Genomic DNA, 284435 nt, shown 5'->3' on the forward strand with positions numbered 1-284435 from the left:
TTATTCCGGAAAGACAAAGCCAAAGCAATCAACCCGGCGTTTATCGATACAAGTGGAGCGGAACACAAAGTGTTTCTCGGTTGTAAAAAAATTAAAATGTGCTACCTGCTGTATAATACAATATTAAAAAAGTAAAACTACTCAACGTTTTAAGTTGTACTGTGTTTTCAAGTAAAATGATGTAATCGTGTGAGAATTAAGTCTTAAATCGTATTTCTTTTCAACAAACTTTTTTTTTTTTTTGACAAAAAAGTTGTAACCTCATGAGAATAGTCAGATTGTGGTTATGAGAGAATGAAGTATTTTTTTTTCAAAGAAAAGCTATGGGATGTAGTTATTTTTATTGAGCAAAAAAATGTTTTTAAGAAAAAAAGGATTTTGAAAAACAAAATCGAGTTTTATGCAGACTAAGTGGGATTTTTATCGAGGTTGATTTTTACCTTGAAAAATACAGTAGGTCTTACTCTGAGGATATTCTTATTTTTGAAAATACCATTTCTTTTTTGGTGAAAAGAAAAATATTTTTTTTCCCCAAGTGGTAATATTAGAATGAAGTCAGTTTTTTGAGAAAAAACTTTTTTGAAGGCAAAGTCAGATCCCTTTTTTCCCCAAGTCATATTTTTGTCCAGAAAAAAAGTCAAGAATTAAATGACAGATAAGGACTGTACCTTTAAAAATAATATTTTTGAGAAAAAGTCTTTACAAGGCAAAAAATGTGTGAGAATGAAGACGTTTCAACAAAAAAGGCACAGGCAACCTTTTGTACAGACTAAGATATTTAATGTTGGAAAAATACTAACAACACTTTATACAACGCTAACAAGAGTTAAAAAAAAATACAAAGACAAAAAAAATAAAAATCTACATTATTACCATCATTTTGTTTTTTTTTACACGCCACTCGCAAAAAAACATTCAGGAAAAAAAAATAATAATCGCATCATAATTTAGGCACCTTTAAAGAAATGATAAGACAAGTTATTAGAAAAATGTAATGTTTTGGAGCCCTAAAGAACTCTGGTGAGAAGTTCTGTTTGGATGTTTTTGTTCGAAATGTGCCGGACACACTTGCACAGCTTCGAGCCAGTTAAGGCGTTAAGGTTGCGTTCATGGTTTTCTGATATGCAGTCTCTTAAAACATCCACAAAACTGAAGTACGGACATGGTGGATGAGAATGTGATATGTTTGTTACGAAATAAAAATCTGCATTTTGAAGTTTAAAGGAACAATTAGCTTAACTATGCATTTTTTCAAAAGCACATGAGCTATTAAAAACGAGTTGACCAATAAAAGAAGGAAATGCACTAAATGAGTGTTATGCTGTCATCTGTAGTTAAAGCTATATGGACTGGAAGCAAAATGTTGCTTTTTTTTTTTTTTTTAAGTATTTTTTTTTTGTGTTAAGGTGTCATTTTTGTGTAAAGTGAAATGTCGATGTGAACCAAAAACATGAACATACAAAGAGAGAAGTGTTCTCATATATCAGAAAAGTGTTATTTGACCACAAGATGCTACATTCTGTTGTGAGTACCAATGAGGATCAAGGCTGCACTGAAGGGGGGGGGGGGGGGGGGGGGGGGGTTGGAATAAAAATCAAGAGTAAGTTTCAAGAATAAAATCATATTTTTCAAGAATGAAGTCACATTTTTCAAGGATTATGTCACATTTTTCAAAATGTCTGACTTTTCCAATAATGTACTCTCGTCCCCCGCACCCTCAAAAAGTTGCCATCCCATGAGGATGAAGCTATATTCAAGAAAAAAATTGTTTTGTTTTTTTGGAAGAAAACATCTTTCAAAAAAAAAAAAAAAAAAAAAAAAGTCAGAAGCTTAAAGTGCCACTAAACAGGCTCAAAAAATTTATTTTAAATTCAAGTTAACAAGCCAGACAATGAATGACTGGACAAAAAAAAATAGCAGTAACAAAAAAACAAAAAAAGTATGTGAAATCAGGCTTCAAAATGGTCAGGAATCGAGACATTCTTTGAGCTTCCTGACGCTGTGGGCTTGTCACTGAGTACTCTGAAAATCCCAACTCCACTGAGTACTCTGAAAATCCCACCTCCAGCTATCAATCAAAAACCTCCATCGCGGATTCGGGTTTCCCTTTGTTTTCCGTTGAAATTCAGCAGGGCGTTAATCGACGGAGGAATTTGTCAGCGGCAACGGTTTTAACCCCAATCTTGAGTATAGTAATCAAGTTTATCAATAGTTTTTTTTTTTTTTAAGAAAACAAAGTCACTGTTGTGATAAAACAAATACATGAAAATAAATCACTTTTTTTTTTTTCAAGAATAAGGTAAGTCAATCTTAATATGGTAAAATCATGTCCGTTCAAAAATTTAGTATGCCTACATTGTTGCTTATACAACTTCGATCTCACAATATTACCACTTTGCTCTTGAAAAAAAAATTTGAACTGTTCATCTGCAAAAATATGACTTTACTCCCGAAAAATGCAACTTCATTCTAGTACGCTTAAAATTTTTTGTCTTTAAAAAAAAAATATATATATATATATATGAAGCTATTTCATTAGCCTAACAGCATAATTGCACAAGTTATTTTTAACTTACTGTCACAAAATCAATACCGGAAAAAAGTTTGTGTAGATTTCTTTCTTTGTGTAGATTCTCGGTCATCCAGGTCACGGTAATCCGAAAAAGGTTGAATCGAGGCAACTGGACTCTTCTTGCATGTTAAATTTGTTGGTCTTGTTTGTTGTTGTTGTTTTCCGAAAACCTTAAAAAATGACTTAGGCAAGTATGCTATTAGGCTAATGTGTTTTTTTGTTGTTGCTCTTTTTTGTCAGTGCGGCTTTCAATCCTGCTTTGTACGAGACTATAAAAACAATAAAAAATGTGTAAATTGGTCAGGAACCAGCTGCGGGGAGGCAGTGGTGGTGTGTTGCGGTCACAGTTTTTGAGACGAGAAGTTGTGGCATCGCAGTCGTGGTGGTGGTCACGTAGTTCAAGTGGTTACAACAAAAAAAGGCGCCTTTGTTAAAAAAAAGAAAAAAATATGCCTTTTTTTCCCAGCATGTTTCATCACCAACACGGAAAAGACGAGTCCAAGGCATCAGGAGCTGATTGAAGGTTTTTTTTTTTCTCCCCCCATTCTCGGGGAGAGCGCGGGCCTTCAAACGGACGTCTCGGACTGGAGCCGCATGACGAACTTGTGGCTCTTGGGGTCCACGAACTCCTCGCCGAGGCGCAGGAAGGGCAGCGGCGTGACAGTGACCACCAGGGAGAAGTCGAGGCGGCGCACGGAGAAGACCAGGCCTTGGCGCAGCGCCGACGTTACTGGCTCCTCGCTCACCAGCGTCCACTGGCGCCCCCTGTCGTTGTGCTGCTGGTACTGCATGGTGGGCCCTGGGCTCAGGTAACGCTCCAGGAAGGCCTGGACAGTGTGGGGACAGCAGCGATCTAAGAATTACATAGCAACCTGATATATAACAATATACATTTTGGATAATTGTTTTAAAATTAATATACAACCCCTATTCCAATTTAATTGGGATGTTGTGTTAAACAAATAAAAACAGAATACAATGATTTGCAAATCATGTTCAACCTATATTTAATTGAATACACAACAAAGACAAGATATTTAATGTTCAAACTGATAAACTTTATTGTTTTTAGCAAATAATCATTCATGTATAATTTTATGGCTGCAACACGTTCCAAAAAAGCTGGGACAGGGTCATGCTTACAACTGTGTTACATCACCTTTTCTTTTAACAACATTCAATAAACGTTTGGGAATTGAGGACACTAATTGTTGAAGCTTTGTAGGTGGAATTCTTTCCCATTCTTGCTTGATGTACAGCTTCAGCCGTTCAACAGTCCGGGGTCTCTGTTGTCGTATTTTACGCTTCATAATGTGCCACACATTTTATATGGGAAACAGGTCTGGACTGCAGGCAGGCCAGTCTCGTACCCGCACTCTTTTACTACGAAGCCACGCTGTTGTAACACGTGCAAAATATGGTTTGGCATTGTCTTGCTCAAATAAGCAGGGGCGTCCATGAGAAAGACGTTGCTTGGATGGCAGCATATGTTTCTCCAAAACCTGTATGCACCTTTCAGCATTAATGGTGCCGTCACAGATGTGTAAGTTACCCATGCCATTGGCACGAACACAGCCCCATACCATCACAGCTGGTATGCTGGCTTTTGAACAGTCAGGATGGTCCTTTGCCTCTTTGGCCCGGAGGACACGACGTCCACAATTTCCAAAAACAATTTGAAATGTGGACTCGTCGGAGCACAGAACACTTTTCCACTTTGCATCAGTCCATCTTAGATGAGCTCGGGCCCAGAGAAGCCGGCGGAATTCATTGGAATTGGGGTTATAAATAGATTTTAATTAATAAACGATAATAAATTACACATATAGTTTTACCACAAGGTATGATATATAAATACATTATTAGTTTGATTAATTATATAATCTGATTTAATCATAGCTTATGTTTGTATATTTTGATTTTTTCCCCCGACAAATAAATTACACTTAAATTAATTTGTTTTATTTAATTGTTTTTTTTAAATGTAAACTTTTTTTGTTATTATTTTCTATGTTAATGAAGGAGATTTTGCATATTTTCATTTTTTCCATGAAGTAATTTTTAATTAAATATGAAAAAAATGTTTTATTCATATTTAAATGGGAAATGGACTGCACTTATATAGCGCTTTACCTACACCATCACAGTGCCGGAAGCGCTTTACAAAGCCTCACATTCACCCACTCACACACGTTCATACACCAATGGGCAGCTGCTGCCATGCAAGGTGCCGCCAGGCCCAGTGGGAGCTAAAATTAGGGTTCAGGGTCTTGACCAAGGACACTTCGACGTGGACACTCGGTGCCAGGATTCAAACTACCTTTCAAAGGGCCAGTGGCCCTTTAGCCACTGGATGACCCACAATACCAACCGAGCCACAGCTCAATATTGATCTGATGTGAATATATAAAGTAATTTTTTCCCACAATACAATTTAATGTTTCCATATTAATATTTGCAAATACTTGTATGTACACAGTACAATAATTTTAGTATAATAAATACATTACAAATATATTACCGCAATTTCTCGTGTATAATGCGCATTTTCTTCCTCGGAAAATTGTCAAAAGTCAATAGTGTGCATTATACATAGGTATAGGGGGAAAATGAAAACAACTTTCACATTTTATAGCTGTATGCTGCCATCTAGAAGTTATGAAAAACCTCTACACTTTAATTCCAACATACCACCACCACCGAGAGGTTATGAAAAAGGTGTAGACTTTCATTCTAGTATGCCACCGCCAACTATAGGTTACTGTATGAAAAAGGTGTAGCCTACACTTTCATTCCAATATGATACAGGTACGGAAGACTGCATATATATACACAGTTGTGCTCGTAGGTTTACATACTCAGGCAGAATTTGTGAAATATTGTTTTTTCTTTAAAATACGACTGATGACTGAACAACAACCATCATTAATTTCTTTATGGTTATGTTTTGGTTAATGATAATGCTTTTCTGAAATGCTTGACAGCTTAATTTGAATCCCATTAAAATAAAATTAAATCTGTTTCACCTGGTCATTCATGTTTTCAATAAAGAACTGTACACAATCTTACAAATTCTGCCAGGGTAATCGAACATATGAGCACAACTGTGTGTTTTCTCATTTACTAAATAAAAGAGGGCTCTGAATTAAAAAATAAGAGCAGGTAAATAAAAAGTATTACATGTTCAAATGAAGTGCTTAACTTCAGAATAATTCTTTGAAAATACTAAGAAAATACAGATAATACTTCATGTTTTGATCATATGGATCGAAGCAAAATCATGCATTGTAAAAATGCATTATACATAGGTAGAATGGTTTCCCAAAATTTTTAGGTCAACTTATGGGGTGCGTATTATACACAGGTCCGCATTATTCACGAGAAATTAGGGTAGATGTTTTTTATGAAAATATTTACTTGTATTTAATATAAAATCAATGTTTTCTGTCAATCAAATATGTATTTTAGTTTTCCAAGTAATATACTGTTATTAGCTTTAGTATTACTATGCCTGTATATATTTTTAAATTATATTATCCAGCTAAGTTAATATGAAAATAATGTTATAACTTTTAAATTAATAGTAAATACTATTGTATATGATTTTATCAGTGTTTCTCACAAATAATAAACATTCAAAATAAAACATTTGTATTTGCAGGGAAGTGTGTGTGTTGTGGTCATGACGTCTAGTGGACACAGAGATTATTGTAATTATTATTATTATTTACCTGCATTTCCCCAACAGGATGAATAATGTGTCTATCTATTATACAGACAGCACAGGAGTATTTTTCTGACCTTGGGCGTCATGTTGTGCGTGATGCAGAACTGCAGGTGCGTGAGGATGCTCTCCATGCTGTGGAAGGCCTGCTGTCGCGTGGTCCTCAGGTACTTCTGCATAGCCCGCGCCATGGGGGCGAAGATGGCCTGCGCCGCCTCACGGGGGTCCATCACCTCCCGAGGGTGCTTGGGGGACGAGGTCGACGCCGCCTCCTCCTCGTGGAGGCGCTTGATGTGCGTAAATGCCTCCTCTACCGCTACCACCAGCCTGGAACGTTTTGGGGACTTGTAGTTGGAATATCATTTTGTCATAAAGCTTGTGAGGATAAGCTGTAGAAATAAATGGATGGATATATATACAGTCCCCTCGAAAGGTATTGGAACGGCGAGGTCAATGCCTTTCTTTTTGTCGTATAGTGAAGACATTTGGGTTCCCGATCAAAAGATGAACATGAGACAAAAGCTCAGAATTCCAGCTTTTATTCCATAGTATTTACATCGGGATGTGTTAAACAACTCAGGACAGAGCACCTTTTGTTTGAACCCACCTACTTTTCAAGTGAGCAAAAGTACTAGAACATGTGACTGTTTTTAGTTGCTCAGGTGTTGCCTTTTAGATTAATTGCTTAAACATCAGATTGTGGTTGTTTTTGGCAACAACAATAGCGTGGAAAAGAGTCTGCTAGAACAAATGGACCTAGATGACCAGATGATACATTTTATTATGCTGCAAAATCGATCGAGAAGGCAGCAGCGTATGTGCTATGTGGAAGCGGGAGGAACGCTGATTACATCATCACAGCATGTGACTAAAACAGACCAATCACGAGAGATGATCTCTGCTGCATTATACACGCAGCAACAATTTTTGCCGTGTGCGCGTCAAGCGATGCAGAGGGGCTGCGCGGGCCAATTCGTCGTTCACGTGGAGTATAGAGAGGCCTTTACTGAGCAACAGATATCGGACAGGTCGGCCAAGGGTATCAACAGCAGTTGATGATAGAAACATTATGAGCGCTGCAAAAAAACACCCCAAAACAACAGTCCGTGCCATCACTGACAACCTCCACAGGGCAGGGGTGAAGGTATCACAATCCACTGTTCGAAGAAGACTTCGAGAGAAGAAATATACAGGCCATACAAGATGCAAAAAGAATCGGAAAGCCAGATAGGATTTTGCAAAGTACAGAGATGAGCCATAAAAGTTTCGGAACAAAGTTTTATGGACTGATGAGACCAAGATTAACCTCTACCAAAGGGATGGAAAGACCAAAGTATAGAGAAAGAAATGATCTGCTTATGAAGCAAGGTGGAGGTAATGTCATGGCTTGGGCTTGCATGGCTGCTCCGAGAACGGCCTCACAAGTCTACAAAAAATTTGACTTACTGCCCATCGCCTTTGCACATGTATGCATTTGTAGCTTCACCAAGATCTACATCATTTTTAAAAAAAATCAAAACAAATAAGCTCTCTGCTGAAGGGGCTTCTCTGCTTCGAGTAGCAGCACGGATATTGATGGAGTGCCACAAACAAAGCCGGTTAACACATCAGATTGAATTTGAGAAGCTTTATTCAACACATCGTGAAAGATTACGAGAGCTGGGTAGCTAAGCAGGTTAAGTAGCTAGCTGACAAGATGGAAAGGCGGCAGCTTGTTCCAAGGCACGTAGGCAGTTGGCAGCAAGGATTTAGGGCGCCGACACCTAAAACTTCTACCTTTGGTACTACGACAGATCCCGGTTAAAGTAATTCATTAAAAAAATAAAAACAATTCCTAAGGGACATTCGGCAGCTAAAACACATCACCCAAAATGTGCAAGCAGATTTTTCATTTGTTGGACTATTATTTCGGTGTAGTGCAAGGAGAAACGATTCAGTTCTGATTCGCTCGTCATTCATTACTGTTAATACGAATAGGGAATGGATATTTATAGAGTGAGTCTGAGTCCTATTTAAAAGGATTCATTAAAAAACTTCAAAGAATCTGTCCATGGTATGTGATCAAATTTGACAAAATTAACAAAAGATACTTGACAACTTGCAGTTTATATAAATATAGGTATTTGGAATGAGGGTTGACTCCCCCTAGTGTAGACTGGGGATATAACAGACCACTTCAAAGCACACATTCTTCATGCAAGTTAAACCATTGCCCCCCCCCCTACATACAAGCTCAAGCTAAGTTGGTTGTGTTGGTGTCTCTCTACCTGGCCTTGCGCTTGCGGATCCTACGGTCCATCTCCGCCTCCTCGTAGTAGAACTCGTTGTGGGAGTTGTCTCGCCTCCTGGCGGCTGCGGCGATCATGGCGCGCGACTGGCCTGTCGAATTGTTGGCGGGATTTTCTGTGGGGGAATTATGTTTTATTTTTTTGCACAAATGTTTTTGTGTAATTATTAAATATAGATTTGACACACAACATAGCTATACAGAGGGAAAGCGTTATTTAGGGCTGGACTTTTATTTTTAAAAAACGCATTTTTGGTCATTTTAAAAACTACCGATTGTCCGTTACATTAAGGCACTTTTTTTGTTTTAGTCCATATGTACCCATATTACTAACTGTACAACGCAAAATTGTTTTGTAGATTTTTTTGGTGGCCTAAAACATCCAGCACTGGGCAATGTTATTGTAAATAAATATTTTTAAAAAAGCTTAAAAATGTTTGAAAGTTTCACATTTTTCACACACAAAGCACAGAAAAGCAAACAACACATTGTTATATCCGGATAAATATCTCAGTTGTGTCATCTATCAACTTTTGCTGGATTCTGTGTCAAAGGTAAAGCCCGGTCTTCCGTTACAGCTCCGATATAGGACATTTGTATGATTTTTACTCTGCGTTAAAAGGCGGCCATCTTTACCATCCAACGAGTAGACTTTGAAGCCTGTCATCTTCTTGGACAGAATGGACTTGGGCAGGTTGACCAGGGCGGGATTGTAGACGGGAAAGTCGTTGTAGTAATGGTCCAACACCCACACGGCTGCCCGTTGGATACTAGAACACAAGGTAGCTGCTTTGTCACTTTCTTTTCTTCGTTTTGTATGTTGGTAATGTTCATACGGGTTTTACCAGCTGTGTATTGGCTATTCTGACTGCTAACGTGTCGTTACATATACTGTAGTCTGTTCATGTGCTGCTTATCAGTTGTCAATGCTGATCTGTGCATCCAACAACACTGCAGCTCTGCTTAACCTTTGGCTTTGACGATGATAATGGTTTGGAGGAGTCTTAAAAAAAAGATAACGGCTGACCTTAGACCAGGTATCTGTTCAGGATGGAAAAACTTGTGCGAGGGCATTATTATTTACAATATACATTTTTGAATTAGGCAGCACAGTGGACTAGTGGCACGTTTCCCTCAAAGTTGATAGGTTCAAGATTCGAACTTTAGCTCAGGACCTCCTGTGTGTGTGTTTTCGCCTGGTACTGTTCGCTTCATTGAAATTTTCCATAGGTGTGAATGTGACTGCGAATGCTTGTTTGTCTGTATGTGCCCTGCGATTGACTTGCAACCACCATCACTTCGGTTTTCTTTCCATTAAAGAAATTCAAGGGCCATCCGAACTTTGTCTTCAACACATAATAAAAGCAGTTTTAAGAAAACTGCATCTTTTTTTCTTTAGTGTACATAAATCTAACTATCAGCATAGCAAAGGAAGGAAATTCCATGCTTTCTCAAGATGGAACCCAAAGGCAAATACAAAGAAAAGAGCAGCGGCCCTAAAATTGAACCCTGTGGGACTACCAATGCTCTCACACATAGTTCTGTCTGCCAGATAGAATATAAAATAATCCAGAGCGCTACCACTAATGCCCACAAGAGAATGAGAATAAGGGTTATAGAAAATGTATGGCTAGGTTTTGGCACTAACCTGAGGTGGCCCACGTTATAGAACCGACTAGCCCCGTCTGTGCTGCGCACCACCTTGAGGCAGAAGGCGGGCTGCAGGTGGCGCACCTCCAGCAGGACCAACGCCAGGTACTGGATGAAGAGCAGCGCGTCCACCAGCGAGGCCGCATACTCCACGATGCCACGGTAGTCACGCTCACGGGGCTCCAGCACACGCACACCATAGAAGAGCCAGTAGGACGCCACGAAGAGGAAGACCAGCACCATGAGCAGGCAGCGGAAGACGAAGAAGCGCGGCAGGGTGGCGCGCGGCGGCCGGAGGAACAGGGCCCACGAAGAGATGAGCAGCACTAGCAGCTTGAAGGCTAGCGAGACATAGAGGCCCTCACAGGGCGTGCCGCAAGGCTCCAGGGCATCGCGCCACAGCGCTTGCGGCAGCACCAGGAAAGCCAGCGGCGTCACCAGCGCGAAAAAGCTCAGGCAGCCGCCCAGTGCTGGGCCCAGGAAGCGCTTGCACTCCAGAGGCGTCGACTCTTCCAGGTCCTTGGTGACTCGCGTCAGGTCCTCGTTGGAGATGCTGTGCTCCGACGTCCCCGTGACCACAGTTGTGGTCTCGCCCCAGTTGTCATCCTGCCAGACAATAAGAAGGGCCTATTAATGATCTCAACCCTCTCCAAGTTTAAGGTGTAACCAAGCTGCTTGTCTCGGGTTAGATGTTTGGTTTTCATGTTTTTCTTATATTCTGGCTTTCATGTTTTTCTTTTTTCTATTTTCACTATATTCTTCTCCGTCTTTTATCTACGTACTCATTTTACATGGTAACTCTAATGGTCCGAATGAGGCATCACAGTCAGGCTTCCAGAACAAGTTAACAATCTTGTGTTCCTGAAACTCAACCTCTGAAACAGTTCATCTTTTAGCACTTTTACTGGATGCTTTTTAATGGTAGACATACCTCGAATGTTACTTGAAGCACTATGTTGAGTTTATTTTAATTCTTTGTACTTTCCCTGAAAAGTGGTTATGCTACCAGATATTTTTTTTCCCCCATTTTCTGAAAACATAAAAAAATGAAATTAACAACTTTTCCAGGTTTTTCACGACCGTAGGAACCCTTGCCTTTATTAGACCCACAATGGGGGAAATATGCATCGTTTCAGCAGCAATAGTGGATGCGGGAAATTCAAAAAAAGCATGCAACAGAAGAGATTTGTACAAGTACACTGAAGCCATAATTTATTAATGATTATGATTTATTGAGTAATGATTATGTTGTGCAATTGAACAGTATCCAGAAGGCTTTTTATTCTATTACGTAATATACTGCAATAACTGTTCCACAGTCATATTGTTAATATCATATTACAAATATGGAAATTCAGACAAATTGTTCAGGAAGTGAATTTCTATAGATTGGCAGCTGTGCAGTCATGGTCTTCGGCCTTGCTTCCTCATTTTCGGTTTTCCGTTTCGGCCAATAATGTTCATTTCAGTGCGTCACTAAACAATGTAAATAAGATTTGGATCTTGCCTGGATGGACAACATTTACAGTTGAAGTGTAACTAACATGAAAACCAGAGGGTTGCCTGTCAAGGTTTGAAAATGAGTTTTTGGCCCATGAAGCTGGCTCTATCCAATATTTGGACACTTTTCATACCTTGGCAACATGAAAAATTTTAATCAGATTTGGATCTTACCTGTACAGACAACAGTTCCATGTGTAGCCAACCTGAAAACCAGAGAGTTCACTCACCCGGTCATCTCCGCGAGTGGATTCTGCATCCAGCAGCGGCTCTCCGGGCGTCTGAATTGTCACCGACTTGTCTCCGCGGCTGCTGCCATCTCTGCTTTTGGAGCGATGGCGGTCCCGCCGATCCCTGCCAGATATGAAGTGGGCCACTCGATGATGACATCACGGGGAACAACACAGGAAGGCTGCGTTCAGAATTACTCCCGATACACTATATAGTGAGTTTGCCATTTTGTAATGCTGTTTGAATTTGTAGTGGGTATTGGTTATCCCCTACATAGTGCCCTGAAAGCATCTTGAAAATTAATGAACCACCGCTATTCACTACAAAATTAATATACAGTACCCCATGATGCATAGCGCTGATACAGAAAAAGCAACATCACAACACAGATAGGCACATAAAGCTTTGTTTGTAAAACACACTGTTCAGTGTTTATTACAGAAGATTTAGGAAATTAGTCAATTATTCAGAACACAGCCATAAAGCTGTCTTTTTGAAAGGCAAAATGTAGGTGCGGTGCGACCCCCACCTGTGCTTGCGGGAGCTCCGGGAGTGGGAAGACTTGTACGAGTATCCCGAATACTGCGACTCGTTGTCCATGTCTCTGGTGGGCGGCGAGCGGGCTTTGCGAGCCCCGCTTCCTCCTCCTCCTCCGCCCGTGCTGCACGGCTTGCCGACGCCGCCCAGCTGGCTCTTGCGCTCTGAGATAGACTTGGTTGAGAGGGCCAGCGGCAGCTTGAGCAGGTCAACCTTGCTCCTGAGGGAATCTATCTTGGAGGTCGAGGAGGGAGCCGTGGGAGAAGGCGGTGGGCCAGGGGGGCGGGGGAAGGAGGAAGAGGAGGAGAGGGGCGGGAGAGGTTGGTGGGTAGGAGAGTCAAGGCAGGGAGAGCAGAGGTGGTCGTGATCTGAAAGACAAACCAATAACTATCACACTATGCTAGAATAACCGCCACCATGCACAATAGAAATAAGCAGAATGACTAGAAATAATGCAGAGTAAAAAAAAATAAAAATGTAATTGTCCACGGTACACTGGGTGTACATTTTTATATGATTAGTGCGATCACTCCTCTTGCTATTTATTCATTTAAAACCGCCAGCTTGCATAATACTAATAAATACAACAATAATAATTTCTCATGTATAATACACTCGAGTACAATAGGCACTGCCAAAATCGCACTCACACAGCTGAATTTTCCTTCTACCCATTTATAATACGCACCTGTGGTGCAGAAGAAAGGGAGTATCAATGAACAGTTTACTGAACATACTTGTATCAAAACTACACATTGTTAGGAAGAAAAACACAGAACTAAACCGGAAGTCTGGCACAACAAAAACTAATCTGGAATACATTAATCGGCCCTCAGTTCCTTTGGAGAATTATGTCAAACCACCACCACCACACACCCCATAACTGCTGGTATCCACGCTCAAAACGTGAAACAATATCCGCGTAGTAACTTGTATTTTATTGGGTTTTTCAAAGAAATCTATCGTACAATCTTTTATATCATTATATCATTATCATCATTTAATTATTTGCACTTTACTGCATTCCTTGAAAATTTGTACAACCAGATATTTTGAATGATATTTGGTCACTGGATGTGTTTTGTCATTATTATTAATCTTTTATTCATTTAATTGTGTGCTCTATCTGGCCACTGGATGTGTTTTATTGTTATTAATCTTTCATTCATTTAATGGTGTGGTCTAAAATATGCATTTTATAAACAAATATAGAAAAGGACAAAAAAAATTCCATTAATGTAATTTTAAGGATTTATCAGAATATATTGTTATAAATAAAATACGAATAAAGCTACCTATATTGGAATATAAAATTGTGTCTATCGCACAGATCTAGAGTCAGAAAAGTATAATGTAGTGATGACAGCTAAACTGGCCGACTGCTGAATGATATGGGTCAAGTAGCGACACCATGCGGCACAATGTATAAGGAAGTGTAAAATGGCCGCCAGGTGGAGTAAAACGGCAACTCTCAACACCCCCAGCGTGGGAATCAAAGCGAGCGTTGTGGCACATTAACCCACTATAACCTCCTTTTTGGCGATGAGCGCTAGCCAAAACGCTCCTGGCGGCGTTTAGTCATCTCCTGACGCCGCTACTAGCGCCGAAACAAAGGCAGCCATATTGGATTACGGCGTTCTTACAAAAACAAAAACAAAAAACTCGTTTGGCCTCCCCCTTTTCTTCCCCGCACGCCGTCTCACATTCCCTCTGGGGCTTCACCCGTCCCCGTGGAAACTGGGCCTCGCCGCTTCCATGTCAATGAAAGAAGGAGGGGCGAAGTGGGGGTCGTAGGTTGACAGTTGCCGCGGTGACATGACCTCACACCGCCCTCTGCTACGCTGCCCTCCCGCCAAACACACAAAATAGACCAAAATAGAAAAGCGGCCATGACGGATACCAGGCTGTAATACGCTGGTTAGTGGATAAAAGATGGGCGTGGCTCAGGGGTGTTTTCCATTGGCCTTCTGGAAGGAATGAAGCACCGCCATGATGCTGTAATGGTGTCCTGAGCTTACATTAGCCTATTAAAATCCATTTCCTGCCCCAAAAAAAATACTAAAACAGGATCACTCTTGGTTAACATCTAGGATTGGCATGTGTGTAATACGGTGAACTCATGCCATCATTTCTTGCCAGACGCACCCGCTATTGGTGAAAACCTGCAATAGAGAGAGACCATTTATGTCCACCAGCTTAACGCTAACACAGAATGCAAAACACCATAGACGGGCTAACGTATAGCATTGATGTCGCCGTGTTATAAACCCTTCAAGCAACGGATATTGAAACAAATGGTGCAGCAACACGTAGACAGACATAAGAATCACAGGCATATTCTTTATCCTATGTGAAAAATGAATAACATTACTTCTGACTAAGTAGTTGAGAATGTCCATGTATATCTGTCTGTCTCTATTATACTGCCTCCTGGTGGTCAAGGCCCCCAAAACAAGGAGTCCGCACAATTAATCATGATGCACAAAGTGTTTATTTCTTTACATTTTATGTTTTTTTTTTTATAAAGAACAATACTATCAAGTGCAATTTTTCATTAAAAACCAGTTAAAAAAATATTGGGGGGGGGGGGGGGGGGGTAAGAACAGATTAATGGCATTTCTATTCATTTCAATGGGGAAAATGCTTTGAGATGAATGTTTTGAGTTGTGAGTACAAAAAGAATGCTAAATAAACACAAAGTATATTCAAATTCATCGTTATTTGTGTAGAACATTTAAATATACTTTTGTCCAAATATTCTTTGATAAACTATGACTGTTTTTAATTCATTTTGGAAAAACATTTTTGGATTAACAATGCTACAATTGGTTGGATGGTAACTAAACACAGTATTCGTCATCATTTGTGTAGAATATTATTTTAAAATATTTGATGTGTAGTTTTTTTCCCCACATATTCTTTGATAAGTAACGGTTTCATTCACTTTGGAATAACTCTTTTGGATTAGTGATGTTACAAATCTAGATGGCTAGAAAAGTTAAATGCTTACTTAATTTATCATTTATGTAGGATATTATGTTAAAATATTGTGTTTAGGTTCATCCCAATACTGTTTACATTTTTGCAAGGTTGAAGGCTTGCTAACTAAACACAAAACATATTGTCACATCATTTGTGTAGAACATTGGATGTAGTTTTAAGCCATGACTTACATTTTTCCCCCACATTTCGACTTGTCATTTTCTGTGTTTACCAACAACGAGGAGGAGACTTAATTGAATTTGCAGTGTGTCAGGTGATGTTTTTGCACTTGGACAATTGAACAGCTTGCGACACAAAAAGCTCACTCACTGACTGTATAGCATTCATACAATTTAAAAGAATTTCCACATGAGCGCTGAACTGGCATTTCCCGCTTTAAATCAAGACGTCTCACGTTTAGAATTTTACCACTGACCTCTTAAACCTTTCACATACTATTGCAATCATGACCTCACGCTGCCATTACGGCACATAATGAGACACATGTGGCCGGCGTAGATGAGGAGGCCCGGGTGGTGTGCTCAAGTGGAAACATAGAGCCTCTCTTAGCATTCGTAGCATGCTTAGCCATGACAGAAAAACCTGAATTATGTCATTACTTTGCTATAAACTAAAGACGTATTTAGGCAGCTAGCAGATGGAGTCTTTGAAGATGTTGCATTTGTGGATAAGAACTATGTCTTAGCGTAAGCATGATCTTGCGTCAATGACAACGATAATATTAACGATAATTGATATATTGGAGGAAAATGAGCTACGATACCGAAATGTTCATAACTGAGGTGTTTTGATCACCACAGAAACTTTGCTTCACCCGAGGCTACGCGATGCTGGCATGCAGCTAGCCAGCATTTAAAAAGTGGGAGGCATATAATGTACACAAACTGTTGTAATTCCTACACCGTTTACCCGATTTGAATGAAAATACCCTCAAATTAAAACTGAAAGTCTGCAGTTAAAGCACATCAGGTTTGTTTAATTTCAAATCCATTATGGTGGTGCTTGGACCCAAAAAGAGAAGAACTGTGTCCGTGTCCCAATATTTATAAACCTGACGGGAAATATATATCAATGCTGCTAATAACATAAAGATCAACATTATAGAGAAAACTTTAGGCGTGAGCTGAGCTCATTCAGGTATTATTATCATCAGTATACCTTTGATGAGCCACGGCACCTACTTTAAGTTAGAAAAACCTTTACGGTGAACCACCAAACAAAAATATAAAAAGTATGAATACTGAAATAATAATCCTGTCTCAACTTAGTCACAAATGTACTTAGTGTCAAATCTGGGCTTGTTTAGTTGACTTGTTTTGTTCCACATTTCCACATAAAATCTGGGCTTGGTTAGTTGAACACAAAGCTGATATATTTGCAGGGAGCCACGACTTATTCAGTCTTATGTATTAGTTGTATGAATTCCAACAGGTGGGGAGACAGACTGATCATACCTTTCACCATCCAATGGAAGAGTATCTAATTATTCTACCCGTCACTGTACACCGCTGACATAGATCGAACTGCAAATATTTCTGATTATTAAAGAGTTATTTGCCTATTTAGACCACAGAGTGACTCTCCTTCATGGCCTTAGTATAAAAGTGTCAATTTCATTTTTTAAAAAAACACCTTGGTTTTGTCATACGAGTGTCCAGAAAAGGCCCATCTGACAGCTACTTCCGTTTGACCAAGTTTTGTATCTGCTTCGTCCATATTTGGCTAAGACTCTGTGTAGGAGACCCACTTGTGAGAGCGCATGCGTTTGTTATGTTGACAGCGCTGGCTCGGGAGCGGAGAGGTAGGCAGAGATCTTCGCTAGTGACGTAGACAAGCTCGAGAAATTCAAATTGCCTGATTTCAGGCCTCTCGGCAGAAAAGCGTCTGGAACTCAGGAATGCGTGGATGATTTTAATTCATATTGCACATGTTTACTGAAGCACCATAGAGACAATATTTTTGGTTTGGCAAAATACGCCCCCCTTTAAATAATTTAATTATAATACAACAACAATAATAATAATGTTGTACGTGAACATACTTCCTGCGTTCATTGTTTCAATTTTAACTTAACTATACGAGACAATTGATTTTCCTAAGAGTCAACGTGTAACAAACTGAACCCTGTGACCACAAAACTGAGATATGAAACCAATACGTGGATTTTGTGAACCGAAGCGGTACAGAAAATGGATGGATGGATATTCAAATGTATTGGGCTGCCCCTGTATTTTGTCCCACCACTACTGTAATTTGAGGCAAATATGAGCACATTTTAGACTGCAAACAGGCTAAAACAACGCTGGAAATGCATAATTGTGACACTTTTGGGCAAGACTGTCAGTGAGAACGTGGCCGAACATTTGATCCAAACAGGTGTGGTCCAGTGGTGGTGTGGATCAGGTTCCCTATTCATCACCGTGTCAGTCGTCTTCACATCCATGAAAACCACGAGTGCTTCAAATGGTCTTCAAACAACGTTTATGTTAAAGCTAAATGTTCTGACGCAAATGGATGATAAAAACACACTCAGGACGATGAAACTCTACCCCACCGTCAAAACCGCCCCCGAGAGTCACCTGACAAGCCGCTGATAATGTACTGCATGAACTATTACAAATGACGTAATGACGAAGCCCATAAAAATGCTTTCAGAGGCAGACACAAAAAAAGCTATTAAAAAGTGATTTACGAGCACAACCGCACTGTTTACTGTAAAATAATGAAAGGACTGCATGTCAAATGTACTTTACAAGAATGCAGAGCAAAGACTTATTATTCCTCCATTTTGATAAGTTTGTAGTGAAAACACTACAGTTATCACAAGGCTTTTGGGCAGTTGACCCACAGGCTTACCATAATTAATGCTCAGGATGGAGATTTGATAGGATTACACTCAATTTGTTTGTCATCCAAAGAAGTACAAATAATGTGTCCACTATGGGAATTTGAGCAACAAAATATTGTGGTATTTAGGATATATTTCTATTCACCAAATGTACTGCGTTTTGTCTATGAGAGAGGGGAAAAAAAGTCTTGTATATGAATGTTAATGAAAACGTGTCAATTTAGTTCTTAAATTTTGATTTAAAAAAAGAAAAAAACTGAATGTTATGTCCTTTCTGTTTGGAAAAAAAAACCTAATCTTGACTATAAATGTAAATAAGTGTCAATTTAGTTTTTAAAATTAGAATTAAAAAATATAAACAAATCTGTAATTTTTCCAAGTCCAAACTGAATTTACAGTATTTGTTTGATTGTGTGTGTGTGTGGGGGGGGGGAAACACTAATTTTGTATATTATTGAAATGAAGTTTTATTTTTTCAAATTTAGATCTAATTTTTTTTTTTTAAGAATTTAAAGTCTAAAACAAATTTACTGTACCTTGTGTTTTATTAACTATAAATGAAAAATAACTCATTTGAAAAAAATAGGGGGGGAGACACTAATTTTGTATATTATTGAAATGAAGTTTTATTTTTATTTTTTCAAATTTAGATCTAATTTTTTTTTAAGAATTTAAAGTCTAAAACAAATTTACTGTACCTTGTGTTTTATTAACTATAAATGAAAATTAACTCATTTGAAAAAAATAATTGAAAATGAAACAACTAAAATTTTAAAATATTTCTTGTTAGCTTACTAAATGACACAGAAAAAAAACACACCAAAATGCTTCTCTTGACTTATTGAAGCTATCTGTCGCCAGTATAGCGTGGAATGCTAATTGTCGCAATTAGGCTTCCTCCCTGGTTACACGACGCGTCCACAGAGGAATCAAACATTTCGAGGGGGAAGCTGCCCCGATGGCGACGCATTCTGGGAACACCGCTGTCTGCCGCCCAGCTCCACCCAGTGGCCATTTGAGCCCTGCTAGACCAACTGTGTAAATATATGTGCACAGACACGTGCTTGGGCATGGGCGCGCGTGCGCACATACAGGCAGAGTAGAACACCACCACGACATCATTAAACCGAGAAAGACAACTGCTACTGCCAGCCCCCTCCTGCACACATGGCTAGCAAACTGAAGCAGGTGTGTGTGTGCGCGCGCGCGCGCGTGTAATGGCCACTTCATTCGGTACGTCTCTACGACGTCAAATCAATGAACTTTTACCTCCATGCACGAAACACCAAAATATACAGGGTGTCAACAAAGTCTCTGTTCAATTTTAAAAAAGTTATTACAAAAGTACTTGATGAGATGTGTTAATCTAAGTAAGACATCTACCCGCCTGTCAAGACGTTTATGTAGACTGAGACAGTATTTGGGGGGGGGGGGGGGGGGCGGCACTGTACCCTTCACACCATAGTAGGGATGTGTATTGTGTGTGATCGTCGACACAACCTTTGAGAAATTGATTGATTGCTTGGAAATAATTAATCGCGAGCTCGGTCTGGTTTATCTGAGAGAAACATATACGTTTAAGCAGCAGATCCTCCAATCACCAGGAGGCTACCCACTGGCTTGCAATCTATGGACAATAGTGCGTCAGCTTGGAGGACAGATACATGTACAAAAACATAAATGTCTAAACTAACTGTAACATGACCAAAATGCAAAGTTTCGTCATTTTTCTTAATGTCAACATCGCTCCTTGCATCCAGGTCCGCAAATCAAACTGTATTCAATTAAAGAAAATCCTTTGGTCAAAAATTAAACATTTCAGTACGGTGCCCCACTGTAAATTGAAGTAAAGAAAATACAATTACAGCACTTGAAACAAACAAACTAATATTTTTCATCAACTGGAATTTTTTAAAATGTACAAATTACAGCTTTACTATACCTTTTTCAGTGTAAGCTGGTCTAGTGTATTTTTTAATTCAAATATGCAAATTAAAAGAAAAATTAGACGGACCCTGCTGTTATTTCATACAATCAGTAAAAATTGCTGCTTCTACATTGAAAGATAAGTCCGTAAATCTCAACAATCCATGAGCTTGTGCCTGTTTTATTACCTCCAAGGAAGTTTTCATTGGCTTGGATTTGTTTGCAACTGCCTGCCTTTCAAACGACACCCAGGCTACAGAAATCCCTCCATTTAGATTTGGTAGCAACTTAAATAAAATGGCAATTACCTCAACCTTTATAGGGATTACAAAAATAAAATTTAAAATTTTTTAAAAAAAATAAATAATTTTAGGCGACAAAAAAGGCATTACATGTAAACGCAACATATCCCGAAAAAAATCTAATATATATTGCATTAAAACGTTAAACATACTAAATTAAAAGATAAAGTGTAATTAAAAACAAAAAAACTGCATAAAAATCTCAAACATATTGCATACAAATGTCAAACCTACTACGTTACAACGCAAACCAAAGCACAAAGCTTATGTAAAAATGTAAAACAGTTCACAAAAACGTGTTAAAATGTGAAATTTAAGTTAAAAAAAGAAAGCATATTGCATAAAAATGTGGAACATACCACACTAAACTCATTTTTAAAAAAATGTATACAAACAAACTATTAAGTAAAAATATTTCTAATAAAATTAAATAAAAATGTAAAACATAAAACAACCAGAAATCGTACTAAGTGTGAAACAAACACATTATCAAAAATTTTAAACATAGCAAGTTAAACTATGTAAAAATGTCAAAATGAAAAAAAAATTACATAAAAATACCAAGCATAGTGCGTAAAAACTAAAACATTTTGAAAAAACAAACCACTTAAAAACTTAAAAATATATATATTTGTACAAACAAAACATTGTTACAAACAAAATTGTCAAAAATATCACATTATATCATAAACATTGCATACAACATATGTACGGCAACATATTGCTTAAAATGTTAAACACTGTTTCAATGTCAAACGAGTAAAAAAAAAAGCAAAACATTACATAAAAACGCAAAACAAAAATAATGTTAAAAAAGAACGTTAAGTCATGCAAAAACACAACATACTGCATAAAAACGTCAACCATAACATACTGCTTTAAAATGTAAAATAATTAAAAATAAATTTTATAAGCATTACGTAAAATAAGTAAAAACGTAGGCAATTTAACATATGCAAAAACATTCTGCTGGTGGCAGCAATAGGCTCCCTTTCAGGTGCTTCTAAATGACAATTAAACATTTTTGCCTTGAAGTCTTTCTATCAAGAAAATGTAACTCAAGTCATAAAATGTGGAATACTGCATTGTGGAATTTGGGAGTCGAGCCTACAACTGGAGGCATTTTACAGTTAGTTATTCGACCAAAACACATACATGTTGGGAGGCCACCCTTTTAACTTTTTACGGCTGTTTCCAGGCATTTTGGCAGTAAAGTGTTAAGAGTGGAGGCACAGTTGAGATAACAGGGTTTAAAAATAAAAAATAAATAAGTGTACTGTAGGTCTTTTGTGGTGATAGGACAATGGGCCGCACACCACGAAATGTTTGCTCCCCTCCCCGCTAAATGAATGACTTCCACGGCCAAACTGTCCTCCGGCGTCGGCCCAATTTTGACTTCACCCTCCCAGTCATTGCCGCTTCATTCCCGGCTAAAAAGGTCGAGGCTTACGTGGCTCTACGCGGACGAGGACAACAATGAGTCTCCTCAAGTTGCTTGGCCATGGTTGGAACAAGACGAGGAAAAAAAAAAAACGAGAGAGAGAGAGAAAAAAAAGAAAAGAGCCGACCATCGCGTCCTCTCCACCATTGTTTGAGACCATCCACGACGAAGCTAACCTGCCCCTTTTCTCCTTTCTCTCCTCTTCTAAAAGCTTTTCCATCAACCCCGCGCCACCGCCGCTCACAGCACGCTCACGCGACCCCAACACTCGCGTTTGAAGACATTTGAAACCTAAAACGAGTACTTACTTATGGCAGAATGTCCATGCAGCTATTTGTCTCACTTTCCACTTTCTTTCCGCTTGGCCGTGGAAGCCCCCCCCCACCACCACCACCAACCTTACCCCGCCCATCACTGCCTGCCCGCTGGGAAGTGGGGCGGAAGAGGCGGGGCAAGGCTCCGTGTTTAAACATCAACTGGATAACGTCTGGGATTTAAAAAAAATAAAAAAAAAATAAATAAAATAAATAAATAAATAAATAAATAAATAAATAAATAAATAAATAAATAAATAAATAAATACATACATACATACATACATACATACATAAAAACTCACATCCATTTGAACAACTATTCAACCTTTTTTGTTGAATTAGATTCAGCACAAAATGTAGACTCAAAAAGGAAATAAAACTGTTGCTATTGTCAATGTCAATTTAAACATTAAAATACAATGTACATGGAAAAAAATTACACGAAAGCTATTTTTACAATTATATATGTATTTGTTAACATTATTACAAATATATGTACACATTTTAACAATTTATGTGTCTCAAAATTAGAAATAGACTGGCACCGATTACTAGTAATTATGGGTGGCAGATATAAATAAAGAGCACCTCAAAGTTTTCTACAGCAAAAAAAAAAACATTTCCCAAATTTAATCCATCCATTCGCTGTAACGCTTATCGTCACGAGAGTGACAGGTGTGCTGGAGGCGATCACAACTGACTAACCATTCACACCTGCAGACAAATCAGAATCAGAATCTTCGATTAACTGACCATGCATACTCTTGGAATGTGGAAAGAAACTGGAATTCCTGAGGGAAAAAAACACACACAGGCACAGGGAGAACATGCAAACACCACACAGGAAGGCCAGAGCCTCCATTTGAACTCACGACCTCTGAACTGTGAGGCAGACGTGCTAACAGTCAGCTACTGTGCTGCCGCCAAAATTTCAACATAACTGAAATGTTAACCTTTTATTTGTCTTCTTTCAATTTACGGGGAGCTCCCAGGGTCAACACTTAGCAGCCGCCTTCAAAAAAGTTTCATCAATAGCTCCCTGAAATGTATCCAGTTTTAAAGTGATTTCTTATCTGTCATTGGATTTAACAAAAAGGCCAATGCCGGCATGCGTCATTCGTCAAAGCCGAATATCGGTGCTGATAATCAGTCGATCCATATTTATTGTCTTAAAATATTTGTCTTTTTATTGGACTTTGTGATTAGCACGCCTCACGGCTCTGAGTTTAGGGGTTCAAATTTGGGCGTTGGTCTTCTCGTGTTTATGTGCCTTTTCTGCGGGTACTCCAATTTCCTCCACCATTCCAGACGTGCTTCTTAGGTTTATTAATTTAAATGGACCATATGCACGGCAACACATTGAGCATTTCAGCCAACACTGCGATGAGCCGCTATGTTCAGCGTCAACTTGGCTTTGAGTTTCAATACGTTTTAGATGTTGTTTGCCTGGCCACCGTACCCCAAACGGGGAAGTGTATTGTCCATAAATTCATAAGTCCATAAGCTTATTGTCCATAAGTGTAAATGTGAGTGTGAATGGTTGTTTGCACCCCGCAATTGTCTGGCAACTCATGCACGACTATAATGTAATAAAATGTAGAATTAAAATGAAATAAAACTGTTGCTATTGCTAATGTAAATTTGATAATTTTTCTCAGCAATTGTTCGTTTGATAAAACTTTTTTATTTTGACAAACGTGTATTTTATTGGTTACAAATTTATACATATTTCTAAAAGAAAAAAAAAAAAAAGCTTTATCATCTCTAATTTTCCTACCACTAAATGTAGACTTAAAAATGGAAAAAAAACTTGCATTTGTTAAGGTAAAATACATTTAAAAAATTAAATTTTATTATAAAACTATTTTTAAAAGAATGTGGATTTATTAAACTTACTACAGATTCATACGCATGTGGAACTATTATCTCAAAACATGTTTGACTAGATTGACCACAAAATGTAAAAGTAAAAATGCAATGAAAATGTTTAAAAAATTAAACAAATTTAAGGCAGAAATTGATTATAAAATGAAGAATGCTACATATTTACAGTATTACAGTGACTACAAAATTCGTAAGCATTGAACAAATTTTTTTATTTAAAAACGTGTCATAAGATTTACCATGAAATTTAGGATTAAAAATTAAATACAACAGTTCCTAATTTTAATATAAATGAAATTGAAAAATTTAAATTTAAAGATAAAGAGCAAAATATTGTAAATTTTTACATGTAAAATATGGTACTTAAACTGTTACACGTTCATATATTTTAAAAACTTTGATTCACCTTTAAATATAGAATTAAAAATGAATACTTGCTATTGTGAATGTAAATTTCATTAAAAAAAACATTGAATGCAGCAAATTTTATATTGACCAGTCTTTTCAAATAACCAAAATATATATTTTTACATTACAAAAATAGTATAGGTACATTAGAGTTGTATAGAACATTATATATATTCTCTATTAAATGTCTATAGAACATTAAAATATGGTATATTGGGTGTAGGGAACATTAAATAGGCACCATTAGAGTAATAGAGTACAAAATAAATAAATAATAATAATCACTTTTTGTTTGTATACTTTATTGAAGACAGTACAAAGTGTAAAAGCAGTGTTTATTTCCTCATCAAGGCATCACGGAAGGTCAAAGATTCCCCCCGTGGACGTCAACAATTTTGAAATTATGATTGTACGACCAAAGAACAAGTCCAACCCAAAAGAAAGCAAGCAGTGCAAAACACATTGTTGTAGAATAAGTGCTGACTTTTAATCTACAATGCCACTCTTTTGTTCAATGTGACTCAAGAAAAAAAGTGGTTTCTTAAGGTTGTAGATAATTACATTTATTTACAACAAAGATTACAGTATTGCACACGACAATATTCTGACTCTCTCTCTCTCTCGCGCGCACACACACACACACACACACACACTTTATCATTGCTCGTGTATCCACAATAAACTGTAGAACACACTCGAATACATACTTGCATTACTCGTACGAACCAAAATAAAAAGCAAGAACATTAATTTAAAAGAAATATGAACATAATTTTCCAAGGCCTGCTGCTGGTACCTGACCAGACATTTTTGGGACCCCCACGTGCCGCCATTTTGAGGTTTAAAACAACCTTCAAGAGGCGCGTGTACTTGCTTGTGTGTTTTGGATTGAAGCCTCATGGTCCGGGTCCGCAGGCGGGTATGTTGTTGTAGTAGTAGTAGTAGTAGTAGTAGTCGTAGTAGTCGTGGTACTTGTGATCAGTAGGTGGCGTTGGTGGGCTCCCTCTGCGTACTGAACAGGATGTCGGCCTTGGAGCTAAGCACGTAGATGAGCAGCAGGGAGGTGAGCAGCACGCCCACGCCCACGCCCAGAGTCACCATCTAGTTGGTGGGAAAAGGAGTTAAGTCGTCTTTTTGCCATATGTAAAGGAAAAATAACTTTCAAAAATGTTCCCTTACCATATAATACTACATTTTGATCATAAGTGACAAGCAAGCAACCATTAAATATGGGATGACTATGGTACAAGAGGACTAGAGAACATTAATTATGCTGCTTTAGAGTTGTATAAAACATAGTTCAATGAATATAGACCATAAAATATGATAACAATATGGTACAATACAGGTGTATATAATATGTTCATACCTCCAGCTCGTGACTAGCCACCAGGAAGATACGGCCCTTGATAGTCTTCCAGCGAGACTCTGTCCAGGTGGAGTAGTCGATGGAGGTGAACTCTCGCAGAGGGTCAAAGGCGGGCGACAGTGCCTTGGAGAGGTGCACTGTGGAACGGACACAATAGCCCTCCCTCTCGGTCGCGTTCGGCGGCATCGCACCTTGAACCCACATGTACGTGTACATCTGATAAAAGGAGCAATGCTTGTAACATTTTTTGACCAGAGGGGGGCGCTCATCGCTAAGACGGCCACTCACGTGCTTGCTCTCTGTATCGCTCTCGTCCGTCCGCTGGTTCTGGCAGTCCTGCTGGGTGACGTTGACCACGCTGCCCGTCAGGTTGGCCAGCAGGTGCTGTACCAGGTGCGTGGGCTCACTTGACTGCTGCGCCACGCCCACGTAGAAGTTTATGGCTGTGTCTTCTGCAGCACGTAACGCAAGCACCGTTTCAAGTAGACTGCCAACATCCTCCAATTGTTTACGACGATATACCGTATTCCCTCAACTAGTGAGTTATATGCTCAACTAGTTTTTTGGGTTTTTTTTTAAGGCAAGACATTTATTACAAAGTTCTTTATTGGCACTAATGTGTTGTTATGATAATCTAAAACTATATTCAGTGCTGTATGTCCTCAAATAGTGAGATTATATGCTCAACTGCAGGGAGTAATAAGTGTTTATTAAAGGTAAGGCATTTATCAGAGAAGGTCTTTATTGGCACTAATGCATTTTAAGGTACTATTGCCTACGTGAGTTTATTTTTAACTATGGGGAGTGAATGGTGGATTTAAAGTAAGGCCTTTATTAGCGGGGAGGGTGGTCTTTATTCGCACAAATGCATTTTTCTGATACAATGTTCTAAAAGAATAGATAGTCCATTACCTCAAATAGAGTCTGGCGGTCAATATTTAACTACAAAGAGTGACTGGTGTTTATTAGAAGTAAGGCACTTCTTAGAGAGGAGGCCTTTATTTGCACAAATGCCTGTTCATGACAATATTACAAAATAATAAATATAGCAGTAGTGGCCAGGGGTGTTTATTTGCTTAACTGCTTGGCGCAATTAAGTGTTTATTTAAAAAATAAAGCCTTTATTAGCGACGAGGCCTTACTTTACACAAATGTATTTTTATGACAATATTGTAAAATAAAAACCGTCTTTTTTAAAAATAATGTCTGTGTGTGTTTATTTGCTCAGCTGCAGGGAAGAAATTGTGTTTATCAAATGTAAAACATTAAGTTGCATTAGCGAAAAGGACTTTATCGGCACAGCTGTTTTTTATTTTTATCCAGCCGCTTATCCTCACAAGGGTCACGGGAGTGCTGGAGCCCATCCCAGCTATCATCGGGCAGGAGGCGGGGTACACCCTGAACCGGTTGCCAGCCAATCGCAGGGCACATAGAAACAACCAACCATTCGCACTCACATTCACACCTACGGGCAATTTAGAGTCGTCAATTAACCTACCACACATGTCTTTGGGATCGACACAAAATTGGATAGATATGTCCATCATGACACAACGCACGAAAGTCTCAAGTCAGCCATTTTGGGTGAATTCCAGGACTTAACTTTGACGGGCTTTGATTAGGGAATTTGCCCACATGGGCCCCAAATGGAAGCAGGCATACTAGACGATGAGTAACACTTTTCTTGCCGGCGTCATCTAATGTGGGCGGAGCACTACGTCAAAGTTTAATGATCATTTCCTGGATTTCTCCAGTTCATTGCTGCTTGCAGGTTTCATTTGCAGATTAGTACTGTTAAAAAATAAAATCAATAAATAAATAACATTAAAAAGTATTTAATGATATCCCAACTCACTCAGGTGGCCTGCGAGGTCAGCGGGAACCATCTGCTGCATCCAGCTGTTGTTTGACTGGATGAGGAAAGAGTAAAGCATCTGGCTCACCTGAGGGAGAGAAATCCAGCACAGACATTGCTTACAAACCCATCAACTCATTTGCACCAGACAAAGCACAACACGATTAAAGGAAACACTCATATAATGGACCAATCTTACTATTTGGGCGTCGGCGTTGATGCCACTCAGCTGGGATTGGTTCCCTCCCGCCTGCTTGTACAAAGCTCGAGCAACCACGGTGGACACCTCGGCCAGAGCCTTCCAAGATACACACAACCTTCACTACAACCACAACGTGACATTTGGCGCTCTTCTGACGCCACTGAGGCAGACCTTGGCTGTGTCGGTGACAAATTGCAGCTGCTCCTCTTCGGTCATGTTCTGCGGATACGTCACGCTCAGGTATTCTGCATTATCGTACATGCTCTCATAGAACCTGCATAAGAGATATGCATTTTAAGGAAAGCAGACTTTTTAATGGCTTGTATACAAATTGTTTTGTGTCTGGAATGCCTTTCCACCAATCAAGTGTAAAATTAAACAACCAAATAAATATTTAATCTGCCTATTTCTGAAAATAACTGCGTAAGAGCCCTTCTGCCCCACAGTCACGTTAACAGTAGGGATCATTTACATAATCACCCCCACACTAGGTTTTTCCGCTCATGACATTATCCAGAGACACTTTCAAGCTACTACACCGTTCGAAACACTATCATGCAGAGGAAAACCCACATCTGCTGCAATAAAGTCAGTGCCAAAAGGTAAGCAGAGCTGCATTGCGCTTTGTTTTAGTCACAACATACGAACACTAATTCGAGTCATCTTCTGATAAGTGGCACATATTTGACTGCTCAGTGAAGTTGTCGACACAGCGACAGTTGCCACATACACATAGTGTAGCACATATATGTCGAACTCAGGCCGGCGGGCCAAAACTGGCCTGCAATATAATTATATTTGGCCCACGAGACCATATCAAATGTGTGTTAGAGCTGGCACGCCAATATAGAGCGCATGCACTGGCAAGTGCCCCCCCCCCCCCCCCCCTTTTCTGTTGCAGTCATGAGCAACCATGCTACCAGTGTCCTAAGGCAAATTTACACTTCTCTTTCCCAAAAATGCTCACACGAAAGATGGAAAACAGGAGCTTCCAAGCAAGACACTGATAGCCCGAACTGCTACCCGGGCGCTTCAGCTGCCCCCTGCTCCAGTGTGTTCCACTCACAAGTGTGTGTGTGTTCACTGTGATGGGTAAAATGCAGAGAACAAATTTCGTTCTTTTTGGTAGCCCCCCGCCCCCTCCCCGCTCTGGGATTTGCTTCTCCAAGTAGATGCCGTTCTATTGCCCAAGGCTCAGGCTCCCGGTCGTTATGGTAACAAAAGCCAGATTTACCGTTGGCCCAGTATTATATGGGGCAGGGTGTCCAGTCGCTCACTTGCATGAGCCCCGGGCAATCAAAATGGCTAATTTCAGTGATACAAGAAACGCTGGTAAAATATGCTAGAATTCTTGATCCTCAGCAAAACAGATTGGAACTGTTATACATTGTGAGCAAAATGCATAATAAGTCTCCTTTAAACTCACAAAAGACTCCCCAAACTACTTGTTCACCTGTTGCTGAATTCCGACTGGTGGTCCTCGATGACGACGCCCGGGATGGGGCGTGAGCGTAGGAAGCGCTGGAAGGACGAGGGCGGCAGCGGCTGCGAGAAGGCAGGCTCACTCGCCGAGACATTTAAAGTCCCAACGGCAGACTGTACGTTCTCCACCAGCGTCTTCACCTGGCACACCAAGACAGAAGGATAACCAGGGAGGTCTTAACGGGAAAAACGTTGAGCCAGGAAGGGAAATTGGACAAACCTCTTCGTCGACGCTGATGTTCCGCCTTGAGACGGGATCAGAGTGGAGCCACAGTCGGGAGTCGGCACGCAGGCCCACCTGGATGCAACAAAATCAAATGAGTTGACTTTTTGGTCTAACCCTAACGGTTGAAAACAACTGAATACAGGATTAATAACTAATTAACATATGTGGTCCAGGAATGTTAAAATACAGCAAAACCTTGCATTAACAGTCTCAGTGCCAAAAGACTCCGGGTTTAAAGGATAAAATCCACATTAATGGAAGTGGCCAGCTGGAACTCAAAACTAGCGAGCAAAGTCTGTTAGCTCCAGAATTGGTTGCTGTCATTTACTGCTGCAATCAACAGAGACTGGCATTCAGGAAATAGCTGCTGTTATTTACTTGAGCCCTCATCGTGTACACACCTGAATCGTGTCGCGAACATTTTATACTGATTTTGGTACGGTATACAGTATTGCTTTTTGCCAAGCCCTTCAGTGTGGCATCCAATCGGAATGGAGGTGAGAAAAGGAAGCGCACTAGTGACAAATTGGAACTTACAAAGAAGTTGTAGTCAGGAGTTTCCGTGGCCAGAGTATGTGAGGAATACGGCGTGAAAAAAAGAGAGAAATTCATTTTCACCCCACCCCATATACTGGTATGGCCAATGATGAGTAAGGCTTTGTTACCAAGACGATTCTGGTGGACCAATGGGGTGGCTACTCACTACTCAAGCGAGTGCAAATTGTGAAGCGCACACAAGCGCCCACAAAGACAGTGAAAACATTTATTGTATTTTCATTTGTGATGGCAGCAATTTTAGGTATATGCCATTTATCAGATGCTAACACTAATAGTAAAGGCTGGGCATTGTTAAGAACACTTTAACCCAAAATACGGCCACGGTATTCAAAAAAGGTATCCAGAGGACACTTGTAGTTCGCATGTGTAAATGTGCCACTATTCACTGATGAATCGGGGCCATCAGGATGCGATCAATAACAATTTGCCTTGAGTTAATGGCCTCAACTCCCATTGCACCTGTGATCCGTGATCCGGATATGGATAGCCGTATGTTTGGGGGTAATAGCGCCACCTGTTCCTATAGCATTCACCTTAACCCCCAAGTACATGTTCACACACACCTGTCCAACCTCCAGCACAGAGTGAACGTTATCCAGGTCCACCACAAACTGCTCGTTCTCCATGTCATACACCATCCTGGAACTGCCGATATAGTCAAAGGTTTCCTGTGGGTCAATAAAAATTGTGTTACTCTGTGGATTTCAAAGACAAAAAGAAACAAGAAGGCCAATAATAACAGACGGACCCCCTGGAAAAAGGCGTAGAGGATGGTGCGGTTGGGCGGGGCCTCCTGAATGACATTACGGAGGGCATGGGCGGCCGCCAGCAGGGTGATGAAGCCCGAGGCGGCACTCTGTGCTCCGGGAGCAATGTCGAAGAAGAACGATCGGCTGTCCAGCTGCACAGGGGGGAACGAGTCACTGTTACATAACATAAAAGAATCATACGATACGGCAGCCAGGAAAATTTAGAACACAACTTCTCCTGCTGATAATGTCACCGTCTGATGAAAATCATGTACATTATGTAACTTATTTTTTTCATTGTAATCCACAAAACACTGGAGAGGATATGTGTTTTTTCATAAACAAAACAACAAAAATCTGGTTCGTGTGTCAGACAAAAAGTATTTTGTTCATGGTTTTTCATTGGACAGTGACGATATGTTTTATTATATAAAAATGTTCCTTGTGTTTCGAACACACTTGGATAAAATATTTTTTTTTGTTTGTTTTTTAAAGATGTTTTCATTGGACAGCGATGATAAGCATTTAAATTTTCTGCCCCAAAACAAAGAAAATCAACCAAATATAAAAAAGAATAAAAAGAAATGTGGGGGGAGAAATGCATTATTTAATTGGACAGCAACATTTTAACATCCAAATTGATAAAGTTTTCTCTGTGTTTTCAATAAAAACATACGACTGTTTAGTTAAAAAAAAAAAAAAAAAAGGAAATTCATGTTTTTTTTGGTTGGAAAGTGTCAAAATGCATTTTCGTTTTTATCCAAAAATCAGCAATGTTTTCTTCGTATTTCAGATATATTGTTACAAAACAAATTTGGATGGTTGATTTTTATTAAAATGCAAAAATGTATTTTTGTTTTTCCAAACGTACAAAACGAATGTCATCATACTTTGGATTTGGAAATAATACTAAATAATAATAGTAATAATTTGATAGAGATGCATGTGTGAGCTGTTGACGTGTTTTATTAAACCATAGTAATGTAAAGCAGCTCCTGTAATGGAGTCAATAACTCACCCGAGCGGCTGCGATGACAACGCTTTCCCACATCTTGTGTCCTTTGGCCGTGTTGTTGAGCGGCCGGGTGGTGGCCCAAACGTTGAAGTCTCCCAGCGGGTCGCAAACGTACTCTACACAGAAGACAAAGTGTTACGGGAGACTTCGTTGGATACGCTAAACCACAAGTAAACTAAAGTCAAAATACCCGGAGTGATGCCGAAGTTGATGTCATTCCTCCTCATGCAGGTGGCCGTGTTGGTGACGGCCGACATGTGCGAGTAGAGCTGCATAGCGCACAGCGGGTACCGGGGGTCACTGCCGTTCACAACGCGGTTATGGTCCAAATAGCACTGCCAGGGAGGAAACAAAGGAACGCCAAACACGTTTATTTCCGCATTGTCCTCGCTTAGCTGACCGAATGAACAAGCGCCACCTACCTGCCGGATGATGCGCGTGTCATTGTCGTTCTTCAGAGAGAAGATGGGGAAGTCAAACTCCTCGTAAGACAGGCCGTTGCCCCAAGGATTCCACAGGGTCGTGTTGCAATGAGCCAAGGCCGGGTCGTAGCTCTCAGAATACACCCCTGATGGGAATAACATTTATTACATACTGCATGTAAAATGTGTGTTGTTTTTTTTTTGTTTTAAACAGGAAAAAGGGTGGTTTGTCTGTGTTTTGGATAAAAATACCAAAATGGGAGATACAGGTTTTCATCGACTATGTGTGTGTTTTTATGTTTTCAGCATATTTTCGATATATATAGATCTGGATACAGGTTTTCATTGAACAGACACGCAAACACCAAAGGCATGAAAAAGGTGACCCCCAAAAAAAAAAATAATAATTTGGGGGGGGTCTTCAGAGAATTTCAGGGCACATATAAACAAACAACCATTCGCGCACACTTTCCCACCTACGGACAATTTTGAGTCTTCAATTAACCTACCGTGCATGTTTTTGAGATGTGGGAGGAAACCGGAGTACCCGGAGAAAACCCACACAGGCACGGGGATAACATGCAAACACCACACAGGCGGGGCCCGGATTTGAACCCCGGTCCTCAGAACTGTGAGGCAGATCTGCTAACCAGTCTTTCACCGTGCCGACCCAAGTGCATGTTGATTTCAAAATTTAATTTGCCTCATTTCTTTGCTTTTTTTTGTTCTGGCCTCCAACTTGAGCCAGGCCCATCTCCACCAGCATCTGATGCCTGCTTAAAGCTGTGTCACATGAATAGCATCCTCCCCTTTAAGCACTCTCATTCTTGAAAAGAATTGACTAAAATCATTGTCTGTTTCCCTTCATTTTTCACTATTACCAACTTCAAAGGCCAATCCCAAATGCAGCATCCAGGAAAATATTAAGCACAATATTTTTCTGTTTTTATTGGCCATTTCTGAATTTGAAGTTAGTTCATTCTGTGTTGTGACATAATCCTTAACAGCGCTCCGTCGCTTAATAGATTTAACATTAACATCAGTAAACTAATTAGATAATTGTCGCCGCATTTCCTAATTAACACAAAATGTACTAGCGGATCTACTCTTGTCGCCGATGTAACGTGCTTCGAGGTTCCACTTGGGACCACAACCAGGGCAGCACCTCAATGCGAAAGTACAAAAGACCAATGCAACAAATACCACACTGGCTGATCAGATGAGCAAAAATGTTGCTGAAACGTAAGAGTAGCAATAGACGATGTCCGCTCCATAGGTGGGTAGAGTAGCCAAATATTGTACTCAAGTAAGAGTGCTGTTACTCGACAATAATGTGACTCAAGTAAATAGTAGTCCTCCAACAAATTACTTGAGTAAGAGTAAAAAGTACGCAGTGAAATTAGTACTGAGTAAATAGTGAGTAATTTCAGATTATTATTTTTTTTAACCACAGCATGAACATCAATTGAAAAAAATAAATACAATTACAAAATAAAATGTGAATGTACAAATTCTGATGTTGCTGCGTGTATGTGCATAGTCAAAACGACAAAAAAAACCATTGCAATTTACTGCGCGGTGTTTTCTCAAGTTATAAGTGAGCCGAAATAACCACGTTTGGGCAGACAGTGCCAGACAAATACTACAAGGCGACTGATTTGCATGTATGATTGAACAGCCATGTTTTTTCTGTAATAAAAAATAAAATTCTATTTTTTCAGATGAAAAATGGATTTGAATTTTTTAAAAAATGTACATTTGTAGATAAAGATTTTCATTAGACACAGACTATTGGTGTGCTTCTTTATTTAGTAATTTCTTTTAAATCAGACAACAGAAATACTGTATGTTGTCGTCATGTTTTGGATAAAAACATTTGAGAAAAATTTTTCATTTTAATCACAAAACTTTGGACAGTGTTATGATTTTTTTTACATTTTATCCAAGAAAGAACAAATGGCAGTTGTTTTTGTAGTTTTGGATAAAAAAAAGATTCAAAATAAAAGGAAAATAAAATTGAGATACAGATTTTTATTGACTATTTGCGTTTTTTAGAAGCATTTTTTTCTTTCAAGTTTAAGATAAATATGGATTTACGTTTTGAAGATAAATGTTTTTCATTGATGTTGACTACAAAATTAAAACTGAAAAAAATTGATCTGGAAAAAAAAAATATGGAGCTATATGTTTTCATTGGACAGTGACTATATTTACATGTTTTCTTGTTTTGGACAAATACCGATTTGGATAAATGGGGGGGAGGCTTGGAAATATGTGTTTTTCATTGAGCAGTGACCATTTACAGTATTTTCAATGATAATATTGATTTGGATTCAAATGGATTTGGATAAAAACAAAAATTGCCGACAGTTGTTTTCATTGTATTTGTATTTGCACTCAAAACAATGCTAAAATGATTAAAATGTAAAATGCAAAGTGTAGAAAAGGCACCTGAGTTCTCGTTGGGACACGCTGTGTGTGGAGAGACACCCTCCATTGGGTTGGCATTTGGCGCCACGACGGCAACGCCTGCCACCCTGCTGGAGTTGTTTTTCAGCTTCATCATGATGGACCTGATAGACACATCAAAGTCAAGTCAAGTTTATTTGGATAGCCTTGAATAACAAAAGAGCCTCAACGGGCTTCACAGTTTAAAGGGGTCATATGGAAAATTGACTTGTCAATTGCTTATATATAAATAGTTCAGTTACCTGCCCACCCATCAAGTATGAAATTGAACCAACTAAATCTTTTATCTGCATAGTTCTGACTATATGCCTCAGGTCCTACATCTGGATCAGAGGCACCCCCTGCAGGGGCATGATGCCTTGAGAAGGAAAAAAAAAAAAAAAAAACAGTACCCGGTGAACAGCTGGTGTTCCAGGATAACCATATAAGGAGGATGGAGACCCGTGCGCAGCACAAAGTCCAGGTTTTCCTCTGACTCCAGCACGTGGAGCACACCCACATCTCCGGACAAGGAGGCTGGAGGAGGAGGAATTCAGGTATTAACATGCGAATGGCACATGCTCGTCAATTCATACTGTGGCTTTACTCACACTGGCAGCCGATCTGATGTGTGGCGTTAAGCAGTCGCACACACGGGACAGTGTAGTTGAGGTGCAAGTAGATTTTTTTCTCCACTGAAGTACAACCGACACCTACAAGAGGAACACTGTAACTGGAGCACAATACCCTAATAGTACAGTGGCACTGGGCCCGCTATTCGTGGGGTATAAGTCCCGAACCCTGTCACGAATATAAAATCCGCCAGTAATTGACAACCACCCAAAAAGGTTTGTAATAGTCTGTAGATTCCAGAAGATGACAGCAAAGCACTTTTTTTCTATTAGAGAAGGCTTTGGCCTGAATAAATGAAGCGCCTCCCTGAGTTCAACATATTGCCACCAGAAGGCGCCAAAGCAATCATTTCATATTAGAAATGGCTTTGGCCTGTGCACAAAAACAGCAAGAATCACTATACAATAAATCACAGATGTGTCCATCATTTTACAAGCATGACACACATCACAGAAGGGCTGGGCAAGTTACTCGATTCTATTTTAATTTGTTACGGCATTTAAAAAAAATGGATTTTTAGCTGCTTATGTAGTTAAAATGACATTGTTTCCCGTATAACAAGAAAGGAGCCAAGTGGAAGGCAATTACGGAGTTAATCGAGCTGAACATTGTGCTCATACTACTTGGTGCAAAAAAGAGAACTACTCATAACACTACATCAAGGTGAACCAAAGAAAGAAAAAAAAAAACACACCGGTAACGTTGGTTTTCAAGGAATATTTCCACGCCAAACGTATAGGAGCGCTGCATTGGTTAACTACGACTTTACGCACACTTCACAATATTTGTGTGTTACTTTGTGGTGAAGGTACGTAAAATCATACAAATTTTACATTTAATTTGGTCCGAGGGTTCACTTGAGCTCCAAGCGGGTGGAAATCACGAGTAGTCACGCTCGAGCTCAACCGCCCATTGTAAAATCACTAATCCATACTTTCATCACACACACACACACACACACTCTCTTATGTTGCGTTATTAAAAAATCACGAGACGGTAACCGGAGGACCAACTACCTCCGCAATGATAATGTGCAATAAACTGCCATTATAAACACAAGCTCATTGTGAGAAGTCGGCTCACTACTAGCCTAGCGTACACCTAGCTAACTCACAAAGTCCGAACAAGCGATCCGTTTTGTCTCTGAAATCCACCCCAGCCGCAAAAAGCACGACGTGACGCCAAACTAAAGCGCTCCCGGTGCCAACTCACCAATGAAACACAAACAAAGCAGAACGTTAAAAGTCCATTTGTTCGAAAGCGAATCCATCTTCCTGGTTTGAAAGACGACCAACACAACAGGAAGTGGCGACACGAACAACGTCCGTTTTCCGGTGTTTAACTTCTGGTTTGCCACCAGTCACAATAAGTATTTTACCATTTATATACATTTTATTTACTTAATTACTTATGTATTTTACAATTTATATTATTTTTATTTACTTAATTACTTATCGAACACTTAAGGTAAGCATTTGCCCATGTTCTGCTGAGTGGAGTTGTGGCTCATCCTTGTCAGTCTTTGAAGAGGGCATGCTTCAATTAAATTTGCCATTAATCTGCTCCTAGGGCTACAGCCCCATCTATGAAGGCTGGCCAAACATGGGTCATGAACAGTCCTAAATCGTTTAATGGTTAACGACTGCCTCCTTGAAAACTGAGACCTGAACCCGGGGACCTCGTTGGGGCCCAAATATGGTAAAGTCAGCTGGGGGTGGGGGTGTTGGATTAGAACCATATGTGGGGCTCTGGGTTGGGTATTTCCAGATGTGAGTCAAGCATTGGGTGGGTTGAGGATATCTTCATGGTTTGGTAGATTGGGGTAGCCTTCAAGCTTTTGGAGCATCCTTTGGGTAGATGCTGTTTTCTGAATGTGTGGAGGAGCAATGTTTGTTAAAACTGATAGCCAACGAAGAGGGTTAGAGGTCTTGAGTGAATTGTCCCAGTTATGATTCTCATGGTTCTGTTGAGCTGGGTGTCCATGTAGTGTGTAAAAGGTTGTCTCCTTTAACAAGGATTTTAGTGCAATTTCTCACATTTACTCATTTATTCACATTATAACTGGACACAAATACACATTCAATGCATTTGTCCCATACTTGACAAGGTGCTTTATTTCTTTCCCCGCCTTACATAGCAGTGATTTTATATGAATTTGACACAGAATGAAAGCCACTGCACAAGAGGTGATAAAGCCCCAAAAAAACATTCTTGCAGGATAGTTGCTTAAGATAGCTGAAAGACATTGCAAGGTTAGCATACATATTAGATATCTATTGTTGTTGTTTTTTTTTTATTAGATTATATTTCCTTCTGTCTTCTCAACGGAACTGAAGTGGACTAACGCGCAGACCAATCACATCCTTGCCGATCTCAGTCACCTGAGAAGTGAAATTAAAGATTAGCATCATGTTCAGGGCCATCAAATCACGCCAGTCTGCTTTTATTCCGTCCTACCTGTGTGACCCGGCACACCTGGCCCTTGTATGGGGGGCAGTAGCAGGCCCCAGACAGCGGGCACTTCTCCACAGGACGGCCGCGGTACAGCGGGACGAAGGAAGCGGCGCAAAGGTCGAACGGATTGTGCGGGTCGTAGTTCAGCTGGTGGGCGTCTGTCAGGTTCTTCTCACACGCCGCCATAATCTTGCGTGTCTGAGTTGGGAGAGGGGATGGGGGGGGCGGAATTTAAAACATTAACATGATATCAAGAGAAACTAGAGAAGGCCATCACTGCAGAAATAGTGTGTGAATGCAAAAGAGGTGATGCTGAACTGAAATGCTGTGGAATTAAAAGAATATTTGAACTATAGAATGAATTAGTTTGAGAAATGTGTAAAATCTTAATTTCGGCATTTTATTGTGAACGCTTCGAACGCGATAACTAGTTCCTAAGATGTCCCGAATGAGCTGAATATTTTGAAGTTGGAAAAGTTCAAATTAGTCGACAAATGTGGAAGGATGTCAAATGTCTGCATTCGTTTGGGAATGTTGGAAAATGTGGAATTATCAAAAAAAATTGGAGAATCCAAAAAATAGTTCACAAATGTCCTCAAGCTCAACAATTTAAAGTTGGAATGGAAAAGATGAGCAACTTTTTGTTTAATGTCTCATTCACTTGAATGAGGTTTCATTTGTGGGGTAAATGAAGAATTCTGGGGAAAGTATGAATTTTGTCACACATTTGGTGAATCTTTTGACGTTTGGATGGTCTGATATTGGCTGAGACGTGGACGGAGCAGCGTGTCAATTAAGAGGGGAGAATGATGATAAAGAATTCCGGTGCAAAATAACATGATTTAATGTAAATGTGAAACGTTTGACTGGTGACCTGCTGCGCGACGTCGGGCTTGGGGCCGAGCTCGAGCAGGCGACGCGCAAAGCCTGCGGCTGTCTTGAAGTTGCGCAGCTTGAAGAAGAGGTTCAGAGCGGTGCGCAACACCAGCACCATGTGGACTGGCTGGAGGTTGCAGTGGGTGAAATAGGCGGCCATCTGTACGGGACAACAAACACGCAGTTAGGAGACCGGCAATAAATAAATAAAATAAAATAAATACAATGATGAGTCAGCCTGACCTCACAGAGCCTCTTCTGTTGGTCCAGTGTGTCTTTGGGCAACTTCTTCCTCTCAGTCTCCATTGTCAGACCCACGATGTACTCCTTGCAAATGGTGATCAACTGCTGAGCCTAAAACAGGGATATTTAATGATATAATTCTATATTAATAAACCCAATATGGACAGTACATTTACAGGGTCCCTCTGCTATTCACTACTCTACCCAAGTAGTGGGGGTTTAACCATACTTAAGCATCTATGGAGGCCAAAACACACAGAACAAAGCGATTTGTTGAAAATATCCGCCACGTTGCCGTCTCACCTCGGCAATCTCTTGCTTGTTGTCAACGACCAGCAGCGGCACTGACAACAGGATGGCTCGGAAGCGCTCCACGGCCTCCTCGAAGCGCCCGGTGGTGGTCAGCTGGTAGCACTGCTGCAGGCGGGCGATGAGGTCGGCCAGGCGGAGGCCCACGGCCGGCAGCCCCTGCTTGGCTCCGCAGTCCTTCCAGTTCCTCTGGGGGTTGCCCCGCAGGCAGGGCAGAGAGGGCAGGGCCAGGTAGCAGGTGCGGCCCCTGGACAGCGTCTGCATGAAGAGCGACTTGTATGGACCGAAGTCGACGACTCCGACTTGGTCGTGGAGCAGCTGTGGAGGGAAGCGGCGACGTTTAGTATAACACTACCCTGGTAGACGTTGGTAAGAAGGCAACTTACTCTCATGGCGGTCTCAAAGGAGCCTGCCAAGATGTGGTCCACGGGTAGCTGGGAATTGTTGCACCACATCTGTGTGGGGCTCATTCCCTTGGTGGGTGGAACGAAGAAGCCATCCTCTGTCGATCCGCCTGCGCCGGCTGGCAAATCCTTATGGCGTAGAACACAATGGATTTAGCGAGGTTTTTATATTTCATATACACAAGGGGTGAACAAAGTGTGCCACACGGGCCACATATGGCTTGCACCGGTCTTTAATCCAGCCCACCAAGCATTTACATGTCCAGCAAGGATCTCCTACCAGCTCTGGTGGAAGGTCCAGGTCCTCCTCCACTTCCCATCCTCCTCCATCTTCTTTGGCACCACCCTCGTCGCCAAAGCCATCCTGAGCGTCCATGAAGCCATCTGAGCGAACAAATGGTAATTTAACACCACTAAACAGGCCCAGATTTCACACCAAGTAAATTAAGATGACTATCATTTCAGTGTATATACATTTTGTGACATTTTGGTTTGGTGGTGTGCTGAGACTTAACTGAAAATGTGTTTTGATGCAATAAAGGCTGGGAAAAACTGCCTAAGACAGATGGGTGACAGAAAAAAGTCATCACTATCTGTTGTGGATGGAACATTTGGCTTCACCGTGAAAAAATGTGAGCGAGGGCCTGTATGTTTCTGCTTTAATTTATGTCAAGACTATGATATTTGTGTTTTCCAGGGCTATTAATGAAAAAGAAATGGTTCAACTTGGTAAAAAAAAATGTGGATACCACTTGAGAACTTACCCTCATCCAGCTGAAGCTCGGCATCGTCTCCCCAGCCTTCTGCTCCGGAGGAATCCATGTCCAGGTCGGCCGCCATCTGACCTGCTTTCCCTACAAAACAAACATACCAATGTCATGCAGCTCACTGACTTTGACTTCCGTCGCATTTTGTGTTCCCCTTTACCCTTGGCTGCGATGGCTCCCTCGAAGAAGCCCTTGGAGACAGTGAGCAAGGGCCAGTTGGTGTCGAGGGGGTTGATTGGTGGTGGTGGCTGCAGGAGCTGGGCGTTGGGATCCACCTCCGGTAACTGCAAGTGACGAACGTTTTTAAATCTTACTGCCAAATGGTGGTGTGGTGGTGATGCGCAACTATTGTGAGTCATTTTGGCTATTTACAGTCTCCTTTTCCAGATCAAACGTCTCTTTGAGGGCCTCGGCTTCTTCATCCAGTCCGTGTGTGGCAGCAGTCAGGTAAGCCAGAGACTCTGGGGGGGAAAAAAACAACAACACGAGTTGAACATGGAGAATTTCATGTTCAATTTAAGACTTAAGAGCTTTTTAAAGTCCTCTTAATGGTGGGAACTTTTTCCCCCCAAAACTGAAAATGTTTAAGAAACCATTGTGGAACGAGGAACATTGTATTGTGTCTTTCAACTATGGAAACCACAACCTAAATTTTGTCTCTGGAACATTATCAAGACCGAAAGACGACCCTGCTTGTGGGGGAACTTTACCTCGCAACTAGGAACGTGCGGTAGATCATCGGTTTGGACCGCAGGAAATAGTGCGTGAGAATTCGGAAAGGTTAAAAGAAGCGTGGCGCTTTGCAGAGGTGCAGCAACTTTTTGGAGCGGGGTCTACATGCTCAAAATCTCTTGACTGGAGCCTTTTGTGGTAATGCAACTTTGATGACTACGAGTGGGTGATACGGACTCTATATTATTTTTATCTTGTTTATTGTCTCTGAGATATTTTTAAGCCCACTGACTAAAGGACTGTCATTTTAAAAGGACTATTAAGGCTTTTTATGGACACCTCGGACATGACTAAACGTAAAAGTCATGTTTCACATACCGTCTTTAACAAAGCGGAGACCACTTTTTGGTTTGTTCTTTCTTGGTAATTTTAGTCACAATGTGGCTTAGGTTTTCGTGTTAACTCACTCTGACCGCAGTTCTTCAGGATACGGACTCTCTCGCTGACATCTCCCAAGTAGAGCGCTGCCTGGTAGTGGCCGCTCATGTCTTTTCTAATCTCAGCTACCAAGAAAGAAGACGGTGGACAGTTTAGCTACTGTGGAAGATTATCATACCAATCAAAAAGATTTCTCGCCCTCACCGATCTTCATCATTTTGCGTAACTTGGCCAGGTTGCCGGTGATGAGGTAGAGGAAGGTGAGCTTGTCAAAGTTCTTGGTCCTCTGATAGCACATCTCCACTACCTGGTGGTGGCCCTGCAACAGAGCCGCCTCGCCCAGACGCTCCCAGCAGCTGCGCTCGTCCAGCGCCTTAGCCGCCTCCAGTGCCACCTTGAACAAGAGCGGCGGCAATGAACTTGCAACATATCGCAAAGGAAGAGAGGAACCGGAACTGTGACCCTTACTTCTATGTTCCCGCACTCCAGAGCAAGGCTGAAGCGAGTCTTCTCGTCCTTGACAAAGTGCAGTGCCACCTCAGGGTATCCCTTCTTCTGGAGGTAGGCAATTATGGATTGGCCCACCAGCTTGGCGTTACGGACCATATGAAGCACCTGAAAAGGTAAAAAAAATTAAATAAATAAAACCGTTGGGGACCTTGTAAACCGAGGAAGCCCTGTAGCGTGTTTACGAGGTGGATATCTGAAGCCAATGCTAATAATGCTGTTGGTGAATGCTAATCTCTGCGTCAAACAACTGCCACACTGACTTCGACATTACAGCGGTTCCGCAAAGTCGTGAAGCCGCTTGTCAGACGCACCTCGTCATATTTACGGTTAACCAGGGCCAGTTTGAAGCGGTACTCTGTGGGGTCGATGGTGAGGACGCGCGGCCGGCACTCCCTGTCCAGGCAGTACACGTTGTTGCCTCGCACGCGGGTAACGTAAATGGGAAGGTCCAGCGTCCTGATGATGCCATGATCACTAAATGGAGAGATGCATGTTAAAATACAAATTCAGCTACAGCCTGGTGCACACACGTCAATAATTGGGCCCAATTTGAGCATTTTTCCTCTCTTTCGGTCAAAGTCAGCAAAGGCTCTGTTATCCTCACTGATTATCCCTTGTTGTGGGATAAGTTAAAGGGACTCTGATGCTGTGAACATTGGGACTCATTCCATAGTTCTGGACTTACAAGTGCTGTCTGCAGAAAAAAAAAAAAAAAAAAAAAGGAATTTTAGACTCGTTTTCTGATGAAAATTTTGATTTTCAGACAGATTTTGGCCCACCCACATTTTGGTCACATCGGCCTGCCCAAGGCCAGACACGTCTGGTGCAGGAGGTGATGACAGTTCCTCACTGAACTACTATGTATTCTGCAGTGTAATTTTTGCCTACATTGAAAGTCAAATGAGTAACATTTTAGTAGACTTTATAAAAAAAAAAAAATAATTCATTGAAATGCTTCTTTGAAGGAGACAGCCGCATCATCCCAAGTGAGGCAAGTGCTTGCAGGTTATTTTCCACATATATAAATGGGTTTCCTCAGTCCAATGTTTTATTGATTTCATCACAAATGCCTCTTGAAAAGCATTCTGATGGATGACGTGACACAGGTGTTTCTGTAGGGTGCATGGTGGAATTGTGTGAAACAAGTGGACTACGATGGGCACTGCTGGATGTGAATATGGGGAACGCCTGCCATCATGACGTCACGTTCGTACCGTTTTATCAAGCTCGAACGCTTGAAAAAATAGTTTTGGACTATGAGGTTAAACAGGTGTTTGATTTTGTGACATTAACAGCTTTTTGTATGGTCATGGGGCTCGGCTGACAGTGACTTTGATGTGCATGAATGGTCATTGCGGGAAAATCCTTGTGTGCGCAGTCAACTCAGAGTTGGTTGAGCCGTACACAAATATTGGAGCAATTCGTTGTGTTGAGTGTTTGTATAACGAGTCTACCATATAGCGGGGGCGCGAATGTTGAACTCCGATATACATGTCCACTCTTTGTATGTGAACTGAGTGATGTCTGTGCACGTACCCTGAGGTGAGGGCGTATTTGATGTGGTTGGAGGTGGTGTAAATGAAGACGCCGCTCTCATCCCAGGCGCCGCTCTTCACTCGGATGTTCTCGTGTATGTTGCAGAGGCTCTCCAGCTTGCGGTTGCAGATCATAATGGCTGAAAAGCAAACAGCCGAGGGAACAATTTAGCTCATTGTCACACACACAGTCCGTCGAAGGTAGGTCGGTGGGCTGTTCTAACCGTGCTTGGCCAGCAGTGCCACGTGGCTGGTGTCAGCGCTCCACACCACGTACTTGACCTTGGCGATTTTGACAGTGGCCAGGGAGCGCTTCTGCTGCACGTCGAACAGCGTCACGCCATCAGCGTCCCGCAGCAGCAACGAGCCGGTGCCGGCGTAGAAGATCTCCTCGCAGCTCGGCACCTGCACTTTCTTCACAATCTCGTTCTTCAGGTTCTTGATGAGCAGCTGCAAGAGGCAAGGCACGCATGCAAATATGATTTGGCTGGATTTACACTGCAGGTCCAAGTGGCATTGAAATATTTTGTTTTCCACAATATTCAGATGCACTCGCATATCCATATCTATATACCATACCAGATATGTATTCCTAATAACTGTCGCTTAAAGTGTGTAGTGTAAATCCAGGCTTAGAATATTTGGATTATCTTGTTTTCCCCAACTAAAATGAATGAGGATACTCACAGAGTGCATGCGGTCAAGGACGGCAAATCTGTTCCTCGCCACCCACACGGCTGTCAGGCCAGAGGACCGCTTTCCTTCGGGTGCTGAGAAGGACAGAACCATCATTACATCATTGTCATTTTAAATAAGAGTCATTCACTGCACTGTTTCCATACCATCAGGGTTCTGAGAGTCACTCTCTTTGGGAATGGTGTACAGGTCATAGGTGCTGTTCTCCAGATTGGTCGCCCTCTGAAGGAAATAAAGAGTATTGCGTCCCATGAACACACAATACAACTTCCCTCAAGTGTTTTGTGTTATTTGGGATACAGTGCGTCTGCAGTGTGCCCCCACACGCTGACTCTGTACTTTCGAGCTAGCTGGCTTGTTAGCCTGCTAGCCAGGTAACTCATGAGCTAGCGCAAGTAACAAACACTTCTCATTCCTCTAAGTGTCTCCATTGTGAGGGCCCGCCTATGCCAAGGCAGCGGCGAAACAGTCTCATCCAACACGCCACAGCCATGCCCTGCACGGGCCCTCCACAATGGAGACACTGCAGGGAATTAAGTTTTTATCACGTGCACGAGCTATAAATACATGTTTTAAGACATTATTATTTTTTTTTTTTTTTTTTTACAGCTAGCTATGTTTCTTGTAAGAGATCTTGTCAACTTTCCTGTTCTACTGGCAGATAACTTTGAGCGAGAAATAAACTCCTTATTTCATGACTTCTTGTTTTTTTCTTCTAAGCCCAATTTTTGCAGTATAGCGATCAATGAGCAAGGACACTCACAGTGCAGAGTAGCACGGCATTCTCAGCGGGGTTGTAAGACATGCTGAACACCGGAAACTTGGAGCCACTGCGAAAAGAAGACATATTTGTGACACTCGTTTGCACATTGTGAAACCAACTGAGCTCGCTGCTGCTAATCGGCTACCTGCGCAGTTGCATGACAGCAGTGTCCTTGCTGCTGTTGAAGTCCAGCTGGCGCAGGAAGCGCTCCTTGACGTAGTAGAGCATGTTGCCATGGACGGCGTACGCCGGACGCTCGCGCTCCAGCTTGAACACAATCATGCCACTGTCATGGCCTGGAGGATAACGTTGAATGTTAATTTAAATGGGAAAAACAAGCTTGCATATTCCAGTCATCTCCATCCTTTGTGGAGCGATTACAATACAGTGAACCCACTTTATCACAGTGGATACGTTTCAGTTCCACGATAGGTGAAAAGCCACGGAGACCATATAAAAAAAAAAAAAAAAAATAAAAAATAAAAAAAAAAAAAAACTCAACACGCATTCCTTCATTATTTCTGTCGTTGGCAATACATGAGACTATCACGTTACATTACTTTGAAGAAATGATAAGAGTCCCGCTCACAGTTCTTCAAATAAGATGCAAAGCGAGCTTGCTTCAGGCTGTTAACTTGTCCTTCCAAGTTGAAGTTTACCATAAAACTGACACGTAAACAAAAGATAAACATTGTAAACAAACTAAAAGGTTCAATTAAAAATTATATTTCATTTAACGAAAGTGTGCTATCTAAATATTAACATAAAAAGCAAAATGCCATAGGTGGAGTATCGATAATTGGTGTGTTACAGAAATTACATACCTTAAAACAACTGATACTTTAACTCATACTTGTCTCCACATTTATTTATTATTTTGTTTTGTTTTACTCCGCTGTCTGCAGCCAAGTCAGCATTGGAAATGAGAATATGTTCTCAATTGCCTGGATGAATAAAGGTTAAATAAATAAAATATGGAGCAGAAATGCATGCCAAAACAGCAAACAACATTACTCACAGGCCTCTATTCTCTATGTTCTGTGGGAACAACAACTATTACTGGAGTTAGAAGGACCTTCTTTGCCTCTTCTTGTTACGGCATGTAGCGGACATGCACCCCGCTACTTTGAGGCGTCACACAGACTCGCGACCACCTGAGAACTCCCACTCCTCCACGCTGCCCTGCTGTGAGACGGTGACTAGGACAATGCCTAGTGTACGTCAAGTGGACCTAAACCTAATTAGCAGTTTCCCGTCAAATCTTGATTCCTGTCTTCAAAAGACTCCTTCCCCGACCAAAAGATTGGGGGGACACTCCCTTCAAGCAGACTATGTGGTTAATATTCAGCCATGCGCGTGAGGCGCCACCCACTGGCGTTGAGAGGAACAGCAAGCAGAACTTGTAGACGTGCCTTTGTTTGTTAACAGAAGATAAAATGTCCGTTTTTATACCTTGCAAACTGTAGAAATATTGCAAATGTATGCCTTGGTGTATGTGTCCCAATTCTCACTTTGACAGGTCCTCTCGATGATTTTGAAAGCTGTTCAAGTTGGAAGTCCATCCATCCATTTTCTGAGCCGCTTCTCCTCACAAGGGTCGCGGGCGTGCTGGAGCCTATGCCAGCTATCATCGGGCAGGAGGCGGGGTACACCCTGAAGTGGTTGCCAGCCAATCGCAGGGCACATACAAACAAACAACCATTCGCACTAACATGCACACCTACAGGCAATTTAGAGTCTCCAATTCATGCATGTTTTTGGGATGTGGGAGGAAAGACGCTCTAACCAGTCGGCCACCGTGCCGCCCAAGTTGGAAGTGTTTGAGATTATTAATTTAAAACCTATATACTCAAATTTGTGGACAAGAGTCAGGCTGGGCGGCACGGTGGGCGACTGGTTAGAGCGTCTGCCTCACAGTTCTGAGGTGCGGGGTTCAATCCCCGGCCCCGCCTGTGTGGAGTTTGCATGTTCTCCCCATGCCTGCGTGGGTTTTCTACGGCCACTCGTTTCCTCCCACATCCCAAAAACATGCATGGTAGGTTAATTGACAACTCTAAATTGTGAATGTGAATACGAATGGTTGTTTGTTTGTATGTGCCCTGCGATTGGCTGGCAAACAGTTCAGGGTGTACCCCGCCTCCTGCCCGATGACAGCTGGGATAGGCTCCAGCACGCCCGCGACCCTAGTGAGGAGAAGCGGCTCAGAAAATGGATGGATGGATGGATTCAGGCTGGTGGGCGTGGTCTTCTCCAAGTCGGCACTCCCTCTTCCTACGCCCTGCCCCTGGGGTATTTAACTCTAAACTCACACCTCTCAGGAGAGTAGAACTGGAGTAAAGTTGAGTTGAGGCTTCTTTTTCCTTCTGTGCTGGTAGCTCACCAGCTGGGTGGCCCCCGGCCACCCCTCCCCCTTCTTTTGTTCCCTTTTTGTCCTCGGGCACCACCACGTGCGCGAACGCCCGCTGCAACCAGGCTGCCGGCATTTTAGATCGAATAAGTCGACCATGCGGCTCCAATCGCTTTCCCTAGCCACGATCGGTTGGCGGGGGCATCAACGAGCAGCTGCTGGGATCCCTGACCGATCCCGCACGCCTCTAAGGGCCAGAGCTCGGCTCGCCACCAGGTCAACCGGCAGGGAAGTTATGAGCGCATCCCAAATGGGACAACAACTTTCCTTTCCTACTTCTTTTTTCTTTTTGTGCATCTGGGTTTTCTTCAACCAAATCTCCTTCGTTTCCGCCTGAGATCTGGAGGAAGACCACCCCCAAAGACCAGCCGATCAGCGTTCGTGAGTCGACACGGCAATCCTTACTATGATGTACATCAGTGTGTAATAATCGTGGGGAAATTACTAGCTTCATACGAAATCCCAACTTTGCCTACTCTCGCTCTGACTCAACAGATTTTAGTTTAGCCCAGCGACCACACACGATGTCCTAATTTCAATGTTCGTACGCCTTATTTCCTCTCTTTAGTTTACCCTTAGTGTTATTTTCTTGTTGTAGTTTGTAGTTGTGCGTTTCATTAAATATAACATAAAATTCCACTCATGGTCGTATTTTGTGTGTTCTCTGAATTTAAAAAGGTTTGTCGCCATTTCGCCTAAAGTTAAACTTGAAAAACTTTACGTGGTGCCCTTTGAGACAGTTTGATTTTAACAATCAAATCGAATTTTACCATAAACCGGAAGTAACGCAAACGTCGCTCCCGGCTTATTACTTTAAATAAATAAAAAAAAAAGTTATCAATGTGATCGTATGTACCTAGATTGTCTTAAAAATCTTCAATAACTGTGGCACAATGGATGGATTGAAATATAGCGTGGGAACAATGTACCTGCAGCAAAGAGGTTGAGGTTGGGGTGTGCTCCCAACACCCAGAAGCGGTCGTGGTCCCGGCGGAATGTCTGCACGCCGGTCCTCTTGGACATGTCCCACACCCGTATGCTCTTGTCCTCAGAGTTTGACAGGATGAGCTCCTGGCGTGGGTGGAACACTGCACAGGAGACGTTGTTGTAGTGGCCACGGCACGTGTCAAGCTCCCACGCCTTGGACTCTGGAGGTGGAAGGAGAACCATTTTGAAAGTTTTGTTACGTAATTGTGATTAATTACGCTAACTAAATTGAAGCATATGCCCTAAACGCTTATCTTCTTTCTACTTTCAGGAAATACATTTTATAGATATACTTCAGTGAGCACTGGATTACGTTTTGTAATGTTTACAACACAAAATTGTCATTTGTCAGGAATCCTTTGTTAAAAATCTTTCCACCCTGACGCAGACCTACCACTTGCCATTTTTGAGACGCACAACTCCAATTAAAATGTTTTTTATTTCTATAGCACCAATTCACAACAGAAGGCATTTTATACGGCCAAGATGTGTCCGTACTGATCTCAATTTGCACATACGGCAATCAAGCGCTATGCTATTGTATTCTTACCATTCATCCTCCAGATCTTGACCTGCCGGTCATCAGCACCTGAAACGATGAGAGGCATGCTGGGATGGAAGGCGGCCCAGTTGACGCCTCGGTCGTGACCCTGGACAAAAGACACAGCTCTCAGTTTAAGTCACACTGGTGGTGAAGCATTGCAAGATTTAAAAACAGTTCACAGTAAGGGGACGGTACAGTCTCATGCAAATGAGCTACTGTTCCCTATCGGTATATGTGCAACCTGCTTTGCCGTTCGGCAAAACGGGTCTAAGCACTTCGTCTCGGTTCGGATGAATGGCTAAGGTAGCCGTGACAAAAGCAACCATAGTAACTTCAAATGTCTATGTCGTTTTTTTAGCATTTCACCAGAGCCATATATATCACATCATATTTGGATAAATAAGTATGTATTTAACTTTTTTTTCAAAGACAAGCCATAAATATTTTTGGGGGGGAGCTTTGGCTTCAAAAGATGTAATCAAACCATAGCTATGCTATCAGCAATCCCGCTTTCCAGGATTGGTCACATGACAGTGCACATATAGTGAATTCTCCTCTACTTTGGGTTGTGTCAATGCAAGAACGGCTTTTGTTATGACGACGATGGGCGGAGCTTTGGCGTGGCTACTTGTTGAGTCCAGAGGCTGAAAAAGTCAACACCCAGAAAGAATTGACTTCATTTTCACTAGTGGAGGCAGAACTTCATCACCAAGCTATCGAGTGACACTTTGTAAATCGGTGCAGCACTACAAGAGTGTGTGCCGTTTCTCAGAAAATAATGCTGTTAGCAAACTTTAATCTGTGCTAACACGAAAGTTCTGCTTCGCTTTAAAGCTTTGTCATAGTAGTGTTTTGTGTAGTATGGCAGCCGCTTAAAAATGGTGGACCTTTGCCCAGCCTACCTGCCAAGTCATTGGTAGAGAAACTCTCCATGGGGGCCGTATTATGCAAATTAGCCAAATTGTGATGTCACAATGAGGCAAAATTATGAATGGTTCGATCACAGACATTTGAAGAAATTGGGAGGCTCACTAAAGACTTTGTCGTTTAGTTTCACACTTGATAGGTGCGCAGGCACACCAGAGACCCAACAATCTGTATATGTAATAGTAATTGTATTAACATATTTAATAATAATTATATTATAAAAAAATTTAATTCCCTAGTGTGTTGTTCCAACTTCAAGGTTAATAATTTACCCAAAAAAAATTTTTTTTTTTAAAATGCCCGGTGTTCCAGCTTCAAGACTCTCAGAGCTACATACCCAGGCGTCGTGAAGGATTGTTTAGTCTCAGACAAACATAATATGTATTTTACATAATACAGGGAAACTTTGGTTCCTTTTATATGGTGGCAACCTCACTCAAATGCTGTAGACTTTCACTAACCCACGCTAATGCAATTTTCAATTCCTTATTAAAAATACAGTGTTCCCCACTCGCATTCACAATTTGCAGATTCACCTATTTGCAGTTTTGTGCTCGGGCCAAAGCCCAGTTCAATACAAAAGTGTTGCTTTGGTACCATCTTGGTACCGAGGAGCTATGTTGAAATGAGTTGAGGCTCTTCTTAGTGCTTTGATGTAATTTTGTGGCATCTATAGGCATCAAGTGCTTGTGAAAAACAAGGGAATGCATTGCACACCGTTCCTAACCTCAAAATCTTGCATGTCAGACCGTCGTCAATTAAGGACCTCTGTATGTGTATACAAAATGTTTCCGTTTTAAGGTTGAGAGGCTTCGAAAACACTACTTACTAGCAACCCAACTGACTCTTTAGAGGAAACAATGACAAACGTCTCCATTTCTTAACGCGACAGCAGCGGTATTAGCGCACCCCCATTCACCTCAAGCACGTGCTTGACGACTGCGTCGGAGGCACCGAACAGGTCAACGCCGGAAATGCCGCGGACCTCCGTCTCCACGGCGCCAGGTGACAAGTTCTTCTTCCTCAGACCTGCAACCGACATTCAGAGTCGCGGGTGGGGCGTGCGGGAAGGCGAACATAATGTTTGGGAGGGAAGAAAATAGTCAACAAAAAAATTAAACAAATACAACAAATATGACAGATAAAAAGGCGACAATAAGAAGCAGTGAAGTTTGGCTGACTGCTGGACCAGCGGACACACACTCAGGATGGAGACATCACAAATGTTTGCTCTGCCTGCAAATGGCGTCTGATTGGGTTAGCGAGGGGGAAAAAATTATTGGGTTGGACTGAGAAGCTTGCGTTGGTGATGACTCCCGCCTGAACAAACAATGTGGTGAGCATCTGGTTCGGCAGTGAGAAGAAATGACGGGAAAATGGGATGGAACTAGGAACCCGTGTGCAAGTGTGGATGTTTCCAGGGAGGGCAGTGGATAAGGGGGCACATTAGGGTGGGCGTGGGTGGTGATGGTTGGCATTGTAAAGACGTCCTCTGATGGGGCTTTGGATGTGAAGAGCGTGATGTTATTTTACTTGAATGCTCATGCGTGCCTGATGAGTCGCATGCTACTTTAAAATCCTGGTTAGCATAAAGTTGTTAACAATAATACAATATAAACTATACTTTGTGTTAGCTTGGTGCAAATGTCATGCAGTATATAAGCTAAAACCCCTAAAATATCAGACCTGAGGAATTGCAGAAAGGCAAGTAGTCCTGGATGCTGTGTTTTTGCCCTTTATATGCCGTATAAGAAATAAAAATGTAGTATTCTGTCATGTGAGTAGAAATGTAAGTGTGAGTGGACACCAAGACATGCAAACAATGCCCAGTGAGCTTACAAACAGATGGGTGAAAGGTGTAAGGAGGGGTTAATGGTTACTTCCAAAAGGGAAAAACAGACAGCAAAGACATCAAGAAGCATGCAGAGGAATACAAACACCTCCTCGCTCATCAAATGTGATTAAAAGTCACATAATGATCAATACAACTTTACTGGGAGGGGGTGTTTGCACATTCAGCCCGCAGAGTTTGTCCTATACAAGTCAGAGAGGAAGAGGAAGGCCGGGACGTGAATTCTACGTCCCGTTTCAGCCTGTTTCTCATCTGATAAAGCGAACACACATCTGTTGAATTACTAGATTTTTCTCATAGGATTAAAATGACAACATGATAAATTGTTTTCAAACTCTTTGCTAAAAGTATTTAGTATTTTATTTCTACTTTTGTACCCCTAACATAGTATTTTCTTCCGAAGATTGTATTTTACATATCAAATTTTGGCATTTTACATCTTATATTTGTGTAATCTTCCATCTAACGTCTTGTTTTATATTTTGCTTTCTTTTCCCAGTGTTTTATTATTTTAATTTGGATATTTTAGTCAATGTTTTTGTAAAGCATATAATTTGTTCTATTTTTTTGGCTCTGTCATACTTTTGCACATTTTATCTTAATATTCTGTTATCTCTCAATAGTTATTTAGCCAGCTACTAATTTTGTACTTCTGGTTAAATAAATTATTCCATTTACAAATCTCCCCCACCCCCATCTCATTTTCTTATGTAAATGTTTATGGTATTTTTCATCTGAATATATTTTTGCACCCAAAAAGATTTTACCCAATAATTTTCTTCCCCCCTCCCCCCCTCCCCAGTGTTTGCATATTTTTCATCTGTATTTATTTATATTTATTTTTTTGTTTAGCATTAAAAAAAATAATATTTGTATATTTTTCTGTCTAATATTTTTTAATTGGGGATACAGCATTTCTGCTTACGTAAGGAAGCTTCGGCAACTAAGTCAACATGTGCCATGCTATGCAGAAAGACTGAATGCTGAACTTGTAGTTTTTCAAAAATATTTCTATCCAACCCCCAGTTTAATTATACAGATTTTTTGGGTGGATGAATTTCTGAGGGATATATATATATATATATATTTTTTTTAGTACCTTGTTAACAGAAAAACCATGCATTTCAACATTGGTGTGTTCACCTTGCATACCCATTGTACACTCCCCAAATCTCGCCCAGCCTCCTGCGCTCCGCAGACACCTAAAAGCCCTCACCGGAGATATCCCACACTCGCACGGTCTGGTCCAGGCTGGCCGACACGACCAGGTCCTCCGAGGGGTGGAACTGAGCGCACATGACGTAGTGGTTGTGGCCCGTCAGCACACTGTGGACACGAAGAGGGGCAGTGAGGAATGATTATTTTACATTTGAGCACCATTGTTCCATATCAAGTTTATTTAATTTACCAGACACAAGTCCTGGACTGCCAGTTCCAGATGCGAATGGTCTGGTCGTCGGAGGCACTCAGAATCCAGGGGTACTCCTAGAAGAGGAGCATATGAATGGGTGGATGTTTTGGCAATATTTCCCATGTTACAGTGATAAACAGGGCGGCACGGGGGACGACTTGTTAGCACATCTGCCTCAGAGTTTTGAGACCCGGGGTTCAAATCCGGCCCAGTCTGTGGGGAGTTTGCATGTTCTCCCCGTGCCTGCGTGGGTTTTCCCCGGGTACGCCGGTTTCCTCCCACATCCCAAAAACATTCACGGTAGGTTGATTAAGGATTCTAAATTGCCCTTAGGTGTGAATGTGAGTTCGAATGGTTGTTTGTTTATACTGTATGTGCCCTGCGATTGACTGGCGACCAGTTCAGGGTGTACCCCGCCTCTCGCCCAAAGACTGCTGGGATAGGCACCAGCACGCCCGCGACCCTAGTTAGGATAAACGGTACTGAAAATTAATAAGCACTGGGGAAACACCAAAAGCTATCGGGGTGCTGAGGGCTACTTTCACACATTACCACCTATTTGCAAGCAATAAGAAATTAATAAATCAATTTTCCATATGTCCCCTTTAAGAAGTTTGGGAAAGGCTTCTCCAGAAGTCTGCAAGTGGGAGAATAACTCACATGGTGGAAGAAGGTGGTCCTGATGTAGTCCAGGTGTCCGAGCAAGGTGAAGAGGCAGCGTCTCAGCTTGTAGTTCCACACCTTGTCAAAACAAAGATTAGCTACTTTTCAAATATGTAAAAAATAAAATAAAATATATATATATATTTTTTAAAGGAACTAATTGGTTTCACAGAGAGCCAGTATAACAACTACAAACAACCACATATCATGAACACCTTTATTTTGTAGTCGTCTCCTCCAGACACAAACAGAGGCTGCTGTTTATGGAAATCAATTCCTCGAACCGGACCTGTGGGACAACATACACAAGTTACATCCAAATACAATGGAGTGAACACTCCCTTGTGGGGATAAGCGGCTCAGGAAATGGATGGATGTTTGAAAAAGAAATTGTTCTTCTAAAAGAATGTCCTCCCCCTAAAGTTGACCTTTTTTGCCCCTAATAAAAGAAATGATTTTTTTTTTCCTCTGAAAGAAATTTTACCGTTTTCCCCTCTAGAAGAAATTAGAAAATTATTTTTTGTTGTTGTTTGGGGGAGGGTGGGGGGTAAGTTTGCCCGTCTGTCGTTGTATTCGGGGACAGTTTGAAATCATCGTTTATTCCCCCACACACACATCAGTCCATCCATCTCGATCTGTCTGATTAAAAAAAAAAAAAAAAAAGATATAATTATATTTTACCATCATGCTCGTCAAACTTGTCAATGAGGGTGCACATGCGATAGTCCCACAGCTGGATGACACCGTTGTGCAAACTCGCAAGAACCCACGGCCTCTTTGGGTGGAAACTTAGGCCTGAAACGTAACAATCACACGTGTAAAAACAAAACAAACAAACAAACAAAAACAAATATACGATAAAATTAAAACAACGAACGAAACACAGATATAGTATCATTCTCAACGCTAAGTTAAAAGTAGGGCAGTCATTCACTCTTAGACATCGCGACCGGAAGATTAGCGTGATTAAAACAGATTTTAGGCAAATAAATACTAAATGTGTACATTTAGAGACAGATGTGGATACAATACAGTTGTAATAATGGTACAGCTCGCTAACGTTAGCCGTTAAAGCTCGCTTGCAACTAGCTCACGCTTACCTTTGACACGGGCCGACTTGGTTTCAAATTTGGTCAACATGGTCAAGGAGAACAGCGTGTACTGCTCTTTGAACTAAATATTAAAAGGAAAATAACTCCAGCCAAACGTAAAAAGGAGAAAATCCAATATCGTGGATAAGTTATGTTGGGCGGCTATCGCGCATTTAAGATGGACCTCTTTCTTTTTTTCCTGACACGTCTCCCGTTTTGTCTTCCGGGTTTGTGCAATAAAGTTGTCAATGGTGAAACGTTGCACTCATGCGCAGATGACGCAGAAAGCTCCACGGTGGCACGCACATAGAAACACAAAACATACATCCGATCTGACTTGGGTAGGAACCACGTGGGCTGGAGGAGCATGTGGGAGCCACGATGTGACGACTCTCGACATATATAATTTATAGCCTTAATCAAAATAAAATATATATATATACGTTACAAAAAAGATTAAAAACAATAGAACTCGGAAGTCCTTTTAATTTTTTTCAATAACAAAAAATGGAGGGAAAAAACGTGACTCTTATACTAAGCACACTACCCTAAGCATTGACTTTTTTTTTTTTTTTTTTACATGGTTGAACATTCAGTAGGTCACATTGACCCATGAATATCTTTGGTTTAACAAAAAAAAAAGTTATAGTATTTAAGTGACATATTATCTTTCTCTATACACTTGACCCCTTTGAGGGGCAGAGGGCGTCCACCAGAGCTCTTCATCTCACTTTGCGAGCCTTTGCTTGTTAACAGCTCACATATACTGTATGTTCTTCAGATCTTGTAATATGGAATGTCTCCACGGGTTTCTTGGCCGACAGTGGGTACGGAAAGTTTTCAGACCCCCTTAAAATTATCCACTCATTTTTATATTGCAGCCATTTGCTAAAATCATTTAAGTTCTTTTTTCACATTAATGTACACACAGCACCCCATATTGGCAGAAAAAAATGGAATTGGTGAAATGTTTGCAGATTTATTCAAGAAGAAAAACAGAAATATCACACAGCCATAAGTATTCAGACCCTTTGCTCAGTATTTAGTGGAAGCCCCCTTTCGAGCTAATACACCCATGAGTCTTTTTCACACCTGGATTTGGGGATCATCTGCCATTCCTCCTTGCAGATCCTCTCCAGTTCGGTCAGGTTGGATGGTGAACGTTGGCGGGCAGCCATTTTCAGGTCTTTCCAGAGATCCTCAATTGGGTTCAAGTCAGGGCTCTGGCTGGGCCATTCAAGAACAGTCACAGAGTTGTTCTGAAGCCCCTCCTTTGGTATTTTAGCTGTGTGCGTAGGGTCATTGTCTTTTTTTGAAGGTGAACCTTCGGCCCAGTCTGAGCTTCTGAGCACTCTGGAGAAGGTTTTCGTCCAGGATATCCCTGTACTTGGCCGCATTCATCTTTCCTTCGATTGCAACCAGTCTCCCTGTCCCTGCAACTGAAAAACACCCCCACAGCATGATGCTGCGACCACCATGCTTCACTGTTGGGACTGTATTGGACAGGTGATGAGCAGTGCCTGGTTTTCGCCACACATGCCACTTAGAATTAAGGCCAACAATTTCTATCTTGGTCTCATCAGACCAGATAATCTTATTTCTCACCATCTTGGAGTATTTCAGGTGTTTTTTAACAAACTCCATGCAGGCTTTCATGTGTCTTGCGCTGAGGAGAGGCTTCCGTCGGGCCACTCTGCCATAAAACCCCGACTGGTGTTGGGCTGCAGTGATGCTTGACTTTCTAGAACTTTCTCCCATCTCCTGACTGCATCTCTGGAGCGCAGCCACAGTGATCTTTGGGTTCTTCTTTACCTTTCTCACCGAGGCTCTTCTCCCCCGATTGCTCAGTTTGGCCGGACGGCCAGCTCTAGGAAGGGTTCTGATCGTCCCAAACGTCTTCCATTTCAGGATTATGGAGGCCACTGTGCTCTTAGGAACCTTAAATCCAGCAGAAATCTTTTTGTAAACTTAGCCCAAACTGTGCCTTGCCACAATTCTGTCTCTGAGCTCTTCAGGCAGTTCCTTTGACCTCATGATTCTCATTTGCTCTGACATGCACTGTGAGCTGTAAGGTCTTATATATAAACACAGCTGGACTCCAATGAAGGTGTAGAACCATTTTAAGGATGGTCAGAAGAAATATATGTCACAGCAAAGGGTCTGAATACTTAATAAATCAGCAAAAATGTCAACAATTCCATTTTTTTTCTGTCAATATGGGGTGCTGTGTGTACATTATTGAGGAAACAAATGAACTTAAATGATTTTAACAAATGGCTGCAATATAAAAACGAGTGAAAAATTTAAGGGGTTCTGAGAACTTTCCATACCCACTGTACCGGCTATCATCTTCCCCTGCGGGTTGTAGCCCAGGCCCTGTCTAGAGATTTTCTTTGAGTCCTTCCTCAGGGTGTTCTACTTTCTCCTCTTGATGGTGGTAGCTCTGCTGTCCTATATTTTCATCCTCCACAGTTTGTTTGTGATTTTGATGGCCACCAGCATAGCTTCAGGATGTAGTGGAGGTCTTTTGTTAACATCTTAATCTTGCTTGCGAGGCCCTCGGTAGTCTTTTTTGACTTTTCAGAGCTATAGAGCAGGGCAGTGTTCACAAGATACGTAGCTTGGTGTTGCTGGAGAGTTGCTTGGACAACCAAGATTGGCCTGAGTATCTTAAAATGCCACCTGTGCTTTGCTGACGCGTGCTTCAATAAATATGTCTACTCCTCCATCCCTCCTGATGTTGCTTCCCATCAGAATATAAAAGGACTAATAAACACAACACGTTTATCTTCATGATATCACTCTTTTATTCAGTATATTTACAACAACAACAACAACAACAACAAAAAACAGGGCAAAACAACACAGTAGCAGCTCTGGGCGCTACGTCGTTGAGCCCTGAATGGATGGCATGATGATGACAGCGCTTTAACTGACACAACCTTCTCTCTGCACGGCTCACTGCCTTTTTATTATACCGGAGTTTGCCCTGTGCTTTCTAGACCTGCCTCCATAGTCGCACACAGTAAAACAACTTTGTTACACACACAAAGTGCTCTGGCCTTTCGGAAATGCACCTGTTAAAGAGGGAGCGTGAAAACCCTCAACTCAATAAGCTTTTCTATTGAAAGCAAACATCAATCTACACAATAAAAACACAGACCATCAAGGGAAGCACTTAAGGTGACATCATCATCAGCAGCAGCAATCAAATCAATCACTTCAGATCAATCTCAGGATGAATGTGGGAAACATTATTACGGTGAGGCAACATTAACAACTGTAATGATCTATTTTGAAATAAGGATCAACACACAGTCCTGTGTGTTTGTGTTTGTTATACACATTAGAATACGACATGAACTTACAACACGCTCACACCAGTTAAGACTCCTGTTATCTTGGGGTTCAAATTGACCCATTTTAAGCATCCTGTTATTTTGCCGGTCAAACTGACCTATACAAATCTGAACTTTTTTTTTTTTAATTATTAAAATTTTCATCTCTCTCTCCTGTTGTAATGCGGTTCAAATTGGCATGGAAAAATCTATATTACATTTTTTTAAATTCATTGTTATTTTAATTAGAGTTAGTTTAACTAACAATGTGGTCAAGTGAACCCATAAAAAGCTAAATTATTTTTTCTTTTTGCTATTTTGAGCCTATGGTTATGGTGTAAATTAAATTTACCTGTCAAAATTTTGATTTTGTTGAAAAAAGCAATCATGCCCCTTATATATATATATATATATATATATATATATATATTTTTTTTTTTTACATTTGTTATATGGTTTAAATTGACCTGTAAATATATAGATTAACTATTTTAATTTTTTAATCCTCTTTTTTCTTTTAGTTACTTTAATCCTGTTATATCCTGGGTCAACCCAACCTGGAAAAAAAATATCTAGATTTAAAAAAATAAAATAAATAAATGCAAATTTCAGTCCCCTTTTTTGTTTTATTTAATTTAACCCTCTTGTCAGACTGTAGGTCATATTGACACCTAAAAATCTAGATTTACTTTTATTTAATATTTTGTACCTTAATTTTTTTCTTTTAACAGGCAGCTTAAACATACACAAATACAAGTACATAAAAATAGTCTTTCAGTATGAAACGCTGGCTTAATAAGTGTAATCAACACATATTACAAATATTTTTGTACCTAATTAAAAAGCTTTAACATGAAAAATGAGTGAATGAGCCTCATCGAAGCATTACCGGGATCTGTGAGAGGTAATGCACTAAATATTCACTGAAATGGTTAGTAATGGAGTTCATCGTGATATCTAAACAATGTATAATGGGATTTTTGTTTTTTTTTGTTTTTGACACAATCGTATAATTTCTGTCAAATTGAGCCGGGGTGGTGGGTTAAAGAGGTTTACAGGTAGCAGGAGGTTTATATATCCGACAGAGAGGGTGCAGTACCAACATTATGGAGGTGGGAATGCAGTTAAAATTAAAGAGCTGGATGAAAAAAGAAACGTCGAGATGTTCAAATCTCGAGTGTTTGCTGGAATTTCGCAACCTCGTCCACATCTGTCTGCGTGTTTGGGACGCGAGGGCGAGCGTGGACGACTTGAGCGCCACACTGCCGCCACCCAGTCTCAGTGGGTGAGGCCGTCTCTGCGGCCGGGGTCGAGCCGCCGCCTCCTCACATTATGGAGCACTGCTCGGCCGCCCCGGCCCCCCCGAGTCCCCCAGGGAGGTTGAGGGAGTCCATATCGAAGTTGAAGCCAGGAGGCTGGTGAGGGGAGAAGAACACAGTATCAATCCATTCATCCATTTATGTGTCTATCTAGAAAAGTCAGTTGTTGCCTTCAGGGACGGTCTGAATCCACAGTTTTTCGTGCACAATCAAATCAATCAATCAATCTAGCTGACTGTCGATCAAACCCATCTCTGGTGTTGCCTTCAGGAACTGAAAAATCACAGTTTTTGTCTCATCTATCTTTCCATCAAACTATCCAAGACAGGCATTGCCTTCAAGGACAGTCTGAATCCACACCGGTCTATCAATTTCTGTTTTTATCCCTGTCAACCCTTTTCAAAACATATTGTGTGAATGTTTAGAGACAAGGGTTCACACACGAAACGCCACACTTAAAAAAAAAAAAAAAAAAAAAAAAAAAAATAAAAAAAACTCCCTCCCTTAAAAACTCGTTTGAAAAAAATAAGTTTTGTTTTTCCAAAAAGAATGATTTTTTTCTCTTGAAAATTTTTCAAAAAATTTGACTTACTGTAAAAAAGTCTAAAATAATTGACTTTTCTAAAAAGAAAAAAAAGACTTCCTAAAAAATATTTTTCTTTCAAAAATGTTTTTTCTAAAAAGTTATTTAAAAAAAAAAAATATAGCTAACCCAAAAAATTTGACTTTCCCTAAAAAACATCAGTTCCCCCCAAAGAATAATGACTTTCTCAATACAGATGACTTAAAAAATATTTAAAAAAAGCTATTTAACAAACAAACAAACAATAAATAAATAAATAAATACAAGTGCATTAAGGGATAGTCTTAAACCACAGATGTTTTTCACACAGCTGTCTTTGTCTATCCAAGTCAGGTTTTGCCTACAGGGACAATTTGAACTCATCTTTGTGACGCTCGTCTCTTTCTACCTACTTATCCATGAAAATGACGTGTTTTGAAATTCTGAAAGGACTAGAAAGTTTGGTGGTGATCAACTTACAGCATCGCCTGCGAGCTCTTTCGGTGGTTGTCCAAGGTCCTGCAGCTGAGGCAAAATAAGGCCATATGAGGAGAAATATATTAATTACTCACAGGAGCATTTCGACGAGATGAGAGTCATCTTACCTTCTGCATGAGGTCCATGATGCTTTCAAAGACCTTGTCACCGTCTTCCTCCTTCTCAAAGTGCTGGCAGATTTCTCCCATGACCTTGGCCTGCTGCTCGTAGCGCTGCACGTCTTCTGGGCTCAGGCTGGACCTGTTGGCCTCCAACCACTCTGGATACTGAGCCGTTTGTTATGTCAGTGGATGAACGGCCGATGCCGCCGTGTGGTAAACGTGCCGACAAACCTTAGTGGTGATCTCCTTGAGGGACGGGTAGAGCACCTCTTTGGAGAGGAGATTCTGCATGATGGATTGCATGATGGGAAGGATGTTGGCGTCCTTGCCCTCGCCGCCTTCGCCGCCCTCGTCCAAACCCAAGCCTTCCAGGGCCTTGACTAGATCATCTCCGGCCAGGCCAGAAGACTTCGGGAACACAAATGTGAGTGACTCGGGTACCATGGACCCATTCACTTCTGGTCACACTTGTATGACAAGTACTATTATTGAGAATTAAAAGTTAATTGCGCTTAAAAAGCATGGACTTGAATTATTATTGTCTAATATCATTATATCAGCGGGATAAAAAAACAACATCAACTACTCTATCGTTTATTGGGATAGTTTTTGTGGGGAACTATATCATCCTAAAAATGTATTATCGTGACAGACTTAGGTGTGTGGCCTAGGCCCATCAGATGTAGATTCTTTGTGAAGAATGTTAAATTAAAGCCTGACTCGTCCAAAAGTCCTAACCAACGCTCGGATAAGGAGCACGTTAAGCGCCAACACTTTTCAGGAAGTTACATGTCTCGTAGAATTCTGCTTCAAATAAAGAACTTTCTGCTGACCCGATTGTTAGTTAAACATTTACCAGTCAATATTGCCTAAAAAGACAGGCAGCGATCTTTTTTTGTGAACCTGTAAAACTATAGTGTTGAAGGCGATGCGGTCAAAAATTTGGGTGCACCAGTGCAACAAGTTACTCTATAGCCCTGACCATTTAAAGTGCCTCTGATTAAACCCAAATAAAGTGCAGCAGTTCTAAAGGCTTTTCCTCATTTATATTTTTTTATATCACAAAAACCTGGTGTTTGAACAGGTGTGCAGACTTTTTATATCCACTGTATATTAATTCTGACACACAAAGTGACAAAAATCCTCTTTGCACTATGCCCTTGTCATTAAAGTTAAGACTGAGCATTGAATAATTTATGCTTCTTTAAATTACCATCAATTAACTTCTTTTTAAACTTGTATAGCAATAGTTTGACGCTGGACTGAATCACTATTATCTCCTATGGAAAACATCAATTGCTTGTTTGTTGCATAGTTTGGTACGTAACTGCTGTGAATTGCAAGGGTTCACTGAATATTATTCAGTACGTGAAATAATGCATAATAACATTCAGTAATATGTAAAAGTGAGTAAAGCGTCTACCTGCAGGTTGTCGGCATTCTTGGCGAGGCCACGCAGGGTATCTTTGAGGCAGGACGTGAACTCTTGCTGAGAGGCTGTGTCAGTGCCTGCATGGGAACAAACACACCGATTAACCACGCACACTAAAATGATACAGTCGAGCAAAAATAATCAAAGAAAAACACCCAAACTCACCAACTTTGCCGGCGGCCTCGGAGAGTTTATGAAAGTGTTGGAGCAGGTCCGGCTCCTCCTGGGCCAGCTCCGTCATGGCTTTCTCCCACTCCTGCTGGGCCTGGGCCGCCATGTCGCCCTCGAAGAGCTTCTCGAAAAGCTTGCTGTCCTCGAGCAGTGGCGGCAGCTGCCGTGGGGAAAACGCGTCTATTCATTTTGCTGTGTGCGTTTGTGCCCAAAAAGCACATGCTTACAACATCAACCTTCTCTGCTTCATGACTGGATGAGGAGGAGGAAGGAGCTTTAGGTTCAGGTGGCGCAGACTGCTTTTCAAAGTCATCCAGTGCACCTAAAATTAAAAAAAATGTAGATCCTTTAAATCAATGTACTGTAAACACAAATAATACAAGCTGAGACCGGATGCAAACTAATTAACAAAGGCTTGAAAATGCCCTCTACACCTTTGTAAATACCCAACAATCTGTAACTGTTGTCATGATAAGAGAGATATTGCTCCTTGTGCACTACCTTTTAAACGGAAAACCCTTATGAATTACACTAATACACTTATAATTGTAATTCTTTTGTAATCAATGTCTTAGCTACAACGAGGAAATGTTTCTCTTTAGTTTGACAGCAACTTTAAAGGGAGCAACAATAATGTCTGACGAACGAACAACCGGCATTTTCCACGTACAAGAACAGGACTAACACCCAAAATGTCGGTTTGGTATTTTAACATGTAAATTGTAACCGTACTGTCCAGTAATTCGTCCAGTTCAGCGTCGTGGCCGCCCTGCGACTCTTCAGCTCCGGACGCCATAGCTTACTACTCCACTACCTGAATGACGGGATCTCTGCTGCGTGTCTCACAAAAATGACGCCACCAAGACAACGGTCGCCTGAAGTTTTACGTCACCGCCGTGTTCCATTCTAAAATAGGTCAAGCGCCCTCTTGCGATAGGAAGCGGGAAATAATGTTGTTTAAAAACGGGTGATTCAGCAAAAAAAATAATATAAAAATAAAATAAAGATATATCCATCCGTTTTCTGAGTCGCTAATCCTCACAAGGGTCGCGGGAGTGCTGGAGCCTATCCCAGCTATCATCGGGCAGGAGGCGGGGTACACCCTGAACTGGTTGCCAGCCAATCGCAGGGCACATAGAAACAAACAACTATTCGCAGTCACATTCACACCTAGGGGAAATTTAGATTCTTCAATGAACCTACCATGCATGTTTTTGGGATGCGGGAGGAAACCGGAGTGCCCGGAGAAAACCCACGCAGGCACGGGGAGAACATGCAAACTCCACACAGGCGGGGCCATGAATTGAACCCCGGTCCTCAGGACTGTGAGGCAGACGCTCTAACCAGTCCCCCACCGTGCCGGAAATAAATGCAATAAATACAATACAATAAAAAAAAATACATAAATAAAAATACCAAAAACTATAAAAATACAATAGATAAATCTATACAATACCAGTACAACAATAATAAAATAAAATAAAATACAATAAAATAATCATAACGATACAATATGCTACAAATGCAACAATAAAAACACAGGACAATACATTAAATAATACCAATAATTAAAAATAATGCAATAACAACTTACGACTCAAGTTATAAAATCAATATAATACAAGAAAATACAAATAGATTAAAAAAATACAATAAAATAAACATACAGGAAAATAAAATACAATACAAATAAAATAAAATACAAATAGAATAAAAATACAGTATAATCTGGCAAAATACAATGAAAACCAATACAATAAAAATAAAACACTATGCAATAGAAACTATAAACAAAAAACAGAAAAATAAAAAATAAAGCTAAAAAATAGAATACATCATGAGCAATAAAATAAACTGAAAGAAATTTTTTTTTTAAAATTAATGTTCATACAATCTCTGAAAAACACAAATAGAATAATAATAACATGTAGAAAGTATTAATTAATCCAAGGGATAATAAAACAGCAATAGACACGAGTAAATTTAAAAGACAGTTTGTGTGGATGTAATTTAATGTAGTTTAATTTAATTTAATTTAATTTAACACTACCTCCAAAAGGACAGAACGATAAATATAATAGATTACAAAATAATGAATATATACAAAGCCCAATTAAACATAAATAATGCCACATGTACTACAACCCCAATTCCAATGAAGTTGGGACGTTGTGTTAAACATAAATAAAAACAGAATACAATGATTTGCAAATCATGTTCAACCTATATTTAATTGAATACACTACAAAGACAAGATATTTAATGTTCAAACTGATAAACTTTATTGTTTTTAGCAAATAATCATTCACTTAGTATTTTATGGCTTCAAGACGTTCCAAAAAAGCTGGGACAGGTGGCAAAAAAGACTGAGAAAGTTGAGGAATGCTCATCAAACACCTGTTTGGAACATCCCACAGGTGAACAGGCTAATTGGGAACAGGTGGGTGCCATGATTGGGTATAAAAGGAGCTTCCCTGAATTGCTCCGTCAGTCACAAGCAAAGATGGGGCAAGGTTCACATCTTTGTGAACATGTGCGTGATAAAATAGTCGAACAGTTTAAGGACAATTTTCCTCAACGTACAATTGCAAGGAATTTAGGGATTTCATCATCTACGGTCCATAATATCATCAAAAGGTTCAGAGAATCTGGAGAAATCGCTGCATGTAAGCGGCAAGGCCGAAAACCAACATTGAATTCCCGTGACCTTTGATCCCTCAGGCGGCACTGCATCAAAAACCGACATCAATGTGTAAAGGATGTCACCACAGGGGCTCAGGAACACTTCAGAAAACCAATGTCAGTAAATACAGTTCTGCGCTACATCCGTAAGTGCAACTTGAAACTCTACTATGCAAAGCAAAAGCCATTTATCAACAACACCCAGAAACAACTCCGGCTTCTCTGTGGCCGAGCTCATCTAAGACGGACTGATGCAAAGTGGAAAAGTGTTCTATGGTCCAACGAGTCCACATTTCAAATTGTTTTTGGAAATTGTGGACGTCGTGTCCTCTGGGCCACAGAGGAAAAGAACCATCCGGACTGTTATGGACGCAAAGTTCAAAAGCCAGCATCTGTGATGGTATGGAGCTGTGTTAGTGGCAATGGCATGGGTAACTTACACATCTGTGAAGGCACCATTAATGCTGAAAGGTACATACAGGTTTTGGAGAAACATATGCTGCCATCCAAGCAACGTCTTTTTCATGGACGCCCCTGCTTATTTCAGCAAGACAATGCCAAACCACATTCTGCACGTGTTACAACAGCGTGGCTTCGTAGTAAAAGAGTGCGGGTGCAAGACTGGCCTGCCCCTGTCCCATTGAAAATGTGTGGCGCATTATGAAGCATAAAATACGACAACGGAGAACCCGGACTGTTGAATAGCTGAAGCTGTACATCAAGCAAGAATGGGAAAGAATTCCACCTAAAAAGCTTCAACAATTAGTGCTCTGAGTTCCCAAACGTTTATTGAATGTTGTTAAAAGGTAATGTAACACAGTGGTAAACATTTCGGAATGTGTTGAAGCCATACAATTCTAAGTTAAGGATTATTTGCTAAAAACAGTTTTTCAGTTTGAACATTAAATATCTTGTCTTTGTAGTGTATTCAATTAAATATAGGTCGAACATGATTTGCAAATCATTGTATTCTGTTTTTATTTATGTTTAACACAACGTCCCAACTTCATTGGAATTGTGGTTGTAAAAAATATTCCAGGATTTCCATGCATTCTGCCATGAGAATCTAAATGTTGTTTGTTGTTGCTAAGAAGAATAGAACCACAGACAAACTTAACAACAGCATAATTCAATTGAGCCAATTGGATTCACCTCGAGGGAATGTGCTTGACAGACTATTATTCTCCCTTTCTATGTCTATATCCTTGTTTTAAATAACAACGCCGTCTGTCACTATATAAAAATAATTGTTTGAAGGGAAGTGGAGCGGTTTCCAGGCAACCCTGATAAACAATCAATGGGCCGTTTGCATGAGTCAGGGTGTTGCAATGAACGATATGCCCAAGTAAGTTATCACCGCTGTGCCGGAGGATCATGTTACAACCCTTTTCCAGTACAGGAAACCCACTTGATGCAACTTTTGTGTGAACTTCTGCTTTACATCCTTTGCAATATTACTTGGAATCTTACTAACGAAAGCCCCGCTGCTCATCGCAGACAGGAAAAGCCATCAAATTTACATAAAGAATTAAATGTGGATATAAGGCAACCACATGGCTTTGTTATAGAAACGTCTGTTTAGCTTAATGCTAACAAACAACGCAAAATGGTATAAACGAGCTAATGATTAGCATCGGCGTGGTGGTGTTATAACCCTTTAAGCAACAGCTATTTGAAAACAAACAGTGGAGCAACACATGTAAACATAAGATAACAATATTCACTGGGATATAGTCTTTATCCTCTGCAAAGAAGAACTAAGATTACTGCGGCTGATTGAGGAGTATTATGCGACCGTCTACATGAACTGTATATCCGTATGTCAGTATTATACTGCCTCCAGGTGGCCAAGGCGTGCACACCAGAAGGAGCAGCACAATGTCCATTGGGTTGAAGCAAAAAATGTGAAAAAAACCTGCTTAATTACTTACATTCTATTTAATTATGTCATTACTGTATGTTTTTATAAAGTACAATAAATACAATACAATAAAGTACAATCTTATTTTTCTCATTACAAAATTAGTTTTAGCTAGTATGAGTTCATGGCGACATTTTATTGTCCCAAACCCCCTAAAACCGATCTTCAGCCACTCTAAACAAATATTGGTCTCCACATAAATCCCCCTCCTGACCCCCTGTCGACGATGACGTTTTGGGGCAAAACGGCCCGCCCAGACAAGACAACTATTCACATCAATGGACAATTTAGAGTCTTCAATGATCCTAATGTACATGTTTTTAAGAGGAAATCGGAGTACTGCAAGCACAAGGAGATGCAAATGAAAGCCAGAGTCGTAATGCAGACTTGCTAATCACTAGGTGGCTAGTTTTACTTTATTTTAGATTTATTCTTTGTTTACTTTACACTTATCGTCCTGTTCCTTCTACTTCAAAGGTCAGTAGTTTTACTTTAGTTTGAGTCCTTTTAGCATTTAACTGCTTTTTAAACGTATGTAACTTGTCCTTTGTGTTTCTTCATCTTCAAAGGTGAGTAGTTTTTCTTCATTTCTGTTTTTATTAGTGGGTGAGTTTGTGAGTTAGTTACACTTGTGATCTCCCTTTCACGTCCCTTCAGAAAGTCTTTAGGGTGAGTGCTTTTTTAGTTTGATCATAAATAACTTCTACTGTATTTACACTGTAATGACAATTAGGAAAATGTTGCACTAAAGCATTGCCTGTACAGTTAATAAAAGTTGAAAGTCGACAACAGTTTGAACCTGGAAATTGTTTTGAAATGAGAATAACTTGGAAGTCAATGGAGGAAGGGCTTGTTTTCTTCAGATAACTGAGCATTAGGATGTTTTCAAGGAAGAATTTTGTTATACAGCTAATGACATGGTCAGCCAATAAAGGCATTTAAATCATCAAGTGTCCTGTAATATCTATAATAATGGCTGTTTTTCCTAAAATATGTTCATCAAAATGTTCATTTGTAGGATATTTATGAAGGAAGAATTTTGTGATACCGCTCATCTGATTAGATAAGAGATTGGCAATTTTTCAATTTTGTTTCCTAAAAATGGTTCACTAGAATATTATTTTAAAAAATGTATTTATTGATTAATTCATCTCAATAAATGATTGTTGAATTTATTTGTTGTGAATAAGAAAATCAAAAGTTATGAGTAAAATAAAAATTTTTACCAATATATATCAAATGTTAATTTATGATATAAAATGAATTAGAAATAATAACAATTTAAAATTATTATTATCCCAAATATTTTATAAAAATTTAAAATACCCATTATCAAATCTTTTTAACCTCATATATGAATGGCCTGGCCCATGTGTCAATCTTAAAAATAAAATGTGGCCCAGGATCACAAAAGTTTGCCCACCCCAGGATTACACGACGTGGGTGTACCTAATGAAGTGTCCGGTGAGTGTCTCATGTCGTCATGGATTTACAAGAAAAATAAATGTGGAAAAAAAGCCATTACTGTACTAAAAGTAGCACACGTGGTGAACTTTTTGCACCACATTGTGTGTGTGTGTGTGTGTGTGTGTGTGTGTGTCACCATCTCCATGGTGACCAGGGAGGGGGATGATGATGTTGATGAGTAGGAGTAGGTTAGAGGGAGGTGTGGCATATACAGATGTGAATAACGGTGCGCAGACATTCGATGCCTAATTTGGAGGTCTGGGCGGGGAGGGAGCTGGCAAGGAAGTCAAGTGGGAGTCTTCTCCGGTCGCTCTCTTTCGCTCCCTTCTCTGTGTGTGTGAGAGGCTCTCCGCCGCTGGATGTTTGCGTGAGACACTACAGCTGAGCACACGAGGTAAAGAACTTGTTGTATCTTGTACAAATATGTGCTTTTCCCTTTAAAGGAACATGTTTATAGTCTGGAAAGAGGCTGGAAGTTGAAAACAAAAATAAGTTGTGACTTGTTTTTGTGTTTTCTTGTATGGTGAAAATGTATTTTCTGCGTGGGGAAAAAAAAAGGAAATAAGGCATTTTTGTGTTTATTTACATGCGCGTTTTTGGTTCAAATGTGCAGGGAGTCATTTGTGAGTGAAGATGATACTTTTGTGATTTTCTTCTTCTTTGCCCGTTTACAGTCATATTAGAGAAAATAGAAAAAGGTCTTTTGTGGATGTTTACACAGGGATACGTGTGTGTGTGTGTGTGTGTGTGTGTGTGTGTAGGTGTGGCGGCTGCAGGGCGCGGCAGGCGTCACACCCACCTCCACTGCACTGGTCTTAATGAATGAACCTCCGATTGGGCCCCCAAAGCACAGCTAAAGATGCTTTACAAATAGAATGTAACTTCATGGTTGGAGAACAATAACAAACCACTAGGGTTAGCTACCCAATAAATCCTAACCCTAATTTATTCCCGTCCCTAATCTTAACCCTAAACCCTAATCATTTAGCCCTTTTTAACACTAATCCCAATCCACTAACCCTAACCTTCACCACCCTTGACCCTTTCTGACCTTTCCCCTTACTAACTCTACCCCCCCTTCCTCACCCTAACAACACCTACCACTGACTAACCCAACACTAAGCCATCTTCACCCCCACCTCACTAACTGAATCCATATAAAATCTTGAGGGACAAAATCTTTTTCAAACAATGAGGAAATGTATTTAAGCTTCCCAAAAAAGGGGGATACTTGTTTTCCTTTTTTGGGTGGAAATTCAGGCCACTTTTAAATTTATTTTAGTTTCTTCATTTTTATATGCAGTGGTGCCTTGAGATACGAGCTGTTACTTGGCCTATTTTAATGTTTTGAGATACGACCCAAAAAATCTGCGCCTGAGGCCCCCACAGCTCGATGGTGGAAGAAAACATCATCCGGCCACGGTCAATTGACATTGGTTTCCCTGCAGCGGAAGCACAATATCAGTTGGTGGCGCTAATTCACCATTGAGCTGGTTTGCCAACCGCCAATCAACAGCACAGAAGAAGGAGAAGAAGAAGGAAAGACAAACGCTGTGTCCGAAATCGCTCACTAACCATTTCACCAACCAACCGCCATTTTGTAGTGGTGTCCGAATGGTTAGTGATCAAATTCAGCGTCCTATATAGTGCACTCGAAATTTCCCACACGGCACAGCAAAAAGTGGTGACCAAACGATGGTCACTCACAAAGTCGTGATATACCACAATGCATTGCGTCTTCAGAGAAGAAGTAGAAGAACGGCAGGATGAGTGAATTTTTCATAGAAATGTAACTTTAACAAAGCTTCGATTGTTGGCATTTTTATAGTGATGTACAGTCACAGTACGTTTTAATAATGCAGCATTTTTCTTTTTTTACCCACCGCATCAGCCTGCGTTGTTATCGTGCGACATTTGTGACGTCATTAACATGGGGGGGGGGGGGAGAGAGGTAGAGAGGAGTGAGTGAGTGAACGATTTCGGACACAACCAAAAATATTAGGTACGGTTGTGGTTTTGTGCTCGCGTTGTCCGTCTTTGCTGGTTATGTGGAGAGAAATTGTTATCACTGTGCGCTTTGTAGAGTACAATGCTGTTGAGAGAAAATGATCAGATAAAAACAAAGGTTGGTGTTCTTTGGGGGGATGGAATGGATTCATTGCATTTCCATTCATTTCAGTGTTGAAAGATGATTTGAGATACAAGGGTTTTCCTTAAGGCACCACTGTATACTGGATATATTTTTTATGACATTTTTTTAGTCATTTTTTTTTGTCTTTCAAACTTATTTTTTTTATCATATATATTTGAAAAAAAAAACTATGACATGTTCGCAATCAGAAAATCTTTGCCTGTGCCTATTCTACCCTTTGGGATGGAGCTTTCATTTCTTAACTCTAATCCTACTCTAGTTGTACCCTAATCATTACGTGACCTCTAACCCTAATCCCCAATCTTATCCCCATGCCTATTCCTATCCCTAAACATGATTTATCCCTTAGCCTATTTCCAATCCTAACACTACATCTCTACACCCTAACTCTAACCCTAATCCTAACCTTACTGTAAACTGTACTATACAACAGCAAAACAAGCATTTTCCCTTGTTGCTTATTTTTTCCTCTAAAGAAGAATAAGAAGGAAAAAAAAAAGCCAGTGGACTTTGTCCCACTGAATGATTTATTTAGTCTGGTCTCCCAAATGCCCATTCAGCTCCGTCCTCTGTTTCTTTCCTGCTTTTGGCCTACGGAGCGGGCGTTTGCGCGTAAGCGAATTAGACGATGCAATCATGTTAGCCGAGGGTCGCCGTGGCAACTCAACTCATGACGACATCGGTCAGGAGTGGCGGGGGTGGGGTCACGTCCTGTTTTGCCGTCCCCGTCCGTCCCTGCATGCACTATTTTCAGCCCTTGTCCATTTTGGGGAAGTAGCCCCCCGCCCCCCACACACACCCCTACCACCACCCCTGAGTATCGGTGTGTTTTCCTCTCATGTTTTCCATGCGGTACAGTGGAAAAGCCACTTTCCCCCCCCCCCCCACCCCAACCTCAACCCTGCAAGATATTTGGAAACTCTTTTACATGACGTGTAATTGCTCTTTGAGCTGGGAAAAGGGAGGGTAAAAGGAAGGGGAGGGGGAGTGAAGGAACACCAACAAGGGAAGAAGTTGGAGAAAGTGAGGGACAAAAAAAAAAGTTGGGGAGCCAGACTGCCATCTGGAACACATCAGTAAGTTATTTTTTTTAAACACATGGAATAATGTGGGTGGTGAAAGGGGAAGGGGGCCCCGCGGTGACTCACTGCTCTGCTATTCCACTCCATCGCTGGCCTTCAAGTTTGTGTGTGTCTGTGTGTGTGTGTGTGTGTCGTTCATGTGGCCCGAGCTCAGGGCTTCCCCAGGTTCCTCCCTTCCAACCCTGCCCATCTCCCTAACACCCTCCGCCCTCCTTCCTTCACCTCCTTCGCCTTCATACCTCCTCTGCCGTTAATGGCGGCTAATGTAAACAAGGCCTATTCCATCTGTTTCTAAGCGTCTCTGGGGAGTACGAGGCTAGTGCAACGTGAAGCCAAGCGCGTGATGGATATCTGCGGGAGGGGGGGGGGGGGGGGAAAGAGGACGGATGGACGGTGTGCTCCAAATGCTTCTTTCAGTGTTCTTCTTCTCTTTATTTTATGCCTCTTAAAATCTTGCCTGTCTCCCAGTAGGCCGCTAGTTAAGAATGTAGAAATTCCCAAGAGGTACCACATGTGAATGCGGAGAGATGCATTCACTGAGAAAGGCCTATAATACAAGATAAGCAATCCCCAGATACCCCCTGGAATAGCGTCCAACTATAAATACTTACTCTTTTACACTCAAAGCTAGACCCTCTCCACACCTTTTCGATTGGCTTCATCCTTATTTAGTTTTCTGAAGTTATTGATTGACTGAAAGTTATCCAGCCATCCATCCATTCAACCATTTTCTGAACCGCTCATCGAATAAAACCTCATCTAAATCAAATGCAAGTGAGTTAAAGTGGGGTACGCGCATACCAATAATCAGGCTGAATTAGAGCATTTTTCTGCCATTCCGATCAAAGGCTCAGTTGTTGGATGTCTCTTAAAGATGATCATGAGTGATTATCGTGCGGTGTGGGATGTGTAAAGAGGGATCTTTCCTTGCCGATCTGCTCTGAAAACACACGGGGTCAGTAATCGTAAATGTTGAACCCGTGCAATATTTACAATGGCAAATCCTTACGTGTGTGGTGAACACTGAGTAGGGCCAAGCCGTGGATTCCCTGATTGCGATGTGAAACAAATTGGTAGCCAATGAAGTGGGGCACATCTAGTAATAAATTTGAGCGTTTTTCACACCCTTCCGATCAAAATCAGCAAAGGCCCGAATATCAAATGATTACCCTGAACGATGATGCTGTGGTGAAGGGTGTGTAAAGATGGATTTTTTTTGTCCTTCGATGTGCTCGTAAAATGCAACAGAATCCAACAAAAGAACGATACGCACATATTGATAATTGGGGTGAATTTGCATATCCCCCGTCTCCACTCCCTTTCCAATCAAAGTCACCAAAGGCACGATTCTCTGATGTCTTAAAAAGAATTATCAATAGTGATTATCCTGTGTTGTGAGGTGTATTAAGAGTGATTTTTCTTCCCCTGCTCGTTATAACGGTCCAGGCCTACCATCGTAAATGTTAAACATGTTCAATATTCATGAAAATGTAAAAATGGAGAGAAACACTAGAGAAAGTGAGGCAAACGAGTGTGAGAGAAAGGTAAATCGGAATAAGGACATAATTGATAATGAGACCAATTTTTTACACCCCTTCCGATCACAGTTAGACAAGGGCTGATTCTATAAAGTCTGAAGAGTATCCTGCAGGAGCGATTATCCTGTGGTGTGGGGTATGTTAAGAGGGATTTTTCCTTCCTGATGCGCTCAGTAAACATTTGGGTCTGACAATCGTAAATGTTAAGACACTGTACTGTAGATTTTTTAACCGATTTGTATAATTTTAGAGACCCAACACGACGAGGGAAAAATGCACGTTTGTTCTGTCTTCTTGCTTACTCTTGGAGTGTGTGGTGTACTCAAGATGACCAATATAACACAACACGCATAACCACTTCTCCACATTCCATACTAAGTGTCCTGCCTCAAATCACGAGAGTCTTTGGACTGAGCCAACGTCGGTGCTGACCACACACACACAGATTTGCTATCATGAGTAAAAACGAGGTTAAATATTTACAGCAGATAGCGGAGGAAAAATCCCTCTTGACACAGCGCCAGACCACAGGGTAATCTTTTAGAGACAGCCGACAATCAGGCCTTTGCTGACATTGATCGGAATGGAAGTAAAATGGACAAATACATTTTATGCCACCCCCCCCCCCCCCACCCCACAATAAAACCATTTGAATGTGTGTCTCCTATGGTGATATAAACACATCAGGCGGGCTTGGAAAGGATGACATCGTTCAGGGGAAATTACATTTTTATAAGTGGAACTCGTTGACTATAAATCTAAAGGCAAGCAGCTGGCCGCTGTCTTATTTTATGACATTGTCGGGTGGAGTAGCGGGAAGAGGCGGCTCTCCCAAAGTTGTTGGGCGTGGCGCGCATCTGCAATTTTGGACTTTTTACTACTAGCGTTCCACATGGCGCTACTAACGTTGGCTCCTTTTCAGCAAAAACAGGCTATTTTTTGCAGCGATAGTCATCGTTTGGTTGCGGTAGACGTGGGGATCACGTTATAAAAAAATGGATTCAAATTGGAGGGATTTCATTTTTGAGCGAGAAAGGGTGAATATTAGGAATAACACAGATGAATAGAGAACAGAACTTAGAAGTGGATGCCTCAACACAAGACGTGATATAACTGGCACAAATACAAATAGAGGACATGACTTATTTATTAATTATTATGATTTATCCAAATTGGAGGAATTCTATTTTCAGTTGAAAGAAATGATGGGAATATTAGAAAACAATAGACGCCTAAACACAGATGTTTTTTTGACATGTCGACAGGCCAATGAAGTGGGGGACTTTAGAAAAACTAGATCCTCAAACACGAATGGAGCACATGATCCATTTTAGTGGAAGTATTATTATTATTTTTTTTTGGGGTAAGCCAAGTAGGGAATAGAAATAACCAGATTCCTAATAACAGACATGGATTTTGACACGTCATAAATAGTACAATTATCAATAGGGTTTAGTTTTATCCAAAATGTAGGAATACATTTTTTGGGGCGAGAGAAGTGGGGAATATTAGATAAAATGCACAAACACAGTACGGTACAGTGTTTGCAATAATAACACACATAAGAATAGAGCACAGGATTTAGATTTATTCAAAAATTGGAGGAATTGTATTTGAATACAGTTTATGAATAGAGCATATTGCATAAGACTTCGTTTTATCCAAAATTGGAGAACATTTATATTTTGGTGAGTAATAATGGGGAATAGTAGAACTAAATAGATGCCTAAACAGACATGTTTAAAAAAAAAAAAGAAAAAAAAAAAAGGAGCACATATTAGTAATATTTGAAAATAATACAACAGCTGCCATGTAGAGGTGGAGACTGTAAGTTACTGTGGGCTTCCCTTAGTCGCGTGGCAAGTGTGTTATGTCTCGTGGGGCGCCAGTTGTGCTCCAGGTGTTGAGTGAAGGTGGAAACTTCAAAGCCGACACCCAAAAACCTACCCCCCCCCCTCCTTTTTTTGGTTCCTGTCGATAAATGTGAGTGATGAGTCGAATGCATCAAGCATGTAACAGTGGGATTTCCAAAAAAAAAAAAAAAAAACAGGTCTGAATTGGTCGATAACAGCTACACAGTGGGGAGGGGGGGCGCCGTCCCACGTCACGTCCGCGGAGGACGAGAACACGGATGGAATGTCGGAGAGAGACCAGCCAAGTCTCCGAGCAGCAGGAATGACTTGCAGACTACAGCAGTAAAAATCAGGCTGGAAAGAAGTGAGAAATGGGGAGGGGGGGGGGGGGAAAGCCTGTTCTCAGCAGATTATTCAAGCAGATGTAAATGTGTCCGGCACAGAGGAGTCATTATTAGGGCTGGAAACACAATAACTCCCTTGTGTGTGTGTGCGCACCCCCCCAGTAAAGTTATGTCAAGCTTGCAAACCATCGCCCTCATGTGGTCCAGTTGCGCTATTTCATCTTTTTTTAAAAAATTTTTTTTATTTGCTTTGACTGGCGAGAAAAACTAATTGAGATACGAACACTGTGGGATGGCAGTAAACTCAACTATTTATGTTTTTTAGTACAATATTGTAGTGCTTTTAAACATTTTATTTTTTAGATGTTTGTGATAGATTAATGCCATTTCCTTTCATTTCAATGGGGAAAGATGATTAAAGACTTGAGTGTTTGAACAATTTTGGAGGTGTGGGGTCGTCAATTCCTCGCAAATTTTTGCTATGCGTCCCTATGGCCCGCTATTTGTGGGAGACTGCTCAAAAGCTTAAACCCTCATAAATCCTTCTCATGTTCTTCAGATTTGTCTACGAGCGAGGCGACCAAGCGTCAACATGGCAATCGTCCTGCACTCTACCCCGCTCCTGTGGACGCGTCTGGCAGCGCTGATCTTCTCCTGCGTGGCCTTCTCGGTGGCGGTCCACGGCGGGCGTCTGTACCATGGCACGGGCGACTGGTGCATCTTCTGCTGGGCCTTCAGCTTCGCCGGCACCGTTCTGGTGCTCCTGGTGGAGCTGTTCGGCCTGCAGACCAGAGCGCCCGTCTCCTGGAAGAACTTCCCCATCACGTTCGCCTGCTACGCCGCCCTGCTGTGCCTGTCGGCGTCTATCATCTTCCCCCTGTACTACCTGAAGGGCTCCATGGGGCCCAGCGAGGTGCGCGACTACCGCATCGTTTCCACCGTCTTCTCCTGCCTGGCCACCATCGCCTACATGAGCGAGGTGAGCATCAGTAAGGCGAGGCCGGGCGAGGTGGCCGGCTACATGGCCACCGCCCCGGGCCTGCTCAAGGTGTGCGAGACCTTCGTGGCGTGTATCATCTTCGTGTTCATCAGCGACCCGGTGGTGTACGACCGCCACGACGCCCTCAAGTACTGCATGTCCGTCTACTGCATCTGCTTCATCCTGTCCGCCGCCATCATCGTCCTGTGCGTGGGCGAGTGCACCGGCTGCCTGCCGTTCCCCTTTGCTCGCTTCCTGTCCGGCTACGCCCTGCTGGCCGTGGTGCTCTACCTGTCGGCCACAATCGTCTGGCCCATCTTCAACTTCGACCCCAAGCACGGCGGCAGCAAGCAGCGGCCGCCCAACTGCAGCATCACGCAGGGGTTGTGCGTGTGGGACAAGCTGATGGCGGTGGCCGTGCTCACGGCTGTCAACTTCGTCCTCTACCTGGCTGACCTCATCTACTCTGCCCGCTTGGTGTTCGTCAGCGTTTGAGATTCCGGCAAAGTGAAATTTGGCGGCTTGCGGGTCGGGAATCTTAACTCGACTCCGAATTGTCTTCAAAAATGCATGTATAACGGAACTTCCAAGGCGGAACAGTACAAATTTCAGCGTTCAGAAGAAATTTTCATGAAACATAGGGCACTTGACTTGCAAGATTAATTGGTTCCTTGACCACGCTTGCAAGTCAAAACGTTTGTATCTCAAATCATCTTTCCCCATTCAAATGAAGAGAATGCCATTAATGCGTTCCAATCCCACATTGTGCTCTTCCGGGTATGTGTGACTTGGCCACTAGGGGCAGTAAAATACAGCCATACAGACCAAAAACGAAGAAGAGTTTCACAACTAAGTGACTCAGCAAGGTGCACTCATACAATATGGAGTTCAAATGTAATTTTCAGGAAATATTTGCCTCAAAATGCGCAACGTCAGAAAGTATAGTGGATTTGTTGTTTTCTCTGCCGTTTCTATGTTGTTGTATTTTTACGTTAAAAAAGGGTAAAGACGAAACACGTAATGATTGAAAAAAAGTGCTTCGTCAGCAAATTAAGTGAGACTTTAGCCTAGTGATTATCCAAAACAAAAACCTCACAAGTGCCTTATTATTATTATCATTATTATTATTTTTTTTTTTACTACAGATGGTTACCAGTGATGCCAAAGAGGAAAAACGTAATGATAACCATATAACAGGAAATGGGGAGGGGGAAAAAAAATGTTTACATCCAAAGAAACAATCACCGTTTGCTAGCTTTGTGATTTCAGCATAGGAGGTTACCATGGCAAAGAGAGGAGAAATGTCGCGATAAGTGTAGAACAGGAAATGAAATATGTACTGGTAAATTGGACAAAATGTAGTATGCGGACCCATTTGAGGCCGTCAAATTCTTAGATAATTGTGATAATAAGCATGTGGCTTTTTGCACTTAAAACTGCGACGTAAAATGTCCCCTTTCAGAGGTTCCGCTGTAATGTCATGAAAGACTCCACAAGCCTGCCAAATTTGATTTCGCTTATCGTCTGACTAATGAGGTTGTTGTGGGCGGGGTCTTTGGGGTTGGGGGGGGGGGGGCGGGCGGGCGGGCGGATATATGGTTCTATGTTTCCATGTCCGCTTTGTGTCCATGTGTTGAAGGACCCAAAAGAGTGTGAAGCAGAGCATGCATATGAAGTTCAAAAACACAAATAAAACCGTCATTCCTTTAGTCCACATTGACATAAGCTGGAGAGGATGTGCATGTAAACAGTAGAGTATTGATATTATTTCCTAGCATTATGAACGTCACTAATCAGCAGAAAATTAAAAATGTTTTGTTTTTGTTTTACTTGAAGCGATGCATCACTAAAATGAACAAGCGACTTGATGTTTAATGATTTCTATTGTACAGGGGGGGGAACACATACTTGCAAGTTACGATATATATATGCGGAATTTGTGTGGATTTAACAAAAGTAGACACATATGTATATGTACACTGTATATGTGCACAACATATCTTCGTACACACTTAAATGCTATTTGTCACGTCGTCAAAGGCTCTGTTGGTTTTGGAAGGCTATTTTTTTTAAACTAATACTTTTTGTATTCTGCCATTTTTGTGTTTTGCAGCGTGCCCACCGCATCATTGCAAGACAATGTAACCTTTTTTTTTTTTTTTTTTTTTTGCATTTCAATAAAGAAAACACGTATTTAAACACACTTTCTTGCCTAATTTAGTTTTACGTAATTAAAATAGGCCACGTTCTCATAGGAATTTAGTAGGATTTCCTACAATATATATAACCCTAACCATTTTAAGTAGAAAAGGCCATGTGATGTATGTAAATGAAGTCAAGTGTTGGAGTTTTTATTCCTTCAAATTTTGAAGGCAATATTTCCCTTTTTATCGCAAAATGAATATCGGCTCCAATTATTGTTTATCGGCCTCCCTGACTACTAATATCGACCCTGAAAAAAACTATTGTTCTATCGCTAGAATTTAGCAGGATTTGAGTAGACGAGAGAGCTATTCTCACAGGAATTGAGTAAGATTTCCTACAGAAATTAATCTTCTTTTTGAGTTGAAAAGGGTCTGCATCATTGCAAGACAATGTAACCCCCACCCCCCACCCCCCACCTCAGTTGTCATGTTCTCCGATCAACAGTTAGAACTTTTCCTCCGGAAAAATCAACGTCCTGTCGGGGTGATGCCGGCTTTCCACCAGCAACTGCCCAGTGGATTCCCAGCTGTCACAGTACAGCTGCCAGTGAGACGAAGTGGGCGGGGCCATGTGTTGATGGCTACTGTCAACAGGAAGGTATGAATAGTGAAGAACGAGCACATGCTCAGTTGTGCTCGTGTCAAACAATAGGATGATGGTAAATTGTGATTGTGTTGTACACTTCAACGGAGCAAAAGAGGTCAAATGTTTTTCAGAACAGACTGTATTCCGTGAATGTTGAGAGACAAACGTTCACACGGAGGGCCACACTCAAATGGCAAAAAAAAGAAAAAAGAATTCCGAATCAATCTCTTTTTTTCTTTTACAATGGTCAGATTTTTTTGAAGACTATTTACTAAAAAAAGACTTCTTCAAAAATATGACTTTCCCTAAAAATCGTGTATTTTCCCTAAAAAAATGTTGTTTTTGAGACAAAATAAATGTGATTTTTTTTTTCTAAAATAATGTTTATTCTTTAAGAAAAACATGGCTTTTTTCGACAAAAAAAAGGCCATTAAAAATGCATTTTTTCCTGAAAAATGACTTAAAAAATTCTCATGTATTTTTTTTCTAAAAACGATCTTTTTCAATAATAATGAAAAAATCTGTATTCTTTTACTTTTTTCCTAACAAATACAACAAAAAAATGTTCTCCCTAAAAAGAGTGACTTTCCCCCCCTTAAAAATACGCCGTTTTAATTTCTTTAAAAAAAATAAAAATTTCAAAAGCAATGAGACAAAAAAAACCATTTGAAATCTGAAATTAAATACTGAAATATGACTTCCTAAAAATGTTTTTACTTGACTTTTTAAAAAAAATTGCTAAATGCCAGCTTGAAAAAATATAGTTTTAAAAACATTAATTAATGAATTATTAATTATATCGCTTTCATTTTTTATTAGAAAATCTTACAAAATCCCCTTTACTATTACGACTTCTCTCTCTCTCTCTCTCTCTCTCAGGAGTTTGTCTTTGAGGGACCCATGATTTAAAAAAAGGCCAAAATGATATGGTAGAAAAAGGGTCGTAAGAATTGAGTAGGATTTCCAATAAAAACGGAATGACGTTGAAAGGAGTGCGTGGCTTACATTTGGCCCGTTGTATCATGCGCGCCATTCACATTGGGAACAAGTTCACGTGGTCCGCCACCTGGGGGCGACACTTGCCAAAGACAAGGACAAAGCACAAAGTTGTCTCAGTATCAGCCTTGGGGACAATCATCACATCCACGCATTTGAATAAATGATGGAAACCTCGCTCCACATCTGAAAAGACGTATTTTTGTTCATGAGAGCAAATACACCATTTTATCTGTCATCAGCTGACAAAAGATCATTTGAGATATTTTTTTTAATTCTTGCTTTCTTTCACGGCAAAATGTCAAACAAACTTTCCACTTTGGATAGGTTACATTGCGTCCAGCCCCATGCTTAAATGAGTCCATGTCCTCGTTTCCCAGTCAACTGATTATTTCACGCTTTCCAGGACGTACTCTTTAGTAGTACTGTATTGTCAACAAAATGTAACACACTGGTTAGTAGAAAGGGTCCATTTTCATTGGAATTTCATTGGATGGCCTACAAATAATGATGCCATTTTTAGTTTGCAGAAAGAGCATGCAGAATGTTCTCTTACAAATTCAGTATGATTTCCTCTAAAATGTGACGTTCTTTTCTATTTTTGCCTAAAGGGGATGTGGCATAACAAAAGCAAATTTTTGAGAATTTGGTAGGATTTGCTAAAAATGTAACATACTTTTTTAAGAAGTTCTCTTGACAATTTGTTGCATTTTCTATAAAAAAAAAAAAAAAAAAAAAAAGGGTCACTTCTCCTGAGAATTTAATAGTATTTCCTTCAAAATGTAACACTGATAAGTAGAAAAACACATTCTCATGAGATTTTAGTGGGATTTCCAACAAATTGTGAGATTCTTTCTTTTTTGCCAGGGATGCAACGTTTTCCTACAAAATGTGTTGCCGAATGTTCGCGTAAGAATTTAGTAGAATTTCCCACGAAATGTGAAGCTGTTTTTGTTTTTAGTAAAGAAGGACCCAGTCTCATGAGAATATAGTAGGATTTCCTTCAAATATATATATATATATAAAAAAAAAATAAAAATAATATATATATATATATATATATATATATATATTTTACATTTTTTTTTTTTTTTTTTTTTTTTAGAAAAGGACCCATTCTCGTGATCATTTTGTGGGCTTTACAACAAAATGTAATATATATATATATATTTTTTTGTGGAAAATAACCCACAAACATGAGAATTGAATGGGATTTCTTACAAAGTGTTATGCCTTATTATTTTTTTTGTAGAAAGGGGATGCAGCAAAAATTTAATACACTTTTCTGTATAGAAAATTGCTAATTCCCATAAGAATTCAGTGGTATGATTTCCTACAAAATGGGGTGCCTTTTTTTTTTTTTGCAAAAAGGAGATGCCATATGTTCACTTAGGAATTAAGTAAAATTTCCTACAAAATGAGAAAAACGTCATATCAGGGCATGTTTTTCTGCAGCACTCTACCTCAAATCTCAAGCAAAATTTCCTGCAAATCTTGTTAGATATTACTGTGTTTTTCCACAGAGCAAGAAGAATTCATTTTGAACTGAGAGGACGGACACAGTTATTGTAAACTCAATCACAGTTCGCAGCGGATCGTCGTCAAACACTCAGGGATTATTTTATGTCCTAGGAAGGATTTGAATTTGTTTTGAATGATCTCTAATCCAAGATGCTAGAAACAAACAACCATTCACACTCACATTCACACCTATGGGCAATTTAGTCTTCAATTCACCTACCATGCATGTTTTTGGGGAGTGGGAGGAAAACCCACAAAGTCACGGGGAGAACATGCAAACTCCACCCAGGCGAGGCCGGATTTGAACCCGGATCATCAGAACTGGGAGGCACACATGCTAACCAGTCGTCTTCCACGCCGCCCGACAGTTTCCCATGGCAACATAAATATTTAATAGCAAAGTCTATCATGAGTAGAGCCACAAAAAAGTCTCACAAGGCATTCCTTAAAAGACACAGGAAGTCTGCCATTTTGATTTGAAGTGGCCATTTTAGGGTCATTTTGGCCATTTCCGGTCCTTCAATTGAACTTGTGTAGAGCAGTTGTCCGATTGCTTCAAAATTTGAACCCCATATGTCAGACAGATGCTCAATTTTTTTTTTTATTGTATGTGGAGGAACCATGGCAGCGATTGACTTGCCAAAAAAAATAACCACACACAATTAAAATTTTGCTGGCTTTTTCCACCTAGCGACATGAATTTTAAAAGCAATGTCTACCACGAGCAGCACCACAAAACGTTATGCCGAAAAAAAAATGTCTATCGTGAATAGCCCCACAAAAAAAAAAAAAAGACTCAAGAACCCATGACTGAAAAGACACCGTAAGTCAGCCATTTTGACTTGAAGCGGTTATTTTAGGGCTATTCAGGCCATTTCTGGGGTTCCTCCAAAGGTAGACTCTGTGAACTGTCGCCATATTCCCCGCCTCCTCAAAGCTAGTTTCCCTAAGCAACATGAATCTTAATAGCATAAGTAGACCCACAAAAAAGTGCCCTGACCTGTCTAGACTAGACTAGACTAGACTAAACCTGACCTGGGTCCATGTGATTTCCCCCCCCCCCCCCCCCCCCCCCCCCCGGCCCCCTCTTTTCCAAGTTCAAGAGGTTCAACAAGGGGAACTGTTTTCCAGACTTGAGTGACATCAAGATTCGACGGAGCTGCGGAGGATCCTGGAAGAATCCTTCAAGGAGTGCGTTCGACATAAGACTCCAGGAGGATTACTTTGAAGGCAAAAACTTGTAGTTTGGATAGGAAATATATATTTTATGACAACAGTCCAGGGATTTTTCGGACACAGCTCGAATACTAGACAAATGGGTGATGCAAAATTGTGAGACATTTGAGTTTTTGTCATTGATTAATGGACGCCATTGTTGCAAATAATAGTGCATTTTAAAACACCCTTAGGCCCAACAGTCATGCCGCTTTTTGGGCGTGTCGGCAAGCCAGCGAGACCCCCTCAAGTAGCTCCGACGTGATTCCCGATGATTCCCGAGTGGCGAGGGGGCTGGGGCCGGGGAGCTGGTCTGAGCCGGAGAGAGGGGTGTTTGTTTAAGTTTTTCGTCTCCTGACTCAGACAGACTGCAGCGGATAATGAGAACCAGACCTCTGACGGAGAGGAAAGGAGGGGAGGGAGGCAGAGGGGCTCATAAAGTGGGAATGGGGGAGAAGAAGAAGAAGAAGAAGAAGAAGAAGAAGAAGAAGAAGAAGGAAGGAAGGAGGGGGACGGAAAGGGGCGGCGAAGGAAGAACGACAGCCAAAAAAGGGGGGGGAGTGATGCATTCAGGGCCGTGGTGGTCACACGGCAAAGTTGATGAGAGGAGGAGGAGGAGAGGATGTGAGGGGAGTGGGGGTAAAGGGGGCGGGCGGTTGTGATGATTGACAGGCAGGGTGACCCTATGGGGACCGAGCGACGGCGCTGCAGAACCCACCCAGAGGCAATTAAGGGTAAAGGACGACAAAAATATTTCATCAACTTCTTTTCCCCCCTCCTCCTCTTCCTTCTCCTCCTCCTCCTCCTCTTCTTCTTCTTCTGTGTAGCGTGAGGATGACAGAAAAGACTGACTGGGAAAGACACACAAAAAAAACTTTTGTAAACACGAGGCATCAAGTTTGAAGAAGACGAGTGGAAAGTTCTTCCAAGAGTGAAGGTGGTTTGCGTCATGACGCGCACTTAAAGAGAAGAGAGCCCCCCCCCCCCCCCCCCCCCCCTACTCCTCAGAAGAAAAAAACGTTTTTTTTTTTTTTTGGGAGCACTCCTCGCCGATGGGGGCCGCGCCGGGCTCCGGCTGGGAGGAAGGCGAGTTCGAGTTCAAGCTGGTGTTCGAGGAGGACGTGCTGCGGCCGGAGGAGGAGGTTTCCGGCTCCCGCTCCGTGGAGCCCTCTGACAGCAGCACCAGTGTGGGTCAGTCAGGTCTAACATGCATGGGAACATGCGTGCATGTATGTGCGTGCGTTCGTGCGTGTGTGTGTGTGTGGTAGACTTTACATGTGTGTGTGCATGCAGACTCAATGTGGTTCTAATCAGGCGTGCATGCGAGTTAACAACTGCCATGTGGGAAGGAACCTCCACACGTCCCCCCCCCTCCCCGACACACACACATACACACAGTGGTGCCTTGAGATACAAGTTTAATTCGTTCCGTGACCACACTCGTATCTCAAATTATCTTTCCCCATTGAAATGAATGGAAGTGCCATCAATCTGATCCAGGCTTACAAAAAAGTAGCACTCTATCATACAGTATTGTACTTTCTAAAAGCATACAGTGATAGCATAATGATAGAATATATCCTTCTTTACTTGTGCACCATGGCAACCTGGGGGCTGTGTAATACAGTTATATGGATAGACATGGAGACGGCCAGTAAGTTGCAGCAATATTAGTCTTTCTTTGCAGAGGATAAAGAATATACAGTATGCCTGTTTATTGTTATATCATCCGCCGACATGTGATGCTCCACCGTTTGTGTTCAAATATCTGTTGATTAAAGAGTTATGACTGCAACACCGACGCTATTCGTCAGCCTGTCAACGGCATTTTGGATAGTTTGTATGCATTAAGCTAATGGGACTAATCTAAAGCAAAGCTATGTGGTTGTTTTAAATACACAGCAGATAATTCTCTGTGTTTTGTGTTTAGTTTGACAGTAAGGTTCGACTGCGAGTGGCAATAAATGGCTTGAAGCCTCTTTCCTGAAGATTTTTTGCCAAACTGCTGCTTGAGCTCGTCATCAAATTTCTGTGGTATGTCTGCCCCCTGGTGGCCAAGATGTGCACACCAGATTGAGCAGCACAATGCCCACTGAAATATCATGAAGCACTGTTTAATTATTTAGATTCTATTTAATTATGCTGTTTGTGTGGGATTTTACAAGTAATATAAGTATTTTCCTATTAAAAAAACATGTTACAACATTTTTTTTGTTGGTGTTTTTTTTTTTTTTTTAGCACTGGAATGGATTAACAGCATTTCCATTCATTTCAATGGGGACTAAAGATTTGAGATACGAGTATTTTGAGTTACGAGCGTGGGCATTGAACGAATTAAACTAATAAATCGAGGCCCCGCATATGGGAGAAGCTCTGGAGGTGTCACACTCAAACACACTTTTAGGGTTTTTGGGTCACAGCTTCCAGCTTTTGTGATATGCATAAATACCGGAGCAAAAATATTAGGCCACCACTCACTTCGATATATGCTGAGCTCAGTTCAGCGAGCCTCAAACCCGACAAAGAAACAACCTCTAAAGTAAGTTGAACATCCCCAGAAGTAGCATAATTCTGGCAAAAAATAAACAGGAAAAATTCGCTTCAACGTCACCCAAAAATCTGAATCATGCATGATGTCATGCAAGAGCTCAGTTTAGCGAGCATCAAATGATTGAGTCGGAAAACTGCAGTACAGTTGGAAGTCCAATGTCTCCTGAAGTCTGACAATTAGGAATTTAACTAGAAATAAATACACCTCTAAAGTTGCAAAAATATGCATGATTTCGTGTGAGAGGTCATTTCAGCAAACATCCACCAATGAGACGCTCAAGGCGCTTCTGCGACTCTCCTTCACATCACGCTTTTGTCATTAAAGTTGTACACTTACAAGTTGTACACAGGTTCTATGACGGAAGCAGACTGACCCTTGAACGCAGTATTACCATTTCTATTATTTTGTATGGGGAGAAATTGTTTTGAAATCCAAATGAATGGTTCAAGAACAGACTGTGTTGGATGCGCCCCTGTACCTTGGAGTGCAGTAATTAGTCAGATGGGTTACATTAGTACGGTGTAAATTGACTCCTACTGTATTGTGTATGAATTGATAGCTATTTTTACATTTTAAAACTTATTTCTATAATTTGTTTCAATTTGTATTTTACCTTGCATCTACTTTTTTAAATTATGATTATTATTATGATTATTATTTATTAAAACATTGTGCATTTATTTTTGCCACATTTTTATTTCAATGTATTTTTCAGGCAGGTTATATATTTTTATTTTATGCTTTAAAGAATTTAACACTTTTTTCATATATTTTCTGCATTTTATTTTTCCTTTCTTTTTTTTAACTGCAATGTTCCAGCACTGCAGCAGCTTTAATGACTTGGAAATATTGTTGTTGCCAGGAAACATTTTGCTTTTTTCCCAACCTTGATTGAGTTGCTATTGTGTGTCCACTCCCCCCCCCCAAAAAAGAAAACAAAACGATAGGAAGTTACAGTGCGAATAATCATCATTAGCAGAAGATAATAAGCGGCGTTGTGTGATCCAAACGTACAATACATTTCAACATTTCGTGAGCGCTGTGAGTCTTTATTGTCTGAGCCAAAAAAAGGTGGTATGTGTGTGTGTGCGTGTGTGTGTGTGTTTGTGTGCGTGTGTGTGAGTGGTAGCTATTGAATAAATGCTTTCCATATGACTATGCGGAATTATGAAAAGGGCCTTATAATTTATGGTACATTTAGAATCATCTGATATAATCAAGTTTGACATGAGCAGCCAGATTTTGAGGCGTTTTTTTTTTTTTTGGTGCTATTAAATCATTTCCACCAAATAGCTCCTGTTAGCTTTTCTAGTTGCAGGCGAGGGTTGAGCAACAACTTTATACTTTCACCATTTGTTCATTTTATGATTTAACCTCCATCCATCCATCCATCCATTTTCTACCGCTTCTCCGAGGTCGGGTCGCTGGGGCAGTAGCTTTAGCAGGGACGCCCAGACTTGCCTCTCCCCAGCCACTTCATCCAGCTCTTCCGGGGGGGATCCCGAGGCGTTCCCAGGCCAGCCGAAAGACGTAGTCTCTCCAGCGTGTCCTGGGTCGTCACCGGGGTCTCCTCCTCCTGGTGGGACATGCCCGAAACACCTCACCAGGGAGACGTCCGGGACGCATCCGAATCAGATGCCCCAGCCACCTCATCTGGCTCCTCTTGATGTGGAGGAGCAGCAACTCTACTCTGAGGTCCTCACGGATGATCGAGTTTCTCTAAGGGAGAGGCCGGACACCCTGCGGAGGAAACTCATTTCGGCCGCTTGTATCCGGGATCTTGTTCTTTTGGTCACGACCCACAGCTCGTGACCATAGGTGAGGGTAGGAACGTAGATTGACCGTTAAATTGAGAGCTTCGCCTTTCGGCTTAGCTCCTTCTTTACCACAACGGATCGATACAAAGTCTGCATCACTGCAGACGCTGCACCGATCCGCCTGTCGATCTCCCGTTCCATTCTTCCCTCACTCGGGAACAAGACCCCTAGATACTTGAACTCCTCCACTTGGGGCAGGATCTCATCCTCTCACCTGGAGAGGGCACGCCACCCTTTTCCGACTGAGGACCATGGTCTCAGATTTGGAGGTGCTGATTCTCATCCCAGCCGCTTCACACTCGGCTGCGAACTTCTCCAGTGAGAGTTGGAGATCATGGCTTGATGAAGCCAACAGAACCACATCATCTGCAAAAAGGAGATGCAAGGCAATACTGAGGCCACCAAACCAGACCCCATGTACGCCTCGGCGGCGCCTGGAAATTCTGTCCATAGATGTTCTGAACAGAATCGGTGACAAAGGGCAGCCTTGGCGGAGTCCAACCCTCACCGGGAACGAGTCCAACTTACTGCCGGATATGCGGACCAAACTCTGACTCCGGTCGTACAGGGACCGAACAGCCCGTGTCAGAGGGTTCGGTACCCCATACTCCCGAAGCACCCCCCACAGGACTCCCCGAGGCACACGGTCGAACGTCCACAAAACACATGTAGACTGGTTGGGCGAACTCCCATGCACCGTCGAAGACCCTGCCGAGGGCGTAGAGCTTGTCCACTGTTCCACGGCCAGGACGAAAACCACACTGCTCCTCCTGAATCTGAGATCCGACTTCCCGACGGACCCTCCTCTCCAGCACCCCTGAATAGACCTTGCCAGGGTGGCTGAGGAGTGTGATCCCCCTGTAGTTGGAACACACACTCTGGTCCCCCTTCTTAAAAAGGGGGACCACCCCAGTCTGCCAATCCAGAGGCACTGTCCCCAATGTCCACGCGATGTTGCAGAGGCGTGTCAACCAGGACATTCCCACAACATCCAGAGCCTTTAGAAACTCCGGGTGAATCTCATCCACCCCCGGGGCCTTGCCACTGAGGAGCTTTTTAACCACCTCGGTGACCTCAACCCCAGAGATAGGAAAGCCCGCCTCAGAGAACCCAGACTCTGCTCCCTCATGGGAAGGCGTGTCGGTGGAATTGAGGAGGTCTTCGAAGTATCCTCCCCACCGGCTCACAACGTCCCGAGTCGCGTTCAGCAATATATAAAACATAGGCAACAGCATATAAACACTTTCTTAATTGCCTTCAGCTATCTATAGTAAACAGACTGTAATGGTAGCACATTGGCAGAAAAAAAATTTTTAAAATGTTTTTAGATCTTTGTTTGTTTAGAGAGCGAGCTGGATCGATAACATGACATCAGACAGCTGTTGGCATGCTAATTGCAGCACTAATTGATTATCATTATGGACAGACACGACCTGGCTGCTAATTGGTCATCGTGCTAATTTCAACGCATTGTCGGCTATTGTTATTATTTCACATTGTGTTGAACATTTCGGCTAATTTGTGAACATTATGCACTGACATGACTTTAAAAACGTAATAAAATGAACCTATTTACTGCACAGGAAGCTGCACACTGAGCGACACAGCTTAACTCAACGGAATTGTCGCACAGTGTGCGTGATTTGGCAACCGTTTTCATGAATGGCCAATCAGTCGGCCACAGGTTTTGCGGCGATTTAAGATTTGAATCACCGGTGTGCGCCGTTACAACAGTTTTCACTCGGGCGAAAAATACATTTTAAATACAGTCTATAAAGTATCAAATATTGCTTTACAAGAATACTTAACTAATAATCATTGATAATTTCTTATGTGCCTGTGAATGAAAACGCAAAGCTTGTGGGCAAAATGTGCACGCACGGTCCGTACCTCACTGGTACGTTCAAATGGATGGGAGCTTCTTTTAAAATACTGTTCGCGTTCATTCTCGCCCACGTCCTCGGCAACCGCTTCTTCCTTAAATATGAATCTATCTTTTTATGGTTTAATAAATGTGATAAAGAACAATATACTGTGTGTACAGCATCAAACGCCTATACAGGCTCGCTGTTCATGGCGTCCATATGTATATCGAATTGCTCAATGTGCAGGGGTGAGTCGGCAACTCACATTTTTATCCGATGATCCGGCCCATTCGGGTTTAACCGCATCGCAGTGTGCGGCAGGCCTTAGACAGAGTTACTTTAGCTGTTAGCTGGTTAGCTTTCAAACTTCAGCCCTTTGTTAGTGTAGCACAATACCGATGTCTCCAAACGTACACGGAAATGGTTATTTCTGCATGGTCTATGGCTAATATGTGAACATTTTCCTTTGGAACGCATACAAAATGCACATTTGAACTGAAAAGGCCTTGGTAAAGACTGCGCGTGAGCCGCTCGTATGGCAACAATTACATTCCAGCAAACCAAGTCAAATTAATGCATGGCTAACTATGATGGAAATGGATACACTTGCCACATAATGATGTTTACAACATTCAATAGACATATAATGAGGCTTTCTCATGCAGGATGCTACCGAAGGCAGTCGTCACGGCGTGGTTTTATTTATTGCGGGTGGAATATATATATATACACTGTAACCCCCCCCAAAAATAGAACATTAGTCTATAAGCACTTTATTTTAACGTTTAAGCCACAAATGTTCTATAGTTTGTAGTGTGTTTTCTAACGTTGCTCTTCAATCAGTTCCGGACAGCCACTGTGCCACTACTCATGTGGAGCTCTCCCCAGTCAACATCCCCAGCCCGCCACCCTCGGCCAATCAGCGGGCCGGGATGCATTCCCCGCCTCCACGGAGAGCGCTGGCTAGAGAATTCAGCGGCACCTACGAGAGCCTGCCGGCGCGCTCCGTTCAGGTCAGAAAACTTGAAATATAAGTTCAATGGATAAAAATGGACGAGTCAAAGAAAGTACCTGTCAGGTTTCAGAGTCCTGCGTGGTGGAGTGTCCCAGCATCCAGATCACCACCATCTCGCCTGAAGACGAGCCAGCATCCGCCCTCTCCTGGGACGTGGAGGGCGGAGGTAGGTGGGACAAGGAGCGTCTCTACCTCCCGCTGCTGGACCCCTTCACCTACCGAGACAGGTGCCCGGGCTCGCTCAGTCCCAGCCCTGCCTCCAGCCCCTCGTCCCGTGGCTGGTTGAGTCCGGCCTCCAGCTGTGACTCTCTGCTGGTGGAAGAGGAGGAGCTCAGCGAGGCCACGCTCAATTTCGGGCTCTCACCGTCCTCGCGGCCAACTTCTCCGGGCGGAAAGAAGCGGAGAAACTCGCCCCTTGCGTCCCCTTGCTCGTCCCGAAGGGGGAGTTACTCCGAGGAGCTGCAGGGCCTGGAGGGGGGAGACTCAGGCCCTCTGTCACAAGCTCCGTCCGGTAGCTGTGAGCTCAGCGTTCCACAGAAAACGAGGAAGACATCTGTGGAGCAGGTACTGGTGTCATATGATTAAATGGTTGTAGATTTCCTAAACCTAAACTCCAGCTCACACCCGGTCCCAACCCTAACCCAATCCCCAAACCCTGTGCCTAATTAACTCCAAATCAACCACGTAGAAACCCTAAACCCTAACTCAACCCTAAGACTCCCTTGATTCCCCTCAAGGTGCATGTCTTATGTCTGGAGGCTCTCCATCCAACTTTAAAAAAAAACAACAATAAAGCAAGTTGCATTTTGAGTCCACCTGGGAGACTAATACATTCAACCCCCTCCCCCCCACCACCACCAGTTGTCTCCAAGGGATCAGGAGCAGGCCCCAGGGCCACAACAGCCAGAGACCATGCAGACCAGAAGAGACCCCCCTTCAATGAGTATGGACTACCTCTCGGTACCCCCTGCACTGGCTTGGGGGCGGACCCGAGGCAACGCCCACAGTCCTCTCTTCAGGTAAGGAGTAAACTGGAGGAACCTTTCACCTGAGTGCTCGGTTTCAGTTGTTGAAGCCTCAGGGGTCTGATAAAGTACTTTATATATTGCCAGTGTAACCTTGTCATCCAAACGTGCAGGTCCAATGCCCTCCCGCCGCTCGACTGGCCCCTGCCTTCCCAGTTTGACCAGTACGAGCTACGCATCGAGGTGCAGCCCCGTCCGCACCACCGAGCCCACTACGAGACCGAGGGGAGCCGAGGAGCCGTCAAGGCCATTCCGACTGGGCATCCTGTTGTCAAGGTGTCACCACGAGGGGGCGTCGTAAGGGGGGCAAAGTGGTCACGTTACTAAGGACCACTGAATGACAGGGCCTGTTGTATCATGGAAGCAGTGTTGTCAACTTTGACTGTCGCCCTCTTGAGTAGTGTTTCCCATCCTTTATTGAGCCTGGGTGCCCTAGCATTAGAAACATTTCATAGAACATGACCAAACAAACATTTCACAAAAAGTATGAATAATGAAATAATGATGATCCTGTTTCAGTTAACTCACGAACTGACTTACTCAATGTGAAATTTCCGCCTGTTTATTAAACACAAAGCCATGACTTATGTTGTACGAATGGCGAATGGTGAATATGCAGGTTTATTGTACCTCCTGCCACAGAATGGAAGCATATAATTGTTCTTCCTGTCACTCTACGTCACTGGCACAGAGAGATATAAAAGTAATAATTTCCCACAGCCAGTGTGCTCTACCTATACAACATCATCTATACATTCGCCCACCTACACCCCATGACAAAATGGCCCCCAAAGTGCTTTTTCTTTCAGGGGGGCCCCAAATAGCGGCGCCTCTGGACACCATGCGTCGATACCGACAGCACAAAAGCATACCGTTTGGATAGTTTAGGCTCCTAATATTTGAAACGTAAGCTGGTCTCAGTTTTGGTTTGATTTCTCACCGCCGTCTCTCTTTGCAGCTGTTCGGCTACAACGAAAGGAAATCACTTTCTCTCCAGGTTTTTGTCGGAACCGCAGATGATCGCTCCATCAGGCCACACCCCTTTTATCAGATACACAGGTACTAGGAAGCTTTGGAAAGGTGATGGTGATCTGATCTCAAAAGTCTTCTGATAGGAGATTACCAAAAATTAAATAGAGAACCAAGTGACAGGAATGGACTTGAGTCGCTCCCTCAAAGTTGTTGTTTTTTTTTTTCTCTTTTCAGGGTGACAGGGAAAATGGTGGGGACCACCAGTCATGAGAGCATCCAGGTGGGAACAAAAGTGCTGGATATCCCCCTCAACCCGGAGAACCACATGACTGCACTGTAAGTAGACCTAGGTTCTGTTTGGAAGATGACAGGGCTGATGATCACGTCATCAAACACAACAGAATCGACTGCGCCGGGATTCTCAAGCTGAGGAACTCTGACATTGAGCTGAGGAAGGGCGAAACTGACGTTGGGAGGAAGAACACGCGGGTGCGCTTGGTCTTCCGAACCCACCTCCCTCTGGCGCCCCCTGCTGCCCCCCCTGGTCGGGTTCTGGCCCTGCAGGTGGTCTCGCTGCCTATCGAATGCTGTAAGTGGTCGCTCCCATGTGGCTGCTGGATGGCGGTGCAACGCATGGGCTTGATTGGATCTTCCGCTGGTTGCAGCCCAGCGGTCAGCACAGGAACTGCCCGTCATCGAGTCAGTCAGCCTCACTTCCTGTTCGGTAGAGGGCGGCGAGGAGCTCCTGCTGAGCGGCACCAACTTCGTGACAATCTCCAGAGTTGTTTTTATGGAGAGAAGCACAGGTGAGCACAGGATCGTTTCCATTGTTGTTTTTAGTTTCCCAACAAATGATGGAAAGTTGTTGATCAAGTGTGGTCATCAGTCAGTGACTTTAGGCTAGCTGGTGATTGTTCTTATTCCTGCTCTGTGTTCCAAATGATCAGATGGTAAACTTCAGTGGGAAGAGGAAGCTCACGTGGACCGTGACAACAGCAATGAGGTAGTTGTTGCGCAGCTTCTGTCTTTAAGATCTCTCTTCTCCCACCACTGTAGATGATCCCAACCTGTGCGCTAATGACTGAATGAACAAGATCACAGATAGAAGCAAGCAAAATAAGTTCACTCTGCAGGGATTCTGGGCACTCCCTTAGAGATAGGGTGAGAAACTCAGTCATCCGGGAGGTGTTCAGAGTAGAATCGTTCGTCGACAGAGTAGAATCGTTCGACTCTCAGCCGCCCTGGTAAAGCCTCACAATACCACTGGAAGAGCTGGATGAAGTGGCTGGGGAGAAGAAGTCTAGGATAAGCGGAAGGATGGATGAGTTATTTTTTCATTCAGCATCAACATGTTTCTCCCACCAGTGTTTGCTGTGCGCGAGGGTGCCGCCCTACTGTGACCTGTCCATCACTCATCCAGTGTCGGTCAGTCTTTTCGTCTCCAATGGGAAGAGGAAAAGGAGCAGCACTCATTGCTTCAAATATGTCCCCAGTTAGTATTCACACCATTAAATGTTGCTGTAGTACAAAGTAGGCGCTACACTATTTTGTTGTCGTTTTTCCTGCAGTCATGTTTAAGGAAGAAGACCCACTGCTGTCCCGATCCCAGGCACCGCCTCTGGAGTCCCAGCATGAAGGGGCGGTGTGCTCTTCGGTGGGGGGTCAGTCCGGAATGAACGTGAGGTGCGACCCCATGACAGACGAGCAGACGGGCCTGGGATTCCACCTGCCCCCTTATCCACCCACCTACTCTCCTCCGTGTACCACCCTGGCTTACCAGGAGGAGTACGGCGCTGACACAGTGACGGAGGAGCCCGGGGGGACGGGCCCCACCGTGTCTGAGCATCACCCCAGCTTTGAGAACCTGGAGCTGGGTTTCACTGAGCTCCTCCCCCCTCTGTACCTCCGCGGTCCCCAGCCACCGTCCCCTTCCCCCTGGCTCGACTCACCCTACCTGTCCTCCTCACCCTCTCCCTCCCACTCCTCTTCTCTTAGCCCTTTCCCAGCCGGCAGCCCCATCTCCACCTCCCCTCTACCTCCTGTTCTGACCCCACCGTATGCCCAGTACTCGGCTTATCCTCAGGAGATGTGCCCCTCCCCCCCAACACATCTGAGCACCTACCACGACATGTGTTCAGCGCCTTACTCCCACTATGAGAGCAGCTGGGACGCTCAGGGGAGGGTTCTGGGAATGGGTCAAAGGGATGAGAGGGATGCCAAGATTCAGGAGTGCCCTCTGGAGTTCACCAGCTCCACCACCATGCACCCCATCACATTTGAGGAAGGTGAGTACGAAGCCCTCAAACTAAATGTACGACAACGAGACACTGAGATACCCATGCTAGCTAAATTTCGTCAATAATTTGAGTGGCAGTAACCTCTTTTGCACGGTTTCTGTAAAATTGCTGCATCAGAGACAGTAACAGTCGAATAGGTATCAATTCACTCAAGCGGGACATTTCTGTGCGCGCGGCTCACACATTTTGAAAAGTTTTAAGATTATAACCTCGAAACCTTCTTTCCTGTGAAATACATATTACTTTTGCTTGAAGAAATATAACTTTATGCTTGAAAGAAAATTACTTAATGAATTAATTATAATTTTTATTCTCGTAATCTTTTTACAACTTATATAATACCTATTTTTTTTTGTAAGGAAAAGAGTCAATCTTTGCTTTACTAGACAAAAATTACCTTTGTCCTCAAAATAATACGACTTGATTATGATTATGAACTTTTCCCCTGAAAAATAACACAACTTTATTCTCAAAAATGTAACTTTTTATCTTGAAAAACAATGTTACTCTTGCAAGACTGACTTTGTTCCCCTTGAAAATTAAGACTTTTCCCCTTAGACAATATAGCTTTATATATTACAACTTTTTTCCTCATTAAAAATCTAACTTTTACTGACAAAAATAAAACTACAGTATGTACGTAAGATTACGCCCCAGATAAGCAACTTTTTTTTCTAAAAAAACAAAAAAAAACAAACCTCAAGTTAATCTTGTTTGTACTTTTTCCTGAAAAAAACCCCAAAACAATCTATATCCTCCAGTGATTATGACTTTTTTCTCACACTGAATTATGATTTTACTTTTAATGAAGCTCTAATACTTCTTTGCATTACTTTGTACTGACTATAAGCATATAGAATATTAAATCATGACCACATTTTGTCATTCTTGATCCACAGTATCAGAGTACATCGGGCAGGACTTACAGTCCTTCCAGGACGCCTCGCACACCGACAAGCAACCACACTGATGATGTCATCACTCTGCATCATTAACTTTCGCAACGCACTATATAACACAACTTCCTGCTCCACCTTTCCTGTTTTATTGCTGGCCATTCATATTTCTCATATGATTATGGCCATAGGTACATGTACGCATTTCTTTTTTGATATTTTATAAAGGGAAAGTAATGTTTTTGTGCAAATAAATTATCTCCAAAATGAAAAGTGGAGCCTTTGTGTTTTTATTCACAAAGAAGGTGTCATGACTACTTTGTGGAAAAGCAACATTCCTGGCTTGTTCGAACAGGTGAGTGTGTGTTTTTCATACGCTCTCTATGATGTAGCAAGCGTGTGTGTGCCTGTGTATGAGTGTGTGCAACAGGAAACTTTCAATCGCAATTGCTTCCCTTCAGGCAATAAAAAACGAAACGTAACACATGCATAGGATAAGAATTTTTGGAATCAGCTGCTTAGTTCTTATGGGCGTAATCGTAACTAAAGCTGCAAGCAGCGTTGAACGGGCCCTCAAAATGATCAAACTAACGCTTACAGCATAGGCAAACAGCAATAAAATAGAGGCACTCACCTGTCTTGGATACTCGCTTCTGATTGGGGCTCATTTAGCTGAATTCCTGAGTGGGAGTTTGTCAGAGCCCAGGAGGTCGACCAAAACAAAATGGTTGACTTCCTGTTCAATTCCAGGCCTGGGCCGTGGAGACATTTTCGTGCTTTCGTTCATGATTGGCATGGCCACCCAATGACATTTCCAGCGGGGAATTGGTATCGGGGCCTAATTGTTTTTGGTAACGTTCCAGGGGGAAACTACTGAGTGAGTTGTGAGGTCTTGTGGATGACTTTACTATTGTATTACCATAGTGAAAGACTCCAGCACGTTCCCAACGTGTACAAATTCGGGTTACGTCACCTTTGTCATAAACCGAGGGGTGATTTTACGTTCTGGTTATCAGAAGCTGATGCTAAACTGTGCATGCAACAACGCTGCAGCTCTGCTTAGCTTTGGGGATAGTGGCTCCATGTGGTCTGGCCATCACCTGAAAATGGGGATTTCTTTGCCCAGGTAGGAGACAAGTCAGGGTGTAAAACGAGGAACCCCCTGCACATTAACATATTACCACATTACCATTACACACACATATATATATATATATACAGTATACACAGTATACTTATATTTTCAGTGAGAAAAAGGGTGACGTGTTAAATACTTATTTCAGCAGCTATATATATATATATATATATATATATATATATAAAAGGGCTTGTAGTCGAAGTAAGATGGGCAGGAAGAACACTATGAGTGGAAAGTCAAAACTTTTTTGTGGGAAGAGGGGAGTGGACATGTCAGTGTACATGTCCTCGCATGTGTGTGAGTGTGTGTGTTTCGGATGTGATTCAGACTATGATGGAGCGCCCTGACATGATAAGTCCCACAAGGGAATGGAGGGAGCACGGAGAAGGACAAGTGGAATATTTTCAATTTGACAAACAAATCACATCCTGGGAAGGTCAGTAGCCCTCATCAGCACTCTACGCACCAAACTATGCCTCGTTTATATCATATTTATATCAATAGAGTTTGCTTCTCATGACTTGCTTTTTGTTCAGTTTATTTTACCCTCAATTTTGACACATTTTTTCAGCGGGCGGTACCCATGCCTTTTGGCGTTTTATTAATTCCACAAAGGCACCATCCTTACACAGCTTACCTCGTCGTAAAGTTGAGAAATCAGGCTTTCTACTAATCAAATACAACCCCGATTGGTATTGATAAAGGGGAGAACTACTGGGTTGCTGATTAAAGCTACTTTTCTGAAAACAAGATAAACTCTGGACATCACACTTTCCCAAAAAGAAAAGAGTTAAGCTGTTAAACATTAAATAACCTCAGGAACGCAGGCACACGTTATCCTATGCTTCAAAAGGCCTTTCCCAATTTGTTACAATAAATCAATGTGTTGTTTATCAATCATTTGGAAGGATATCAAGTGTTTTGCAATTTCTATATTTGATTTGGTCCTGGGGTCTAATTTGGGTCTTTAGCTGAAAAATGTGTAAAATCCTGGTGGAGATTTTTTTTATTGACTCGGTGTGTTGATTTCCACAAATGGTCTTCATGTATTGTGACCAAAAAGCTTTTGTTTTATATTTTAAAGCCTCACCGCACTGTACATTGTAGTCAGTGTAGCAACACACATTTCAAGTGAAATTTTTGGGGTTGCGTGTTTTAGCACGTCAGGCTAAACCGGTTGACTTCAGGTCGTGAATATTTGTGAGGCTGTGTCAGGCTAGTGTTTTATGCTCAATAATCCAAAATCCACTAAATGTTCTATTACTTTAGCTAAGATTAAAAAAAAAAACAAGTCAAGGAGCTAATAATTTTTTTTTTTTTTTAAAACAAGTCAAGAACCGCCTCACGAATCAAGTCAAAACATTGTCAAATAAACATGCCAGGGTAGAAACAACATTTCCCAAAATCCCAAAACAAGTCATGACTCAGTAAAGAACCAAGTGAAAACCTATGTAAAAAAACGAATTCAAACCAGTAAAAAAAAACAAGCCAAGAACCACGGCAAGAATCAGTAAAAACAAAAACAAAAAGCCAAGAACCATGACAAGATGCAAGAAACAAAACAAAAACCAAAACAGTGAAAACTACGTCAAGAGCAAAGTCAGGAACCAGTCAAAAAACTGTTTAAGGTGAGTCAAAAAACGTGTCACAAACCAACTAAAAAACAAAACGAAACTGTAAGAAAACGAGTCAGGAACCAAGTCAAAAATGTCAAGAACAATAGGAAAAAAAGAAAGAATCAGCAATTCGATCAAGAATCAAGTGAAGAACCACAACAGCCAAATGAGAAGAACCAAGTCAAGAACAAAAAAAAAAAAAACTGTCAAAAACGCAAGTCAAGAACCAGTCTGAAAGAAACACACTAAGAATTAAATTAAACACTCAAAGTCAAAATCAAGAGAGTCAAGAATTAAGTCAAGAATCAGTCAAAAATCAGAAAAAGAACCACATCAGTGAGCAAGGAAAAAAAATTCAAAAACAAGTCAAGAATCAGTCCCAAAAAAAAAAAAACATCAAGAAGAAGCCAGTCAAGAACCACGGTAAGAACCAAGTCCAAAGCAACATCAAGAAGCAGTCAAAACCGAGTCAAAAACCATTGCAAGAACAAACTCAAGAACCAGTTCAGGACCATGTAAAAAAAACACATCGATGATCAAGCCAAAAAAACAAGTCCAGAGAAACAACATGTCAAGAGCCATCCATCCATCCATCCATCCATCCATCCATCCTTTCTGCCTACCGCTTATCCTCACTGGAGCCTATGTCAGCTATCTTCAGGCAAGAGGCCAGGTTCACCCTGAACTGGTCGCCAGCCAATCGCAGGGAACATGGAAACAAACAACCATTCGCACTCACATTCGCACCTACGGGCACTTTAGAGGCTTCAGTCAACCTACCATGCAGGTTTTGTGGGATGTTGGGGGAAACCGGAGCACCTGGAGAAAACCCATGGAGGCACGGGGAGAACATGCAAACTCCACACAGGCGAGGCTGGATTTGAACCTGGGTCCCCAGAACTGTGAAGTGGATGGTTACCGTGTCAAGAGCCAGTCCAAGGAGAGAAAAAAACTAAACAAAACAAAAACAAAAACAAGTCAAGAACCAAGTAAAGAATCAGAAAACAACCGTAAAACAACAGTCAAGAACCACATCAAGGACCATCAAGTATAAAATCAGTCAAAAACCAAGACAAGAACCGAGTCAAAAACTAGAATCAGAGCATCGGTCAGGGACCATTTAAAGAACTTTGTTAAAAATACCAGTGTAGAACCACGTTACCATGTTAAGAACCATGTGTAAAAAAAATAAAAATAAAAATAAGCTAGGTATGCAAGGGGTATTTGATAACTACACAAGGTCACCACAATGCTTGATCCTCTTTCGTTCGTTCCAGCATGAACAACCTGAGCGAGGCCTTCAGTCGCTCCACGGCCGAAGACAATAACCCCGAGGACGGCAGCGTGGTGAGCAATGACTTTTCCACAACGGTGGGCGCCCTCATCCTGGGACTGGTCTTCCTGCTCGGTGTGCCCGGAAACCTCTTCATCGTGTGGAGTATCCTGGCTCGCGCCCGCCGCCGCTCCGTCACCACGCTGCTCATCCTCAACTTGGCATGCGCCGACGGCTTCCTCATGGCGCTCACCATCTTCTTCGTCGTCTACCTGGCCAAGCAGACGTGGGTGTTCGGCACGGCCATGTGCAAGGGCCTCTTCTACCTTTGCAACGTTAACATGTACGCCTCCATCTTCCTCATCACGCTGATGAGCGTGCACCGGCTGGTGGTGGTGGTGCTGCCCCGCAGGACTTCGGCCAGGATCAGCAGAAAGGTGGTGCGTCGTGTCATCCTGGGCATGTGGCTGCTGGTGGCCGTCAGCGCGTTGCCCTCACTGGTGTTCCGTGACGTGCGGGAGGACAAAGACGAGCGGAACAAGACGCGACACGTGTGCGCGCCCAACCACACGCTGCCTCGATACGTAAGTGGACTTAAGGTCTTACGTAACCGGATGTGTTTTTTGGGAAACATCTAAGACAATAATCTTCATCAAACTTTCATGCATGTTTTTGTTAACAGTGGAAAATAGTTATGTCTTCAACGAACCAAATGCGAGGTTTTGTGAACCTCTAAGAAAATTTGGAGTCTACGACAAACAATGTACTGTACGTGATTTTTTTTTGAAACAAAAGGTTTAATCTTCATCGGACCTCGCGTGCATTTTGTCAATTTTAAAGACAATTTACAGTCTTCGACAAACACAATTTGTGCCTTTGTTTCATCTTTGATGAATGTAACGCATTTTGGTAAAGATCAAAAAACAATTTAGTTTTCGCCAAACCTAGTGTAGGTGCTGTCCCTAATTTTAAGTCTTTGACAAAAAAAGAACAATAGCAATTTAATATCAAAGAATATAATCTTCGACCAGTCCAAAGTGTCTTGGTAAACACAAACAGAATTTAGTCTTTGTCAAATGTAGCCTTATTAACTTTGTAGAAAAAGTACTGTTTTTGACAAACATAGCTTAATGTGTTTTCGTTAACAAAAATAATTTGATCTTCGATGAGCCTAACATACGTGTTTTTTGTAAACAGACATTTTCATCTTTGTCAAACCTAGTATACGTTTGTGTTTATATCAGACATTTTGATCGTTGATGAGCCTAACATACGTGTTGTCAGACAATTTAGACTTTATCTAACCTAGCATATTTGCCCTTGTTAACGTCGCAAACAATTTACAGTCCTTGACAGACATAACTTACAAATTTCTGTGAACATCAAAGACAATTTCATCTTTGACATCAAAGATTGTTTGCCAAACCTAGCACGTGGTTGTGCAAACATCTAAGACACTTTATAGCTGTTGACAAACATAATGGATAGGATTCCGTTCATATTGAGTGTTTTTGTAAAAATCAGACAATTAGTCTTTGAAAAACCTTAGCGTACGTGTTTTTGCAAACATCTAATACAATTTAGTCTTCAACAGGTTTTCAGAAACATTGTTTTCATTAACATCGAAAACAATTGAATCTTTAATGAACCTAAGCAGGGCGGCACGTTGGACGACTGGTGAGCACATCCGCCTCACAGTTCTGAGGACCCGGGTTCAAATCTGGCCTACCACTGGTAGGTTGATTGAAGACTCTAAATTTCCCTGCGATTGGCTGGCGACCAGTTCAGGGTGTACCCCGCCTTTTCGCCCGAAGATACCTGGGATAGGCTCCAGCACGCACGCGACCCTAGTGAGGACAAACAGTACGGAAAATGGATGGATAGATGAACTACACATATTTTTCCCAAAAATCTAGGAAAATATGGTCTTCGTCAAACCGAAAGTACCTGTTTTTGTTCGTATCCAAAGTAAGACAATTTAATCTTAAACAAACGCAACATACTTGTTTCGCAAACATTGAATACAGTTTCGAGTGTAAGAGTCTTTGAGGACAAGGAAAAATGGTTTAGTCTTCGATGATCCCAAGGCAAATGTTTTCACTATCTTGAATTTAGAATCTTCAACAAACCTCACATGTCTTACGTAAACACCAACCAAAAGACAATTTAATCTTTGGCAAACCTAGCGCACGTATTTTCAGCAACATTGAAAATGATTCATCATCGGACACAATTTAGTCATTCTAACGTACGACCAGATCCACCATGTTGGCAATGACTATCACCATTTGCAGGTGAGGTTTCAGTACTCCTTTGAGACGGTGGTTGGCTTCATCCTGCCTTACGCCGTCATCATCACTAGCTACGTGCTCATCCTGAGACGCTTGCGACAGACCAAGTTCCGCCGGAAGGTCCGCAGCGAGAAGCTGATCCTGGCCATCGTGGTGATGTTCTGCCTCTTCTGGCTGCCGTACCACATCATCAACATGATACAGGTTGGCCTCATAGCTTTAATCTAGCGCTTGTCAAGCACCAATGGTTAAACCTTTGAACGAACGATAACTTGATGTTTTGGTCTGGTCCAAGGTGGCAGCTGAATGGTACTCGGAGGGATCACCCAGACGAGAAACGTGAGTTCAAAAAAAAACAAAACAAACAAAAAAAACACTTGATACCATATACCAAATCGAAAGAGAGTCTTCAACGAAATGAACGTCCATTTTTGTAAAATAAAAAGACAAGTCCTTTTAGCTTTGGACGAACCTCACCAAATTGAAACATAAAACAGAAGGTATGAATGAACAAACCTACCAGAGAGCCAGTTTAACAACAAACTTAACGTAGGTTTTCATAAAAAAAGACAATTTTGAGGCTTCAACAAACCTCATGTGATTATTTTTCATAAATGCCTTAGAAAATGTTGTCTTCAGTGAACCGAACGTACGTTTCCTTCCGAAACATAATGAAAACATCAGAGACACTGTCTTCAAAACACCTAATGTACATGTTTTTGAAAAACAAACTGAATTTAGTTTGGTGATGAATCTAACCTAACCATCAACAAAACCGTGACTATCAATGACAATTTACAGTCGTCAACAAACGTAACCAGTAACTTTTTTTTTTCTAATGTTGGCAAACCTAATGTAATTTTGTTTTCTCTGTATAGATCAGTTTTTTAAATTACTAAATCTAATTGAAAACAAAGACAACAAACCTAACATAGGTTTTCATAAAACATCAGCTTTTGTAAACAAAGAGAAAGTAGCAGTCAGAGAACCAAACATGCATTAAAAACTACATATTCGCAAACATCAAAGATAACTCCAACTATTACACAAATATGAAACAATTTAGTCTTCAACAAACCTACCGTACACAATTTTAGTAAAAAAAAAAAGAGAAAGAAAATCATGTGGTTTCATAATACATCTGAGTCAACCGAACGAAACAAGAACAATTTTTGTTGTCAGCTCTAAGATAAACAACTAAGACAATTTATAGTTTTCATCAAATCTAGTACAGATTTTTGTAAACAAAGCTAATTTTGTCTTCCGTGAACCCTTCATATGCTGCTTCTGTAAACATCGAAAAGAATTTCAGCTTCGGCGAACGCAACAAAAAACACTGATGTCAATGCATTTTCTCCACATAAACCTCAGAGCTCATCGATCAATTGTCAAAATAAACCTACAAATCTAAGACAATTTAGAGGCCCTCTCATAACATCAGTTACCTTCGTACCAATCACACTGCTTACCTTTTTGACCTCATGACCCAAGTGTCCATGTCGCCCCATAGACTGGAGTACATCTACCAGTCTAGTCGAGCTGTCACTTCGGCCCTGGCGTTCATCAGTAGCTGCGCCAACCCCGTCCTGTACACTTTCGCCGGCAAGTCCTATATCAAGAAGAACGGCTTGGGCTTCATGGCGCGCCTCTTCGAGGGGACGTCGCTGGACCAGACGGCCACGAAGCGGTACAAGGACGTGAAGCTCAGCAACGTGGATTCCGGCACAGCCTCGTCATGACACGCAATGGACGATGACGAGCCCTGGAAGAACGGACGTGCTTGAATTGAGAGCACTTACTGTAAATGAAAATGCAGACTTTGGTTACGGAACGATAACCGATTAAAACTGACTTATTTTGTATAGAGTGAACTTCTGTGATTTCCAACAGTGTGCTGTGGGAAATTACCCAATTTCACTTAATTGGTTCAAATAGGGCGGTGCGGTGAGCGACTGGTTAGCACGTCTGCCTCACAGTTCTGACGACCGGGGTTCAAATCCCGGCCTGGCCTGTGTGGAGTTTGCATGTTCTCCCCGTGCCTGCGTGGGTTTCCTCCCACATCCCCAAAACACGCATAGTCGATTGATTGAAAACTCTAAATTGCCCATAGGTGTAAATGGTTGTTTGTTTCCATGTGCCCTGCGATTGGCTGGCAACCAGTTCAGGGTGTACCCCGCCTCTCGCCCAGAGTCCGCTGGAATTGGCTTGTGAGGATAAGCGGTACGGAGGATGAATGAATGAATGGTTCAAATATTTACTGCAGGAAATGCATTTTTGCTCATCCGGCAACAGTTTGTGACAAGCAGAACAATTGGATGTGCTTCCTTCCACTAGATGGCAGAAGTTTAAAAATTAATCCGTGTCTCCACCTGTTGCCCTTCTGACAACAGAATAACAGCAGCTGTGTTCATCTGAACAGGTCCACATTCAACGTTTTAAAAAAAAAAAAAATAATAATTGTATAATGAATGGTACTTTTTGTTTATATTGATGTGCTGTGAGATTTTTCTAATTATGTGCCTTGGCTCAATAAAGTTTGGGGAACACTGACTCGACACAGCAGCTCCACTAATCAGAGCCAATAAAAAAAAAAAAATAAAAAAAAAGACCATTTGCCAGTGTTTGTTTATCAGTTTATTTTTGAAAGGGGACAATGCAATTTCATAAAACACATGAAGTACACATGGTTAAAAAAGCCAGAAGTAGCCAGAAGGCTAGTTTTCAACTGTAGTCCCCTGGCCATGATGTAAAAAAGCAGTAAAATACATCTACAAGACAATATAATACAGGATACATAATCAAACTATACTATTAAGAGAGAATAAAAAAAAATTTTTGATCATAACAAAAAGACAACATAACATACTTGTAACGGTCAGATGACAGTTCCCACCGTGTTACAAGCTAATGGGAAGCCATCTGACTGGAAAAATAATATGTCCATGTGTGATAAACCTGGGGTTGTGTAATATGTTCAATAGCTCAGTGCGAATACTGTCAAAAATGCATCAAATATTCAAACACGAGGAGATAGCCTCTCGAGACAACACAGCGGCGTGCCACAAGGCTCCTTGTCGGCCCAGTTTTGATTTTAACTCATTTCCCATGTTGTCAGTGTGTTAACATGCTGACTGGAAGATTACACACCATCTTACCAAGCCGTGTAGAGTGCATTGTGCAGTTTCAAAAGATTCTCATCATACAGTACAAATTTTAAATATTGTAATTTTTAAAAAGCATACATTTGACATTTTTAGACTTCAATGACAAGAAATGCATAAATGTTTCAGCAAGTATAAATTTTAAGCACATTACTCAGTTGACTAAAAATCTAAGCAAAAGTTTATTTTGAAATTGAATGCCTCACAGCAAGGACATTTTTTTATTACTTTTGTAAAAGCAGTTTTAGATTTAGCTGGGCATATTCATTGGTTCTCAGACTGTACCCAATGACAACTTTTTTTCTTTTGAAAAACTACCCAAACCCTGCGAATGGCTGGCGACCAGTTCAGGGTGTACCCCGCATTTCGCCCAAAGTTAGCTGGGATAGGCTCCAGCACGCCCGTTACCCTAGTGAGGTAAAGAAAATGGATGGAAAACTACACAAACCTTAAATTCACTTGGCATTAAACAATACTGCTCCGGGAAAGTCAGGCACAAGCTTAAACAAACTCAAATTTTATTTGACACATTTCACTCAGGCACACGCACAAAACTCAAGTCAGATGGCATTAAAAGACTCCACAATTTCAGTATTAGAGGAAACTGTAGACAATCAACTTATTTCATCATAGCGCTTACATACAAAATCCTTAAGGGAATCAGGTCTTAGTTAAATTTAAAATCTACATGTTTCAGCAGCAGGATACTCAGGAAAATCACCTAAAAAATAAAATTAAAAAAAAGAAACAAGTATAATGAAATGATTTTGAAACATCAGAAACATCTAAAAATAAATCACTTTCATGGAATTGCGGTTGGGTACTCCGAGAAGTGTATAATTCGGTGCAAAGAGCAGTAGGGGACTCACCTCACTAACAAAGTCAACGTGGAGAACCTAAAAAAAAAAAAAAGGGAGAGAAATGACACAATGCGCATTAGAAAAAGGTCACAGAAATAAAAACACTGCAACGCTGTGTTGGGTCAAACTCGTCAGCGCAGTGAGGAATCATCATCAGACTCAGCTGAAACACGGACTCACATGCAACTCATCATTGAAGGTTTGACCATTCAAAAAATAAAAATAAAAGGTTTTCTATTCAAAGACGACATTTTGTTTGGCTAGTATTCGACATGATCACTTCGGCAGGTGGCGCCTTAAATTAAAAAAAAAAAAAAACAGCGCTGGGTTTCCTAAAATACGCTGCACTTTACCCCTCGCCCCAATAGTTCAGTCAGGAGAGGTTTGCCAATATTACATGTACTAGAAAGAAACGCATGAGGTTACACTGCCATCTTTCTAGGCGTGCCATTAATAGCACCACGAGGCTGGCGACCGAGGCAGGAAGCTCGCCAACAGTTCTACACTGAAATGAGTCATTACACTCACCACTACAAGTAAACAACGAACAATTAAACACGATTTGGAGAAAACGAGGAATAAAACGGGAAAATACCGTGTGAGAATTTCCCCCCGTTCCCATTAATGACAAACAACGAGGAGGAAAGAGACCGCTATTAATGTTGCCGCTTGTTTTATGTGGTTAGCAGCGTCACGTGACTCCTGCCCCCGCCCCTTCACACAACAATGAAGACTTCCGGATCTTCCGGAAGCGTTTCTTCTGTCCGGCGTAATTATTATTATTATTATTATTATAAAAAGGTTTAAAGGTAAATTAACTAATTATAAGTGAGTGAATCAATATATAATATGCTACATACATTTTATTTATTTGGTCAATAAGCATTCTTTGTTCAATAAATGTTTGGATTCTTCCAGTGTCCTTGTGTAGTCTTTTCCCCCAAAATATTATTGTTATTATTTTATGCGATTTATATTTTTGGGATGTATTTATTTTATCACAAAATTTTCCCTATGATGATAAATAAATGAAAAAAATACAATAAATTTTTAAAAAGTTTCATCACAATTTAACTAAATAAAGTAAAAAAATCTTCAAGTTCCTCATTAAATCAAGAAATAAAATAGACATTTTTTGTCATTGCTTTGATCTTTATTTCATGGAAATAACATACTTTTGTTGTTTTGTTGACAAACATACTCACTAAAAAAATGAAAAAAAATCTTGGCCGAAACGAAAGCTGAAAATGAGGAAACCAAGGGCGAAAAGACCGAAACAAATTATTACGCCAGTTATTAGTAAAATTGCATTTATGGCTAGGATTGCAGCACTGTCAACCTATAGAAATTCACTTCCAGAACAATTTGTCTAAATATCCCTATTTTAAAAATTATGTCAAGAACATTACCGCGGAACAGTTATTGCAGTATAATAGGATACAAATATTTCTGCATACTGTTCAATTGCACAACAAAACCATGACTCTATAATGATAATCGTTAATAAATTATGGCTTCAACAGTTGTCAATTTAATCTATTTATTGCATCAGCCATGTAATTGTGGACACAGTTGCAGCCTGAATCAAAGTACTGTATACGAGATTTCAACGTGCCGTTGTCCAAAATATCTGTGTCTAATTAGACTTTACGGATTTTCCAACCGTAGTAAAGAAAGCAAGTCAGATTATTCAGATCTCAAAAGTCAAAATTAAAACTCAGCGCTCTATTTTGCAAACATACAAATAACTTTGTTAATTGATTGGCTTGGCTAGTTTATGCAGAGACAATAGCTTAGGTTTCTATTTTGTACAAATGTCTTCTATTGCATGCTATTTTTGCTGAAACGATGTAAATTTCCCCATTTTGGGACTAATAACCCTTCTATTATAAATATTTATTATATTGATATACTTTTAACCTTGTCGGCCCTTGTTCTCAGATGACGTACTAATTCATTTCCGGTTTCCGGTTCCAGTCCTGTGTTGTTGTGTAGCGTCATTGTGTATTCTTTTCTTCAAGACACTTATTCATTTAGCTGCTATTTTGCTGTTCAAGGTTGGTTACTGTCCGCTATAACGCGGTTCCAGCCAGACCTATGTGACAAGTGTACTGTATAACCCAATCATTTATTTCGGTGTTTCACGACTACATTATGTGTAAATATGTGTTGATATGACAATGAAAGTCCTTGACTTGAATACGTCACGTTAGCATGCCTTTCTCCTTTTAATTAATCCTCATCCTCTCTTCCTGATAACGATACTTGTCATAGCGTATCTTATTCGCTCCCATGGAGGCGATGATTAGCGATTTACACTGCGTTGACGCTGGACGCCAAGCGAACTCCGCATTGTGGCTAGACAGCCGTAGCTCGTAGGTTGCCGGGACGACAACATCCTCATGCGGCGCCAAAAGTATTTCGGCTGAAAACCGGAAATGCACTTTTGGGCCATTTTCGGCCCAAGATTTTCGGTGACCACATTTTGGGTACATCCCTGCTAAAAAGTATATCCTCAATAAGTCATGAATATTACTTTATTGATTTATTTCATGGAATTGACAAAATGTTGTTCCTTCTGTAACAAAATAAATGCAAACAAAAACAAAATTTGATAAAAAGCTTCAAAACAATTTAAGTATAATAGTCTTCCAGTTTCTCTTTAGATCAGGAAATGATCATTTCAACAATTATTTTGTCATTAAAATGATTTTTATTTCTCAGAACTAAAACATTTTTCTTTATAGACAAGATTGCAAAAATGTTATTCAAAGGGGGTTGATGTAAGCACTGAAATTATTATTTTTTTGTATAGCTAAATCATGAAATAAAAAGTAATGTTCACTTTATTGTCATTGTTTTCTCATTTATTTATTCCATAGAAGCATTTTCTTGTTTTGTTTTAAAAACGACTCCTCAATCAGTTAAAGTGGGCTTCGAAAGTGGTTTCGTTTATTAAGCAGGAGACACAAGATGACTCCATTTTTGGAGTCACAATGTGTTTTATGCCAAAGAGATATCACACTAGTATGTCTTTGTATAAACTGTACACCAAAAAAAATAAGCAAAGGCACTATACATCATTCAAAATCAAACCTTTACATTACAACACTTATGCCAAAAGTGCACACTTGTAACTGAGCAACGTGGTGTCAAGTCCACGAAAACCAACACGCTTGGTGTTGGGATGTCCTGACACAGAACAGGAAGTGCCTCTCAAGTCCTCACGTCCTTTTCCAGTGTATCTGCATCTGTCTATTTCTCTCTTTTTGTGCTTTTCTCATTCCATCTTCAATCCAACGTGCTTAAAACAGTCCTTTGGCCTTCTTCAAGTTGACCTGTTTCCACCCTGGTAGACGTTCGTACTCATCTCTCTTCATCTCCAAAGCCTCCTGCAGAGTACACACATGTACGGGCGCACAAGCACACAAACACACACACACACACACACCCCAGTTAACAAGCGGGCATAGTAAAGGGAAAATGATCACAGCAACTGTAACTCATAAAGAAAACAATCCAAGGGACGCCATAAACATATCTAATAACATGGAATCTGAAAAGCATCCATCCATTCATTTTCGATACAGTATTGCTTGTCCTCATTCGGGTCTCGGGTGAGCTGGAGCCTTTCCTAGCAGACTTTGGGCCAGAAGCGGGACTAGTCGCCAGCCAGTCAACAAGGTTACATAGAAAAACAAGCATCCACGCTCACATTCGAACCTACGGACAATTTTGAGTCTTGGAAAAAATAAACTAACATGCGTGCTTTTGGAACGTGGGAGAATTTACCTGGAAAAATCCGCACAAACACACAGGAAGATACTAACTGTGAACCTCAGAACTGTAAGGCAAACATGCCAACATGCTGTCCCCAATGAAGAGCCTTCGATTTAAAAAAAAAAAAAAAAGAGGGGATTAGGAGAAAAGGGGGGAGGGGGTTTTGGAGATAGGCTAGATGGCAATTAAGAGGATTCTGATTCTGGTTTCCAGTGGACGATTTGTTGTTGTTCTTTTTTTTTAACTATTTAAACATTTTTTTTGCAATAAAATAATTTCTTCCAGCATCTACTGCCATTACGTAATTTTCTTTTATGAAGTATAAATTCTCAATTGCATCTATTTTTAACATGGTTTTGCAAGTTTTCTAATGGCGTAATCATTTTTACTAAGATCAGTGTCCTTTAAGTGAAGTGAGAGAATACTTGCAGTATGTGACATGCAAAAACACCTCTGCGGCTAGTTTCTAGTCGTCATTCATGTGCTTCATTTGTCATGCTTCACTTCGTACACTGTAGCAGACAGTGATGCATTCATTCATTCCTTGAGAGGAAAGTGAGAAGAGAAGAGTGCCGCGTGCGTTTTTACAACAAACTATGAAAGACGATAGGGCAAAGAACGCTACGGAATCCATGGCTGCAGGACGACCACAACGCAACGCGGTGGACACCCCCTCTTTTAATTCTTATAGCTCAAGGGTGGTCATCGTGCACAGAAATGTGAAGCAACAGTTTGAGAGCTTAAAGGGTAATCTTACCTCAACACACTTAGTGCTTGCTCTGAAAAGTGAGAGTTAAAGGGGACATATTATGGAAAAGTAAGTTTCAATAACGAGTAAGTATTTTGTTATCTGCCTCTGTGTCTCAAAATGTATATGTAAGCAAGCCTTTCTGAATTCTGATGTCACAATTTGCCCGGTTGACATATTATTGCCCCTTAACGCAAGTTTCTCCGCCCGTGATTTGAAAGCTAGCCTGGGTGAAGATCCGCCATTTTCAAGTGGACTACTAGGAGGCACTATGTTGTCAAAGCCAAAAGATAATGTTAGCTTTTAATAACCGGCACATACTCGAATGTTCAGCAAAGTTGCTTACTACTCTACACTCACTGACAAAGTGCAATCAGGCGGCTTGGTGATGAAGTGCTGCCTACGCGAGTGAAACAGAAACAGAAAACAGGTCGGAACAGAAAACAATTGAGAAGCACTGCTGTACAGTAAGTATGATGTAACTCCTTATCCTTGGTGTATTTTGACCGAATATCGGAGACTTTCATTAAGAAAGAAAACAATTGCATAATATATCGCCTTAGAACAATGTTAGGATGGACCTTATGACAAACGGGGCGTTGAGTGTCATTTGGACACGACATGACGAGAAACCCAACAGCTTGCCTGATGTTTCTGATGTAGAGTATTGCTCACAACAATACGGGTTACATTTTGTGTAAAAAACGTCAATGTGCATCTTCCCGAACCTCAAAGTCACAGTCTGACAAGTAGATCTCCAGGCGCAGTGGGTCCACACCCTCCGGGAGCGGCCGGGCCCGCAGTTGGTCCAGCGGGTAGGTGTTCCGACTGAGCCGGGCCAGCACGTCCTCCACCAGGATGATCTGGTTGCACACCTCCGCCTCCTGCAGCCACATGGGAAGGAAAATAAAATGGCCATTTTAAGAATAGCTCTTTTGTCCAACTGTGCCACTGTATGTTAGCCTTGTGGAACATGCAAGTCAGCCAGAACAAATCAGAGTGTGAGTGGGGGTGAATCATAACCAGGCTCCAAAGAAATTCGGCATTTCTCGCTTTCACTGCTTCTATTTTCACTTGTGCTTTTATTGTATTTGAGGATAGGCTTCATTTTTGGTAAATTATTTTCAAACGCTATCAGCATCCATACGGCCATATACAATGACGTCAGACACAACTGTTGCGATATCAAACGACTTCTATGATGAATTCTATTCTTGTTAGCACACAGTTGTCTGTGCATTACTAGCTCTAACATTTTGGCGCCGCTGCCCTCGTTCCTCGCCGCCAACCCCGTGGTTTTGCAAGTGCGTATGAATATTTCATGACAAGTGGAGATCGGTACAGCCAAAGCTAGCGAGGCTAACAGCTATTCTAATCCACCACCAGTTTATTTTTGTACTCTCTGACCCGCGTACGTGTACGAAGACTGTGCCGCCTTGTTGACATTTTGCTACTCCACAGAGCGTCCTAGTCTGCCGATAGCAGCAGATAGGCGAGTTGAAAATCCTCTGCCGACTGGAAGACCAGATTGCACATTTTGTTTTATTAGCAATTACAGTGTTCCCTCGTTTTTCGCGGTTCATGGGGGCCAGAACCCCCCGCGAAAGGTGAAAAACTGCGCTGTAGAATTGACCCCAATAGGAATTTTCGTAGATGTGTATGTGCGTACCAGAATGTTTAAAATATGTAAACAGTATTTATACTTTACATATTTGAGACAAAGATTACAACAGTACATGTATTTACTTAAATATTTCATTATAAAACAGTAATTAACATTTATTATACAGTAATTAACATTCATCAACATTGCCTTCTGAGAGAGGCGAAGAGGCTTGTGTTGGTGGCAGATGTTTGGCCTTTGTCCTGATCATATTAGTGTCCAAACTCAGTCTTTTCCCTGCAATCAGCAAGCCACAATGCCAACGCCGCTTCCATTTTCACAATTCTCTTATTACGCGGAGTTAGCACACGTTTCGCTTCCTTATTGAAGGTTATTGAAGCAGTTTTGCGGATGTTTGCTTCCTCCTTCTCGATGTTCCTTCTTTCCACAATATGGCTGTCGATATGGCTCTTTTTCTTTTTGGAAAAACCCGCGAAGCACTGAAGCCGCAAAGTGGCGAGTGAACACTGTAGTTGACTTCAAGTGTTCAACGTCGATGCAGTGGACTATTTGACTAATAGGTTCAACCCCTAGTGGGTGTAACATATCAGTCGTGTCTCGTTTGTTGGCTGCGCACTCCATCCATCCATCCATCCATCCATCCATTTTCTGAGCCGCTTCTCCTCACAAGGGTCGCGGGCGTGCTGGAGCCTATCCCAGCTATCATCGGGCAGGAGGCGGGGTACACCCTGAACTGGTTGCCAGCCAATCGCAGGGCACATACAAACAAACAACATTCGCACTCACATTCACACCTACGGGCAATTTAGAGTCTCCAATTAATGCATGTTTTTTGGGATGTGGGAGGAAACCGGAGTGCCCGGAGAAAACCCACGCAGGCACGGGGAGAGCATGGAAACTCCACACAGGCGGGAGCGGGGATTGAACCCCGCTCCTCAGAACTGTGAGGCTGACGCTCTAACCAGTCGTCCAACGTGCCGCCCAGTTTTTAACAGTCAGGAAAAAAAAGCAAAGCAAACACCAGGCACAACTGCCACCGACTGAGCTTGATGAAATCCAGAAAAATTACCCTCTCTGAGATCTCGGCCACATCCTCGCGGTGCTCCCAGCTGGGGAACATGTTGGTGAAGGTGAGCGGTTCCAGTCCGGCATGGATCAGGTAGGACTTCTGAGGCTTCTTGTTACTCTTCTCTGCAAAAAAAACCCAACAATAATAATAACAGACTGTCATTAATATCCGTCATCCTGGAAGTTTATCATGGATGCAGGGTTAGAGTTATTGGAATGCGTATAAGGGTTAGAGTTTGGGGGATAGTGTTAAGGTTCAGGTTAGAAGATAAAGTTAGGTTTAGTGTAATAGAGTTAGGGGGATAATGTTAGAGGGATAGTGTTAGGGTTAAAGGGAGAATTACCTTTGCAGTACTGCAGCACGGTCTCCATGGCGCACTTCCTGTCCACATCCCAGCGCATGTGAGCTGATCCGGTGCTCTCGCGGTCCTGAGGCCACCAGCCCTGCCACAGGTAGACCTCGTGGAAGTTGTCTACCAGGAACAACGCTGCGGAACCCAAACAGTCCAGTACTCTTTTAGTCTAAACCTGAACTGTAGGAGAACAGTGGCCTCGAGACAAGCCTCACCCGGTTGCGCCGCATTGTAGAGCTCCTCCTGCAGGAAGGGTAGCGAGCTCACAAGGTCCGGAGTGCGGGACGGGTGGAAGAACTCGGTCGCTACGAACTCTCCCGACGTGCTGGTCAGCTGGAAGAGCCGCGGAGTAAAGTTGAATTTTCCGGGGTCTAAGAAAGAAGTGATCAAATTTCCTTGTTACTTGTGCCCAATAATTTTGTCTGAACTCCACATTTTAACTTCCTGTATCCCAATACGTTTGTCAAATTCCACATTTTCACTTTTGGTGTCCCAATCCTTTTTCAAATTGCACATTTTGTTTCCTGTAGGTGTCCTAATATTTTGTCCAAACAAATTTTCACTTCCTGTAGGTGTCCCAATACCTTTGTACATTCTCCAAATCTTCTCCACTTCTTTACTTCTTGTAAGTGTCCCAATATTTTTGTCAAACGTCCCAATTTCTTTACCTTTTTCTCTTCCTGTTGGTGTCCTAATACTTTTGTCCAAACCCTTTTTCACTTTCTGTAGGTGTCCTAATACATTTGTCCAAACTCCATCATTTGTATGGGATCGTAAACTCCAAACTATCCTTTGGCGGCCAAAACGTCAAAGGCAACGCAACATATGCTGTATATAATATTGGAGCTGTGTGCGGTGCACGTTTATCACCTTGCAGCATGCAGTCGTAGGCTTTCCTGTCTTTGTGTCCCAGAGCCTCCCAAAAGCCCGGCGGCTCCACGCCCTCGTCACACTCCTGGATGGTCACCTTGCTGCTGCTGTGGAGTCCGGCTTCCAGAGGACACCTGAAGAGACAACAATTGAATGATTATTTTGATTTCATTTACACACAATATTGAACTTATTTAATCATAATTTATTTCTTGACATTTAATTTATGCAACAGCTCTTTCATTTATTTACTGGCATTTTTATTTATTGACTAACATTTGTATTTATTTAAAAGATTTTCATTTATTTACAGACGTTTTAAAGGTCCTGTATTTTGGCTATTTAGACCTCCAGAGAGTGACTCTCTAAACATGGTCGTAGGATCAAAATGTCAATTTCATTTGAAAAAAACCCACCTTGGTTTTGTCATACGAGTGTCGAGAAAAGGCCCCTCTGACAGCTACTTCTGTTTGACCCAGTTTTGTACCCACATTGTCCATATTTGCCTAAGACCACCCCCGTTCCTCTGATTGGTTGCCTCCATGTGGAAGACGCACTTGTGAGAGCGCACGTGCTTGTTATGTTGACAATTATCTTTTTTTCATTTAATAGCTTTTGTATTTAGTTAATTGCATTTTTCTATTGCATTTGTATTTGTTTGATTGAATTTGTATTCATTAAATTATATTTCTATTAATTCAATAACATTTTATTTATTTAACAACAATTGTATTTATTTCATGGGATTGATTTGATTGAATTTGTATTTATTTAATTAAATGTGTTTATGAAATGTTATTTTTATTTATTTAATACCATAATTTAATGGCTTTTTCATTTATTTTATTTTATTGAATTTATTCATGCTTTTTAGAGTGACCTTTTTTAAAGACATTTATTTAATGGCAATTGTCTTAATTTAAGTTTATTTAATGAAAATAAAACGTCAATAATATTTGTATTCATTTAAGGACTTGTGTATTTATTTAACGGGAGTTCAGTTGCAGAAACGCAATTACATTTTACATTTAAATATCAATATTTAATGCCGGTGTACGTTGCTATTTCGATTTATTTATATATATATATATATATATATATTAAAAACATTTTAAAAAACCCTTACTGTTCTTTGATCCTGAGCGCCGCCGTGCTTGCCACTCCGCGGGCGTGCGCCTGCGTCTTGCAGCCGTGCCACAGGTAGATGGCTGCCTTGTCAACACTGAGCAGGATCATGGAGGTTCGGGAGCGCAGGCTGCTGCAGTGGCATGCCACCTCCAGTAGGTAGCCCTCGGCTGGCACCTCGCCACGCACGCAGTACAGACGCCACTCGCCTAAAAAAGCCGCTGAATGTCACAAATCGATAAACATGAATCATCCATGGACTAAAAGTGTCTTTACTTTGGATGTTCTCCTCCTCTTCCTCCCGTTTTCCAGCATGGACAATCATACCGCCGTTGAAGCACTGCAGGAAACACGGAGGCTCTTTGCCCTGCTGCACTTGCACCTTGTAACGCAGAAAAAGAATCGACTTTCACAGAGAGATCCTGCAAAATTGCGTGCAACAACAGAAGACCTTTTATAGCAGAACCCATTGCTGAAAGAGTGAATTGCTTTCAATACAGGAGAAGTACGAGAAGAAACGTCACACACCTGTACTAGCCTTCCCTTACACAAAAATGTTGTCCCGCCTCTGATATGGCTCTGACAATACCCCGCAAGCCAACAAATTGACGAGTCATAGGACACAGGAAAATGAGCCAGCTTTTCCAGATGGTGCAAAAGGGAACGCATTCAGAGCAGTGGCAAAATAATCGCACGATCAGATCCAGTTTTTCTTTCTTTCTGATATTTCTTTTGCATTAAATAGAGAGCTTTTCTTTTTCATGGACCTATGCGCCAGTCACAAGCCTTCTAAACTCTGCCGAGCAACAAGTGAAACAATCCTGTGTTCCTACCTGAGCCCCTCTCTCCTCGTCCAGTTCCACCGTCATCAACGCTGACGTTCCTTTCTCACTAACAGTGGAGTGTCGGCCTTGCCAGAAGAAATAGCAACATTTCTCTCGGCCGGGTCCGGTGCTCCTTACCTCCGGGTTGTGTCTGCGTCCCACTGAAACAATCTCAAGAAATTAAATTGTACAATATACAAACAGAATCCAAAGTGAAAGGTGGGACTAACCTGACGTGCTGACCATGTACTTCCACTTGACCACATAGGCGTCACCTTCGTGGAACTGGCCGATGCTCTGGCGTGGCAGCCGGCTGTAGTCGAACTCCAGGATGTGCCACACGTCCACCGAGATGGTGCTGATTTCCTGAGTCCTCATGTGGTCCTCTGTCTCCACTGCGCCATATCCACGGCCCACGTTAACACCGTCCAAGATGGTGCCGACGGATGACTGGAGGAGCGGCAGCATCAGGCTGGCGTCGTAGGGCCGGCACTCTCGCCCTGTGGCCTTCTAGGAAACGAGACCAGTGGTAGATTGAGCTAAAAAGCGATCTATTCGAGCGAGGGTTATGGTGGGTAATCTCACCCAGTACAGTCAACAACCATTCAATGCAAACCTGTTGTTCTGGGAGCTGCTCGCTCAGTTCTGTCGGTGATGATGGCATCTTAACTTCGGTCCAGTCCACAAATTTCTCCTTAAATAAGATGGTCTCGTTGTGCTCGGTCAGCCTGCCGAATATCGCCCAGTCGGGACGGCCTTGGCCCTTCCTGTGGTGGGAGATTATCATACAGATGAGGAAGAGGTCGTTTAAGGTGTACCAGTTCTACCTGGGTAGTTGGTATATTTTTGACTTTGGCCTAGACAACATTTGAGGCCTGAGATCCTTTTAGCTCTGAAATTATTTAGATCTCTCTGATCAGAAAAGGTTCAGTCTCTTATGACTCTCATTATATTTGATTGGTGGTGGGAATGGTTAAGATGCTTTAAGGCGCTAAGGCTTTAACGCTAAAAGAGCAATTAGAAACTTGGGGTTTTGATAGAGACCACAGTCTACAGTACCAAACCAACTCTTCAAGACATCTATTCAATTTTCGTCTACATTATGGGGGGTTGGTAAGACTTGGATTTATTTTCCATAACAGGTATGTTTAGGTTCTCCTCAGGTTCTCTTTGCCAAGTGTTGTTTAAGATGAAAAGCTGACACTTGGGTTTTAACAGGTTATGTATTCATGGACCATAGTACTTGGTACCAAACCAGATCTTTCAGGACTACATTCAGTCAGATCTTACAGAGTGACAACCCACTATTTAGAGGTTAGTGGGAATTGGATTTCTCTTCTATACCAGGTATGTTTTTCTCCCAAGGATAAGTGTTTTTTTTCTTTTTTTGTGTGTTTGGGGGGAGGGGGGTGAAAAGCAGAGGCTAGGTTTTCTGTAGGACATGTATTTATAGACTTTGGTTGATAGTTCCAAACCAGATCTTCCATGACTCCATTCAGTCAGATTTTACAGAAAGTAACACCAAACAATTTTGGCAATCGTAGGAATTACTTTTTGTTTCTGGAGAAGGTTAGATCTTTGTATTTTCTTAGGGTAAGTGATTGTTGGGTTTTGGTAGGTTATGTGTTCGTAGACCACAGTTTTATAGTATCAAACTAAAGCAGTGATCTATTCTTGAAGCAAGCTTGTAAGGTTCACCAGCAGCTCTTTTTGGTGTTCATTGTATTAAACATACCATACTCATAATGACTATCTAAGTGTCCGTCGCCAGAGATTTTAAAGCGGTCATCAATAATCCAGTGATGGGTACCTTGGTATTCGGCTGTTGCAGCTTCCAGGGTCTAGAGGGTTGATGTCGCAACAGGTATAGTCAAAGGTGCCGTTCCAGAGGTGTTTGGCCAGCTGGAAAGCCACCTTCCTCTGGGCCAGTGTCACCTCTTTGCCATGCCACACGTACATCTCGCTACCGAAGTCCAACACCAGCACCTGGCGCGCAGACCAAAAGCCACATTGGAACTTCAACAAATTAAAACATGGTCCTGATATGCTTTAACGTATTGACATTTGACTGAAAAGGGATGTACATGGTGTTTTGGGAGCACTGAGACTGACCTCTTTGGATGACAGCAGGGAGGAATGAGGGACCTTCCCCCATTCCTCATCATCAGGCATCAGTTTATCATCCAGCAGGCGAAATATGCAGTTGGTCTCTACGATGGCGTTCTCAAAACGGTCATCTTCCTCCGGTGGGCCGGCACCTGATCAACCAGACAGGAAGTGTGTCAACCTTTTTCCCCATTTGTAACTAAAAACGTGAATTATTTCCTACATTGGTAGGCACTCTGTCCCCCGAGGATAGTCCAAAACTCTTGTGAATCTGGACTCTGCACGTGGACGCATTCCTCTATGGTCCGTACCTTGGTTGCCCTGCAGCCCAAGTCTTTCTTGGTCTGGATGAACATAGCTAGATCCATAGCCTACAAAAAAAAAAAAAACCTCCATCAATTTTCAATATAATGCTTGTAATAATGATGAGTTACAAGTAATAATCTATTGTATAAATACAGATCACCTTGGCCCTCTCAATGACATTGGAGAACTCTCCAATCCACACAAAACAGTGCTTTGTCGTCACCAGTAGGAAACAATCCCCACTGTTCAGTGACGAGGCTCTGGGCTCGACTAGTCTGGTCTGAACGTGGCGACGGCCTGCAAGAGAACATTGCAAGTGAGGCAGAAGCCTGGGTGGACGCCTCGGGTGAGGACCTTACCTTTGACGTGCAGCAGCATGAGGTTCGTGTATGGGAGGGCGCTGTTGTTGGACGTGGGCGTCTCCGAGACATTGACACTGCGCAAACTCACGGTGCTGTAGTTCTCCTTACTGGCCAGACCCGCCAGAGCCGCGTCGGAATATTCCGAGCTTTTAATCACTGCAATTCAGAATAGAACCACTGATAAGCAGACAACTGACAATAATAAGCTTGTTTTGTCACGTTGCTTTTTGTTACCAATATTTTCCTCACACTTCCTCTTGCATGCTCTTTTGGTTCAAATAAATACTGTAAAAACTGCTTAGTGGTGTTCATTTCCTTTGGGATTCACTATCAGCGTTTTTACACACCCTAACACTACCTGCAGTAAGTAACTGTAGTTGTACTAACTGCAGTAATTAACTACTAACTTAACTAACCAACTCCAATAACTAACTACACCAACTGCATTAACTGTAACAACTTCAGTTACTAACTGTACTAATTCACCAACTAACTAACTAACTTTTCATTGAGAAATGAGGAATAATAATGTAATAACGTTAACAGTGTGTCATCCATGCACTCACTCTTGTCGGAAGACATCCTCTTGCTTTCTAGCTGAGCCACGTTGAGCCTCTGCTCAGTGTACTCGTGTCGTATATCCTGGCGGGCAGCCAGCATCTTGACGGGGTTGCGGGAGGCCTGCACATTCCTGGACGGACGTACGGAGCGCTTATGCCGTACCATTGCCGACGTCAGCCTCCCGGAGCCCTGCTGCGAGCCGAATATGGCGTCGAAGTCTTCGCTGAGCTCAATGCGTGAGGGCACGTGGGGGAGTTCAGCCACGCGGCCGTAGAAGTTGGAGAAGATCTCATCGTCCAGCTTCATAACCTCCTTCACTGCCTTCTCGGTGACTGTCAGGGTGCTCTCCTGCAGCTCGGACACTGATGGACACAACAAGGCGGAACGTTATAGACAGCCGATCATGAAGAAAATTATGCACGCTATGGCCAAACAATCTGAAGTCCCTGTCTGGTTTGTTTAATAAAAAAAATAACAAATCAGGACTTGGAGAATCTGTTCCACTGCTGTCCTCTCTACTAACTAACTAAGTGGTTTGCTTCGCTGCCAGCACGGTACGAAGTTTACCTTTACTGTTGAGGCGTCCCAAGAAGGTCTCCAACTTGTCCAGCTTTTTATCTGACTCCATGTCTGCTCTGGCTTCAATGTCTACATACAAAGGAGAGATACCCTTCAAGATCAGTTTATGCAACATATTACATTGTTTTGAGCAGAAAGGCACGGGGGAAAATTAAAACGCACCCCCCTGAGGTTTTCCAACAATCGCTGCGCCGCTCTTAAGTTTGGTGGGGACGGGCGAGAGGATTGGCCCAATGACTGAGGAGGAGGCGGCAAGTCCTGCCAAAAACAAATTTGACAAGTTGGGACCTCTTACAAGCATTGTGATCACAAACACACAATTGTTAACAGCTACATGGAATGAGATGGGCACCCATGGTGGTGAGCCATTTGCTGCTTAACCAAGTCCAAAGACCAAATCATCATTTTATGCCAACCTTTCTTGACCATACGCGCTGCCACGGTGTACTGCCCGGAGTCATTGGCCACACCCTTGCCTTTGCTCTTCCAGGCGTCCTCTCGCATGGAAATCATCTGCTTTCTCTCCTCGATGGTCATCTTGGCCTCCTTGTCCTTTCCACCCAGTTGAACCTGAAACAACAACAAAGACGTGGGTTGATTAATATTTGTTGATGGCTGTAACGGTCACTTTTAGCTTTGGAGGGGTTTGTTTGGAATGGGTTCTTTGATGGGGTTATAGCAAAACCTAGATCGCAAATTCCTTAATTACAGTAGATCCTAAGGACATTTGTGCCTTTCAGTTGTTTAAATCTTAACATTTTTCCACCAGATAGCACTACTGTGTCCCATTCAAAGCATGAAGCACACCTTTTACTGTTTTTGGCAATGGTGCCTTGGTACTTTACTACAAGTTTGTTGTAAAGATCCGAACACTAACGCAAATGCCTGACCCTACCCCCAACCCTAATTCCTAACCCTAACCCACCGAAACCCAACACCAAATCTTAAACCTTACCTTAACACTTAAAAATATCCCTAACTCTAAACCCTAAACAAGTGTGTCACCTCTCCGTTAAGAGCAGTCACTTGCACAGGAACAGCACCAAACCAAGCAGAAAATCCAGTCAAGCATGATGGCGTTCATCATCTCTCCAGGATCTAATCTCCACCCAAAAAAAAAAAGGCTTCACACCAAGCGCGACAAATCAGAGGCACCGCCATGCTTACCTGAGCGTGATGGTCAATGTACTGACACTTTTGTCCGAGGGAGAAAGGAGGAGAGAAAGTGGAGGAGAAGACAGGCTCCTGAGGATGGAGAGGTGGAAGGATGAGTGGAGGGAAGAGGAAGGATGGAGGGAAAGGATGCATGAGCATGCATGTCAGTACGTAGTTTTGTGTTTTATGTCAATTTTAAACCAAAATGTTAGCCTTCCTGTGTCTTTTCAGACATGGGTTATTAGGACTGTTGTCGGTGTACTTATGATAGACATGCCTACCAAATTTCATGTTGCTAAGGAAACTGACTTTGGCGATGAATTTTTTAAAAATAGCCAGCTTCTGGTGTTTTTTTTCAGGCATAGGGCCTTGCGACTTTGTTATGGGTATACTTATGATTGGCGCAAGGCCTCCTCCCCCAAATAAAACAAACAACTAGTGTTTCGCTCAACCCTTCATCCTGTACCCACAGACACACGGCACAAACCACCCCCTGACTCACTCATTTAATCACGAATCACACTCAAACACCTTCACTGACAGACAGTCGGAATTAGAGTACTCAAGAGTGAGCTTGTATTTGGAGGCTGAAGGCAAACAGTAGTGTGCACAGTGAGTTGACAAGTGAAAGAATAATAATGACGTCATCGATGAAACGACGTTGACTCGACTATCATTACGTGGGCGTTGACTACAAAAAAAATCTGAAGTCATTCAACTACTACTGTCCAGATTACGTTATAGTTATAGCACGGTTCAAATTTGGTAGCAATCAGAAAACAATCTGAAGGAGGCGTTAAACATTGAAGGAGCCCTGAAAATTGACAAAAAGACCCCAAAAAATTGTACTTTTAAACCAAAACCTTCAAACTTCCTGTGTCTTTTCAGCCACGGCTTCTTGAGACCATTTTTCTGGGTCGACTCATAATAGACATTGCTACTCAATTTTGTGTTGCCAAGTGTAACTGGCTTCAGGGGCTGAATTTTCCAAAAACTACGGTCCACTTCAACCGCCCATCCTACGTTGTGAAAAAGTGGGAAAAAGTCAGGAAAAGGGCAAGTGAAGTTGTTGACAGTTGCAAAGTTGTCAAAATTGCGTTGGCCTCTGTTCCCCAAATCCATGCCAGTGCTCCACACAGCAGGCAAAGGAGGTGCATTCCAGCTACAAACATGATTGGACAACGCGGCTGCCGCTCAAAGGTGACTGGTTGAGAAGCGGGCCTTACCCACAGCTGCTCTGACATACATACTGCAGAATGTTCGTGGACGACCATCTCTTCCTCCTGAGGGAAGGGACGGGGCAGGGAGGACACGAGGGGTGGTAAGAGAGGGGGCAACATTCTGGGAGGGTTGTCTTGTTCAGGGGGTTTATCATGCCGCAAATTTATAGTGGCAGGAAATATGTAATGTAGTGACAAATGCGTGCTATGAGGTCTTGGTTGTCACGGTGTGTTGATGCTGTACCTTGGTCTGATGTGTCGGCTCCGCCTCCCGCTGCTGAAGCTGCTCAGTGGACACCACCTTTGCCACTTCCTGTTTCTTGTTGATCCGGTTCCTCCAGTCCTCCTTGCCGCTCTGCTTCAGCAAGGCCACTCTGACACAAACGCAAAACACTTTGAAAATATGCGACATGAAGCATTACCTATCGAGGGTAGCGTCTCACAGACAAAAAAAAAAGCCATTACGGTCCATTTGCATCTGGGCCGCGTTTGTGACCAGCCCCCCCTTATAACATTGTCACTCAAGGGTGATAATTCAGGTCACATCACGCACAAGTGAACGAGGAGCGTTGATATCGGGAGGCCGGTGGAGATGAGAAAGTGTGTCATCACGTTTCCCTAGTGAGTGTGGACGCATAGAAGCAAATGGAGCTCAAGTGTCTGATAAAGTCATTCTCAACTGGTGGGTAACAGACAGCAACACTGGACATTCACCCTGACCCAAAATACATTTGAAACATAACCCTAACCTTAATACTAGCCTCTAATACATACCTAAAAATATCCCTAACCAGTAACCCTAAACACAACCCCCAAACAAAGACCTATCTTAAAGTGGGTTCTGATGTGAAACTCTTGGTGACAGGGTGAGACCAATAGAGAAACCTTATTCTAATAGATCACAGGCCCTCAGTCCTCGCATGACGACAATCAGCGCATTTTGAACTACTGTATAACATGCATCACCTCACCTCTCTTTGATGGACATCTGTTTGCTGGACATGCCGTAAGGAAGCCGGTCTGCAGAACCCGTGGAGGACAGCAGATCACCCTGATGGACGCTGAGTCTGTTGTAGTCGTCGCTGTGCTCCAGTAGGAGCGATTGAGACTTGACCAGCACCTGGTGGAAGCCCTGAGGTTTTGGTGGCGTCGGCGGAGGCACCTGGGGGCCCGGATGAATGTAAGGCTTGGGGAGAAGTTCCTGAGGTTTGGCCTGGCTCTGCTGGGGTTGAGTGAACGGTTTGGGATACGTCGGTGGGGACTGGGATGACTGGATGTACACCTGGGGCTTTAGGGGCTCTGCGGGGGTCTGAAGCAGGAAGGGTTTGGGCGGAGATGGGGGAGGCTGGATGACAGGATGGGTCTGCTGGACTACTGACACGTGAGATGTTGTCGTGGAGGACACTTTGGTTATCACAGGTCTCAGTGACGCTGGGCGATCCTGTAGTTCTGAAAACATAATACACAAAATACTGCATGTGTCTGAACCTGTTAAACCATGTCAAAGTCTCTAACCCTTAATGGCTAACCATAACATCAAACGCTAACCCTACCACCTTAGTTATGCATCCATACCTTGGCGAATGGATGCATGAATGTTCAAAATGTTGGCATCTTGTATGGAGCTGATCAGCTTCGGCGGCAGTTACTCTGACCCAGTAACGCTGATTCAAGTGACTGATTACCCTTTTAATAGTAGACGGATCGTAAAACATCGGTGAGATAACCGACGATTAACACTTCTATTGTGTCCTTGGATCCCCAAGTCAACCGCTGATGAGTATGAAGAATTTGACTGACCACGACTAGTCATCTTAAGGATAAAACGTGTTGCTACCTCCATCTCTTTGGGGACAAAGGGATCCACGCGGCACAGCGGAATATAAATGAGATGTGTCTCTCCTCCCCTCCTCTCCTTCACCCCCCTGCTAAGGAAAGTGTGTGCTTGGCGAGCAATGATGCGTGGGAGCACAATGAGGATAATGTCCACACACTGATCTAGTCTCCTACCTGAGAGTCCTTCTTGGCTCCGGGTGCGGCTTTCCTCTTCTGCCTCTTCTTCCAGGTGATGGCTGCCTCCTCCTCCTCCGCCTCCTCCTTCCTCCGCGTTTTCCTCCCTGGTATTTCTGACGGCTCTCAGGCCAGGATGCTCCTCCTCCTGCTGCCAGCGAAGAATGCCGGAAGAGGGGGTCGGAACAAGGAGAATCCCCGGTCGCTCCGAGCTGTCGGGGAGGAGGTCGGGGTGGCCCGTGTCCCCTGCGCTCTGGTTCATGGATAGGTACCGCAATGCCCTCTCCTGGTGGTCCACAGTATTGCCGAACGATTGTTGTTGGGGGGTGGAGCTCCCCTCGTAGGTGATGCTGCTGCAACCAGGCGTCACGGTTACCAAGGTAACAGAGGCTTGGGAGGGGGTGATTGCCACAGAGCGGACCACAGGGGCTGGGAGGGGTTCCAGTTTGACTTGGCTGCTGTGTTTTACCTATGAATAAAATAAATAAATCAATCAATAAATAAAAACAACAAATAAAAAAACTATCATAATTCATAAGTATTGACACAGTATTGAGATGAAAAGCACAGCTTCTTGTCACTCCTTTTCGAATATGGATGATTATGCTTTTTGCTTGCTTGTTTTTGTTTTTAATGGTGTTGTTTTAAAATGTTGCTATCGGCGACGAGACATATGTCATTTGCATGTTCAAAACTTCCATCAATCCATTTTCTGAGCCGCTTCTCCTCACTAGGGTCGCGGGCGTGCTGGAGCCTATCCCAGCTGTCATCGGGCAGGAGGCGGGGTACACCCTGAACTGGTTGCCAGCCAATCGCAGGGCACATAGAAACAAACAACCATTCGCAGTCACAGTCATGCCTGTGGGGAATTTAGAGTCTCCAATTAATGCATGTTTTTGGGATGTGGGAGGAAACCGGAGTGCCCGGAGAAAACTGTTCAAAACATGAAAAAAATAAAATAGTTTGGATCCCTACAACAGGTGAAAAAGTAGAGATTGGACAAAAGTTCTGGGACACCTACGAGATGTAAAAAGTGAAGTTTTGAAAAAAAAGTATTGGGACACTTCCTGGAAGAAATAAATGTGGAGTTTGGGGAAAAGTACTGGGACACAGGAAATGAAAATTTGGAGTTTGGAGAAAAATATTCCTACAACTCCTACAATAGGTAAAAACATGGAGAAAATGTGGGTGTTTGTACAAAAGTATTGGGACACCTACAGTAAGTAAAAAGTGGAGTCTGGACAAAGATATTGGGTCATCTACTGCCACTAACATGCACCATATCCCTAATAGGACACCTCATGCTTGTTATGCACTAAACCAGCAACTCACAGAGGCAACAACGTGAACAAATTTTACGAGAGCAAGTCACATGACAACACTTCTGCTGTGTGTTGTATGACAACTCACGCTCGGCACTTGTTCTGGCTAACAACGAGGCCAGCTCAATCCAAATCGAGACAAGATGCTGTTGATAAAAAGCTCATTCAAGTGCATCCAATCAGCTTCAAGGATCTTACATGTTCTTCCTGCTTGGACTCAAAATGGTCGACTGAGGAGCCGACCGGAGGCTCAGTTACCTGTGAGGACACCAGCTGCTATTTATGGAATATAATATAACATTATGTGCAGTATAAAAGTTAGAGTTAAAAGTTGGCCATATTGGGCTTTTGGGTGAAAACTGCATGAGCGTAAAATGCATTGTAAGCTTTACAGGTCAACGTAATTTGACTTTATTCATCTGAAATTTCACTTCAAAACCCAATGTCCCTACTTTTTGTGAGTCATGTATATAATGTATCGACAAAGTACCTGCTCCACTTCACCCTGGGTAATGGGCTGTGTCTGAAAGCGGGCGAGAGCGCGACGCTGGCGGGAGGTGTCACCCTTCGGCGCCGCTTCGTCCGCGGGATGGGCGAGCCGATTGAAAAGGGCCATCTTTTCGACCAAGCTGAGCGTGGATAGGTCGTCGCCCTCCACTTTGAGGGTTTCATCGTCCTGAGTCTCCTGGACCTTCTCCTGGATACCTGCCGTTGCTTGGATGCTAAAAATGGAGACCACAGTCAAAGTATTTTGCACGAATTGGAAGCTTAACACCAAAAAAAAATGCTTTAAATGTGTTTTCCAAATCTCAAGGAACTAGAAATGCATATTGGTAGACAACCATAGTCTCGCAGTGGGCAGAATCCAGTTACCGCATGTAAAGCTGAACAACAAAACACAAAGAATTATTATTATTTTTAATTAGTCTAATTAAGAAGTGAAACGGGCTTTCAAGAAAGGGATAGAGTTTAAGGTTAGGGCTTCAAACAAGAGCTGGCGTTTCAAATTACAGTTTGAAGCAAAGGTTAGGGTTTCAAACAACAGTTAAGGTTTAAAAGAAGAGCTGAGGTTTCAAGGTAGGGTTTAAAGCCTGGGTCAGCATTGCAAATTATGGTTTCAAGCCAGGAGGGTGAGGGTTTCAAATTTGAGTTTGAAGCGAAGGTTAAGGTTTCAAGTTTGGGTTCAAAGTCACGGTTAGGCTTATAAAAAAGGGTTAGGGTTTCAAATACAAATGTATCCCAATGGATGCAACATCCAGTCGTTTATGATATACTGTATGTCATATAAAGTTGGACATCACAATCATTCGCTGAAAAGTGTGTGAAAAGTGTCGTGAGCTTTTTGGAAGATGGGAACCGTTTGTCTGTTTCTGGTGCCCAATTTCTCACATGTGGAATTTACAACCTTGTAAGAATGCGAAGAATGCTGCTGGCGGAAATGCTGGGGATCATCAATGGTGAACTATTGGGTAAACAGCAGCTTCCTTCCCGTATAAGGTGCACCAAGACCCTCACGAGGGGGAAACTGGGAGGGACCACCAAGGGGCTACACAGAGTGAAATCCTTCATTTAAAAAAATATCAACTCACTAAAAATATTATTTTTATACTATTACTATTATTGCTTACGTGGCAATATTTTCTATAGTACTATCGTAAACACTGGTTACACCAAGAGTTGTTTTTGTTCTTAGGGTTTCAAATAAGGGTTTGAAGCCAAGGTGAGGTTTCTAATTAGTTTTTAAAGCTAGGGTGATATTTTCAAATTTGTGTTTCAAGCTAGAGTTGAGGCGTGTGTGCAGCTTTGGTGGCAGCTTTAGGAACTCCGGGCGAAGTCTTTCTCCATGGCCTCACCGAACTCCTCCCATGCCCGAGTTTTTGCTTCAGCCTCTGCAACATTGCATGGACATCCTCTGGATTGGCAGACTGGGGTGGTGGTTCCCCTTTTTAAGAAGGGGGACCGGAGGGTGTGTTCCAACTACAGGGGGATCACACTCGTCAGCCTCCCTGGTAAGGTCTATTCAGGGGTGCTGGAGAGGAGGGTCCGTCAGGAAGTCGGATCTCAGATTCAGGAGGAGCAGTGTGGTTTTCGTCCTGGCCACGGAACAGTGGAGTCAGAGTTTGGTCCCCATATCCGGCAGTAAGTCGGACTCGTTTCCGGTGAGGGTTGGACTCCGCCAAGGCTGCCCTTTGTCACCGATTCTGTTCATAACTCTTATGGACAGAATTTCAAGGCGCAGCCGAGACGTAGAGGGGGTCCGGTTTGGTGGCCTCAGTATTGCATCTCTTCTTTTTGCAGATGATGTGGTTCTGTTGGGTCCATCAAGCCGTGATCTCCAACTCTCACTGGAGCAGTTCGCAGCCGAGTGTGAAGCGGCTGGGATGAGAATCAGCACCTCCAAATCTGAGAACATGGTCCTCAGTCGGAAAAGGGTGGTGTGTCCTCTCCAGGTCGGGGATGAGATCCTGCCCCAAGTGGAGGAGTTCAAGTATCTCGGGGTCTTGTTCACGAGTGAGGGAAGAATGGAACGGGAGATTGACAGGCGGATCGGTGCAGCGTCTGCAGTGATGCGGACTTTGTATCGATCTGTTGTGGTAAAGAAGGAGCTAAGCTGAAAGGCGAAGCTCTCGATTTACCGGTCGATCTACGTTCCTACCCTCACCTATGGTCACGAGCTGTGGGTCATGACCGAAAGAACAAGATCCCGGATACAAGCGGCCGAAATGAGTTTTCTCCGCAGGGTGTCCGGGCTCTCCCTTAGAGATAGGGTGAGAAGCTCGGTCATCCGGGAGGATCTCAGAGTAGAGCCGCTGTTCCTCCACATCGAGAGGAGCCAGATGAGTTGGCTGGGGCATCTGATTCGGATGCCTGCCGGAAGCCTCCCTGGTGAGGTGTTCCGGGCACATCTCACCGGGAGGAGACCCTGGGGACGACCCAGGACACGCTGGAGAGACTACGTCCTTCGGCTGGCCTGGGAACGACTCTGGATCCCCCGGAAGAGCTGAATGAAGTGGCTGGTGAGAGGGAAGTCTGGGCGTCCCTGCTAAAGCTACTGCCCCAGCGACCCGACCTCGGATAAGCGGTAGAAAATGGATGGATGGAAGCTTGAGTTAGGGTTTCAAGTTAAATTAAGGCTTCAAACAAGGTTATAAGTTAATATCAGGATTTGAAGCCAAAGTGGGGTCTCAAATTGTCGTTTAATGCCAGGGTTGGGGTTCCAAATTAAGGTTTCAAGCAAGAATTATGGTTTTCAAATTAGGGTTTGAAGCCAGTCCTTACTATTGCGTTGCATTACCTGATCGTGGTCACAGTAGTGCTGACAACAGTCGAACTGGTGGTGCTGGTGGTACTGCTGGTTTGGCTTCCCACAGCAAGTGACGACGTAGAAGGCTCACTTAGTAGTGGAGAAAAAAAAATTGATGAAAAAAGATACAGCTGGTGCACAGGCACAGGTGGCAAAAGTATGCACACTATGTACTTAAGTAGCGCGAGTACAGATACTTTTGTGAAAAAGAAAATAGAAGTACTGTTTCAACTACTATATTAGTAAATGTAAAGAACGTTGTACTGAATTTACTTTACAGGGTGATTAAAAAGGTAAAAATGATTTTTTTTTTATGTCAATTATAGTTCTTTTGAAAGCTTGGCACATGAAAAATTAAAAAACTATTCGGCACACAAAATAGTATCGCTATTTTATTCATTTGTATGGAGGGGGAAAAAAATCACTGAAAAAAGGATTTTAAAAAATGATAATTGGCTAAAGATAACAACTGAAAAAATACACTGTCCATGTGTGTGGTTTTTCAGATTAGACCGGAAGATGGTGATTTATAGGCTGCGCAAGACACAGCGCATTTGCCTCGAATTATTCTTTGAGCCGACAACATCAAAAAATGATCTTAAATAAGGCCCTGGATGGGGAATATTTAGTTTCCCACCACTGGTTACAGGGGGTGGATGGTAAATATTCAAACCTGCAGGCATCGACCACCTTCTTGCTGGTGACGGGCTGAGTGTGCGAGCGGTCCTGGACCCTCCTCAGACGACGTTCGACGGCGGCATTTCGAGAGCGAGGCTTGGGAACCCCGCCCTCTGAAGTCTTCTCCAACTCCTAACAAGAGAGGCAATGTCGACTTTCAGATGAAACGTGACATGAAGATGTGTGCATACAGGTTAAATTGGTTACCCTGAAAAGAGAGCGCTTGGCCGCCACGCTCATCTTGGCTCGCTCGTCCAGTTTTTCTTCATCCACTATGAAGTGAGACAGGAAAAAGAACGGGTTTCAAGCCGGGGTTCGTGTTTCAAGTTAGGGTTTCAAATAAGGATTAGGGTCAGATTAGGCTTTCAAACCTGGGTTAGGGTTTCAAACTAGGGTAAGGTTGAAAATTAGGGTTTAAAACCTAGGTTAGGTTTTCAATGAAGGGTTAGATTTTCAAATTAGAGTTTGAAGATAAGAGTCGGCTTCAGAGTTAGGGTTTGCAACCAAGTTTGAGGTCTCAAATTGGGATTTCAAGCCTGGATTAGTTTTAAATTATATTTTCAATTAGGGGTTAGGTTTTCAAATTAAGGATTAAAACTATAGTTAGGTACGGTGGCCGACAGGGGTAAATTTCTGCAACTGCAGAAATGTGGTGCATGGTAAAATTAATTGTCACCTTCAACATCCTGCAGCTGTGCTGAACTGTAATGGCACCTGTGGAAAAAAAACATGAACATCTGTTCAACATCCAGTCACGACTGGAACTCCAGAGGTTTCTCAAAATCTCCTGTGAGGACTTCCTCCTGGCACCTGTCGGTCTCCAGACGTTCCGCAGACGTGATGGGTTGGGTCCGACACCTCTCGGACGTGCGTCCGTCCCCTGGTGTGATGTAGCGGCGGGGCCTCCGAGCCGCCCGGTCAACCCGGGAGTCGGTGCTGCCCACCGTGGGGTCCGCCTCCATCGCTGGGGACTGGTTGCCTTCACTTTAATGGTCAAGGACAAAGAATGAGGTAGAGTAGAAGTTCAGTTGACAATGCAAATATACAGTCGACTAATCGTGGTTAGCGGTTAGCCACACTTAGCATGCAGAGGAAGACAACCAAAATTTTGCACACGCTTTTTGCCACTCATTTTCTCACTTTTTTATATCCGCCTAGGAGAATTTCAATGGTTTATTTCTCTGTTTGTTTCCAACATTGATGACTTTTTTATTTTGATAAAAACATTTTGAAAAAAGGCACGGCAGTAGAAAGCCGGAATTTATACCAGCGAGTATCCTCCAGTTGTTCATGACATCCCTGCGGTGGACAGACAACTATGAATATAACAAATTGGGATGTTAGGGTTTCAAATGATCACCATCACATTGCCACTATCACTACCACAAAACATTTTCTTTCACTTTGTTACCTCCGCTAAGAGGAATTTCATTGGATTATTTGTCGATGTAAATGCAGTGTCAGAAGCTCCAATATGAAACAAAGTTCAATCCAGATTTGATCTCAATTCCACCTTTGATTTTAATTGAAATTCAGGTTAACCTTCAGACACTTATATCCATCAAAGCAGGTTGTCATTTGTTGAGTTTATGCAGGATCTTCTCAGGATCTCGGATCAGGTATTAACATTCCGCCTTGGCGGAGGGCTACACTCTCTGACTGCTCTTGTATGATATGATATGGAGTTTAGTAGCATCCTATTGAAAAGTTAGTCATGCACTGGAACACAATAGAGCCCATGCCGGCGGACCTACAACTCAGGCTTCCTGTTGGCATTTTCCAGGTAAGAATGTCGCAGTTGGGCCACCGACACCCGTGTGTCCAAAGTGCCCATCTCCCCATTAGCCGCCCCTGAGGGGCTGGATGAGGTCTCCCGGGCCTTCTCCATCCGGAAGGTGACGGAATGCTGGCTGATGCCGATGTCCGACATGGAGCGGGTTCGCGTCTTGGGTTTTGGCCCTCCACCTGCCTCTGTGCTTTTGTGCTTGGCCTGAGGTAACGAAGAACCCTTCCGGAGGTAAACAGCCGAATCGCTTCTCTGCAATTCCTGCTGTCTTTGAGACTCAGAGACTTCATATTGCTTAGCCTCCTCCACTCTCTCCAAACTACTTTCTTGTCTTGGCTCATGTTCTTCCTTGGGCTCCTGAGGCTTCCTTAAGGAGTCGTACTGATCCTGTCTTTGAAGCTCTTCCTCAGCACTTCTTCTGGTTTCTTTCTGTAACATGAGTGACTCTGGATGGCTAATGGTTTCTGAGGCATTCTCCCGGTGCACGGGTCCAAACACTTGAGTGTCTTGAGTGTCGTGACCCGAGTGACGGTGCCTGCCTCGCTCTCGGATCTTCTCCATGTTCCTCTCCCGCCTTCGCTCTCTGGGTGCATCCCAGTCTTCCTCGACTCTTCGACTGATCCTCCTCTGTTCCGGGCTGTAGTTCTGCCACTCCATGTTTTCGCTCTGACCTCTGGGAGGATCATCCACCGTCTTTTCTCGCCGACGGATCTCGGACGGCAACACGGCTTTCCGACTCTTCAGCAGACCTTCCGTGTGGACTTCTTCTTTGGAGGCTTGCCTGGCCTCCAACCTCGCCTCTAGCCTTGCCTCCAGTCTCGCCTCCTTGTGGGCGGCGTAGATTTGGTCAGCGCTTACTCGCCTTCGTGGTGGAAACTCTGGGGGACCGGGGAGTTTGGTGGCGGACATGGGTAAATTTTGGTGGTCAACGGCAGGGTAGTACTCTGTAGAAGACTGAGGGTGACCTGGACTGGGTTGAGGTTGAGGAACAGTTCTGTGCTGGCCGGGTTCTGGGCCCTGCGGAAGCGGGTTCTCCTGAGTCCTGTGTCTGACGCTGTGGTGTCTGTCTGTGCTCCACTCAGAAGGCCTCTGTGCACTTACTCTGATTCTTGGGGAAAGGAATAGACAAGGGACGTCAGTAAGCGTGAAAAATACCAGCCTTGGGGGTTTAGCTTGTCAAGCACTTTAATCTTGGTGTAAGGTAAGTAAACTGCAAACTTGTTTGGGGTAGAAACATCTCTAGATCTCCAATGTTTGATTAATGTAATCCATTACATTACCCATGGCAACACAAACGTAAATGTAAGGACGAAGGAATGAGTCAGTTGCAGCAGCCAAACCCACTGAGCCTGAGGTGATAACTTGTGATATGATCAGTAGAAGTTAATGAAGGACTATTTATTCCTTCTTACTGCTTCTTCATCCCTTGACAGCCAGCTGACAAATGTCTGAGCATCACCCTGTGTGTCTGTGTTAATAGTCGCTTTTTGACAGGACGGCAAGGCTGCGGTCAATGTAAAACTGTCATAGATAATTCTTGCCATGATCGTTAACCGTTCTGACAATATAGTCATGACTTATAAGATTCAGTTTGTATCAGAGTGGTAACAGTGACAAGGAGGGGGGGGGGGGGGGGGTATGGGGACCGGGACCAAGGTGTGAAGAGACTCGTTTCTGGGTTGAAAGTTGTTCAACAGTTATTTCCTATATCAACAGAAGCTGATGTAGTGATGCATCCTATTATCGAAAGCAGTGATTCCCTCTGCAAAAAGTGTGGAGTCTACCCTGGTCTGTTGGGGTTGGTGTGGTCTCTGGGGCAGCGCTACCTGTGTGTGTGTGGATGCTGCCTTTCGCTGGCCTTTTCGCAACAGGTTCCTCAGTGCAGAGCGATGTAACTCTACTCACAGTTAGTATGTACAGTATGCATATGTGTATGTTTGTATGTACAGTATGTGTGTGTGAGTGTGTGTGTCTTTGCGTGGCGGTAGGAGGGGTGGGTCTTTTCTTTTTCTGTTGTGTTACTGTAATTTGTTTTATTTTTTTACAAAGCACTTTGTGTTGCATTTTTTATGTATGAAAGGTGCTATACTAATAAAGATTTATTTGATTTGATTTGAAATGCTGGTCTAAAGGAGGGAATCTGTATGAAAACAGAGACAATATCTTTATTGTGGTCTGTGAGAATAAATGCCACCTCTATGTCTATGATAAGCAACTTTTGCAGAGAGTCTGTGAAAGAGGCGACTGTGTGTAACCTCAATGGAAGATTTTGAAACCATGTTTGAGACAAGTGGTCTTTACTCAGAACAACAAAACACCAAGCGAGAGTCCTCCACCCACATGACATTTTGTGAACTCACCCCTGCCTGTTGAGGATGCTCTGTGCCTGCTGCTCAATGAACAAATCCCCAGGTGAGATACCGTAGCGGGTGGATGGCAGCGAGGCCCGACGGCCACTGCGAGGCGAGCTGGGCACCGCTGCGGCACTGTAGTCCCTGCTGAAATTAGGATTCGGCTCTGAATGGGTTGTGTCTATGTGGTAGTGGTGAGTGGGATTTTGCTGATGCTGCTGCTGATGATGCTGGGGTGGAGGCACGTGGTGCTCCTGGGCTCTGGGTCGAGACGCGCGTTCTTGAGCGCCACCTCTCCAGTAGTTTTCCATGTTCATGGCTCTTTCCCGCTCTGAGTATCTCCTGTCTTGTGTAGGGACCGGAGCTTGGTTTGCGTGGACTGGGACTGGTGAATCTGCGGGTGCAGGGTCTGGGTGAGTCGTCATGTAAACCCTGCCCACACCAGCACGGTACGGGCCCCCAGATTCATGATCTGTCGCCTCTGTTTCTAGTTTGTCTCGCCTTCCGGCCAAGTGTCTGTCAGCAGTGGCATCTTGGTCGAGTCGAGCGCGGAAGCGTGGAGCGTAATCAATATCCACTTCCTGGTCTAGGAGGACGCCATACCGCTCCGACAGCTGTCGCCGTCTCTCGGCCTTGTAGCGGGCGATGCGCTCGGCCTTGGAACTCAGACTGGCGGGGTCAGGGGATGCGTAAGCAGGCGTCGATGAGGCAGACAACGTCACAGGGTCGACATACACCAACATCGGCTCCGTGTGGCTGACCCCCCCTCTGGCCTGGCGTTGCGGAGATGTCACTGGTTTCTGGGGAGTGTCCAGTTCCTCTCGACTGAAGCGCTTCACTGCAGTACGGAAAAAGCCAAGACCCTTTGATGTTTCGGTTAACAAAGTCCAGCAAAGTCCAGCGTCATCTTACCCATCACGCAAGGTTCGCAGGGGTCTGAGGCCCGAGTGTACCGAGGCGGGTCCTCCTCAAGCATTCTATTGGCGACCAAGCCGCCAGGCAGCAGGGCTGGTGGAGCATCACTTTCAATTCCTTCCAGACGCCGGGCTATCCTCTCCTTCCTGAGACGTAATGCAAAGGCTTTCGATAGAGTAAAGACATGAAGATGCAGCTAAAGTGGGGGACAGACATATCGATAATCAAGTCGAATTTTGGCATTTTCTCTCACTTCCAATTAAAGTCAGCAAAGGCCGGGATTTAAAGATGCCTTGAAACGATTATCCCGAGTGATTATCCGTTGGTGTGGCACGTGTTAATTGTGATTTTACATCCCTTATCTGCAATGAAAACTGTCAGGCTGAGAGTCATCAATGCTGAACCTTTTTTCGATATCTATGACGGCAAATCTTTGTGTGTAGGCAGCACCGAGTTGGGCCGAGTTCCCTAAAATGGAACAACAGACAATCAGCAAGCAACCTGTTGTCAGACACAAATAAAGGAGCAAAAGGTTGTGTTGAGTGTTTGTGCAACGTGTCTCACAAGCTATTCACCATAATTAAAAAAGGCCACCACAAAATACTGTAGTTACCAGTATGGTAACAGTTCCTTCTTCTACTACGACTCTTTATTTTCTGGAAAGCCTGTGGCAATGCGCTGCCTTTCATCAGGTCAGTCTTGGTACTACGACAGACACCCGGTTTAGAAGATGAGAGACCCTTGGTTGTCGGTGGACATATCATTATGAGTGGGGTCAGTAGTGTTGTTCATTTTTAGAACACCGATTTTTTTTCCTTGTTATGTGTTGGGTCTCTCACATTTTAAAAATCAGTTAAGATACTGGTACGTGTGTAACTCGCTTAAGGAGTCGATACCTGTTCATCTCGAAATCTGCCGGAAGACCTCCTTCGAAGTATTTCGTCAACTCTGAAACTGAATGTTAAAACAGTTTTGAGAAAATGTACAGCTCAAAAAGACAAACAAACGAACGCGCACCCTTTGGAAGTACCACCAGGAGTTTGGCATCCGTATCCGAAACACTCTTGACCAGCGCGGTCTTGTCACGCAGGGAGAAATCACTCTGAAAACTAAAAGTCAAAACATGTGAATGAAAAATAAAAAACGGGAATGAAGAAAAAACTGAATACACACTTAACATCTTAACTTAATTTAACGGGGGTCTTTATTGTAAATGACTGTTAATCAGCTTGTCTTAAAAGTGTGACGCCAGGTGAAGGTGTCACATCAATCAGGATTCAAGTCAAGAACGAAGTCATTGAGTCTTCACACTCCCTATCAACCTGGCACAAAAGGTTCTCTAACTTTGACTAGTTTGTTCATACGAAGCAGCTATTTTTAGCTCAGGATGCATAGTATTAAAAGAGCTTAGCCGCTAGGCATCGACTTGATCTTGTGTTTCCTCTCAAGGGGTATGGGGTTTGCTTAAAGAAGCAGGCGTCAGTGTAAACATGACGCAAAAGAAGCTTTGTGGAATTATGGCTTCAATGCTATGCAGATTTTGTGTGTGTGTGTTTGGGGATTAGCTGTTCCAGACATCTGCAGCATTGCATGCTGACTAAGCATGACAATGTAAAGCTGTCAATGCTAACATATGTCTGTCGTGGTGACAAAGCATGAAGTTTAAAAATAATGGTGAGCTGTTGTTAGCTGATTAACTAAAATGCTATCATTATGCTATGGGGTTGTCTGTATAGTCATTTCACTCAACTGGTGCACCTTTGTTTGCTCAAGGTTTGGCGAGTTGCATTCAAATCATAAATAATGGAACGCTGTCAGTATTTTTTATTACGTGAAGCCTAGTTGCTGTCCTTGGCCCTATCTCCGGGTCCTTACCTTAAGGCTTCTGTTGGCAATGATGTCGAGGTGCAAAGTTTGCCCAGAGCTTCCGATCCAAATCCTGCCAGGACACAAGACTCAGTCAAGACCATAAAACAGTGCTCGCATTTTAAATTGGTTCAATAGTGCCAACCAGAATGTTTGAAAATTCTGCCCCACAGAACCGGTTTCCCTCAGCAATATGAAATTTAACAGCAAGGTCTATCATGAGTATAGGCTCATGATAAAGTCCCAAAAGGCCATGCCTGAAAAGACAGTCAGCCATCTTTGTTGGAAGCGGCCATTTTAGGCTCATTTTAGCAATTTTCAGGGGTCCGTCATTTAGTTTAGTAAATTGCTGCCCCTGGTTGGTTTAAAATACCTCGAAAAAGAAACAATCGTGTTATAAATCTATAGCTTTTTGTAATGCATAAGGATAGTTCCTTCAAACGATGAAGACCATGTCGAAAGTGACATGGGAGTCAATCAAATGTGTCCAAGCATGAATTCCTCGCAGGTCGCTTTGCAACATGATACAACGGTCATGCCGCAAACTGTCAAGACGGAGGATTAAATAACGGTTGCCGTTATAGCACTGATTATAAGACAGAAGTCACAACAAACAACAGCTTTCAAGAATAACGTTTGATGTCGATGTTTTGTTTGGTTTATTAGTGCGTCAGTCGCTCAACATGCTGTCCGTAGCAACTCCCACAACAAGCACAGCAGTCTGTTGTAAAGTTGTTTCTCTTTTTGTCCCAGACAGATTGCATTACCGCTCCAGACCCCACCAGAACAAATTTGGGTCTATTTTTTGGCCTCACTGAAGCTACGGCAGGACACAAGCAGACAAAAAAATGATATGATCTTTGATTGCCAAAACTTATCGTGTATGCTTTTCGCATGCCAGACTTGTGCAATGTGTGCGCGATCCACTCGGAAAGCCCCGTGCAAGTCAAGTCAGTTCAGCTTTCCTGCACGCTGCCAACGAACTGAGGAAGCTCAGAGCCACCAGAGGAAAGCTAAGCCGGCGACGGTTTTCTATTAATATTCTCTGCAGAAAAATACATTTGCAGAGGGGGAAAAAAAGGTCATAATACATGCGGTGTGTCATGACTGACGTATAGACCGACTTGCGAGAGTAACGTGAGTCAAAAAGGAACGATAGTTTGTCCACTCCTAATCCTTTTTTTAGGGCTGAAAGCGAAACATCTGCAGAAAAGAAGACACCTGGTCACCTTCAGGCCTTACCTGAAAACAAGGTTTAGAGCACTGGGATGTTATGTAAAGATATCAATATTTGACGCCAGCCTACCGATACTGTACCATGATACGATACAACACAATATTGATACTTTGTGCTAATGCTTTTTTAGGTCTCATAACAATGACACATCCACAGAAAAGAGGACAACTGGTCGCCACCAGGCCTTACCTGAAAACAAGGTTTCGAGCACTGGGGTCTCGTGTAAAAATATCAACATTTGACACTTGTCTGTCACTTCTGTACCACGATACGATACAACACTGTATCAATATTTTCCACTGATGCAAATTTAGGTCCCAATTGATTACACGTCCACGGAAAAGAGGTCACCTGGTTACCACCAGGCCATACCTGAAAACAAGGTTTTGAGATACTGAGATATTCCGTAAAAATATTAACATTTGACGGAGCGATACTGTACCACAATAATGATACAACACTGTTATCGATAGTTTGTCCCACCGCTTATGCTTTTTTAGGTCCGAAAACAAGGACACATTCGCGGAAAAGAGTATACCTGGTCACCAACCACCAGGCCTTACATGAAAAGAAGTTTTCAAGCAGTGGGACATTGCATAATAACATCAACATTTGAAGCTAGCCTACCGATACAGTTCCATGATACAATACAACATCGTTATTGATAGTTTGTACCATGCCTAATGCTTTTTTAAGTCCAAAAACAAGGACACATCTGCGGAAAAGAGGACATCTAGTCACCTCCAGTCCTAAAGTATCGAGCGCAGGAATACTTTGTACAAATACTGCACCACAATAGGACTCTCTAACTCTTTATCAACATTTTTTGCTAATGCTAATTTTGGTTGGGACTCCTGGTCCCCACCAGGCCTTACCTGTGTCACAGTGCTGCACATGGTTGACATGGTAACCGGAGATCCAAGGGTTTCGGAACATGTTTAGCGCCGAGGATGACGGACAGCGGGAGGTGAGAAGTCACTAACCGGCACCCGAGCGGTCGCACCGCCACAACCGCCACCACCACCCGCCAACGACACCACCCGGCCACACGGACTGGTCGCAATGTCACCCGAGTCGCAGAACGACAGCGCAGCGGGACGCTAAAGCTGCTCAGCGGCCTAATCAGATTACAGTCAGAAATTAGCCGTGATGATCAAAACAGCGGGACAGGGGATTGGACGCGGGATTGGGGCAGGTGGTGGTGGGGGTGAAGGGGGCGGGTGTGCGGGGTTGTATGGTGTTTCCCGGTACACCAACTGAAGGTGAAGCTTCATGCATGTCAATTAGCATTAGCAAGCTAGCACATTTGTGCCGTAATCCTGTCTAGGATCGTGTGATAAAAGGTGTTTACTTCCAGGCTTTCACTGACTGGTGGCTATTAGGTATCCTTCATTGTTCCTTAATGTTTTTCTCATTTCAAATGGCATTTCAAATGGAGGTCTGAAAAATGACAAATAGCCCATCTTTTTTCAATACAACATTACTATTTTGTCTCATGCCCAAGTATTCAGTTTTGTATTAATTACAACTAATTTCAGTTTGGCTTGCTCTTATCCCGGTACGAACAATACATGGATAGTTAAAATAAACAAAAATACATTCAATAAAGTCTTAAAACAAATTTACAAGACTGCATATAGCCTGAAATGGAGGGCAAATTCAATTTTATTGTTAAAAATGCTAAATAATGTTTTCAATTATATTTTTAATCTCAAATATTTATATTGTAGTTATATATTTATTTATACATATATACCTCGTTCATTTTGTATATTTATCCAAATAATTACCATTAATGAATTCAAATGTGGCGGCATGGTGGGCGACTGGTTGAAGCGTCTGCCTCACAGTTTTTAGGACCGGGGTTCAATCCCCGGCCTCGGATAGGCTCAGATAGCTGGGATAGGCTCCAGCACTCCCACGACTCTTGTGAGGATAAGCGGATCAGAAAATGGATGGATGGATGAATTAAAATGTTTTGTTATTGTTAAAAGTATTCAAATGAAACCAAATATATTTGTACATCTATTTACACATTTATGCACTTGTGCATTCATCCAAATTGTTATTATTATTATCATTATTATATGTGCCCTGCGATTGGCTGGCGACCAGTTCAGGGTGTACCCCACCTCTCGCCCAGAGTCAGCTGTCACATCTAGATGTGTTCAACAACTCAGGACAGAGCACCTTTTGTTTCAACCCACCCACTTTGCAAGTCAGCAAAAGCAGTGGAACATGTGACTGATGGGTGTTTTTAGTTGCCTTTTAGACTGATTGCTTAAACACTGAGAGGGACTCATGATGATGACGCATACAGTACACTACACTACATTATAGTATTCTGCAGACTAATGTTGTATAATTTCTGGAAAAAAAAACATCGTTCTTTTGAGAAAATGTTCAGACCAAATTTGTATATTTTTAATCCCCCCCCCCCCCCACAGATATGATTTTTCTTTTTGCATATATGCAAAACATCATGTATAATGTACATGTGTTGCAGTACAAAAGGTAGCCTGGTGTCAAATCACACTGTTGACTCTGATGCTTTTTGTCACCTTCTCTCTCGCTCTCACATTCACACACACGCACACAAACACGCACACAACACCCGGCTCTCCCCTAATAAGGCAACATGTGTTGTGAGTGGCTGCTGCGAGGAGGTCACCCTGTCCACCAGCCGAGGCTTGTGTTTACAAGACGGCAGCCGGCCCTGTAGTGTCACCTCCCCACCCCAAGTCCCCCTCACCCCACTATTTCTTAATCTTCCTCTGTGCCCGTGCATGTTATTGCTCAAACCATATTATGTTATGATGTTGCATTATGTTGTTATGATCGTTGGAACAAGGCGTTATCGCTTGTGGGGAAGTATCAAATATATAAGCTCGAATTCCTGCTCCTCATCATCATCATCATCATCATCATTACGGCGGAGGCCAGATGTGCTGCCTTGCGTTAAATGCCTGACAGTAGACACCGAGGGCAGACCATACTTGTCTTTGAGCGTAACATCAAACTGCTAGCAGTAAATTTGCCCATAAATTAAAGATTTTCATATCAACAAAAATAATATTTACACTGATTTGAAATAAAAACTCACAGCTTTTTTCTTTTGCTTTTCTTTTGTAAATATATAATAATATACAGTATGAGAGGTTAAATATTTTCTTTTTAGGAAAGTGCAACATCAGGCTGCTAGCACTCAATTCTCCAATGAATGAAAGGTTTTCAAATAACAAAATTATGTATCTCAAAATAGAAATGTTATGTTTACTAATATAGAACAGCTTCAATCTTTTCAAGAAAGTGCAATATCAGACTTGTCTTAGTAAATTATCCAATGAATGAAAGATTCATAAATAAACAAAATGTGTACAATAAATATGAAATCAAATTCCTAGCAGTAAATTTTCCAATTATTGAAATATTCAACAATATAATGTATACAATCAAATACAAATTAAATATGCAACTGCAATAATGTTTTTCATTTTCAGAATGTGCAAGAGTAATGGTTTGTCTTCTTTTTGAACCATGCAGACAACAACAACAGTTTGGACAATGTGACTTATGATGCTCTAAAAAAACTAATAATGGCATTGAAGAGACATTGAGAGACTATTTAAATGTTAGCCTTAGCGTTAGCACTGAGCTATCTTTTTGTTTGTTTTGTTTTGTTTGGGCTTTACTGATATTCACGTTGGCATGATGCCATTTCATATAATTTTACAAGTTTGACGTGCTTCCTGAAGCATATCGCAGGCCACGACGTCCACGAGCCAGAGACTGAGCGACACTGTGTTTGTTTACAGAGTAGATACGTACAACACTAATTGCAAAAGTAAACTTATCCGCTGTTGACATAAACTCAGCGACATCACGAGCCATACTGATATAGTAGATATTGTACTTTGCATATTTTTAACAAAATGCAGTTAAAAAATGCAAAATGCAGTTTATATTTCAGCAAAAAATGTTTTATGAATTAAACAAAAAAAGTCATATTTCTGTGAAAAATAGTAAAAGAAAACATTAATTTAAGGGGGAAAAATGTTTATATTTTGGGGGGGAAAGTTGTATATTTATTTATTTATTTATTTATTTATTTATAATATTTATTTATTTATATTTGTCATATTATAGAGCAAAAAGTAGATTTTTTTTTAGTCCCCCCGTCCAAAAAACATTTTTAGGGGGAAAAACTTGAAAAGTTGTAATATATTAGTAGTATATTTTTCAGAATTTTGTTTTACATTTTCACAAATAAAGTAGCACGTTTTAAAAATAAAGCAGGGAATTGTCAGAAAAATTAAATAAATTGTCATTTTTTTTCTTCAATTGTATTTTTTTGAGGAAAAAAAACTTAACAGGTAACAAAGTACATTTTCAACAGTAAGGCTGTATAATGTGAAAAATATTGTCTATTTTGAAAAAAAGGTTGTCAATTTTTCAAGAATAAACTTATTTTAAAGTATCAGAATTATTTTTTACACTTATGTTTTGAGAAATTCAGTTGAGTTCAGTTTGAGAATTATATTTTGAGAACAAAACAAAAAAAAAATCTGCTTTTTGAGAATAAAGTTACAGATTTTCCGGGTGGGGTTAATTGATAGCTTCAGAAAGAAAAGTCATATATTTTTCGAGAATTAAGTTATATATATTTGGATAAAAATGTTGCGTACAATATTTTGGAGCAAACTGTCCATCCACGACTTGATCCTAAATCTGTCCCATCTTTTGCCCTGAAATGTCATCAAAGTAAGGACGGACGGGCTGGTACAGTACTCACGTGTATCCTGCAGGATCTAGATCAGGGCTAGCTGCTTCCTTCTTCAGGTGCTGCAGGTGTGAACAGGTAAAGCCAAAAAACAAAACAAAACCAAAACTATACAAAAAATATAAATACACATAAATGCAGTAGCTTTGCTTTGTGTCGTCTGGGGGGGGGGGGGTCCCCCGCAAAGATGATCAAATTATTCCATAAAGTCCACACTTTTCCTTACGCAATTATCATTCGAGACCGAGTGGGAGAGGTGACCCGCCGGCAGGGAGGGTCGCTCGGCGCGCTCGGTAAACCTACCTCACGCCCCACCATGTATGGGCTCAACGCTCGACTGGCGTCTGCCATAAATAGCCGGGAGGGGCCCGGTCCGACCACCGGCCAATCGGCTGCTTGCCCGCGTGAGGGTCCCGACACCCGCGGGCAGGCCCACCCGCCTTCTAAATCACACGGCGGGGGATCCACCCGACAGAAAGGGATTAAGTCAAATCTGAGGCACATTGTTGGGATTGCAACAGGAGGGAAATCAACGGTGGGATTAAAGACACACTCAGTAATTGTGCACATACACGATTAAACGCTAAGGTGGTTAAAGGTCCATTACGAAGCGACATGCGAGTGCATTTACTAACTTTGAACTCACACCTGCATGAAATTCATATGCACACCAGGTTACATGCAGTAAAGTAGCTAAAATAGTTGGTTTTCGAGCTCCGTTAGTCCTTTGTCGCCATCACCTGGTGATAAGGCCTCACACCAGTTAATTGAGTATATATTTTTTTCCTTTTTGAACATTTTAGATAGTATCTGTATTTTAGTTATGATTAATAATAAATTTATCGCAAGTTTATTAAAATGCGTGAGTTGATTGGTATTCAAGTGTCTTTTGAAACATCTCAATCGCACACAATTTTTCCTTTGTATATTTTTTTTTTTTCAAAAAGTCATTAAATAAAACGTAATATTTTCCAAAAGTAAAAACAAAAGTTTAAAAATCAAAAAACAATATAAAATTAAACTTTTTTTTTCCATTCCAAAATTTCAACTCACAACCTCACATCAAGACCAAGTGAATATATGATTGTTGTCCTTTTCCCTCCCTAACCCATATGGATGCCGCCCCCCCCCCCCCCCCACCCATCCCACCCCCCCAAAAAAAATTCCACCATTAATGTTATAGGTCACATTAATAGTGGACAGTTTTTGAAATGAATCTTGGTCTTATTTTTTTACATCACAAAAACCTGGCATTTGAACAGGGGTGTGTAGACTTTCTATAGCACTCTACACTGGCCCCAGATGTTCAAAGCAACTTCAAATAAAAAAATAGCAAATCAGTTTACATTTATGAAATGAAATCTATGAAGTCAATTGAAAAATGTTGGGGGGGAAAAAAAACATCTAACTACTTTGTAACAGGCTACTTCCTGCGCCAAAGCATTCAGAGGAGAGAGGAGATGGCCACCCTCCAAACGCTGCCGCCGCTGCCAACTCACTAGCGCCCGCAAAATGTGCCAACTCTTCCAACATTTTGATGGCACTCGAGTGGAGCGCAGCGGGACGCCGTCATCTGACTGGACCTGGCTGGACTCCGCCGACCCGCTAATTAGTCTGATGTGATGGACAAAAAGCTTCAACAAAGCACAATTGGATATGAAGGAGTAGAAGTAGAAGAAGAGGAAGTAGAAATTTCCTTTGGGAGATGAGTTTGTATGACGGGGAGAGCCGTGACACATTGCCAGAAATCTGTTTGGATGATTCCCAGATTTTTGGGTAATCCCCTGAAATCGTCATTTTGCAATAAAAAATCTGTTTGTTTTTTTAAACCATAAGAAATTGGATAAAAGGGTCATGTTTCATGAAGAAAATAAATAAATGCTTTGCCAAAAGTATTCACTCACCTGCCTTGACTCACATATGAATTTAAGTGACATCCCATTCCATCCCAGATTTTAGATAATTTTTGTAATTATATATATTTTTAAAAGTAGGTTTGTTTAGTTTTTTTGAAAAAAGTTTTATATTTTTGGGAAGAGGTTGAATTTGTTTTAGAAAAAAGGCGTGTATATTTGAGGAACAATATTTTGTAAAAAAAAAGTTGTATATTTTTAATAAAGTTCAGTTTCATAATAAAGTTATGTATATTCCAACAAAAAAAAGTTGTACATTTTAGTTGTTGTTGTGACTTAGTTCCGAATAAACTTATCTCAAATCATCTTTCCCCATTGAAATTAAGGGACATGCCAGAATTTTTATTTTTTTTTAATAAGGAAAAATGGTACTCTATAATATTGTACTTTATAAAAACTCAGGTTGATAAAAGAATTAAATAGAATGTAAAGCATTAAACAGTTTGTGCCTCATGAACTAATGTCTCATCCATCAGTGTGCTGCGCCTTCTGGTGTGCTCGGTTTGGCCACCGGGTGGCACTATTGTATAGTACAGTAATGCAGACAAACGAAGAAGAAAAGACTACCACTACTACTTCTTTTTCTGCTACTGTTCTACCACTCAGTAAATTGCTTTATTATCAGACATTTTTTTGTCAATGGTTATGGATACATGCCTGTGAGTAATGTTATATTAGATGTCTATATGTGTTGTTCCACCATTTGCGTTCAAATATCCGTTTTAAAGGTTTCTAAAACCGCGACTGTCCATGCTAACGGTTAGCACGTCAATGTCGTTTCCCATTAATTTGATCGTTGTTTGTTAGCATTAAGCTAGCTGAAATTCTCTTTATTTTATCCTTAGTTTGACCATAAACTTCAACTCGGAGTGGCATTAAACAGCTTGAAACCTCTTTTTTTAATTAAATGTTCACCATTTGTTAAAGTGGTGCTTATTGTGAAGTGAGATGAACTGAGTTTTACTGCAACCGAGCCCTCCTATCTCAAGTTTGCGCTCGTAAGTCAAAGCAAAGATTCGACCGAATGATGGCTCGTATCTCGAACACCTCGTAAATCAGGTCACTCGCATCTCAAGGCACCACTGTATTTTTTTAAAATACAAATAAAATTATCAAGAAATGTTTTTAAAAATAATTTTGAGGAAAAAAGTCACATTTTCTACCTTAAAGACAGACATTTGAGGAAAAAGGTTCAATATTTTTGAGAAAACGTGTATTTGCCCAATTTTAATAACTGATACACTGGTTTTCTCTGACCTGAGGTTTGAGGCAGATCTTTAATTTCCGGTGTAATTAGATCCCGTTTCAACTGGTAGCCCACTTTTGAGACCGTTTTTAAGTTAGATAAAATATCATGTTTGGTTTTCATTTGGAGGAAAAATCTAGAATACACCGACCACGGCTGGTGCCACATTTTCCTCACAACCACGCCAACAAATTTTTTTGAAGATGGACTAGTCGATTGCATGTGAAAGAAGGGGGGAAGCTGCTGAAACGAAAATGGTAGATGAAACATTTGTATGTGTTTTTAAGCATATGAATTAAAACTATCCATCCATCCATTTTCAACACCGCTTATCCTGGTTAGGGTCGCGGGACGCTGGAGCCTATCCCAGCTGACTTCGGGCGAAAGGCGGACTACATCCTGCACTGGTCGGCAGTCAGTCGCAGGGTACATATAGACACAGACGACCATTCGCACTCACATTCACACCGTCACTGAGTGGGAACTGAACACACGCTGCCTGCACCAAAGTCAGGCGAGTGTACCATTACATGAATTAAAACTAAAAGAATAATTTTATCAAGGAAACATTTATTAATCCGTTTTTATAAGACATTTGGGCACCTCTGGAAATCCTGTCTTTAAAAAGGAAATATGCAAATTCAGCAATTTTGACTATGAAATCATTATTTGATTCAAAATGAAAATCAATATTAAAACACAGACCAGAGAACTAAAAATGAAGAGAATTTTATTTAATAGTTTCTTCTTTTTTTTTACAATTCATGCCTCCGGATCTCATCCATGATGCAAAGCAAGTTCTTGCAATGCCATGACATCGTTGCCATTGTCATTTTGGCCTGAGAAAAATAATTGTGGGTAGTCTCGTGTGTAATACATATCAAAGCCCAATTGATGACAAAAGGGAGGCATTTCCATGCAAAGAGTTTATTTGTGAATGAGACTGCAGTATCATACAACAGTAGCACACTCATATGACTATGGATTATCCTGCTATATGTATAGATACAAAGATCAAAGGCATGTCTGAAAGGAAACAATGAATGACTTCTGCTTTTTCTTTAATTTACTCTAAAAATAGCTTTTAAATACTTGGCATAGTCTCGTAAATTAAACTACGAAACACACACACGTTTTGCGTGACACCGCCTCTTTTTTTTTTTTTTTAAATCCTTTTTTTAAATTTATTTTAACCACCAAGAGAGTACCAAATGCAAATATATTTTATGAAAAAGACAACTTTTTTTTTTACCCCCTCGTGCCTCTCGCTTGCACTCCATGCAAGTTAGGAAAAAAAGATGTAGAAAAAAAGCACTTAAATCTCTTATGAAAATAGAAAATATTACAAGTGTGCATAATCACTGCTCATGTTACACGCCAACTTGTAGAAAAAAAGTTCGAGACTTTTGTTATTTTGACGTTCAAGTGTTAGCGCTCACATGCCAATCGCGGGGGCTGTTTCAATGTGTGGTCGGGGCTAGTTTGTGTACCTTTAAAAAACGAGCAGTCAGCTTGTCCGACCGGAAAAAAACACAAACTGTGGCTGACTTGCGCGTTCTGCTACAGCGCCCCCAGCGGGAAGGCCCGTCGCTCACAAGTAAAACTGCTAAATGACATGTGAGAACTTGCGTATACTTGGAATATATTTGGCTGCAGTGTGATACGGTGCTTGTTTTTACCAAAGAATGTTTGGGCCACACGTAAAAGAAAAAATTATTACACTGTGAGATGAAATTTGTAATCTTCTGAGAATCAAGTTGTATATTTTCAAGACAAAAAAAGTTGTTTATGATGGAGATTGTTGTGCATTTTTTAGCACAGTCGTATAGTTCTACTTTTGAGAAAAAAATCTTAATCTTGTGAAAAAAAAATCTAATTATAAAAATATATTTTCAAGAATTAAGTCGATATTATTAAGTCAAGAAAATGTATTATTATTACTTACTATTAAATCTTCAAGTATAAAGTAATATAATTTATGAAAAAAAATGTAGATTTTTTTAAGTCATTTGTTTTTTAGAGAAGTTTTATATTTTCAAGAAAATAAATTGGATACTTCGTTGAAAATGATTTGTTTTAAGTTAAATATTTTATGGAATTGTGTATATGAAAAAGGAAAATGTATATTTTTTAAGAAATAGTTTTTTTACATTTATGAATAATTTTAAATTGATTGAGAATGTTTTTCATACTTCTGAGAACAGTTGTATATTTTCAAAATAAAAAACCTACATATTCAAGGGAAAAAAAATCATATTACAGAGTAAGGATACCTTATATTTTTGAGAAAAAAGTCGTAAATTTCAAGAAAAAAACTTTCATATTTATGAGAAAATTTAAAAAAAGAATATTCTTGAGAAAAAGTCCATTTTGAGAGAAAGGTTGTGTATTATCGGTAAAGTCGTTTTATTTTTCGAAAAAAAAACCTTACATTTTCAAGTTTGAAGTATTTCAAGGGAAGTTTTACATATTTAAGAAAAAAAATATATATATTTTCAAGAAAAAAATACTCATTTGTTTCAGAGGGAAAAAAATGTAATAAAAAAAAGGCAGACGTCTTATATTTATAAGTTTTATGTATACGTTCAAAAACAGTCGTATATTTTTGAGAAAAACAATTGAGAAAAAAGTTGTATATTTTTTAGATAAAAACCGGCCTAATTTTGAGAAAAGATGTCTTATATTTTTGAGGGCGGAAAAAGTCGTTTATTTTTATTTTTTATTTTTCTATATTTTTGAGAAAGACGTCTCATATTTTCCCTTTAGTTCCCTTTGTTTAGAACTTTCTTCTAAAAAAGATGACACTTTTTTTCTCAAAAGATTACAAGTCCAATCTTAATTAGTTTTTTTTTTTCAATGTGGCCCTAATACTCCTTTGAATGTTTTAGTAAGGCGACGTCGAAGTTTACAAGAAATGCTGAGACACAACCGCTAAAATGCTACAAGTGTAAAAAGGCTACATAACAATTACGTTGATCCATGACAAATAATACCTACACATGCGTTGTTGAGTCGCTACAATGCAATGCTGGATAATGCAAAAACACACAAATGCTTTTCAAACACATTTTTACCACTAATATTTTTTAAAAACTTTTTTATTGTCCTCCATTTAAAAAGTCTTATCTAAAAACCCTGTATGTATTGAAAAACTCTATTATAGTTTGCACATATGTATTTTAGCTGCAGCATTGCATTGTAGCTTTTTAAGTACAACCACCAAAGAATTGCGAATCCCCCCAGAAATTATGTGTGAATGCTGCAAGGAAAGCAGCAATAATAATATAATTTTTAAAAATTAATAAGCAATCAAACTGACTTGGCGTCATATTTTTGGAAATACTTGTAATTCATTGGACAGCGATGTTATGCTCAATAGCATTGGTGTGAATGCTCGATTCTCATTCACATGAGAGTTTTGGGGGAAAAAAAGAATCTTTTTCACGGGATCAGCAACAGAAGAGTGCGAGCTGGAAGACGAGACGACGATAACGCGACGCACGAAACATGGCGGAGACAACACAACAAACGGCACAAACAAACGTTTCCATTGGAATGCGCTAGAAAATTAAGGACGCTATGATTATACTCTACAGACACGCATGTGGAGAAATAAAACTTTATGGCAAAAATACAAAATACCTCTTAAAATATTTAAAATATACTTTATATTTATATACATATACTTTTTTTTTTTTTTACATTATGCCAACATATTAACAAGGCGATGACAGGAAAAATAAATACAGTATTCAGTGAAATGTATGAACGTACAATGCTTAACAAACGTATTAGACCACCACCAAATTAACAATATTGGTCATGACCTGTTTCCCAAGAATATTTTGAAAATTCAGCTGCTGAAGCCAGTTTCCCATAGCTACATGAAATTGAATAGCAAAGTGTAGTATGAGTAGACCCACAAAAAAGTCTAAGAAGCCATGCCTGAAAAGACAGGAAGTCTGCCATTTTGGTTTGAAGTGGCCATTTCTGTGTCATTTTGGGGAAGATTTACATTTAGTACCAACCCTTGGACTAATTTTTAAAAGTCAGCCCTCGAAGTCTGTTTTCCTTAGCAACATGGAATTTAATACCAATGTCGAACGTGAGTAGACCCACGAAAAAGTCTTAAGAAGCCATGCCTGAAAATACACAAGCGTGCCGTTTTTGTTTGAAGTGGCCTTTTTAGTGAAAATTTACATTCGTTAGCAAGAAGCCCCTGGACTTTTATAAAAAAAAAAAAAAAGTTTTTTTTTTTTTTTTAAACAAATCAGCCCACACAGCCAGTTTCCACTAGCTAGATGACAATTAGAAGCAATGTCTATCATGAGTGAACCCACAAGGAAGTCTGAAGAAGCCATGCCTAAAAGACACAGGATGTCTGCCATTTTGGTTTGAAGTGGCCATTTTAGTGAAAATTTAGATTTCGTAGCAGCCTCTGGGCTATTTTTTTTATAAATCAGTCCCCAAAGCCAGTTCTCCTTAGCTACATGAAACGTAATTGCAACCTCCCATGAGTAGACTCTCAAAAAAAGTATCTAAAAGCTATGAGTAAAAAGACACAGGAAGTTGGAAAATTGTATTTGAAGCCACCAATTTAGGGGCATGTATGGTATTTCCAGGGTTCCTTTAAAAACAAACTTGTCCAAGCAATGTCCAGTTGGTACCAAATTTGAACCGTTTACTACACAAAAGATACTAAATGTCGAACAATTAGATTTTTCAGAACTGTGTTGGTGGCGCGTGAAAGTAAATTTTAATGACTTGCCATAAAACATGAAAATCTAATAAGTCGTCAACTCCCCAACTGTCATCACACATGTGGCGGTGGTCTAATAAATGTCTCAAGCACTGTACATAGATCTATATGATGACGTAAAGCAGCAGCCCAAATACCCTGACACCATGTCCCTGTAACAACACATTAAAGACGACGCTTCCGACAGGTAGTAGCTCCACGACACCGCTCATCTTATTTATACAACAACATTGCTCTATCTTGTTTCCTTTTTTAAGTGTGTTCTGTTCTATCTATTTATCCATGTTGTGATAGAGTTGCTGTCAACCTTTATTGCTTCCTGAAGGGACCTACGCGGCGGGAGCAGCACGGATCTGGTCGGACTTCACCTGAAAGCAAGGCAACCGGCGCGCCGTGAACTGAGCGGGCGATCACGTGATTAGCTTAGCAACTGGGGGGAGAGGGGTGGTGGTGCGGAGGAAAGGGCACAATGTCGCCGAGTTAAAGAAAGGCCGAGCGATGTCGGGAAATCAAAAACAGTTCTCGAGCCAAACTCGGTCACGACGAGCGGTGCCGCCACCGCCGCAGTCGCGACTTTATTTTGGTACAGCAAATAATAGCAAAACCCTCAAATTAATGCTTACATTCATAATGCACAGATTCTCGAGTGTATTCGCCGTTGTCGTTTGCAAGGATGAGTTGCATAATGTCTGCCAATGAGAAAAGCATCGGGAGAAGACTGAGGGAGTGAAGGAGTCTGTAATTGTGTGTAGACTGGATCGGACAGGGTTGGGGGGCACCTCCCTTTTGGCAGTGGAACAGCACTCTTAGAAGTCAAACCGAGGGTGAGGGTGTGTACACAATGCTCTCGTCGGACAAGAAGGCCATTTCAGTGTCAAGAGATGAAGATGAAGGCATTCTAAGTTAGGCAGCCAGTTCACAGTGTTGTGTGGAGCGCTAAAATCTCGAGATGGGGACACGATGGACGTTGTCTTTTTCGACACCGTCGCCGCTCTCTCGGGCTGTCACAGCGTTCTGAGACGAAAAAAGAGGAGTCATTACACCAAAGTCTACCACACTTGGTTTAAGGGGGTAAAACACAGGTTAAAAAAAAAAGAAGAAGAATTGGGATATGATTTTAGGGAAGAACTAGTCATTCAAGCATAAAGTATCAGGATCGAGCAGTTCCTAAAATGTTCAGGAGCTCATCGGTTTACAACGGAGTTCCATTCCTACAGAGGCAATGTAACCTGAATTTGTACGCTGTTGTAAATGGGATTACGCCATAGTCTGTTGCTAACCTACGCTAACGCAATAGTAAAGTCAAATGAAAAGCAGTAACTGAGCGTGCCTTCTTCTACTTCTTTGCACGTTATTGCATTTTGGGACCATTGTAAAAACACGAGAACCTCCAGTATTGTTAAGAATTTTGAAATCTGAACAAATCGAATGTCGTAGAGCATTCTGGTACAGATTGTTTCGATTTCCCATGGTCCACTTCACAGGTGAGCCTATGCCTGGTGACTTTGGGCATGGTGCACCCTGCACAGGTTACTTGTCAAGCACAGGGCACATTTAAACAACACAGCAATGCACAATTTAGTATTCAGTTCACCTAACATGAATGTTTTTGGAAGGTGGAACCTTTGAATATCAGGCCACTGTGCTGCCCTAAAAGTAACTCAAAACATTCATCCTTCCATCCATCCATATTCTATACCGCTATCCTGTTCAGGCTGGAGCCTATCCATACTAACTTCAAGCGCAAGGCGCCCCTGGGCTGGTCGCCTGTCCATTACATGGCACATATAGACAACCATTCAAACTGACATTCACACTGTCACTGAGTGGGAATTAAACCCACACTCCCCACACCAAATTCAGGTGAGTGAACCACTTTTAGCGACACAAGTGAAAACTCAATTCTTAATATTCTTATCTTACCTGAAAGTAGACCTGTCACCGTGCTTCGCAATTTCTTCCAAGACCTGGCGGGATCCAGACACCTCTTTGTCTTTGTTCTCCCTGCCTGTCTGAGAAGCGTTTGGGGAATCTTGGGAGTCCTTGCCCTCCCCATCCCCCTCTCCAGAGTCGGTGCTCCTGATGCTGAGGCGTCTCATGCGATACATCACGTCCACCTCCCGCATCTTGCCCAGGCGCTCCACAGCCACCCGGCTAGGAGAGACGGCTAGCTTATTCTGCAGAGCTTCAATTCTATTAGGGGGGGTGCCAATCTGCTGCTCCCCTTCCAAGGTGAGGGACAGCCTGCGGTCGAGCTTTGGCACGACTGAAAGTGGCAGTCTCTCAGGCGGAAACTCTGGCAACCCGGGGTGGTCTCGCCCCGGGTGTGTCCATAGGACAAGTCTATGTTCCGCGAGAGCAAATGGCTTCCTCTCTTGCTCCTGCTTGTTGTCCGACGTTGCTTCAGTTTGTCCCTCTCGTTCAGTGTCAGCCGCAATACATTCTGCCATTTCTCCCTCGTTGGCTTCTTTCTGTGCTGACTCCGCCAACTCAGTTTTACGTAGTTCATCTGAGCGTGCATGCACATCTGTGGAACCATCGACTGTTTCGTCAGTATCGCCCAAATTGTCTTGTGTTGATGAATCCTTCTTCGCTGCATCAGCACTCATATCGGACCCCGTCTGGTAGAGACTCGAGTTCTGCGGTTCCTGATTCCTTGCATCCTCAACCGGGCTTTCGTCTGCAGCGCGCTGCGGCGGACTTCCGTTTGGATTGACGGAGCTATCTGAGCTGTTCTCCTCGTGGAGAGGAGGTAGTGGGCCCTGTCTCAACTGGTTCTCCAGCTCCCTTTTGCAAATAGGACACTCCTCCTCTGAATCGAGATCCTGAGGAGTTGCCGGGTCATTAGGATTGCTTGAATCCCGAGAGTGACGCAAAGTCTGGCATATGTCCTCATAGTCGGGAGGACTTGTGAGCGTGGATGCGTCCTGCATGGGCTGTCGGTCTGCCCACGGCACTTCTGCTGTCGTGCTGTTGGTCATCGGGCTGAAGTCACAAAGCGGTGTCTCGATGGGTTCATCGGGCAGGTCCAGTTTCACAGTCCTGCCGTCGTTGCTACGTCTACGAGGAAGATGTGGAACAACCCTGTATTCTCGAAAACCCGATTCCCGAGGGGGCACAGGGAGTTCCTCCCTCAGCTGCTTGCTGAACGTGACCGACTTTGTGGCAGGCCTGGAGAAGGCGCTCTTGACTTCCCTGTACTCCGGATCAACGGACCAGCTGACCGCACTGCGCCTAAGGCTGCTGGGTTTGTTGAGAGGCTGGGACGTCAGACGGATTTTGATACGCTCAGGGATTTCAACTGACCCGTCGGGGACCTTATTGCTGGCAGCGCCAAGCTCCAAGATGTCTTTGTAGGCCTCGTTGAGGTCCTCGATACACTTGTCAACGCTGGGCTGTTTGCTGCTCTGTTGCTGCTGCTGTTGATCCTGGACTTCTTTTTGGATTGCCTCCAGCTCTTTGACAGCATCCCACGGTCGCTGGCTGACAATAGGTTTCAGCAGGAACTCGGGAACCTTAAACACCTCCTGGCCGCTGCTAGCTGCTGGTTTGCTCTCCACATTTCCTGAGGGTGGAACTGCTGGCTGCTGAGCTGTGCTCTTGTTCAGCTGGTTGGAGAAAGTGGTGGTCAGGGAGAAGGCGCTGTTGCTCGAAAGTTTTAGACTCTTCACTCCCTTGATAGGGAACGTGAAGGTGGTGCCTGCTACACTGCCACCATCTGCAGGGGCTTCAGTGGCAGCAGGGATGGGGTCTTCTTGTGCTTCCTTGTTTTCAGGGCCAGTTTTTTCGGCCTCTGGGCTAGTTTGTGTCTCCTGGTCACGGTACTGGTTTGCGGGCCAAGATCCTGACAACTTCAGCTCCTTGTAATGGTTTATTTTAGGGGGTCTACAGGGCAACTTCTTGAACATTTTACTGCTCGCTCGGCTGCTCGTCTTGCTGCTCGCTATGCTACCTGTTAGCGCTTGCAGCTCGGCCTCGGCTGAAGACGTGCTTTGGAGACTTTGGTTAGTTAAATGGCCCGTTTTGTTTTCGCTGGGACTGTCGGCTGGGTCTGGTGACTTCTCATTATTGTTGTTCTGATCACGGATTGTACCAGTGAGCTGTGGGGTGACCGGAACAGAAACCAAACAAAAGATGGTTTCACTAAGTCTCTTTTTGAGATTCTTGGATTTATCCTTCTCCGGTGGATCGGGCTGTTCAACTTTCTTTACTTCTGCCACAGTTTCAGTGACAACCTGGTCAGGCGGCTTGCATGGGGGTGGTGGTGGTTTACCGAGAATAGATGAAGGGAAAAATTGACTACGATTTTGTTCAGGACCTACACTGTCACTTTTTTTGTTCAATCCCCTGTTACTCCATCGAGTACTGCTGTCATTTTCAGTAAGAGTCGCCTTGCGACCAGTGTTGAGGGATTGTCCCTGTTGGGGAGGAAAGGCACTATCACTTGTAGATTGTCCTAAATTCTTAACGGATGGATTCTCTTTGTTGATGTTTCGGATCTTGTCTGAGTCGGTGAGAGAATTTCTGCTGGGCCCTCCTGAGATTTGATTCATTCTTGCATCTTCAGCTGGTACTTGACGAGCTTGACTCTGTTGCTCTTTGTGTCCAGAGGGTATCTGTTTTCGATAGGATGCCACACGATCTCCATAGTGTTCCAGCCACGAATCACCCGTGTGCCTCGTTAGCCACCTCCCGGGGTCTGAGCTGGGCTGCAGGGATTCTGACCTCCACCGCAGGTTTAGCATTTCGTTACGATTGATTGACACGGCTCTTGGGGGTGGTGCTCTTTTATAAGACGGAGGAGGAATGTAGCCCGGGGGCTCCATTCCAGGGAGTGAGTGTTGTGCAAAATAGTCATGACGCAGCTCCCCATCCCTTGAATAAAAGATAGGCCTGTCTTTTAGCTTGAGACCGTGGTCTATAGCAAGCATTTCTGCACTACCCCTAATCTGCTGGTGAATCTCATATGATGGCGGCTTTGAAGGCCTGCTGAACCTGGGCTTTGGTAAAAGTGCAACGTGGCTGCTTGGCCCGGAATTCCTGCCCCACCGGTCCCTGCCAATAGCTCCGCTATAGATATACCGACTATAGGGCCCAGAGAAAAGAGTGCTGCTTAGCCTTGGCGGTCTGTCTGGTAGGCTTGGTCTGGATGGTATTAGCTCTCTGCAGTTTGTTCCATCAGGTGACAAAACTCTTGGGAGAGACTGAGACTTGGCTTTTGTTCTTGGGTGAAAAAAACCTTCAGGTGTCCTCAGGCGATACTGCTCCAAAGCCCACCTTTCCCCATCCCCGTCCGACAGCTGCCTGCCCAGCCCCACTGCGGGCCTCCACTCCTCGGTACCGAGGCTTTGACACTTCCGCTCCCCAGTCACCCTCAACTGACCAGGTGCATCTTGGTCCCTCAGCCAGGAAATCTCCTCCCACAGCTGCTGCGCTTGCCTCTCTGCCCTGAGTTCCTCGGCCGCTATGAGGGCCTGTGGTCTCCATGCTCCCGCAGAGGCTCTTAGCTCCCTACCATCGGCATAGTCCAGGAGAATGCTGAAATCTTGGCCTCGCCTCCGCCAGTACGAAATATCTCTGTCGTCGTGGCTTAGCAGCTCGGAGTAAGTCAAACTCGGGACGTCGTAGAAACTGCAAAGGCAAGAAAACTCAGTCTTAGTAGGACTTCTTCTAGAAGCGTTCATCAATAATGCAGGAATTGCATCGGCCGTGTTTGTTTTAGGCAAGAATGTCGGTCATCCCAATGCCCATTACACACTGGTCATTTAAGACAGGATTTTCTGGGCTCACTGTCGAATGTGTAAAGTACCGATGTGGTATGCGGGGGTTTGAAGTCGACCCAAGAATTTGTCGCCTTCTCAGATTTTATCTGAGGCCGAACAGAGACAGAACATTGCCAGCCATGACCAGTGTATGAAGTTAAACTCTCGAGACTCACTGCCTTTGTATTTTCACACATCTAATTATCGAAACGCAGCAACCCATCAGGGTTGCATTCAAGCGACATTAGCCCCTTTCACACAAAGTTTATGTATCAGAGGTACACTATATTGCCAAAAGTATTCGCTCACCTGCCTTTACTCGCATATGATCTGAAGTGACATCCCCTTCTTAATCAATAGGGTTTTATATGACATCGTCCCACCCTTTACCACTATAACAGCTTTAATTCTTCTGAAAAGGCTTTCCACAAGGTTGAGGAGTGTGTGTGTGTAGGGACTCTTCCAGAAGCGTATTTGTGAGGTCACACAGTGCTGTTGGACGAGAAGGCCTGGCTCTCAGTCTGCACTCTAATTAATCAAAAAGGTGTTTTATCAGGTTGAGGTCAGGACCCTGTGCAGGCTAGTCAGGTTTATCCACACCAAAGTCTCATCCATGTCTTGCTTTGTGCATTGGTGCAGTCATGTTGGAACAGGAAGGGGCCATACCCAAACTGTTCCCAGAAAGTTGGGAGCAATTAGTTGTTCAAAAGCTCTTGGTATGCTGAATGCTATCAAGTTCCTTTCACTCAAACTAAGGAGCCAACATTTTGGACAATTCCATCCTTCCAAATTTGTGGGAACAGTTCTTCCATTTCTAAGATGACGGTGCATCAGTGCACAAAGCCAGGTCCATAAAGAAATGGATGAGAGAGTTTGGTGTAGATGAACTTGACTGGCCGTAACAGAGTTCTGACATCAACAGGATAGAACATCTTTTAGATGAATTCGGGCACAGACTGAGAGCCAGTCCTTCTCGTCCAACATCACTGTGTGACCTCGCAAATACGCTTCTGAAAGAGTTGTAAAAAATTCCCGCACACATTCCTAAACTTTGTGTAAAGCCTTTTCAGAATAATGAAAGTTGTTATAGGGGTAAAGGGTGGAGCAACGTCATATTAAACCCTGTTGATTAAGACGGGGATGTCACTTCAGATCATATGTGAGTCAAGGCAGGTGAGCAAACACCTTTGTCAATATAGTGTATGGCAGAAGATCCAGAATTTGTTCATCTTTCCAGTGTAGAAGCAGAAGCTAGTGAAGTGGGGGGAAAGCCCAGTCCTGGCTTTTTGCAATTTCCCTTCAAACAGCCATCTATCTCTGTTATGCCTAGATCACACTACAGGATTTTAGCCCCGACATTGGCACAATTAGCTATTGCGGGCATTTTCCCAAATCGGGCCCGACATATTTTGTCGGGAACAACAAAACTTTTTGTAGTGTGACATAATTCACGACCAGCAATTTGGCCGTAGGTAGTCCTACGACGCCAAAATGAAAAGTCTAGCATGTTTGATTTTTTGGGGGATATCTTCTGTGTAGTGTGACATATCAGCGACAACTCTCCGACAGAGCACCTTGACGTCGACCAATAGGATTCGGTATTATGACCGGCGCTTCGCCTCCTGTGCTTGCTGTTGTCAACATACTTGGTCGCCGTTGTCAATATTAATTTACGCGCACAAACCAATTTCTACCAAACCTTTAGAGCATGAGTCGACAGAACGCCGGCATATTTAGGTCCAATCTTTAATGCTAGCATTAGCTTGCTAGGCCACGTAACATTTTGTTACCTGCTTGCAAGCCATGTCGTATTAAAAGTAGGGGAACATACCTCAAGCAATCCTTGAATGAACGTCCTCTCCCGAGCACCTTGTGACGACCACCATTTTGTTCTTTTTTTTCCCCAACACAATACATTGCCGCGATCCATTGTTGTTGTCTTTGCCATGGTAACGGGTCTATCCGGTAGCATTGACCGGTGACACGTTTTCTGGTTCTGAGAGTGTTTGATTTGACAAGCTAAAGCCCAGTGATCATAAAAGATGGGATATGGTGGTATCGGAATACATAGCGTGTAGTGTTGCCACTGTCAGATCAAGACACGGCAAGATTTTATGGCAGTAGTCTGACAAGTGCAATCGTAAAAGACCACATTTGTCTTGTAGTGTGATCCACGCATTACATTTCTGATCCTACCACCACAGCTGGGAAATCTGTTGGTCGACTTTGACTCCGCCCCCCCATTTAGCATCGGTACTTTATACACAGGGCAGCAAGCCAGGAAAATGCCAGCTTAGGTGGTCAGTCTGTAGGGGCTTTGGAGACACTATTTGGCTCATCAGAGATGGTTTCAACACAACAGTGTGGTAGAAGTGAGTGCCAAGTGTTAAATTTCTTCCTTTCACACAGCAACCGCCCGATCTCTGTTCGGCCTTGGAAGCCAGGAAATTCACATCTACTTCACACCCCAAGTCCATTTGTCACTCTCGTCTAACTCTGATGATCGGTCGGAACGGAACTGTTATTGGAATATTCTTTCCTCGTCGTCATGTTGAAATAATCATCAGATAAATCAAATTGTCAGCGAGCCAATATGTTAACGTGACTGATAGCGTTCCACCACGCATTGATCTGATTTTACACGAAGTACATACTATGCTACACGTGTGTGTGTTTGTGTATGTGTGTGTACATGTGTGCAATGGCTTTCCCAACAAACTGCTGAAGTCAGCCGTCGCTTCAGCATCCCTTAACGACGCAAATTGTGATGTTCGTGCAATATGATCTGCATTTTTAATTATGCTGACCTTTTCCTTAAAGGGTCGTTATTGGAAAAAAAACATCAATAGTGCAAGTCTGGACACATGCAACCAATCAAGAGACCATAAACATTTGTTGTGATTATTATTCCACTGCATTATGATACCATACATGACGATGTGATATGATACCATACGACATGTGATGCTTTAAGATACAATTCATTGCAATATGATACAATATACTGTATGATACGATACAGTACGGTACAATAAATTGTGCCAAATTACGATAATATATGATATGGTATGATATGTTGCGATACATTGCAATTAATTAGGATACATGACGATATAGGCCGGCACGGTGGACGACTGGTTAGCACATCTGCCTCACAGTTCTGGTTACCGGCGTTCAAATCCCGGCCCAGTCTGTGTGGAGTTCGCATGTTCTCCGCGTGCCTTGGTGGGTTTTCTCCGGTTTCCTCCCGCATCCCAAAAACATGCGTGGTAGGTTGATTGAATACTCTACATTGCCCGTAGGTGTGTATGTGAGTGCAAATGGTTGTTTGTTTCTATGTGCCCTGCGATTGGCTGGTGACCGGTTCAGGGCGTACCCCGCCTCCCGCCCGAAGATAGCTGGGATAGGCTCCAGCAGCCCGCGACCCTAGTGAGGGTAAGCGGTAAAGAAAATGGATGGATGGACATGACGATATAGTAGGATACAATGCAGTGTCTCATTGCAATACGATACTGTATGATATATTATGATGCGATACATTGTGATACGTTATTATATTACTATACATCGTAATATTGTTCGATACGCTACGATAGGTTGTGTTACACTACGACACGTTACTTCGTAACACATTACCATAAATTGCAGTCCGATATGATACCATAAAATATTATATATTACGGTGCATTACCATACGGTACAATATTATCCATTGCGATAAACTGAAATACATTGTCTATACGTTATGATACTAAACTATTGAATAGCCATGCGTTTTAACGTGTTCTTTTTTTCACGATGTATTAAAAACAAGGCAACGTGTAAAAATAACCCCGACAAATGAATGAATATGCTGTGTGTGTGTGAGCGAGAGAGACACTAGCAGCATATGCTAGTGTATGGCTGAGGGGGGAGCCGCGCACACTTGCCCAGCAACATGCTGACATCACGCAGCACGTGCTGGGTGGGATTCGGTGTGTCAGTGTTTACAGTAGAGTGACTCTGTGCTGCGTCTTGACGCAAGTTCAATTCACCCCCAACCTCCAGTCTCACTCTGCTGCTGTTTTCATCTGTCACGAGGGGGACACGCGCTAGCTGTGTGCGCACAAATGGATCAAGCTTTCGTCAGAAGGCCGGCCTGAGATATATCAGCCGTGCTGCTGCAGGGAAGGAGGGTGTGGCGGGAGTTGGGGGGACCTGCAGTGCAGCTTTTGCACGCTGACTGGAGGAAAGGGGAAGGCGTAAAAAAGTGGGGAGAAGCACTCACCCGCTGTCTGTAGCCAAAGAATCACTCAAGGGTTGAGCGTCACCTAGGATACCGATGAAGGCCTCCTTCCTCCTCCTTTCAGCCTCATTGTCCATGTAACCCTTGAGGGGCGCCGGCCTGCTTCCGTACAAGCCGCTGCTGCCCGCCGAGGCCCCGCCGCGCTCCGTCTCATAGCCGTTGAGCGCCGCCGCTGCCCGGCCCGCCCGGTTGTCCAGCAGGAGCTCACGTTGGCAGTCGGCGGGCCGCTTGTCATAAGGAGTGGCCGACGGCGGGCCACTCCTGGGCAGCTTGTATCCGTGTGAGATGAGCAGGTCCTCCACGCTGTACATGGCGGCGCACGTACAGGGGGCAAAGGTGGGGGTTTGCCTTATGCGCTGTACTGATCAGCAGAGGCCATCACTTTGGGGAAGGGAATGCCAGAATAAAAAACAGAAAGAAAGGGTTAACGACACATCACTCCAGCAACAACCCACATTAACCACAATACCATGCGATAGGAAATGAATCATTCAGTTTTGATTACTTCAGATACAGAATGATTCTTTGTGATACAATTAATTCCGATAGAATACGATACATTAAGTTGCGATGCGTTACTGTGAGATATGATGCAATGTAATTTTGCTGCAATATCGCAACTCATTGAGGATAAGCGGTACAGAAAATGAATGGATGAACATTAAGCTACATCACGACGTAACAAATACCATGTCAAGCGATACAAAAGATAACGATAACTTCCTTGCAAGAGATAACGATTGGGTATTGGGTCATCACAGTTCAATTAAGTTTTTTTTTTTTAAAACAATAACGAGTTATATGAACACAATCTGGATAATGAACGACTTGAGAAATCCATGAAATGCTCCTTATAGTTTGTCCTAACTTGACAATTTGTGAAATGTATTTACGGAGTATGAACATTTTGGTCTTTTTCTTCTGACTTTCACATCAACAATGAGTCATGATGTGATAAAAATGACAAATTGATACAAGCTCCCCGGACCTCAAGGTGACCTTAATGTTTTGTTTTTTTTCTTCTTTAATCCAAGATTGCATTTTGGAAATTCTGAGGAGACGATTTTCACTCAGCATTGAAGCGATTCTTCACATGTACGAAATACACTGGAACCATTAGCCCCTGATGTCGCACAGTTTGACCAAAGATTTAGGGAAATACATGTCTCTGAAGTCACACATAAACTTTGGAGTTCATCAAGGGATTGACTGTGTGTGCTTTGCTTTTTCTTTGGCTTGTTCTGTATTTTTTTGCCAATGAAGAACAAATTTAGAACTCATAAAAAGCATCTGTTTTTACACTTGTATAATGGTTAATGTTTAAATGTGCCTTAGAACATTGCCTGAAACTTGGGGTTGAATGACTTCAGATTTTTGTAGTTGACGCTACGGTAATGATAGTCGAGTCGACGATTAATCGATGATGTCATTTATATATTTTTCAGTTCTCAACTCTCTGCGGCTTTCGCCTCCAAACAGAAGCTTGCTCACTCACTTTCCCCGCCGTCCTCGGTTGTACTGGCTCCATAGTCTGTCTTGCAGTTAACCTTAGTGGATGCTTTTGCAGATGGGTGTTAATAGCATTGGTGCTTTTTGTTATATTTAAGGATAGACTTTCATATTTTGCAAGTAATCGTCTCATTTTTAGGATAATATTTACACACGTTTGCTGCCCTGACCGACCACCTGTTGATTTCAGCAAGGCTTCCATGTTGTTAAAAACACATGATTGGTAATTAAAAGGCTTCAAGCTATAATCGTCAGTGCGCAGTGATTAAGTGGGTGTGTCGACTAGTCCTTTGAACCCGTACTGCACACTTACGTAATAAAGGTCTCATGTTGCGATGCCACCTAATGATAACGTACGGTTGGATATGATCACATAAATTAGGGTATGTGATGATACGGTACAATGCAGTATTAATGCAATACGATACTGTACATTTCGATATGATACGATACAATACGATACTTTTTGGTTTGATACCGTACATCACGACATGATGCGCTACCATAGGATACATTACAATATAATGTGCTGCGATTTGACACATCACAATATGATGGGCTACAATCTGATAAATTACGATTCGATGCATTGTGACATGATACCATGCGACGCAATACAATATGGTCGGGTACAATCCATTACGATAGGCTACATCACAATATGATGTGTTACAATTTGATACATTACGATGTAGTGTAACAACAATACAATCTGATACAGTACAATAGGTTAAGATCTAATATGGTACAGTACTGTGCGATAGGGTGTGGTGTTACGGTATGCAATACAATAGATTGTAGTATGACACGACGCAATGCAATACAATAGATGCTGTACGACGACGGTACGATATGATACGATGCAATACATTGCAATACGATACGATGCAATACGGTACAGTAGGGTATGATGCAATAGACTATGATTCAATACATTACGAAATGATGTGCTACAATGTGGTATGTTATATGATACGTTGCGATATGATGCGATACCATATGATGTGATAAAAAGCAATACCATTTGATGTGTAACGATACGATACGTTACATTGTAATAACTCGTTGTGATATGGTATGTTATAATACGATCACATTTGCAATAATTAGTATTTTTGCTATACGGTACCATTCCTGGAGCTGAGGGGCTGTGAATGCGCCACCAGTCAACTTGCATCACCAGCCCCTCAATTGAAGGGGGGGTGAAGCCCCACCTACCAACGTTTTATTAAGTATACAACTCATTCCTGGAACTGATGGGTAGTGAATGCACCACCAGTCAACCTATTATTAACCATACGACTTATTCTTGTAGCTGAGGGGCAGTGAATGCACCACCAATCGACTTTTTATAAAGGTATGGCTTATTCTTGGAGCTGAGGTGCGGTCAATGCACTCACTGCAACTCAACTTACACAAGGTCATGACTTCAGAGCCTCTTTAGTTTGCATAGCAACAACTAAAGTACCACTGTTTGTTACCACATGAGTTCACCAAAACAAAATATGCATCTGCAAACTTATTAAGAAGTGTACAGATGCGAGCATTTGCCACTATTAAACATGTGCAAGCAGGAGGTCACATAAAGTTCACTTCAAATGTGCATAAATTAATATTCAACATGTAACAACCCTCCATCCCAATGTACATGCATCACAGCATGGGGTGTGTACCTTTACCTAGTAACACACACTCGCGCATTCCTCCTCATCCTCCTGCTATGAATGAATCATGCAGGTGAAACACGTATCATAACAAATAGCCATCCATAATACATGCTTAACGTGCACCACGCCTGCCTGGCTGCATGCCATGCGATGCTATATGCTACTATGCTATGCTACGCTTTCCTACGGGGGGTGGGGGGGGGGCACTGCAATATGGCAACATCATGAGCCCTATCATCATACCTGCCTGGAGACAGCTGCATGCACCTGCACTTCAACTTGCACATGCGGCCATGCTGCGACCCAACCCTGACCGTGCACGGGAGGTACCGCCACCAAAAATAATGGGACAAATCCTAAAAATGTACGCTAAGACGCGCAAGTTGCAGATGCGCTAAACTGGGAGCGTTTACCGACGCGCACACGCGCTCACACGCACACATGCATGCATAGCAACCCCTCCCTGGAAACCATGAGCTGCACATTGGACAGGAAAAACACATACAAGAAAAGAACATTAATTTGTCATTTTAGTCTTCAAACATACCTGGCGAGATGCTTGCGTGCGTGCGTGCGTGGCCGCTCGCTGCGGTTCGACTTGCTCACAGAGCGCGGAGCCCGAGCCGAGCATGCCGATTGGTAGGCGGGGAGGACGCGCCGGTTGCTGGCTGCCTCGGACTGCATGGGCTCCCCGAGACACACGCAGGGAGGGAGGGATGGAGGGGGGAGGCAGGGTGGGGTGGGCTGCCGCTCCTCCTCGCTCGCTGCCTGCACAAATGGTTTCTTCCACACTTGCTCCTCAACTTTGTGTTCCAGGGTTGTTATGGCAAGAGTATTGTTCGCATTGTTCGCTTTTTGGGCGTTCCCTGGAAAGTTAAGGGGGAAAAAAAAACCTGTGACTAGTTTAACCAATGACAATGACATCATGACAGGAAGCACAAAAAAAAGTCTCAAGGACACATGCGAAACTGAATAGGAAGTCAGTGATTTGGTTTGGTTTGAAGCAACCATTTTGGGTGAATTAAAGATTTCGCATACAGGTATAGGGAATTCGTCCGAATGAACCCCATTTGTAAGTAGATACCCTTGACAGATTACAAAGGTTTTTCCGGCGTCACAGTTTGAAGAGCATGTCAAGGATTCACAGTGAAAATTTGATATTAAATACAGCCAGTTGCACATAGAATCATGAAATCGGTTGGGCATGTCTACCATGATGCAACACGCGAAAAAGTCTCAGAGCCATGCCTGGAATTTAAGAGAACATCGGCCGTTTTCGTTTAAAGCGGTTGTTTTGGGCTGAATTCAAAATGAGCCCCATTCAAAAGCAGGTATTGCGATCTTAGACTTAATTTTCGCTTGGTTTTATTAAGGCTCAACGACCCTTGCCTGAAATTGAACAGGAAGTTGTCAATTTCGGTTAAAAGCAGCCATTTTGTGACAATTCCAGGGCTCCGAACCAAATGAGCCCCAATTGGAAGCAGGAATCATGGATAAGTGATTCCCAACCACTTTTGCTGTGAGAGATCATCAGGTGTGCCTCAGGAAATGATCCAATGTCACGTAATTCGTCCAAAAATAATTATATAGTTACTACAAATAATGTATCTTTGTTCATCTATCTATGCGTATAGTGACAGGCAGAACAGTTAAATGCTCTTCCACTAGATGGCAGAAGCTACAATTAACCTGTGGATCCACCTGTTGCTCATCCTACAACAAGAATAGCTTTAGGTTCAACAGGTCAAGATTTCACACGAAGTAAATCAAGACGAGATCATCAGTATTTCACTGTACTTCTTGTGCCATTTGTATTTGGTGCTGTGCCGTTAGATTTTTCTATTGTAAAATGTGTGCCTTGGCTCAATACAATTTATGAAACACTGTCCTAGACGGATGGGTGCAAATTGCCAAGCTAGGAAATTCTGCACCGAAGTCAGTTTCACTGATGGACACAAAATTGGGTGTACGTCTATCATAACAGGACACATAAAAAAAGTCTCAATGATTCATACCTAAAATGGCAGAGCATGTTGGTAATTTCGGCAGCCATTTTGGACGAATTGCAGAGTTCCTACATTGAATAGGGAATTAGCCGTAATGATCCCCAATCAGAAGCAGGTATTCCAGACAGATGGGAAATCCAAATCTTTTTTTTTTTTCTTCTTCCCCAACACCAGCTAATGTGGGTTGTCAAGGTTTGATGATCGTTTTCAGATTTGCCGTGAAAAAGTGGGTGAAGTTTTTTTGTTTCACTCAAGAGCCAGTGATCAAATTGTATGTCTGAAGTCATCAACATATTTATTAACTTGTACGCTTCTGTTGCAAGTCACACAAAAACAATCCAAAGAAAAAGCTAAACCATTCCAGCGTTAATCCATAAAAATAAAGGAGATTTTCTTAAAACATGAAACTAGTGGTTCTGATGTATTTGTTGCGAAAATGACGCCTCATCCTATTGTGAATCAGGACAGTGAAGCTTTTTCTCACTATGCTACCGCTATCAATCACAATGTGGTCAAATTACAGTTTGCAGGTCCTCAGCGTATTTGTTCATTTTGTTGTTACTTGTGCGCTTCTGTTATGCTGTCATAAAAACAAAAACAAAATACAAAGAAAACACTAAACATACAGTGTATATAAAAAAATATACACACCTCAAAAGATGAGGCCAAGATAAATCAATGGAAAACTTTTCTGCCATTAGTGTGACCTATAACCTGTACAACTCAATTGAAAAAAATGTTGCTGTGGAATCTCTGTGCAATCTCTGTACTACAAAAGGACCAGGAAAAGACAACTAGAACAGCTGAACCTTATTCCAGTTAATCAAAGGCACTTTAAATGGCGACAGGTGTGTGCTGACTCCCATTTAACATGAGTGTGAATGTGATTGGTTCATTCTGAACACAGCCCTACTTATAAGAGGGTATGCATATTCAAGTGATGTATTTTTACTTTACCCTCCTGAAAAAAAATTGTAAATATTGTTTTTTTCAATTGGCTTGTACAGATTATAGGTCACATTAATGGTGGAAAGAGTTTTGAAATGATTTATCTTCGTCTCATTTTATCACAAAAATCCGGCATTTTATAAGGGGTGTGTAGACTTTTTATATCCACTGTAATTGTAAACTTGATCCTTTAGATGGTCATTGATTATTTTGGTCATGCCCTGCTTTGCCTCCTCTTGTTCTATTTTGCGACTGACTGGGTCACAGATGACTGCTATTGTCTTTTTTAAATGTCATATGTCAAGGTCACTTTGCATGTCAAGGTCACTGGTTTAAAAAAAAAAAAAAAAAAAAGCAACGGCACCACGTCTAAGCAAATGTCACTTGACCTCCCCTTAGTCCATGAGCCCCTTTGGACGTCTACTTCAAAGCGCGCACACACACTTACATGTAAACACACACACACTGCTACACACTCTCTTGTCCCCATCCCCGGTTGCCTAGGAGACAGCTGATGAGGTCCCCATCTCATAAAACAGCACCAAGAACGCCGCGTGACAGCCACGATCATCTTGCAGCGTTGCGGATTTTTGTCCTCCTCTAGCGGCAGAATTGAGGATCTAACCCAGCTGTGATTCTGCCTAGTAACCCAATGTGCTGACTGCTCCTGTCTGGCACCAGCATCCATCTTGACAGATATATGAAGGAAGGAGTTTTTTTCTTTTCTTTTCTGGAATATACTTTATTCTAAGTGACATATTAGTATATGAGATAGACAATTGTTGTTTTTAAAAGCATCGAGTAAAAATCACCACGCGTATACACAGCAGCAGCAAGTTAGGAAGTGACTTGTGCTTAGAATTCTTAGAACTATAGGCTGGGTAAGGTCAAGAGTGGGTCTCGGATCTGAACTTGTAGGTGCTTACAGCCCAATTCCAATTTTAAATGGAATTACTGCCGTGCCTGATGGTCTATTGCAGTGTTAGATTGACTACCCAGATTGCATACGGTGGTATCATATCATGTGGTCAACTGTACCGTCAGATTGCCTCGTCAGACGATCTACTGTAGTGTCAGATGCACTTGTAATGTCAATTATTCTACTGTAGTGTGTAGTATTATAAATTATTATATAGTATATAATACTATAGTAGTATTCTACTGTGGTGTCTCCATTAATTATTAATAACGTAATTAAAGGTAATTTGAGGGGGGGAAAAATTCAGAAGTGTGTATGAAACGAAGCAGATTCACCTAATTACACATTTGTTTTTGACCTGGTTAATGTAAGTACAACCACCACCTGTGTGGCATGGCACCACACACAGAACAGTTTGCACTTGTGCTAGTGCTAACACAACATGAGGGCTCCTGTCTGGGCCACCATAATGTAATTCTCTTTGTTTGATGTTTACATTGACAGTAAATTACAACTGAGAGTGGCATTACAGCTTGAAGCCTTTTTTGGGGGGAAGAATTGTTCACCATCTGCCAAACTGCTGCTTACTGTGATGGGAGTTTAGTCCACTGCCCATACAGCGCTCATATCTCAAATTTTAGCTCACAGCTCAGAGCAATCAAAATCATCAGAACGACGGCTCGCATCTCGAAAAACTCCTAATTTGGGTCACTCGCATCTCAAGGCACCTCTGTAGTAGCCCCAGATTTATATTGACATGAGGGAAAATAGCACCGGTGCTAATAATGTGGCTACTCCAGATCACCCACTTAAGTGGTCTGTAATATTGGTGGACCAGCTCATGCTGTGTTAGCACTAGCATAGGCGCTAATGCTAATATTTAGGGCTGCTTGTAGTGCGTCAGTCTTCTTATAATGTTCAAATACATCCTAAACTCCCTATATGCTATTTAAATGTGAACAAATGTGGCCAATTTACAATATCCCATCTCATTCAAACAGTGATAAAGGCCAGGGTGGTTAAAAGGAGACAAGTCCACGTACACTATCTAGAAAGAGTTAAAGAAGAAAATGTCTTCTTGAGGAGATATAAACAAAATGGCAGAAGGTCTTTGTAAACATTCTGTCATCTAGTCCTCACACGCCGACTGGATGCTGCCGTTCGGCTCGCCCAGCTCGGAGGACGGCGCGCTGACGTCGGTCAGCTCGCCGACGATGAAGGTGGGCGCCTCCCCTTTGCCGTTGGCGGCGGCGCTCTTGGGCGGCGGTGCCTCAGGCTCCTTGGCCCTCTGCTGGACCAGGGTGGGCTCCTCGTCTAGCCGGCTGGAGATGGACCAGTAGAGGTGAGCGTCCAGCCTTGCGGCAGCCAATGAGAGCTCCCGTGCCGAGCAAGAGGGTGTGTCCACCTGGATGGTGATGAGGGGGTACCAATTAGCCCTATATCGTGTGAGACCTCAGTTCAGCGAGCATCAAGGAACTAACTCGCATTCAAAGGAGCAAGACGTCAACCTCACCACACGGCTCCTCACTTATTATCCAAGTTAGGAATTACAGTAGCTCATCTGACACTACAGTAGATCAAGCAAGCCATCTGAGTAAGCCATTTAACACCAATAAACCATCAAATTCACCAACATTGGGTTAGACCAGCGGTCTATCTTGCACCAGGACCTAAACGTGGTCTGAGCAGGTGTAAGTTTAGATCCACTTTCTGCCACCAAATTTTCACTCCGCCAGGCACATCTCCAAGGACACTCCTTATGCTGCGCCGGAACGCACCGCGTGGCGCAGACTGGTCTGCCAAATACGCTCGGCAAACCTTGCGCTTGCATGAAAATCAGGATCCGCATTGCGCCCCACAGCAGACGTACCGTCTACGAAAATAGAGCTCCATATTTGACTAAAACAGATGCTGCTGTGTTATTAGGCTTGTGATAGGTAAAAATATCGTAATTGTTTTGGGTTTTTCTTCTTCACATTATGATGTCAAAGTTTTAATGAATCTGTTGTTTGTCACAATAATAGTAATAATAATAATAAACAATAATCAGGAGAGCCGTTACCTCGAAGGTGTGATGGAAAGCGCCGTAGTCGACGTCGAAGAAGCCCTCGGCCAGCGACATCATGGGACTGAAGCGGTGCCCCCACTGCACCTCCTCGGCCAGGTAGGAGCTCCGGGCCTGGCAGGTCATGCCTGGACACGGGGCGCGTACAGCACACGCGTTACTCGCAGCCGCTTTGGGCCGAAAGCCAAGAACAATCTCTGTAACGCACTCAGTGATGAACGACTAAGCTTTTATTATTAATATTCTCTGCGGCAGAGTTACGAGCAAAAAAAAAAAAAAAAAAAAAAAAAAAAACATTGTCGGACGTTGCTGAGAAAGGAAATCAATAGCCATCCTTACACCCGTGGCGTCAAAGAATAGCTCCAAACTTTTATCATAGTCTTTGGGGACCATTTTGCCGCAAGGCAATAACATAAAGAGCTTCGCTAGGCCGCATCTTTTGCACGTTTAATACCACTTTGAATTATGGTGACCGCAATGCATCCCCGGGGATCTTTAAATTGCAATCATTTAAATAGACAAGTTGATGAAAGAACAATTACAGGTATAAAATGTAAAACTGATTTTTTTTGTGTTTTTTTGGGGTGTGTATGGGGTAGAGTAGGTTTGTGAGGTTAAAAGTTTGAAGGCAATTTTTTTGGACCGAATACAAAGTATCGGCAATCCCCCTTAAAATGTTACTTTTAACTAAAAAGTAGGCTTTTAAAAATGCTTTTTAGGATATGCTCTTCAGACATTCATTCATTCATTCATTCATCTTCACACTCCACACAGGCAAGGCCGCGATTTGAACCCCGGTCCTCAGAACTGTGAGGCAGATGTGCTAACAGTCTTCAGACATGCACAACATATTTAGAAACATAGCTCTGAATGAACTGAACAAGGTCTTTAAAAGCAGGCTTTTTTTCAAATTTTTTTTTTTTTTACTTTTTTAAGGCAGTGTGCAAGAGAAAGGCGGTACAAAAAAAAAAAGTGTAATGGTGGTGTGATCTAATAATTACACATTCACAGTGGGCTGTTTTCAGGAAGTGCAATTTTTTTTTCCACATAAAAATTTTAAATATGAGCATTTCCTCTTTCTGTTTTTTGTATTAGGGTATGTGCGGGGGAGACTACTCGTGCGCCGTCCTGCCTCTTCACAAAATAAAAACATGAAAAGGTCCTTCATGATCTTACCTGTGGCCTCCACCATTCCCTCCAGGATGACCACGATCTCAAAGTCCTCCTTCTCCAGCTGCGCCTGCGACATGTCCCAGAAGGGCGAGTGGGCGTCGATCTCATGCGAGATCACCAGCGGCGACACCAGGAAGAGGCGGTCGTCGCCTGTCTCGAAGCCCACGCTTATGTCCGTCTGGTCCAGGGGGATGAACTCCCCTTCAAGGAGAGGACTCAGAAGGTAAAAACGTCTGCTTTTCCTTTTGCCAGTGGGGGCCCTTCTCTGCTAGCCTAAACTCTATCACAAGCACTGACCTGCATTTACAACCTTAATTATAAATATTTACTCCATTAAATTCTATTAATTTATTCTCAGTCGTCTATTCTCTTCATTTCGTAGCAGTTCTCTTGGCTGCTGTTTCCAGTACATGTATGTGAATTTTTTTTTTGTCCAATCAGATTTCAGCCTCTATGTGTTGCGTTGTCACTGTAATCTGTTCGGGGCCTTTAGAATCAGTACTGCAGCCCGATGTAACTAAAACTTTACTAACAATGGGAATTTTTTTTTTTTTTTTTTTTTTAACCAATCATATTTCAAATTGACCTTAGTGGACCAGTTATCTGGCCGAGAGTAATGGCAGCATGTTTCCGTTCTCTGATTGGTTGGTCAGAGAAAGCCAAGTTCAACTTGCAAAAAAAAAAACAACAACAACTGCAGTGATCTGCGCACATTACTACGTTTAATAATCAGCGTCTCTGGTGAGTATGATGTAGTTTATTTATTTATTTGAATTTTTGACATGTTTGTAGAATATGGATTTGGCACAGTCATGTACTGTTATTTGTGTTTTTGTATAGTATTGATCATTTCAACGTGATAGTGGTGGTATTAAGACAAATCAGTGAAGTCACTCTGAAGGCCCGCAGCCTAATACTATTCCTGAATTGATTTCATAATGTCCTAAAAGGCTGCAACACGCTGGTGTCAACAGTACTGCTGTTGTACTTTACATACATGTTGTTATAGTATTGTGATGACTGTATGGGAGTGTGGTGGCAGCCTCACCCTCCTGCGTCTGCTTGGACTTGATGAGCTTGGCCCGCATGTTGGCACCCACGATGTGCGAGCTGCGCAGGTCGCCCACCCGGAACATCAAGCACAGCTTGTCGTCCCGCAGTGAGATAACGGCGTTCTTGGAGAACACCAGCGTCTCGGCGCGCTTGTTCGGCTGTGAGATCTTCACGAACATGCAGCCCACCTGTGCCGACGTCACAAAACAAACACGTTAGAAATAACCTTCCAACCAAAAGGGCTGGCGACCTGCGCATTTCACAGCAAAAGTGTGAAATGCGTGCCATATTTCTTGGTAATTGCACACACTGGTGGCACAATCTTATGCAGTCTTTTTTCAGTTGCCAGAACAATAATCATAATTTTAAAAAACATTTTAAAAAAATTTACTTGCTGGAATAATCTAAAGTAAAAAAAAATATATATATATAAATAGGTACAAGACAATTATTAATAATAATAACTAAAGCACCCCCAGAAGCTGATTTAGTTTCCAAAATTACCATTAAAATAATGATAATAATTAAGCCCTTAAAAATCAACTAAGCTGCCAGAATAGTATTTTTTAAGAAATTATAATTACATTATAATTCTAATATGAATTATAATTATAATTCTAAAACGTGATTGAGTTACTGGAATAAATCAAATAAAAGAGAATAATAACAATAATTAAAGGGGATTTAGTTGTTGCACTTGACATAATAATAATAATTAAAGCCCCCACAAATGTGATTTAGTTGCTGAAATAATAATAATGAAGAATAGTATTAATAACAAACAAAGCCAACTTTGAGATAATCACTGCTCTGATTTTTTGTTTTTATCTCCAGGTCAAGTCAGATATTTTAACACAAGGCCTTGTTGCTAAGTAGATTTCATTGGGTTCAACCATAACTGCCCCATAGAACATCCATCCATCCATCCATTTTCCATACCACTGTTTGACATCACTTCAGAATAATATCTACTGTGCAATAAATATAACGCATGCTCACCATGAAGGCGTTGACCATGGAACCCAGGATGGCCTGCAGCAGCAGCAGCATGGTCCCCACGGGACACTGGTCAGTGATGACGCGGTGGCCATAGCCGATGGTGGTCTCCGTCTCGATGGAGAAGAGGAAGGCCGAGATGAAGCCGTTGACGTTGTTGACGCACGGTGTCCACGTCTCGTCCTCCAGGTGGTCCAGATCGCCCCTTTAGGGTGATGATGATGATGCCGAAATGCGTGGTATATCACCAAAGCCATTACATAAAATGCCTACTGCAAATGCATGGACACAAACAGCTGCAATGTATCCCACTGTACAATCTGTGAAAATGCCTGTTTTTACAGGCAGTGCGAAGGGGGCAATAGTTTTTATCGACCCCCCTTCTGTTACAGTGTGCGACATGAGTCCATACATGAGCTAAAGTCTCAGATCAACCGGGAAGAAGCTATTCCATTAAAGTGGTGTTAATTTACTGTATACCATCCGTGCCGGTGGACGACTGGTTAGAGTGTCTGCCTCACAGTTCTGGAGGACCGGGGTTCAATCCCCGGCCCCCGCCTGTGTGGAGTTTGCATGTTCTCCCCGTGCCTGCGTGGGTTTCCTCCCGCATCCCAAAAACATGCATGGTAGGTTCATTGACGACTCTAAATTGCCCCTAGGTGTGAATGTGACTGCGAATAGTTGTTTGTGTCTATGTGCCCTGCGATTGGCTGGCAACCAGTTCGGGGTGTACCCCGCCTCCTGCCCTAAGATAGCTGGGATAGGCTCCAGCACGCCCACGACCCCAGTGAGGAGAAGCGGCTCAGAAAATGGATGGATGGATGGCTCATCTGTGTCTTTATGTTAAGCAGCATTGGTGGCCCAGAAATTGCAGAAACAGCAGCCTTCTGCCGCAGCTGCCGTTGGCCCTCCAGTGATACGATAAGGTCAGGATTTTATGAAGCGAGCCCCTTGGCTAATTAGAGAGGGAGTGACATGCCGCCGAAATGCGACGACTGCTTTGTCATCCCGTTTTTCTGTTTAGCCTTTGCAGCAGAAACGCCTCTGAGGCCTTGTCGCCGGGCGCTGTGGACGTTTAATTAAAAGATGTACTTGTGTTATATTGATGTCCGGCCAAGTGTCGGATCGGGCGATCCATTAGTCTTGTCTGGCGATAAATCATTTGCCACAAGGAAAGTGCAAAGCGGCTTCGCTCGACGTACGCCGTCGCTAATACCCGCTAAATAATTACCTAATTGTTTTCAACACAAATAGTGTGCCTTTTAGCGTTTTGAGCCACGCGGCAGCAAATAAATCATTTCATAAATGCTGGTGGCAAGGCGTCATGAGTAAACTTTGGAGATATTTATTGCATTTTAATATGACTACAGAGCAGCTTCCCCAAATTACATTTACATGTGACAGTCAAAATATTGGGAACACCTCTCACTATGATGCTCTGCAGTTCGACGTTATGAATGAATATTCCACGGAAATTTTGGAAATATTTAAAATTACATTTTTTACATTTTTTTATCTTACCGTTAAATGTAGAATTTTTCATTCTAAAAGTAAAAACTGCCATTTTAAACCAAAAAAAACAAAATGAAAAATGTTGGTTTTAAACTTACAAATTTGGTTTTAAAAGTCAAAGCTGTCATATTAAACAAATATTTGAATTGGAATCATTAACATTTTTATTTCAAATGTAACAATTTTAAGTGTAAAACTATTGCATCGTGACACTTGCAAATAAAATTGTTACATACGACATAAACAGTTAAAACAGTTCTCATTTTAAGTTCAGAAATGTTCATTTTAAGCACAAACATTTTTATTTTAAGCGCAAACATTTTTATTTTAAACTTATTTTATTTTAAACATAAAAATAAATGTAATTTTATGCATCCATCCATCCATCCATATAAATTTAAGTTTACTGTTAAAACAGTCATTTTAAATGTAAAGTTGAAATATACAAAACTAATTTTAACATAAAAAAACTATTTTAAATGTAGAATTTTAAATTATAAATGTAAAATGTTCCATTTTGAATGTCATATGGTTCATTTTTAACGCAGCAATTTTCATTTTAAATTCAAACTTTTTTTTTTTTTTTTTTTTTTTTTTTAAACTTGACAATTATAATTTTAAACATAAAAATATTACATTTTAAACACAAAATTTTCATTTTAAACATCCAACAATCTAGCGATATTCTTCAGTGTCCTCATTGGGGTTGTGGGTGAGCTGTGGCTTATACCAGCTGACTTTGGGCAATAGTGAGTTACACCATGGACCGGTCGACAGCCAATCGCAGCATTTCAAATGCAAGAATTCATTTTTAATGTAAAAATTATGATCAACTTTACAATAAAAAACAATTTTACATTTTCAATGCTGACGAGCAAACGACAAAATGACGCCTTGTGAGTTCAAAAGCCGATGAAATAAATCAGCCGAGGACAACGCTCACCTGCAGTAGGCGATGAGGTACCAGATGGCGCCGAAGAAGAGCCACGTGACGGCGTAGGCCATGACGAAGACGAAGAGCGAGCAGCGCCAGTTGAGGTCCACCAGCGTGGTGAAGATGTCGGTCAGGTAGCGGTACGTCTCCCGCATGTTGCCGTGCTGCACGTTGCAGCGGCCGTTCTTCTCCACGTAGCGCTGCCTCTTGCGGCGCGCGCGAGCTGGTACAAAAACAACACGACACACGGCTATACATGACCACCATAGATTAGCTCATTAGATTTCTTTGGATTTTATTTTGTATTAACAAAAGGTGGTTAGGGGTAAAGTATCAGAGAAAAAAAGTACACATTGTATTCAGGAAATGTAGTGGGGTAAAGTGAAAGTTGCCAGAAATACGAATAACGACGTTAAAGTACACACACGTGAAAGTTCTACTTAAGTACAATAATGAAGTATTTGAACTATGTACGTTACATTACAAGACTGCTGATGAATTGCCAATAAGCAAGAACTGCGAATAACTAGTACTGGTAAGCGCCATAAAGTCAAAAGCAGAACTAAGCAACATGAAATTCATTAGGCATGTCTATCTTGAGCAGCCTAAAAAAAAAAAAAGACACGGGAAGTCTGCCACTTTGGTTTGAAGTGGCCATTTTGGTGTTATTTGGGGTAATTTCCAGGAGTCCTTCAAAGACTAACTTGTCTTAGGCTTTGTTCACACTACAGGGCATGACGCCTCATTCAGATTATTTTGTTAAATCCGATCTTTTTATGGAGTCGTTCACATTTAAAACAAGACATGCGACTTCTAATCTCGACGGAATTAGTCTGTGATTTAACATGCATGCGCGCACAAACCCGTGTCACGTTGCGTATGCGCACAAAAACGAGGCGCCCACTTGTTGACATAAGTAAATATAGTCCCATGTCGAGGTCTCACATTTGTGGCAATTTCAAGGTTTTTTTTTTGCTTGAATAGGCCGGTCCCCCTACATATTGATCATTTCATTTGAAAAAAATCGGAATTGTACTGTTCACATTGACATGAAGAAAGTCAGATACATGTCACAAAAAATGGGCAAAAAAAAAAAATGGAATTCACCTAGAGTGTGAACATAGACTTAGAGCGCTTGTCCAATCTCTACCAAATTTGGAGCATGTTACTAAACAAATGGGAAACACGAAATGTTTGTCTTTGCACGTGGGCGGAACATAGTGACGAAGTTTAGCGACTCACACCGCAAAGCAAGAAACACTAATAAATCAGTTCCACAACGTCAGAACAAGATCAAATGTTTCACTAAACAACATGAAATTTGGTAAGCATGATTAAACCCACAAAAAAGTAAGGGGAAAAAATGCCTGACATTTTTGGTTTGAAGTGGCTTTTTAGCCATTTGCAGGGATCTTAAAAAAGACATCTGAGAGATTTTGCCCGAATGGTGCCAAAATGGATGATGCTTAATCACCAGGAATTTGAGTTTTTATTAGTTTGTGTGGGAGTAGCATGGTGGCAAAGTTTGATTAATCGTAGAAAACACCAAAATCCAATAGCTTAACTGCACTCGGACAGAACCAGACCAAAAGTCACTCACCCCACCCGAATCTCCCTCGCTCCTTCTCGGGCCCCTGGGTTTTCTTCCTAGTCTGATTGGCTGTGGCCTCCCGCTCGGCCATCTTGGACTGGAACGACCGGTTCACCTTAGCCGCCTCTGTGGTGACGACGTGGCCCAGCTCCTCGGACACGTTGAAGACGCCACGGCTGTCCGCGGGTGGCACCGGGGCCTCAGCTACCGCCTCCTGGTCCCCTTCTGGCTTGCAGTCCACAGGCAGCGAGAGAGAGTCCGGGGGCAGGACTGAGTTCTCCAAAGCCATGGCTTGCTTGCGCGCGTGTGTGTGTGTGTGTGTGAATGTGTTATTGAAATCTCACTATGGCGCACTCTGTCCACTGGATGTTGGTTGTCCTACCATTTGTTTGCTGAAAGAGGAGAAGGAAGACATGCAAGTCAGGCTATTGTTCTGTCAGTGACTGATTTGTTGATCTCCACACAAATACACGTACAAAATATGGAAAACTACTCAGTTGAGTGCAGACATCAGTCAAGGACGAATAATGTTTCTGAAGAAACGGTTAAGATATGCAAAGCTGAAAATGCTAATCATAACGGTCTTCCTGCTTCGTCACATTGAACGCAATAACAAAACCAAAAAAATTACTAAAATGTTCGCAAGGTTAACAAAAGTGGGATGGGGTGTCATTCCATCCCGCTAAAAGTCTCACGGGATTTGCTGAGGTCACGTGTGATGTTGGTTTTCAAGCTTTGGTTGACTTTTGAGGCTTTTTTATTTATTTATTTTTTTCCCCAGAACTCTAAATTATTCCACTTTGGAGGTTGCATTTGCATTAGGCATTGTGTTAGGGCAGTTTTGCATGTTTTATACAGCAGCAGAGGGGCGGGGGGGGGGGGGGGGGGGGGGGGGGAGTGTGTTCGCGCGTGCGTGTATGCCATATGTGCGTGTGTGCTATTTTCAAATGTGCAGGCCTACTCAGGTGTCTTACATAATGCACGCAGCGTGACCTGATGTTAAAAAAAATAATATCCGTTATTATTAGTAGTCATGATAACGAGTCTATTTGCACAATACAAATGATTCATGTTGGTGCGCGTCCACTGTGAGACTGATGGAGGCAATCACAATGACGCACGATCACAAATTGGCTACAATGGTGCACATTTGGCCAACTAGGGGGTTGTTGTGTATTAAAATCATGAAAGCTCTAACCTGATTAGTTTAGCATCATTTGAAGAACATATTCGTCGTGTGGAACGGTGGTTGGACGCGTCGGTCCATTTTCGGCATCGATCCGGCGGTTCCTCCAGGACCGGGGGGACAAAAGAAGAGCTCTCACCGCCGAAAATGGACCATCCACGTCCGATTCTGGAGGCTAGCCTCTCGTCGTGGCCCGGTCGGTGGAGGAGCTTTCCGCCGGTGCGTAGATGAGACGGAGGCGGTCAGGTGTCAGCCCAGCCCCTGTCGCAGATCTTGCCTTTTGGCACATTTTACTTAAATGACAAAAAAATAATAATAATTCAATACATACATTTCACCACTTCACACGTTTAACATTGCACTATTTAGACTCTGTAAAATAAAAAAAAATAATAATTAAAAAAAAATTAAAAAAAAATAAAAAGCTCCGTGGAAATGTACGCCTGTTCACTGGACAAAACGTTAGGTACAACAGTACAAGCTAATGAAATAAAAGAAACCGAAGTTAAATACAATACACCAAATGATTATAACGCATAGTTCAGTTGCTATACTAAAATATAATGGATATTCTAATTAATAGGACATATTTCCTCATGTAATACACACTCCGAAGCAGGAGTTGGCGGTATAATACTTAAAGTGGCTAAAATACTAAACAGTTAGCCGAAGCGAGGGACGAAGTAGTCCTTTCTCTTCCTTTTTTCCAGCATGTCGGTGTTCGGGCCCGTCGTGAAGGTCCATCCCGTCGTCCTCGCGTCCATTTGCGACTCGTACGAGCGACGAAATGAGGGAGCGAGTCGGGTGATTGGCACCTTATTGGGTAAGGAGACATTTAAAAAAAAACATATGTATTTCTTCGTCGTATTGTGGTGTGCTAACTGGTGTTAGCATGTCTGTTGCTAACGCGTGCTACCTCAGCTCACTAGCCGGCAGCTAGCCTAGCCCAGTTAGCCGAGCAACATCACTTTAACCAGCTATTGAATATTCCCGTCATTTACTCCTAATATTACTCGGTCAGATAGGGTCATATTAGGCTCAATGTAGACTGTAACATTACTGATGCTGTTGTAAAGTCGGGTGGGCTATCTGTACTGTGGCTCAAACGTTTACTTATTTCAACATATGGCTTGTCCCCCTTCAGGTACCATCGACAAGCATTCGATCGAGGTGACCAACTGCTTCTCTGTGCCCCACAATGAGTCTGAAGACGAGGTGCGTTGTTTATATCTTTCTGCTGTTTATTATTGTCACTATAGCTTGGGTTGAGCTGGACAGTACTCAACTCAAGCAAAAACAGCGGAAATTAGGTGTGTGTAAAATTTAAATCTTGAAACAAAACCATCTTTTGTGTTTCCAAAAAGTAGCTGCATTTATACATTATTTAATTGTATACCTTAGTTTTTGTTTTATTTTTGCTTGATGATGGTTGTGTGACACAACGTTCGTTATCAGGTCGCTGTGGACATGGAGTTCGCCAAGAACATGTACGAGCTCCACAAGCGGGTGTCACCCACCGAGGTCATCATCGGCTGGTACGCCACGGGCTTCGACATCACAGAGCACTCGGTGCTCATCCACGAGTACTACAGCCGCGAGGCCACCAACCCCATCCACCTGACAGCGGACACGGCCCTACAGAGCGGCAAGATGAACATCCGAGCCTATGTCAGGTCTGTCTCTCCATCTCTTTCCTCATTCGTTTGTGTGAACGACCACACGCTGACACTCCATCTCTCACAGTGCGCAGATGGGTGTGCCCGGGAAGACGGTTGGCGTGATGTTCACCCCACTCACGGTCAAATACATCTACTACGACACGGAGAGGATAGGCGGTAAGGAAGGCAACACTGTATTGAATGTGAACATTTCCACCAAGTGCTTTTGTCTTCTTCTGATTCTGGAAGTGACTGTTCTATCCATCAGTCACACTGCACTCAGTCCAGCGCCGGCCCTTTAGGTACCCTACCACAATCCCTTTTACATTGCCTTTAAAAGCAGGCATTTTTCTTCCTTTTCCCCATGTCGCTCTTCTGTATGGGCAACATGGTCGACCTCACAGTTCTAAGGTCTAAAAGAAGATAAAGTGCAATTTGTCTACTGCAAAGAACTTGCGTGTCACAACAACATATCTACGATCGACAACACAAGGTAACTTATCGACGTTAGCTAATTTTATACAGCCTACCACTGCTAGTTAGAACATGTTGTAATGCCCCAGCAAGTGATCAGCGATAGATGCAGCCACCGGTGCATTTTTAATCACGTTATGGAACAAACAGCAAGAAAAGACAGAAACACGCGTTACATTCATACACAAGCGGCTATGATCACAACTGACGCACAGGCATTTAACAACATCCATATCGAGTGACCTGAGCTAACATGCTGCACTCTCATTCATGGACGCCCACATCACTCACCAGTCTAGACTCCACCTTTTAAAGCCATGCACATTAAAAGTTACAGATATTACACTGTAGAACAGTTGTCACCAACCTTTTTTGCGCCACATACTGGTTCGGTCCGCGGCCCGGTGGTTGGGGATCACTGATGTACAACGTGTGGTTTACGAACCCAAGTGGAGAAAAATAATACCTTCACATCACATGCACATTTTTGTATTGGTATTGTTGTTTGATAATGCAAAGTAAATTTGTATCCTATTACTTGACAATGGGATAATCGGTCCAAGGCTCAATTCTAAAAATATTCAATGGGTTAAGGCCTATACTTGCTTCTCCTGCACCCATGCTGGCGTTGACATCGTCTAATAGGCTGATTGCATGATGCTATGTCTCATTGTGAAAGCTCACTACACAGTTGTCAATATTTCTAGCCTCTGCTGGGTTCTGTGTGAAAGATACAGGAGGAAAAGTATGTTGTCACAACTCTGTTTCATCCATTTTTCCGGATGTCTGTAACCCCTTTTGTACTATACGTCAAAGCCGAGTTGGACTGCAGTAACAATTGTCTCTTATCTAATTTTGTGAAAGCACACACTGTCGTGACTAGATCGTGCCTTGGCTGGATTATGTGTAAAAGGCACATGAATGCAGTTATCTGTGTTGGTATGGGACCAAAAAGTACTGAACTGCATGGTGGAAACATGGCATTTCTGAAGACTTATACTTCTCATTCACGGAGTTTAGTTTGGGGGAAAACAAAAATCACCACTCACAATATTTCACTGTATTATGTTTCCTTTTGTTTTTTTGTTTGTTTTGTTTTTGTTTTTTTTAAAGTGGATCTCCTGCAGAGAACACGCATCACTCCCAGTCGCACAAAGGGCCTGACGTCCGACCTCTCCCAGGTGGGCGGCTCGGCAGCCCGCGTCCAGGACATGCTGACCACCGTGCTGGCGTACATTGAGGACGTGCTGGTGAGTCTCTGCAGACATGTTGTCAATTGCCTCTTATCTCGAGTACTCTCGGAAAGTTGACCTAGGCTGTGCTCTGAATCACTCCCTATCCACTTTACGGTGCCCTGTATATTCATTCATTCATCTTCCGTTCCGCTTATCCACACTAGGGTCGCGGACGTGCTGGAGCCTATAGCAACTAGCAAATTCGCCATTTTGTAGTGCTGTTCGAATGTGTAGTTAGTAGACATTAGACCTTTATGTAGTCCGATCAATATGTCGCACCGTGCATCTTTCAGAGTAGTGAACAACCAATGGTCACTAGAAAAGCGATACAGGTTAAATTAATTCCGTGACTATGCTTGTATCAGAAATCATCTTTCCCTGTTGAAATGAATGTGAATACAATTGAGCTGTTCCAGCCCCCTAGGAAAAACAACCTGAACTTGCTTTTTAAATGTTTTTTTCATCAGAAAAAATGCATTCAACAGGATTGTACTGCATAAAAACACTGTAATATTTGTTCTCCACATAACCTGCAAACACGGAAAATGCGAGTAAAAAAAGACTGTACCTCATGTATTGTCCTTTTATATTTTTCCGTGGCAGTCTATTGGCAGCCGGCAAACCAGTTTAATGGCACATTACTGCCAGCAACTAATGATGTCCTTCTACTGCAAGGAAGCCAATGTGAATTGATAGTGGCTGGATGTTGTGAAGTGTGCTGCCACCATCTAGCTGTGGGAATTTGAAGCACACTCTTATCTCAAATTTTGCTCGCATCTCAAGGCAATGCCTTGGTCAAGTGACCGCTCATATCTCAAAACTCGGAACTCAAGGCACCACTGTGTATCCCAGGATGCATTTCACTGATTAGAAAAATAGCAAAACAACAAGGATGGACATTAAGGTCTGTGTAGATTAAAAAAAATACTCATCTCAAGGCAATGTTATTAATATTTATTATATTGGTACCAGATGATCCGGTACTTTGTAATTTTGTGACAGCAAGGAGGTAATTAACTCTCGTCTGAGTAGTGTTTGAAAACTATCTTTCATTTGACTGAGTAAACTATCTAGTCCACTATATATTGGGATTATTTATAAATTAAGGAGTAGGTAGGGAATGAATGAATGATTTCCAACAAATGTTTTGCTGTGACTCAAAAATGGCGGTCAAACACTGGATTAAATAATCTGTTGGATGTAGTCACTTTGACCGGAAATGTATGCAATATAAAGTGTAGAGGACATAAATCAGATCAGCAAGAAGTAGGTGTTCCTCCGAGAATTCCATATTAGCGAGCAATCCGCTAAACGTGATAACTTGATACGTCTCAGTCTGGCAAGGTGACAGCGGACAACAGCGTGGGCCGCTTCCTGATGGACCTCGTCAACAAGGTGCCCACCATCCCAACAGAGGACTTTGAGAACATGATCAACTCGAACATCAATGTACGTTTGGCTTCCTTTTTATGGATGATTTATGGATCAAGAGTTCTATCGCGGAATTAGATTAAACCAACACCTCAAGTAATGCGATTTCAAATGTTTGATCGCAGGACCTCCTGATGGTGACCTACCTGTCCAACCTCACCCAAGCCCAGATTGCCCTCAATGAGAAGCTGGTGCTGCTCTGAGGCACCACTATTTAATTTTTGTGTACCATATTTCTTTTTCTCAGACGAATAAAAGCAAAATATTCCCGGAGACCATTCCACTTCAAGCTGGGTGTGAAGTTATTTTCAATGATTTGTCTTTTAATGCATGTTCTAGTGATCTATGGTATGGCAATTGTAAACACTGGTAGTAATGTAGTCAGGGTGGGAATTTCATATTGGCTCATTAATCAGTGATGTGATATTATGTCAATGAACGCAGTGGTATTGATACTGTATTGGGGAAAAGAAGAATCGCAAAGTAACTCATCGATCAATGATGTCACCATCTCAATACTACAATAGGAATAACAATATTTGTTACAGTGGTAACCGGAAAATTTCAATATTGACATTTTGTCCCACCCTCTCTACATCGTCAATTGTTTCTGAGTAGACTGCAGTCTGGGAAAAACTTGGATTTTTTTTTATTATTACTATTATTCATTTTCTGCATAAATATACATTCTGATAGTCCAGCCTGAGTTATCTTGGTATAAAAAGTAGGCATGAACAAGAGCACCCAGTTGTTAAAGCTGCTGGTGTCTTCCTGCTTTGGCGACCCTCAGCGTTTCCCTTCAGGGTTGACGCCCGGCTCGGCCTTCTTGCTTTGCGGCTTCATGATCTTCTCCACGGTGGCGTAGCCGTGCACGGCGCCTTCGTACAGGGTGTCCCCGGCGGACCTGGCGATGGTCGCCGCCTTATCTGGATAGTAGAGGGAGCCGCAGGTGGCCATCAGGCCCGCCGGGTAGATGAACCTCTTGACCCGCGATCGCCTGGCGAGAAGCAGCCCCAGCACGCCGGTCAAGCCGATGATCCCGGCCCGCGCGTAGAAGTCTCCCGGCGGATTTTTGAGGAACACCCAGGTGTCTCCCCCCAGCCGCACCGCGCTTTGGACTTTGGGTTCGATGCGGTCGTAGGTGGTCCGACACCAAGCCGCGTACGGCTCCGCGAGCTTCCTCAGGGTAGCGACACTCTGCTCCAGTTGCCCGGCTTTGGGCTCCTCGGACGCGGCTTTCTCTTGTCGCGACGCGGCGTACAGCGACAGGTCCTCCCGGTTCAGCTTGGCGGGCGTGGGCTTCTTTCCGTCACCCGCTGCGGCGTAGACTGTGGCCGGCCACAAGGTGAAGGCTCCGGCCATGAGTCTACCTGTCACCTTCAACATGATCCCTGGTAGCCATGCGTGGCCAATACGGCGGCCCAGGAGGGACATGCTTCCTCGAGGCAAAACCTTCAATTATCCCCTTATAACATCTATAGCAACTTCGTTAACGTTTTTTGTGTGTATTTCATTCATAAAACAGTTTCTCTACTTATCACTTTGATTACTTTAGGTAATTAAGAGTTATGTGTTGGTGGAACACGAATTCCCCCGTCAACCGTATTATGGAGTGTCGCTTTAAACGTCACACGTTACGAGTGGACGTTTTATCGCGCTTATTCCTGTGACGTTGTGGGTTACCTTGACAACAACGGTGTCTCTAGGAAACAACAGTGGAACGACACTTTCTGTAAGAGTTGTACTTTCAGAAAGGAGAATAGTCGTTATATAGTTATTTCATTTGAAAAAAAAAAATGGAATATCTTCAAGTTTCATCCATTCAGAACATCCAGGCGCTGTCCACCTTGCTTTCCACTCAACAAGATGATGATGATGATGATTATCAAGTGAGTGAATTTATTTTCCTATGTCTGTGGTTTTCTTTTTTTTTTTTTTTTTTCTCCTCCTTCTGAAGCCTATTGTCCTTTTTCCCACTCAAAATCTCTCCAGGATGTGTCTCCTTATGCCAAGATGGGCCCAGGACACATAGGCCCCCTGGCCAAAAAAGAGAAAGAAGGTAAACTTCTCCTAAAAAAATAAATAAATAAATAAATAAAAAATTGTATTATATTTTTTTTATGTGCGTTTGTCTGTTTAAGAGTCGTCGGTATATGAGAAGAAGAACAGCAAAGAAGTGTGGAGCGAGGAAGAGGTGCCCGAAGGCCCACAGTATGATGATGTCACTGACCCAAGGCCACAGCCTGAGTATGTCCACAATAGCAAAACATGAAAATGTTCATGTTTTCCTCCCAAATTCAACATATTCTCTTGTTTGGAGCTCACAGTAGTCAAGCTGTAAGACTTGTGTGTTTTATGTATAGATATGAAATCATCCTCAAGCAGAGTGTTGGCACAGAGGATCTCTTTTTGGGCCTAAGCAGAAAGGACCCGTCCTCCATGTGCTGTGAAGCAATGCTGGTAATAAACCATAATAAGTAAAAGTTACTTTTTTATTGCTTGCATACATATAGTTGTGTCTCTGGAGTGTCTGCCCACCCATCAAGTGTGAAATTCCACAACCAAGTCAATCTCCGTCTGAGAGCAAGTTGTTCTAAATTTGGTGACGTAACACTGAGGTTAATTTAAATATTACTATTTAACGCTGCCCCACACAGCATGACTTGGCAGCTAGGCGAAGTGAAGGTCAGCCATTTTCAAGCAATGGCAGCACTACGCAGTGGCCCTATCTTGTCGAAGCTTAAAGCTAAAGAGGAGTATAGACATACCAGACCCCACACATGGTGAGGAAAAAACAGCATGCGTGTTCGTACTGGCTATGTCCAACACATCACAACATACAGATAACGATGTCTCCACCGACAATCTTGTGTCTCCGACCCCAAACCAGATATCGTAGTGGCGAGGTTCACCTGTGAGAGGCAGCACAGTGCCACAGGTCATCCAGACGGCTGGAAGTGACAAAGAAGAAGAAAGCTTTGTAACTGGATTGCTCTTGCAAACTCTTCTCATTGTCATTTTTGTTGCGTTGAATGCCTTGTAAGACACGTTACACAAATACTCAACACAACTAGTTGCGCCCGTATTTGTGTCTGTCAACAGCGTGAGCTTCAGGTCGCTTCCTGATTGGTTCTCGTTCTGTTTCACGTTACATCCACATAGCTCGGCCCAACTCGGTATTGACCACACACATAAGTGTTTGAAAAATACTCATATTTGTTCCTATTTTTGGAATGTGTCTGCCTCACTTTATAGGATGGTCACTGGAGAGTTTGAAAGCTTAAACTCAACTATGGCTCATAAACAAAAGAAATAAAATGTTGATGGTGTCTATTTCTACAATCAGGTGAAAATCAAACTTCCTGACAGCAAACTGTCAGATGTAGCTCTGGATGTGAAGGAGAAGTTCCTTGACCTTCGGACACCGAAATAGTAAGAAACATTCTCATTACCTTTTATTACCTATAACAGTGCTCATGACACCCCTCTATCCGACAATACAGTAGTAATATTCCTCTGAGATCACCAATTTTTGGGGACGTTTTGTTCATAAACAAAAAAATTCAGCCCACAACATGAACTGTAATAACAGTATCTATCACCAGTAGACAAAAGTCTCAAGAATCTGTGCCTGGGGGAAAAAAAATAAATCTACTATTTTGGTTTGAAGTGGCCATTTTAAGCTACATCTACACTATGTTCCTGGCGGCCACCGCTTCTCCTTTTCAGGCCTCTTTGGACAAGACAATGCAGGGGGGATGGGCAAACATGACAGGCCGCGAAAGCTGTGGATGCCCAGCAAGATTTTTTTCAAAAGTGCGGGTGAGAAACCTCAGGCGGCTGTAGTAATGCATCTAAATCTGACAGTACAAATTTGGGCAAATAAAAATTTCCGTCGGTCCGTTGTGGGATTGGATGCGTATGTATTCCGCGGCATCTCACACTTCGTGCCTACAACTCTTGTAAAGCTAAGCCATGTGTTTAATTTTCATACAATGCCTTAATGTTAAATGTGTGTGTGTGTGTGTGAAAGAGAGAGAGAGAGAGAGAGAAATAGAGCGCGCACACGGTGCAGTATGTATGTTAAAAATGGGAACGTTTGTATGTTTTGGTACAAGCGTAAATTAGTAAATTAGTTGTTGAAAAAAAAAATATATATATATATATATTATCGCGGCAGTATGTGCATCTCCGCGCTGGTGCCACCTCTGGAGCCGGAACCAGCAGGGGAGTTTCAATGGACTCTGCTTGCACCACAAATGTGCTCCAAAGCTGCAAAAATCTCATGGCGCACAACATTTAGAGCAAACGGGGGCTGCTGTGGCAACATAGCCTCAGATTTGGTTTTGGTTTTCAGGTTGTAAACCTGCACATCTTGTGTCTTAACGTTACAGTAGACTGGCCCTCCACCTCCCGCACCCAGTCCACCACCAGCAGGGCAAGGCTCAGTTTTTCAGCGAGAGGGAGGAGCTAGAGGTGACGCTGGTGATGAATCGACCACTGGACGCCGTCAACATGCAGTGAAATTCGACAGCCCACGAGATCACACCTGCACCGGATCTAACTATCTAACTGCCGACTGATGTGGACTATACACATTGACCCAATACAGTACAGTGTAAGGAGTGAATAAGTGTCCCCACGACACATTTTGAGCCCCCTAACCCTCAGTTTGGATTACTCTGTTCTAAACTGCAATTGTAATGTTTTTATATTTCAATTTACTATTTTTTTTAGATTATGCAGTGAAGGCCAAAAGGAGTTATACGCTATTTTTGTCTTTCCTTCCTGACCTTCCCTCCCTCTACCTTCCCTTTTGCCATCCTTCCTTCACCCCTTCCTTGTTTCCTGCCTTTCTTTCCCTCCATTCTTCCTTTGGTCCTTCTTTTCTCTCTGTCTTCTTTATTTATTTTCTTTCTTTCCCTTCTTCCTTCACCCCTGATCTTCTTTACTTCCATCCCTCCTAGCCTTCCCTCTTTTCTTTTTTCTTTCTTTCTTTCTTTCTGTCTTTCTTTCTTTCTTCTTTCTTTCCTTCTGACTCATTTATATTTTATCCTACTATTCTGCCTGCCTTTCTTCAGTACCCATCCAAAACTAGAATCCACTTTTTTCCTTCCTAAAATTATGTGTCATTATTCATGGTACCTGTAAAAACAAAATTTAAAATGCATATCTAATTTTGGCCTACTCTGTAGCATGTGCACGTTTACAGTACCTTCAAAAAATTCATCATATTTTCTGCCTCCTTGATCACGAATTTTAAGCGTTTTTTACAGCAATCTGGTGCACAAACGTTGACTGTAATAAAATAAGGAAAATAAAGTTGAGTTAAAAAAAAACCTTAGTTTAACTTTTATTTATGTCAGTTTATGTCATTATTTAAAAAGAGTAAACGACATGTTCCGTCTAGATTTGAAGTTTAAGTGACCGCGGTCTCGCTCTAAAACTACGTTTCCCAGCATGCACCTGTTCCATTGCGCAGGCGCAGACGGCTTTATTTAGTGCACAGCCCTGAGAGAACCGGAAACGACAACACTGTGGAATTGACTGCAATTGGTAAAGTTGATCACTTAGTAGGCTTCACTCGTCAGTATAGCTTTTTTTTTTTAAATTAATATATATAAAACACTTTTAAACGTCTGATTTTCTATTTAAAAGATGAGCGAAACAAGCTAAAGGAAGTGTCCCTAATCGACTAGCATAGCTTAAAGTATCGTTAGCTCCCACGGGCCCCTCCATTCAGAGCTTAGCTCTTTCTTTTTGACACTTTTGCTGACAATAGCCTGCTAATACTCGCTTATTCTGTAGGGTGAACCTGTAAAACCCTCAGGAAAACATTGCAATGACAGGCCGTTTTTGTTTGATAGTTAGGTCGAGAGGTTTAGTGACGCATTAACGTCTTTTTGGTGACTGCACATGATTAAAAATGCATTTATTCTGGGGGAATTTCACCTGTAATGACAAGTTGGTGAACATTAGCTAATAGCTTGTTTGTATGCATTCAATCTTTGTAAATTTTAGCAGTTTTAATGCTACAATAATCGCACTGATCTAAATAAAACACAATTCATAATTCAATCTTTTAACGAGTTGGTCTTAATACATCAAAACGGTATGAAATTGATTACAGAATGGCCTCCTCATAGGTTTGAGCGTAGTATTGTATAAAAATGAAAAAAATCAATCAGACGCCTTTGATTTTCGGAGGTGTTATTTTATTGTTCATTTAATCTCCTAACTGGTGATACACTGCTGCACTGTTAGTGGTAGAATTAGGATTATTTGTAGCTGCATTTCTATCTAAAATAATCTACGTACAACTTTTTAGTTGTAGGTAGATCTGATACAGTATATTGAGTGATGCAGATCAGCATTCTATGGGCTCCTGGACCTCTTGAAAGTACTACCCCCTCAGCAGGGTCTTCTTTTTGCCCTGGTAAATTATGTGAGAACTAAATTCAGACCACCAAATGCCCATAAATTCCAGGGGAAATTTCCCACGGTGGGAAAGCATCATTTTAGAAGGGACACGTGTGTGAAAGCCTGTGAAGTCCGATTTTTCGAGAGAAAAAAAAAAAAGTCAAAAGTAAAAGTAGGTTGCCCACCCCTGTCCTAACAGCAAAATGAAGACTGTGTGACTAATGGATGTCTATTTTACAGGCTTGATGGCGGGTAAGGCGTGATCGGCGCAGCCCAGCCGTCATGACCGAATGCTTCCTGCCGCCCAGCAGCAGCCCCGCCGAGCAGCGGCGGGCGGAGCACCCGGGTGGCGTGGCGCGCACCCCCAGCTCCGAGGAGATCAGCCCGACCAAGTTTCCCGGGTTGTACCGCACAGGTGACCCGTCGTCGCCACATGATGGCCTCCACCACGAGGCGCCCGACGCGTATGTGTCAGACGATGACAAAGAGCACAGCAAGAAGAAGAACAAGTTCAAGAAGAAGGAGAAGCGCAGTAAGTGGAAAAATGTATTATTATAAAAATAAAACAGACGAGAGGGAAAAGGAAGGTCTTTGCAGAGCGATAGTGTCACCTTGTGGCATTTCATAAGTATTGATGGTTCCGTGTCCTGTTCTTTCGTTATCATCCTACTTTGACCTTGTCATTGTCGTTGCTTGATTTCTGCTGTGGTGCTGCAAAAAAAAGAAAAACAACAAATTTTTTTTTTAATAAGTCAGATGCTCACGTGATTTGATGATGGCTCACGTAAGGCTGATTTTAGGCATTAGTGTATTGAGAATATATATATATTTTTTAGAATACAGTAATCCCTGTTCTATCGTGGTTCACTTGTCGCGGTCCCGCTATAGTGCATTTTTTGTGTTATTATACTTGTTACTGTACTTTTTTAAATACTTTTTGTACAATATTTTTGTGTTATGCATTTATTTTGCTCTCAATACATGAGTTTAAATGTGTTTATATTGTATTAAAGGTGTGTTTAAAGACCTTGAAAAAAAATTCCCAAGTAAATGCTACAAAAACATGCCTAGAGTATAATAAGGTATTTCTGTATCACAGATTTTACTTATTGCGCGGGTGGTCTGGAACATAACCCTGGCGATGGCAGGTGGGATTATTGTATAGAAGTATTGTGATACATTAAATTACTGTTTTACACTAATAACTTTTTTTTATTAACTGGAAGAAGTCACATGATTTCTACTGCCTTTTTGTGTAATAATAATAGTTACCAAATAATGGTTCCTTACCCAATACAGGGCGATTAACTATAATTGGTCACAATTATTGGCTAATTCTTTTATGTATTATTAAGAATATATTTTATATATTACACAATTATTGTGGTGCATAAATTAGTACTTTTTTTTAGTCAACTTCTTTCCCCAAAATGTATATTACTTCAATATTATTATAATCATGACATACTATTTATTATATATAGACTATTACTATTACCGGGACTACTTGCTGATATGCTGTGAGAAGTCACAGGATTCTACTGCCAGTGTAGCATCCATTTTGTCTTCAGTGACTAAATATGGTTCCTTGCCCTTTAAAGGGCTGCTAATTATAATTGTTCATAATTGTTAAAGTATTATTATTTATTATTAAGAATATATTTCATCTATTATGCAATTATTGTGGTACATTAAGGGGCTTTTAAAAATTTTGTTTTTTTTACTTAAGTAGCTTTTTGATTGGCTGTAAAGTCTTTTTCGTGAAGGTGTGTGGTGTGTGTTGACTTCAGTTACCAAATATGGTCCATTCTTAATTATAATGTTCTGTATTTATTAGAATATTGTCATGTATTGTTAAGGATATATAATATATATTTTTCATGCTTAGTGTGTACATTTATTGTCACATTTTGTTTCTGAGGGCATCAGCGTCCTCTTTTCCACTTGATCAAAGTTGGACGCTGTGGTCGACAGTGTTACCATGGTAACGTTAAGTGAGCGCTCGTTTGCTTTCAGCTCTGCCTTCCGAGAGTGGAAGTTAACGGACAATTTGGCGACGCAGCCACCCTCTCACCCATCTTTTTGTTTTCGAAACCCGGTGATATAAGTGAACACTAATTGTCTTTTCAATGATTATAAATGATTTAAAATTAGGGAGGTTGAGGCATTAGGGAGCTGTGCTACATTAGCGGCTGACCTGTTTTTTCCAAGCACCCCCCTGCCCCCCTTTTTCTCCCACCTCCCTTCCTGTTTCTCATGTAGAAAAACTAACTAGAACTCTCTCTCGCTCGCTCTCTCTCTCTCTTTCTGTCGACCCAGCGGAAGGATACGCCGCCTTCCAGGAGGACAGCTCAGCCGATGAGGCCGAAAGTCCGTCCAAGATGAAGCGCTCCAAAGGCATCCACGTGTTCAAGAAGCCCAGCTTCTCCAAGAAGAAGGAGAAGGACTTCAAGGTGAAGGAGAAGGGCCCCAAGGAGGCCAAGGACAAGAAGTCCAAGGACCTGACGGCCGCCGACGTGGTCAAGCAGTGGAAGGAAAAGAAAAAGAAGAAGAAGCCCACAGCTACCGCCGCCCCCACCGCCGATGTGGAGATGGTGCCAGCGGAGATGCCCGCATTCAGGCCCATCTTCGGTGCCCCCCTGGCGGAGGCGGTGAAGCGGACTGCGCTATACGATGGTATCCAACTGCCCGCAATCTTCAGGGAGTGTGTCGACTACATCGAGAATTACGGCATGAAGTGTGAGGGCATCTACCGCGTTTCAGGTATTCCGACACAATCAAAATGGTTATAAGATAGTAACACCGTCTTAATTTGAGAGGTGACAAACTGGGAGGAGAGAGCCTACAAAAAGCAACTGCAGAGGACAGCAACAAGACCTGCTAATTTGTGGTTTGGGAATGGGATAGAGAGAGAAAAAAGAGGGAACCAAAAGCAATAACAAAAAACATCAATAGGGGACAGACGAGAGAAGAGAGGGACAACAAAAAGCAACGACAACACCTTTTAGTATGTAGTTTGATAGGGGACAGACAGAGAGGCTGCTAGTGTGTAGTTTGAGAGAGAACAGACAACAAAAAGCAATAGTAACACCTTTTTTTTTTTTTAATAGAGGGGACAGAGAACAAAAGACAACAATAGAAATTACACTTGCTGGAATGTAGTTTGAATAGGGACAGAGAAAAGAGACAAGAATTAACAAAAGACATTCATAATTATAATGCCTGCTAGTATGTAGTTTTAAGGAGGACAGACTGTGACAAAAGAGATGCAATAACGAAACAAAACAACAGCAATATCATTAGTTTCAGAAGGGACAGATGGAGAGAAGAAAGATTAAAAAGACAGTATAACTGACTCTGACTCATCTTCCATGGCCCTATCAGGTATGAAGTCCAAAGTGGATGAGCTCAAGGCGGCGTATGACCGAGAGGAGTGCCCGTGCCTGGAGGAGTACGACCCTCACACGGTGGCCAGCCTCCTCAAGCAGTACCTGCGCGAGCTGCCCGACAACCTGCTGGGCCGAGACCTGGCGCAGCGCTTCGAGGACGCGTGCGGCCGGCAAGCGGACGCCGACAAGGTGAGCGAGTTCCAGCGGCTGCTGGCCGAGGCGCCGCCCGAGAGCTGCCTCCTGCTCTGCTGGCTGGTCACCCACATGGACCACGTCATCGCCAGGGAGGCCGACACCAAGATGAACATCCAGAACATCTCCATTGTCCTCAACCCCACCATACAGGTCCCTGTGACTTTTTTACATTTACATAAAATGGGTCACTCTGTTTATCTTTTAAGCTCTGGCCTACTTTAGAGCATTTATTCCCATGTGGCTGCTCCTCTTACACTTTCTAAGTATGCCATTTTTTTGCATACATTGGTGCCTTGACTTACAACTTCAATTCGCTCCGTGACCACACTCATCACGCAATACAGTGGAACCTTGATAGTATGGACTGATAGGGGCGGGGGATCGTACATATATGCCATATGCACCTGTATTACTGTACAGGACGAAATTATTGTTTTGTAGGTTTTTTTCGTGGCCTAAAACGCCCAGTACAGTACAAAGTTATTGTAAATAAATATATAAACAAAAAAAAGCTTGAAAATGTTTGAAAGCTTCACATTGTGTCCAGACTTATCACGCCGGTGTACTTGGTCATGGTGACATTGTTGACATACAGTACAGGTACTCATCATAGACGAGTCGCTTTCATGAGCCTCAAGAGTTAAACCTGCCGTTCTCTCGCGCTCTTTTTCTGTGAAGTATTTGCATACATTTTAACTCCCTTCAACATTTGCTTTTTCTTAAATCATATATTACACTAAATACAAAATAAAAATGAATTATAACAAAAGTACATGTGTGTGCAGTTAAACAGCAAAGTTAATCAGCTTTAACTTTGCTAAATGTGGCACGGTTAGATGGTAGTTGAACATTAAGACATTTCATGAAAGCAATTGTTTTTTTAAACAACCATTTGTGGTTTTGTAACTTTTAGACTAAACCATTTTATGTGATACGTTCGTTTATGCATTTTTCTTTTTCTACTACTGATTGCCAAAGTTATGGTTGAAATCTCCGTACGTTAGTGAATTTAACTTCCTTTTACGACTTTAGGCTTTATAATTGTCTGAGAAATCAGATGTCCTTGGTTACAAGAGAAACTATATTTACCTGTTGAAAAATACACAAAATGGTGCTGCCACATTTGCAGTACAGAAGAAAATCTGTCATTCATTGCTCTTCTTTGATGGGTTTAGGAGTGACTTCCGACTGTTTACCCCCCCCCCCCCCCCCCCCACACACACACACACCTTTGTTACAGATCGGAAACCGGGTCCTCTACATGTTCTTCACACACGTAAAGGATCTGTTCGGCGACGTGGTCCTGAGGCAGGTGGTGCGTCCCCTCCGCTGGTCCAACATGGCCACCATGCCGGCACTACCCGAGACCCAGGACAACATCAAAGAGGAGATCAGACGACAGGTGAGTGGACAAAATTTTGTCATCTGTTTTCTTGCTGCCCTTAGTCTCCCCTCAAATGAAATCAGTCTCCTTTAACTTTTGAGGCTGTATGGCTGGAAATAACCAAATTATATTTTATACTCCAGTCTCTGCTGCAGTGGTCCATTTTCTTGCCGCCCGCAATCTCCTCAAAAGTAAAATTTGTCTTCTTTACCATTCGAAGGCGTTTAACTAAAAATGACCAAAATAAACACTATACTCAGCAGTCTCCATTTTGCTGCAGTGGGCCTGTTTTCACACTGCACTCAGTCTTGAATGAAATTTGTCTCCTTTAACTTTTGAGTATCTCTGGCTCGAAATGACCTAAATCCTATACTTCATAGTCTCCATTTTGCTGCAGTGGTCCACTTTCTTGCTGCCCTCCATCTTCTCGAGTAAAATTAGCCTCCTTTAACTTTTGAGGAGGTATGGCTAGAAATGACAATTAAACTTATACTCCACAGTCTCTACTTAACTGGGATAGTTCATTTGTTGCTGCCCTCCTGAATACAATAAGTCTCTGTTTAAATGTTGAGGATTTATGGATGGAAATGACAAAACTAAACACTACACTCCACTGTCTCCACTTAGCTGCAGTTGTCTGTTTTTCTACTGCCCTAAGTCTCCTCTTGAATAAGTCTCCTATAACCTTTGACAAAGCATGGCAAGAAACGATAACAGTTAACCTTATTCGCCACAGTCTGTACTTGGTTGCGGTAGTCCATTTTGTTGCTGCCCGCAAGCTCCTCTCGAATACAGTTAGTCTAACGTTTGAGAATGTAGGGCAAGAAATGGCAGCAGTAAATTTGATACTCCACAGTCTCCACTTAGCTGCAATGGTCCATTTTCTGGCAGCCTGCTTTCTTTTGTTAAATAAGTCTCTTCCATTGTTTTTGTTTTGTTAGCGAGTCTTGACCCAACCGGTGCGTTCATTGCAGCCTGTTTTTCATTGTTTTGACTCAAAAGCGTGTCTTTGGTGTATGAACGTGTTCTTGTAGGAGTTCTTGCTCAACTGCCTGCACAGGGACCTGCAGGCCGGTGTGAAGGATTTGTCCAAAGAGGAGCGCTTGTGGGAGGTCCAGAGAATCCTCACCGCTCTCAAGCGCAAGCTGAGGGAGGCCAAGCGACAAGTGAGAGGCGCTCACATTCAAACGCGACCGCCTCCCCGCGTTGCACGATGGTGACTCATTTTTTGGACGCTTCAGGAGTGCGAGACCAAGATTGCGCAAGAGATTGCCAGCCTGTCCAAGGAGGATGTTTCCAAAGAAGAGATGACTGAGAACGAAGAGGAAGTGGTTAACCTCTTACTGGCTCAGGTTAGTGCCTCGCCACCTAACTTATAACTCACGATAGTTCTTTCACTGGATTAATAAACTGGGGTTTTGATATTGTTGGAAAATGGTTTTATTTTCATTTAATCTTGAAAATTGCAAAATTTTGGATCAACACAATTTTGTATTTTTAAACTATCAAGTCAACGCTTTCAAGACAATTTAATGAATATTTGATAATTTGTCATGACAACTTCAATAAAATGTATACCTCTTTATAATAAAACAAGTGATAAAATATGTATAATCTAAAACATTTTAAAATATCAAAATACATTATTTTGCGATTATTAATAATTAATGATTATTTGTAGAACATTTTAGAATGTATTATTCAGAATTAAATTAAAATATCCAGTTAATTCATACTAAAATTAGTATATTGTAAATGTATAAAAAATACAATTTAAATATTTTAATATTGATGACATATGTACCACATTTCTGAACATAAAACAGTATTAACTTAAAATATGTAATTAAACATCAAACAATACACTATAGAGTAATGTATAGTCGGATGTGTTTTTTTTTTTTTTCTATTATTTTTTCCCCCCTATATTTAGTTTATCTTTTTATCCTGTGTAAAGTGCTGTTAGGTGTTTTAAAGGGTGCTTATGAATAAAATGTATCCACATGTCTGGTCAGGAGAATGAGATCCTGACAGAGCAAGAGGAGTTGATCTCTCTGGAACAAGTATTGCGCCGACAGATTGCCGCCGAGAAGGAGGAGATCGAGAGGCTGCGGGCGGAGATTGCAGACATCCAGAGGTAAGAGGCCCTGTGGCTGTAATTTCCTCGCGTTGTAGTCCCGTAGTACCACATAGAGCCCTAATATTCCTCTACAGTCGTCAGCAGGGCCGCAGCGAAACCGAGGAGTATTCGTCAGAGAGTGAGAGCGAGAGCGAGGACGAGGAGGAGCTGCAGATGATCCTGGAGGACCTTCAGAAGCAAAACGAGGAGCTGGAGGTAAGGAGGAATGGAAAAAATGCCTCAAAAAAGTCCACAACAAATGATTTCAAACTGTCATCACGTGAGATCTCAGCAAATCTCATGAGACCTAAGCTCAGTGCGCACATAAAAGATTAACTTGACAAGGTTTGTTTGTGATGCCACCACAGAACAAGAACACCCACCTGAACCAGGCCATCCATGAGGAGCAGGAGGCTATCTTGGAGCTGCGTGTCCAGCTGCGCCTGCTGCAGAACCACAAGTTGCAGCATGAGCTCACCGCGCAGTCGGCGCCCCCTCCACCACCACCACCACCACCACCACCACCACCACCAGCCGAGCAAGCCGTGCCCACGCAGCCCAGCCCGGAGGCCCGAGGTGGGGGCGAGGAGCAGGCCAAGGTCACGGACAGCAGCAGCGCCGCCTCTGCCTCAGTCACGGCGCCCGCCGGAAAGACAGTCAAGGATCCTCCCAAACCGTCACTGAGCAAAGAAAGGCGGGATGGCAACATGTGAGGCAAAGATAAAAGAAAGGCGTTCCGTCACTTAAAATAATATTTTTTTTACATCATTGCCTCATCTTACGGCGACATTGACTAAATAATTACAGATCTAAAAAGTCCTCGTGGTGGCCTTTAATATGATGTGTTAATATGGCATGAGTTGATGAGGTTTGCGGAGAAATTGTTTTGACAAGGTTATTGATAAACGTTGCCATTTTCAAGCAAAAGAATTTTGCATTTTTTTTCATCATTCTGCTTATTGGAAGCATACTCGCTAATTAATTACAGAGCTGGAAAGGGCTTGCTCAGTCCTTTAATATGATGTTTGAGTCTGACGTATGTTGCAAATTGATTTTTGACTTGGTTAGTCATTTTCAAGACGAAAAATATTTTCATCATGCTTTTGTCTTACGTGACATATCGACTTAATAATTACAGATCTGGAAGGCCTTCGTTGATACCTTTAATTTGATGTGTGAGTCGTTGACGCATATTTTTAAAATCATTTCATCTTATGACATACTGACTAAATAATCACAGATCTGGAAAGCACTTGTCAAGACCTTGAGTTGATAGGGTTTTAATTGGTTTCGAACCTGCGGTCTGTGAGCAATATGTGTCCGCCTGTGCAACTCTGATGATAATGAAACCACAAAGCCCACAAATACTTATGTATAATACTGTATTCAGTCATCATATATTTTCATAAATTCATGTCGACATTACACTGTGCCAAAATGAAGACTGGTTGAACAAAAAATAAATAAAAAATGCTCTTTGAATACGTACGATGGCTTTAAATATTTAAATTGTATACTTGGATTTAAATGAAGTGTTCTCGTAATATATAAATTATGTAGAAATATATTGTCGATAACGAACGGCAGGAAGGAGTGTTACTGTCCAATCATCTCCATGGTAATTGTGATGATTTCTCGTTTTTTTTTTTTTAAACTCTCATTTTCTCTTATGGTTATTAGTTGCAGGCATGGGTGTGATCTTTCACATTTCATGCTCACCCCCAGCCCCAATGTTATTTTTTTAAATCTACGCATTAATTGATTTATGCTTCTAGTCTCATGATCTAACATGTTGTTATTAATAACCCTGTGACTGAAACACTTATATGCTGTGAGGAATAAAGTAAGTGTCCGTTTTGAGTGATTTGTTTGATTTGCACCCAAGCATGCCAAAAAAAAAAATATTTTCTACATTTTTTCCACCAAGTATTGCCAAACTGGACTTGTGTGCTATATATAGCGTTTCCCCACTTTCTTTCCGTTACACATTCTCTTAAGTATGAGACTAAAAAAGGGCAGTAGTTGGATGAACAAGAATCGATAAAACAAACAAGGGACTATATTAAATAATGAACCCAAAATGTGTTGATGAACCCTTTTTTTTTTGTTTGTTTTGTTTTTTTGTCATCTGCCCGTTTCCGATGTGCCAAATACGAAAAGCTAGACGTCGGTGCACCAAGCTAATACAGGAAGTTGACAGTGTGCAAGCAAAGTTAGTAAAAATAAAATGCTTTCAAAACCACAGTATTTCTGCGCAATTTAAGAGCCAACAAAGAAAAGGCGTTTCCCTATTGTTCGCAATTACGAACATAACTTATTTTACGCAAACAGCTTCATCGGAGACACTTCTTCGTCTTAATTTTGTAATCCGTCACAGGATATACGTCCCATTTTAGTGCGGGATGTTCTTGCTGATAGTCAGCAAGTCAGACAGTCCGGGGTTGGGTTTTTCTCTCCTCCACATAGCGAGAGAGCGAGAGAGAGAGGAGGGCTGACAAAAGTACGAGTTTCAAGCATGACGAGACAAAGACAGTGATTGAACATTGTCAGATAATGATTTAAGTCATTTTGGGGACCCGCCATGGCGATAAGGGAGCTCAAGGTTTGTCTTTTAGGGGTAAGTAGAACGTTCTTTTTTTTAAAATCACCCTCCATTTTGGGGAAATTCCTTCGATGTACAGTAAATTTTTTTTTTTTAATATCGCTAAGATAGTTCATTAAACTTAACAAGACCACGATTTAACTAAGTAACGACCTGCTATGTAGACTTTTCAGTACGAAAATGGTGAAAATGTTACCTGTTGATGGTTAGCTGAAGTTGACCCAATAACCAAACCTCATCAGGAGCAGCTGACAATTTGGGAACATTTTCGCAGCATTCTGACGTTATGTGACGTCTCGCCTCACCCTGCAAGCCTTTGAATTTAAGTTGTCCCTTTGTAACTGTAATGTAATAAGAAATAATACTGCCCACGCAAGAATATAATTTTAAATCATATTTTGCACATTTCATTTTAGTTGTTGGCCAAGTTCTATTATTCATGATTCATATTCAATTTAGAACGATTCCAAATGTTTTTCTAAATTTATTTGTAATTTTTGGGTCGTTTTTCCTAGCTTTGCACATTTACAGTATTGTAGAGCTGTTGTTTTGTATTGTTAAAAAAGAAATAACATCAATGCTGACGGGTGCAAAATTTACATCGCAATTTTAATTATTAAAACAAATCGAGAAATCTTTCTGTTGTCGTTGTGACACAAGCCCCGTCAGGGTTCACCACAGTGAGTCACAAAATAATACATTGAAATTATTTAAATTTTAATAATAAATTCTTCACTTTTTTGTGATTATTTTTTATTTTTTTTTAAAGTATAATATATTTTTAAACAATATTCTCTAGACGTAACTGCTGATGGTGCAATAAAAACATTTTAATTAAAACAATACATTAAAATGAATTACATATTAGACTGGATTACCTTGACATATATTTTAATTTAATTGAAAATGTATTTGTTAATTATTTATCGTAGTTATATTTATTAATATTATTTAATTAAATAACACTTAAACATCGTTGAATTCTCAATGTTTTGAAATGAGAATGAATTGTTTAAAATGAATTCCAATGTTAACACTTACATTTGTTATTTAAAAATGTAAACAAAAAAGAATGATAAGTGAAGCATTTAAACTATGACGTGACGTAATGCCCGGTGACGTTTCATACTGTCTGCGCTAATATTAAGTGCTAAGTCACTTGTGGGAATACATTATCATAAACAATTGGGATACATTCGTAGTGGTCCTCTATGATCATGCATTTCTATTCTCAAGTTATCTTAAACTTGGGATGTAAGGGTTTTTCTGATTGCATCATTGCCTTTGCTGACTCTGTGTTTGTGTGCGCGTGTGCAGGACACCGGTGTGGGCAAATCCAGCATCGTGTGTCGCTTCGTCCAGGATCACTTTGATCACAACATCAGTCCCACAATAGGGTGAGACCACCGCCAAGGACACCGCAATCGCGTAGCCCCTCGTGTTTATTGTCATAATAAAAGATGATTCTTCTTCTTCTTCTAATATGTGGAATTCATTTTCCCCATAGAAAATATGAAAACGAATCAATTTCAAAGTCAAACTGTTTCCATCAATAAACCTTTATTAACTGTAAAAGCAACATTTTAAAAGAGGTTCACCCGGACGTTTTGACTCTCGCTAATGCTAAGGGAAGCTTGTTGCTCATGCTAAGTGAGGTTTGAGACAGTCGCTTATGCTAAGTGAAGGTTTAGACTTTTGCTAATGCTATGTAGCATCTTTCACTGTTGTGAATGCTAAGTGAACTTTTACTGTCACTAATGCTAAGTCAAGTTTCAGACTGACACTAATGCTAAGTGAGAGGTTTTACACAGTAGCTAATGCTACATATCCCTCCACAGAGCCTCATTCCTGACCAAGACAGTGCCATCCGGAAGCGAGCTGCACAAATTCCTGATCTGGGATACGGCGGGACAGGAACGGGTGACATTCTTTTTTTCTTTCTTTCTTTTTTGGTTGTTGTTCACACACTTGGATTTCTCTCGCATGCCTCCATCACATATGGTGTTCTCTCGTGACCGCCTCGCTGTCGGCCGTGAAACGTCATGATCCAGGTTAGCATTCAAGGTCACGAGGATGCTACTAGCCTGGCTTCATGTTCATTTGTTCATCAGAAAAAACATTGAATCCAGTGAACCCTCGCTATTTGTGGGGTTTAGAGACCAAGCCCCGACACGAATAGCAAAATCAGCGATTAATTCACCCTCCCAATAGGTGCATAATTGTCGTGATATGCCACAAGATGTTAGCAAAGCAATACTTTTGTCTAAATTCCTTTATTCATTTTCCGAACCGCTTATCCTCATTTGGGTCGTGGGCTGCTGGAGCCTATCCCAGCTATCTTTGGGCGAGAGGCGGGGTACACCCTGAACTGGTTGCCAGCCAATCGCAGGGCACATACAAACAAACAACCACTCGCACTCACATTCACACCTACGGGCAATTTAGAGTCCTCAATCAACCAACTGGCAACCAGTTCAGGGTGTACCCCGCCTCCTGCCCGATGATAGCTGGGATAGGCTCCAGCACGACCGTGACCGTAATGAGGAGAAGCGGCTCAGAAAATGGATGCATGGATGAATATTAATAGTTGAAACCCTAAATATACCCCAAATGATGATCCCCCAAATTTTTATAATTTCAAACCTTGAAAAATAAATTGCCTACAGATTTGATTTTGAAAAAAATACACTGAAAGTGCAATGAGGCTAGCGTGTATGTTGTATAATAGCAATTACCATATTCCTATTAGCCATTTAATTAGATTATATACAAAATTTTTGACACAGTGATACTTTCGTTCTTTAAGTACAGTGGTACGTTGACTAAGGCGTGGTCGGACTTACGAGTTTGCTTTCACTTGCGAGCAAAAATTTGAGATTCAAGATCTTGATGATGTCAGCAAATGCAACTCAACACGCTTCACAATAAGCTGCAGTATGGCAGATAGTGAACAATTACTTAAAAAAAAGAGAAGAGGCTTCAAGATGTTAATTTCCAACTCCCTGTTGAAGTTTACGATCCAATTAAACATTAAACAAAATTAATTACACGTTGCGTACTTAAAACATCCACATTACTTTGAACGTCCGCTATCTTAATGCTAACAACACACAATGCAATTTGCCATAGACTGGCTAACAAATAGCATCATACGTTGTGGTGTTATAACAATGGATATTTGAACACAAATGGTGTAGCCACGCCTGCAGACAGACAACACAATACCCATGGACGTATATTCTTTATCCTGTTTGAAAAACAACTAATATTACTGCAAATTACTGAGTCAGTTGTGAAACTCTTCTTCATGTGTTTCTCTATGTTTAGGAGTATGTTGCCTTTATCGAGTGCCCATAAACATCACGCTGGCCCTATGAGGTTGAATTTGAAACCTTAGTTGGTTAAAGAAACAGTCCCATTGCTAATATAGTTTAAGCTACATCTTATTCTGAAGGCCCGAGCCCGGGTAGTTTAAATTGACATGGCAGCACATCGAGGCTGAAATCTAATTAGATAAAAAAAATACAAAATTTAGAGTACTTGTACTGGACGTAGTGCAACCAAGAGAAATTCTGCTAAATGAAGAGAATAAGACTGTTTGGAATTAAATTAATAAAATTTCATGGAACAAATATTAGAATTTAGGTTGTAAATGTCAGTGCTTCTGATTGTTGTTTAGGCCGGTATGGAAGGCCTTGCTGGACTTGATAACCCATCATCGCGTCTGAGGCATGAGACTTTCCAGTGTAATTTGCAAGCATTTTTCTGTTAAAAGCATCACTTATTAATAAAAGTGAATTGACAAAAGTTGAAACAATCTCCATTGAAGTTCGTTACATCACAAGAAGCGTGATGTTTTCTGGTCGTCACAAGAAGTCATGGCGGGAAGGCAACCTTGATTCTTGTTAATTTGTCCCCCCCCCCCCCCTCCTTTTTAGTTCCACTCATTAGCTCCGATGTACTACAGAGGATCAGCTGCCGCTGTCATCGTCTATGACATCACGAAATTGGTAAGTTCACTGCATACATTTTTTTTTAAAATTCAAAGTTCCTAGGTGTTTTTAATTACATATGTGTCTGACATGCTTTCCTTCCAATATTCCAAGCATAAAGAATTATATAACCACCATTTCTGTTGTCTTGCGGAAATGGCAAATGACAATGAAAGCATTTTCACTCAGGGTTGCAGCACTTCATAAATTACACCGTGTGCATGTGGCACATGGAAACATCACCAAACACAAATAGAGACCGAACTATTTTTATACAAACAATCTAAAAGGCCTTTTTTTTTTTTCTTTTTTTTTTTAAAATAATGTCCCCTTTAATACACTCAGCAGACACTCCATTAGGTACACCTCTGGCGCAATGCGAATGTATCACATATTATGGCTTGACAACTAAATTCATATTTAGGTCAAGTGTATTTCTATATTCATTTTCTACAGCGCTTGTCCTCACTGCTGTTACGGGTGGGCCAGAGCTTATCCCAGCTGACTTTTGAGCGAGTGGGGGTGTACCTGCACCCTGGACTGGTTGCCAGCCAGCCACATATAGATAAACAAGCATTCAAACTCACATTTACACATATGGACAATTTAGAGTCTTCAACGAACCATAAATGTTTTTGAAATGTGGGAGGAACCAGAGTAAACCCACACAAGGACGAGGAGAACATCGAAATGAAAGGTTAGAGCTGAGATTCAAACCCAGAACCTCAGAACTGTGAGGTAGACATGAAAACCACTAGTGCACTAGCAAATTTCAGGCTTTTTTGTGCAACAGCAACACCACAGAATAAGGGGACGAAATCGACCCGGTAACTTTCTGCCAACTTTGTGTGCAGGACTCTTTCCAGACACTAAAGAAGTGGGTGAAGGAGCTGAAGGAACACGGACCCGAGGACATCGTTGTCGCCATTGCAGGGAACAAGAATGACTTGGGAGACATCAGGTGGACTTACAAGTTTTTTTGAAATACGGGCTGTGGCTTGGCCTTTTTGTTTTTTTTGGTTTTGTTTTGGGTCTTTGAAAATGTAATTACGAACAATAGCTATGGTGGCAACTTCACCACAAGCGTCAGTTTGTCAGATAGTGAACAATTCTTCAAAAAGGAGGCCAAATGCGTCTGTTTATTGTGCCACTCCCAGTTGAAGTGTACTGGAAAACGAAACGTAAAGACAACTCATACTGTTGCAACTTAGTTGCAAAGGTCTTCCGTTTCATCAGAAAATCAACGTGTAGTATGTCTATATATTATACTGTCCCCTTGTGGCCAAGGAGTGCACATCAGAAGGAGTTGCACAATGCCCACGGAATTATGCATCCATCTATTCATCTTCTGTACCGCTTTATCCCCAGCTAACTAACTGAATCATCATGAAAAACATTTGTATTTATTTCAATGGGGAAAGTTGAATTGAAATATGCGTGTTTTGAGTTACGAGCGTGGTCACTGAATGAATTAAACTTGTAAGTCCAGGCAACATTGTGCCCCCCCCCCCCCCCCCCCCCCCCCCCCAAAAAAAAAACCTCTTCATCCATTTCATACCCACCGCTGACGTTCCAGAGAAGTCCCCATGAAGGAGGCCAAGGAGTTTGCCGAATCCATTGCCGCCATCTTCATCGAGACCAGCGCCAGGAACGCGGTTAACGTGGAGGAGCTTTTCCAGAAGATCAGTAGGTTTCACACAACCTCATCGTGTGCCCGGCAATACGTGTTGTGTCACTGATTTCATGTAAGCCATTTTGTAAGTGTAAGTGGAAAACCAATTGCTTTTTGTACTTCCAAATGCAGCGTAACAGCGTGGCACCAATTTGACATCTTTTTATTTCAGGCAAACAGATCCCACCGCTGGAAAACCCAGACGTTGAAAGCACCGAGTCGTTCAAACTGACCCGACAGCCTGCTCCGTCCACCAGGAGGTGCTGCTAATACAGCCGCAAACAGTCAAGATCACAACCGCCATCGCAGAACATGAGTATACTCAGTGCCACATGCACTAAAAAGTATGAGGGCCACTATGAAAAGAAAAAACGTAATATTATGAGGAAAAAGTCAGAATATTACTGGCATCAAGTCATAAAATTACAAGAAAAAGTTATAATATTACAGATAAAAGTTGTAATAATCTAATAATAATCTTTTATTTGACAGGAATAAAGTTGTAATATTAAAAGATTTTAGTTGTGATTTTATATTGCGAAAAATGACGTAATTTCACCTGAATAAATTCCTAATGCTACAAGAAACGAGTCAAAATTTTAAAAGAAAACTGTTGTAATATAACAGGGGTAAAAAATTATTATTACAAGAAAAAACAGGCTACGCAAGAACAAATATTTGAAGAGAAAAGTTCCAAACAAAGTGAGATTTTTACAACAAATGTGTAATTTTACGAGAAAAAGTAATCATTTTAAAAGACCTTGTCAAGCATTGCCCTCGCGATGAGTTGCATTCAACTGCTCTCATTACCTTCAATGCACTGTGGCTCGTCAATGGCACATTAACATACACTTTCAATGCACTTGTGTAGCACACACAGATGCATTTGTGGAGCACACACACATGCACTTGTGTAAGATGTAACTGTAATGCTGCACAATGACGGTTACAGTATGGCGCCTCTTGCTGGAACGCTGTGACCCCCTTTACTACAACTGTTTAAATACTGAATGAACTACAGTGGAACCTCCACTGTGGAACCATCATGGCAAGTGTAAAAAGAAGTCAACCGCTGTTAATTGAAACAAGGTAAAAGCGGTCAGTCTTTCAAGACGCCTGAAAGTCATGTCAAGGGGATGGAACAGGTAGTTTGCCCGTTTATGTTTGCTGTTTGCTGTGTTTCTTATATTATAAAGATTCCAGTTCTAAGGTTGGATTGTCATACAAAAGTGGTAATTTTATGGGGAAATTTTATGAAAACAAAAAAGTTGTCATTTAAAAAAAATATATATTTTTTTTAAGTCTCGATTTTTACGAGAAGGAAGTCTGAATTTTATGAAAATAGTATAATTTATTGAGAGAAAATTTGTAATGTGTAAATAAAATTTTACATTTGTGAAATTGGTAATTTATCGCGAATAATATTTCATAAGTATAAAATTGTCATTTCACGAGAAATTTTACAAGTATAAAGTCAAACATTTGTGGGACAAAAAAGTTGTCATTCAGCAAGAATACATTCAGAATTTTATGAAAATAGTCATAATTTTATGAGGAAAAGAAATCCTAATTTCGAAAAAATTACATTTTGTGTAATTAGTTGTAAATTTGCAAGAATAAAGTCATAATTTTATGAGTAAAATTGTAATTGTATGGAAAAAAATAGAAATATTACTACGCTAAAGTCATAATATTATGAGAAAAAAAAGTTACAATTTTAGAGAATTCTTCTTTACTTTTTCAAAGAAAAATGTATCGTTTTCCAAAAATGAAGTCAGAATTTTACAAGAATAGTCATCATTTTTTGAAGGGAAAAAAACCCCAATTTTCTAGTTGCTATTTGCCATTGGGTATGTTTCTTACGACACAAAAAGTTCAATTTCCTTTTCAATGGCTATCATCACCTTTTTCCATGCAGTGATAACCATAAAACAGGAAATGGAACTTTTTGCAAAGTCGCTGCACACATATCCTCATCATTGCTGCTCAGTATTATATGGCGTTCACTCCTTGTGTGAAGAGACTCGCCTACAAGCAAAATAAGTAATCCATTTTTAACATTCTTGCCTTTCTTACACGTATACAAAGAAGTTATTCAGTGGATAATAAAACTCCAATAAAATCAAACCGCTCATTAACTTAGATGCTTACCGAGCTGTCGTTTTGTTCCACATTGGAGGTTCCACCGTCCGTGGTTTCATTCCAGGGAATACGACAAGTGTTTTCCATGTATTTTTATTTTTCCCCAAAAAGGGTTACATTTACTTTCATTTTTGTTTTTATTATGACTAAGCATGTGGAAAGTGTTTCAATTTTATGAACTAACAAACACGAAATGTCATTTAAAAAGCGCGTTTTTAAAGCAAGTTTTCTTATGAATCAATACTTTATCTTATACATGCTGGACTCATGCTCGTATCATGTGACACATAGCGGATGTCAAATAAGTTGAGTTGATAAGTTGATTCCCAAAAGTGCCTGTGTGCATGAATCAGCTGCTTTGTATCCTCTTTTAACTTGTTTATGTATCTAGTCAGTGTACTGTAATAAAATTGTAATTATTCTATGCTATACTCTTTTACGTTGTACCACTGTTTGTTCCCTTGCTAACATGATAACGGTCAATGTACTTAGCCTGTTTCCATGAAGCTGGAGCTGAGGGAGGACATTTTGGTGCTTAGTTGTCCTGTAAACCCGTACAGACAGCGTTTATGCAACTTTTACTTCTTTTTAAATGTAAAGGATCCGTGGAAAACTACTGTGAAAGTAAAAAAACAAAACAAAAAATAGAATTTTTGAAAACACCTGACAAACACGTTATGGAAAGGTAACAGGAAGGTGTTTCAGTTCTATTTCTGCTTCTTTGATGATGATCGTCACAGAAAAGTCACGATTGTTCGAGACAGAAAGTCTACTAGATTTATCATTCATTTGAAGACATAAATCTTCAGTGAACAAAAGAATAATCATTTTTACAAAAATGAAGTTGTAATGTTACAAGAAAAAAAAGCTGTAATTTTTGTCTTAAAAAAAATCTTACTTTTATGAGAATAACCGTTGTAACTTTATGAAAATACAATCCTTGTTTTATGAGGAAAAAAAGTCTTAGTTTTATGAGACTAATTGTGTAAGAAAGAATGTTACTTTCATGAGAATACAGTTATAATGTCACAAAAATAAAGTTATTTCATGACAAAAAAGCTAATTTTATGAGAATACAGTTTTAATTTAAAATTACAAAAATTAATGTTTTTACGAGAGAAAAGTTTGAATTTAATAATTATTCTGTTGTAATTTTACCAAAATTGTTATTTTATGACAAACAAGTCTTAATTTTATGAGAATAGTCGTAATTGTATGTGGAATTTTATTTTAGTACAGTTAGAATTTTACGAAAATAAAATTATTTTACAAGGGAAAAAAAGCCTTAATTTTCTGAGAATAGTCATAATAGCATGACAGAAAAGGTCCCAGTATTATGAGAATATAATTATAATTTTATAAAAATAGTCCTTATTTTATGAGAAAAAATGTCTTCTTTTTATGAGAATACAGTGGTAATGTTACGAAAATAGATATTTTATGAGAAAAAAGTTTCAATTTATGAGAATACAGTTGTAATTTTGCCAAATAAAGTTGTTATTTAAGAGAGAAACCCCTGAATTTTATGAGAATAGTTAAAATTGTATGAGAGGGAAAAAATTAAACTGAATGAGAATAAAGTCGTCGTTTTACGAGAAAATGTTAACATTTTACAAGAATAAAGTAGTAAATTCAAGAAACAAAAAGTTGTAACTTGACAACAAAACGTGAGAGAATCAAGTCATAATTTTCAGATGAAAAAAGTCCTCATTGTTTGAGGAAAAAGTTGTGATTTACGAAATAAAAGTTGTAATGTTCTGAGAAAAGTCACAATTTACCAAATGATATTTGCTGTTTGTTTTGTTTCTTTTATTGCAATAAATTCCAACTTATGGTTCTATAGTTATCATCACACAGAAGTTGTAGTTTTCTGGGAACAAAGTCATAATTTTACAGGGAAAGAGTTGCAATTTTATGAAAATAAACTTATAACTTTACATAGAAAATGTCCCAAGTGTATGCTAATAAAGTTCTAACATTACGAGGTAAAAAGTCATAATTTTACAAGAATCAAGTTGTAGTTTTCAAGAATAAAGTCATGATTTTACGTGAAAAAAAAAGTCGTATACAATAAGGTTGTAATTTTCTGAAACTCAATAAAGTCGGAATTTTTGGGGGGGAAAGTCGGAATTTTACGAGAAAAAAGTTTCAATTGTACAAGATAAAGCAGTTTTCTTGTTGTTGTTTTTTTCCTAAAAAAATACTAATTTTATAAGAACAAAGTAATGTTTATGAGAGAAGTTAAAATGTATGAGAAAATCACGATCATGAGAAAAAAGACGTAACTTAAACGAATGTAAATTTGCAATTTTACGAGGTTTCTTTTTACATTTTAAGACAATGAAATCTCAATTTTATCAAAGACAAAAAACACTGCTTTACAAAAAGTTGTAACTACTTACAGCTTGAACATAAAGTTGTTTCATGTCTCACAATAAGTTTCATTTTCTGTTTTACGGTTTATCATCACACATTCTTTGCGCATCGAAACTGCAGCCTTTAAGGCCTTGGCGGAGGTAAGCACTCGGTTTACTTGTTTGTTTCTGGGACATGTCTGTGCAAGGGGGAACTTTGGGGGTAGAGCGGAAATGTCAGAGTTGGGTTTAACCTCCTGACATGGTGAGAACCTGGAATGCATCGCCATCCGATCCACCATGACGCCTTCATCTCGAAACCTCAACTGCTGAAAAAGGACACGATTTGGGGTGTGGCCCACATGATTACAAACTGCTCTCAGTATCATGTAGTCACTATAATAAGTATTTTTTTCATCGAAATTCAATATTGCATTTTTTTTAGATTCGCTATTGGATTTGTCTTTTTTCATTTAGATTTAGCAGTATCGTTTACGATGTATATTTCAGGCGTCTCGGCAGAAAAACCTCTTGGACTCCGGAATGCGATGACGCTTTTAATTCATATTTCCCACGTTTACTGAGGCACCACAGAGACAATATTACATCCCAAATACTATAAAAAGTTAGTTTTGCAAAGTACGGGACCTTTAAGGTTATGAACAGAATCGGTGACAAAAGGTAGCTTTGGCAGAGTCCAACCCTCACTGGAAACAAAGTCGATTTATTGCGGGCAATTCGGACCAAACTCTGATACCAGTCGTACAGGGACCGAACAGCCCTTATTAAGGGGGCCTGGTACCCCATACTCCCGGAGTACAGAGTCCACAAAACTATCCACAAAACACATGTCGGCTAGTTGGGCGAGCTCCCATGCACACTCGAGGACTCTGCCGCGGGTGTAGACCTGGTCCACTGTTCCACAGCCAGGACGAAAACCACACTGTTCCTCCTGAATCTAAGATTTGACTTCCACTCTAGAACCCCTGAAAAGACCTGAATAACCACCTCTGTTACCTCAACCCCAGAGATAGGAGAGCCCACCTCAGAGTCCCCAGACTCTGCTTCCTCATGGGAAGGCGTGTCGGTGGAATTGAGGGCATCGTCAAAGCATTCGGCCCACCGACTCACAACGTACCGAGTTGAGGTCAGCAGCGCCCCGCCTTCACTATACACAGTGTTGATGGTGCCCTGCTTCCCCCTCCCGAGACACCGGATGGTGGACCAGAATTTCTTCAAAGTCACTCTCCATGGCCTCACTGAACATCGCCCACGCCCGAGTTTTTGCCTCAGCGACCACCAAAGCTGCTTTCCGGTACCCATCAGCTGCCTCCAAAGTCCCACGGGCCTAAAAGGCCCGATAGGACTTGAAAGCATCACTTACCGCTTGTGTCCACCAGTGGAATTACAATTTTTTAGACTATGATTTTATTCCAAGCATGTTTATTTTTTTTTTTTTTACTGAAGTAGGAGATGCTTTTTTTTTTAAAAAAAAGTATAATTTAATTGTAACATGCTCATTTATTATTAATGTTAGCTTTATAAAGGCGCTTAAAGGTATAATTAATGTACAGTGCTGTGAAGTATTTGCCCATTTTTCACATTTTTTTTCTTTGCATAGTTTCCCAGTTTAATGTTAAAGATCCTCAAACAAATGTAAACACTAGACAAAGAATAAAAATAAAATGAAGTTTTTAAATTATTTTGTTTGTTTTGTTTACTAAGGAAAAAAAATTCAAAGCTACCTGGCCCTGTGTGATAAAGTAATTTCCCCCGAATTTGAGAAGGGGGCAACTACTTGTTCACGACCCTGTTCGTCAAATGTTCATGTATTATTATTTTCTGATATATTTTTTTACAGTATTAGTTGTGCTGTTATAATAGGTTTAAATAAGATTTTTTTTTATGAGGCACTTTATTTCGGACTATCATTAGAACCAAATTAAAACATATTTGAAGGGTTTCCGTTGGTAAAAAGTCCTATTAGGTGAATTTAAAAGAGGAAAAGCTGGTGGCGCATGATCATTCTCGGCCTTAATTCAATTACTGCGCCCTTAACTACATCAGCTGGGGCCGCTTACGTAGGCACGCCCGTGTGCCGTGCGTGCGCGCTCCAGTATTGGTAGCGTCGTGCTCGCGTACGTCCTCGTCGTGCTCAGTGCGGAGAGAGCGAAGGGGAAAGAGAGAGAGAGAGAGAAAGAGAGAGAGAGAGAGAGAGAGAGAGAGAGAGAGAGAGAGAGAGAGAGAGAGAGAGAGAGAGAGAGAGAGAGAGAGAGAGAGTAAGTAGCCGAGTCAAGACTTCACTTGTCAGTAGTGACCTGCTCCCTCACACACGTTCCCCTCCTCTTTAGGTAAAATGTCAAAGTTGGATCAGGTCCTCGTTCTTGAGCCTCCCGCGGACCTCAAATTTAAAGGTAAGGTCCACCGCAATGTCCCTGTTGGGTGGCAAATACCGCCGGGGCACAGAAAAAAAAAAAAAAGAAGAAGTATTTTTACACTCCCTCCAGCAGCTCGTCGTAGGCTGTGAGCTAGCGAGCGTTCAGCGCCATTTTAAGTTAGCCGCGGACCGGACCGGACGGGCCGTTGCTGCCTCCTTGCGTTCTCCTGACGCGGGCTAGCCGGGCCTTGAGGCCACGCTGGCGGCCAAAGGTGGTGGAGATATGCGGGTGGGGGGAGGCTGACGTCGCTGGAAGTGAACGTATTAGCAATGGTAGCATCATCAAACACCTTTCTTTCTTTGAGGGTTTAATTATTTCATGAAGGAATGATTCAATGTGTGCAATGGGAATTGGACATGTTGCACATGACAGTTGGAATCACAAACTTGGCTGACTGTATTTGTATACTTAACACATTTTCGTACAAAAGTGCATTATTGTATTGTGTAAAACAATGCTGTGTTAGCGTCACCTGGTTAGCTTTCAGTGATGTGTCATTTAATAGTTGGCTGGTAGGCAGGCTAGCCCAAGTTTTAGCTTGTCTTAAACGACCCGTTTTAAAAAAAAATTTTTTTTTTTTTAAACTTCTTTCAAACCAACCTCTGGAGACATGTATTGATTGCAACTGTTGCTTTTGATGTTGATGAATGTGTACTGCAAGCGATGAGCTTGCAGGTAAAGTTGTCACCCAGTGCAATAAATGTCATTTTGTTTTTTAATTGATGAAGAATAACATTGTTAACTAAAATATTAGGAAAACAATACTTAACAGAATATGAGAGCTATGTTTAGGCCTTATGGTGCGATCAGTGTTTGCATATAATCATTCTCTCGCGAATTAAAATGTAACTGAAAAATGCACCTATTTGCTTTTATTTGTGTGCATTGTTGTCTTATGAGTTCAAATCATTTTGTGTCCACCCACGCTCCTAACCGAAAACATTTAAATCATCATTCACCAGTGGAAGGAATGGAAATGCCATTAATCTGTTCCAGCCCACACTTGTCAAATTTGTTTCATGTATTTCTTAATATGTAAAAACATACTGTAATAATATAATTGAATAGAATGTAAAGTATTAAACAGTTCGTGCATCATGATTTAATCCAGTGTGCGCGCCTTGGCCACCAGGGTGCAGTATAATCCAGATGTGTATGTATGTGTATATATATATACACGAAGACGTGCACAGCTGCAGTAATATCAGTTGTTTTTCACAGAGGATAAATAATATATGCCTCTGAAGATTACATTGTCTGTATGTGTGTTGCTACACTGCTTGTTTTCAAATATCCATTGCTTAAAGTGTTATAGCGGCTGCAACATCAATGCTAGTTTATTTAGCCTGCCTATGGTGCTTTGCATTGGGTGTTAGCATTAAGCTAGCAGACTTTCCTAAGGCAAAGATTTATGTAGTAGTTTTAAAAATACTTTAAATTCTTTGTTTTGTGTCTATTTTGACAGTAAAGTTCAACTAGTAGTGGCAATAAAGAGCTTGAAGCCTCTTTTTTGAATAATTGTTACCAGTTTGCCAAACTGCTGCTTGTTGTGAAGTTCGCTGCCACCATCTCGCACTCTTATCTCAAAATTTTACTCACAAGTCAAAGCAAAAAAATTGTCCAAGTGACAGTTCGTATCTCCAAAAACTCGTAAGTCAAGGTACCATTGTATTTTTATGCTCTTTCTGTAATGCCCAAAGATGCCGCCCAAATGCCCTGCTCCTTTGGTGCCATGTTAGTGGAGGAGTAATTAGCATTAGTATCACCAGCTGTTTAGCCACCCGGCTCGACAGCGAACGGCGGCATGATGGAAGATTCCAGTAGTGGTCTGACAGGCAGGTGAGGAGGCTCCTTGTGGGATTGACGGACGAGAAAGCAGGATGGTAAACTTCTCAAGATGATGCGGAGAAAGCTCTGGATTGCCGTTGGCAGTGTTGAAAGTTAACAGCTGATCAGGTGCTAACGGCTAGCTGCTTAATGTAAGGTACAGGATGTGTCCAAATAAAGAAGAGAGTAGTTGTAAGAGTCGTTTACGATATGCATCACTGAGTGTAAAACTTAATAAAGTGGCTAATAGGAAAACTGCAATTGGTATTTTTTCATGTTGTGAACCAGCAACCTACATGGCAGCATTCTTGGCCTTCTGGTGCATTTATAAAAAAAATTCTATATAAGCCATTTATTTTTAACGGTAATGTTGTATGATGAATTTGAAATATTAGTGTTTTGGGATCGTAGTTTGGGGTGTATCTATTATTATTATTATTGACAATTATATACCTCTTTAAGGAACATACGTCCTTTATTGGCTAATTTTTGCTCTTTGCCCTTGGGGCGTAGTTGCGAACCAAGAATACTGAGTGTTATCTAGACAAGCTAGTTTGTGATTACTGATTAATTGTGATGTAAAGTTGAGTGTATATCTGTACAGTTTTATTTTTATTGAAAGTGTCACAAGTGTGTTGGTAATCCTAGTTTTAAAAAACATTCAAAATGAGTTGATAGAGCATTCTCGTTTAGGCCTGGAGTTGAGGGTGTTATTAAAAAGGTGCCACACCCCGTGCTAAATTATCTGCTTGGGCTTCATTCAGTGATGTGTTGTTTTGAAGACTTTGATGAAACAAGTAACAATGTCCTTAAAAGTGAGAGGTTTATTACTGTAGAGCGTCAAAGTTTTGCAGGTTACAATAAGAGTACCGTAAAAAGCGACACTGGTGGTTACAGTAAATCAACTAAACATTTCACAGGTTAAAAGTAAGACTAATATCAATCTCATAAATTTGTTCAAAAAGACTACGGTTAACCTCCTTTTTAAAAAAAAAAACAAAAAAAACAAACCCCCCCCCCAAAAAAACAAACCACTGTTTACAATAAAGCTTCTTTATACTCGCTCGGATGGCGACCGCGCTGACGTATCTGCGGCTGTCCAGCGCGTAGTTTGCCTTTATACTCAAGCGCAACCCACGTGCGCAGTTTTGAAAATGTACTGCAGTTCATCTCCAAGTCGGGGGTGTCGCTACGGCTGCTATTGGCTAGGACACCACAGGGTGGAGTTCCCTTTGCATTTTTTTGGCCTTTTCCGGTAACTGTTTTTACTTTACTTTCAGTAACAAGGAACAAAGCAACAACAATGGCAACCGTGGAACAGTGTCTGCTAGAACAAATGGACCTAGATGACCAGATGATGCGTTTAATTATGCTGCAAAATCGATCGAGAAGGCGGCGGCGTAGATGGTATGTACAACCCCAATTCCAATGAAGTTGGGACGATGGGTTAAACATAAATAAAAACAGAATACAATGATTTGCAAATCATGTTTAACCTATATTTAATTGAATACACTACAAAGACAAGATATTTAATGTTCAAACTGACAAACTTTATTGTTTTTAGCAAATAATCATTAACTTAGAATTTGATGGCTGCAACATGTTACAAAAAAGCTGGGAATATAGGTTGAACATGATTTGCAAATCATTGTATTCTGTTTTTATTTGTTTAACACAACGTCCCAACTTCATTGGAATTGGGGTTGTAGAACCAAGGGGCACGCTGAGTACATCATCACAGCATGTGACTAAAACGGACCAATCACGAGAGATGATCTCCGCTCAACAAACCGCAACAATTTTCGCCGTGTGCGCGTCAAGCTACGCAGAGGGGCAATTCGTCAGTCATGTGATGCAATGCGGGCGTTGGGGGCCGCGTGGGTATAAAGGGGCCTGAAGACAACTGTTAATCACCCAAACGTTACTGCATCGATGCCCAACGACTCATGTAAATCCCACTAGAGTTGTTGTGCTGTTTAAATTAAGACTACCGGAAATCACACACAGGTTGCGCTGGTGAAAATAAGACAAATCCTATAAATGTTCCATTACTTAAGATATGACTTCTGTAAATCCACCAGTGTTTCCCTCTGATTACAAAAAACTCGAAATGCAGCATGTTGGAGTCCAAAGCATGACTAATGCTTTAAAGGTCAAAATGGCTGTAGTCTGCTGGTCACTTTTTTCGGAAGGACACTTAAAATGTGGTTCAAATTGAACGTCCCCAAAATATATAGTGGCCCCTGGTTGAACCTTAAATTACTACTTAATGATGAACGGTCTGCCATACTGCGTCCATGTTCCACGGTCATACTGAACGAATAAACCCAATAGATGTCATTTATCCAAACATTAGATTGTGAATAAACCCAGCTAACTGAATTCGTCACAGTCAATTGAAGAATGAATCATCTGTGAATGGTTTTAATAATGAATAATTCTCATACACCATTGCAAGATGTACCAATGAAATAATGCACTTTCTTTTAATGTTGAAAGGAACATGTCCTCCTCCATCTGGGATTCCTCCAGTGAGATAGAAGGGGGCAGCCCTCTTTCTTTTCCATTTTTTTCTTCTACTATTTTTAGACTACGATCAGGCCTGGAGGACCCAAACTTGGCTGGCATGCAACAAGATGAGCCAAGGTGTCAGCTCGGGGTTAGGTAATAGATGGAGGCAGTGTGGGTGTACCGGGTGTGCATTTATGGTGTAGTCATTTCCATGTTACTTTGAGTTATGCTTGCAGTATGTGTATTTTTTTTTTTAATGGACTGTTTTCTACAGGTCTTTTTCCACTGGATGCTTCCTGTTATTGACTCATTTCCACTCTTTTGCAGTTTCCAGAAGTGTAATCCTCCTCAGTCTCTGCTTTTCCACAGTGTTGCCCTGTGTAATACTCCACAGTCTTCACTTTACTGCATCGATGCCCAATGTAATAATCCAAACTCTCCACTTTGCTGCAGCGTTACACTCCACAGTGTCTGTCTACTTTCTGTGTTATACCTCAGTCTCTGCGTTGCAGCAGCACTGTACTCCACAGTCTTCAATTTACTGCAGCGTTAGACTCCGTAGGCTCTGCTTTTTTTCTCTGAAAGTGTTATGCTCCACAGTCTCCACATTCTTTCAGTGTTAACCACCCCAGTCTCTGCCTTGCAGCAGTTTTCTACTTAACAATCTCTGCTTTGCTGCAGTGTTATCCTCCAGTGTCCACAAACGCTGTACTCCAGTCTTAGTATTAAACTCCACTGTCTCTACTTTACTGCAGCTTTATACGCCACAGTATCCACTTTGTTGTTTCCCAGTGTTATACTCATGCCTCTGTGTTGCCTCATACATTGTAGCAGCATTATATTTCACAGTGTCCAATTTGCTGCAGTGTTGGACTCCAGTGTCTCCAATTTGCAGCAGGTTTCCGATTCCTTGCTGTCCAGTCCCCTCTCGGATAACAGTTGTCTCCTTACCATGGCTAGCACGTTGAAGTACAATAACAGAGACCCTTGTTTTTCTCCATTGTTGTTAGTTAGTGTGTCTCTTTCTGACCTATGCATTCTGGATAGAGCAGCATAATGGGAAACGATGGAAAATGGTGTTAGACAGGCACTGTAGGACATTGAAAGGGTTACTCCAGTGTAACTAAAATGAATGCAAGTTTTTGTGCTAAGAGGCCAGCACAAGACATAAAAAAGCTCAATGCTTTTTAAAATTATAAAATACCACAAATGTGTGACGTCTGGACATGATTTAACCATTATTTAAAAAAAAAAAAAGTGTTTTGGCATTTTTTTGTGGTAATCTGTTTAGATGGTCTGTGTCTTTTAAATGTCTAAATTGTTGTTAGCGTTCATGTGCTTAATTTGGAGCGGGTGATGCGTATCATCTTGCAATAGTCATCATGCAGCCGCAAACTTCTTGGAAGATTTTGGAACACACATTGTCTTCAACAGACACTGGTGAGGTTGTAGAAGTTGTAGAGGTCCACAGGAATGTCGCGGTGAGGCACCTGTTTGAATGGGTGTGTGTGTGTGTGTGTGTGGGTGTGTGTGTGTGTGTGTGTGTGTGTGTGTGTGTGTGTGTGTACAACAACACTGCCATGCTTGTTTTCTGCAAGCGGGTCATGCCTGGCGTCTTATCTCTCTTAGTAGCGGGTGTGAATGTAGTCTTTTGTCAACACTGGGCAAGCTTAATGCACAGCCCTTAATACCTCACGACCTGCCATGCGCAAATGCAGAATTCTACATCTTGTGTTCATTTCTAGCAAACAACACAAACAGACTCAAAATTCAAATGCATCAAATCAAAGTCCTTTCTTTACAGAAAGTTGGTCCATGCTACTTCTGGCTGAGAGTCGCAGGAAGCCAACTGGATTGGGAACATAAATGGGAAGTAGAAATTAGTATGCTTTGTGACATTGGAATTACTAGTGATGCGCAGAAAATTCGGTCATGAAAGTTTGCAGATAAAAATTGCCCCATAGTGCATTTTTGTTTTTCGGCTAAAAGACTTTTGTCTCCGAAATAGTAGTGCTAGGAACAAATGTGTGCAAATTTGGATTAATTTGCAAATTTTGTTTGAAAAAACGAATCTCAAATCATAATTTTCGCATTCGAATGAAAACTAATGAGTACATGTATTTTATTCTGACAGAAGCTGCAGTGTAGCAAAGCCATGCTGCAACTTCCTTTTACTTCCGCAGCTAATTTGACTTATTGTGCATGCGCAGTTGGACTGCAGGCTAGAGTTTGCTTTGCATCAGTTGTCAACACAGCCTAAGTCACTAACCATCGCCTCCATGGCAGCGAGAAGATACACTTCTTACACAAGTGTCGTTATCACGAAGGGAGGACAAGGACTAATTAACAGAACAACAGAGAAGCCATGCTAATTGCTAAGCTGTTGTCACATGTCACAAAACACTGAAATAAATGACTAGGTGATACAGTAGGTACACTTGTCACATAGGTTTGGGTGGAACCGCGTTATAGCGGAGCGTAACTAACTTTGAACAGCAAAATACCAGGCAAAGTATTACGTGTCTGGAGAGAAAATACACAATAATGCTGCATCGTCACACAGGACCAGAAACCGGACATGAATTAGTACGTCAGCTGAGAACAGGGGTTATAAAGTTAATAGTAGGGCTCGGACTCAGTCCCTAAAACCCCATTCGCTGTTCGACAGTAACAAATGATTTTCAGATCCAGAATCAAATCGTTAATCCTTGTACTATTCTGAAATAAAAAATGTCACTGTCTAACAAATTAAAAATCCAATTTGATTATTTGAAAACTATCCATTTCAATCCAATTAGATTATTTTAAAAACTCTCTTTACCCAGAAAGAGAGTATGCTGATACATTTTGGCTGGCGCATTTTAGCTCCCACTTTTCCCTCTGGAAAGGTTGTTCTTTTTAGTTTAGTTTTTTAGTTTCTTATTTTATCCAGGATCCCTCGCCATAGCCTGGCCAAAAGTAGAACCCAGGTCTGTTTTGCTCCTGTCTTGATGTCGTAAAATGTGTAAATCTACGGTGACTGGGAGCATCTGCCTCCTTTTTTAGCCAGCTCTCGTCACTCATCTGCCATCAGAATCATCTTTATTTGCCAAGTATGTCCAAAAAACACACAAGGATGATGTGTTGAATGAGTTTTGCACAACTTGTCTCATTCATTCTGCCGTGGTTGCTGTCTTCCATGAACATCCATGTAGCTCCTCGGGCACGGCCATTGGATGCCACCATAAAGTTAAATTATCGTCTTGGTGGAGGGCTTAACGTGCATTTGTGATCCATGATCAGCTGCAGGCCATGGTAGCTACTCTACTACTGCGCAGATGCGCATGCGCAGTAAGTCAAAATGGCGTTGGCCATAAATAAAGGCTAAACACCATGTAATCTTACATTTTTTTTAAGTAAAGGCAGCATGGCAGCAGAGATGTCAATAAAGTATTATGTTATCCTTTGATTTGTTGTGAGTTTAATCTAAAAATTCTGATTCGGCGTTCGTTTTTTTGGCGGACTCAAATTCTAATTCGAGTCACCACAGACTTGTGCATAGCCATAGTTAAAATTATATTAAAATAAATATTTATAAGATAACCTTTATTAGTCCCATCATGGGGAAATTTTGCATAGTTTCAACAGCAATAGTGGGTACACGAAATACAAAAATGTTATGCGAGAAGACGAACTATCCAATCTATTGACAGTGTTATTTGTCTGTTTGCATAATAGAGTCCTGAGTTTTAATTTTGACTTTTGAGATCTGATTACTCTGTTTGAATAGACTTGGTTTCTTACTATGGTTGAAAACAGGCAATTAATCCATTGACATATTTTTTTACAATGGCATGTTGAAATCTCGGACTTTGATTCAGGGTGCAACTGCATCCACCATTACAAGTTTGATGCAATAAATACATTAAAATAACACACATTTATAGTTATATTATTTTTATCCTGTTAATAATCTGCGATAACTGTCCAGCAGTGATGTTCCTGACATACAGTAATTTAAAAAATATGGAAGTACATTTATATAAATCTGCAGCATTTTTTTATTTTTTTTTTGGCCTTGGTTTTCAGGATCTGCTATGTTACTGGACAGTAAAATCAGCTATTCTTCCGGACATTGGAATCAGACATGCTACTGGATGTTAGAATCAGCTATGCTACTGGGTTGTTAGTGTTAGTTATGTTACCGGGACGTTAAAATTAGCTATGCTATCAAACATTTGTACTGAGTATACTAACTGACATTAAAATAAGATGGAAGTCCGCGGGTGGATGTGGTCACCAATCTATGGGAGGAGCAACAGTTGGTCATCTTGTGACTAAGTTTGCTTCCTATTAGGGCGCTAACCCTGTCAGCCGCATTTAGCCCCAATAAATCATGATATGTTGGAAAAACAGCTACAGCTACATAAACTAAACTCAATCAGCACAGTTAGCCTGGGAGTCGGGAAAAGTACCGTCTCATGATGCGTACTTCGTGTAAAATCCTGCTTGCATTTTTATATTGGCTAATACGGAGTAGGACACTTGGCATCCTTTTAGGGCATCACAAGTTGTTTTTGGGGCTAATTTGTTCATTTATTCCAGTAATCTAGTAATGGACACAAACCATCACACTGTGTCTGTCCCATTGACAGATTGAGAGAGGCATTTGGCACAAAGCAATAGGGTGCATATTATTGCACCAGTAAGTGAGGCTGCCTCCAGAACACAGGTGTCAGACGGGTGGCCCGGGGGCCAGATCCGGCCCGCCACATCATTTTATGTGGCCCGTGAGAGTGCATCGACTTTGATATTCTTGCTAAAATGGCAAAATTGCAAATTGTCTTCACTTTTAAAACTATTGAGAATATTGCAAGCATTTTTAGTTACCAACCACCCTTTTAAAATAACATTGATTCATACTGTAGTTGAACAAACAGTTTTTACTTTTGATTTCAAAACAAATTATCCATTAATTTGTCTATACGTAATAATATGAGGCAATCATACATTCATATGGGTTTGCAGCCATAACGGCCCTCAGAGTGGAATTACAGCTACGATGTGGCCCGCGACAAAAATAAGTTTGACACCCCTGCTCCAGAGCATGGCAGATTCTAATTTTCAGTAGCATAACTAATTGGAATGTCCCGTAGCTTACCTGATTCTCATTTTCGACAATTTAACTGATTCTAATGTGCATCGTTGACTTTGATGTCCGGTAGCACAGCTGATTTTCATGTGCAACAACATGAACAGAAAGTCCGGTGGCATGGCTGATTCTAATGTCGGAAGCAAAGTCGATTGTGATGTCAGGTAGCGTAGCCGACTGTGATGTCTGATAGCATTGCTGAATCTCATGTCCGGTTGCATAGCTGACTTTAAAATGTCTGGTAGCATAGCTGAGCTAATGTCTTTTGGCATAGCTAATTAATTTGAATGTCCAGTAGCATCGGTGATTTGAATGTCCCGGTAGCATAATCGATTGTAATAAATCAGTCTATTTAAGTCAGCTGAATGCTTTTATCTTCATCTTATCTGCGGCAGCGTTTTGACACAAGCCACCTTGCGGTGCAACCGCAAGTCTAACAAGTCTCAATTAAATTATTCCTCCTAATCACATCGGTCTAATCGAGTTGTGCCGTTTTTGAAGTTTTGTGTTTGAACTTTTTGTCAGCCTTTTTTTTTTTTTTCTTTTATTTCCCAAATATGAGACGTGCACTTGGAATTACTGAATTTCCGCTCTCTGATCGCTGTTGAAATGCAATTTATTTACCTGTGAAACTGTACACATTGCTCTGTAAACCCACCCACTGTCTGTCATTTTGTTCTCTGTCAGGTCCATTCACAGATGTCGTCACCACCAACCTCAAGCTGAAGAACCCGTCTGACAGAAGAGTGTGTTTCAAAGTCAAGACGACAGCGCCGCGTCGCTACTGCGTACGGCCCAACAGCGGCGTCATCGAAGCAGGAGCTGCCGTCAATATCTCTGGTCAGTGAAGCCTGCGCGTTTCCACTAAATGCCGCTCTTTGCTTGAGATTGGTAAACTTGGGTATCTGTGGTTTCACCAGTGCCTGTAAACGAAAAACATGGCTTTAAAGCTTTCTGTTCAAAAAATGGTGCCATTCAATTCATTCTACTGCTACATGGAAAAAGGTGCATGATTCTCTAACAGCCAATCAACACATAGCAGTGTGTCAGGGCCCGCCCTCGCGCATCGTACTACATAGTAAAGAGTGGACAAACTCTTGGCTACTGAAAAGCATGGTGGTTCTTGTTTTGTATTTTGGGATAGGAAGTAAAAACTTGAACTGAACCGTACCACTTTGTGAGCTTAAGGAGTTGGTTGGTGACTTTAGACAATGAAAGGCCTCCCTTTAAAGTGGAGTCGAGCACTCTAGTTTTAATTCTACAATGTTGTATTATGTGAAGTTCATTCATTGACCACTTAAGATCTTTATTTTATTACTGCACTGCAAGTGGAATTTCTGATATTTGTTTAGATTTTAATTTGGAATGTTTGACGAGATATTTAAATGTTTCTTTGAATCATTATTTTGTGCTGCACCGCTGATGTGCCTTAAAAAGTCAGTCGGTCCACCCCCCCCACTAGGTTTTAGATCACAACCTCACGAGACTTATAACCATATAAAAAAGTATAATGTTGGGATACCTTTATTCAGGTAAAAAAAAGTTAAGAGAATTTGGATGTGCTCTCTTTTTTTCGTTTTACTGCATTGCTGGAGTATCAGATTGTGATTAGGAATCGGCTGAAGAAGAAAAAAAATGTGATCAGTTCATCCCTACTTCTTCGTTTCCTTTTCGGCTTCGTTTTCCTTTCGGTTGCCACAGCGGATAATCCTTTTCCATGTAAGCCTATCTCCTGCATCCTCCTCTTGAACACCAACTGCCCTCATGTCTTCCCTCACGACATCCATCAACCTTCTCTTTGATCTTCCTCTAGCTCTCTTGCCTGGCAGCTCCATGCTCATCATCCTTCTACCAATATATTCACTATTTCTCCTCTGGACGTGTCCAAACCATCGAAGTCTGCTCTCTCTAACTTTGCCTCCAAAACATCGAACCTTGGCTGTCCCTCTGATGAGCTCATTTCCAATTTTATCCAACCTGATCACTCCGAGATCGAACCTCAACATCTTCATTTCCGCCATCTCCAGCTCTGCTTCCTGTTTTCTCTTCAGTGCCACTGTCTCTAATCCGTACATCATGGCTGGCCTCACCACTGTTTTATAAACTTTGCCCTTCATCCTCGCAGAGACTCTTCTGTCACATAATACACGTGACACCTTCCTCCACCCGTTCCAACCTGCTTGGACCTGTTTCTTCACTTCCTGACGACACTCACCATTGCTCTGGCCGGTTGACCCAAAGTATTTAAAGTCCTCCACCCTTGCGATCTCTTCTCCCTGTAGCCTCACTCTCCCCCCACCACCCCTCTCATTCATGCACGTATATTCTGTCTTACTTCGGCTAATCTTCAGTCCTCTGCTTCCCAGTGCATGCCTCCATCTTTCTAACTGTTCCTCCACCTGCTCCCTGCTTTCACTGCAGATCGCAATGTCATCTGCAAACATCATGGTCCACGAGGATTCCAGCCTAACCTCACCTGTCAGCCTAGCCATCACCTTAAATTCCTAACCCTCAAGGCAAATAATGCATCTGTGGTACTCTTTCTCGACACGAAACCATACTCCATCCATCCATTTTCTGAGCCGCTTCTCCTCACTAGGGTCGCGGGCATGCTGGAGCCTATCCCAGCTGTCATCGGGCAGGAGGCGGGGTACACCCTGAACTGGTTGCCAGCCAATCGCAGGGCACATAGAAACAAACAACCATTCGCACTCACAGTCATGCCTACGGGGAATTTAGAGTCTCCAATTAATGCATGTTTTTGGGATGTGGGAGGAAACCGGAGTGCCCGGAGAAAACCCACGCAGGCACGGGGAGAACATGCAAACTCCACACAGGCGGGGCCGGGGATTGAACCCCGCTCCTCAGAACTGTGAGGCTGACGCTCTAACCAGTCGGCCACCGTGCCGCCCGAAACCATACTGTTGCTCGCAAATACTCACTTGTGTGTCTCATCAACTTTATTCCTCTATAGTTCCCACAGCTCTGCACATCACCCTTGTTCTTAAAAATGGGCACCAGCACACTTTTCCTCCATTCCTCAGGCATCTTCTCACGTGCTAGAATTCTATTGAACAAGCTGGTCAAAAACTCCACAGGCACCTCTCCTAGATGCTTCCATAACTCCACAGGAATGTCATCAGGACCAACTGCCTTTCCAACTTCCCCCTTACTAATCATTGCCACTTCCTGGTCCACCACACTTGCCTCTTCTACTCTCGCTTCGCTCTCATTTTCCTCATTAATCAACTCCTCGAAGTATTCTTTCCATCTATCTAGCACACTACTGGCACCAGTCAACATATTTCCATCTCTATCCTTAATCACCTTAACTTGCTGCACATCCTTCCCATCTCTATCCCCCTGTTTGGCCAACCTGTGTATCTCCTTTTCTCTGTTTTTAGTGTCCAACCTGGCTTACATGTCATCATATGCCTCTTGTTTGGCCTTTGCCACCTCTACCTTTGACCTATGTCGCATCTCAATGTGTTCCTTTCGCCTCTCCTCGGTCCTCTGTGTCCCACTTCTTCTTAGCTAACCTTTTTCCTTGTATGATTTCCTGTACTGTGAGGTTCCACCACAAAGTCTCCTTCTCTCCTTTCCTGCCAGAAGATACACCAAGTACTCTCCTGCCTGCCTCTCTGATCACCTTGGCTGCAGTGGTCCAGTCTTCTGGAAGCTCCTCCCGTCCACCGAGAGCCTGTCTCACCTCTTCCCGAAAAACTGCACAACACTCGTCCTGTCTCAGCTTCTACCACATGATTCTCTCCTCTGCCTTTGTCTTCCTAATCTTCCTCCCCACCACCAGCGTCATCTTACACACCACCATCCTGTGCTGTCTAGCCACACTCTCCACTACCTTACAGTCAGTAACCTCCTTCAGATTACATCGTCTGCACAAAATGAAATCCACCTGCGTGCTTCTACCTCCGCTCTTGTAGGTCACCCTATGTTCCTGCCTCTTCTGGGAAAAAAAGTGTTCACTCCAGCCATTTGCATCCTTTTTGCAAAGTCTACCACCATCTGTCCCTCCAAGTTCCTTTCCTGGATGCCGTACTTACCCATCACTTCTTCATCACCACTATTTCCTTCATCAACATGTCCATTACAATCTGGTCCAATCACTACTCTCTGTCTAGGATGGTCAGAACTACTTCGTCTAGCTCCTTCCAGAATTTCTCTTTCACCTAGGTCACATCCTACCTGTGGGGCATAGCCAGTAATCACATTATACATAACACCCTCAATTTCAAGTTTCAGCCTTATCACTCGATCTGATACTCTTTTCACCTCCAAGACATTCTTAGCCAACTCTTTTTTTTTTTAAATAACCCCGACTCCATTTCTCTTCCCATCTACACCATGGTAAAATAATTTAAACCCTGCCCCTAAACTTCTAGCCTTACTGCCTTTCCACCTGGTTTCCTGGACACACAATATATCAACCTTTCTCCTAATCATCATGTCAACCAACTCCTGAGATTTTCCTGTCCATCTAGTCCCAACATTCAAAGTCCCCACATTCAGTTCTAGGCTCTGTGCTTTCCTCTTCTCTTTCTGCCGAAGAACCCGCTTTCCACCTTCTTATTCTTCGACCCACAGTAGCTGAATTTCCACCGGCGCCCTGCAGGTTGACGGCGCCGGTGGTGGACGTTGTTAACCCGGGCCGCGACCGATCCGGTATGGAATTCTTTGGATGAACGCACATATTTGTTTGGCAAAGTTTTAAGACGGATGCCCTTCCAGACGCAACCCTATGCATTTATCCGGGCTTGGGGACCGGCCTACAGTTTGCATTGGCTTGTGCCCCCCATAGGGCTGCATTATCAGGACATCCCAACTAACTGTAGTAATTACCTAAGGTCATAGACATTGAGTTTTCTGCACAGTATTAAAGATTTTTGGGATTTTGATCATTGTTAAGACAAAAACAATACATTCTTGCCATGACCACAGCACAATCTTGTTCCATGACATTTTTTTTTGCCGTTTTTCTGCATTAGCCTGCAATAGTTCTTTTTAGTTTTCTTTAAACTCTACTTTCACTTGACCTTAGTTGTAATATGCCACTAATTTGCTTTTAAAGGCTTCATATCATGCAATTGTTCGCAGTTTCAAACAATTCCCATGTAATTTAAGACGTGACATTTTTTGTCAAGAATTATAGCATACTTTACAGACCCTATTTCTTGTCTCCCTAAAATTAGCTCATTTTTATGGGTGGGCTTGTCTAATGTACAGTGGGGGGAAAAAAGTTTGCAGACTCTGTTCACAACGTTTTCCGCCATTGTGACTTATAACCTGTAAAAATCAGTTGTGGGGAAAAAAAGCATTTTGAGAGGGGAATTACAAATAAAAAAAAAACTTGGCTGTGGTTGCACAAGTGTGCACATCCTCCTATAATGGTGGCTGTGTTCAGAATTAACCACACTCACTCATTTTAAATGAGAGTCAGCACATACCTGCCACCATTAAAAGTTCCTCTGGTGAAAACGAAAACAAATTCGGACATCCTATGGGGGCCGGTTATATGTAAATTAGCGACACTGCTACGTAACAGTGGGGAAGAAGTGAAGAACGGCTCGCTCATAGACACATTTTCAGGAACGGGCAGACAACCAAAGATTTATTTGGTTTAAGTTTACTCTTGATGGGTGGGCCGGCACTCCAGAGACCCTATTACCTTTATTTGCATGAGCCATTAAAAAGTCAATTTTCCAAAATATGCCAGTAGACACATCCACCTTATCTGAGTTAACTCTGTACTTTGCTGTCCCTCCTCAGTTATGCTACAGCCCTTTGACTATGACCCCAACGAGAAGAGCAAACACAAATTCATGGTGCAGACCATCTTCGCTCCATCCAACGTCTCCGACATGGACTCTTTGGTGAGGAACAGGCGTGTGAGTGATGGTTAAACTGTGCCCTTTCCGCCACCAGAGGGCAACAATATAGCAGTCATTTATTACTAGAATGGAATCTTAGGAAGTTTTATCAGATAATCTTGTTTATTAATGTTTTTAATAACATATTTCATATGTGGCATAATGGTGGGATGTTCTAGTCAATGTACCAGAATATTCCATATTTCCTGGCATTGCACGTTAGGATCGTAAGATAGGCTGAGGTGGCGTCACGTGACCCTGGCTGTCTTGCTGCTAGCAGTTTGCAACAATAACATTCCCCACTTTGCTTTTCCCGTTTCTCTTCTGACGTCAGTGGAAAGACGCGAAACCCGATGACCTCATGGATTCCAAGTTGAGATGTGTCTTCGAGCTGCCTTCTGAAAACGATAAGATGGTAAGGAAAAGGTGCCAATGCTTATTAATCATGCCAAGTGTTTTCCCAATCCCCTTATGAGCCAGTCATTTTGCACCCTACTTAATGGTATAGAATATAATGGAAACTTCAAAGTGGAACATCCCAAAAGTGGTACAATGAACAAAAATGTTCAAACAACGTGATAGCTGTAGTGCAGGAAACCGAACTTACAATGGGTACGGAAAGTATTCAGACCCCCTTAAATGTTTCACTCTGTTATATTGCAGCCACTTGCTAAAATCATTTGTTAATTGACGTTGATGTTTTTGCAGATTTATTAAAAAAGAAAAACTGAAATATCACACAGCCATAAGTATGCAGACCCTTTGCTCTGACACTCATATATTTAACATGGGTGCTGTCCATTTTTTTCTGCTCGTCCTTGTGATGGTTCTACACCTTCATTGGAGTCCAGCTCTGTTTGATTATACTGCTTGGACTTGATTAGGAAAGCCACACACCTGTCTATATAAGACCTTACAGCTCACAGTGCATGTCAGAGCAAATGAGAATCATGAGTTTAAAGGACCTGCCTGAAGAGCTCAGGGACAGAATTGTGCCAAGGCACAGATCTGGCCAAGGTTACAAAAAAATTCTGCTGGACTTAAGGTTCCTAAGAGCGCAGTGGCCTCCATAATCCTGAAATGGAAGACGTTTGGGACGATCAGAACCCTTCCTAGAGCTGGCCGTCCGGCCAAACTGAGTAATCGGGGGAGAAGAGCCTCGGTGAGAGAGGTAAAGAAGAACCCAAAGATCACTCTGGCTGCGCTCCAGAGATGCAGTCGGGAGATGGGAGAAAGTTCTAGAAAGTCAAACATCACTGCAGCCCTCCACCAGTCGGGGCTTTATGGCAGAGTGGCCCGACGGAAGCCTCTCCTCAGTGCAAGACACATGAAAGCCCACATGGAGTTTGCAAAAAAAACAAACACCTGAAGAATTCCAAGATGGTGAGAAATAAGATTCTTTAGTCTGATGAGACCAAGACAGAACTTTTTGGCCTTAATTCTAAGCGGTATGTGTGGAGAAAACCAGGCACTGCTCATCACCTGTTCAATACAGTCCCAACAGTGAAGCATGGTGGTGGCAGCATCATGCTGTGGGGGTGTTTTTCAGCTGCAGGGACAGGACGACTGGTTGCAATCGAAGGAAAGATGAATCCGGCCAAGTACAGGGATATCCTGGACGAAAACCTTCTCCAGAGTGCTCAGGACCTCAGACTGGGCCGAAAGGTCACCTTCCAACAAGACCAAGTATATTTTTCTGTCAATATGAGGTGCTGTGTGTACATTAATGAGGAAAAAATGAACTTAAATGATTTTAGCAAATGCCTGCAATATAACAAAAAGGGGAAAATGTAAAGGGGTCTGAATACTTTCCGTACCCACTGTAACTGCGACATAACAAAGCATCTGGCTCAGGGGTCTGCAACCCACTGCTCCAGAGCTGCATGTAGCTCTGTCATTCTTCTGCTGTGGCTCTCTGAGATTTTGGAAAATGAGTATTTAATTTAAATACATTTTTATTTTAGCTCGTTCGTTTTGCAAATGTATATCTAAATTTGAAGAATATGGTACTCTTGTAGCATTAAAATAAATAAATAAATAAATGTATAGTTTGTCGCCCCAAAATATGCATCACAACCACCGATATGCAACACTTTTGTTGCCAAGATTTATTGAGCTATTTGACCCCCAGGAAGTAAACAAATTCCAAGAAAAGAAAAGCTTATGAAGAAAACGGTATGTTAATGGTACTTGCTACATGAACTATATGAAAAACAAACATCGCCCACACCTCCGAGATGACGGCTTACAATCGTGTGTGAAAATGGTGACGTATACAGAAAAAAAATTGCATTGTCAAGGTAAAATATGTATTTTAATTGGCTATTATTTTGCAATTTTATTTTCTACATTACGTGAAATAGTCCTTTTTAATTCAAGTTGACAAGTGACTGCATGCTCCACATGCAACAATGATCACAAAACACAAAAGCAGACGGCATTTTTGGTTTGCATTTTTAAATCACTGCAGGTGGATAATTTAAGTTTGGCTTTAATTTCATAAATATGGGGAGGATTCAAATAGACAAATATTTTATTTAAAAGCTTCAACCAAGTGTCTTTTTTCAGAGTTCCAAATGTTTTTTTGTTACATACAGAAATACAATTTTGTGTTCTCTGTAGCAGTTCATTGATTTCATAAATGCAACACACAGTAGTTGTTTTTTTTTTCTTTCATAACTGCAGATAATTAAAAACATGTATATGTAGTGTTATCCTCACTTAAGATGTCAAAAGGGTTTTGTGGCTCCCAGTGTTTTTTTCTATGGGAAATGGTTGAAATGGGTCTTTGAGTACAGCGGACCCCCGCATGCTCGAGGTGCGGCACCTGCGGATTCAGCTATTCTTTATTTTTTTTTATTATTCTTATTTTGTGCCAAATTCTTTTCATTTTTTTTCTTTTTGTTTTTTCTTTTTTTGGGAGGAAGCACCCACAAAAATGCTTATTGGCGATTGATCCCCGCTTATTCAAGAATTATTCGGGTTTAAAAAAACAAACAAGTTTGGAAATTATAAAAATGTTTCCTCTAATTTTTATATTTACAAAAAGTTGACAGTTTGTTTAAATGGCAAGAGGAGTTACTAAAATGTGTGTTCTTCAAAACATGGACATATTTAGCGCCGCTTAGTGTTGCAAATGCTTATGGTGGCTTGGACAAACCGCTGTCGTTCTGGGAGGCGCGCCCGCCATGCAAGGAAGACGCACCGGCTTTGTGGGGCTCCTTCAACAAAGCCGGGTGAACTGCCCTACACTGCTCTGCATCATGCAGGTGATTAAGTAGGTGTATTCAAATTTGGGGATTTTGAATGACATGCAGGACAAACATAACAGTAGTATAATATAAAAATATTTGAGTGAGTTGATTTTTGTGAAAGAATGCACAAAATGAGTTCTTTCACTTAATGTTGGTTTGCTGTTCAGCAGTTTTGGGCCATCTTTCAATGGTAATATTTATGCACAGAACCCTTTGCAGAACCACCCCCCCCCCCCCCCCCCCCCCCCAAAAATTTTTTTTTAATCATAGTATGTGGTTATGTTTGCTTCAAAACAACCCTTTGCTGTAGAAGAGTGGATCGTTTATACCTGCATTTGACCATGAGCTATAATAATGTGATGTACATTGGTTCAATAAAAAAAACAGACGTGCTCATGTTTTGTCCTTATTTAAAATGGCATATTTGTCATATATCTGGTTAGGAATTACGCGGTCCTGTGTGGCCCCCTGTTAGCACAGATACAAGGTTGTGGGCCCCTCATAATTAAAGTTGCCCATCCTTGGTTTATAACTAAATAATTTTAAATAATTTTGATTAACGAAAACCCCAAAATCTAAAGAATATAATGATCAAAATATTTTTTCAATTGGCCTTCTGAAGAGTTTGTTACCATGTCATTGCAGAATGACGTGGAGGTGAGTAAAGCTGCTCCGGTGATGAACTCTGCCAAGGTTGACCCGCCCTCAGCAGCAACAGCAGCAGCACCCGCCACCCCAATCATGGCCACCGCCTCTGCCTCCTCATTGGATGACAGCGAGATGAAGAAATTGCTGGAGAAGTGCAAGCGGCTGCAGGCCGAGATGAGCAAAATGTCAGAGGAGAACCGGCACTTAAAGGTGAGACACTTCGTCCCCTGGTCTGTCGCATTGGCGCATAGGGGTGGGCGATTTAATTGATTTTATCGATCAATTTGATCTTGTTCTTCAAGATAATTTTTGTTGTTGTGCCTTCAAAACACATCCTCCCTGATATGCAATACTTGCACTAACACGGCTGCGAACGGAGAGCAGCTAACTTCTGCTAACAACCAAGGTTAAACTTAGCTCCTGCCCAACATGTTTTCATAGATCTTAGAACAGTTGAGATGCATAACTTCAACGTACTTCCTTGACACCAATTTCTTATTAGCTAGGGCTTTGGTGGTATCTTCTGGTATGTTAGACTGTAACAGAAATAGCCCGAAAATACACAGATTCTGAAAATAGGTGAGTTTTCAGCGAATAGCTGAGAATAGGTTCCAACACAAAAAAATGCAAATCGGTCAATTCGTGAATAGCACACCACGACTAGGTAGGGGCTTTATTGTATTGTCATTTTCACTGCGCAAAGGAGAAAAATATTGATTAAAATTGGAAATCGGGAAGATTCTGAAAATAAAATATTGTTTACAAAAAATTGGAAATCGGATTTTTGTGAGGGGAAAACAAATCTGAGTTGATTTTAAAGACCATCTCATCCAAGCCCTAGTTGACTATACTTTGCTTGTCTCCCCCAGGACGACAGCGCTCGCTTTAGGAAGATGGCACGCTCGGATCAGGCGACCGCCAACTCGGCCGCCTCCCTGCCCTCCCTACTGGTGGTCATTGCGGCCATTTTCATCGGCTTCTTCCTAGGGAAGTTCATCTTGTAGACTCGTGAGTCGGCGGTGGCATCTCCACCCCTCCGTCCCTCGAGCCAAGTGTTTGTGTGTTGATGTCCGCCATATCACCGCTAGCGTGGGCCCCCAGACCAACACACGTGTACGCCAAAGGCGCCTTTTTTTTTTTTTTTTTCCCCCCTCTCATAACCTTCTCACACGGTTAAATGCGTGCAGGCGTCCAGAAAGCAAAGGTGACGACAAAGCAATTTTGTAAATTTTTATTTTTTTTTAATTTTTTTTTTTGAAGGTTGCAGGTCATGTGACAGGAAGTGATCTGTCAGTCCAAATGGAAGTAAATCATAACTACCACTCTCTTCTTCTTGTCCTTCGTCTCTTTTTAATCGGTGTGGACTCAATTGTTTTAATGAAATTCTTTTTAAACAAAGACGAAGAACTTCCGTCACCTTCACTGGATCACTTTTTCTTTCTCTTCTCGGAATGTTAACGTCCAGTTGGGGATTAAGGTGCCTCCTCCTCTTCCTTGTACATTTTGTCTATTCTTTGCCCACCAATGCAGACTTTATATTATTATTGTTGTTATTGTTATTAATAATTATACAAATCTATTCCTTTCTGAGGCAAACATTGACTGAAATGGGTCTCCATTCTTAATCCTGTCCCATGATATTAAGCAATGAAAATAAAATGGAAAAAAAACACCCAGTGCTTTCCATACCCGTCTGTTTTGTCTTTGGTTTTTAATCACAACTCTATACATTAATCTGTAGCTATCATAAAAGCATTCATCATCTAAAAAAAGTTTTAAGTAATACTGTAACATTCTTACCTGTTATAGGAAAGGTTTTTACAGCACGATACTGTCACCTAGTGGCATTTTTCTTTTTTTCATACCTGTGATGACCATAAGGAAAAGTGTTATAATCGTACGGCAAGAAACAAAACTCACTGTGACGTAGGAGAACATCAGGCACATCAATACATGAACGATGCAGTCAGTGAAAACATTGACGTGCAAGAATTAATTTTAAAGCTCCCCTTCATTATTTTTTTTTCATTTTAATCTTTGATGTCCTTTTACCATATTTGCAAGATAATTTGGCTTGGGAATGCCCAGAATGTCCTTTTTCAAGCTTTTCTAGTTGGTCCATATCACGGCGTGTTCTAGCGTCTAGAAGTGTTGAGAAGTTTGGGGGGTGGCTAAGTATTCATAGCAAGGTCGTGTCCATCAATTTTTTACTATCTTTGTGAAGCACAATTCACAAACCGCATTAATGTCAAACTCAAACCAATTCGCTTTACAGTTTTTTTGCTTATGGGAAAACAAACAAATTAACCTAGAACGACTGAAGTCAAACAGGAACAGATTGTGTTCAGTTTTGGAGGTTCCACCAAGGGTGATAATGTCACCTTGTGGACTTCTAGAGCAATTTCTTGAATGAATTGCTTGCATTTACGTCAGCATCTGCATGGTAGAATTAATTCATGTGCGTAATAATTGTGTTGCTCATAACATACTGAGCAGTCAGACACTTTCCCATGTCGTAACATTCAATTCCTCTTCCATGGTTATCGTGACACTTGTTTCTCTTTGCCATCACTGGCACCTAGTGGCATAGCAAAAAAGCAAAACATACTTAATCCTTTATATAGAAGGCATGGCAAATTTGACTCGTGTCACTCACACGTTTTGTTTCATTTGTGTCCAACTTGGAGGACTGCCGCCACCTGTTGGACAAAGTATTACTAACGCTCAGGCCTTTCAGAAGTCCAATTTCAAAGCAGAGGACCACTTAAAGCCGTGTACACGCACGTTTCTTAAAACAAAAGGGACCACACTCATGATGGGGGGCGGTGGATTGCCACGTGTGTGCTTCCTGCTCTTAATATGTGTGTTTGTAATACTGTCGCTGCTTCAGATAATCAACACAGCACGCCACACACACAACGATGTAGTACCAAAAATGGCCTGTGAGAGGCAGCACAGTTCCACAGTACATCAAGACCACCGGAAAATACGTAGTAGTAGAGTAAGTGGAAGACGCTAAGCTAACTGTTAGCTCATCAAGTAACTAGATGATGGTTTCATATTCTTGTCCTTCTCATTTTTATTGTGGTGAGTGACATGTGAGACACGTTTTACAAACGCTCAACACAACTAGTTGCGCCGCTATTTGTGTCCGGCAACAGCTTCTTGATTGGCCGTCGCTCTCTTTCACATCACATTTTCTGCCCAACTCGGTGTTGAGAACACGCAAGTAAATATTGACCAAGTTTAAAACTACGATTGTCGGTCCCACATCACAGAATAATCCCTCATGATAATATTTTAGACATCAGACTGAGCAGTGGGGGGGAAATACTCTACATTCGGCCTGATGATCAGTATCAGAAAATCGTGTTTGATAAGGGAACTATTAAAAATCTCGTTTTAATGGATAGTTGTAGATTACTCCATTAATCAAAAACACATGTCATTACAGTATTTATTGACCCTGCTGTCTTGAAAACATACATGTTACAGTAAGTGCAATTGTAGTCAATTTCATATGACAAAACATGACTTTTGTGTTTCTTTACAATTAAAAAATAAAAATAAAATCAACATCTCTTACATGGACCATATATGGCCCTCTGGAGCATTGGATCCGGCGCACCATGTAGTTATATATAAAAAAAAAAAAAATATATATATATATCCATACAGCTGAGATTTGAACTCCGAACCTCCAAACTGTACATGCTAACCACCTTTTCACCGGCCTGCCCAATTCTAAAAAACAATTTTCGGAAAAATTCCACACATACTCCTTGTATGTAATATACACAAAAAAAATAGGGCTATTTAGTTTTTGGCTGAAATTTCTTGATGAACCTGAGATGGACTAGAACCTTTACAGGTGAACTTCATTTTACCTTCTCAATTTTAATTGCACATGTCCAACTGTTCAATGGGTTATTACTTTTTGCACAAGTTGCTGTTCTCTAACAAAGACGCCCAACGTCAAAACACACCTCACAGCAGGTGTTTGATCCATGAATCGACCATTGGATTTCCATGTTCAATTAGAATTGGTATTTAAAGGGTATTTTTGGTCATGATGTCCACATTTGGACATCATGACACTTAACAGTTGATCAACAGTAACTCACTATTCCGAGGCTTGAAACAGGATGTTCTCAGGTGGAAATGACCACTGAAAGAATAACAGAAAGGCATAGAAGTGGACGTCCTTTCAAACACGTGTTGTAAATTTTCCTGAGAACTACTTGTTGGAGAACAGCAAGTTATACAAAAAGTACTGAAAAGTTGAACATGTACAACCCCAATTCCAATGAAGTTGGGACATTGTGTTAAACATAAATAAAAACAGAATACAATGATTTGCAAATCATGTTCAACCTATACTTAATTGAATACACTACAAAGACAAGATATTTAATGTTCAAACTGATAAACCTGATTGTTTTTAGCAAATAATCATTAACTTATAATTTTATGGCTGCAACACATTCCAAAAAAGCTGGGACAAGGTCATGTTTACCACTGTGTTATATCACCTTTTCTTTTAACAACATTCAATAAACGTTTGGGAACTGACGACACTAATTGTTGAAGCTTTGTAGGTGGAATTCTTTCCCATTCTTGTTTGATGTACAGCTTCAGTTGTCCAACAGTTCGGGGTCTCCGGGAGACAGGTCTGGACTGCAGGCAGGCCAGTCTCGTACCCGCACTCTTTTACTACGAAGCCACGCTGTTGTAACCCGTGCAGAATGTGGTTTGGCATTGTCTTGCTGAAATAAGAAGTATGTACCTTTCAGCATTAATGCTGCCTTCACAGATGTGTAAGTTACCCATGCCATTGGCACTAACAGCCCCATACCATCACAGATGATGGCTTTTGAACTTTGCGTCCATAACTGTCCGGATGGTTCTTTTCCTCTTTGGCCCGGAGGACACGACGTCCACAATTTCCAAAACCAATTTCAAATGTAGACTCGTCAGACCACAGAACACTTCCACTTTGCATCAGTCCGTCTTAGATGAGCTCGGGCCCAGAGAAGCCGGCGGCGTTTCTGGGTGTTGTTGATAAATGGGTTTTGCTTTGTATTGTAGAGTTTCAAGTTGCACTTACGGATGTAGTGCCAAACTGTATTTACTGACATTGGTTTTCTGAAGTGTTCCTGAGCCCACGTGGTTATGTCCTTTCCACATTGATGTCGGTTTTTGATGCGGTGCCGCCTGAGGGATCGAAGGTCATGGGCAGTCAATGTTGGTTTTCGGCCTTGCCGCTTACATGCACTGATTTCTCCAGATTCCTTTTGATGATATTATGGAACGTAAATGATGAAATCCCTAAAGTCCTTGCAATTGTACGTTGAGGAACATTGTCCTTAAACTATTCGACTATTTTCTCACGCACTTCTTCACAAAGAGGTGAACCTCACCCATCTTTGCTTGTGAGTGACTGAGCAATTCAGGGAAGCTCCTTTTATATCCAATCATGGCACCCGCCTGTTCCCAATTAGCCAGTTCACCTGTGGGATGTTCCAAACAGGTGTTTGATGAGCATTCCTCAACTTTCTCAGTCTTCTTTGCCACCTGTCCCAGCTTATTTGGAACGTGTTGCAGCCATAAAATTCCAAGTTAATAATTATTTGCTAAAAACAATAAAGTTTGTCAGTTTGAACATTGAATATCTTGTCTTTGTAGTGTATTCAATTAAATATAGGTTGAACATGATTTGCAAATCATTGTATTCTGTTTTTATTTATGTTTAACACAACGTCCCAATTTCATTGGAATAGGGGTTGTACATTCAAAACTTCAGGAAAGGTCAAGTTGTCTGTAGATTTTCCAGTCATTCAGGTCATGGTACTCCGAAAAGTTTGAATTGAGGCACCTGGACTCCTCTTGTTTGTTGAATACGTTTCGTGTTAAATCAGAAAAAGGCTTTTTCAGTTAACAATTTTCAAGTGTCGAGTCTCCCTATTTGTCTCTGGTGGATGTGTCCACTGGGCTTGGTCACAATTGGGTTGCTGTTGTTGCCAGGCGTGGCTGGTGAATGCCCATCCTGCATACCAACTGATTGTTCACCTGCTTAGTGGCAGAACGACTCGCTGATCTTCTCCCAACCAAGCTATGCATTTCAAATTCATTAACACCCTTGTACAAAGGTTGCTTCACCCAAAGGTCAAAATCCCAAGAAGAAAACTCAGCAAAGTTGTTTATGTAGTGAGGAGTGCAATGACCTTTACATTGGAGAGACTAAGCAACCCTTACACAAACGCATGCCACAACATAGGAGAGCAGTTTCTATGGGTCCAGAGTCAGCAGTTAATTTGCATCTCAAAAATAAGGGCCTCCTTTGAGGATAACAAGTTCTGAATTTGGAGGCCTGCCGGTTTGAAGGTTTGAAGTGGTGTGAAAGAAGCAATCTATGTCAAACTAGAAAGGGCCTCTCATTGGTTTGTGCCATCACTTATAGTCTACTTGCCACAATGTCATGACATTGCCTCATTCCACACGGGGACTGGCCACGAAAAAACTTTAGAGAAGGTCAAATATTAGGTTCACCTGTAAAGGTTATAGTGTATTTAAGTTCATCCTGAAACTTCACCCAATATCCCAAACGTTTTGTGAGTTATGGCTCCCTGCCTCTTATCTTTAAAAAAAAATAATAAAAAATGTGTACGTATCACATCATTTAAACATCGGAGTCCATCTTTGGGTCTTTCCACCTAAAGTGCAGTTTTTTTCTACGGGACAAGTCTTTGGCCCATGGCTCCTTTTCCCTCCAGCAATGTACGTCCACTTAAGTCCATTTCGTGGCCCGTAAGGTACAATCTACACTATTGTACCATTTGGGGTCAAGTAATGACCTCCTAAGGCAACTTTTGTAGCATTTCTCAAGTCTCCATTATGGGCCTAACGCAACAACAGTGTTTTTAACACAAGCGCAACAAGCACCGCCGTGACACCGGCTCTATGGCGTCCCCCGCCACTATTGCTGAGCCGGAGGGCCGTGTCATCCCCGGCCTGGTCGCGTCCTGCCGCCTGGCTGCTGGCCGAGCAGCGCACCAGGGGCAGCTGGTAGGACGTGGCCCGCTTGTCCGGGTGGTCCGGGCTGGAGCCGTCGCTGGGCCGCTGGCCGTTGTAGAGCAGGTAGCGGCCGTTGGCATCGCGCTCCATGCGGAAGAGCTCGTACTCGGTGTGCGGCAGGCGGATGCCCAGGGCCACGCAGCCATTGGTGGCCGTAACGTCCTGCTCCACGCCCAGCTGCCAGGAGCGCTCAGCGCCGCACTCGTCGCCGCTGAACACGTTGAGCAGCGAGGTGGTGGCGAAGTCCATTGGTGTCACTCTCATGTGGTTCACTGCGGGAGAAGAGGATGCGGCGAGATGACGTACCGTAAGTGATATGACCTTCTGAGGCTAAATAGGTTTATATACTGTACTATATGTCCACCAAGGACATTGGAGGGGAATATTGAGTAATAGTGTGCTGATTTGAGTATTTAAGCAAGTTGTTGGGCTATTGTATCATCATATTAGTCCATATTGTATTACTTAATGTGCTTTGTAGCAAATAGATTTTTGACCTTTTAACTTGAAGTCAAACAATCTACATAGTTTCATTTGATTTGTGCGTTTAGTAAGAATGTTTTTTGGGTTTGTATGTTATCATATCAGCCATATTGACAAAATAATCTTCTTTTGCTTTCGGCTTGTCATCCTTTTCCATGAGAGCCTATCTCCTGCATCCTCCTCTCGAACACCAACTGCCCTCATGTCTTCCCTCACGACATCCATCAACCTTCTCTTTGGTCTTCCTCTCGCTCTCTTGCCTGGCAGCTCCATCCTCATCAGCCTTCTACCAATATACTCACTCTCTCTCCTCTGGACGTGTCCAAACCATCGAAGTCTGCTCTCTCTAACTTTGTCTCCAAAACATCGAACCTTGGCTGTCCCTCTGATGAGCTCATTTCTAATTCTATCCAACCTGATCACTCCGAGATCGAACCTCAACATCTTCATTTCCGCCACCTCCAACTCTGCTTCTCGTTTTCTCTTCATTGCCACTGTCTCTAATCCGTACATCATGGCTGGCCTCGTCACTGTTTTATAAACTTTGCCCTTCATCCTCGCAGAGACTCTTCTGTCACATAACACACGTGACACCACCTGATCTCTTCTCCCTGTAGCCTCACTCTTCCCCCACCACTCCTCTCATTCATGCACATATATTCTGTCCTACGTTTTCTAATCTTCATTCCTCTTCTTTCCAGTGCATGCCTCCATCTTTCAAACGGTTCCTCCACCTGCTCCCAGCTTTCACTGCAGATCACAATGTCATCTGCAAACATCATGGTCCACAGGGATTCCAATCTAACCTCATCTGTCAGCCTATCCATCACCACTGCAAACAGGAAGGGGCTCAGGGCTGATCCCTGATGCAGTCTGTCACACCGACAGCACACTTCACCACTGTTCTGCTGCCCTCGTACGTGTCCTGTATTATTCTAACATACTTCTCTGCCACTCCAGACTTCCGCATGCAGTACCACAGTTCCTCTCTGGGTACTCTGTCATAGGCTTTCTCTCGATCTACAAAGACACAATGTAGCTCCTTCTGACCTTCTCTGTACTTTTCCATCAACATCCTCAAGGCAAATAATGCATCTGTGGTCCTCTTTCTAGGCATGAAACTATACTGTTGCTCGCAAATACTCACTTCTGTCCTGAGTCTAGCCTCCACTACTCTTTCCCATAACTCCATTGTGTGGCTCATCAACTTTATTCCTCTATAGTTACCATAGCTCTGCACATCACCCTTGTTCTTAAAAACGGCACCAGTACACTTTTCCTCCATTCCTCAGGCATCTTCTCACGGGCTAGAATTCTATTGAACAAGCTGGTGAAAAACTCCAGCCACCTCTCCTAGTGGCTTCCATGCCTCCACAGGAATGTCATCAGGACCAACTGCCTTTCCCTTTTTCATCCTCTTTAATGCCTTTCTAACTTCCACCTTACTAATCATTGCCACTTCCTGGTCCACCACACTTGCCTCTTCTACTCTCCCTTCTCTCTCATTTTCCTCGTTCATCAACCCCTCAAAGTATTCTTTCCATCTATCTAGCACACTACTGGCACCAGTCAACATATTTCCATCTCTATCCTTAATCACCCTAACCTGCTGTACATCCTTCCCATCTCTATCCCTCTGTCTGGCCAACCTGTATAGATCCTTTTCTCCTTCTTTAGTGTCCAACCTGGCATACATGTCATCATATGCCTCTTGTTTGGCCTTTGCCACCTCTACCTTTGCCCTATGTCGCATCTCAATGTGTTCCTTTCACCTCTCCTCAGTCCTCTCAGTCTCCCTCTTCTTCTTAGCTAACCCTTTTGCTTGTATGATTTCCTGTACTGTGAGGCTCCACCACCAAGTCTCCTTCTCTCCTTTCCTGCCGGAAGATACACCAAGTACTCTCCTGCCTGCCTCTCTGATCACCTTGGCTGCAGTGGTCCAGTCTTCTGGAAGCTCCTCCCGTCCACCGAGAGCCTGTCTCACCTCTTCCCGAAAAGCTGCACAACACTCGTCCTGTCTCAGCTTCCACCACATGGTTCTCTGCTCTGCCTTTGTCTTCCTAATCTTCCTCCCCACCACCAGAGTCATCTTACACACCACCATCCTATGCTGTCGAGCCACACTCTCCCCTACCACTACCTCACAGTCGGTAACCTCCTTCAGTTTACATCGTCTGCACAAGATGTAATCCACCTGCGTGCTTCTACCTCTGTTCTTGTAGGTCACCCTATATTCCTGCCTATTCTGGAAAAAAGTGTTCACTCCAGCCATTTGCATCCTTTTTGCAAAGTCTACCACCATCTGTCCTTCCAAGTTCATTTCCTGGATGCCGTACTTACCCATCACTTCTTCATCACCCCAATGTGCATTACAATCTACACCAATCACGACTCTCTCTCTGTCTGGGATGCTCAGAACTACTTTCTCCTAATCATCATGTCAACCAACTCCCGAGATTTTCCTGTCCATCTAGTCCCAACATTCAAAGTCCCCACATTCAGTTCTAGGCTCTGTGCTTTCCGCTTCTCTTTCTGCCGAAGAACCCACTTTCCACCTTTTCTTCTTCTTCGAATTCGACCCAGAGTAGCTGAATTTCCAACGGCGCCCTGCAGGTTGACAGTGACGGACGTTGTTAACCTGGGCCACGACCGATCCGGTATGGAATTCTTTGGACGAACGCTCATATTTGTTTGGCAAAGTTTAAAGCCGGATGCCCTTCCTGACGCAAACCTCTGCATTTATCCGGGCTTGGGACCGGCGTACAGTTTGCACTGGCTTGTGCCCTCCATAGGCTCATCAAGACCTTTAATTTGAGGTATGACTCAATGTGCTTCATAGTAAATACTTTTTTAAAAAACTATTTATTGGAAGTATTGTGATTTGTGAGTTCCATAAGCATTTTATGGGGGTTAATATATTGACAAAATAATTACATATCTCATAGGACACATTACAACCTTTAATTTGAGGTATGACTCAATGTACTTGGAAGCATTTCTATTTTTGACAAATTGACTTCTGAAGTTCTGTAGCTCAAAAAAATATATTGTGAATAAGGGTTCATTTGACATTACGTCATCATGTTAGGTCACATTGACAAAATGATAGCAGAGGTGGATAATGCTCATCAAGACCAATAATTTAAGGTATATGACTCGGTGATCTTTGCAGCAAATCCATGTTTGACCTTGTCAATGGTTAACTTTGACTTAGGTTATCTCGTTAAGGTCATTGTCAATCGACACCAAAAACATAAGTCAGCGGGCGTCTGCCTTCTACACATCCCCCAAGTTCAAAGGGAAGTAGATGGAAAGTGTGGGAAAATTCAAGGTATTTGGTTTTTCACTTTGCTTTGACTTTTGACTCTGAATCTTTGGCTTGTGAAAATAAATAAGCAGTAAATATGAAGTGTTTCTGTGTCAATTTGTTACCGTGAGAGACTAAAAATGAGCCTTGTTGATAAATTATGACTGCATTCGGGGCAAAATCAGTCAGTCACCTTTGAAGACGAAGTCGGTGCCGCCCATGACACGGGTGGAGTGCAGGCCGCGCGAGTAGCGTCCACGGGCGTAGATGGTGAAGGTGGGATGCTTGCACACTGGGTCGGAGAAATGGTAGTAGTAACCCTCCCACGTGTGGTTGTTGTCGTGGAACAGGAAGTGGCGGGTGAGGAAGAGCACCTCCGGGCGCACCTCGCACCGCTGGCTCGCCCACTGGCCGTACAGGCCCACCGACAGGTCGGCACGCGGCGGAAGGATGGGCGGATGAAACTCGTCCGAGCGGTAGATGATGCGGCAGGCGATGCAGCCGTGCGCGTGGTTCTGGAATGAAAACATGTGGTCAATGTACAACTGCTGCTTTTTACACATACAGAGCAATAATAACAGTCATTCTGGGTTAATTAATTTAAAAGAAATCGAATGCAAACATTTTAAAAAAATATTTAGGTCTGGACTGGAACGGATCAATGGCATTTCCATTCATTTCAATGAGGAAAGATGATTTGCGATTTGAGCATTTTGAGTTACGACCTTGGTCACGGAACCAGTTAAACTCGTGTCTCAAGGCACCCTTGTATTTATTTGGTGATGGTTTGATTTTTCCCAACTTATGTGGTGGAATTTTCCAGAACAACTTAATTGTACCACCTTTGGGGCGTTCCACTTGGAGGGTGTGTGTTTTGTGAGATGTTGAACAACAGTGTTAGAAAAAGAATGGATGGCTCCCTGAGGAGGACTTAAAACAAGATTTGTTGTTCTTAAAAACAAGGAACATTGCTCATGAATCGTGTTGCAATACAAACCACCAGAAAGTATTCTCATTTGTCCAAAAGGACAAAGTCACTATTTCAGCATCGCTTTGTGGTGAACATGTTCAAATGACCAAATAAAGCGGCAGCGAGGCCACAATGGAGTACATTTTGGCAGGACTCTTCTGCCTTTGGGGGGGGTATTCCCACCATATTTGAGCCGGAGACGATGTTGTCAAGCGCACCTCTCATGTGGTGAACGAAGAATTCCAGCCTTCACGGTGCCTGAGGACTGCACTTGTCTATGCAGACCCTTTAGAAGCTTCAAGCGGCACATCATGAAGGAATCAAAGCGTATAAAAATGTGAAGTCCACAAAAAAAAATAAAGGAAAAAAAACATTGCAAACAAAATATCACATGAAGTAAACAAATAAAATAACTACCCCAAAAAACAAAGGTTAAAAAAAACAAATATCAAATAAGAACGTCCCAAAAATAAAGGTCCCGACATTGAAAACACCGTTACAAAAGATCAAGTAAAAAATATCTGAAATGAAGGAAACAACAATGTTAAAAAGAAATCTTCAAAGGAACGCCATAAAAATCTGTTGCAACAAACAAACAAAATAAATGAAGGGAAAAAAAACAATTTACACAAAAATGAAGGTATTAAAAATCACTGAAAAATTAAGGAAATAGCATGAAAAAAGGAAGTCATATAACAATGAAGGAAACAAAATCTCCCCAATATTAGGGTAATATTAAAAATTAAGGCAACAGCATTGAAAACAAAATCTAAACAACATAGAAAGTATAAAACTACGTCACAAAAAAATAAAAAATGAAGGAACATCAAGTGGAAAAAATTTAAACCCACAACATCAAAAAAGTCAGAAAACAAAAAAGTCACAAAAATATTAAGGTCATAATATCGAAAATGGAGTCAGTGAAAAATTAAAGAATTTATAAAACACAAATGTCACAAAAACGAAGGAAACAATATAAAAAGTCAAAAGATGGAAGTTAAAAATGAAACAAACATCTGACATTAGAGAAAATGAAGGAATCAACATCAAAAGCAGTCACAAAAACATAAAAAAACAGTCTGGAAAAAATGAAGGTAGTAGCGTCAACATCATAAAAAAATGGATGGAACATGAAAAATTAAATCTAAAAAGAAGCAAAGGACATCAAAACAGTTTCACAAAAGGAAACAACATCAAAAACAAAATCGCTCCTAAATTAAGAAAAAAAATCCCCCAAAATAAAGGAAACATCAAAAAACAGTTTGGAAAAAAAGAATGCAACATCAAAAGTAAAATCACCAAAAACAAAATCCAAACACTCACAGAAAATGAAGATAACATTAACAGTAAAGTCACAAAAAAATGAAGGTAACATCTACATACAATAAAGTCACTGAAAAATTATGTTTTTGATGTTTTCTTACAGCGGCACGGTGAGAGACTGGTTAGCAAATCTGCCTCACAGTTCTGGGGACCGGGGTTCAAATCCCCAGCCCCGCCTGTGTGGAGTTTGCACGTTCTCCCCGTGCCTGCGTGGGTTTTCTCCGGGCTCTCCGGTTTCCTCCCACATCCCAAAAACATGCGTGGTAGGTTAATTGAAGACTCTAAATTGCCCGTAGGTGTAAATGTGAGTGCGAATGGTTGTTTGTTTGTATGTGCCCTGCGATTGGCTGGCAACCAGTTCAGGGTGTGCCCCGCCTCCTGCCCGATGATAGCTGGGATCGGCTCCAGCTCGCCCGCGACCCTAGTGAGGAGAAGCGGCTCAGAAAATGGATGGATGGATGTTTTCTTATATTTTCAGCGACTTTGTTTTTGATGTTGCATTCATTTTTGGACAATTAAAAAAATGACATTACAGAGAATGGAAGCAATACCAATATATAATAATATCAAAAACAAAGTCGGAAAGATGTGGGACACACCATCATAAGTCTCAAAAAATTAAGGTAACATCTTAAAGTCATAAAAAATTAATAAAAACGACCATCACAAAAAAAAAAACCTAAGGGGGCAAAATCAAATCCCCCCTCCCCAAAGGAAAGTATTTTTTTTATTTTTCCTTATATGGGGGTGGGTAATTTTTTGATGTTGTTTCCTTCCATTTTTTTGTGACTTTGTTTCAGATATTACAATTGTATTTGGGGGAATTTACCATCAAAAACGACATTAGAGAAAATGTAGTAAACAACATCAAACACATTCAAAGTTTATTTGCGTGAAAGGTAACATCGACAGCGAAATCTCCCAAAAGTGAATGAGACAAGAACGAATTCTAAAAAGGAAAAGAAGGAAACGACATCGCAACTAAATCACTGAAAAACAAAGGGAACAACTCGAAAGCCCGTGTGTGCAATGTGAGCGGAACTGACCTTAGCGTTCTGCAGGGGCGTCTGGTAGCTGGAGGGCTTGTAGTAGAGCCTCTGCGCGGGGTCCGTGTGGACGTCCCCGAGGAAGAGCTCCTCTACCAGGTGATCTGGGTTGTGGTGCGTGTATTGCTTCTCTACCCGCAGCAGCTGCAGCTCGTGCATGGCGAAGTTGAGCTCCCTGGAGCAGTTGTAGCCTCCCTCCTCGCTCCACAGCTCGTAGGGGACGTCGGGTTCCCAGGGGCCCCTGACGGCTCCCCTGCAGCTCCGGTTCAGCCTCTGACTCAGCTCTTCGGCCACGCCGGCCCCGTGACACGTGATCTGGACCCGGTGGAGGTGGTACTCGGCCTCGGTGCCGCCCCGAATGATCCAGGAGGCCTGGCGTAGGCGCAAGCGCCCCCGGACCAGCAGGGTGTAGGTGGGCCTTGTGCAGTGGTTGTCCTCGTAGTAGAACTGGTGGGCCTGGAAGGTGTTGTTGGCATGGAAGCGATAGGAGCGCGTCAGGAACTCCGGACCGGGTCTCACCTCGCAGCTGAAATGGAACAAACTTTCACGGGCTGAAGAATCCGGACGCGGCGTAAGAACCGAGGAAGACCGACCTGGTGGACACCCAGTGACCCTCCACGTTTGGGGGCATCTGCACGGTGATGCGGGCCCCGTCGTGTAGGTGCTTCAACATGTGGTGGCACATGTGGGAATCCTTGACCGAGCGGCCGTAGGTTTTCTCCAAAGAGAGGTGACGGGACCGCTCCTCCACAGAGAAACATGCCGACAAACCTGCAGAACCAACAAAAACAACACAATCTGCTTTGGCTGAAATTCAGTGTTTGGGTTAGTGGTTAGTTTTTGGTTAGGGTCGAAGGCTAGTTTTAGGGTTATAGGTTGTATTAGGGTTTGGATTTAGGGGACTTGGGGCCAGTTTTAGGGTCACGGGTTGGGGTTAGCTCAAAGGACGAGGCTCTACCTTAGAACTAAAAATGTGAAACTAGAATTGAATGTGAATGTGTGCATGAATGGTTGTTTCTTTCTATGTGCCCTGCGACTGGCTGGCGACCAGTTCAGGGTGTAGCCCGCCTCTCGCCTCTCGATAGCTGGGATAGCCTCCAGCACGCCCGCGACCCTTGTGAGGATAAACCGGTACAGAAAATGGATGGATGGATAGATGGAGTTAGTTTAGAGGGTTTAGAGGTTCGGTTAGGGCTCGTTTTAGGGTTACGGGTTGCATATATGAGGGTAAGGGTAGGTTAAAGGTTCCAATTCAGATAGTCTTGGGATTGGGAGACTAGGTGGTGTTAGTTTATGGGTTAGTTTTCGGGTTATGGGTTGTTTTAGGTTTTCGTTTTAAATGAATTATGTTATAGGTTAGGGCTAGTTTTAGGGTCATGGGTTGATGTTAGTTAGGTTTGGGTTATTAAAAAGGTTGCAGGCAGGTTAACAGCTAGGCGTTAACAGCTATGGTTATGTTTTTCTGTTAAATTTTAATTTGTGTTAGTGTTGGGCATTAGGGCTCATTACAGTGTTAGAGTTTTACAGTGATTAGGTTGCGGTTAGGGTTAGCTGTTAAGTTTGCCGTAATGTTAGCGTTAGGTGTTAGTTTTAAGGTTTAGGGAGGTAGGTTAGTGCTAGTTTTAGTGTTACTGGTTGTAGGTTAGGCTAGTTTTATGAGTTGGAAGTTTTTGACTGTTTTATGCTTATGGTTTGTGTTAGGTTTGGAGTAATTTAAGGGTTTGGGTTTTAGCAGTTAGAGGGTTAAGATTAGCTTTAGTTCTAGGGTCGTAGGTTAGGGCATTAGAGTGATGGTAGAGTTGCGTCGGGGTTAGAAGTTAGGGGTTAGCGTTGAGTTTACTTTTAGGGTTCGGAATGATGGGCGCGTTGTAGCGTTTGGAGTTGATTTAGTGTTCAAGGATCTAAACAAATAAAAATACAAGTAAAAATAAAAGTTCACTGCAGCAGCAAGGAATCGAAGACATTTTGAAACATTACGGAGAAACCTTAAAAGTTCCTCCATGAGGTTTACATTCTCTCCAAGCATGAGCCCATGAAGCAGCAAATGGACAAATGGAAAGAAATAAAGATGATAGATGAGCTCCACTCAAGTGAATAGGAATCAAAGGTTCTGTAGGATTCATTTTATTTTTTTATTTTTTATTATTATTTTTTTTTACATCTACTGTACCCACACTAAAAGTGATTTGAGTCTTTTCAGACAATTGTTTGGGGAGCAAGCTTACACCAAAAGTCATGTTAATCCTTTTTGCATGGGAGAATCGAGCCTCTTGGGAGACTTCCTTGTCACGTCACATGTTCCCAGCCTTAACCTTAAGCTAGGTTGACCCGGCTACATGTTAGCATTTAGTAACATCAGGTTTTAGGCTCTCGCAAGGATCCTCAAAAATCTGTTAGCCCCCCCCCCCACCCTTATCCCCCCACCCTTAACCTTATGTGGGTCCATGTTGGCATTACTAATTACAAACACCCTTATGCTTGCGTTGTAAGGCTAGGTAGCTACATGTTAGCAGTACAATGTCAGGGTCTCGCCAACTTCGAAGGCACCTCCCGTTTTTATAGGGACTATGTACACACGTCACATGGTGATGCTAGGGGGCTACATGTTAGCATTACATTATTTTAATGTTTTACCAACTTCTAAGGCACCTTAAAACCCTGTTTTAGCCTACGATAAACGGTACAATTTAGCCTTTCTGGTGGCATCCCGTTCCCGCACTTACCCGTGTGTTACAATGCTAGGTAGCTACATATGCTAGCATTAACAATGAGTAAGAGTATTAAATTCCCCGCAAAGGTTTAAAATGCTGTTAGATGTTCACGAGTTAAAAAAGAAAAAAAAAAAAAAAAGCCTAATTAAATAGGAGGTAATGATTAAAAAGTGGCTAGCGTAGCTTTAATTTTTTTTCTGAGATTAGCGCAGTCATTGGTGCAACGACGACAATCATTTGACTTGGCTCTGAGCTCTCTAAATGTCTTTCTCGAAATCAAAGCGCCCACAAGACTCCCACAGCTCAGAAAGCACACACATCATTGCCAGCTGGCTCCAAACCGCTGAGTGGTGAGGTAACGTCAGCGCAGACCCCGACAAGAAGCGCAAACGCTGCAACCCCAGACAAAGAACTCAACAACTCCCACTTGTGCGCCTCAAAACATCCCAATATGCGATTGATTTCACATGGAAAAATACTATAATGGAATCCAGGAAGTAAGTGTTTGACAATGCTGACAGGGCTAATGCTAGGCCTACAACAACAAAAATAAAGACACAATTTTCCCTCAAAAAGATGAAATGCTCTTTTCTTAAAAAACATTCTGAATTCATTTTTGTAAAATTCTGACTTTATTCTTGAGAAAACTAAACTTATGTTTCCTTTTTCTCGAAAAACAAACTTATATTCATACAATTGTATCTTTCTTCGACAAAATATATATGTTCATAGACATGTCTTTTTCTTGAAAAATATCACTTTTTTCTAAAACCTTATACATACATTTTTTATATGCAATATATATCTGCATTCGTAAATCTACAGCTCTTTACTTGAAAGAAAATTCACTCAGAAAATTATGACTATTCTTATAAAATAACTTTGAATGAAAATACTTTGGAAAATTACGACTTTATTTCCTAAAAATTACTTTATTATTATTAGTTATATATATTATAGTTATTTTTATAAATTATCTTAAAATTATTGCTTTTTTTCTAAAGAGAATGTATATTTTAATTTTCTTAAAATTACAACTTTTTTTCTTAAACAAAATTATGAATTTAATCTTATAAAATTACCACTTTTTTTCCATATAAATCAATGCTTTTTTGCAAAGATATTTGTTCTTCTAAAATTACAACTTTACTCTTTGAAGATCACCTTTTTTTCCTTTCTTTTTTTAAAGCAACTATTTCCATACAATTATAAATTCACCCTCTCAAAATTAAGACTTTTAATCGAAAGAGAATTTTACTTTTTCCTCATAAAAATGTATTCTCAGACAATTGCAACACTATTCACATAAAATGAAGCCTTAAAAAAAATTATAATTTTGCTCTCAAAATGCTAACATCTTTTTCTTAAATTACACATTCCACCCCCCCCCCCACTCCTCCCAAAAAGGTATTCTCATCAGACTACAACTGTTTTACTTGAAAAAACAACTACCATCAAAATGGTTTTATTCTTGTAAAATAAAAATAAAAAATTCTCCCCCAAAACATTATTCTCATAAAATGTCATAAAATTATCACTTCCATTCTCTTTTCCCCCTTTGAAAATCTAACCATGTTCTTATAAAGAATTAATGACTGTGACTCCTTGTAAAATGACACGTCATAAAATTAGCACATCAAAAAGAAAAGCCTGTCCATTAAGAATCCATTTACTTTGATGTTCTACATCAATAAATATCCTTTTTTTAAGCGTATCGGAGCAAGCTGACCCGAGTTTGTTTTGCACACGCTTTCCATTATGTGATGTCCTTGAAGGCATCGCAGCGCTGACTGACTTCCTAGCGTCAAAGCAACAGAATTGGCGCGTTTGCCCCATAAAAGTGTGTTAATAACAGTGAGTGATGGAGGCTCGGAAAGCGAAAAGCTACTATTTCACATGTGCCTCCTCACATTATCAACTCGTCTCTCATTGGCCAGTCGTCCGTCATCGAGTCAAGTACGAGCAGAAGACACTCACTTCTTCTTCAAGTCTCTCCCCCCACAACAAAGTCTTCTTTTATCTTTTAAGAGCAAAAGTCCCACAATACACTGCTGCTCACGTTCAGACAGCCCCCGGCGACATTTTTTATTGACTTCAAACGTCCCACATCACTAGCAGAAGCCCCCTCCCACCCCACTTACCCACCAGAAAAAGGACTTTCATGAGGCCGCCATGCCAACAGGTGCTCGCTTCTTTCAAAACAGCCACAAAATGAAAGCAAATAAAATCATTATGGCAAAGTAGATTTGGACAGGTAGTTTGTAGTTTCAACATTTTAAACATATTTCAAAATATATCCCAGCAACTAAGGATTTTTTTTGTGACAAAATTCAATCGTCAGTCCAGAATTGATCTAAGACGGGGGGTCAGCAACCTTTTTGAAACTGAGAGTTGCTTTTTGGTTACGATGCGAAAGGCTATCAGTTTGATACACACTGAAATCAATTTGATCAAAATACCTTTAAATATATGCTATTATTAATAACTACTAATGTTAATTTATGTGAAGACTGATCATAATAATTTCTCACTGAGGCTAGGAAATATACGTATCACTATGCAACACTTGTAGGCAAATCAAAAGGGATGAGAGAACAATGGGCACAACAACAGCTCTATCAATAACAATAATCGTCCCATTTCTATAAATCTCTGCCAGTGTTTATATTTTCAAATGATCACTTCTGCAACATTCCTAGGAAATCGCAATGTCCCATCACCAGTAAGCAATTAAACAAAAATAGGCCCGCACGCTACTCATGCGTTCCTTGGAGGCCGGCACCAGGTTGGTGACCCCTGATCTAAAATAACAAGTATGTGTTAATATATTTTTTTTTAATTATTGAAAAAATACTCATGTACACTTGTAAAATTACAGAAAAAATATTTTAAGACATTTTCTTGAAAGATATTTTTTTTAAAATACAGAAATACCTAAGATGAGTGTTTTTAATAATAATAATTTAAAAAAAACTCACACAAGCCGACATTTTTTCTTTAAAAATAAAACCTTTGCCTCTCAAAAATACTCATTACGCTCTCAAAAGTATACATTTATTGTTGGAGAATTAAAAACAATAAAATGGATTCTAAAAAAAATATGTTCCAGATTTGGCATTGGTGGAGGTCCATTATTGTTGATTTTGCATATAAAACAAAGTAAAATATACTATCTATCTATCTATCTATCTATCTATCTATCTATCTATCTATCTATCTATCTATCTATCTATCTATCTGTGTCTGTCTATCTGTCTGTCGTATTGATCTGTAATATGACACACACACAAAGTTGGATTACCTAAACAGGAGGAAATGATGAAAAGTAAAGCCGGGTCCATTCCGTGTCCAGAAGCAACTTGATCCACTTTTTTTGATCAACTCCTTTCTACTTTTTTTCCCCCACAAGGTCCGTGTTTGCTTCTTCCTTCCAGGTGAAAAAGGTGCTAGAACACAATAACATGGATGTTACTTTTTTTTAGAAAAAAAAAAAAAAAAAAAAAAAAAAAAGCAAGTGAAGTTTGCTGAGAGGAGAGGAGAGTCTGTGTGGACCGATGTGCTGAGCTGAGCAAACTCTTCAGTGTTGGAGATTGTTGAACTTGCAGCCTGCCTGCATTCCTCATGGGCGCGGAAAGGCTTGTGGGTGTTTCCTCCATGTGAAAATGAGATGCAAATCAGCAGGAACACATTATCAGGGTGAAGTAATATTTGGTCCTTTTGGCGTTTAACTGATTTTAATAAAATCTTGGGGGTAGTATACAAATCTCCTATGTATACTGGTAGGGAAGTAGTACATGTTGGTGCCTTTCATGCAGACATGCATGTGTTCGATTCCTGGCCGGTGCCCCGGTACCAAGCTAATGCTGGATAAAAGAAAAGAAAAATAAAGGTCAGTTGCGTCAGAATGGTCATTAGAAAGCATGAGAAAAGGTGCAAATTAAATTTTAAGTGAGTGACTCGCTGTGGTGGCCCCTGATGGGACAAGCAGAAAGTGACATAAAATACATACATATTTTTATTACTTTACTCTTTTTATATTACTTTACTCTTTTAAAAGTAACTTTTTTTTTGTACTAGTTTCTCTTTTGAAAAATTATATATTTTTCCCATAAACTACATCTGTTATTAAAATCATATGACTTTATTCTCATAATGACTTTTTTTTCTCAGTTAAAAATTAGGACTGTTTTTTCCTTCTTTTAAAATTATGACATCAGATTTTTTTTCATAAATATTTTTTTTTTTCTGTAAAATAACTCTTACATTACTTTTTTTATTCTCCAAAAACATTTTTTTTTCCCTCCAACATATTGAATGTGGCTTTTTCCCAGCACAAATTACAAATATTCCATTCAATTACATCTTTTTTTCCCCAAAAAACCTTTCCAGTAAAATTATATTATTTTTTTCATACATTTATAATAAATTAATAATACATATACAATAAAAAATGTAATTACAAAATTTAATTTCCCCCTATAACAGCAACTTTAAAATAAAATTACCACTGCAGATAACCTTTTTCCTTAAAACATGTAAGGAAAAAAAGTATTTTCATCAAAATCACATCTTTATTTGTGTAAAATTCCATCTTTTTTCCTCTCTCCAAACATACTTAATTCTGGTAAAGTAGCAACAACTACTTTACCAGAATTAAGTTTCCCCCCCCCCTCTTTTCATGGTGGCCCTAATTCTCCGTGGCACCGGACACCAAGCTGCTTTCCTTGATTGCATTTATGTTCCCAATGTGAATTCTGAGCAAATAAAAAAAAAAAGTTGTTCCCGGGTTGATCTGATAATCCTAATCTTCCTTAATAATTCATCGCTATTATTTGGAGCTTTGAAGCGGTCCGCTCTGTGCTCTTTCTCCTCTAATCCGGGATCCCTGCTCTGGCACAGTGGGTGCGCCGTCCTCCCTCCTCCCCCCGTCCTCTTCTTCCTCCTCTTTCAGGTCCCCGGAAAAAAACTGGGATGCGGACAAACACCCTGATGGGATTTGCAAGGAGGCCGGAAGGGGCATTCATGACGGGACCAAAGTGGGAGTCTTGTTCTTGTGTGTTGACCCCTGCACAGTCGCAGCATCACTGCATCCTCTTTGTGCGGCAAAGAAAAAAAAAACCAAAAACTTCATTTTGCTATCAAGTCACCGTGATAATTCAGGAAACTTGTTTTTCCCGTCCTCAAAATCGTCACGGAAGACTTTTTTTGGGGGGGCCATTTCTGATGAAAACCTTCTGCCACCCTGTTGTGGTAAAAGCAAATAGGTGACATTTTTGTAAACATCAAAGACCATTTTTGAGCCTTCACTAAAGGTGACATTTTTTTCACGAAACATTGAAAGGTTTTTCACAATAAGAGTATTCAGAGTCTTCACTGAACGCAACATCCATCCATTTTCTACCGCTTATCCGAGGTCGGGTCGCGGGGGCAGTAGCTTTAGTAGGGACGCCCAGACTTCCCTCTCCCCAGCCACTTCATCCAGCTCTTCCGGGGGGATCCCGAGACGTTCCCAGGCCCGCCGAAGGATGTAGTCTCTCCAGCGTGTCCTGGGTCTCCTTCCGGTGGGACGTGCCTGGAACACCTCACCAGGGAAGCGTCCGGGAGGCATCCAAATCAGATGCCCCAGCCACCTCATCTGGCTCCTCTCGATGTGGAGGAGCAGCGGCTCTACTCTGAGACCTTCTCACCCTATCTCTAAGGGAGAGCACGGACACCCTGCGGAGGAAACTCATTTCGGCCGCATGTATCCAGGATCTTGTTCTTTCGGTCACGACCCACAGCTCGTGACCATAGGTGAGGGTAGGAACGTAGATCGACCGGTAAATCAAGAGCTTCGCCTTTCGGCTTAGCTCCATCATTACCACAACGGATCGATACAAAGTCCGCATCACTGAAGACGCTGCACCGATCCGCCTGTCCCACAGGCCAAAAAGGCCCGATAGGACTCCTTCTTCAGCTTGACGGCATCCCGTTGGTAGACACCAATCTGATCGGGGGGGCCGTTCCTCCCAATCACGCCCTTCCAGGTCTCACTGTCATTGCCCACGTGAGCATTGAAGTCTCCCAGAACGATGGAGTCCCCAGCGGGAGCGCTCTCCAGCACCCCCTCCAAGGACTCCAAAAAGGGTGGGTACTCTGAACTGCTGTGTGGTGCATAGGCACAAACAACAGTCAGGACCCGTCCCCCCACCCGAAGGCGGAGAGAGGCTACCCTCTCGTCCACCGGGGTGAACCCCAACGTACATGCGTCAAGCCGGGGAGCAATAAGTATACCCACACCTGCTCGGAACCTCTCACTGTGGGCAACTCCAGAGTGGAAGAGAGTCCAACCCCTCTCGAGAGGACTGGTACCAGAGCCCGAGCTGTGCATGGAGGGGAGTCCGACTATATCTAGTCGGAACTTCTCGACCTCACACACCAGCTCGGGGTTCTTCCTTGCCAAAGAGGTGACATTCCACGTCCCTAGAGCCAGCTTCTGTAGCCGGGGATCGGATCGCCAAGGTCCCCGCCTTCGGCCACCGCCCAGCTCGCACTGCACCCGACCCCTATGGCCCCTCCCACAGGTGGTGAGCCCATGGGAAGGGGGACCCACGTTACCCCACCTCCAGGCCTGGCTCCAGAGGGGGGCCCCGATGACCCGCGTCCGGGGAAGGGAAACCTGAGTCCATTTTTTGTCGTCATCATAAGGGGTCTTTGAGCCGTGCTTTGTCTGGTCCCTCACCTAGGACCTGTTTGCCATGGGTGACCCTGCCAGGGGCATAAAGCCCCAGACAACTTAGCTCCTAGGATCATTGGGACACACAAACCCCTCCACCACGATAAGGTGACGGCTCAAGGAGGAGACGCAACATACATGTTTTGATAAACATCAAAGACAATTTTGCATCTTGATTTAACTTTACATGTTTTCTAAACATCAAAAACAATTAGAGTCTTCTGAAGTCTTTATCTGTAAAACACTGAATATTTTTTGGGCGTCGTCAATCAACCTAACATACTTTTCTGTAAACATCGACAATTTTGCGTCTTCAATGGGCTTTGCGTACATTTACATGAACATCAAAGAAAATGTTGCGCCTTCAGTGAACTTAACGTACTTCTCGTTAAAACAAGAAATGTTGCACAAACCGAGTGTCGTTTTCCTAAACTTTGAGGTCAATTCGGAGCGTTCGCTGAGGCCGACTCACTTTACGTGTTTTGGTAAACGCTGAAAACGAGTTTGTGACTGTGTGTCCCTGATTTAATCCACGTTGCGCAGCTCTGCTCGAGCTATCTGTTTTGTGTTTTGCTTCCGGTGACGGTTCCCCGAGGATCTTTGTGTCATCGGAGAAAGGCCGGCCGGGTGAGGAGGGAGCGGCCCGGCGCACTCAGCGCAAAATTCCCACTGAGTCAGGAAGACTAAATGTGTTCTTTCAACTGTTTATTACAGTAAATGAGACCTTTGCGAAAGTCCCACCAAGCCAAAAATGCCAGCATGGATCTATGAAGCAAATATTTAGCTCAACTTCCTTTCAAATAAGAAACATCCATCCAATGGGAATGGAAATGATCTATCCCCGGGTCAAACTCGCTATTGTAAAACCGACATAGACTGTACTGACAATGCTTTAAATAGTCATGCAAGTGTAAAAAGAAGTTAACCACTGTACAACATAAAAACAATAAAGTCAAGCTTAACTTCGATAACCAGTGGTGATGGTTAAGGAAGGGAATCACAGGATTTCCTGGACGATTCGTTTTATTTAAACTATTATACCAAAAAAATGTTCTTGACATTTTTTTTTACTCTTGTAAAATTTACTTTTTTCCCATGAACAGTACAGTTTCTCTTGTAAAATTACAACTTTGTTTTCATAAAATGAATAAAACTGTCTCCTAAAAGGCTAACTTTTTGTTTTTTAAAAAAAAAGACTATTATTGCAAAATTATCTTTCTCAATGATGTCCAACTTTATTTTTTGTAAAATTTTGGCTCCACACTGGGAAGGAAGAAAAAGTATTTTTCTAATTCTTAAAATTACCAATTACTTTTTCATGAAAAAATTACTTTATTCTCACGAAATTATAACCTTTTTTATTATAATTTTCTTTTGTAAAATTATGACTTTATTGAGAAATTTTATAACACTATCTATGCTCATAAAATTAATGATTTTTATACTAATGAAACGACAACCTTTTATTTTTGAGAAATTACGACTTAGTTCTCACAAACCTTCGACTTTTCAATATCACAACTTTATGCTGAAAAAAAATGAAAAATACATGTATTTAGTAATGTTGCAATTTTTCATGGAAAGGAAATCCCCTTTATTTTCACAAAATTACAGCTTTTCCCCACAAAATATAACTAATCCATTAAAATTATGATTATTCTCATAAAATAAAATTTGGGGGGAAAATGTTTTTCCTCAAAATGTAAATTATGTTTGCTTTATCCTTAGCTCTTAAGTTACTATCATGGGTTAAGACTCTTTGGGCCCCAGGACAAAGCCTTGAGGTGCGCCATGTAAAACAAAATGGTTTTGTATGGCGACGTGCCACGCAAAACAAAATTTGCATGTCGCTTCACTACCACACTCTCCTTTGTTACACAATGATACTTTAGACTCCATAATGTGTCCGTTTGAACAAAAATCTACTCTTGGGCCACATTATGACGTTACACAGCTGTTTTAAAAAAAAAAAAAAAAAAAACACTAAAGCGATCCTTGCGGTTATGTAAACCGCTTCAAACATGTTTGCACATTTGTTCCTTTTCCCACCAGACACGAAACCCCACAGCCAAACGGCCGTACGTGCTTTCGTAAACATCAATAACAATTTTCAGTGAACCTAAGTAAGGTTTTCATGAATATCAAAGAGCATTATTTTTTTCAGTGAACACATTACTGACAGACAATTTAGCGTCTTCAAAGAACCTTTTTACGTAACGTTGAAAACAAGTCTTTAGTGACCTGAACGTACGTGTTTTCGTAAACTCCAGACAGTTTTGAGTACTCAAGCTAACATGCTTTTCGAATAAACATCAAAAACAATTTAGTGTTTTCAATTAACCTCTTTTTTTAATTCAGTAATTCTTGAAGCTTTGTAGGTGGAATTATTTCCCATTCTTGCTTGTGTACAGCTTCAGCTGTTCAACAGTCCGGGGTCTCTGTTGTCGTATTTTACGCTACATAATGCGCCACACATTTTCAATGGTGGACAGGTCTGGAATGCAGGCAGGCCATTCTAGTACCCACACTCTTTTACTACGAAGCCACGCTGTTGTAACGTGCAGAATGTGGTTTGGCATTGTCTTGTTGAAATAAGCAGGGATGTCCATCAAAAAGACGTTGCTTGGATGGCAGCATATGTTTCTCCAAAACCTCTATGTACCTTTCACCATTAATTGTGCCTTCACAGATGTGTAAGTTACCCATGCCACTGGCACTAACACAGTCCCATACCATCACAGATGGTGGCTTTTGAACTTTGCGTCCATAACAGTCCGGATGGTTCTTTTCCTCTTTGGCCTGGAGGACACAACGTCCACAATTTCCCAAAACAATTTGAAATGTGGACTCGTCGGACCACATAACACGTTTCCACCTTGCATCAGTCCGTCTTAGATGAGTTCGGGCCCAGAGAAGCCGGTGGCGTTTCTGGGTGTTGTTGATAAATGGCTTTTGCTTTGCATAGTAGAGTTTAAAGTTGCACTTACGGATGTAGCGCCGAACTGTATTTACTGACATTGGTTTTCTGAAGTGTTCCTGAGCCCATGTGGTGATATCATTTACACATCGATGTCGGTTTTTGATGCAGTGCCGCCTGAGGGATCGAAGGTCACAGGCATTCAATGTTGGTTTTCGGCCTTGCCGCTTACATGCAGTGATTTCTCCAGATTCTCTGAACCTTTTGATGATATTATGGACCGTAGATTATGAAAACACTAAATTCCTTGCAATTGTACGTTGAGGAACATTGTCCTTAAACTGTTCGACTATTTTCTCACGCACGTTTTCACAAAGAGGTGAACCTCGCCCCATCTTTGCTTGTGAATGACTGAGCAATTCATCTCATCCTTTTATACCCAATCATGGCACCCACCTGTTCCCAATTAGCCTGTTCACCTGTGGGATGTTCCAAACAGGTGTTAGATGAGCATTCCTCAACTTTCTCAGTCTTTTTTTGCCACCTGTCCCAGCTTTTTTGGAATGTGTTGCAGCCATAAAATTCCAAGTTAATGATTATTTGCTAAAAACAATAAAGTTTATCAGTTTGAACATTAAATATCTTTGTAGTGTATTCAATTAAATATAGGTTGAACAAGATTTGCAAATCGTTGTATTCTGTTTTTATTTATGTTTAACCCAACGTCCCAACTTCAATGGAATTGGGGTTGTACTTTTTGGAAACAAAGACAATTCAAAGAGCCTTTAATGAAACTAACACACTTTTCTTTTAAATACAAAAGACCATTTTGAGTCTTCATTGAAACACACATACATTCTTGTACACATCAAAGACCACATGAATTTTTAACGTAATGTAATGTTACACCAGTGTTTTTGCATTGTAAAAAAAAAAAAAAAAAAAAAAAAAAAAACACCCAAAAAACATCCCACACACTGGACTGATGATTGCGGTTTAGTACACCACTTGACCCTCATCTTCCCCAATACGACGTCCATATTTGTTCTTTCTTCCTGCAAAGGAAAAAAAACTCGGCAGCCAAAGCGTGAGAGCCGAAAGGGCCAGCCATCTTTCCAAGTTCAACATGGCCGCCATCTGCTGAGGCTAAATGAGATCCAGAAAGGATAAGAGAGAGAGAGCGAGAGAGAGAGAGAGAGAGAGAGAGTGGCCAAGGCCAAAACGTTTCATGGGGTAAACATGTGTCCCATGTGCAATGAGGGCTCCTCTTGTTTGCGGGATAAAACAGCTAGTGTGTCGTCACATGATGAATTGGCCCTGACAAAAGTGCGCCAGTGGGCGGGGATGATGGAAGATCGAAAGCTGGGAAAAATTGGGCAAGGAAACGCACGAAGATGACACTCAAGACACTTTTGGTGAGGGGCGGGGGGGGGGCCTGTCATCATCTTCCAGGGGACCACAATATGTCTGCCTTCTTTCCATGCTGCTTTTGTATAAACGACACCAACATGGAAAGTCGCCTTGGGCAGATCATTTTCTTTAATGGTCCAAATGAAAGCAATGTTTTGGAAACATCAAAGACAATTGAGAGACTTCAGTAAAAAAAAAAAAATATATATTTTAAACACCAAAGACAATGTTCATGGAGTTTACTTCCATTTAGTTAAACATCAAAGACAAATTTGAGGAATCAACGAACCAAAATTTTTAGTCTTCAATAAAGCATATAGTACTTTTGTAGTTTTTAGTAAGTCAAAAGTAAAGTAAAAATCGGAGAGTTTTGACTCTTTACCAAAGAATTCATGAAGACCAAAGAAAAAGTCTTCAGTGAACCTAAACATACTTTTTGTACAAATGAAAGACAACTTTAAATATTCAATATAGAGCCAAAATATTTTTTTATCTTTAATGAAGCTAACATACTTTATTTTTATACTTTTTTGTGCTATATTTTACTTTTTTACTATATATATATATATATATATATATATATCCATGGCGGCACGGTGTTCGACTGGTTAGAGCGTCTGACTCACAGTTCTGTGGACCGGGGTTCAATCCGTGTACCCCGCCTCCTGCCCGATGATAGCTGGGATCGGCTCCAGCACGCCCGCGACCCTAGTGAGGAGAAGCGGCTCAGAAAATGGATGGATGGAATCCACAGGAGGCGGGTTACACCCTGAACTGGTTGCCAGCCAATCGCAGGGCACATACAAACACTGTTTACCAAAACACGTAAAGTATGTCGGCCTCAGCGAACGCTCCGAATTGACAAAAACCCTTTTGTAACAAAGACAATTTCGAGTTTTCACTGGTCTTTAATGAAGCCAACATACTTTTCCCACTAGAAAAAAATTAGCCTTTGATGACGCTAGCCTACATTTTGTAACATCAAAGACAATTCCGAGGCTTCCGTAAAGCTAACATGCAATCATTTTGCTGTAACGACACTTTGATCGTAACACGATCATAGTGGCCAGGAGCCGTTTTTGTTTTTTTAAACGAGCGAGCTGCAGCTTAAACGTTCCAAGCATTCAAGGACATACAGTAGAAGATGTAAAGTCCTTCACATTCATAGAAATCCATGACGCAGCGTAACTCTTTGAGCCATCTAAAAGAGGCCCGGACTGGACTGCGGCGACATTCGGGATTCTTGTGGCTTTCGTGGCCTCGGCTCCTTCCATGTCGGGCTGCTGCTGCTGTTAAGCGAACACACGATCTGACGCTCTGCCCTTCTGCAACAACCCCCCCACAATAAAACACGTGCTCAATCCCACTGCTAAACCTGCTATGTGTACAGAAGCAGAAAGGGCAACCTCCATTTTAGAGACCGTTTATGCCATTTTGAATTGAGAGCCAAACCACTAAAAACATTACAACTGTGTTTGCAGGCCTGAAATTGCAAACAACACAAAATAGAAACAACCGCAAACATAAACATCAAAGACAATTCAAAAGTCCTCAATGAGCCTAACACACTAGTTTTTGTAAACAGTCAGCACAATTTTGTCTTCGTTGAAGCAACATACTTTTCTTATCAAAATCGACGAAAATTTCAGTCATCGATGAACCGAACATACAATAAACGTAGTGTACTTATTAATCAAATCAAAGACAATTTAATCTTTGGTAAAGCCAACCCCACTTTTCATAAACTTTAAAGACAATTTTGTGATCTAAAATACCAACTTTAAATAAAATGTTAAGTTTTCACTGGACCTAGCACTCAGTACATTAGTTTATAAACATCAAAGACAATTTCATCTTTAATGAGCCTAATGTAGCCTTTTCAGTAACTTTGAAGACAATTTAGAATCTTCAATGAACTTACATACTTTTTCAGAAACATCAAAGAAAATGTACAGTCTTTGATGAACCTCACAATTACAACACTATCTTCTTTTCTCAGTTACAGCACCTTTTGAATTGATTTAGAAACTATATGATGGATGAACTATTTGTGCAAGTAGTTCTGAGTCCCACTCTGCTCCTGTCTTTTGGGGTTCCACAAGGTTCAATTTTAGGGCCGTTGATTTTCTCTTTATATGTTCTTTCCCTAGGTTTCAACTTAAGAAAAGAAGATTTCCTTCCATCCCCATGCTGATGATAATCAGACTTATGTGCCACTTAAGAAGACTCTTTTTCTATAAAAGCGCTTTTATTATGTCTTGAAGACATTGAAACTTGGATGGCCTTGAATTTCTTCAACTTTAATGATAAGAAGACCAAAGTGATGGTGTTTGGTCCCAGTGGCCCTTGTAAAACCCTCACAGTGGACTTGGGCCAGTTGGTGCACTTTGTGAAAGCCAATTGTCTCAAACTTGGGTATTAAGTTGGACTGTGATTTTAAATTTAGATCACCAAATCAGTGCGGTAGTTAAGTCCAGCTTTTTTCACTTCAGGCAGTTGGCAAAGTGAAAGCCTTTTCCCACACAGCAGCACTATGAAACAGTAATCCATGCCTCCATCACATCTCAGCCAGTCTTTCCCTAAAACGTCTCAATTTGGTTGAAAATGCTGCTCCTGCTCGCCTCTTAACTGGAACATGTAAGTGGGAGCACATAACTCCTGTCCTGGTCTCCAAAAACATAAATCATAATTTAGTGTTCACTTTTTCATTAACATCAAGAACATTTTAGAGTCTCCAATAAACCTAACACACTTTTTTTTTTTGAACACGTGGACTTTTTTTTAACCTAATCGATTTTATCATCACGGTCAAAGACAATTTATTCTTCAGTAAGCCTACAAACTCATTGAACTCATTGAAGAGTTTGTGTGTGTGTGTGTGTGTGTGTGTGTGTGTGTGTGTGTGAGTCTTCAATGACACTAACAATTTTTTGTAGACTTCCAAGACCATTTCGAGTTCAGTGAAGTTTTTGAAAACATTGAATGCAATTTAGTCTTCACTGTAGATAAAATACTATTTTTCCAAAAACATCAAAGACTGTTCTGTCGTCAATGAACCTAACACCGTGTAAACATCACAGACAATTTAGTCTTTGATGCTAACATACCAGTTTTTGTAAACATTGAATACAATTTAGTGACGATGAAAATACGATAATATTTCGTAAACATCAAAGAATTTTGAGTCATCAGCTTAAAGTTGCATGTTTTTCATCAGGAAACGAGTCGTCTTAAAAACCCAACACATCTTGAAAATGTTTATTCTTTCAGGAGGAGAAACATTTGTGCGTTTCTTGGCAGCTTTTCGAAGCGCCGAAAAATCTCGCCCCCCCCCCCCCCCCCCCCCCCCGTCGGCCGCGGCCCACCTTGGTCCTGCATAGCTTTCATCTGTTACTAATACAGCGGGCGGCCTTTTAACGCGCCTCCCATCAGACGTCCCAACGTGTCCCGGCACAACACAAAGAGCAGCAATGAGCGGCAGGTACGCTCACGCTGCTTCTTCTCTTTCTTTTTTTTTTGTTTAACTTGATGGACAGCTTAATTGCTTGAAGGTCGTATTTCAAAACATACCAGCACGCCTCCGACAACATTTGATCTTCTCTCTGCCGTTCTTGATGTTCGTGTGTGCATGTGTCTTTTTCATGGTCTTCACAAAACTCATTCATTACCCCCACCAATTTTCCTCAGGTAATAATGTATAAATCTTAAAGACAACATTCGGTGTGTATCAGTGAAGATGGGTTTATTTATGCAAAAATATGAAATATAAAATACAAAGAAGCGGAAGAAAATGGATGTGGGGATGGATGGATTATTATTATTATTATTATCCATCCATCCATTTTCCACACCGCTTATCCGCACTAGGGTCACGGGCGTGCTGGAGCCTATCCCAGCTATCTTCGGGCGAGAGGCGGGGTACACCCTGAACTGGTCGCCAGCCAATCGCAGGGCACAGATAAACAAACGACCATTTGCCCTCACGTTCACACCTACGGGCAATTTAGAGTCTTCCAAAAACTTTTTGGGATGTGGGAGGAAACCGGAGAAAACCCACGCAGGCACGGGGGAAAACACGCAAACTTCACACAGGCGAGGCCTCAGAACTGTGAGGTGGATCTCCACCGTGCCGCCCATTATTGTTATTATTATTATTATTATTATTATCATTATTATTATTATTATACATGCATTTGTTCACTTTTCATGAATTATTTTAAATTGAATACATTTTTCACTAATACATTTACTTTGTGTATTTATGCAATTATATATTTATGTATTTATAGCTTTTTGCCTTTTTTGTTGCTTTTCGCACACATTGAATAAGTCGGTAAGCCTTATGTTTTCACAAATATCAAAGACAATTTAGTCTTCGATGACATGAACATCCATCCATCCATCCATCCATTTTCTGTACCGCTTTGTCCTCACAAGGGTCGGCGGGCCTGCTGGAGCCTATCCCAGCCATACTTTTTAATAAACATCAAAGATCATTTCGTCTTCAATCACGCTCAAAACACGTCGAAACAGGGTCACTCCAAACATGTTTATGCCAAGGCCGAACGTGGGAGTCATCCTTTCTTCCAGTTTCCACCAACATAGACGCATTTGTGTGTGTGTGAGGCACCAGAATTTGTCCCAGATTTTTCCCTCCTCCTCCTCCTCCTCTTCTTCTTCTTCATCTTCATCGTCATCGTCGTCTTCTGCGGGCTCTCTGACAGCAAGCTTTGATGTGGCCTTCTCACTGTTGCGACCGCAGGCGCAAGAGGAACCAGATGATCTTAGGCCGCGTTGTGCCTTGTGGAAAAATAAGAAAAAGTCACTAAAAAAAGGGAGCGAGAGAAAAGGCCAAGGGATTAGGGGACAAACGTGTTTTAGAAGCAGGTAAACAATCAAGTCATCAGCGAACACGGAAGGTTTGGTGCGGGGAAACCTACGGACAAAATACGAAACAGATGCGTCGCTGATGTCTCCTCGATGCTCTTCTTGCCTTCAACACTTTGAAATGGAAAAATGCAATAAGTCACACCATTTTCACCATTCCGACTATCTTTCCAGCCATCACGTACGTACACACTGGAAACTTTTTATCCAAACGTTCACGTTTGTCCCCGAAATCACACCAGAAAACGACTTGAATGCAAGTAGGAAAAGACGCGTGTTAGCTTACTATCCAAATTGTCTTTGATATTTATGAACACGTGTACGCTGGATTCCCTGAAGATTCTAAATTGAAGTTTACCTAAATCTATGTTAGGTTCATAGAATACCAGAGCGTCTTGAATGTTGATGGAAATGCACATTTGGTTTATTGTTGGCATTTGATGTTTATGAAAAGACATACGTTACTTCATGAAAGACTAAACTGTCTTTCATGTTTCTGGAAACACTTTAGGTTAATTGAAAACTCAAAATTGTCCTATGTATGTAAGTTTCATGGAATACTCAGGTGTATTTAATGTTTGAAGAAAAAACAACAAACAATGTATTCTGGGTTAATTGTAGACTCAAAAATGTCTTTGATGATAATTAAAACACATACTTTAGGTTCATGGAAGACTCCTCAAAGTTTACAGAACGTATGCTCGGTTTATCGTGTTTGTTCTTTATGAAAACATGTCCTTTAAGTAACTGGAACACTAAATGGTCTTTGAAAAACGTATCAGGTTTGGCGAAGATTAAAAAGTCTTTGATGTTTTTGGCACGTGTACGTTAGATAAGTTGAAGACTCAAAATCGTCCTCAACATATATGATAAAAATATGTTTGAAGGCTAAAATGTCTTTGAGTTTTACGCTCGCTAGTTTAATTGAAGATTCTAAATTGTAATTTGACGTTCATGTAAACGGGTACCTTGGGTTCACTGCAGACTAAATTGTACTCCGAATTTACATGAAAGTATGTTTTGGCCATTGAATGCTAAATTATCTTTCATCTTCAATCCAAACACATATGTTAGGAAATTGTCTTTGATGTTTACGAAAACATAAATTAGGTTCCTTGAAGACGAAATTGTCCTTGATGTTTATGAAAACACGCACCATCGGTTCACTTGAAGACTTCAAACTGTCCTCAAAAGTTTCCCAAAATGATGCTAGGTCAGTTGAATAGTAACATTGTTTGACGTTTACAAAAACATGTACGCTGGGATTCATTGAATGCTCAAAAATGTGAACAAAATACATACGTTGTGTTCATTGAAGGCGGTAAATTGTCTTCAATGTTGACAAAAAAAAAAAAAAGTACATTTGAGTCATTGCAGATTAAATTGCCTTTGGTGTTTGTGAAAACGCACGCATGCTAGCGTGTGCTCCTTCAACTTGAACTACATTTCCAAGCGGGCTTTGCAACGGCAGCGCTTGTCTGGACTCGCTCCTTCTACAAGTAGCTGTGGCTTTTTTCCCCTACTTAGCCGCCGCAGGACGTTGAAAGGGTTTTTACACCAAAAAAAGTTTTGTGTTATTTTGGTACCGCTCGCAGCGACAGGATGTTTTATTGTCGCGCTGCTAATTACACACATTATACACGAAGACAGCGACAATGGAAATTGGTACAGTAAACAGCTATTTAAAACGTCTTCCTTTCATGCCTTTTTTGTTGTTGTTGTTGTTGTTTTCTACATGTGGACACTTAACAAATAAAAATATATTTTTTTTTCCATCCTGGTTGGCATCTGGTGCTGGAATATTCGCTGACAAAGCAGGTTGGCACGATGCTGCTCCGTCTGACCACCGCCATTCCCAACCTCATATTACTTGTTAGGCATGACCCTTACGGGACACCGTCCGTCTGTCTGCAAGCCTTGAACATCCTTGAGGCATGATATCACTGAACTAATGCACCTGTGTCGTGATACTATCGGCATCGTTGGAAAAATAGCATACCGATCAATATCTATTATTCTACAATCGCCGTATTGTGATACAATCAGTATTGTTGGAAAAGTATCCAAACAAAATTGTATTGTGATTCCCAATGTATCGATCATCGCCGTATCGTGATAGTATCGGTATCATCGGTATTACTGGAAAATGTTTCATTGTAGGTATGAAAATATTGTACTGTGGTTTTCTTCCAACACGTTGATTACCGCACAATAACTGCATTGGGATAATATCGTCCCATGTTTTTCTTCCAATATATTAATTAGCAAGCAAACGCCGTATCGGTTGTTGGAAAAATATTGTGATAAAATCGAATCGGGATTTTCTCCCAATGCATCGATTCGCGATGTAAAACAATGCTATCAGTATTGATGGAAAAATATTGCGATAATATCGGATCCTCTTTTTCTTTCTGTATAATGTTTATCGCTGTATCATTATACTATTGGCATTATTTTAAATGTATTGTGATACAATTGTGACATTTTCTTCCAGTACATCGATTATTCATTCATATTAATATATTATTATCATGATACTACTGATAACGTTGGAAAAATATTGTGGCAAAATCGTATCGTGTTTTACTTTCAATACTTTTCAATTATCTCCGTATTGTGATACTATTAGTATCAGTGGGAAAAAACATTGTGATAATATTGTATCGTGGTTTTTCCCCAATATATAAATTAGCATGAAATTGGTATTATGATACTTTTGGTATTGTTGGTAAAATATTGTGATCAAATCTCAGCTTTTCTTCCAATTTATTGTTTATGGCTGTAAAATTTTACGATATCGCATTATGGTTTTCTTTCAATGTATTGAATAGGTAGCAGTCACTGTATATCTAAATATCGCAATATTTTACTGCGGTTTTATATATATATATATATATATAAATATCGATTATTGCAAATATGCTAGTATTAGCAAGTTAGCTATGGCAGCGTGCTGCTTTAACTGACTTGCTAATGCTTTGGTTTTTGATGATATTTAAACGACATTAATTTTGAAGAATAATGATGAGTCAGATCTGAGTGAAAAAACGTCTCTCCCTTGTGTTTTACTTTGTAGCAAATGCTGAAAAAAAACTTGGCGGCTTCCACGTGGACCGCATACACACACACACACACACACACACACACGCGCGCGCACACACACGCTTTGTCAAGCAGAACATACACGCACACACAGGAAGACGGTGTACTTTGTGGAATTAAATCCCCCCCACGTGCACACAAACACTGCGGCGGGGGGGTGGTGTTGGTGATGCGAGGGCTTGGGGGGGGTCTCGTTCTCGGAGGTGCAGAGTGGTGTCATTGTTGATGACAAGGGTCCGTGAAGCTTCCTGTCTGTGATCTTGGTTGTCGTGGCGACAGCAGGCCTCAGTCAAATAGATTAGCTTTGATCCGGAGCACGGAAATGCAAAAGAGGAATCCTTCAATTGGCAACAGTGGTCCACATCAAATGGACCGCTGGCACGACGCTGTGGCCGAGTCTGGAAAAGTCTTAAAGCAGCACTTTGGATCCACTTACACTCGTGCACTTTTTATTGGACTACATCAGAGAACAGAAAAAAAAAAAGGTAGGAAAGCGGGAATGTTTCCTCCACACCAGGTGGGGCGCCAGCAAACAATATGAAGTTATCGCAATATTTTTCCAACCATCCTGATCGTGTCACGATACAGAGCTCGTCGATGTATCGAAAGGATAATAAATACAATACCGTTGCAATATTTTTCCAACAATATTGGGAGTATCAAGATACAACAAATGCGGGATAATTGCCATTGAAAATGATACAATAGCATCACTTTTTTTTTTTTTTTTTTTTGGGCTTAAGCACCTGCCCCCAAACATCTCTGTGCACGTGCCTGCCCGCGACCCGTGTGAGGATAAGCGCTATCGAGAATGCATGCATGCATATCAGTAATATCACAATGCAGAAATTCTGCACTAACCAATATGTAAGAAAATAATGTTGCTGCTAATATCATGACTCGGTGAGAATGGATATATTGCAAGAAACGATTATGCCCACACACACATGCACACGCACACACGAGTATGATTTCCTGCTTCAGTGTCTTTGTTGTCTTCACGTATCCTTCAGTGGCACATGTAAGAATGCGAATGATCGCTGCAGCATATATCCATCCGCCTCTGGAAGTTATTTAAACAAGATGGAGCACACACGGGGAAGAGGAATGAAAGCGTTAGCTGGAAGCTAATCGGATTGGTGGTCGTTCAAGTGTTAATGTGCTGCAGCCTTCGCTTGTAACGGGAGCAAGAAAAGAACCAAAATGTGTGACACGTGCGCACTAAATGTTCACATCACGATTGCAGTGTGTGTGTGTGTGTGTGTGTGCGCGCGCGCGCGCGCATGCTGGACAGGAAATGGAATATATCAAAGCAGGAAGACTGAAAAAACCAAATTTAAAAATAACATCTTGTGGAAAGCTACTGGATTTCCTCAAATGGAAGCCCCTCCCTCAAATCAACACAGTGACGCCACCGCGGTTTCATTTCAATATAGCATACCGTATTACTCCATGACTCTATCCTGATTCAGTCAATCGGAAAATATCGACTCGGATCGTGGTTTTTGTCAAACAATATTGATTACCGATGTATCATCTGTATCCCTGGGAAAATATGATGATAATATTGGATTACGTTTGTCTTCCTAGATATCATTTATTACTGTATCGCAATACTAGCGATATTATTGAAACAGATATTGCACGAACATTATCACTGGATCGGGATATTTTCACAATATTGTAACGTGTTTTTTGCTGACACATAAACTTTTTCTTTCAGTATATCGATTATCCCTGTATCACGATGCGATCAGTATCGTCGGAAAAACATTGCAATGATATGATATCAAGTTTTTCTTCCAACCTCGTGATTGATGCACGATTGCTGTATCATGATGCTGTCGATATTGTTGGAAAATTGCTGCGCTAATATTGTATCACGGTTTACCGATATGTCAATAATTGCACAACGGCTACACTGGGACACTTTTGGTATCGAAGGAAATTATTTTATTTTTTTAAAATAATATTGGATCATATTTTCCTTCCAATATAGTGATTATTGCTGTATTGTGATATTATTGGCATGGTTGGAAAAATATCACTATGATACTGAATGAATGTGAATGAATATGAACATGAATATGATACTGTCTTGCAATAAATTGATTAGTACTATGTCGCGATACTCTTGGTATCATTGGAAAAAATTCACTGTATCAGTTATTATTATTCACACCTTTTACATTGCACCGAATTCCAGCAAGTTCATCATCAGTATTTCAATATTACATAGTAATGCTTCAATTTGCCACCAGAATGTCCACAGATGATGTTTTAATTGTGCAAATTGATTTGGGCGTGAAAGGAAAGGTCAGTTCGAGGTCAAACGTGACACCGGGCAACTTGCCCTGGAGGCCCGACCGACACTTCATTCGCTTTCCAAACAAGTCCGCGAGCGTGCGCCCCGGCTCAAGCTTTGCCCGTCATCTGGCGGAAAGCGCTTGTCCAAGTCGTCGTCAAACACTTGCCTCATCCTCTCGTAGCCGCCGCGCTTATTTGTAAAGACGCTAAAGAACCGCGTGACCTCATCCGCCATCTTTTGGTGTCGTTTAAAGGCGGCCTTTTTTGTCATTTGTCATCTTTTGTTTACTCGTGCAGCCACATTCGAACTATCTGCGATGTGATTCAATGAGACACATGCGGCGAAGTTTCAATCCCGCGCGTGTGTGTGTGTGTGTGTGTGTGTGTGTGCGTGCGTGCGTGCGCTTCTAAGCTTATAATCGAAACTGCAAACACATACATACGAAACACATTAATTTGTGGCAGGGAATGACGACAACATACAAAACTTTCCCATAGGAAAAAAAAATGGAAAGGCAGTTCATCTGTTTCTGTTTCAAAGTCTCACATACAAGTGTAAAAAGAAGTTTACCGTCATGTAATGTGACAATTAAGGGTCTACGGACTCTTCAGGTTGATGATGTGACAGGCGCGGAATTGCTATAGTTGAGTTGATTCCTGGGCAGCACGGTAGGAGAGGGGTTAGGATGTCGGTTCTCGAGGTTCTGGGTTTGAATCCCTCTGTGCGTGCGTGTGTGTGGGATTTCTTCCGATACACTCGATTCCTCTCACATTTCAAAAAGATGTATGTTAGCTTCATTGAAGACTTTAGTCTAAATTGTCCATAGTTGTGAGTTTCAATGGTTGTTTTTTATTTGTGTCATGTATTTTTCATTTGTTGTTCTACTATTTAGCATTTTTTAAATATATTTTTTAATGTGTAATATTTTTGCATTTGTCATGTGTATTTTTCTTTTTTATGGGTATTTGCGTATTTTGTATTATTATTACATATTTCTAATATTTGAGTATTTCTCATCTATATTTGTGTCAAATATTTTGTATTTTTTTTCTCTTGTGTATTTTTCATCTTTTGCACTTTTATAGCCAATATTTCTTACTTTTCAATAATTTAGTCACAATATTGGTGTATTTTTCAATCTATCACACTTTCATTTGCAAAACCCCAAACTTAATGCCCCCTCCTGGCCTGGCATGAACACTGCACTGATGTCAGATAGCTTTCTGCACACTGAGAATGACTTTTTAGACAGCACAATTTTTCATTTTTCAAAACAAAAGTAATTATTCACAGATGTTTAGCACTCGGCCCTGAGGAGCTTCAATCAGATTCAGTTTTGTATGAGCTGAAAAGGCAAAGTTTTGGCGGATAGTTCGAAAAGACGTCCAACCCTCAGTCTTCCGACGCCTCCTCACACCGCCACCACCTTCATTTGTGGGTCCGCTTAAAGAGAAAACGTCTCCAGAAAGTTCATCTGTAGCAAAAAGCACAGAAGGCCACTGGCCCTTTAAATAACAGACCAAGTGAGCATCTAAAGGATTAACGTCACAGGTGTATTTTGCTTTTTCTTCGGCTTTTGGGGGTGTTTTATTGGTGTGATTAATTATTTCCTTTTCTGCTTTTAAGTGTACAAACACATTCAAAAATATTAAGAATAAAATCTAAGAAATATTAGATGAAAAATCAACAGAAATGACAAAATATCACAATATAATACTCCACCAAAAGCTATTACAAAATTGCAAAAAAAAATTGAAAAATACCAATACATTAAATACAAAATATTTTCAAAAATACAAAATGATTTTCAAAAATTAAACAAAAGAAATTACCAAAGTATTATAAAAAAAAACTAAAATATTAATAAAACAGAAATATTATAAAATACAAATATAAAAAACATGAGACAAATATGACAAAAATATTACAAGATATTAGACGACAACATTACACATATTTAAAAATACACTTTTATATTAGATATTTTCATCTAAATAAAACGATTTTCAAAAATACTGAGAAAAGCAAAACTAAAATAAAACCAGCTTTTAAAAATACATAAATATGAGAAAAATATAAACATGCTACGACAAAATATTACAAAATATTGGACAAAATATTTTCAAAATGAGAAAAAATACAGATATATTAGATGAAAACTACACACAAAATAAATACAAATATATTGGCATTAAACAGAATATTAGAACATCGTACAAACATCAGGAATGAAATACCAAAACAGAACAAAATAATAAAATATTAGGAATAAAATACAAAAATGCGCTGAAAGAAAACCCAAAATTATTAGGAATAAAATAACAAAAATATTAAGGGAAAAAACAAGATATTATTAATAAAATATCAAAACATATGACAAAATACACAAATACTGAAAAAATATAAACATACTGAAACAAAAATATTAGCAAATATTACACAAAGAATTTAAAAACATTTCAAAAACTACAAATATATGAGATGAAAAACACCAAAATCATTCTTTCTACATACAAAAATATTAGAAATAAATACAAAACATATTAGCAATAAAATATCTAAGTATTAGGAAAAACTACCAATGCCAAAATATTAGGCAAAAACAACAAAGATATAGAAAAATAAATTCCCCAATATTAGAAAAAAAATCCAAAATTAAAAAAAAACACCAAACTATTAGGAATAAAATATACCAAAATCAGGAAAAATAAACACATGTATATTTGTGTAAAAACAAAGCACATACATGCACACATACAATTTACTGTCACATGAGGCTTCAGCTCAGTGAGCATCAAAAAAGTGAAATGAACCTGAATGCAACATAGGTGAACACCTTCCTGTCGCTTCTCCATTACATGTCCACCGGGCGCTTCAGAGTGAGTCATTTTACTTGACGTTGGTTTTATTTCACTATGGTTAACTTCTTTTGACACTCGAATAAAAGCATAAATAGTATGGCCCTTGGAAGAGTTTCCCAAAATGGTTCCCTCCCTCGGTTTAAGTCAGTCAGTAGATGTGAGCGTCAGCTCGTTCGTCTCTGTCGTGACTTGCTTTTCTCTCTCTCTCTCTCTCTCTCTCTGACCTCCATCCGCCTGGAAAAACACAAGCGGGAGAAGTTGCGGCCGGCGTTCCCTCCTCGTGACTCTCGCGTGACGGATGGCGAACACTTAAAGACGTTTGCGTTTTAACTATTGTGCAACACCTAAGCACATGTTTAACGTGTGTGTGTTTTCCTTGGCCACTTGTCTTTGAGGCGTATCACACATTTTTCAGCTGGTGAATTATTGACCAAGCCTGCAAGTCAAATGCAGGGCTTTGTGCCAGATTGTTTACACAAGACAATGGCAAATAACGTCGAGGGCTTTCCCATACTCGAAATCTCCATCCATCCATTTTCTGTTGAGCTTGTCGTCATTACCGTGGCGGGTAAACTGAAGTCCATCCCGGCTGACTTTGGGCAAGAGGCGGGGCTCACCCTGGACTGGTTGCCAGCTAATCACGGGGCACATATCGGCGAAGCCCCATATGTCGGAATATGATGGTCGATTTCATATATTTTCACAAATTGATAATATTGGTCTGTCCCTACGTCTTCTGTTATTTTTATGCATTGCTAACCAATTGAAAGTGTTGATTTGATGACGAAACACTGAAGATTGTCGCAACTAACAACAGAAGATGAAGAAAGTATGCCTGTATTGTAACATCGTTTGACTGCTTGTCTTGCTACCGCTTGTGTCCAAATCTAAGTTGTTGAAAGGTGACGCAACTTCAATGCTTGTTTCGTTAGCCCGACTATGGCATTTTTGCATTGTGTGTCAGCATTAAGCCAGCTGGCTTTCGTAAGACAGTGCGCTTTGGTTAAATCTACAACTGGTCATTCTCCTTGTTTTATGTTTAGTTTGCCAGTAAACTTCTTTTCCCCCCCAAATGTTCACTATCTGCCAAACTGCTGCTCGCTATGAAGTTCACTCCCAGCATCTAATGCTCGCAACTCAAATTTTTGTTTGCAATTCCCAAAAAATAAATAAAGAAAGAATTGTGAGCGGGGCGGCTTGATCTGAGTGTTTTGCTGGACAGCAAACACCTTCCTAATACCGTCTTTATTTGAGCTTTTTACGATCAACTTGAAAGCGGCAAGTGGGAATGTTAAAAGTGTCAAACGGAAGCAGGTGGGACCATTCAAAGCACATGTGAAGGTGCAATTTGAAGAGTGTCACAAACCCACTCAACACGTTTCAATGTGTTTCTCATCTTTGTCATGCGACTTTCAGACAACACGGTGGGGTCACGGGGACATCGGCCGGGGGAAATTTCCTTCAGAGAGCGCGAGACATCCTCAGTGGCTGAGAGGGGTAACATGCCGCAGGAAGGACAACGGCGTGCACTGTGTGTGACCCCCACCACGCACTTATCTCGACAGGGGGAGGTGAGTGATGAAGATGAAGGCAAAGGAAAGCGAGATTCCACACGTCCGTATAAAAACACTTAGGTTTACTTTGCAATTTTAGCCCTTTTTTTTAAAAAATACTCACTACATGCAAACTGTCATTCCAGCGTCAGTGAAAAATGTCTTTGGTTTGACTTTGACAAGAGACAAAGAAGAAATCAGCCAGCAGTACTTTTCTTTTTTAAACAATATTTTTGTTTTTTGTTAGTGTTTTCATATTTGTATTTTGTTTTCAAATATTTCTGCCATGATTGCCACAATGCCACGGCGCATCCAGGCGGTGATTAAAGCAAAGGGATTCCCAACCAAGTATTGAAGATTAACATATTGTTTTGAAAGTACCATATTTTGATTGATTTAATGTGACCCTAACTTCTTTCTTTTTGTCTACAAAAACTGAGAAGGAAATCGGGATTTCTTCACAGTATTCTAATTTTTTGAATTCCTGATTTCGTGGGTTTTAATGAGCTGGAAGCCCCGATTATGTAAAAATAAACAAATAAATACTTGAAATTGTTTAAATTGTGGGCCCTGAAGCTATAATCTGTGAAGGTTTAACTTTTCTAATGGAATTAAGGAAAGAAAGAAACTTTTCCTTGATATTCAAATTTTTTTGGAAAGGGTCTGTAGTTCAAATATTGCATTTGTAGTTTTCATCTAACATAACATTCACATCTAACATTATTTAAAAAAATATTGTAAAAATATAGAAAATACAAAAAATATTGCATTTATAAAAATATTTCAAAATTTCTGTATTTTTGTAATATTTGTCATCTATTTTTATTGTATTTGTCATCAAATATTAGTGTATTCCATTTTTTTCAATATTTTCTGTGTATACTTTTCAAATATTTTTACATTTTTGCCTCAAATATTATATTTGCGTATTGTCTGATACTTTATATTTTTCTTCTATTTGTGTATTTTTGTCCAATAGTTTTATTGTATTTTTCATCTAACATTGGTGTGTTTTCCTAGTATCTGAAGAATAACAGAATTCTGTTATGTATATATTTTGTGTGAGTATTTTCGAGTATTTTTGTTTATTTTGCAATATATCTTTTTTTTACATTTGTGTATTTTTAATCCATTGTTTATGTAGTATATTCTGTTTTCTAATTGTTTTGTCATTTTTTTTTGTCCTGAAAATATTTCTACATTTATTCCTATATTTTTTCATTGAGTTTTATTTCTTTCTGATATTTGTATATATTTTTTTGTCTTAATATTTTGTATTCTTTCATTAAAAAAAATTTCACAATTTTTTGTCCCATATCTAATATTTCAATATAACTTTTTGGTTCAAATTTTGAAAAGTTCTATTTTTTACAGCAAGTCCCCCTCTCAAACAGGGATCCCATAAAATTGACACATTGGAACCAAGACAAAAAAAAAAAAAAAAAAAATATATATATATATATATATATATATATATATATATATATATATATATATAAAATTCCTCAATCCCGATCTCCTGTTCCATCTTTGCAGCTCTTGACTCTACGACACCGTTAGCCACAATGCAAATCACTTTGCTAGGCACACACACACACGCGCGCTCATGTTTGATTTTTGTTGCATTTTTAATTTGCTTTGGTTATATGGAATTCGTAGATGCAGGAGCTGGTGGAGGATCACAGGACACGATGCTCCACTCGGCAGGGTGAAAAGTGCACGCGTTGGTGCACATGGAATTGTGTGTATACTCTTGTTTAGATATATTTATATGAACATGCATGTGTGTGTGTGTGAGAAAGAGAGATGAATGTAATTAAAGTTGTGTGTTTTTTTAATTAGACGCTGTTCTTTTCTGGGAAGTCTGTGGCGGTCCTGGGTGGAGCCTCAGTGGAGACAGGAGGCTTGCGGTTGGGCCTACGGAACCACGCCGGCCCCTGTAATGGAAACCGTGTGTGCGTGTATCCTACACACACACACACACACACACACACACACACACACACACATCATGGATTGTTGTGCCAGACGAAACTAGAAAGACAAGAACATACAATCTAGAGCCACACAAGCCCATGGAGACAAGAATGTGTGTGACCTCACAATTCAAATATTACTCACAGGCGGGTTGCTCCACACTAAAACAGAAAGATGAGAACACACCCACAAAATTTAGTCACATCATCTCATGTAGACGAGAATGCGTGTGCACCAACCCACGCACACACGTCACGGATTGTGCCACACTACAACAGAAAGACAAGCGCGCACACACAATCAGGCGTCACAGGTCACTGCAGACATGATTGTGTGTGGAGTCCGCACAATGCATTTATATCGCGCACACGCACGCCGAATGTCACGAGCTGTGCCATACTCTGATAGAAAGACAACAACACGCACACAAAATGCACAACTTCCACAACGCAATATTACAGTAAAAGGTTGTGGCTTAATAAAATAGAAAGCCAAGAAGACACAAAACTCACAGTCACCTAAGCAAATGCTGACAAGAATGTGTGTGTACGTTTTCCACCAATGCATTATTATTTTTTTTAAACACATCACAAACAATATAACAATATGATTTGAGGAAATCCACATGATCGTGTGTTTTTTACAGGTATGCCCCCCCCAAAAACACCACAATGCACGTGTAACATGCACACACACGCACGCATGACGGCCCACTTCCCTAAATGGCGACGACGTTCACACGCGCATGCGCGTCCGCGCGGTCGTCTGTCACCCTCACGCCCGTCTCTTTAAAGCAAACGCACGCACTGGTGCGTGCTCGTCACCAGGCACGCAAGCTCGCTGTCATTACGCATGCGTCCGCACGTACACATGCCTGCGCACGCATATATCCGTGCGCTTAAGCACACGCGATCGTAAACCAGGTCTTTAGGAACTCGCGCGTGACGTCACATCCGCCCCAAACCTGACAGGATGACGGAAGTAAGAGAGGGTTTTGCTTGGAAGACTCAAAACGAAGCACAGGACGTTTCCAGTGTGTGGTCCTTTCCGAACCTCTCGTCGGTTAGAACGGGCGAAGGGCGCCGCCTAGCGTCGCCGCGAGACATTGACCCTCCCGTGTTTCACTCCTCAAGTGCGTGACCGGGTCCCACGCTAGCGAGCACGAGCTCGTCCTCGTGATACGTCAGGCTACTTAGACAACACGCCAACTGGGCCGGAAGTTTGACCAAAATAAAAGTCTGGGTTCTGGAAAAAAAACAACAAACAAAAACAAGCTCGAGCTTTTATTTTAAAATGACAAAGATTATGATATCATATTCAGGAGACAGTGACAGTTGATTTTGTTTTACTTCCAAATACAAACAAATAAGTAATATTTAGATGAGTGTTGCAGTCGGTCATTAAATATACAAAAATATACTTGTATCCTGTGGGTTGAGTTTAACCTGTCAGTTATATAAAATCACATTAGACTATAGTAAAAGCTTTGGTGAAATGTGATTTTTTTTAACAGGGAAAATAAAAGAACCAAATAGAAATAGCAAGAGCACACTATTAAATATGAAGGAGTATTAAGGCCACACTGAAAAGGGCAGGAAAAAAATGGTAATATCACAAATGACCATTTTTCAAGAAACAATCGTAACGTCAAAGACAGTATAAGTGTAAACCAACGAGAATTATACTTTTTAATTCATCAATTTACAAGAATAAAGTCCCCCCCCCCCCCCACCACCAGAAAGTCTCATGAGAAATTAGTACTCTTTTCAAGGAAATGTTAAAAGAATATAGTCTTTTTTTTCCGAGAAGGTCTTATTACAAGAATAAAGTGAGATTCTTTTCATGGACATTTTTTTTTCCTGAAAATTAATAGTCAAGAATAAAGTGGTTATTGCAGAAAAAAAAAGTACATCACATGAACATTATGAGTTTATTGTAAAGTAGCACTTGTTTCTCATTAAATGACAACTTTAAGTCTCTTCACTGTCTTTTATGGTCGTAGCATTTACTTTCCTTTTGGGTGCGGCCTTAAACGCTCCTCCGTGATTTAAAGGTGCGCTTTCAACAGCAACAGCAACAAAAACAAATCTAAAATTATTGTCAAAGCGTCAGAGTGGGACAACGTTATTAATATTTATATATTTATATACGTATGTGCATAATTCCTTGTTGTGAACTCTAAATTGTGCCACAAGCTAATCATTGTAAGCTACAGTATATACAGACGTCCGTCGCTGACCGCTGACGCGTGCGTGTTACTGTATGACAGTAAATTAGTCGCCGGCGATCCGGCGCGTTGCTCTCATCGCCGCGTGACAAACGCAGGAAACGGTCGCCTCGCTTTATCGTACAGAGCGGCCAATCGGTACGGACTATAAACACGTCCATTTAAAAACACCCACATGAATATACGCAACTAAAGTTAAAGAGGACATAATGTGAAAACAGAACTTTTTCATTGCTTGTATACAAATAGGTCTGTGTCTGTGAAATCAAAGAAATATTTTGTTCATTGTCTATGTCCCAAAAAGGGATTCCTTTTTCTTCAGTCCGGGCTGGCTAGTCACAGTAGCCGCTCGAAACGAAAGCCGTACTCGGCGTTGGCTCCGTAGTAGACGGGGGCGGGGCGAGCAGAGACTGACTCCACCCCCAACCAAAAGTACTTTCAACTTTTTGTGCGTTTTGACCCGAGAATTTTTTGAACTTTTATTAATGACGCCTGGCAAGTGTTTCAACCCTCCTGTTGTTAAGTTGTGGCTCATACTGATCTAGTTGAAAATATGGAGAAAAACATTTAATAAAATGAGGAATAAATGTACTTTACTGACCTAGTTTTTCCTTTTCTTTAAAAAAACCAAACAGAAAAAAAAACAATTTGCATTGTATTAAATGGGCCCCACATGAAAATCTAGAAAAACAATTCTGGAAAAAAAAATGTAAAAAACAAATCACAACAGAATTTACATTGTGTAATATTATTTGATAAATTACGCGTGGAGCAGGTCACATTGACCTGTGTGAAATTTGAGGAAAAAAAGGGAGGCTTAAACTTATTCTGCTGTCCTCACATTTTTTTCTTTTCTCTAAAATATGCACTGTTATTATACTTTTTAAATATTCTGTTACATTGAGCCGTTCAAAAATGGATATGTACATTTTTTTTAATGAGGGTTGAAATTAAATTTATAAAAAAAGTCTACACAACCCTGTTCAAATGTCAGGTTTTTGTGAAGTAAAAAAAATGAGACCAAGACAAAGCATTTCAAAACTTTTTCCATTGTGTCGTCATCTATAACCGGAATAACTCAAGTCGACAAAAAAAAATAAAATAATCTTTTGAGAGGGGAAGTAAAAATAAACAACTGAGATAATGTAGTTGCACAAGTGTGCACACCCTCTTGGGATGTGGCTGTGTTCATTCAGAATTAACTTTCAGATGGTCTAGGGCGCTGTTCCTGTCAGTTTTTTTTGTCAACACATGGTCCACCGGGAGCTGCCACCAGCCATATATTTTTCAACTGAGTTGAACATTAATATTGGAAAAAGTTTTGAAATTATTTAACTTGGTGTCATTTTTTATATCACAAAAATATGACACTTGAACAGGGGGTGTGTAAACTTTATATCCACTTGCATAAAATAAAATGAAAAAAAAATTGCATAAAATTTATGATGCTTCTTTTCTCTTTCAATTATAAAAAGCAAAGACAAATAGAAAACGGATAGGGGCTCATGCTGACCGTGGGCATTATTGGTGACACAACAGGAGGGTTAAACTGTGTGTGTGTGTATATATAATAATGTCTCCTTTAAGCTCCTCTTGGGCATCATGACACAAACAAAATAATAATGAGACCATAATTCTAACAATGGTTTGTGAGAAAAACGAAACGTTGATTTTACACGTGGAAACAAAGAAGAAGAAGTCTTTCGAGCCTGCCGGATGTGGGCTTTTGGGGGGGGGGGGGGGGCACACCAGTCTCAGCAGTCGGAGTTGTGCGAGTGCGCCGCCGCCGCGGCCGCCGCCTCCAGCTTCCAGTCCCGCTGGTCGTCAGTGGCGTGCTGCGAGGCGGCGGGCGACAGCGACATCTGACGGCGCGGGTTGCCGCTGTGCATGGTGTTCCAGTGGCGCTTGAGGTCCGACGCCTTGATGAAGGCCTTGTCGCATGAGCCGCAGTTGAACGGCCGCTCGCCGCGGTGTTGCCGCTCGTGGTCCTTCAGGTGTGACTTGTGCTTGAAGGCCTTCTCGCACAGCTGGCAGGCGAAGGGCCGCTCGTTGCTGTGCACGCGCTCGTGCCGCTTCAGGTCGGGCCCGCGGATGAACGCCTTGCCGCACACAACGCAGCGGTGCGGCTTGAAGCCCGAGTGGATCTTCAGGTGCTCCTTGAGGTGGGCGGCGGTGGTGAAGGCCTTCGGGCAGTGCTCGCAGCCGTACGGCCGGTTGGCGGTGAGAAGCCGCTCCTTCTTGGCGCCGTGCTCCAGCGGCTTGGCCCCGGCGCCAGGCAGCGAGCCGTGGTCGCGGTGGCCGTACAGGAGGTACTCCAGCTTCATGTCGCCGGAGGACGACGAGCCCCAGCCGTGCGCGTGCGGTTCCTTGGGCAGGCCCGTGTTGTAGCCGTGCGGCTGTGGCACGTGCGAGCCGCCCGCGCCGCCCATCCCGTCCATGCTCGTGTCGTAGAAGCTGTTCTTGCGCACCTCTTCCATGGCCAGCTCCTTGAGGATGGCGTCCTGCGCGCGCAGGCCGTGGTCGCCGGGCGGCGCCTGGTTTTCGCGAGTCTTCATGTTGGTCAGCTCACGCTTCTGAGAGCACAGGTTGTCCAGGAAGTTGATGCCCAGGATCTGGCCTGACGACATCATCATGTTAATGTCCTTCTTGCGTACGGCCAGCCGCGCCGTGTACATGTAGTTGAGCACCTCCTCGAAGATGTCCGAGCGGATGAAGTCGAGCTCTACGATGGAGTTGTCCTCGTCGTTCTGCTTCTTGAACAGCTTCTTGAAGTAGTTGCTGCAGGCCGCCAAGACGCAGCGGTGAGCCCGGAACTCGATATTCTCCACCACCACCACCACGTCGCAGTGCTCACCTTCCATGCGCTGCTGGTTGAGCATCTTCAGGAAGGTCGCCTTGTGGTCGTAGTCGATGTAGCGCAACAATTCAGACATGGTGTCAAATGGGAGCAACCTGGAAAGGAGGAAGGGGAGGGGAGTGAGTGAACTCGTGTGAGACACGACACTAAGTCAACACAGGCTTCCTTGTTTACACGTAAACAAATGAGTTTGAAAATCTAGAAGAAAACAAAAATTAGGGCCTTTTTTTCCTGTAAAAAAAAAAAATCCATTGTGTTATTGTTGTATTTGATGGGTCAGTGTACAGGGTGGGTGAAAAGTAACTAGGCAGTAGAAATTACCTATAGAATTTTTAGGATCACTGATGTCATTACAAAACATTTTTAAACGGACAACACTGACGGGGGGTTTCTTATGGTCTTATTTCATAACTTCCAGATGGCCAGTTTGTTGTTGACACCACCGGTGCTTACATTGAAATACAAACACTCACTTTTATATTGCCGTGTAATAAAGAACATCGTTTGTTTCAATAGGTTTTTAGTAGGAATATGGATTTTATTGCCAATTTGTAATGTCCAGTTACTTTCCACCCACCCTGTAGAGCAGGTCACATTGACCCATTTGAAAAAAGGAGGAAAAAAACATTTCCCGCTGGTATTTTGTTTTTCTTTTCCATATAAAACAAAATCATGAAACAGAATTCGCATTGTGTTATCATATTATTTGATGACAAAGCATAGAGCAGTTTACAGTGACCCTTTTGAAAATGTATTTTAGAAAATGACAAAAGTAGTCTGCTGCTATTTTTATTATAAAAAATGTGAAAATAAAAACCAGAATTTGCATTGTATTATTAGACCACTTTGAAAACTTAATTTAAAAAACAAAAAAGTTTCCCCTGTGTGGAGTTCGCATGTTCTCCCTGCGCTTGCGTGGGTTTTCTGCGGGTACTACGCCGGCTTCCTTTCTCACTCCAAAAACACACGTTTGGTTCATTGAAGACCCGAAATATTGTCCTGTTTGACGGCTGGTGACCAGTCCGGGGTGTACCCCTCCTCTCGCTAGGATAGGCTCCAGCTCACCCGTGACCTTAGTGAGAATAAGCTGGTACCCCAAAAAATAAGGAGTTACTTTTGAATCACCTTGCACACTTACTCACTGTAATACAGTTGCTGATGCGCTTTTTTTTTTTTTTTATAGACGTTTAGTGAACACAGGGAGAACTGTAAAGCACAAACACACTTACGCAGAAGCTGCTATCGGCCACAGCTCTTGCACCAGACCCCGCCTCTTAAAGGCACAGAAGCAACAACACGTACAGTATTTATTTTCTGTACATTTTATGCTTGCAACTTGTTTATTTTGTGTTGAAATATGTTTCAAGTGTGTAAGTTGAAATGTATTTGAAGCATTGAGAAGGAGTAAAACCATTTTAGATCTTCCTTTTCCCCATTCACTGCCAATCCTCCATGTTAACATGGATATTTGAATTCAACAGCCGTCAATGGCAGCGAGTGTTAAATATAGTTTCTCTGTATTGCAGATTTACACTAGTAGCGGGTGGTTAAGGATTCCAGACCCAGACTTCGCTCCAGAGTCTGGAACGTAGCTCCGTACCTGTAGGCCTTCCCTCAGCACATCTATAAATCTCCTCTTTACCTCCTACCTGGCAGCTCCTTCTCCCTAACACCTTCCCAATCTGGCCTCTTCCAGTTTGAACTCACATTGTCGATTCCATGCAGAATCTCTGCATTTTCAACTCTGCTACCTCCAGCTCTGGCTCCAACCCATAATAGCAACCTCGTTTGACTTTTGCTGGTGCTTTTCTGTCCCAGATCACCCCTGACACTTTCCTCCACCCTGCCTGCACTAGCTCTCGTCTTCACCACCTATTGCACACTCCCCATTGCTCTGAACAGTTGATCCCCAAGTATTTCAACTCCCGCATCTTCTCCACCTCCACCCCTTGCCAAACGGTAACCACCGGCCTCCCTTTAATTCACAATCACACAAAAATAAACTCGCTAAATATTCCCAGCGGGGGGAAATAAAAAGCCAAAATAAAGTCGACGGCGACGTGCGCGAGTCATAAACAAAATGTACTTTCGTTTAGATTTCGTGGTGTGTTCAAGGCTTTGGCGGTGCGTTCAAGGCTCGCGTGACAAGCGTGCGAGAGAGAATATTTCACATTTCACTGCGCCCAGCCATTTTGACCAAGCTCAAGCTCCGCTCGCATGTTGTTCACAGAGGAGGAAGGACGAGGAGGAGGGGGGAGGCGAAAGGAGCGCGGAAACACAGCGGAGATCCTACTTCGACGCCAAAACGACCTTTTTATCCCGTAGCCAATCGAAGGGGAAACGAAAAAGGTTCCTACCCGAAGCCCGAATGCGATTGCCCGTGTTGTCACGCAAGGCGAGTCGACGACGAATCCACACTGGCTTCTGCGGCTGCTGTCGTTTTTCCTCTTCCTCCTCTTTCTTGTTGTGACTACCGCGCCGCGCAGGAAATGCCGCAGTGCTCTGGCGCCACCCACAACATCGGAGACGCTACTGCAGCCGAAGATCGGCTATAAGGAGTCTATGACTCACTCGCTGCAGTTTGACTGATAGCTAAGCAAGGGTGTCAAACTCATTTTTTTTGTCACGGGCCACAACCATGTGAAACCATAGAAATGTACAATGACCTCATCATATTATTAGTTACAGTATAGACACAAAAAATAAAATAAAAAAAAACGATTTTAAATATGAAGTCAAGGAAAATAATTTGTTCAACTTTTGGCCTATTTATTTTCAAAAGTGCTTTTGTAACAAACAAACAAAATACTTGGAATTGCTTACCGTTATTAAAAGTGAAGACAATTTGCTATTTTGGAACAGACTTTAGCAACGCACATGATTTGCTTTTGCGGGCCAAATAAAATAATGTGGTGGGCTGCAGCTGGCCCGCGAGCCATGGGTTTGACAATGTGCATGGGATAGAAGTGGAAAGAGAGATGGACAGACAGACTGATGGAGGAAAGGGAGACACAACGATAGAAAGCTTGCAGATATCTAGAAACAGACAGAAATGTAGAAAGATATTGAGAGAGATAAGAGTGAAAGATAGAAATAGAGACAGCTATAGATAGACAGCTTGATAGAATAGAGAGAGAGAGATGGTTAGAGATAGAGCGACTTTGATAGACAGCGCTAGAAAGATGGAGAGATGGCAAGATAGAAACAAGAGATAGAGCAAGAGACAGAAATAGCTCGACATCGATAATTTATCCACAAAGAAAATTCACTAGCCTATAACTAATCTAAGCGACTCACTTAACCCTTATGTGCGGTCCGGGTCAAATTTGACCTGTTATGACAGCAATAAAATACCCTACATTTTATTCTTTCACACTGATATATATGAGATGACTTTTCTTAAGCTGACCAAAGATGCACAAAAAGTGAAAATATTTCAAGTTGCCGCTGTTTTTGTATAGCTGTTGCAAGGTTTGTATACACGGAGGCTATTCCAGGTCAAATTTGACCTGTGTATGCTAAAATGGATTTTTAGATTTACCAGCGTGTCGTAAATCAAAGAAAATGGTGTGAGTCTTGAAATTATAAAACTGGGGCATACCATAATTGTATA

At 41.6% G+C, this 284435-nt stretch overlaps 18 protein-coding genes and 2 long non-coding RNA genes across 34 annotated transcripts; 8 read left to right on the forward strand and 12 right to left on the reverse strand.

The window, feature by feature from the left end:
* Positions 1–1316: 1316 nt before the first annotated feature.
* Positions 1317–12865, reverse strand: vangl2 (VANGL planar cell polarity protein 2). 2 transcript variants are annotated; one of them, XM_061797096.1, is made up of 7 exons: positions 12494–12865; positions 11964–12087; positions 10232–10839; positions 9220–9353; positions 8564–8699; positions 6374–6623; positions 1317–3399 (listed from the first exon to the last, which is right to left on the reverse strand). In XM_061797096.1, exons 1-7 carry the CDS (start codon positions 12562–12564, stop codon positions 3139–3141), a joined length of 1584 nt encoding a protein of 527 aa, XP_061653080.1. In that variant the 5' UTR covers positions 12565–12865; the 3' UTR covers positions 1317–3138. The 2 variants fall into 2 exon arrangements, with proteins under 2 accessions (XP_061653080.1, XP_061653079.1); XM_061797095.1 differs by having other exon boundaries at positions 3233–3425; positions 12494–12712.
* Positions 12866–24911: 12046 nt separating this feature from the next.
* Positions 24912–36955, reverse strand: ncstn (nicastrin). Its single transcript, XM_061797110.1, has 17 exons — positions 36802–36955; positions 35568–35669; positions 35370–35493; positions 34960–35081; positions 32509–32654; positions 32277–32421; positions 32090–32202; positions 31071–31223; positions 30886–30990; positions 29759–29836; positions 29510–29679; positions 28228–28330; positions 28054–28152; positions 27855–27942; positions 26288–26451; positions 26000–26215; positions 24912–25731 (listed from the first exon to the last, which is right to left on the reverse strand). The coding sequence occupies exons 1-17, from the start codon at positions 36857–36859 to the stop codon at positions 25609–25611; spliced, it is 2109 nt and encodes a 702-aa protein (XP_061653094.1). The 5' UTR covers positions 36860–36955; the 3' UTR covers positions 24912–25608.
* Positions 36956–37672: 717 nt separating this feature from the next.
* Positions 37673–55385, reverse strand: copa (COPI coat complex subunit alpha). Its single transcript, XM_061797108.1, has 29 exons — positions 55148–55385; positions 54729–54842; positions 54263–54336; positions 54045–54125; positions 53382–53458; positions 53190–53299; positions 51041–51150; positions 49201–49300; positions 48593–48811; positions 45402–45552; positions 45257–45323; positions 44640–44715; positions 44485–44567; positions 44022–44247; positions 43799–43937; positions 42574–42736; positions 42221–42367; positions 41957–42146; positions 41782–41877; positions 41015–41103; positions 40803–40926; positions 40640–40729; positions 40156–40259; positions 39858–40004; positions 39466–39789; positions 39163–39273; positions 38918–39079; positions 38047–38241; positions 37673–37970 (listed from the first exon to the last, which is right to left on the reverse strand). The coding sequence occupies exons 1-29, from the start codon at positions 55185–55187 to the stop codon at positions 37911–37913; spliced, it is 3669 nt and encodes a 1222-aa protein (XP_061653092.1). The 5' UTR covers positions 55188–55385; the 3' UTR covers positions 37673–37910.
* A 2536-nt stretch (positions 55386–57921) lies between these two features.
* pex19 (peroxisomal biogenesis factor 19) lies at positions 57922–63447 on the reverse strand. 2 transcript variants are annotated; one of them, XM_061798106.1, is made up of 8 exons: positions 63292–63447; positions 62796–62881; positions 62554–62719; positions 62380–62465; positions 61188–61364; positions 60963–61121; positions 60838–60882; positions 57922–59891 (listed from the first exon to the last, which is right to left on the reverse strand). In XM_061798106.1, the coding sequence occupies exons 1-8, from the start codon at positions 63353–63355 to the stop codon at positions 59802–59804; spliced, it is 873 nt and encodes a 290-aa protein (XP_061654090.1). In that variant the 5' UTR covers positions 63356–63447; the 3' UTR covers positions 57922–59801. The 2 variants fall into 2 exon arrangements, with proteins under 2 accessions (XP_061654090.1, XP_061654089.1); XM_061798105.1 differs by having other exon boundaries at positions 62787–62881.
* Positions 63448–68869: 5422 nt separating this feature from the next.
* LOC133489507 (myeloid-associated differentiation marker homolog) lies at positions 68870–78780 on the forward strand. The gene is made up of 2 exons (XM_061798662.1): positions 68870–69023; positions 76158–78780. Exon 2 carries the CDS (start codon positions 76191–76193, stop codon positions 77070–77072), a length of 882 nt encoding a protein of 293 aa, XP_061654646.1. The 5' UTR covers positions 68870–69023; positions 76158–76190; the 3' UTR covers positions 77073–78780.
* LOC133489509 (uncharacterized) lies at positions 74812–90532 on the reverse strand. The gene is made up of 3 exons (XR_009791942.1): positions 90404–90532; positions 80373–80445; positions 74812–75608 (listed from the first exon to the last, which is right to left on the reverse strand). It is a non-coding gene; the product is annotated as an uncharacterized LOC133489509 (long non-coding RNA).
* On the forward strand, positions 84079–95810 carry nfatc4 (nuclear factor of activated T cells 4). 3 transcript variants are annotated; one of them, XM_061798656.1, is made up of 13 exons: positions 84079–84290; positions 90176–90345; positions 90411–90911; positions 91209–91366; positions 91486–91648; positions 92331–92431; positions 92579–92680; positions 92746–92933; positions 93010–93150; positions 93292–93347; positions 93710–93836; positions 93913–94629; positions 95541–95810. In XM_061798656.1, exons 1-13 carry the CDS (start codon positions 84152–84154, stop codon positions 95609–95611), a joined length of 2634 nt encoding a protein of 877 aa, XP_061654640.1. In that variant the 5' UTR covers positions 84079–84151; the 3' UTR covers positions 95612–95810. The 3 variants fall into 3 exon arrangements, with proteins under 3 accessions (XP_061654640.1, XP_061654641.1, XP_061654642.1); XM_061798657.1 differs by having other exon boundaries at positions 84079–84284; XM_061798658.1 differs by lacking the exon at positions 84079–84290 and adding an exon at positions 84312–85638.
* A 1166-nt stretch (positions 95811–96976) lies between these two features.
* ltb4r2b (leukotriene B4 receptor 2b) lies at positions 96977–104405 on the forward strand. Of its 2 annotated transcripts, XM_061798661.1 has the most exons (6): positions 96977–97111; positions 99569–99850; positions 99977–100148; positions 101859–102059; positions 102151–102194; positions 103366–104405. In XM_061798661.1, exons 2-6 carry the CDS (start codon positions 99570–99572, stop codon positions 103592–103594), a joined length of 927 nt encoding a protein of 308 aa, XP_061654645.1. In that variant the 5' UTR covers positions 96977–97111; position 99569; the 3' UTR covers positions 103595–104405. The 2 variants fall into 2 exon arrangements, with proteins under 2 accessions (XP_061654645.1, XP_061654643.1); XM_061798659.1 differs by having other exon boundaries at positions 96980–97111; positions 99569–100148.
* A 1107-nt stretch (positions 104406–105512) lies between these two features.
* Positions 105513–107982, reverse strand: LOC133489508 (uncharacterized). Its single transcript, XR_009791941.1, has 2 exons — positions 105886–107982; positions 105513–105737 (listed from the first exon to the last, which is right to left on the reverse strand). It is a non-coding gene; the product is annotated as an uncharacterized LOC133489508 (long non-coding RNA).
* Positions 107983–108806: 824 nt separating this feature from the next.
* On the reverse strand, positions 108807–143114 carry LOC133489503 (supervillin-like). 9 transcript variants are annotated; one of them, XM_061798650.1, is made up of 39 exons: positions 138902–139111; positions 136799–136862; positions 135941–136032; positions 135820–135877; positions 134921–135069; positions 134018–134846; positions 131626–132765; positions 130682–130855; positions 130548–130585; positions 130079–130143; positions 129867–130003; positions 129185–129283; positions 126380–126611; positions 124568–125036; positions 123529–124006; positions 122802–122931; positions 122564–122620; positions 121350–121427; positions 120599–120752; positions 120345–120440; positions 120171–120251; positions 119609–119965; positions 119040–119198; positions 118841–118977; positions 118598–118745; positions 118381–118526; positions 118079–118254; positions 116885–117035; positions 116499–116778; positions 116278–116429; positions 115721–115826; positions 115446–115653; positions 114320–114453; positions 113665–113820; positions 113441–113584; positions 113098–113219; positions 111133–111288; positions 110414–110435; positions 108807–109268 (listed from the first exon to the last, which is right to left on the reverse strand). In XM_061798650.1, the coding sequence occupies exons 1-38, from the start codon at positions 138960–138962 to the stop codon at positions 110424–110426; spliced, it is 7425 nt and encodes a 2474-aa protein (XP_061654634.1). In that variant the 5' UTR covers positions 138963–139111; the 3' UTR covers positions 108807–109268; positions 110414–110423. The 9 variants fall into 9 exon arrangements, 8 of the variants coding, with proteins under 8 accessions (XP_061654634.1, XP_061654632.1, XP_061654633.1 ...); XM_061798648.1 differs by lacking the exon at positions 110414–110435 and having other exon boundaries at positions 138902–139110; XM_061798649.1 differs by lacking the exons at positions 110414–110435; positions 138902–139111 and adding an exon at positions 138216–138279.
* Positions 143115–149616: 6502 nt separating this feature from the next.
* Positions 149617–164809, reverse strand: LOC133489341 (junctional cadherin 5-associated protein). The gene is made up of 4 exons (XM_061798348.1): positions 164495–164809; positions 160754–161152; positions 152648–156355; positions 149617–151738 (listed from the first exon to the last, which is right to left on the reverse strand). Exons 2-4 carry the CDS (start codon positions 161080–161082, stop codon positions 151729–151731), a joined length of 4047 nt encoding a protein of 1348 aa, XP_061654332.1. The 5' UTR covers positions 161083–161152; positions 164495–164809; the 3' UTR covers positions 149617–151728.
* Positions 164810–166231: 1422 nt separating this feature from the next.
* kcnj9 (potassium inwardly rectifying channel subfamily J member 9) lies at positions 166232–178624 on the reverse strand. The gene is made up of 8 exons (XM_061796305.1): positions 178343–178624; positions 177154–177536; positions 175563–175776; positions 173111–173312; positions 172107–172299; positions 171062–171259; positions 169883–170013; positions 166232–169225 (listed from the first exon to the last, which is right to left on the reverse strand). The coding sequence occupies exons 2-8, from the start codon at positions 177431–177433 to the stop codon at positions 168950–168952; spliced, it is 1494 nt and encodes a 497-aa protein (XP_061652289.1). The 5' UTR covers positions 177434–177536; positions 178343–178624; the 3' UTR covers positions 166232–168949.
* Positions 178625–178995: 371 nt separating this feature from the next.
* On the forward strand, positions 178996–183417 carry eif3f (eukaryotic translation initiation factor 3, subunit F). Its single transcript, XM_061796306.1, has 7 exons — positions 178996–179153; positions 179475–179545; positions 179786–180003; positions 180074–180165; positions 181576–181712; positions 183033–183146; positions 183254–183417. Exons 1-7 carry the CDS (start codon positions 179042–179044, stop codon positions 183329–183331), a joined length of 822 nt encoding a protein of 273 aa, XP_061652290.1. The 5' UTR covers positions 178996–179041; the 3' UTR covers positions 183332–183417.
* A 342-nt stretch (positions 183418–183759) lies between these two features.
* LOC133488459 (MICOS complex subunit MIC26-like) lies at positions 183760–184703 on the reverse strand. Its single transcript, XM_061796307.1, has one exon. The coding sequence runs from the start codon at positions 184560–184562 to the stop codon at positions 183915–183917; it is 648 nt and encodes a 215-aa protein (XP_061652291.1). The 5' UTR covers positions 184563–184703; the 3' UTR covers positions 183760–183914.
* Positions 184704–184718: 15 nt separating this feature from the next.
* dnaaf6 (dynein axonemal assembly factor 6) lies at positions 184719–188442 on the forward strand. The gene is made up of 6 exons (XM_061796310.1): positions 184719–185017; positions 185121–185187; positions 185270–185375; positions 185492–185588; positions 186475–186560; positions 187523–188442. Exons 1-6 carry the CDS (start codon positions 184925–184927, stop codon positions 187650–187652), a joined length of 579 nt encoding a protein of 192 aa, XP_061652294.1. The 5' UTR covers positions 184719–184924; the 3' UTR covers positions 187653–188442.
* A 141-nt stretch (positions 188443–188583) lies between these two features.
* On the forward strand, positions 188584–198495 carry ralbp1 (ralA binding protein 1). Of its 2 annotated transcripts, none has more exons than XM_061796303.1 (10): positions 188584–188684; positions 189789–190080; positions 191868–192311; positions 192933–193282; positions 194373–194534; positions 195551–195682; positions 195758–195868; positions 196532–196653; positions 196731–196851; positions 197004–198495. In XM_061796303.1, exons 2-10 carry the CDS (start codon positions 189831–189833, stop codon positions 197346–197348), a joined length of 2037 nt encoding a protein of 678 aa, XP_061652287.1. In that variant the 5' UTR covers positions 188584–188684; positions 189789–189830; the 3' UTR covers positions 197349–198495. The 2 variants fall into 2 exon arrangements, with proteins under 2 accessions (XP_061652287.1, XP_061652288.1); XM_061796304.1 differs by lacking the exon at positions 188584–188684 and adding an exon at positions 188783–189720.
* Positions 198496–199038: 543 nt separating this feature from the next.
* Positions 199039–207472, forward strand: rab31 (RAB31, member RAS oncogene family). The gene is made up of 7 exons (XM_061796308.1): positions 199039–199252; positions 200555–200634; positions 201076–201157; positions 203176–203247; positions 204084–204190; positions 204806–204915; positions 205074–207472. Exons 1-7 carry the CDS (start codon positions 199217–199219, stop codon positions 205169–205171), a joined length of 585 nt encoding a protein of 194 aa, XP_061652292.1. The 5' UTR covers positions 199039–199216; the 3' UTR covers positions 205172–207472.
* A 4189-nt stretch (positions 207473–211661) lies between these two features.
* vapal (VAMP (vesicle-associated membrane protein)-associated protein A, like) lies at positions 211662–232766 on the forward strand. The gene is made up of 6 exons (XM_061796973.1): positions 211662–211811; positions 221995–222147; positions 227092–227195; positions 227527–227607; positions 231092–231304; positions 231964–232766. The coding sequence occupies exons 1-6, from the start codon at positions 211754–211756 to the stop codon at positions 232096–232098; spliced, it is 744 nt and encodes a 247-aa protein (XP_061652957.1). The 5' UTR covers positions 211662–211753; the 3' UTR covers positions 232099–232766.
* A 1771-nt stretch (positions 232767–234537) lies between these two features.
* LOC133488727 (protein APCDD1-like) lies at positions 234538–251509 on the reverse strand. The gene is made up of 5 exons (XM_061796972.1): positions 251310–251509; positions 245891–246068; positions 245298–245823; positions 242152–242473; positions 234538–238440 (listed from the first exon to the last, which is right to left on the reverse strand). The coding sequence occupies exons 1-5, from the start codon at positions 251347–251349 to the stop codon at positions 237995–237997; spliced, it is 1512 nt and encodes a 503-aa protein (XP_061652956.1). The 5' UTR covers positions 251350–251509; the 3' UTR covers positions 234538–237994.
* A 25499-nt stretch (positions 251510–277008) lies between these two features.
* On the reverse strand, positions 277009–283339 carry LOC133489427 (zinc finger and BTB domain-containing protein 14-like). The gene is made up of 2 exons (XM_061798496.1): positions 283180–283339; positions 277009–280917 (listed from the first exon to the last, which is right to left on the reverse strand). The coding sequence occupies exon 2, from the start codon at positions 280896–280898 to the stop codon at positions 279720–279722; it is 1179 nt and encodes a 392-aa protein (XP_061654480.1). The 5' UTR covers positions 280899–280917; positions 283180–283339; the 3' UTR covers positions 277009–279719.
* Positions 283340–284435: the final 1096 nt, after the last annotated feature.

The sequence above is a fragment of the Phyllopteryx taeniolatus genome, chromosome 14, assembly GCF_024500385.1.
Source record: "Phyllopteryx taeniolatus isolate TA_2022b chromosome 14, UOR_Ptae_1.2, whole genome shotgun sequence".
NCBI classification, from domain to species: Eukaryota; Metazoa; Chordata; class Actinopteri; order Syngnathiformes; family Syngnathidae; genus Phyllopteryx; species Phyllopteryx taeniolatus.

Excerpts from the sequence above, each read along its gene's own strand:
- vangl2 (XM_061797096.1), bottom strand. The coding sequence starts at position 12,564 with ATGGACAACGAGTCGCAGTATTCGGGATACTCGTACAAGTCTTCCCAC. Across the intron at positions 12,088-12,493 it reads CGGAGCTCCCGCAAGCACAG|GGATCGGCGGGACCGCCATC; the intron begins GTGGGGGTCGCA and ends CATATCTGGCAG. Across the intron at positions 10,840-11,963 it reads CCACTCGCGGAGATGACCGG|GATGACAACTGGGGCGAGAC; the intron begins GTGAGTGAACTC and ends ATTGTCTGGCAG.
- ncstn (XM_061797110.1), bottom strand. The coding sequence starts at position 36,859 with ATGGATTCGCTTTCGAACAAATGGACTTTTAACGTTCTGCTTTGTTTG. Across the intron at positions 30,991-31,070 it reads TCTACGCCTTTTTCCAGGGG|GAAACCTTTGACTATATCGG; the intron begins GTCCGTCTGTTA and ends ATTGACCCACAG. Across the intron at positions 28,331-29,509 it reads CAGTCGGAATTCAGCAACAG|GTTCTATGAGAGCATGTACG; the intron begins GTGAACAAGTAG and ends TCTCTTATGCAG.
- copa (XM_061797108.1), bottom strand. The coding sequence starts at position 55,187 with ATGTTGACCAAATTTGAAACCAAGTCGGCCCGTGTCAAAG. Across the intron at positions 41,104-41,781 it reads CCTGAAGAACTGCGGTCAGA|AGTCTCTGGCTTACCTGACT; the intron begins GTGAGTTAACAC and ends TTTCCCCCCCAG. Across the intron at positions 37,971-38,046 it reads AGGTGTGCCGGGTCACACAG|GTGACTGAGATCGGCAAGGA; the intron begins GTAGGACGGAAT and ends TTCACTTCTCAG.
- pex19 (XM_061798105.1), bottom strand. The coding sequence starts at position 63,355 with ATGGCGTCCGGAGCTGAAGAGTCGCAGGGCGGCCACGACGCTGAACTG. Across the intron at positions 61,365-62,379 it reads AGAATGCCGACAACCTGCAG|TCTTCTGGCCTGGCCGGAGA; the intron begins GTAGACGCTTTA and ends GTGTTCCCGAAG. Across the intron at positions 60,883-60,962 it reads TCATGGACCTCATGCAGAAG|CTGCAGGACCTTGGACAACC; the intron begins GTAAGATGACTC and ends ATTTTGCCTCAG.
- LOC133489507 (XM_061798662.1), top strand. The coding sequence starts at position 76,191 with ATGGCAATCGTCCTGCACTCTACCCCGCTCCTGTGGACGCGTCTGGCA.
- nfatc4 (XM_061798656.1), top strand. The coding sequence starts at position 84,152 with ATGGGGGCCGCGCCGGGCTCCGGCTGGGAGGAAGGCGAGTTCGAGTTC. Across the intron at positions 93,348-93,709 it reads ACCGTGACAACAGCAATGAG|TGTTTGCTGTGCGCGAGGGT; the intron begins GTAGTTGTTGCG and ends TTCTCCCACCAG. Across the intron at positions 94,630-95,540 it reads CCCCATCACATTTGAGGAAG|TATCAGAGTACATCGGGCAG; the intron begins GTGAGTACGAAG and ends CTTGATCCACAG.
- ltb4r2b (XM_061798659.1), top strand. The coding sequence starts at position 99,570 with ATGAACAACCTGAGCGAGGCCTTCAGTCGCTCCACGGCCGAAGACAAT. Across the intron at positions 102,060-102,150 it reads ACATCATCAACATGATACAG|GTGGCAGCTGAATGGTACTC; the intron begins GTTGGCCTCATA and ends GTCTGGTCCAAG. Across the intron at positions 102,195-103,365 it reads GGATCACCCAGACGAGAAAC|ACTGGAGTACATCTACCAGT; the intron begins GTGAGTTCAAAA and ends GTCGCCCCATAG.
- LOC133489503 (XM_061798648.1), bottom strand. The coding sequence starts at position 138,962 with ATGTTCCGAAACCCTTGGATCTCCGGTTACCATGTCAACCATGTGCAG. Across the intron at positions 125,037-126,379 it reads CCCAGGGTGAAGTGGAGCAG|GTAAAACACAGCAGCCAAGT; the intron begins GTACTTTGTCGA and ends TTTTATTCATAG. Across the intron at positions 122,932-123,528 it reads CAGATGTCCATCAAAGAGAG|AGTGGCCTTGCTGAAGCAGA; the intron begins GTGAGGTGATGC and ends CGTTTGTGTCAG.
- LOC133489341 (XM_061798348.1), bottom strand. The coding sequence starts at position 161,082 with ATGTACAGCGTGGAGGACCTGCTCATCTCACACGGATACAAGCTGCCC. Across the intron at positions 156,356-160,753 it reads TCTTTGGCTACAGACAGCGG|TTTCTACGACGTCCCGAGTT; the intron begins GTGAGTGCTTCT and ends TTGCCTTTGCAG.
- kcnj9 (XM_061796305.1), bottom strand. The coding sequence starts at position 177,433 with ATGGCTTTGGAGAACTCAGTCCTGCCCCCGGACTCTCTCTCGCTGCCT. Across the intron at positions 173,313-175,562 it reads TACCTCATCGCCTACTGCAG|GGGCGATCTGGACCACCTGG; the intron begins GTGAGCGTTGTC and ends ATCACCCTAAAG. Across the intron at positions 171,260-172,106 it reads GTCCAAGCAGACGCAGGAGG|GGGAGTTCATCCCCCTGGAC; the intron begins GTGAGGCTGCCA and ends CTCTCCTTGAAG.
- eif3f (XM_061796306.1), top strand. The coding sequence starts at position 179,042 with ATGTCGGTGTTCGGGCCCGTCGTGAAGGTCCATCCCGTCGTCCTCGCG. Across the intron at positions 179,546-179,785 it reads ACAATGAGTCTGAAGACGAG|GTCGCTGTGGACATGGAGTT; the intron begins GTGCGTTGTTTA and ends GTTCGTTATCAG. Across the intron at positions 180,004-180,073 it reads AACATCCGAGCCTATGTCAG|TGCGCAGATGGGTGTGCCCG; the intron begins GTCTGTCTCTCC and ends CATCTCTCACAG.
- LOC133488459 (XM_061796307.1), bottom strand. The coding sequence starts at position 184,562 with ATGTCCCTCCTGGGCCGCCGTATTGGCCACGCATGGCTACCAGGGATC.
- dnaaf6 (XM_061796310.1), top strand. The coding sequence starts at position 184,925 with ATGGAATATCTTCAAGTTTCATCCATTCAGAACATCCAGGCGCTGTCC. Across the intron at positions 185,018-185,120 it reads ATGATGATGATGATTATCAA|GATGTGTCTCCTTATGCCAA; the intron begins GTGAGTGAATTT and ends AAATCTCTCCAG. Across the intron at positions 186,561-187,522 it reads GACCTTCGGACACCGAAATA|TAGACTGGCCCTCCACCTCC; the intron begins GTAAGAAACATT and ends TTAACGTTACAG.
- ralbp1 (XM_061796303.1), top strand. The coding sequence starts at position 189,831 with ATGACCGAATGCTTCCTGCCGCCCAGCAGCAGCCCCGCCGAGCAGCGG. Across the intron at positions 190,081-191,867 it reads CAAGAAGAAGGAGAAGCGCA|CGGAAGGATACGCCGCCTTC; the intron begins GTAAGTGGAAAA and ends CTGTCGACCCAG. Across the intron at positions 195,869-196,531 it reads TTAACCTCTTACTGGCTCAG|GAGAATGAGATCCTGACAGA; the intron begins GTTAGTGCCTCG and ends ATGTCTGGTCAG.
- rab31 (XM_061796308.1), top strand. The coding sequence starts at position 199,217 with ATGGCGATAAGGGAGCTCAAGGTTTGTCTTTTAGGG. Across the intron at positions 199,253-200,554 it reads TCAAGGTTTGTCTTTTAGGG|GACACCGGTGTGGGCAAATC; the intron begins GTAAGTAGAACG and ends GCGCGTGTGCAG. Across the intron at positions 201,158-203,175 it reads ATACGGCGGGACAGGAACGG|TTCCACTCATTAGCTCCGAT; the intron begins GTGACATTCTTT and ends CCTCCTTTTTAG.
- vapal (XM_061796973.1), top strand. The coding sequence starts at position 211,754 with ATGTCAAAGTTGGATCAGGTCCTCGTTCTTGAGCCTCCCGCGGACCTC. Across the intron at positions 222,148-227,091 it reads AGCTGCCGTCAATATCTCTG|TTATGCTACAGCCCTTTGAC; the intron begins GTCAGTGAAGCC and ends GTCCCTCCTCAG. Across the intron at positions 227,608-231,091 it reads CTTCTGAAAACGATAAGATG|AATGACGTGGAGGTGAGTAA; the intron begins GTAAGGAAAAGG and ends ATGTCATTGCAG.
- LOC133488727 (XM_061796972.1), bottom strand. The coding sequence starts at position 251,349 with ATGGACCCGGCTTTACTTTTCATCATTTCCTCCTGTTTAG. Across the intron at positions 245,824-245,890 it reads GGTCACTGGGTGTCCACCAG|CTGCGAGGTGAGACCCGGTC; the intron begins GTCGGTCTTCCT and ends GTTCCATTTCAG. Across the intron at positions 242,474-245,297 it reads CGCCCCTGCAGAACGCTAAG|AACCACGCGCACGGCTGCAT; the intron begins GTCAGTTCCGCT and ends TTTTCATTCCAG.
- LOC133489427 (XM_061798496.1), bottom strand. The coding sequence starts at position 280,898 with ATGTCTGAATTGTTGCGCTACATCGACTACGACCACAAGGCGACCTTC.